Here is a 208142-nt window from a genome sequence, read left to right on the forward strand (position 1 = left end):
AGTATCGCTGAGTCAGGGAAGTTGCACAGAGGCTAAGGGACCTGCCTGAGGTCGGAACACCCTAGACCACACACCTCAGGACACCGCCAGCGGAATCAATCCAAATCCTCTTATCTAAATTGGATTCATAGCCACTGGTTCTTGGAGGAAGTGAACTGCCATTCGCAGATGGAGGGTGACACCAGCGTTTCAGGTAGAGGGGAGGGTATGCGGCGACAGGGCAGATCTGGGGCCAACCTGATGCCCCACCCTCGTCTGACTTGAATCACGAACCACATTTTGAGCAACTGTTGAAGATGCCTGAAAGCTACCCTGACTTCCAGGCAACTCCAACTAGCAGCCTCGCATCTCGCAGGCCCCCGCCTCCCGACGTCACTAGGTGCAGTGCCCCCTAGGGGCCTCTGCTCCTGAGGAGGAAGAGCCCGGTCCTTTCCGCCGCTGGCCCGTTACTGGCCGGCTTGGCTCTCTCTGGCGCCCGCCGAGACACCTTCGGGAGGCACTTGCCGCCGAGTCCCCGTGTGGTAGGAGGACCTGCCTCCCGACTTTCCCTTCTGCATCATGAGCGTGCGCCTTTCGCTCGTCCTGCGCCAGTCCTGCCTCCTGCCGCGGCCGCCCGGCCCGCCGCACCACCTCCGGGTGCCCATTCGCGCCAGCGGCGGCGGCGGTGGCGGCGGCGCCTGCTGGGAGGGTCTGCGCGGGCAGCGGCGGCAGCAGGATGGCCAGGCCCGGAGCAGCTGCGGCCCCGGCCACCCGGCGCCCCCAGCGCGGGACTCCATCGTCAAGTGAGTGTCCCACCTGGCCCGCGCGCAGGTCCCCAGCGGTGGCGACCCGAGACTCAGGGATGGGGCGGCTGGAGCTCTGGGCTTTCGGCGGTTCCCGGGGACCGCCGTGGGGGTGGTGCCAACAGCGAGTGCTTGGTGCCAACTTGTTGGGGGCGCTGGGAGGTTTGCCGAGGAAGTGCGGGGAGGCGGACCCGCGCGCCGGGTAGGGACAGGGGCGCTCTGGGGCGAGGCTGGGGGTCGGGCGGCGGCGGGCATCCTCAGCCGGCGCCGCGCGGCTGGGACCGCCCGCCCTGCACGCCCCGCTCCACGTGCGCGCCGCCCTCCGCTCTGATGCAACCGCGCCGGGCGCGGCACGAACGGGAAAGGGGCGGCGCGGCCGAGGGCGGGACTCCGGAGGAGGGGCTGCCGCCGGGGATTCGCCGCCGAGCGCGGGGAGGTGGCGGGGCTGCCTAGGCGCGCGGGTCGGGTGGCCGCCCGCGCGATTGCTCCTCGGCTGCCCTGGCGCTGAAGCCACCCGGCTCCCGCAGCGCCGCGGCCCCCGCGTGTGGGGCCCGAATCTAGACTGACTGCTTGTCCCGACGAGGCGAAGGTGGAGCCTGGCCGATAAAAAGAGCCTGAGAGGGCGCGCCGGCGTGTCTGCAGCATCGCTGCGCAGGGGACACGGAGTCCCCAGACCCGGAGGCGAACTGTGGGAGCCTCCCGCGTCCCCCACACACTGGCACCCCGACACTCGGCCCTGAGTGGTGGACCAAGGAGGAAGAGCCCAGGCAGGCGCTCGGTGGAGAAGTGGGTTCACCGAGGCCCAGAGCGAGCAATGCGCCCTGGACTCACCTGAAGGTGGCAGAAAAGCCCTTTCCAGTCTTTCCCTGAACTAAGATGCCCTTTCTCTGGGCAGACGGTCCTTCCTACTCCCCTCCCACCCCTTCCGTTTTCCTTCTAGCCCTCATTCTAAAAGTCACTGCCTCCCCCAACCCGTACCTGTCTCTGCCTCCCTCCTCTCTCCCGTGATGACTTACCCAGGCTTCTTTATGATGCGATGAGGAGGAGGAGCCATTTATGTGGATAACCTGTCATTTTCTGAATGTTGGATTGACTTTGGGGCATTAGAATTTAACCAGTCCTCAACCTAGCCTCTTGGTGCGGTAGGGTCTGAAGACAGCTTGGAAGGCACACCCATCCCCCTGTTTTATTTTCTAGATAGCACTTATTATTGCCTCAGATTTTCTTGTCCCTTTTTTATTGGCTCATTTCTTTTGTTTCACCCACCTGGCATGTAAGTTCCAGCAGGCAGGGACCCTGTCTCTTGAGTCTCTAACCACTCTCAAATCTATGCTGGGCATTGTGGTGGTGGATGAATCAAGTTTTGGGACCAGCTGAGGGTTTTGTTCGTGTGTGTTCAGTTGTTTAAAGCCATGCTTAAAGATGAGTAGAGTTGTTGGGAGGGATTCTAAACCCCTAGGCCCCCCAAACTCAGTTCCTCGGGAAAATGGAGCAAATAACAGTACTCAGCACCAGCGATCATGAAACAGTTAAGTGAGAGAGCACATAGGAAATGCCTCGCCCAGGAACTGTTGCATACTAAGCCCTCAACAAATGTTGGCAATTAGTTTTTTCAGTGTTCTAAAACCAAAGTGCATAATGGGACAGGTAGTAAATATTTTAGATTTAATGAACTAAATTTAAAAATATGATGTAGATACTTTTATAACAAAACAAATTTTTCTATCATTTTTTAAATGAAATTGAACAACTTATTAATGGACACTGAAAGTTGAATTTCATTTAATTTTCCCATTCCATAGACCTTATTTCTATTTTTTTAACCATTTAAAAATGTTCTAGTTGGTGGTCTCTCCCTCTGGAGGTAGCCTACATTTTCCCTTGAATGTGTATTCTTTGCTTTACCCCCCAAGGTTTCTTCCTTGTTCTCCCTTGAATATGCCTCTTCTTTCCAATTAAGCCTTTGTCTCAACACAAATAAATAACAATAATAGTGAGTCTTCCTTTGTTGGCTCCTGTTGTAAACCACACCGATGGAAGTGTTAAGTCATGTGTCTCTGCTTCATTTAATTATAAGTAAGAGTCAAGTGACCTCTTTCCAACTCGACTTTACCACTCATTGGCTGTGAGTGCGTGGGCAAGCTGTTGGATCTGTGTCTTCCTCTATAAAATTGAAACCACAGTGTTAGCTTTGCTGTGAAAATATTCCTGAAAAAAATCAACTTAGGGGGGGAAGAAAATTTTTAAACTTATGGTTTCAAAGGTTTTAGTCCATGGTCAACTGGCTCCAATGCAGAACGCAGAACAGAAACATCAGGATAGAGGGTGTCGCCCGAGGAAAGCTACCAGCTCACAGCTTTGGGGAAGCTGAGGTGGGGACAGACAAATGTAGTTGCCAAAGGTTTGCCTCCCAGGACCTGCTTCTGCAATTAGGCCCCTCCTCCTTCAGTTTCTATCACCTTCCAATAGTCAGATTATGAATCCATCAGTGGATTAATACATTGATGACATCAGAGCCCTTATTATCCAATCACATCCTGAAAGCCCCCACCTCTGCACATTTCTACACTGGGGACCAAGTCTTTGGGGGACAGTCCAGATCCAAACCATGGCAGTCACTGACTTCATGAAGTGGTTGTGAGTTTTAAGGTACCCTAGGGACTCTAGGACATACTTCTTCAGTATCTCTAAAACTGCTATTTGTCTTCCAGTTGGTTGATACTGTTGGCCAGGTGGCAGTCACTTGGCACCTGGCATTACCTACACCTGTAGGAACTGGTCATGGCCATGGGTATTGCTGTACCTACCGATTGAGTTATGTGCTTGGTTTCCTGAAAGTCTCAGCCCTGAAAAAGGTTCCCCCCAGATTTGGAGGAAAGGGGAAAGGAAGCTGACTAGAACAGTCAAGCTGGAGTAGACATTCAGGAGCCTCAGATGTTGGCTCTTGATTCATGAATAAGAGTCAGAACAGTTAAGGGACAAGCTCCCTGAGAGGTATAGTAAGTAAACTGTTCTCCTGGTGGTAGTGTCTCAGTTTACCGGCATGCTAAGGTAATTTTAGGAAATAATAGGGTTTCGATGATGTCCATTAACATCTGTTGTAATCATGACAGCACCAAATTCAGCACATGCAGAGCCTGTGCTGCAGTCGGGATGCTGAATATCCTTCATGTGTTAAAGGGCCCAGAGTGTGGTGCTGCTAGGAGGTGGAGGAACTTTGAGAGGTGGGGCCTTAGAGAAGGTCCTTAGGTGTTTGGGAGCATGTTCTTAAAGAGGATTGTGAGACCCTGGTATCCTTTATCTTTTCTTTCTGGCTCACGAAGTAAGTGGTTTTGCTCTGCCACATACTCCCATGATCATGCCTTGCTCTTGCCAGAGCCCCAAGGCAGTGGTGAGCTGCCCAATCTTGAACAAGAGTCTTTGTGACTGTGAACCAAAAGAAATCTTTCCTCTCTGTAAGTTACTTAGATATTCTGTTGTAGTAACAGGAAGGTGTCTAAGGTACTGAAGACAAAAATGACATGACCTTTTAAGAAATACCATATCCCCAGTGCTCTTATAACACACATGGTAATTGTATGGGGTGGGGGTGGGGGGTAGAAACAGTGACCTACAAATAACAAAAATATGTTGGAGTTTTTAAATCAAATTCAGAAAAGGCAGATCCTGAATGTGACATTTCAGAATACCTCAATTAAGTTTGTTTGTTTTCTTTTTATGTATATACATAAATGTGAATGGTTTATGGCAAAACACATTCCATGTGTAAATAAGTCTAAAAATTTTTGTTGGGCCAAAGGTGTACCTCAGTGGTAGAGCACTTGGGTAGTGTGGGGGAAGCCCTGGGTTTGAACCCCAACACTACCAAAAAAAATCTGTCAGTACTTGTAGCATAAATACTTTGTGTTAAAAAAGATTGTGCCACAGTTAACTGGCAGAATCTTTTCTTTTTCTTAGTGGTTCATAAAATAGTGGTGTGTCTTTTGTTATCTTAGATTTGGTGGAATGCAGTAAAAAAAAAAAAAAAAAAAAAAAAGATCCTCCTGTTGGGGCCCTCAGATCAGTCTTCTGTATAAAGTTGAAAATAGGCCAGGCTACTTTAATAGAGGTCTTAGTTCATTTTGTACAGTTATGGCAGAATGCCACAACCTGGGTAATTTATAAACAACAGAAATGTCTTGCAGTTCCAGAGGCTTGAAAGTCCAATATCAAGGTGTCTGTATCTGGCAAAGGCCTTCTGGCTGCATCATAACATGGTCAAAGGCAGAAGGGCAAGAGGGATAGGGTGCAAAGTCAACCTTTCATCAGGAACACACTCCCAGAAGTGTCCTCATTTCCAGTTATCTGCCAGCACTGCTGCACTGGGGATTAAGTATCCAACACATGAACTTTGGGGGATACACAGAAACCATAGATGACGATCCCTATGATGACCCCTATGATAGTTGATCCCTGTGATGGCTACTCACTGCTCCAGTTCTGGGAAAAAGACCATCGCTTTGGTGTCACCACCTCACAGCCAGCAATAGGGGAAATGGCCAAGGTTGCTGGTTCAGGGTCCTCTTGACTGAGCATTCTTATTGTCAAGAAGGCTCACAAGAGCCCACCCAGCTACAGGTGACACTGGGAAATGTGCTTCCCAGCTGGTGGCCACGTTCAGCTAACATGGAAGTACTATGAAAAGAAGTTCCCAGCCATTGTTATTGTTACTGTTGAATATTAAACTGCTGTCCACTGCTTTTACCCAGAACTCCTCCTCTGAACACCGGGAGACGTCTTTGGAGGAGTCTGCTTTACAAACCTTTGTTATATTTCTAGAATACCTCTTTTGCCTGTAAAGAATAGAAAAGTTGAAATGTAGAACATTATTAATAAATAGGCTCAGCATGCAGAAATATAAACCCAAATTGACAGTTTTCAATAACCTGACCAACTGCTTCCTCCCCAGCTCTTTGGCAGCATTACCACAGCTAGCTGAGGCAGCTTTGTGTCCTGCTAACATACTTGCTGCACAGCAGGCCAGAGGACGAGCTGCTGGAGATAGTAATGGTGGAAGATACATCTAGGGTAATTGTAACGAATAATAAAGCTAGTGGTGATGGCTTAGGATACTATTAAGTTATCTTTAATACTAGAATTCTGAGTTTTAGTTACACATGACAGTCCAGCTAGCATCACACACTCCTCCCACTTGTTCCCAGTCAGATGGAGTTAACAGGGCCATGTGTTCTGGAAAATCTCTGATCAGAAACATTTGTGCTACTTTTTGGCTTCATTGAACCTGGTGGCTTCTTGCTTGCTGTGCTCATCACTGTCGGAATAATGAGTAACCCTCAAACAAGTGGCAGGTTGTCTGGGCAAGGACGGTTTGTTTTATTAGCTTTGTTGGCTACAATGTTGAACCCTGTTTATCCACCCATATCTTCCATACTCTCCCAGCTATTTTAAAAGGAAAATCTCTTTTTACCCATGACTTATCTGTGGTAGTGTTCTTTTTGTTTTATTGAGGTGGGCAAGACTTTGGATGTTTCTGAGGAAATGACTATTGCTATCAGTATGAGTGTTTTTAGTGCTTAGGTTAGCTTTATAGCACAGAAAAAAAAAAATCCAATTATAAAAAAGGAATCAGGGAGCTGGGGTGTGTATCTACATTCCCAGTGACTAGGGAGGCTGAAGCAGGAGGATCACAAGTTTGAGACCAGTTGAAGCAAGTTATTGAAATCTCAGCAACTTAAGGGAGATCCTGTCCTAAAATAAAAAATAAGGTGGTTGGACATGTGCCCCTGGGTTCCATCCCCAGTATCCCTCCTACATCCAGAAAAAGTAAGAGAATAGAAAAGAAGAAGGAAAAGGTTAAGAGCCCCTGGGGAGCACCTGTCTTACAGATAAGGAAGCCGGGCTCCATGGAGACCAAGCGAACTGCCAGCCCTGGTAGAGCTCCAGCCCTGGCTGTGTTTCCATGTCAGTGACCCGGAATCCTGGACGCCCAGTCAGAGAGACACATTCCTGGGCCCCACCCAAAATCTTGACTCAGACTCTCTGGGGCAAGTGTAGAAACCTTTATTTTTAGCAAGTTTCCTGGATGGTCCTTTTGCCACTCCCATGCTGGTGGCTTCCCTGGCTGGGCAAAAATGAGAACCAAATCTGGCCTACATGAGCAGCCTTTTGCAGGCTGGGAGACAGTACGGCTTGTGGGCCTTAGCCACCCATCCCAGGACCGATGGGGTGTAGTGCCCATTTATATGGTGATTTACCAACTTTACCATTTGGCCTCATTTATTCAACACAATAGCAAGCTACTTTTCTGAGAATTAGGTTGCTTTATCCCAAGTGTTTAAACCAAAACAAACAAATGGTCACAGGCTGTGTACAGTTGCCTGCCCACCTAGTCTTCCATTTCTAGCCTGGGTGACAATACAGAGGCTTGTTGGTTGTGAGTTTGGAAGATTTCTGTCCTGAACAACCATTCAGCTCGTCCACCCACCAGAGGGCTGCAGTGCCCTCTGGTCACATTTCTAACTACCTTGTTGAAAACTGGGAGATAGTTTGCTCTTGGCAACTGACTGCTGATGGGATCTTGCAGGAATCTCTTCTTGTATTTTTTGAAATCTATCAGGTGCTTGTATGAACCTGTTGGAGACCAAAAACACCATTTGAAGATGGTCTAGGGGTATAGTTTAGTGGTAGAATGCTTGCCTAGCATGTGCAAGTCCCTGGATTCAAAAAAGATGGTTTTGACACTTAAGTCAGGAACTTCCAAGGGTGAACTTTGATCTGTTGTGAAGAGGGGGTGCCGCAGTCTGGCTGGGCACAAATCACGAGCCACTCAAGCAGGAACAAACTTTATTTCCGAACTCCACCAGCACACTCCACACACGCTCCCTGGGAACCTCTCTGTAATGCCACCCTCGCAGCTCCTCCAGGCAGACACCACACCAACTGGAAAGCCGGACCTTCCCCAACTAATGCAAACCCTCCAAAGCAGCAAGAGCCGCCCCATTGCCCAACAGTAAAGGTCAAATATACAATACAATCAATCCAGCATCACAGCAATTATATATAGCTTAACTCCAATCATCATCTCAATGGTTCGCTGGCATCACCTTTCAAACATTCCCTCTAGCAAATGCCAGGCATGGCCGGGGCTCTCAACAAGGGGGGGGGGTGCTACTCGTGTTGTTGGTGTGCTAATGAGAACATTTCATATGGGTGAAGGTGGCTTCTGAAATCCCTCATCCAGAGAGCAAGCCTGGTTCTTGCCATATTTACCTGGTCTACCCACCCTGGGCTGGCACCTTTTACCTCTGGGGCTGCGAAGCAAAGTGCTGGGTTTGAGAGGCGCTGCCCCTCATAGGAAGAGGCTCTTCCAGAGAGGCCTTTAGGGTGCTACCAAATGGATTCTGACATACCCCATTTCTGCAACTTACATTTCCCTCCCCTTCCTCTCCCTTCACATTGTTTTTGAAACTCTGGGACGCAGAAATCAGCCTGACACCATTTCTTATCCAACAGCCAGCCCCCTCCCTGAGCCCCTATCTCCACCACCCTCTCCCCACCTACATTTTCTTTCCTTCTCCATGGTCCCCAAACTCATTTCTCTGGTAGAGGGATGGGATTACTTAAAATAGAAACCCAAACTTTTTGGTATAGTTATCTTGGGGAATGCAAGAGAAAAATTCACCTCTAGAAAATTATCATTAACATTTAGCTTGTTTCCTCTGCATATTTTTAAAAATTGGATTGTCACATTTTTACAAGTTAGGATTTCTTGAGGTCCCTGTTGGCATTGTTGTCCTGCTTCTCCCCACCATGCAAGGTAACCTGGGTGCTCCTCCTGTTGTCTTCTTATTGTCATATACAGTAACAAACTTTGTAAGAAGATACCGTGAACTTTTAAGAAAATATGTCCTATCCATTCTTTCTCCTCATTAACAAAGAAATGACTTCTGTTTTCCTTTCTCAATTTAGGGAAGTCATTCAAAATTCAAAAGAAGTGCTGAATTTATTGCAAGAAAAAAACCCTACCTTTCAGCCGGTTCTGGTTATCATTCAGGTAAGCCTTCGTGCTACTTCAGGATACCTCTCAATTTAGAAAATGATCATCAAAAGAAGACCAGCTTGCTTCTTGTCTGGGAAGAGCAGGCTCAGTTTGTTGATGCTTGGTGGTTGCCCTGCTGAGTCCTCTGTAAGTGTGGGTGGCCCCAGAGGTCAGCAGTCAGGTGCCCACACAAATTGCATAGTGCAGGATTTAATGTAGCCCGTGGGTGTTTATAAATGCTTATCAACTGTGATTTGGAGGTGATTGGGAAAAAGGCTCCCCTTTGTCTCTGAGAAAGACAGACGCTAGACAACATGTGGGTGCTTGGTAATCTCTTCACTCAATCTTTTAATGCCTGCTGTAAGCTTGACATGTCAGGTATCATTACCATGTCAAAAGGGCATTGCATGTCATGAACATTGGCGGCAGCCCTTTAGTGCTGAGCTACCATTGCACTGTTTGCTGTTGTCACTGGCATCCTTGTGTGATGGCAGGTGCAGGGAAGGGACGAGGTGGCCAAGCCTAGAGCCTGGCACACTCAAGGAGTTGAACTGCCCTGTTGTGTTTGGCATGCCTCCAGTGTGTCTGAAGAGCAGTTTCCAGATCCGTCGGGTTGTGCTTTTCCAGATAAAGAGCTGTGCTCTGAGTACTTAGGTTCTTTGGGGTCAGATCCATAGCCCCTCACTAGGAACGGTAGTTAGCAGGAAGCTGGGTCGAAGTAACATAACTTGGAAGTCTGGATATGTTCCTAAATACCAGCTATTAGTCCGTTTTTATTTTTTATCTGTTTTCCATACTGTCTTTATGATTAGATAATTTGTAATCACAATAATCAGTCGCTGCATTGTTCTGTGCCTTCTTGAGATGTATTCTTCATGTCATTACCTTCTCTTCTCCTTTTGCCTCTCTCTCCTAAGACAGGAGATGACAACTTGATGCAGGAAGTCAACCAGAATTTGGCTGAGGAGGTGAGCATTGCTGTTTTTTTTGTTTGGTTTTGTCTTGTTTTAATTCATTATAATTCTTATCACTATAAGCTCCTAGTGACAGACAACCTCATGTTCCTTTCAGGCTGGTCTGAACATCAGTCACATCTGCCTTCCTCCGGACAGCAGTGAGGATGAGGTAATTCCAGCCTGGCCCTTTCTACTCCTCTTTCCTCTTGAGACCTCCTGGTTGTGGGGGAACAGGCTTTCTTGTGATTGAATCTGCAGGGGGAAGGGTTCGTTTTTTCCTGATGTTAGTGTCACCCACTGTGTTTCTCTAATGACTTGAGCTGTGGCTTTGTGCTTCTGACTGCTTCCTCAGCCACTGCATCAGCGGCTGGTAAAACTGTCAGACTGTGGATGTCTGGAGACCTGGCTCTGTCTTTGCTCTGTCCGGATGAGTTCTTTGACCCTGACAAGCCGATCTTCAGGTGTTTTATTCAGTTTTTTCATCACTATGACCAAAACCCCGAGGAGAACAGCTTACAGGACAAAGAGTTTATTTGGGGCTCGTGGCTTCAAAGGTCTCAGTCCAGAGATGGCTGGCTCCATAGCTCTCGGCTGACTCCATAGCTCTCGGCGAGGTGAGGCAGCATGTTGCAGGGCAAGGGCCCAGCGGAGGTCAGCTGCTCAGCTCACAGTGGAGTCAGGAAGCTCAAAGGGAAAGGGGCCACGGGGAAGGTGCCCCCCCTAGCAACCCCCCTCCTCCAGCCGCGCCCCTCTGCTTACATGACCACCAGGCCATCATTCAAACTAGGATGGACGACTAGGTTACAGCTCTCACCGTCGAATCACTTCACCACTCAATGTTTGTGCCTTCACAGGAGCTACTGGGGGACACCACATCAAATCCGTAACCCCTCGGCTAGCATTCTGGGACTCCTTCAGTGGCATCGTGAAGCAGCTGATAAAAAACACCCCGAGTTTCTTCTTGCTGCTATTCCATGTGATCTAGTCGTTTCTGCCAGCAGCCTTCCCCACTGTCACCTCCAGCGGGAGAAGCAGCACCCCATCAGCAGTGACGAGGGGGCTGGGCTACACACCACAGGCCTTCAGTGGACCTGGGCCTCTTGTGGCTGGCTTTCCTCTATAAGGATCGGGTTGGGATTTATAGGATAGAAAGCCTCAAGTAACAGAGTATTAAATAGCAGAGGAGTTTATCTCCTTGTACGTGAGTGAAGTTCAGAAGTCAGCAGAGCCAGGCTGGTAGCACCACAGAGTTGTCTGAGGCTTAGCTCCTTCCTGCTGTCCGTGCACTCTGTTATATGCCTGGTTGATGATGGCAGGGTCACCTCTACCAGTCACACTCACATTCCAGCTGCTGTCAAATAAAAATAAATCCAGACTTGGTAGAGTGTTGTTCAGAAGGATTCTTTCAAGGTATAGAAAGAGACTGTTACAATAGGGAAAGTGAGGAAGGGGGACAAAAAGTTCCAAGACACTTAGTGGATACCTGAAACCCCCAATGATCCCAGACCCTAGAGATACAGTACTTTGAGGCTTCTCCTTGGTGTCTCTGAATTCCCTGCTTCACTACCTACCCTTGTGCTTTGGGCCATCATTAAGTAAAATAAAGGTTACGTGAAGACAAGCACTGCGATGCTGTGACTGAATTGATAACCAGACAGCTACTTAGTGACTAAGAGGCAGGTAACATATACAGTGTGGACACTCTAGACAAAGAGAGGACTCACATCCTGGGAAGGAGGAAGGGGCAGGTGCTAGATTTCATCTCGCTACTCAGAACAGCACACAACTATAAACTAAGAATTGTTTATTTCTGGAAATTTCCACTTAGGGTTTCTATACCACGGTTGATCACAAGTAACTGAAAGCTTAGGAGGTAAAACTGCAGATGACGGGAAACTACTTGTATTGCAGTAAGGAGAATACGTGACTGTGAGGCCTGCCATCCTGACCAGAGTCAGGCAGAGAGGGGTTCTCTTTTATAGGGAGGAATAAACGGGGCAGAAGAGGGGTGTGAGGAATGGGATGAAAGCCTGGCTTGATGGGATCTTAGAGCAGAGAACAGTGTTCTCTGGGGCCAGTCTGTTCTCCACAGGGACACCTGCTGACTCAGCCTGAGGGTGGCCCAAGGTTCAGGGACCTGGAGCACAGTTTGGTCTGCAGGCATTTTATTCTGATCGGCAGTGGGAGCAAGTGATCAGCTAATCATTTATGAGACTGAGGGTGGATGCTGGTAGTCTATTTCTTGCCGATGTCTTATGTGATCTGTGAGTCTTCTTAAGTCCTGTAGGAAGAAGCAGTTCTTGGCAGGACACAGAAATTGGGGGCAGGTTTCCTAACCCTTGCCTCTTTTCAGGATTACACGGCCCAGGGAGAGTTCAACATTGTCAGTAGCAAGGGAAAGACAGGACAGAGACAGGCTCCCTCTCTCCCCTGTAAGAGGATTTCCTGAAGGCCACAATTCTCCCCTTGTCTTGGTTCTGTCCTAGTTGCCTGGCGGGACCACAAGGAAGGCTGAGAAAGGTAGTGTTTATACCAGGAGGCCTTAGATCACTTACTACCTCAGCCAGCAATCAGAGGTCAGTTACTAGGGAAGAAGAGAAACCGGATATGGGCAAACAGATTCTGCTGCACATCATTTCAGAGTGTGACGACTATTAAGACACCTGTGACACCGAGTTCACCAGATGCAGAAAAATTGGCTCGCCAATTAGTCAGGACCCCCACCGTCTGCTGTAGAATATGCATTTCTTTAGGTCATCTTGCCACTGTCATCCACAGCCCCTGACTTATTTTTTGACAAGGAGTCGTTTATTTTCTATTTTTCTGGAGTGAAATTCTGATAAAGCAAATTAGTGTGGAGTTATGGAGTATTACATTGAAAAGGAATATCTTAATTTACTAAGGTATTTTGACTTTTGTGGCCTCTTCCAAATCTGAGATACAGGCAACAGAGGTTCCCTCTCTACATTCTGAGCTCTGCTTAGAGGCCACGGCCATCACCCTATCAACCCTTTACCCCTTAACCTGCTTTGTTTGTCTTCACATTTTGATCCCTTCCAGAGCTTTTAATATTATTATTGGATAGGGGAAGTGTCTTGCCTCCCCATGAGAATATAAAGTTTACAGGGACAGTTTTGTTCACAGCTATTTTCTTTACTTAGAACTAAGGCAGAGTCGCTGTTCCAAACTTATATGTTGGGCAGGACACAGTGACACACTCCAGTAATTCCAGCAACTTGGGAGGTTGAAGCAGGAGGAACACAAGTTTGAGGCTGACTCCTGCAACTGAGTGAGACCTTGTCTCAAACTAAAACTAGAAGGGGGGAAGCAGAGAAAGACTGAGGATATAGTTCAGTAATGAAGTGCCCTTGGCTTCAACCCCCAGTACTGAAACAAAAAAGTTTGTTTGTTTGTTTTTTAATTGGGTAAAAAAATAGTGAGCACCCGGGTACAGCAGTACACACCTGTAACTCAGCTACTTGGGAAGCTGAGGATCCCAGGTTCGAGGCCATTCTAAGCAACTTAGCAAGATGCCACCTCAAAATTTAAAAAAGAAAAGAGTGCAGTTGTAGCTCAGTGGTGGAGTGCTTGCCTAGCAAGCCTGATCCTGGGTTCTATCCCCAGTGGAAAGAAGCAAGCCAGTTAGCTGAGTGAATGAAACAATTTTCTTTCTGAATTGGTATCTCAAATATTATTTTCTTCCCCTACTAGGTAGTAATGCTACAATAATTTTTGTTAGACAATAGAAAAAAGTGATTAATCAATACTTCCTCTAAGTGAGATCCATATGCATGAGCTAGAATCTTCTTACTCATGAGCAAATGATTTGGTTATGTAAAATGAATCAGGATCTTATCTTCTGGCATAAGAAAAGTGGTAATCAGAGAAAGAAGAAAAATGTTGCTTCTTTGGCAAGGCATCTAGTCATTCACCATCTAGTTCATGTCAGCTTCCCAAACTATTTTCATAAGTTATAAATTATTTTAGTGTTCCCTATAAAAAGGAACTATGTGTGCTGAGAATTTCTCTCTCAAAAGCCATTGGGAAAGCTTCCTGTGTGCCATTTAGATCCAGAGAGCCTGAGGGAGAGGAGTGCTTGAGAGCCATGCCTCTAGGCCTCCCTGAAAGCCTGTGTTGGGGTTAAAATACGCCTGTTGACAGGGATGGTCTTCTGGCCATCTAGACCTTAATAACTGTAAAGCTCTGCTCTCATTTGCTCTTTTCTGGCAGAGTAGTGAAAAGAACTATGAGGTCACTAAAAAATTCAGCCAAGCTTCTTCTGAGCTTTTATAAACGTGACGAAAAGAGGCAATAAACTTCTTCATTGTGATGTACACCAAAAGTCTTCGAAAAGGAGTAAAAAGAAATGATAACAGATGCATTAGGAACCCCTTTTTCAATATAAAGCTGCTTTTGTTGGGTCTTATTTCCACACAAGTATTTTTTTTTCCTCTTTAGATTATAGATGAAATCTTGAAGATTAATGAAGACAACAGAGTACATGGCCTTGCCCTTCAGATCTCTGAGGACTTATTTAGCAACAAAATCCTCAATGCCTTAAAACCAGAGAAAGATGTAGATGGGTAAGAAAATATGAAAGAAAATAATCAATATTTATTGCAACATTATTTTTTCTACTGAGATTTCTTTCCACCTAAATTCTCTTTGTTGTTGTTGTTGTTGTTTGGGGGTTTTTGTTTTTGTTTTTTTTGTGCAACTGTCAGTGATTGGAAGATGAAAAAAAATCATTTTCAATATTTCAAGGGTTGGAGAACTTATAAAATTCTGTGTAGAAAAGTTCTGTATCTGGGACAATACACTGGCCCTTTTGTAGTGCTTAGGAGCCATTTTGGAGATAATCTTATACCTTCCTATTGTCTGAACAAGTTCCTGTCTTACAGAGTCTGGCCACCCTGCTCTTCTAATACCTTTTCCTAGGTAATTCTACCAGACCAGAGGAGAAATCTAAGACCTGATTCCCCAGCAGTACCATATTCTGCCTCAGCCCCAGCCCAGTTGAGAAAAACAAAACAAATACTTTTATTAATGGTACGAGATTTTATTTGAAATTGGAGACAGGCCTAGGAGCAGGAATCCATGCTCTGTCTGATGCTGGTCTCTTGCTTCACATCATGGTGTGACGTAAGGTACATGGAGACAGTCCGGGCTACAATGGAGGATCAGCACATTTCCTGGGGATTAAAACCCCATTGTTTTACCTGGCAATATAGGAAAGAATTTTGTACTATGGCCGAAAGAAACAGTGTATTTAGGGTTACACGGTTGTAAGCAAATTTATAAAGCTAAACTCCAGATCTGGCATCTCCTTCTGGGGCTGGAGAGGCCGCTCCCTCCCTGAGACACCCAGGCTTCCTCCCTTTCATTATGCCTGGGAGTAAAACTAGGGACTGTTGAGGATGGCAGGTATAGGTCAGTGGTAGAACACCAGCTGACGATGCCCAAGGCCCTGGGTTCAATCCCCAGTACCACCAGAAAAAACATATCTATTGTCATGAAAATCTGTAATCGTATAGGAGACTCACCCCAAAGCTCTAATCAATGAGAAAATTTATAGAACCTGACAGTCTGAGGGAACAGTAGTTTCAAATATATCTTACAAGGAATATTATAAAAAGAATTATGAAAATATATTGTCTTCATTTTGTTAGTAATCTGGATTGAGCCCATCATTTTAGGCTTCTTGTTTTTTGGATGTTTGTCCAACATTTTTTCTTTCTTTCTTTTTTTTTCTTGTGGTACTGGAGATATTGAACCCAGGGGTGCCTCACCACTTATTTTGAGGTGGGGTCTTGCTAAATTGCTGAGGCTAGCCTCCAACTTGTGATACTCCTGCCTCAGCCTCCCACATCACTGGAAGTCACTGGGATTACAGGCATGCACCACTATGCCTGGCTTTCTTCCTAAATTTGAACAAGGAAAGTCACAGAAGCCATCGAAAGCATGTGATCACTTATTTTTTTTCCCCTTGATTTGCCAAGGAGATGACTACTGAGTCACGTGGGGGTCAGATCTGTGAATCCCAAGTTTACTGGTCTGAGGTTGGAAAGTAGGCAGCATAGTAGCAGGGCACCCTTTCCTGCGGTTGTGAGGGGAAGCCCTGTGCTGCCCTGTGCTGTCCTTGGTGTGTGCACAGAACCAGAATACCCACGGAGGGGCAGGGGGAGGAGTTTGGGGGGCTGCTTTAAGAAGATATTGGCCTTCGCCTCCTGCTTCCCCATTTAATATATTCTTTCATCAAACATGGCCATAGGGTTATGTGAATTACTGTCAAGTGGTTTGGGACTAGGGTTTTCACATAACACCTCCCTTCTTCTCTAATTCAGAGTGACTGATATCAACCTGGGGAAGCTGGTACGTGGGGATGCCCATGAATGTTTCGTCTCACCTGTTGCCAGAGCTGTGATTGAACTTCTTGGAAAATCAGGTATGATGCTCCTTTGAGAATGCCAATCTCTATTTATTGCTGTTATTTTTAAAATAAGGATTTTTTAAAATATTACATTATTTTTAAAATAAGGATTTGTTTCTGAAAGATTCTAATTGAAGCACAGAGTGATATTTAATGTTGACTTTATTTTTCTATTCTTTCGGGAGATACAAATGAATAACTGAAAACTTTTTCTATAGGATTGATTATATGAGAATATGAAAGAGAAAATGGCAGAAATGAATGTTAGTCTGTTATAAACATTTTCCATTTCTCTCATGAAATGGTTGAAATAACCACAAAGAAATTTCAGGTTTCAATTTCTCAAATCTGTTATCTGAATCTAGATAAGACTCAGTTTAGACTGAAATGAAGAAGCTGTTGATGTCGTGTAGAACCCAGAAATCTAGACTGGGACTGATTAATGAGCAATATGTTTTTCGGTAATCATGACTTCATTTCCATCATTGTCCTTTTGACCTGCAAGTCAAAGAGAAAAGTTCATATCACCAAAATGGAAATAAATACATTAATACTGAGATCTTATTATTTAGGGGCTTTCTAGCTGAAGACATAAAAGTTCCACTAACTAAATTTTTCACTTCTCCAATTTGAATAGAAAAGAGGTAGATGTCCCTTCCCTACCCGAACATGAAGAAAACAAAAATCTACAAATACACAGCAGAGTTGTGTTCAAAGATTGACTTTCAGACTATATCCTTTGGACAATAACCGTTGGGCTCCGAACTCTGAGCTAATTCATACATATGGTGTTTCTACATTATCTGAGTTATCAACATGGATGATTCCAAGCCACTTTACCAGATAATTCTGGAAGTATGGCTAGTAAAACATAGTAACGCGTTGTAGAAACAACGTCAGCAGTGAGATTGGAACTGAGAGGATGTAACCTGAGAATTTCGGTTAATTACCTTGTGCCACTCCTGGTTCATAGTCTCTGTGAGTTGGTGCTGAAGAGCCAAGTTTTAAAAGAATGTTTTTCCTTAAATTATGTCTATCTGGGAGCAAAGATCTGGGCTTCTCTTATAATGTTTAATTTTTATTTGGTTGTTAGGTGTCAGCTTAGATGGAAAGAAGGTCTTGGTGATAGGGGCTCATGGATCTTTGGAGGCTGCACTTCAATGCCTGTTCCAGAGAAAAGGGTCGATGACAATGATCTCCCAATGGAAGACACCCCAGCTTCAAAGCAAGGTAAATTCCACGTGGGAAACGTGCAGCCTCGAGCGTTTACACTACGAAGGAGGAAGGGCTAGAAGTGGACAAACAGCACTTAACTTCAGGAGTTAGAGAAAGAGCAACGTGGAGTCTTTAAAAGCAGATATTAGTGCGATAGAAAACATATTGAGAGATTATCAACAAAGCCAAAAGTTGGTTCTTGGAAAAGACTGCCATACCGAAGGCCAAAATAAGATAAAGAGAGGGCACCAATAATATAACCACAGAAATAGAAATTGCTTTTTAAAAAGGAGACTATGAACACTGTTACTCGTGTGAATTTGAAAATGTGTATGAAATGAAGACATTCCATGTAATTTACCAAGTGGACTTAGGTAAAATTGAATAGCATATTTCCATTGAAGACATTAAATCAGTCTTCTTGCTAAGCAAGCAAACAAAAAAGACACAGCGGGTGGTTTTACAAATCAAAGGACAGATTGTTCTAATCTCATCTTTTCTCCAGTGAGTGGAAAAAGAAGGAACATGTCCTAACTCATTTTATGAGTCTCAAAACCACATAAGGACAACATGCTAAGGAAAATTAACAGGTTGATTTTATCTGTGAATAGAGATGAAATAGTCATGAGAAAAATCTTATAAAATCAAATACCACTGAATTTGGTTTATTTTAGACTTGCCAGGGTGATTTAACATTGAAAATCAAATTTAAAACTATGTTCTTACCATAGTATGTATAGAAAACTCATTTGAAAAAAAAATCTAATATTCATTATGAGTTTTTCTTTAAAACAACAAAACCCACTCGAACTAAAGGAGTTTCTTAACCTCACTTAATAATGAAAATATTAGAAACATTTAAAATTAGGACAGACAAGAGGGCCCGTTAGCATTGTACTGGAATTTCTAGATAATATAGTAATACAAAGAAAGAGACGGAAAAGAAATTAATGAAAATTGTATCTAAATTTTTTAAAGTAATTATTTAATTGTAATGAAAGTTATTAAGAAAACAAAGCAGAGATACTATGTTCACAGCTAAGACTATGTTGTCTCCAAATTAATCTATACATTTTAATCAAAATCCTGGCATGATATTTTTTGTAGAATTTGACAAATTGATTCAAAAGTTTTCATGAAAGCATAGAAGACAAAATAAGACTATTTTGCAAAAATAGTAAGTAGGAGACCTATCCATGTATATACAAGTTGAACATCCCTAATCCAAAAGTCTAAATGTTCCAGAATCTGAAACATTTTTGTACTGATGTGATACTCAAAAAGTTTCAAGAGTTTAGATTTTGAATTTTCAGGTTAGGGATGCTCAACCAACTCATCTATGCAGATAATTTCAAATCTAAAACCTCCAAAATTTAAAGTACTTCTAATCATTTCAGGTAAGGGTTGCTCAACTTAGTATGAATTAATGTATTCATTGTAATTAGATAGACTATTAGAGGAAAAGACACTTGTAAACAGATTCATGCATCTTTGGAAACTTGAGAGCAAGAGTTCCTGGTCAATACGGAAAGGACTGACAATTAAAAAATGATGCTTTTTAAACTAGTTATACATGTGGATAAAACAGAAGTACCAGCCTGACACTCTGAACAAAAGAAAAAAAAATCACTTCTAGATTAAAGATCTAAATGTGGGAAGCAAAACTGTAAATCTTCTAGGAAAAAAAATGTAGGAGTATGCTTTTAAGATGCTGAGATAGAAAGGATAGCTTAAGAGACCCAAAATGTCTACCCTGTAAACTCGTGTGGCTAAATTCGAATAAAATTTTATTTACTACTGACTTGGGTCAGTAATCCCAGCTACTATGGAGGCTGAGGCAGGAGGATGGCAAGTTCTGGACCAGCCTGGTTGGAGATGTGGCTTAATGGTAGAGCGTTTGCCTAACCGGTGTGATGCCCTGGGTTCAATTTCTAGTGCTGAAAAACAAAAAGCTTTACTTACAAAAACAAACAGCTTCTTTGCCAATTCCTGCTCCATAATGTGTATACTTAAAAAGTGAAATTGCTTTGTTAAGAAGTACTAAACCCTCATCAGAAACAGAGAGAACCCCAAAATCACAACATTTTAAATAAAAGGTATATAAATTAGACTGCATTCAGACACACACAAAAAAAGTCACTTTTCTGAAAAGAAATCATGAAAAAAAGTGAAAAGACAGGTTTAGGCTAGAAAATATTTACAGCAAACATTTAGCTGGTAATTAGAATCTTGGACTCCTCTAAGTCAGAAAGAAAAAGACAGTCCATAGAAAAGTGGGCAAATAACAGGTCATTCATAGGTGAGGATCATGGTGATTAAAAGAAACACGAAAAGTTCCCTGGCTTCCTGTTTTAAGTTCACTGATCATATTGGCAATATTGGGAAACAGGTGACAGTCTGACATTTGTGGAGCTTAGGGATTCACGTATCGCTGTAAGGGATTTAAATTGAAATAAGCACCTTGAAAAGCTATTTAGTAGTGTTGAAGGACATCCTTCAATCCTGAAATTTCACTGTGAAAATGTGTCATAGACAAGCTCTGGGAATACGTACAAGAAGACATGTTTAAAAATGCTCAGGGGTAGGGGCTGTAGTTTGGCTGTAGTTTGCCTAGCATTCTCAGAGCCTTGGGTTCCATCCCCAGCTCCACACAGACAAAAAAAAAAAAAAAAAAAAGAAAGAAAGAAAAAAGAAAAAAAAGTAGGAAAGAAAAGAATGGTTAAAGCAGCATGTTTATCATCCAGTAACATGAATGGTGACCCAGTGCCCATGAGGGTGATCAGATAAATCAGTGCAGTTGTAGGCTGAGTATATAGATAGTCATGCTTGAAGCAGAATGATGTGCACACAGAGAAAATTAATAACCTATTTAAAAATAGCATTCAGTGAGGGGGAAGAAAAAGCCAATTACAGAAGGGCATATTGCCTACCACACCATTTATAGAGGTCTAAATCTATGCTACAGGAACATATGAAGTAAAACTATGAAGAAATGCCTGGGAACTATGAAATCAGAAAAATGTGGGCAACATGTTAATGGAAGGGAAAGGAGGGAGACCCAGGGACCTTTATGTCCTTTCTTTTTTAATACTAAAATCATTTTTTAGTCCCTTTGTTATTCTTCTTCAAAACTCCAAATCAGAGTACCAGAAAGAGGAGTGGATTGACAATCTTGAAGTGGGGATGGCTTATCACCCTGCATGGACCTTGAGGGTGGGGGTGGGGGGAGGAGCATCCATCCTGGCAGACAGGAGGTCGGGGAGACCCTGTCCTTCCCTCCCTCCTTCAAGGACTCAGTCTCTCCTCCTTTTTCTTCTCTGGATTTCCATCTTAGTCTCTGTTCCTGTCTTGTTCTCTTGGGTACCAGACGTAGCTTGACCGTCTACCCACAGGGGGACCTTCAGTAAGACCTTCCACTGTGCATGAAGCTGGTCATACTGGCTCCCTCGTGAGGTTGCTGGCCAAGGGGGCAGCCTCTGCACAGCTCTTAGACTAGACTGCCTGGCCTGCACTTAGGGCTTAGCAGGTATTAACTGTCCATCTTTGAATTAGTTGTGTTCTTGCCCTCTTCCCACTTTCTTAAATTTCATTTTAATATTTAATGTGTTGTATTTCTTATTTATACTTGCTGAAGAAAAAATGCTAAGCCTCTTTGACTTTTTCCAGGTGTTGGTTTGAGTGAACTTTAATGAAATAATAACTTGTAAAGAAGAAACTAAACATTGCTACTCATGAATGTCTGGAGTATGAAACGGGAGTGCGTGAAATAGTGAACTGGCAACACTTAAATTAGTAGTGTTTTTCAGCATACTGTGACTTAACCAAAGTGAACTCCTAGATCACAACAGGTTTTTTGTTTGTTTGTTTGTTTTTTTAAGAGTTGATTACCAGCAATTGAAAAGAAAATTATTTTAGAAATCCAGGGGCAAATAAGGAACTAATATGTGAGACCCTCTCTCAAAAAAGAGAAAAATTAAAAATAAAGAGCTGGGGATGTGGCTCAGTAGTAAAGTGCCACTGGGTTAAATCCCCAGTACCTAAATAAATAAATAAATTCAAGTCATTTGACATTTTTTAGCATTTTTTGAGTTACTTTCTAACATTATTAAAGTTGGATACCTTAAAAGAGAAAGTTGGCTCTTTAGCTTAATGGACTTTTTCAGAGTCAGGAGATGTGTGGAGCATGTGCATTTTATCTTTTGCCTGACCAGTGTCCAGGTGTGTTACATTACTCTTTTATTTTCACGTCTGAAACATTTCGTTAAGTGTTTCATTTCAGAAAAGGATAGTGCAGCTCGTGCATTTTAAGCAAAGCAAAGTTAAATAAAACAAGCACAATGTGATACGTTACAGGAGTCCCTGCTTAGCTGCGGTTTCACTCCCAGTGTTCTCAGTTATCTGGGTTCAACTGAGGTCTGACAATATTAGATGGAAAATTCCGAAACAAGCAATTCATGTTTCAAATCGTGTGCTGTTCCGAGGAGTGCAATGAAGTCGTGCACCTCCTCCCTTCACGCTGTCCTGGACGTGTCACCCCGTCGTCTGGCACATCCACCCTGTATGTGCTGTCCACCCACTTGTCCTTCAGTAGCCGTCTTGGTTATCAGACCCAGTGTGGGGGCATCGAAGTGCTTGTGTCGGCTGGCCTTCATTTTACCCAGTAGTGGCTCTGAAGCGTGGGAGCAATGGTGCTGGCGATCAGAGAAGCTGTGGAGGAAGCTGAGAACTGCCTCCTTTAAGTGAAAAGGTAAAAGTTTATCAAGGGATGTATTTGTATGAAAAAGCAGTATATATATATAGGGCTCATCTAAGGTTTCCGTCATCCACCTGGGGGTCTTGGAATGTGTCCCCCTTGGATAAGGGGAGACTGCTGTCTGTAGAACAAGATCTAAAAATACATGTTCCTCATGTTGGGATGAGAGAAGAAATCAGGAGTAAGTTGCAGCTCTGCCAGGGACAGCGGGTGTCTGTGACTGAGAGTTGGACTGTTTGCATAGCAGGTGGATCTAATTGATGCAATGCTTACTTGTTGTAAGATGGCTCAGGAATGTGGTCTTGCAGATAACCAAAGCTGTGTGCATTTTTAGTGGTGGCCACATGGTGGCAGCCTACTCAAGAAAATAAAAGTGCTATTTTGCAGTTTTTGTGAGTGGTTGGTGCTGAACGTGGAACACAGGACCTTGCATTTGTTGGGTAAGTGTTCTACTACTGAGCTACATCCCCGCCCCTATTTTGCTCTTGAGAGCCCAGAATTGTCTATTTGGAAGCTTAGTGGAAGAGGAAAATAAACCTTGCCTGCACTGAACAGCTGTGGTGGAAAGAGAAAATGCCGTCTCTGGCAGTTGGGTGTTTTCACAGCTGTCACAGATCCCTTTGCTCATTGTATCTGTATTTTTGGAAAACAAAGACATTTTTCAAAGTACTTTTTTATTATGGAGGTAAATCACCTTGACTCTGTACTTTGGGTTGAATCCCATCGTAACTTTGAGAAGGATCAAGTGGCGTGCTTTTCTCAAGAGAAACTGGAAATGGGGGACCGTTTCCTGTTCCCACATATACAAGAAGTTCTCTTTAAGACTTGATGCCCATTTCCTCACCAAGTCCCTAGTGCTGTGATGGCACTGTCGTGAATCTCAGAGGCTGCCAGCTTTCACGTTATTGCCTTATCTGTGTAGCCAAGAACAAGGAAAGAAAGCACCAGGGCTCCCCACACTCGTCCTTGAAATGTTTTGGCCTTTACCCGGCACGTGCACATCTGCATCAGGCTGCCCCACCTCCTCCACACACGACTGCCTGGTCCTTCTGCTTCCCACACTAGCAAAGGGCACCTAAGATTATTGTCCATTTAGCTTCTCCCTCCCAGCAGTGATGAAAGAGCTGGGGAAAGAAGAGGACAAAGGAACGCGGCCATTAAGTGAAAGGACATTACCTTTGAGAACTTGCCGCGCATGCTGACAGGCACGTGACCTGCACAGCGGGTATGTTCTGAGAAATGCGTTGTTAGGTAGTTTCATGGTGCCAACGTTAGGAAGTGTACTTCCGAAAATAGACAGCTATGACATCCCTATGTGACATAATCTTAAGGGACCACTGTTGTGTGTGTGGCCTATCATTGACTAAAAAGTCGTTATGCAGGACTGGGGATACAACTCAGTTGGTAGAGTGCTTGCTTCACATGCACAAGGCCCTGGGTTCAATCCCCAGCACCACGAGAAAAAAAAATGTCCTCATGCAGAGTATGACTGTATTTGTCCCTGACCCAGAATTGGGCCCCCTGTTGGACATCTGGCTGGGGCTCTTCACAGTTGCCCGTGTGAGGGATTCAGGCAGCAGGACGGGACTACAGTACCAAGAGCTCTGTCTGCCCCCTCCCAAAATACAGGTAGTCTTACAGGTGTGGGATGACTGTAAATTATCAGACAGGCGCTATACCCAGCAAGAACTGCTCTCCAAGGTAGACAGTCAAATACATGGACTTGTGTCCTCAAACATCAGAGCCCTAATTTTGGAGACAGATGGCGCTGGGTTTGGGCCTCAGCTGTTGCTCACCTGCCCTGGGCCTGTTTTCTTGTGGGTGGGACGGGGAACACAAAACTGCCTGTCTCATAGGCTGTTGTGAGATGGAATTAAATAATTAGGCTTGTCAATCCCATTGTTAAGTAGATAGTGAATAGAATAGTGTGGGCTCTTGCCCTTTATGGGAAGCCTGGTCAGCCTGCCTCCAGTGCGTGATGGGGGATGGGAGGGGAGGCCTAAGTCTCCTAGCAGTGAGTTCATCCCAGTGAGAAGGAATCCTAAGAGACCATGTCCCAGAGAGAGGAAGGACTGAGCAGAGCGCATGCCCAGCTATGGCCAGTCTTTAGGTAGTTAGCAAAGAGCCCTTTTCCTCAAAGCCGTAGACCACATCCTTCCTGTGATTCTTATGATAAAAACTAGGAGTCGCTCCACTTCAGAATCTGTCTGGGGGGGATCTCCGATTGACCAGTTAATATGTTTAGGTCTTAATATTTGGAATAACAATTACATAGAGTTGGTGAAATAAAAATGGAACTTTTCTCTATCTGCCTACTTAAATCTAAAGGTATTTTATGGCTACTGCTATGGCTTGGATGTGGCTTGAATGTGTCTCCTAAGCGTTCATTAGAAGCTTGGTTTCCAGTGTGGCAATGCTAAAAGGTGACGGGACCTTACTGGGTACAGAGACACAGGCCTATAATCCCAGCAGCTCAGGGGGTTGAGGCAGGAGGATCGAGAGTTCAAAGCCAACCTCAGCAAAAGCGAGGTGCTAAGCCACTCAGTGAGATCCTTCTCTACATACAAAATAGGGCTGGGGATGGGGTTCAGTGGTTGAGTGCCCCTGAGTTCAGTCCTTGCTACACCCCCTCCCCCCCGCAAAAAAAAAAAAAGAGGTGATAGGACCTTTAAGGGGTGGCTCCTGGTTGGGAGGTCAGTAGGCCCCTCCCTCTTCTGACTTTGTCTCACGTGTGATCCCTTGTGCTTCTGCCACTGTGACTGCATCAGCTGCAAGGCCCTCTCCAGAGCTGAGCAGAAACCAGCATCAAGCTCTTGAACCTCCAAAACCAAAAGCCAAATTAACTCTCTCCTACTTTTTTCCAGTACTGGGGATTGAACCCAGGGGCACTCACTATTGAACTACATCCTCAGACCTCTTTATTTTTTTATTTTGAGACAGGGTCTCAATAAGTTATGCAGGCTGACCTCAAACCTACGATCCTCTCCCCTCAGCCTCCTGAGTTGCTGGGGTTGTGGGCATGCACCACCGCACCTGGCTGAAACTTTTTTTTTCTTTATAAAGTTATGAATCATGGGTATTTCATTGTAGTAACAGAAAAATGGGCTCTTGCCGATTACTGATTGATGCCTAAAATTCAAGGAGCTGGAGCATATAGAGCTGAGATTTGCCTTCTGAGTTCTATAGGAACAGAATAGCCTTCTGTTTTGGTAGCTTTATAACTTGTGCTCATTGGAGTTGGTCGTTGAAAATGGAGAATAAGTTCCTGCTTTGTTCCTGTGCATCCCTTCCAGGCTTTGAGACGCCTCCTGCAGTTCCATGGGTGTCCTGGGGTGGGGAGGGGAGGAAGGTCTGGGTTTGGGTCCAGATTCACCGACTGCTGTGGAGCATCAGCTGAGCCTAAGCCATAGCACCGGAGCTCCTGTTTGGGGTAGGGCTGAGGAATCCCCCTGCTTCCTTCACTTCCTGCACACAAACGCAGGCCCTCACGCTCAGCTTCCCAGCGCCGTGACAGAGTCACCCACCGGCAGTTTCGCCTTGGAGGTAACCCTCTTCCTTGCCCTGAAGCTTTTATGTCACACCAAAACCCATCTGAAGAGAGAGGATGTTCTGCCCCCGGTGTTCCCGAGGTAGAGTGGTACCCACTCCTTGGCATCGAGAGGTCGGCAGGCACCACAAGGCTTGCTCCCTTGAGAGTCTCTGCTGAATCCGTGGTCAGAGCACAGCTGGAGGAGGAGACCACAACGGCCCGGCCCGCAGCTGGGACAAATCAGGTGAATCCCAGCTGTGAGCAGAAGAAAGAACCTAAAAACGAGAGAACTGTTCTTGTTTTTCTCAGAAGATCTCGTTTCTCCTCTTGAGCACAGAGACCCTCAAAACCAATGCTCACAACAAAAGGAAAAATATGGGTCTTGCACATTTGAAACATCAAAGTGTCTGGTTTTTTGTTTGAGCAAGGTTACATTGTCACAGAGCTCTCTCCAGTTTAAATTTAACACCCAGCATGGCTCCTAAAAGCCTTTAAAAGGTGCACTGGAAAATTCCAAATGTATTTGTGCTAGGATGGGCATGAGGGTGGGGAGCCCTTAGCTTTTGACATGGACTTGGATTAGTGAGTTACATACAGGACACTTCTTTTTATAGGAGAGGCTACACTTGGGACGGTACCATTCGGCAATGATGATGGCTAACATTAGTTGAGTGAATGGATTCTGCAGGCCAGGCACTGTCTTACTCATGTTATCTCTGTGATTTGACACACCTGCCCTGTTAGGCAAAACTGTCATTGTCCCCATATTACAGATGAAGAAACAGGCACAGAGGAGGGATTTTCCACAGATCATATAATTAAAAAGGATGCAGGTGGCGATACAGCTTATGGGTTTTAAACTACTGAGCACATCAGCTCTTATGGCAGCTACTCACATAAAGTCTCTAAATTTTAAAACCAAAGATACCTCCCAGCTCAAACACCAACATCGGAGTTTTATGCCAACTGTTTATCATCCCAGAGACATAGTCATAAGAGCATGAAGGAGACTGAATGTTGTCTCTTCCCTAGGACTTAGGACTTGTCACCAGGCCTGCAAGCTCCCTCTTCAGAAGGGATGGTGTGTGCTAAGAGGGCACCTGGTCAGGTGTGTGGATCCTCAGGTCAGCTTCAATGGGACTTTCTCAGCTGTGCTGAGCCAATACCCAGGTGTCTCAGAGTGTGTAGTTCAGTGGACAGGAGTGACATGGGCCCCTGAGCTTTCTTTCTGGATATTTGTAAGTTAGTTCCCATTGTTTTGACTTCCTTCAAGAAGCCTGGTCACTGTATTTACTTATCAACACCAGAGACACAGCTGGTGAGTACTTTTTTAATAGCCAGACTATCAGCCCTTATATTTAGCAGTGTTGAGAAAAGCATTTGTGAGAAAACGTGGTGAAACTAATGACCATGTGAGATCAAGTGGAACCATGGAAACTGATAGTTTTATTCGTCTTACATGGTTCAGAATTTAAGCTGATAAACTGAAAACTAGGAGAAATGTACTATTGTTCTTATTAAATATGTGAGCAGAAAAGTAATGAAAACACCCTCTATCTCCACTTTTCCCTGCATTTCTTCCTCCCCAGAGGCCCTTCCTATTTCTTACAGGCAAAATGCTCTAATTTCAGTCTGACGGGGTGACGTGGTGGGTGTTGGAAGGTTGATTGGATTGGCATGTGTTCTCATAGACGGTATTAGGCATGGTGCTGGGGTCCCTGGGTGGTGGAGCCAGCATGACAAACAGTGCAGTGGGATCTGATGTCGTGTCCTGTTTCTCTCTTGGAAACCTTGTCTGGAGCCTGAACTCTCCTCTGAACTGTGGGACCAGGGTCAGCCTTCAGGCAGTCAGCTGCAGCCAACTGCAGATACATCCTGTGGTCATCAGGGACCAGATGGGGAAGCAAGATGTACATTTCACAAAAGAGAGCTGTCATGGTCCCAGCTGAGGGGCTCTAGGCCTGTGTTCTGCAGAGAACAGGCTGGTAAGATCACTTTCAGGCTGGGTGCCGTGGCACATGTCTATAATCCCAGCGGTTTGAGAGGCTGAGGCAGGAGGATCACAAGCTCAAAGCCAGCCTCAGCAATTTTGTGACGCCCTAATAAACTCAGCAAGATCCTGTTTCTAAATGAAATACAAAAAAGGACTGGGGATGTGGCTCAGTCGTAAAATACCCCTGGGTTCAATCCCTGGGACCAAAAGGAAAAAAAAAATCACCTTGGGCCATTTGCATATCATCTTCTGTATACTTTCCTATACTGGGTTTCACTCCTGCTGTAACGTGAGTGCTTTTTGAGGATATAGGATTAGAATCTTTCAATGGGAAGGTCTTACACATAATCTATAATAAAAAAAGCACCTCCTATTTGTGCAGAGATTTCTGTTATTTCTGTTACAACCCTGAAAAATGGATATCTTGCTTGCCACAGAGCCTGGGCCTTTATCATCACTGATAAGAAGCAGAGTCTGAACTTGAATCCAGGTGATGTGACTCCACCTGGACCGTCCTTCCTATTGCACCTGGATTCCTCTCTTCTCAGGGGAGCAACCGAGGCCCTGAGAGCTCTCCAGGGAAGAGGGATGCGGACAGCAGATCTGTAGACGTGCGATGTGGAGTTGAGCATTGAACGCTTAAGCACTGGGAAAAGCAAAGCTGCGTTTCCCACTGCGACACGGATTGGCGTGAATGTGAACCCAGTGTGTGGGGTACAGTGTGTGGCTAGCGGCACAGATGTGCAGCCCGGGCCTGTCGCTCCCCTGCCAGGCTCAGCTTGCTCATTGTTGCTCTGGGCACTGTAACTGGAGCATTTCCTCCTTTTTATTCTCCAGGGTTCTGAGTCTGTCGTGGGAAGGAGGATCTCTGCCTGCACACTCTCTCTCTCTGCCCTACTTTTAAACTTATTTCCTAGAGTGTGAGGAAGGGAATTGTTTTTGGTGAATCAGTCAGAGCGAATCCTTGACTAGATTTGAGGTTGCATTTTCCTGTATCATCTGTCATAACTTTTGGAAGCATCAAGCTCACTCGAAGAAAGAGTAACTGTCTTTCCTAGCGATTTTGGACACCACCGAGTGTCTCCGATACTCTCTTCTCACACATTGGGCAGTTGAACGATGAAGTAAGAGCCAAACAGAGGAACATTTAGGAAAACAAAGGTCACTTATTGCCCCTGAGGGGGAAGATCCGGTGGATATATGCTGGAATCACAACTCGCAGTTGTCCATTCTGATTCATGAAATAACCCTACAAGAAGTCTTTTATTTAAAAGCCAATAATCTGTTTTACTGATCACAAACGAGTGGAAAACAGAAACACACTCAATTCCTGAAAGGAAAAAAATTCCTCCCAGGATGAGCTCATGGGTGGCACGAAGCAAGAGGAAAGGCCTTCTGCAGCAGTTGTCAGGTCTTATCTTGCCAGAGTATGACAGCATCTGAAGGAACACATCTGAGTGGCTTGACCTCTCATGGTGGAGTAGTTACACAGTTATTTGCACATTCCTGTTTTGTAGTATGCCTAGTATTTCAGGAAAACGTGGATATGGATTCATAGATAGAGCAGTCATTGCATGGTAGATGTTTGGTAAATTTCAAATTAAATATTTGATGTCCTAAGTTCAGAAAATTGTGAACAAGCAGGGAATCTGCTTGTGGAAAGCTCTGCCTGAGTGGAATCTCTATATGTGGGCAACGTGCTGTCCAGGGGAAAAGATGGGCCAGGCTCGGTGGCTCTGGGGGAGTTGTGAATGGGGTCCTAATTGCCACGAGTGTCTTCTGTTTTTATCCTACTTGACCCCTGGGCGTCCTGTGAACGTGTTGACCACTCCCCTTTCCCTTAGCCTGTGTGGAAGCCCCCTTCCCGCGGTCCCCTAGGCCTCTGGGCCATGTACTCTGTTCTCACTCTCCCCCAGGGAAGTCTCATCCTACCTTCTGGTCTTAACTTCTGTCTGTGGGTTGCTGCGTACAGACCTGCACCCCACACACCAACCTTCTCAGTCCAGACCTGTGCACCAGCTCCCTGCCAGCCTCCCCTCAGAGGTCTCTCTTCCTGCCTTTCCTGTTACTCCCTCTATCCCAATCTCAGTCTAGCCTCCCGAGAAGCCTTCCTGAAACCCCTGACTGTGTGAGGGCAGCCAGGCAGCTAGCCCAGCCTGACCACCACTGTTATTGAGGCTTTGGTGAGCCAGGGGCAGCAATTCAGTGAGATCCTGTCTCTAAATAAAATACAAAATAGAACTCGGGATGTGGCTCAGTGGTCAAGTGCCCCTGAGTTCAGTCCTCAGTACCAAAAAGAAAAGAAAGAAAGAAAGCTTTTGTGAATCTGGAAATTCTGACATTTTATAAAGGAAACTGACATTTTGTAAAAGAAGACATTAAATTACTTTTAGGACTTGGTCATGAGATACTCAAGGAGCCCCCTGTGACATAGGGTTTTTGCACACTTTCTGTCCTGGTACAAGGCCTTGTGCAGAATCTGCCCTGGAACATAATGTGATGCCCAGAGCCACTTAAGTATCCAGGTTCCTGTAAGCCTGTGTGTAGAAAGTGAAACCTGAAGTGTGGGACCACGTGGGTGTGGCGGGCATCTCCCTTGCCTAGAGTGTGACAGCTGGTTGGTCAACACAGGGGCTGATAAAGAATCCCAATATCTGCCCAGATGTTAAATACTAGTCAAGCTTACTGTCTGCATTGTGTGAGGAAAAGTAAGTAGAAGTTCAGTGTTGGCAGCAGTTGAAGGATATAGAAATCACAGTGTCCCAGGTAATAGAAACTACAATTCTTCAAAAAAACAACAAAAAAAATTTCAACTTTTTTTTTAACCTGTTCCAACTTTTGATGTAGATACACATCTCATACCTGAGATGCCCATATGTGCCCTTTATCTCCTGATAGCAGAAGATAAGGTCTGTCTTCTGGCCAACAGGGTAGTACTAGTTCTAGCTAAAATCTTTTTAAAGTTTATTATATTTGTTAAATTTTAAAAATGGGTAATTCATAAAACTTCTCAAATCACATCTTCGTTCCTCACTCCACTCCCTTCCTACTCTGATGCTTGTTCCTCCTGAAAGTCATTGGCCTGAAGAAGAATAGTTTGCACATTATCTAATCACTGTGGCGTCCCTCCACACTCCCCACCAGTGTCTGCATATCTGTGTCTCAGTATTGTTTTAACATTTGGGCCTCTGTCTGGGGAGTGGGTGGTTCACTTTAAGCTACCCTACTCCAGTCTCGGCAGAGAAAGCAATATTTTGTTATGAGGTTAAGTTTCTAGCCAGGCTTTGGCCAAGGCCTTTCCCATGTGGGAAGAGGAAAACAGGAACAGCCAGCGAGAAGATAATTCTCCTTGAATTTGAGCTCATTAAAATCTTCCCTCTTCCTTGGTGGATTATTTATTGATGGAAGCATCTAGCTAGTACTCTTCCAGAAAGAATTAGCATCTACGATGTGATCATTGCTAAGGGAGGGGATTCTTTATCTTTTCTCTGTGGGGATCAACTGTCCCCCAGTTGCTTATTAGCACAGCCCACTTTGGAGTTGTGTGTAGGTATGGAGTGAAGAGGCTGGAGTGAGATTCCTGAGATTTATAGGTAATGAAAAGAACAGGTTGTATCTAAGACACCATGTGTCCAAACCTAAGTGTTCTTAGGGGACTCTTGTGAACCTGCGGTCCTTGGCATTTTCCAACGTGAACATTTCAGCATTCTTTATATGCACCTCCTTTTTATAGAGGCCTTAACATGTTCTGGTTTTGCTACTCTGGTGCAGAACAATCTAGCAAAGTGGAGTTTCTCATCTGCTGATCTGCAGCAAGCTTTAAACATCCTCGTTTCTTTTGAGGATTACTGGGGTTGAACTTGACAGTGAAGAAATACACTTTTGAAAACAGATGTTTAAATTCTTCTCCCACCAGAACTCCCCCCCCCCCCCAAAATATAATATCACCTAAAAGTCTAGGTGCTTTTCACATCTATCTGTAGAGATGGTGTGCAACTTGAATGGAGCAGATTCCTGGGGAGATTAGCTGCAAACGTAGTGGAGTTTGGCCATGTTATGATCCGGTTGCATAGAAAAAAAAACAACGGTTATTTAGGCGAATGTTTTGAAAAGATTTTCTCCTTTCTTTTGATGGTGATTAATCTCTAGATTCAGTACAACACCATTTCAGTGTGTTCTTTTGCTTCTGGGGCTTTAATAACCTGACATGCTGAAAAGTAATCGTGATTTTCTCTATTTGTATGAGCAAACTGACTGCATATTTTCCAGCTGTTACCTTCTAAAAGTCGACTTTACCCACTATTATATATAATTATAATGCACCAACCAAACACATTGGCTCTATTGGCCTTATGAAAAGACAACACATTTAAATTGTTCTCCTGCTCCTCAAGGGAATGTGAAACTAGCCTTGATCTTGGGTTCTTTGTTCATAAATCAGGTAGGACTTGGGCATCTCTATCCCCTCCTTACCATCTCTTGTTCCAAGATTCCTGTAAGACATCATTTACAGCTGGGGATGTAGCTCAGTGACAGAGTGCTTAACTAGCATAGGTGAGGCCCCGGGCTCAATCCTTAGGACCACAAAGGAAAAAGACATCACTCGATGCCTTCTCTGGCCCAGTGTTCAGAATTCTCAGCAGAGGAGCTAGTTTGTTTCCCTAGACCTTCAGGGACCAGCTAACCCAGCTGAGAGTGCATCTGTGCTGGGTGGTTGGGTGGTTGGGTAGTGGTAGTGGTGGTGGGCACATTTTAGGGTTTTGTCTTCTGGTCCTCTAAATGCCTCATTCCAGAGACCCTAGTCAGTTGCATGGCAGTGACATCCGTGGAAAAGCCAGTGGAGGTTGCACCATCAGCACTGGAGAGTAGAAGGCAAGCAGCTTTCCCCGTCTCCCTTATAGAGTATCTCCAAGAGACACGGCACAGACCCGTGGGCATGCCAGCTCCGTGAGCCTCTGTTTCCTTGCCCACTAAATGAACATAGGAAGTAAAGCCAACCTCACATACGTGGGGAACTCAGTGAGATGGTACATAGGGCACCCAGCTGACCTGTGCAAGTTTAGCTGATATTCTTTATTCACCTTTCCCGCTATGTGTGGACCCGTTTGGAATTATCCGTTACTCTGTGGTTCCTGGACCAGCAGTTCTTGTAACATCAGGAGTAGCCTGTTAGCCTGTTCTAGAGGCAGCCTCCTGCCAGGTGTGTTCATTTTGTTATCAAAATGCAGGATGGATGTGCTAGAGGGGTTTTGTAGTAGTGCTTGCATTTTTTCCTCTTTTTCAGACAAAAAAAAAAAAGTAGTTAGATGAGAGGTGAATTTGGGCCTCAAGGAAAGTGGGATTTTCTCTGGCTCCTGAGGGTCTTTCTGGTGGATATAGTAGAAGTCCATTAGGGACAAATCTTGATGCTGCCACTGTCCAGGCGAGCTCTGTGCTGGTCGGACTTCACCATCACAGCCCCTGTTTTCCTCCTGAGGCAGAGCCAGGATGCCACTCTCGTCCACCCTTCTTTCTCTTTCCTGTGGCCATCAGTAAAGGTCCATCCTTTGGCTTGATATTGTGGTCAGATGATAATGCTCACAGCGTGGATGGCCCTGTGCCCACCATGAAGACATCCTTGCAGTTCTGTTTCCTCTCCTTTGTAGGAAGCCCTGGGCTTGTTCGGTTCGCACTAACATGCTCGAAAGGAGTTACTCGAGGGATTCCACGTCTGCAGTTTGGAACAGAACTCTGGATCTGTGACTGTTGTCTGTTACATTCAGCGATTCAGCTGACACCAGCGGTTAGTCATGTCTTTGTGCCATGATTAAAACATTTCTCTTTTTCCTTTTAGCTTCAAGAGGCTGACATTGTGGTCTTGGGCTCACCTAAGCCAGAAGAGATTCCACTGTCTTGGATCCAACCAGGAACCACTGTTCTCAACTGCTTCCACGACTTCCTGTCAGGTGAAGGTCCCAGCGTCGGTGGGGGCCCTGATGAGGACAGGAGGAGTGTGGGGGGACTTGGTCTTGCAGAGGAGCATGGTGGCACTCACCTGAATCCCAGCTACTTGGGAGGCTGAGGCAGAAGATGCAAGTTCAAGACCATCTTCAGCAAGTTAGCGAGACCCTGTCTCAAAAAGAAAGAAGGAAGGGAGGGAGGGAGGGAGGGAGGGAGAAGAAATAAAAAGGGCTGGGGATGTAGGTCAGGGCCCCTGAGTTCAATCCCTCCCCTCCAAAAGAGTGTGTTTTTGAGGTGCTATTATTTTATTAAAATTTATATTTGGAGTAATTTGGACACAGTTTTGGCTGGAGATGGGTGAATCTACTTTCATAGATTTTTAGATCTACTTTTCTACTATAGATCTATTTTTCTACTATTCTTTTAGGATTCCTTTAAATTCTATTATATGAAAGTGGCATATGTTTTATTTAATGAAACTGCCTTAATTTTAATAACATTTCTTTTTAGAACTCTTATTTTTGAAAAAGGTGTTCCTGAAAACAGTAGGTTTCAATATCACAATGGCGGGGGATGTTCAGGAGCATAAAAGACCAAAGCCTTCTGTTTCGATTTAATGATTTCATAGTAGTTAACTTTAAATTTTAACTGGTCTGTTAATTTTAAATTTTATGTGGAGTTTTCTTGTTGATTTTTTTTAATGCCCAGGGCCTAAAATGGTACCTGACACATAGTAAGCTCTCAGTCAATGTTGACCTTTGAATGAGTGAGTAAATATGGACTCCACATTATAGTCTGATTGTAGTTTTTAAGTTAGACATTTCAGAGAGGTTTCCCTGAACTTGTCCCCACTTCAACACAGGGCTGACGGGGCAGCTGTGGAGACAAGGTGAAAAGTCCCACACTGATTATACAGGTGGACAGGTTCCAAGTGCCATAACAGCACTGCATTTCTTCATAGTTAGTTTCACCTTAGTGACTTGGATTACTATGAAAATTGAACCTAGGAGTAAGTTATTAGCAAGTTTCCTTCTCCTCTTGTCATACTCTTGCCACTCTAAACAATGAGTAGGCTCTTTGAAACTTTATTAAAAGGGGAAGTGTTTTTGTTTAAACTTAAGACCAGAAGAACTTTTAATACCCTCGTGGCTGAGTGAAAGCAGCGTTTCATGATGAGATTTTCATCTCGTCCTAATGGTACAGGGTCCCTCCTCCTCTTCTTCCCCTGTGTGAAAATAGATGGGACCCGGTGATTTATGGCGAGGTAATTCTGCAAAGGCATGTTATTGAATATCTAATCCTTGGAGAGATTTTCCTGATGGCTGATGTCCCAGAAGTAGTGCTCAGAAAACAATTACACCCAACGTTGGGTCTGTTCATTCCACTGTTGCACGAGCTGAATGTGTAGATTTTAAAACAGGGAAATGTCAGTGATCTGTTTTCTAGCTAAAAGAATAATTACATCTTTTATTACTATTTTAAATGGAAGAAATGTAGTGTGATCTCAGAACGGCTTGCTTGTTAAAGAGGAGAGCCCACCCTAAGCAAGACCATTTGGTATTTCCAGTACGAGGCCTTATGACTGATGGACCTTTTGGAACAGGGAAGCTGGTTATGTTTCAGGCCTAGAGAACAAAGTCAAAACAGCAGCCCGGTGGTTCAGAGTGCTTTACAGCCTCATTTTAAGCTAACATAGTTGTTTTTAGTGTGACATCAGGGAAGGACCATGGGTTGCATCCCATGGCTCATAGTAATGGACTATAGGATCCTGAGGGGCCTTGGGCCTTCCTTTGTGTGAGAGAAGAGAGAGAGAGGAAAGAGCATGGATTTTGGAGTTAGGGCTTCCAGACTTAAAGCAAACAGCATTGGTGCCTGGGCATGGTGACACCCTATAATCCCAGCTTCTTGCAGGGCTGAGGCTGGAGGATGGCAAGTTTGAGGCCAGCCTAGGTGACTAAGCAAGGTTTGTCTTTAAAAATAATAATAAAGGCTGGGATTGTGGCTCAGAGGTAGAGTGCTTGCCTAGCATATGTGAGGCACTGGGTTCGATCCTCAGCACCACATAAAGTAAAATAAAGACATTGTGTCCGCCTATAAGTAAAAAAATAAGCATTTAAAAAATAATAATAATAAAAAATTCTAGGGTTGTAGCTCAGTAGTAAAATACTTGCCTGGCATGCTGAAGACCCTGAGTTCAATCCCCCCCCCCCACACACACACACATAGAGTTGGTTTTTTGTTGTTGTTTTTTGTTTTTAAAACTGAATTACATATATAACTGTGTGATTATAACTGTGATTTTGAGGAAATCACTTGAGTTCTCTGTTTTTCAATGTCCTTGTGGATGAAATGGAATCAAGGCAGTTGGGAGAAATAAATGAGATGAGATGATACCTCAGTTGTACAGTTCTTCTTTCATATTAGCTGCCAATAAACATCAGTCTACTTCCTCTGTTCCCCTCTGCCACCTCACTCCTGCCTGCTCTCCAATATAAAACAGCTTTCAGATTTTGGTTCAGCAGTGTATATGGTTCTCTTTGAAAAATCATGCCCAAAGAAGTCCAGTGAAATTCTGAATATGTAAGAAGTTTTAGGAATTAGCATGCTTATAATTTAGTCATGATCCTAATGCATTTGGAACAAAATAAGGATATTTTCTTATAACTTTTGAAATTTGATTCTAAAATCCGTTGTATGTGTTACCTACTTTCCTTTATTTTTTCTAGAAATCCTAGGTATTTTGGATCTGCCCCTTCAATCTATTGCCAATTTCCATGTCAAATGTTAATTAGTTCTAAATAAAATATATTTAATTTTTTCCTCTTTTAAAGGGAGTACATCATTTAGAATATGCAGCCCTGTGTCAGTTCCTTCTCAATTTGGTTTCAGTCATTCCAAAAGGCTTGCCTATATATGTTGACACTCAAATTTTAATTATGTTCCTTTTTTCATTTCTTAGAATATATAGTTTTTAAAAAGTATAACATACTGCCATTCAGTAGTGGGATTCAAGTGGTATGAGCTAGGAGGGCAACTCTTGAGACCACTGTCACAAAATTATTCTAAATGACTTGTACTAATTTTATTTATTGCATGCTACCTTTTTATTTTACAACATCAGTATATTTAACAGAAAAACTAATCAATAGTGTTTTTCTAAAAAGTTTTATCTGTATTAATTTCTACTTTTCAGTTCTTGATTTTAAAACTTTGCATACATATTTCAGAATAACTTGCCATCCTAAATAGGAAAAAAAAATTTGCATTTGATCTTTGGGTCCATAGAGCACTTTTGCAGTAAGAAGGGTGTCCTGGCCAGAGCTGAGCTCCTGTCGTATAGCAGAGGGGACAGGAAGACCAAAGATTTCCCTCGGCTTCCTGCACTTCTTCTATTCTGCCAGACTTCCTAGGGTGGTCACATCAGGGAAGGGACTGTTCTGACTTCTAGGGACAGCATAGCAGTGAGCCTTACATGTTCCTATTGCAGAAAGTTTGGTTATCATGAAAATACTGTAAATGAAAGGCTGTCTTTCAAAGTGATTTCATTGACTTTTCCTGGAGAACCATGAGTTAAAGGACAGCATTTAATGGGAAGTGAAGAGACCCATCCATGACTTGAGAAGGGACCCCTGTTGCACTCTGGTCCCCTGGTGCCTCTCAGGCCCAGACTGTGGACAGCTTCCAGGTAGAGTCCCGTCTTCACACAGGCAGGGGGCAAAAATAATGATTTCCTTTCTAAAGTCTTTTTAGCCTTTAAGTTCACTGAGAATGTATTCCTGACTCCCGAGTTACGACTCTTAATTGCTTCTAATTCATTGGATTTAGAATTTTAAATTCAGTTTTATGATCGCATCGATTCCTTCTACAAAGGCAATGTTTGTGATAGGAAATTGGCAAAATACAGATTAGTACACAGAAGAAAATAAAAATAACTTTTGATCCCATCACCGTCAGATAACCGTTTTACATTTTTTTCCACAAAAGGTCAAATTAGTATAAACTGATTTTATTTGAATGTAGAAAAGGAAAATAAAGCAATATGGTACTTCTAAGTCATCGTTATTTTTAATTACATGGTTTTTAATAAGTCAACCATTAACTTAGCAAGTAGCAGACCTTTCTCTACTGTGCATGAAAATCAGAGGCAGTGCTGTTTGGAAGCCAAGTCAGCTTCCTCTGGTGTCCTGAAGATGTCCCCTGTGTCCATCCTCTTCTGATACATGTTGACTCTGAGCTTTGAGCTTTTCCAGGGGTCCATGAGGAAGAAAGAGTTTTACACAGTCGTAGTCACTGGATTCCATTCTTGTTGGGGTTACAGTTTCCTTTATGCTGGTTTCTCATCCATCTGGTCATAGTTGCTACTTTCACAAATTTCTTGTGACTTCTGGTCCATTCGTGGCACCCTTTTTACTGCTCTGGATGCATTTCCTTTGAGTACATCTGGAGATGTACTTTGTGCTGGGAGGAGAGAGGAGTGTGGTGTGTGCCATCCGCCATCTTGGGCTGGAGACTTTACGAGGCTTGGTCTCGTTTGTTGGCTCTGTTCCTCATGCAGCTCATCCTACTTGTTGAAATCATTTGTGGGATGGTTTAGACATATCAGCAATCAATCATTCAGCTTTCAAAGTAGTGTATTCTCACATTTGCTAATACGCTCCATGTCATTCAAGTGACTGAAATTATAGGAGGAATTTTTTACTGTGTAACTGTGTAGATGAAATATCCTTCTCTCACATGATTACGTTCTTGGAACATGCATTTATAAATTGATACCAACTCCTGGAATGGAGTTTTGCCTTATTTCTCTAGCACTTAAAGACAGAAGAATGAGAAAAGCACATTTCTTTTCCATAATAGATGGACAAGATCTTAAGATCAGATCTCTAGGGGTTAAAACAAAACAAATCTCTCTCATTCTCTGACTTTTGTTTTTGCCTAGATAATGATTTATAAAACTGAAGTGCTGCTAATCTTTAAACAATACCTCAGGGACATGATTTTCCAACACCCTTAATACATCTGACAATAGAACATCACAAAACACATACTTTTAAGTGTTTTTTTTGTGTGTGTGCTTTCTTGCACGGACTGTCAGCAAAGTGGATAATTTAAGAGTAGAGTAGTCCAAAGAAAGAAGACAATAGTTTCTTAATTCATAAAATTGCTGTTAAAAACCTTTCTTTCCTCTAAGGAAGGATGTAGGCTAAAGTATTTTGCATGTGTGTTAAGTTTTCATAAATTTTGCAAGTGATAACTAAGAAGGGAAAAGTAGTATTCTTACCAGTGCCTTTCCATTTTGAAAACCCCGATCTGCAGGCTATGCTGCCTCTGCACTAAGTGTTGCAAATGTATGCTGTGAATTGTCCTGAGTTACTACTGTATTTATATCTCTAGTAATGTTCTATTTGGGGGAAAAAAAAAAGAAAAGTCACAATATGATACTTCAAGTTGTTTAAAGAGATTGTGTGCCTAGATGTTTCCCCCAGGTTCAGTGTGAGATATGATTTCCCAAGGCCTCAGGTGCTTTGTTAAATCACACCTCTGTTTATCCCAGTTAATAGCTTAGAGGGACATTTCTCTGATGTAAAATACACTGGAACCCGACCAAATCCTCAAAGCTGTGCCAGAGGTGACTCACCTGCAGTTGTGTCCTGACCTCCTGACTTCCTTGGTTGCAAAATGAGACCATTATTCAGTGCGCTGGATTTTTATAAGGAACATTGGTTGTAAATGACAATATGCTGAAAGTCTTTTTTCCCCCCCTTTAATTTTTTACAGGGAAGCTTAGATGTAGTTCTCCAGAGGTACATGTTAATGGGCTCATTGCAGAAGATGATGTGGGTCTGCTCGCTGCAGCTCTGCGGATTCAGGTTTGGTTGGCACCAATATTTGAGCATTTTGAATGTGGAGCTCTGTTTAAAAGTTGATAACATTTTTCAGATATTTTTTGTTTACCAGTTACAGTGCTGAACACTTTATATACTAGTGTTAAGCCTAGTTGACAAATGAGGAAATGGAAACTTATAAAAATTAAGTTACTCGCCTATAACACATGATGTGTTTGAGGCAGGGACCCAAATCCGGGTCTGTGTTTTAGTTATCTATTACTGTATGGTACATTATCCCCAAAATATAGCAACTTAAAATAACAAGCATTAATCATCACATTTCTGTGGGACAGATTGGGGAGCAGAGTAGTGGGTGGCCCCCACTCGGGATCTCTCAGGCAGTTGTAGCCTGGGGCTAGAGGATCTGCTTCCAGGATGGAGCAGTCATGTGGCTGTTGGCGCGTTGTGTTTAATTCTTCAATGGCAATTGGCAGGAAGCCTTCGCTCCTTGTCACATGTACCCTCCCATAGTGCTGCTCACAGTGGGGCAGCTAAATTTCCCCAGGATGCACAGTCCAAGGGAGAGAGCCAGGAGGAAGCCATGGTGTGTTTTATTGATCTAGTTTCTGAAATCACACACTGACACTTCCTCTTTTCCTGTTTGTTAGAAGCAAGTCACCAAGTCTATTCCCTAGTCAAGGGAAAGGGAACTGTGCTTCTCCTAAAGACAGGATAGGAAAAAGTCTGTTGACATCTTAATAAGACACACTACTGTCTATGTGACCTAATGCCCAGGCTCCCCAGCTCTTCACTGTGTGAGCTGAGTGTTCCTATGACACAGGCCTGCAGCAGAGGTGTCTTGCTGATGGGGGTGCTATGGAGCAATAGAGAAGCCTGAGGCGCTAGTCACTCCTGCAGAGAATAAAGCAGAAGCAAATTTTAGTTCGTGTCTTTTTTTACCTTCAAGGTAATGCACAATTAAAACTTTTACGTTTCTGTTAGGATTGTATGTTATATTTCAACTAAAGCCAAATTTCATTTCTATTCATTTTATTTTTACTTGACACCCGCACACATCCACACAAGCATATCTGTCACTATCTGACAACTCAGTTTCCTTATTGTTCTACCAGCTACATAAGGATGACATTTGAAATACCGTTGCACATTTTGGAATCTGAGCATGCAACCTGATCAATCTTACATTTTCCTCATTTGTTTTCCTAATCAAGATGAAGAATCCATTCCATATAATTATATCTGTATACTTGAGGTCTTTTGTGAATGCCTAATCTATTTTAACAATGCATAGATCTCACATTTTCCCTTTTTAAGCAAAACCCACCAGTCTCATTACGTGTGAATACAATTATTGCTAGTGTTCTCTTGGATTATGGTGCAACTTTAAGGTCCTGTTTGTTTGTGACACCCCTGGACACTATTCCCTAGTTTAAGCACGTGCCCTGTTGCTTTACCTCTTTAACGTGAGTTTTCCTTGCTCACTCTGGAAGAACATGGTCAGCAGTGGAAGGAGGTGGCTTCGCGAGCAGCAGCACCGGAGGTGGAGGCTCCACTGCTTGAAGCTGCAGCCGCTGTCCCCTGTTCCAAGGTAACGCTAGAGTCCTGTTTGCACCTACATCAGCCCTGCAGAGTGACCTCGGTCTCCTGTTCACCACTGGCTGGGGCATGACTCTTGGTGTTTTGGTTTTGATGGTAGATAATTTTCTCTTATCCTTAAATCGCTTCAGTGTTTTCTCTACCATAAATCCTCAAAAATGAAATCACAGTGAACGTATTTACCATATTCTATCAGATCTCAGAGCCCAGATTATTTCATTACACTCAATGACATGTTCTATGTTTTCTCTTCCTAGGGGTCCACAAAACAATGTTTTTTTAAATTAGACAAAATATAGTCATGCAGTCCTTCAAATATGCTTTTCAGGGCTAGAAATGCCTAGCACGGGGATAGCTTGGTCTTAAGGGCCAGAGTTGTATTTAATAAGATCTAAGCTACATATTCTCTTTGTATAAACTTAGAAATACAGACTGCAAGACTTAATCTCAGTATGTGATTTAGAATGATTAGATGTCATCATATCTGAGCCAGAGATGGGCATCTTCTGGCCTCAAGATGAGTCCTCGATGCTGCCCCACCAGAGTGAATTGGTCCTTAGCATCTGTCCAGGTGTATCTATGCCACCACATCCCCAGATGATCCTGCCCAGCACCGAGGGGATGCACAGAGTGTCAACTAGACAGAGCCTCCAGTGAGGATCTCAGTAACCAGTTGCTTTTCAGAATTGGCCTCTGTTCCCTTGGCAATCAGCTGAGCACTATGGCTGGATCATACCCACCCGGCTGGTGGAACTCTCCAGCTCTTTTCATGCCGGTGATAGACTAAACATCTCTGTTTTGCTCTGTGTTCATTAATACATAATTCCAATGAGGAATGTTATTCTTTGTAACATCATCCCTGAAATTATACAATGTGTTTCATGAACTTTCTTGTTATTGAAGTCATTGGTGAATCAATAAATTGTACTTACAGAGAGCTAAGAAAGATTAAGACAGATTCCACCTAACTGTGTACCAAAGTTTTTCAAAGTCAGTTCTACTTGGGGCAGGGGAAAAAAGTCATTTAGTCATTTAACTGAATTTGATTTCTAGAGCCACTGGGGAAAGAAAGGCAGACTGTAGTTTATAAGTCACTTTAAAAAAATCAAAATTATGTCACTGTGGCTCTAGTTAGTAATGAGAAAACCACAGGGACTTTCCACAAGTAGGCTGTTTAATTTAGGAAATGGAGAGAGGAGAGAGGCAGAAAAAAGAAGGGATAGCCAGGAAGGCAAAATGAATGGGAGTCCAGAAAGTCCAGGTGAGAGAAAGGCAAACTAGAAAAGGACTAGGGGGCTGGGGAGGGGCTCACCTGGCAGGAAGCCCAGCACCGAGCCACACCAGGCCTGAGGCATCTCCCCTCTCCTGGCTTTTCTGGTGCCCCTTGGAGCAGGTGGGATGGAGTCACATCTACTGTTCCCTCCTGTGCCAAGAGCAGACCACCTTGGAGAAGAATATAGGTTGGTTTTGGGACTGAATAGATTTTCAGCACTGGAAACAAACAAAAAATCAGAGCAGAGGGGCTGCCCTGGACGGGGTGGTCCACTGCCCACTGCAGAGAGACTCCAGGGTGAGTCACGGAATGGTGGTCCCCTCTTATGCAATCCTAAGCAGTTCCTTGACATCAGCTGTCCTGTGCCCAAGGCTCTGGGTTAGCCTTGCTGTGAGGGAATAGTTGTGCCTTTCAGTCAGACGATGGACAGTCCGAGATATGCCCGAGCACATGAACCCCAGCAGGCTCTCCCGATGGCACCCGTGCTGGTGTAGAGCACTCCTCTTTCAGTAAAATCCAAGAGTTAAGTCAGGTGCGCAGCCACTCTGCAGAGCTCCTGAAATTTCCTCAGTTTGAAATTGAGCTTTGGGCCCTGCGTCCTTGTACCGACAGTTATGTAACTGCTAAAATATTTTGAAATATGATTTTTGGACTGGAAATAGGAAAGAGAAAGGAAAAGTGTGGACAGAGATAAAATAAAAAAGCATTTCCACAGTTTTGAGTAGCCAAGAGACAGGCCTGGCTAGCCAGCAGGAAGGAGAGCTTTACGCAGTAGGCCTTCTCTTTGAGGGTCCCACATACAGCTTTTTGCTCTAATGGATTTTTTCTTGCAGAAGGTGTTTGCACACCTTGTACTATTACAGTTCTCCTTTCCCGGTGGCACAGGAGTTATCCTTGTACCTGGACACAGTTCTAGGATCTTCATGAGTCTAAAGAGTCACGTCTAAAAAGTGCACCGATTTTTTCTCCTGCACGTTAATTGCTAGCAGCTGTGCCCGGGAGAAAGGACACAGGCAGTTGCAATGATTTCCTTGTTGGCGTGGAGCATGGTTGGCTTTCACTCTCACGGCGACCACCTAAGCTGAGAAGACTTTTGTGTTTCTTTCCCCCCAGTGATATCGAGATTTCAAGAGGACAGACTCCAAAAGCTGTGGATGTCCTTGCCAAGGAGATAGGATTGCTTGCAGATGAAATTGAGATCTATGGCAAAAGCAAAGCCAAAGTACGTTTGTCCCTGCTGGAAAGGCTGAGGGATCAAGCAGATGGAAAATACGTCTTGGTTGCTGGGTAAGACTGTGCTTGAAACTGCACTCAGGAGCCATGTTTGTCAGATTCTCTTCCTTTCTTATTGTACCCCTCTAATGAACCCTATCTCAGATTTGACATTAGTTTATCCATTGCACTTGATATTCCTTCACTGACATGGGATAATTTTTTTTTCTTTTTTCAGCGAAGAGCAAATTATCCCTGCCACAAAATACAAAGGTGTAGCAAGTTGCTAATGCAGTATTTAATTTTTTCATGTCTTACATTGTGCCATGATCTGCTCCCTGGACTGTTTTATTTAGTTTTACATAACAGAAATCAAAATAAGAATTGAAACTTATTTTGAACTGGGTAGGTAGGGGTTTTGGTTTTGGTTTTTGTATTCTCAGTAATATTTAGTTCACTAATAATATCACAAGATACAGATAATCTTGTGAAACTTATATTTTCTTATCAATATTCTTGATGTTTCTTTTTTCATATTTATATCACAAAAACTTACTCTTTTTTCTTGAATTTTAAAACCTAACATTGGACTCTTTTCACTTGTTTTGAATATTTGATGAAAGACATTCATAGTGTTTGGGAAAAGGAGTGTTTGCTGTTTTTCCCCTTAAAAAGAGGAAACCCATTCACTAGCTAAAAAGATAATAGAAAACAAGAGATTTGGACAATTTATTTAGTGTGAACTGAGGGAACATCAAGAAACCCTGTGAATTCTTTCATTGTCTAGAAAGTTCATTGCATTGACTATTGCCTGTGACATACAGGCCAAGGCTTGAGGTGCAAAACCCATTTGTAAGGCAGACACATTTCTTGTAACTGGACTTGGCTCAGTTAACTTTGCTTTTATGTAATTATCAACGTGAGTCCTTTTATCTTTATATCTTTTTCTGGTTATAAAAAATGACACAGTGCCTTTATAGAAATATTGCAGAAAAACAGAAAATTTAACAAACAAACAAACCAAAAAAAAAAAAAATGTAAAACATCACAAATTCCACCCCCCAGAGGAGATGCCTGCCCGTGCTGGGTCCCTCCGTGGTGTGGATAGACCCTTCCATAACTGAAGTGGCCCCACCTGTGCTGTTCTGCCAGCTGCTTCCTGTGCACCAGTGCACTGTGTACCCTCGGGAGCAAATGTGGAGCTGTGACTGTTTTCTCGACTGCATAATAAACATTCCAGTGCTCACATCTGAGATTCTTAAATACATGGGGTGGGGGGGGAGAGTAAAAATGCCTGGGATGGCATGGATTACATTTTGCACGTTTTAGCGCCTCTTGCTCCATGAGAAGCACTGGGGTAGCTTACTGTTTAGAGTGCAGTGTGTTTCTAATTCTTCAAGGGCATTGAGGTGGACAATGACTTGAAAATATGGTAGGGATGTTCCACAGTCTTCTGCTCTACTGATGGGCATTTAAATTATTTCCAAATTTTGTCCACTGTCAGCATGCTAAGATCACAGCCTTGGCCATGCATATTTGTGCATTTGTCCAGTTGTATCCTTTTGAAAAATCCCTGGAAGTGAATTTAGTTACAGCAGTTCTCCTGTATCTGTAGGGGATTTGTCCTAGGACCCCTTCAGCCATCCAAATCTTCAAGTTCCTTCTAGGGAACAGCAGAGTCTTCGCCTATAACCTACAAACATTCTCTAATATTTTAAATCATCTCTGGCTCACTTAAATGTAATGCAGTGTTCACGCTATGGCAGTAGTTGTACATTATCTGGAGAATAATGATCCCCGAAGTCTGTGCATGTTCAATATGGACAGCCTTTTTTCCACGCAACCTGCTGCAGACCCTGGTTGACTGTGATAAATATTCTCAGGCTTTCAGACTCCCTGCACTTGGACTCCCAAGTTACTCTCCAACCCACAACCCCATCCTAAGGTCCCATAACTGAACCTGAGGGGAGACGTTGGCTCTGGGCCCATCCCTGAGAGGAGCCATTCACCTGCCAAGAAGGACAGGGCATACCTGGCCCCAGGACTCTCGAGTGTGAGCGTCCCTCTAGTCCCTGTTACTTTTGGGGAAGTAACACTTAATGCAAGTTTTTCTGTTGCCATGAATCAACACTCTCTTGAACATTGAGATCTTTAAAAGCCTCTTGTGCGTGTATTTACTTCCCGTTTTCCAAGGCTTTGGTGATCTCTTGGTAGGTGAGTTTGCTGTTTTTTTTTCATTGAGTTTGAAGATCAGAAGATTTAAGGAAAACTCAGGAGGCTGTGTTCTCAGTTTATTGAGGAAGACTCATAGAGCAATTTTTCTTGTGGAATGACTGTGATTTATTCCATTTGGGGCTTGTCCATTTTGGAAATAAAATCCAGACACGGCCCTGCCCTGAGCTAGGAGCGCAGAATTGATACATCTGAAACAAAAGCCATGATATGATGGTGTGGTTATCAGGTTCCTAACTTGGAGTCAAACTGCCAAGGCCCGGCCTCCATCCATCTGCTAGAGGATGCTAGGATGACCACTGGGACCACAGCTCATGTCAGGCCAGTCCCAGAAGCTCATTGCTCTAGGCCAGTGTGAATGGGTCTCACTGGCCAGCATGCCAGATTTTAAGTAGAAATGAAAATTAAACATGACTTCTCTGAAGTACAGATTAAACACAAAAAGATCAATAGTTCTTTTTCTTTTTTTAAATTTTATTTATTTATATGTGCTGAGAATTGAACCCAAGTGCCTCACACATGCTAGGCAAGCACTCTACCACTGAGCCCCAACCCCAGCCCCCACCCCTGCCCCAGCCCCCGCCCCCAATAGTTCTTTTTCTGAATTGTGGTGAAAGCTCCCTTTATTATCAGAGACCTTTTACGAACCAAATGAAATGCTCTTCTTTCAACTGCGTTGAGAAAAGCACTGTGAATAGGAAGAGTTCTAGAAGATGTATGTCACATAGTATTCTAGAAACAGCCCCCCAAACACAGCAAATGATATATATTTTTTAAATGTGTAAACTGCCTTTACTACCTAATTCTTGATAGCTGTATGATTGAGGTCAACTTAGAACAGAAATATTTTATTTATAACCTAAAAAAAAAAAAAGAAAATAAATTTAATGTAAAAATCAACCCCCTTTTTTATTTTTGGTCAGGTCAAACTTAGAGCAAGGGCCTGTGTTGGGGCTCAGTGGCAGAGCACTTGCCTAGCACATGTGAGGCACTGGGTTTGATCCTCAGCACTGCATATAAATAAATAGATAGATAGATAGATAGATAGATAGATAGATAGATAGATAAGTTGTATCCATCTACAATTAATAAAAAAAATTTTAAAGTTAGGGCAGAATGACATTATCAGTTATGTCATGCACTGTTGCAGCTTCTTCAGAAATGGAATGACCCCTTCATTAAGTGCAGAATTATTTCCTTTTTTCTAAAAGGTTTTAAATCTCCTTCCAGAATTTTGTCTATGCATCCATTTTTGTACAAAGACCATGCTATAAATACCATTCTGTGTCGTGCCTTTCTCTCTGAAGTCTAACATGAATCTTTTCCCATGCTTTAGAGGAATTCAAATACCTAAGAAATTTTTCAATAACCTAACTCATAATACATTTGTTATTGTATGTATGGATTTATATATAAATGTGATTTAAATATATCAACAGTGGGTTAAAATATAAAAGAATGGGATTTAAAAAAAATTCTGTTATTGGTAACACAAAAGCAGAACAGATTAATTCTCCTTAAAAAGCCATTCTTCAAACCTTCTGATTTCTCATTCAGTCAGAATCATCTGCATTTCATCAGCTGTGTATCACATGGAATTTACACCTACACATCACTTTATTTGCTTTGCCTGACAAAATGAAAAGTATTGGGAATTGTTCAGGGAAATACGCCAACAGAATCTTAGGGGCTCTTGAGTTTTACATATTTTCCCAGTTACACTAATGAAAAGGAATTTCGTTTGAGAACCTGACTCGGAGTGCAGCTGCAGGGCATTTGAATGTGCACTTGGTCTCTATTGGGCTTCCACGGATTTCCATGCAGAACAATCTAGAAGTTCTCTGAATTGCTCGGACAGAGTACTTAAAAAAAAAAAAAATCCAGACTGCTCTGAGATTAGATTGAATATCACCTTAGAGAAAGGTGATATTCAATCTAATATATCATTTATGTCACTTCATCTTTTATTTTCTGCAGCATGCCAAATACTTGACTTGAGGTTTTTTGGGTTTTAATGTTTTACCCCATCTTTCTGGTACAGGGTGAAAATAACCTCTACTGAGTTTTCTAAGATTTTGCCCTTCTACCTTAGATAACTGAATATCTGTGAGTTTCCCCTTTATTTGTATTAATTGTAAAATAGAACAAAGGTATTTAGAAGGAACCAGTACCCACAGGAACTCTGAGCTATTTACCTCTGTCAAATGTAATGGGAAACACAACCAAATGGACTATAAGTTTTATTATTAGATAATAAAAGGCTTTTAAAAGACCTTCCAAATCATAAAGATGCCTGGAATGAATGATATATACTCTTTTGCTGTTAAGCCTATAGTTTGGGATTCATGGTTAGGCCGTGACTAATGCCAGTAATACTCTTGTTCGATTCTGAATTTTAAGAATGATTCAGAGTTTTACCTCTTGCCTCCATATAAGCAGTTTCTTCGACCTTTGAGTAAATGATCAGCCTATTTCAGAATGAATCCAAATTGTCACAGGGTACTTTGGCAGATTTTTTTTTTTCTGTAGTTGACAATAAATACTCTAGCTTGGCACACTTGTGGCCCTTAGGCAAGACAGACTAGATCAAATCCCTAATCATAAGCCATCTGAGAAGTCGCAGACAAGTCCTATAAGAAATGCTGTGTTGTGGACATAGGTCGGGAGCCCACCAACATGCCTGGAGAGGTTGAGGAAGTTCATCAAAAAAAATCACACTTCCATCTTCATAAACAACGCTCTCACTGAAACAGAAAAAGACATGAGACAGTTTTTGTGTTTGTTCTTTTCAAAGTCAACTTGACAATTTGGAATCTGAGCTAAGGATACTGTGGGGAAAAAAGTAGACCAAATTTTGATATCGCATGCAGGCATGAGGCGAAATAAATTTTTTATTGTAGCTCTCCTTTTATTGCTCCCAATAAATACTTCCTACTTTCTGATTTTCCTGAATTGTATTCGTTGGCAAAAAGCTGAGCGGTCCTGTGTTTCTAATTAAGACTTGGATGGCTGGCTGAAGTTTCCAGGAGGTCATCGCTGGGCGTGGCCGCTCTTGGCCCGCTGTGCAGCTCTGTGAGCCTGTCCTGGGGAAAGAAAATGTAATCACTCATGGGACACTGCTCAAGTCAATCGCTTTTTTCTTTGCAAACAATAAATGCTCAGTAGGTCCTGAAACTGCCCTACAGAAGGTACTACATCATCTTTACAAGCTTTCCTAAGATTTTGATGTCTCTGGGCGTCTGCTCTTATAATTATGAGTGTTGTATCTCAAAGAGTAGAAAGTTGACTCCATGGATAAGCACCTTTGTGTAACTTTGAGTCTCCTTGTTGGCCCCGCTCCAAAATGTGCTCGTTAGACACATGCAGAGGTAACGGGGATGCCACTTTGATGTGACTTGGGAGTTGAAGGTTATTTCACCGTGTCTTCTTCTTGCTGGCTCACCACCAACCCCTCCTGTAGTGGTCACTCTGTCATGGAGTCCGCTGGCTCTCCTCTGTCCTCACTTGATTTCAAACCTCAGTGGCCTGTGACTCCCTCTGTCTTAAATGTGCTCTTCTTTGGCCTTCTTATGGGGGGGGGGGTTCTTCTTTCATCTTATTACTCCTTGATTTCCTTTGGTCTCTCAGATGTACTTGTCCATTCCCTTCTCTTTCTCTGCTCATTCTCCCTGGCTGACTGTGTTCATTCCTTGCCCTAATCTGCTAGTTAATCTGCAAGCTGTAGTTACCACAGCAGAACACTTACTATTCCATCAGTAGAAATAACCGGGGAAGTCAGACAGCTGGTCTGTGGAGTATGACCAGCTCTACTGCTTTCTAGTCAGGTGATCGTGGGCAAGTTATTCAAACTCTCTGTACCTGTTTTCTCATCTATCAAATGGGATACAAATAAGACCATAGATGCAAAGTTCTCTGCTTATTAACCACCCCTACCCCACTCAGTTTTATCTGGATAATATTTATCAGGACTCCACCAAGATGTCACTTCCTACAGGAAGCCTTCCCTGGTGTTCCCAATCTAGTTAGATCCTCCTTCCATGTGCACACTTAACATAGTCTGTTTGACCTATTCCCCATCTTAGTGTTTATCACGTGTATTGTAGTCACTGAGTTATCCATGCAGAGAAGGAATCTGACTTGTCCATCACTGATCGTGTTATAGGGATGGTCTGAGATAGCTGGGGACCACGGTGGATCAAAGGCATGACTTCCTCTTTGTGGCCACTTCACCAAATTTTGTAGGCCAGAAAACAGTCATCAGATCTGTTGTAGTTTAATATCCTACACATCCCGACTCATACCATGTAATGCACAAATGGTGCATTTGGTGGTAATAAGATGCTAAGGAATAGCTTTATGGGTTGTCTTTGGGAATGTAATTGGTTCGCTTCCTATCATCTAATACTGTGATGTTGTTATAAACATGTGAATATTTGTCTTTTTTGGGTGTTATCAGTAATAAACTCCGGGGGGGGGGGTGATTCCTGCTTTCTATGGGAGGGGCTTTGGACTTACTCTTTTACAATATTGAAAGAGCTATTGAATGGAAAGGGATTAGGCTTAGTTGTGAGTCTCCAAGAGATAGGAAGCAACAGAAATGCTGGTGTCCCTCCATGAGAACAAAGAACTTCCTCACTCTAAGGAGTTAGAAAGATAACTTTGCTCTTTTGGTTTCTAGTTCTCTTCCCTGTTCTCTCTTTTTTTAAAAAAAAATACTTTTATTAGTTATTGATAGACCTTTATTTATTTATTTGCCTACATGTGGTGCTGTGAATCGAACCCAGTGCCTCACACACACTAGGCAGGCACTGTACCACTGAGCCACAGCCCCAGCCCCTCTACATGTCTCTCTTGATCTTACTTTCAGCCTGGCCTGAGTGCTGAGGGTAGACCACCGTGATCCAAGCAACGGCATTACTGAGTGGAGTTGGGAGAGGTTAGCTCTGCATGGTTTGTCTTGGAAAAATGACTCAGTTCACTCTCCCCCCCATCAGGATCACGCCCACCCCTCTTGGAGAAGGGAAGAGCACAGTCACCATCGGGCTGGTGCAGGCGCTGACCGCCCACCTGCACGTCAACTCCTTTGCCTGTCTGAGGCAGCCTTCCCAAGGGCCGACTTTTGGAGTGAAAGGTACTTTATTTTGCAACTTGTATATTTGTCAGAGCAAAATTGTGTGTAGGGGGGGCTTTTTAAAAAGAATGTCATACACAGGGGGTAAAACTTTTCAGAAGAATTGGTCCATTTTGTGCCTACATATGCCCTCTGCACACTGAGTATGTAGCAGTTACCCCAGGTTGGTCCTCCTGGCACGCAGAAATGCCTAGGGAGCTGCATGGGGCAGGGTCTTCAGTGCAGCCCATGGGAGACCCGCTCCCCTCGGCCCATTGGGCAGTCCTCCCCATTCTGTCTCGACTGGGCCTTGTTTGCCAAAACCTTTGAAAATCTGCTGGTCCTGGGGGCATTTTATCATCCCAGCCCTGTGAAGATCCTTCTCTCTAAACCCTGAGAGGCCCCTTAAGTTGGCCCCCAAGACTCAGCTTGTGGGAGCTGTCGTGTGGGGCCTGAGGAGCTCTGGAGACGAACTGGCTGTGCAGAGTCATGATGAAATTCCTCTCTGGCTCTGGCTGGGCTCGTGTCTGGCACATTCCCACTCATTACTCTTTCTTCATTGATTTATTGTGAAGTCACTCCTTACTTCATTTTACAATAGCACTTATTGCCATTACTGTGTGTTCTTGGCAGTTCGTGGTTTTTAACTATATTATATTTATATTACTTTTATAAACATTAATAACTCCTAACTCATCAAGAACTGATAACTCATAGAGGGTCATCCATTATGCAGTGGAACAAACATTAGGCTTGGAGTGAGAGGGCCAAGGTTTGGATCACAGCTGTGTCTCTCACCCTTGTGTGACCTATCGCCAGTGAAGACCTCTCTGAGCTGCGTCCGTCAGAGTTTAAAAAGTCAATGGTGCCCAGCTCATCAGGTTGTTATGAAGCTCAAATGAGGTAGCCTAACAAGAATGGGGTAAATTGTAAAATGTTATGCAAGTGGGTGAGATGCTTTTTTTTTTTTAACATACAGCTTTAATGCCTAAAGGATAAACAACAGGACAGACCTTTCCTAGGATTATCTAAAATGATCTGGCTGAAGTTTATAATCTGTAGATCATTTACAGGTGGCTTTTTAAGCGAAAATTTTTACTACTTCAGTATATGTATGATTTAGGTAAAGTACAGCCTTGATATCCAATAATAAATTAATAAAACCATGTTATATCCTGAAGTATGCTTTTTGTTGGTTGTTATTTTAGTACTAGGGATTCAACCCAGTAGTAGTTGTTCTACTACTAAGCTATACCCAGACCTTTTTTATTTTTTGAGACAGGATCTTCCTAAATTGCTCAGATTAGCCTCAAGCTTGTGATCCTCCTGCCTCAGCCTCCTAAATTGCTGGGATTATGGTCTTGCACCCATAATCCTAGTTCTGAAATGTTTTTATAGTGCTGACATTTGCTATATATATAGCAAATGTGTATGTGTGTGTGTATCTTTATTATTTTACCTTTGTTTTTAAACAAAGAAATGGAAGTCTTCGATTGCACAGTTGGACACCCATGCAAACTTTGTTTTACTCCTGTTCTGCTTGCACAGAGCAGGTAATGATTTCACCTTGGCATAGATGCCTACCTATTTGGTTGGGAGCTGTGCCTGGGGCTCTGTCGGGGCTGTGCAGATGCACTTGATGACTCACTAAATGCCACCTTGTTGTTTAGGAGGAGCTGCAGGTGGCGGATACGCACAGGTCATCCCCATGGAGGAGGTAAGGCCTTGAGGTGTGCCGTGGGTCCCTGTTTCCTTCCTGACATCTCAGTGTCTGTTTCATCAAGCAGCCCACAGTCCTTCATCCATGATCTAAAGCCTGAAAGACTCTGTAAACCCAGAGCATTCGCATAGCTCCTGTGGTGGCAGAACCTCCCATTGACTGTTGGGAGCCATGTGTGGGTTTTGTGTACGCCACCTGGTGTGAATATTCATGTTTTGCTGATTATTCACGCATATTCCTATTCTGAAGGGTGCTGGTCTACTGCCTGGTTGGGGTATTTTATAAATAAGTTTTACATGCATCATACTACCTTTCTAGATTGCAAAAGATTCTAAGTCCCAATACCTGTGTAGACTTGAATGTTCTTAAGAATGTTGACCTGTCCTTCCATTGGTCATTGCTATACCACCAAAGTCAGGAGGACTTGGATGCTCACTTCTGCCCATTAAGACTCCAAAATAAAATGTTTGCAGAGGAGAACAAGGAAAAAAAAAAGCCAGTGGTATCAGTTCTTATTTTCCTGAGAACCTTTTCTTCATCCCGCGTAGCCTCCTTTGTGCCTTGGACCTAACCAGGGCTCATCTCAGCACCTCTGCTGTCTGCATCAGCCTCACAGTTCGCTCCTTCATACGCTCCCTGAACCCTGGTCTGAGCAGGTCACTGTCTTGCCCATCTCTCCTGCTCAACGTGAAGGCTCAGTAGCCTGCTAGTTCTGCTTCACCATCTGCTGGCCGTCCCCCCACCATCCCCATTTCAGTCTCCTCACAGACTCCCGTCCTATTTTCTCTTATTGTTACCTTGCAGGTAAAAGTGAGGCCCTAACCCAGGACTTAATGAATGCTCAAACATGCTCTACCACTGAGCTGCACCCTCAGTCCCCTGTTTTATCTTGATTCCAAGACTTTCCCCATACCTGGAACATTCTTCTCTTCCTTTTCCACCCTTCTTATTACCCATCTCGGGTTCTGTTCTTGAATTTCTGCTCCACCCCACAAATTCCCCTGTGTTTTCAGACATCAGTTTGGTTGTCTTCTGTGAGTTGGAGGCCTGTCTTGAGGTGCCAGGTCCCAGCACTTAGTATAGTGCCCAGAAAATAATGGGTGCTCATTAGAAAGTATTTTTTTTTTTTTTTACTTTGTTGAAGGAGTAGGAGAAGTATTTACCCATAGAGGCCTGAGTGTCTGGGAGGAAACTTTGGAAAAACCCTTAAGAATAAGGGGTGGGAGTGAGAAAGAGGAGTCCAAGGCATTGCTGAGAAAACAGCCCAAGCCTCACATCTGAATGGGAGTGAGTACTATTGACAAAGCCAGGAGGATCGATCCAGAGCCAGGAGGATCGATCCAGAGCCAGGAGGATCGATCCAGAGCCAGGAGGCTAGGCTGGGAATGGAGTCTAGGGAACATAGAACGCAGGATTTCACCAGCAAACAGGGAAGGGAGGTGGTGTCCCACTGTTTTAAGCCATTCACTACGTGGCTTGGAGCACACAGTCAGACAGCTGGTCCCTGAGAGCAGAACACCCTCGTGTCTTCTCCATCCCTATATCTGCAGCTCTGAGCACAGCGCCTGACGCTTACCGCTTGTTAATACTAGACACCTGCACTCACAGTACACACTGGAAGAAATGTCACAAATAGTCAAATGGGGGAGATGTTAGAATAAATTCCAGATGGGCCAAGAAAATGAAAGTGAAAATAGGAAGACTTAAAGGGTCAAGAGTGAGGAAAGACTTTCCAGGCAGCGGGAACTCTGGTGGGAAAGTCCTGAGACAGGAGAGGGGTTGGCCTGTTCAGAGAACAGGAGGACACCAGTGTGGCTGCAGCCCCCCAGGCAGGGTGGGTGAGGGAGATGGGACACAAGAGTGGATAGGTGCCAGCCCTTTCAGTTCTTAGCCAAGAGCCTGGATTTTATTTAAGTGTCATGGTCGGCCTCGTTGAAGGGATCTTCCCTAAATCACAACAGGAGGCAGATTAGGCTTTCCAAAACTCACTCTGGCCTCTGTGCAAAGAGTCGACAGATGAAGCCCAGTATGGATACTATGGGGGCAGCCCAGGGGGAAGATGGTAGCTGCTGGGCCCAGGACAGTGGCCTTGAGGGTAGAAAAAGGATGGTGATTTAAGCTCTGTTTGCTGATGTTTGTAGGACATCTGCATATGCCTGAAATCCCAGCAACTTGGGAGGCTAAGGCAGAAGATGTTGGGATGAGTCGAGGGGAGAATCAAAGGGTAATGTCCGGGGTGTTGCATTGAGCAAATCAATGGAATCTTCTGTTGAAATGGAGAATTGGGGAACTGAGTTGGTAGTGTCTGTGGTGAAGGAGAGCCGTCCAGAGGGAAGAGTCCTCGGGGGTCCTTTGAGACACCCGAGAGGATATCAAGTAGACAGCTGGAAGCAAAACTTAAACCCCAGTTGTAGAATGGCCAAAGGGTTCAAGAAAAATGTCAGAAGATAAATAGTAACTAACCAAGGGTGTTCCATCTCCACTAATAACCAAAAACATCTGCATTAAAACCACTGTCAGTTACTGCTTCACTTCTCAAGTTGACAGAGCAGAATTTTTCAAAGTAGCATTCATACCAAATTTTGGCAGAGATAGATTGAAGTACACTCTCCATCGCTTCTGGGAAGTGTATATTAATAAAACTTCTGCAAAAAGAGTTAGAAAAATGTATCAAGTACCTTAAAAACATTCATGTCCTTTGCCCAAATAAGTTCATTTTTAGTTTATCCCGAGGAAGAACTGGATGTGCGTATAAAGATTTAATTTTAAAACTCTAGCTGTGGGCTGGGAGCTGTGTGCCTGGGGCTCTGCGTATGCCTGTAATCCCAGCAACCTGGGAGGCTAAGGCAGGAGGATGGCAAGTTTGAGACCAGCTTCAGCCACTTAGTGAGGCCCTAAATGGCTTAGCAAGACCATGTCTCAAAATTAAATATAAAAAAGTGCTGGGTATGTAGCTCAGTGGTAAAGCACCCCTGGCTTCTATTCCCAGTACCAAATACAAACAAAAAACTCCGTCTAGTTCATAACATTAAAAAATTGCGAAAAACTTAAATGTTTAAAGATAGAATATCAAATTAACAACATGTTTTGAAAACTATGATATAAAAATTCTAGTAACATTAACATTAAATGTAAAAGCTAAGGCATAAGCTATTACGGAACTGGGATCCCAACATTGGAAATTATAAATATATTTTATGAAATATACATATATATGTAATTTTCACATTTTCTCTAGTGAATACAAAATTTAACAAGAAATATGAATTTTTAACCTTCCAAGAGGTTAAAGAAATGCATCTTAAAACAGAATACCATCTTTTTTCCATTGTTATTTTTTTAGTCTGAAGGTGTAACTTTTTTCCTAAAGTAACTCATCTACTGTGTTTTGCAGCTAAAACTTTGAAAAAGAACTTTTCTTATATTAATCAGAATCCTTTAACTCCCAGAAATATATTGCTTATTAATAATTACTATTTGCATTTATTGTTTAGAGTTATAGCACTTTTTTGGCAAAAGTGAAAATTTGAAAGCAATTTACATATCCAGACATTGGAGGGTAAACTTTTTTATGCATCTCCATGATTCCACAGCCTTAATAAACTACACCAACAAGATTATTATAGACTGCAGGAAGATTTCTTATCCAGAATGCCTGGGGCCAGAAGAATTTCAGGTTTATTTAAATTTAAAAATTTTTAAATATACATAATGAGATATCTTGGGAATGGAACCCAAATATGAACATGAAATTTATTTATGTTTTATATGTACCTTCTACATAAACCTGGACATAATTTGATGTGATATTTTCAATAATTTTGCATATGAAACAAAATTTCATGCATATTTTTCAGTCGGCAATATGATAGTGTACTCAAAAAGTTCTGCATTTTGAAGCACTCTGAATTTCAGATATTTGGATTAGGAAATGCTCACTCTCTAATAACTTTTTTTTAAACAAGTTTCCAAATATAAGTTTGCCAGTTATACAAATAATGATCATGTGTACATTGGGACTAGAAGGAAAATAGCAAAATTAATAGAGCTGTGGGAATGACATACCTTCTTTCTTAAACTTTCTGTAATGTTTTATATTCTGTTGTTACTCTTTATTTTATACCTTGTCATTCCAATGAATAGTTGATGTAGTGCAGTTTTTTTTTTAAAGAATAAAGCAATACATAAAGAGAAAGAGAAAGAAACCAAAATAAGGAAAGCTATCAATAAGTCCATCAGAATGTTTCTCATCTAACCCGAGGATAGAAGAATTTGTGATGAAAGAGGCTGTTCAAGTACTCTTTGTCCAGTGGAAGGCCTTGACCTGGACTTCCTGATTTAGGTCATCATGGATTCAGCTTGTTATAAAGATACATAGTTAGTGTATCGTTTTTTCTATTCGGTGATATTTGTTTGAAACAGATAGATGTTCCGTTTCATTTATAGTTCAATCTGCACTTAACTGGGGACATCCACGCCATTACTGCTGCCAATAACTTGCTGGCCGCTGCCATCGACACAAGGATTTTGCATGAAAACACTCAAACCGATAAGGTGGGAAGGATTCCTTATTATCTAATTTGGGAACTTGATCCTTGGGATTCCTGGTTTCTTAAGGAATCATGGAAAGATTTCTAGTCTGTAAACTCTCTAAAAATTTTTTCAGTGTTCTGTGAATATTATATATGTTCTCAATTCCAAGAGAGCAGCCGTACTTTGGTCAGATTCTCAGATGGGTTTATGACCATTGCCAAGCTGTTGGGTGAATTCTATTATGTTGTACTTTTTAAGCCAAATATCACTAGAAATGAGTTTTTAGTTCTAAGGTGACCATTGGGCCAATTCTCTTCATTCTAGCCAGGTCCAGTCTCTGGTCTATATACTAACGGGGAGATTGGACATGCACCTTTTTTAAGACTAATGCTACATGCAGTTAATTTAGCTGTGCTGTAAGAGTCAGAGACCCATCCTGGGCTTCACATACGTGCAGTCCAAGAGCTGAGTACACACCTGAAAGAGCCCGGGTACTAGGTCCAAAATCCTCAGGGTGCTTTTTGGCATGTTTTACAAGAAAGGTCCTGACTTTCTTCAAGTAAAGTGATTCCCCGGTGTATCCTTGGAACACCATCCAGATAAATATTAATTTGATAGTCATAGGCTATAGATCAAGAGCTATTTGCTATGTTTATACAAGCTATTTGCAATCTGTATTATTTCAAATTTAGTCAATTTTTATTAAAATAACAGAATTTTCTAAGTCTTTATGGTTTACGTTAGTCCCCAAATTTTAATGGGACTTTTAATCTAAATAGTTTGTTATAACTGTCATGAACTTTGTCATAGCCTATGAAATGCCCAAGTGCATGGTCCACCTTTAAACTTTGTGGAGTTGTGTTTGTTGGTTTATTTTTTAGGCTCTTTATAACCGTCTGGTCCCTTCAGTGAATGGTGTCAGAGAATTTTCAGAAATTCAACTTGCTCGGCTGAAGGTAGGTTTCCAGTTAGCGGTTGTTTAAAAAGAAAATATCCTAGAAACACATCAGAAGGATTGCCAAAGCCAGAAATGTTGAACTTGACTCAATTTTGGTTTCCAGATACACTTTTGGGTATTACACTCTAAAGAGACTGAACAATTTAGCAGACAGAGTGCAGAATTAGAAGCCTGAAACCTGGATCCTGCACCACAAACCAGGTGAACGAGTGTATTTTTAGGACTCAGTTTTTTCACATGTGAAGTGAGACGACCGCTTCACCAATCTACAAGGACCCTACGAGTCACACTAACAACTGCATTTTGATGCATTCTTCTCCTTGAAAGAGAAGTATTTTCGTAAAATGCGTCAATGTCTATGAAATGACGAGATAGCTTTGAAAATTCATCTCTCTCAGGTTTTGTTGCAGCAAAACATTCCAGTTGCACTTGAGAAAGCCGTCTTAATTCTCCTCCATGGTATTTTCTTCCTAATGCTGTTAGCTGCCTCTCTGCTGCTCCTTACATGGCTTCCCCTTGTTCTCCGTCAAAACTAAAAAATAACCCTTCATGGTATGATCCATAGCACTGGTTGGTATTAAATGGTTTTTAAAATTCTCTGCCTTGCTTGTTACTCAGCCAAGTTCACTCTGTTGAGAGTTGCAAGCAATTCCATCTTCAGCAGCTGTAACATGTACACTGTCTGTTTCCGTGATTCTTTTTTTTAAATATATATGTGTATATATACTTATTTATTAAAAGCCACTTTCTTAGGTTAATTTCTTTGCTGAAAATAGATGCATTAAAATTTTAATTTTTTTTCTTAGTGAATTAGAAATAACTTGTTTTGAATCTTCAACATAAACGTTAGCTTTTTGTTATAGGCATTTGGAAAGAACAATTAACGAACTAAAGCATCTGTTATGGGGATAGCAGTCTATGTCCCTTCAGAGCTTGGTAGGTGGTGGCCTCATAAAGCAGCCCAAGAGTTCACAGTGAATGGCCCACTTTGCTCTGTTTTCAGATCTGTCTTTGAAAAATATAATATAGATTTTCGGTGCCTTGTAGCTGGAAAAGATGTTGGACCTCAGGCATTTATTTGTATGATTTGGCCTAACCTACAATTTACTCAAAGTTTAGTTTTTTAAAAGGCTTAGCATGGAGAGAATAAAGCAAGAGGCATGGCCTTACGCTTTATATTCCTTCTTGAACTTATCATGTCTTTTCCTCTTAATCATTAGAAACTGGGGATAAATAAGACTGACCCAGGCACACTGACGGAAGAGGAAGTGAGTAAATTCGCCCGTCTCAACATCGACCCCAGTACCATCACGTGGCAGAGAGGTAGGAGCTGGGGACACAGCAGAGTTTTGAAGGCAGGTGGGGAGAATATGCTTCAGCGGAAACTCTTTGATTAATATCATTAATGCACATTTTTATTCCTTCCCATCGTCTTCCTGCCTGGGCTTCTTAATTCCACCGTTTATTTCCCTCCTCTTCCTCCTACTTAATCCACCTGCTGTCTGGGCTTAGTCCCATCCACTCCCACCCATTCAAAATTTACAAAGGGAATTAATTTTCTCTTCTGTCTCTCTCCTCCTTGGCCTCTGTCTCTGATTTAAAAAAAAAAAAATTAAAGCCACGTCTCTCCTTACGTGTCCCTTCACTTCTTTGTCACCCTCTCTAAGCAACACTAATTTGTATTTTCATCTGCTAGATGCTTCCCGCCATTTGCCAGGTCTCCCTCTGATGCTTCGAACACAGGACAGGTGGACTTCAGAGGCTGCCTCCTGGCCTCCCTGCCTCCCTCTCCATTTCAGCTGTGATGTCCTCCCTGCTCCCACTCTGCCCCTGTATCTGGATGGTCACTGTGGGGTATGCTAGTGGGGAAAAGCACTAAACACTGAGTCAGGGTCTCGGATATGTTTCTCCACCCCCTCACTCTCCCTTTCCCCCCATCCCCACTGCATGACCTTGAGTTGAACAAGTGACATGTGTGTCCTGGGCCCCAGGTTCTTGGAGATGGAAATGAAGATGATCGGCTGTATATATTCCCAGGAAGGTGACAGTCATACCTGTTGGTCCCTTGGGACTGCAGACACACTGGCAGGCATGCATTCCTGATCCTTCCTGGATTGTCCTCCTCAGACCCGTCCTCCATTTTTACTGTTTCTATCCACTTTCACAACATATTTATCAATTTCCGACAGTTACCTGCTGATACATCATCTTACTCCGGTTCCATCCCCTAGTTCCATAGGTTCACATTGACAGAGACACTAACCTCTCACTTCCCTGAGCAGAAGCCTCCAGTGGCTCCTACCACCCCGTGTTATAAAGTCCCTGGTGCACAGTTGGGCCTTCAGGACAGGACTGCCACAGAATGGCTCCATGCCCTTTGTTCCTTTCTGCTCTACAGTGAGGAGGGTCTGCCCTTGTCCTTTTGCCAACCCTTGCTCAGGCATCCTCACCCCATCTCCCTGGCCTTCCAAATCCAGCCCAGGTCTCACACCATCATGAAGCTGTGTTCCAGGGGGTCCACGAGCCAGGCCAGTAAAAACTGAGTGTTTTCCCGTAGACCACGAGGTGCAAGATACCAGAGACCCAGCCTTGGCTCTGCCCAGTGTGAACTGCCTATCTTCAAGCATACAACCCACTCACTCAGTTTTCTCATCTTTAAAATAGAATGCAACTTGAGTACCTCTTATCTGCAGTACCTGAAGCGGAGGGTTTTAGGTTTCAGAGTTTTTAAATAATATTTGCATAAATATAATGAAGTATATTGGAGATGGGACCCGTGTCTAAAGAAGACATTCATTTGTGTTCCATAGACACCACATACACATAGCCTGAAGGTCATTCTATACAATATTTTAAATAATCTAGCACATGAAACACATGTCATGGTGAGGGATTTTCCACCTGTGGTTTCATGTTGACACTCAAACACTTGCAGATTTTGGAGCATCGTGGGTTTTGGGATTAGAGGTGCTCCACATGTGGTGACACCAGCCTCCACATGGGGAGGCAACATGGAAATGTGCGTGTGCTTTGCAAACTGGAAAGCTCCGTTCAAATGGGCATCAGAAAACACTGTGGTTGTATTAGGCAGCTTTTCTGGGGTCTTTGTCTCCCAAACTAACTTAAAATATCCTTGGAAACTATTAATGATCTATTTTCCATTTTAAAAGAATAACATTACAGAGATTTTGAAAATTGCCAAATGAGTAAGAAACATCACTTCACTAGGATGATTAGCACTGATACTTGTAATTTTTGGTGCTTTTTTTTTTTTTTTTTAATTTTGTTTTGTTGTTTTGGTACCAAGGATTGAATCCAGGAGTGCTCTGTCACTGAGCCACATCCGCAGCATAACCACTCCCCCCCCCCTTTTTTTTTTTTTTTGATTTGAGACAGCATCTCCTAAGTTGCTTAGGGCCTCGCTAATTTGCTGAGGCTGGCTTTGAACTTGCAATCCTCCTACCTCAGCCTCCCGAGCTGGTATTACAGGCCTGCACCACCATGCCCAGAGGTACATCTGGTTTTTTTTGTATATACTTCTGTTATAATCTAGGTATATAGATTTCATATTCAACTAATTTCATTCGCGGCATAAACATTTTCTATTTTGTTAGCCCTTGGTTTCATGGTCACTTTAGTTTATTTCTTATTTTTTATTTTTCACAGTATTGGGCATCAAACCCAGGGCCTTTCAAAGAGATCAACAGCATTTTTAACAAGCAATGTGAATATTTACCAGCATTTTATTGAGCAGCCTTCTTGTTTGGAAAAAAAAATTATAACTAGGAAGATTAATTGTTAAAATGCCATTATATTTAAATGTGTAAAAAACTTTGGGGGGAAGTTCACTGGCGAGAGAAAAATCATACGGATGGAAATTAGTATATTTTGAACCAGGAGTGTGGATATGCCAAGAGAAATTTCTCTACACAGCTGCTTTGGGGCTCCAGCCAAGGCAGACATCAGAAATAGTGGCTCAGCTACGGTGTTGAAGAGAGAAGCCACATCACCCAGGCCAGGACGTGATTGGATTCTCTCTGAGAAGGAAGACGGGGCTGAAGTATTCTGTGGTTACAAATTGATTTTCATGGAAGTGACAACTTTAAAAAATTATTCCAAAAAAAAAAAAAACACTAAAATTATTTTCCTGTTCAAGGCACTAAATGAAGAAAACTGTATTGCAATGGAAAAGCCATGTGAGTTAGAGCAATTTGAACTGACATTCGATAAGTAGTTTCGTTCTGGTCATCATAAATTAAAATGAGAAATAGGACTCTCACATGTGAATTGAGGACATGACTAGTAGGGTTTTCTGGCTTCCATCTGCAACTAGGGTAATCCTTGTGATAGAGTAGCTACTTTGGATAACTGGAGGGGACGCTAGGTCCCTAGTAGAGATGGAGAAACACCTCAGGTGAAATGGATGTCAAACCAATTAGTGGTCACCCCTTCCTTTCAACCTGGCTACAAATGCTGATTGCTTCATCCTGTGCCTGGTACATTAAGGTCTCATGTGCCCGGGGACAGGTTGGAATCAGAAATCATAGACTTTTCCAGAAACACATAACATAGAAAAAAATGTCGATACTGAGCCACTATTGTTCCCAGAGGACCAAGAGCAGGACTTAGCACAGTTGGGCAGGTCGGAGCCCCTGCGTCTTTGAGCACCCATGCTCCCCCCAGGGGAGTGTCACAGGCTTATGTCCTCCCCTGTCTCCCTCACGTGCCCATCTCCCAATCATGGCTGAAGCCCACCAGCCTCCATCCTCTGTGAGCCCACCTCAATTTCTGGTCCCCAACACTGCCCCAGTCATGGAAGGGAGTTGATGCTCTACTTTCCCAGGAAGTCAAAACAGTGGACCTATCCCAGGTGGAGAGCACAGGACAAATCAGGGTTAGCCACTGAAGGGCTCAAGGACTGTCAGAGCAAAGAATGAAACAACAAAGCCATCCCGTGGTCCCACCCCCGTCCTTCCACACTCTCCTGGTGCTGTCCACATCTCCCCTGTAGGAAGCTCCATCCATCAGGATGACATCTTCTGCACCTTTGGGTCCCTGGACTGCCAGCACAGGACTGGGCACAGAATAGGCCCTCACTGCCTGCTCCAGGAAGGAATAAATATGTTCCTCATTCCACCTGCACCTCTCATTTAGAGGCCAGGAATTATGTATTGTCAACTTAGGGCTGCTGTCAGCTCTCTGTCTTCCCAGTGGGCTGAACCTTCATGTTTCTTTCAGGTATCAATGATGCTTTAACACCTTTCCCTGTTTATCAGAGTCCTGGTGGATTGTGACATGCCCTCGTCTACTTGCACCATGTAAAAAGCACAGGCAGACTTTGGATGCCACCAATCATAGTTGGTCCTAATAACCTTTTGCTTGTTTTCTCTTTACTAAACAAAGAACAGCTGAATTTCCATGTTGACTTTAAATAAATTCGGTAAGGAGATCGCTTCGGTCTGGTGCCAACGCTGCATAGCTGCACATCGGGAAAGATGTTTTTACTTTAGACAACTGTGCTGTGCATCTTGGGAATAAAAGTATGAGCTAGTGATAATACTGAGAAGTAGTCCTTTCATTTTTAGATGCTCTGCTTATGTCTTTAAAAATCACAAAGGAGGTTAGTATGTGCTGTAGTGTGAGTTATAGTGTGTGAGAGACAGACAGAACAGTGGCAGCCGGCTCGGGGAACATCAAAGGCAGGCCGGGCAGGAGCCTCCCTGGTGCTTTATGTGTCAAAGAAAGATCAACATTCTTCATCCTGCAGATGCTTGAAGTTCCAAGTACACCTACGTAATTTCTGTCACCATTTTTGTCCGTGCATGTTATACATTTAGTAAATCGTGTTACCGTCTTCGCTATGCACTTCGTGGCATCAAATAAATCCCCAGTGATGACACCATCTGCACTCTGAACGTCATCCTTCATGGAAACTCTGTACCCATTAAGTAACAACTCCACTCTGCCCTGGGAACTGTTCTGTGCTGGGTCTCCATGAATCTCCCTCTCTGGCTGTCCCAGATAAGTGCAGTCACACTGCATGCACCCTTCTGGGTCTAGCTTATGCCCTGCGCTTTGCCTTGCTATCTAATCAGAAAGGGAGTCCAAGCCCACCCCACCTCTTCCTCTCACCTCCTTTATCTTCTTCAGGCTCTTACCACTCGCAGACATGTCTTGTTCATTTGATCTCCCTTCCTGCCACTTGCTTAGCATCAGCCTAGGTGCCCAGTCCACACTTGTTGATAGAACAAGTAATCTGTTCTCTTTCAGTATTGGATACCAATGACCGATTTCTGCGAAAAATAACCATTGGGCAGGCCAGCACGGAGAAGGGATATTCCCGGCAGGTAGGTGGCGCTGTCTTCCCGGAAGTGGCCCTGTTTGGGTCACTTGGATTGATTCCCTCCCTCTCTGCTTTTCTGCCTCTTCCCTTCCCTTCTCGCCCACCTCCCTGTGGTGGCAGGGGCTCTCCTGCTTCTTCAGGATGCAGGACTGAGAGAGCCTGGGGGCAGGTGATTCATCTGCATCACCACAGAAGAATGAAAATCTCAGACACTTGAATTTCATAAACCAAAGAACAAACACCTAGTCATTGGGCTTAACAGCACTGAGTTTTTCAAAGGAGAATGGCTTTCTTCCACAGGGGGTGTGGAGGAGAAATGATGAGGTCTGCCCTCCTTTTAATGGGTCTCTGAGTAGGTCAGCAGCACTTTGGGAATAGAAATTCATTTCATAATTTCTTAGCCAGGTGCAGCAGGTTCTGATTTTTTTTTATAATAAACCTCATATTTTTGGATAGTTTTAGGTTTATTATCTTTACACATTAAGTCTGTATTAGTGGGGAGGAGGGAAGTCACTTTTATTGTAATAACAAGTCCTCTTACCAAATAGACTTTGGGACCTTTTGAAATAATAGAAAAGTGAATATGGGAATTGGATCAAGAAGACAAACTAAGCCCATGAATTTTCTTCCTCCTCCAAGTCCCAGAACTTGGACACAGACAGATTTCAAACAGTTAGACATCTTCAGTTCTGCAGATAAAAAGCCATTGCTGACACAGGATGCAGAAACGATAAGAGATATTTTTGACATGATTAAAAATTAAAATGAAAATCTCCAACATAAAAAAGTGACACATATAAAAACATTAAATGATGATAATAAAGGTCTGGGAGGGGATCTTTACAACACACCTGGCAAAGATCCATGTGCCAAACCAAAAAAGCATCTGGCAGCAAAAGGCAAATTCTGCTCTTACAGTCAGTTCTTCCCTGGCCACCTATGCAAATCCCCCAGGCCCCTCTCTCCTTCCCCTGCTGGACTTCCGCCTTTACACACATCTGCTTATCATGTTTTTCTCAGCTTCTCCTGCTCCAGTGGGAGTTTCATGAGGACAGGGACTTTGCCTTTGGTATTCATGGCCATATTCCTTTCGCTTGGGACAGAACTTGGTTACACAGTAGTAATAGCAGGTGTTCGATACGTTTTTCTGAGCACATAAATACAATGCAGATTCAGGAGAAAAATGCCAGCATGTAAAACTGCAAATGAGAACAGTGAAGTGCTACACACTGCGAGCTGACCAAAAGATGCATAGTCAATACTGAATGTTGGCGAGGATGCAAGGAAACAGAGACTTTGTATAGTGTTAGGGGAAGTAGAAGTTGGCAAAGACTTTTTGGAAAATCATTATTATTAAGATTTGAAATGATCCAACAGTTACCACTTAATGACCAAAATTATTTTGGAAGAGAACGAGAAGGAATATGTGCTTGTGTGCAAAGAAAAGAAAGAGAGAAAAAAAGAAACAAACTCTTAAGGATATAAATTGTAATGGTGAAAATTTGAAACATCCCCAATGTCCATCAGTGGGACATTTATTGCTATTAAATTATTATATTAATTATTATGAAAATGGAAAGTGGGAAGATGTACCCTGGCACTCATGGCCTCTGAAAACAGGATTAGGAAAGAAAGGGAGCAGCACCATGGTCTTTATCCTTTGTTCTACAACTTTCCTCTTGTTTGCTTAGGCCAGGGAGAGGTGCAGGATGAACAGTGACTGTGATGTGTGGACTGTGTGACTGATATTGACAGGCCCTTTACGTACTTCAGCACATTCAGTTTATAAATCTGATTTACCAGTTTAAAAAAAAAAAGTGGGTTTTTTTAACTGACTCGCCCAAGATTATATCTCATATTGCTTTAGGTGTACTTTTAAGCAAAAAAAAAAGAATCATATTTAAAAGATTTAGCTACATTTTTTAAAACCATAGGCTATGGAGAATATTTTATGTCAATAAAGGTAAATCTATGTCATCTTTTTATGTTTGGTACCAGCACCAACCACTGAGCCACATCTCCAGCCCTTTTTGGTTTTTGTCTCGAGACAGGGTCTCAGTTGCTTAGGACCTAAGTTGCTGAGGCTGGCCTCAAACTTGCAATCCTCCTGCCTCGGCATTCTGAGCCACCAAGATCACAGACATGCACCACTGCACATGGCTACATCATCATTTTTAATGGTTATTACAACATCTCATCTCATAAATGTACCATAATTGATTCATCCAGTTCTCTCTCAGTGGATGTGTAGGGTATTTACAGTGTTACATCATCCTAAATAAGCTATAGTGAAAATAATATGAATAGCTCCCATCCTCCACAATGTGCATGGTACAATTAGTAAAGTGAATAGTAATATTTAAATTGGCCAAATTTGTTTCTTTTATTTTTATTATTATTACTTTGGTATTGCTCAAGTTGCAAATTTTGAAATTGCAACATACAAATGAAAAACTGTATATGTATTACAAATTCCTCTTATTTACACAGTTAATGTTGTAAGAGATTCACAGTCTCATATTTTATATAGGAAAATCTCAATATTTTAGTCATTTTCTTATATGCATGATTTATAATATAATGGTATAGAGTCCTAGATTTCATACAACAAAAAAGTCACTTGCATTTGGAATTTGTTATACTGAGAAAGTAATAATTGAGTATGGCTATATTTGACTTTCAGGTGATATTTTTTTTCACTGACTAATGCAATCTTAACCAGGAAGGAGCCAGAAAGCTCCTTATTTTCTTCATTTCCTCACTTGTCAGTGGCGGAAATGGGTAATAAAGGACTTCCTAAGGCAGCCCCACCAGGGCATGGCCATTTTCTCCCTGTTAACTTGCACTTGTCTGGCTCACACTCCCCTTGGGAAGAAGAGAATTAATCTGGAACTCAATGATGTGGTTTTGTCCAAACTTTCCTAGTGTTGGAATCATGAGGGGGTGGCACACATTCCTTGGATCCCTTTTGGTTCCCCTTGGACTTTACACAACCTGGAGTCGGAGCCAAGACAGAGGAACAGGAAGTCCTAGGAACTTTTCACAGAAAAGTCGCTGCTGCCTGGCTTTGCTGCTGCTCCAATCAACTCCGTGCCACTCTTTGACAACTCTGCTGAGCTCTGACTCTGGGAAACTAGTCTCCCGTGCACCAACCCAAAGGGACCCTCTTCTTTTACCTTCTGTTCCTCATCTCTTTACTGGACAGACAAATGTAGCCTCCTAGACAGTGGAGGTAGCTAGTCGGCTGTTCATTAATTCAGTCAGCATTCATTGAGCAACTACTGGGTTTCACATATTGTCCTGCCTGAGTGAATCCTTCCGGATGACCCCTGCCTTCATGGTACTTCCAGCCTGGTGGTGGAGACACACGGTAGATGGGTAATGACTTTAAAACTTAATTTCAAGTCTGAGTACAGTAGCCAAACACATGGTGCTGTGAGCAGGTCTAACAGTCCCCATAGCCAAATCCTGGCTCAATAGTACAGTGACAGCGCGGTCATGCCAGGGAGGCTACCCTAGATGCGCCAAGCACAAGACCTTGTGCGCTCTGCACACTCAGAAAACTGCTACGTGTGTGAGCACGGCCACTGAGGATGGCCTCCAACTTGCTGAAGTCCAGTGCCCCGTGGACACAGCCATCCTGATGGCTCTGCAGCTGACCACGACCTTTGCTTTGGCCTATTTAGGCGCAGTTTGACATTGCGGTGGCCAGTGAGATCATGGCAGTGCTGGCCCTGACTGACAGCCTTAAGGACATGAAGGAGCGGCTGGGGAGAATGGTGGTGGCCAGTGACAAAAACGGGCAGCCCGTAACAGCAGACGACTTGGTGAGTATGACTCAGAGAGCTCGTTGTCCATCCAAACAACGGAGATTCTGGCCAGGCACAGTGGCCCACACCTGTAATCCCAGCGTCTCGGGGGAGGCTGAGACAGGAGGATAGCGAGTTCAAAGCCAGCCTCAGCAACAGCAAGGTGCTTAGCATCTCAGTGAGACCCTGTCTCTAAATAAAATACAAAATAGGGCTGGAGATGTGGCTCAGTGGTTGAGTGCCCCTGAGTTCAATCCCCAGTACCTCCCCCCCCCAAAAAAAAGAATGGAGATTCTTCCTCATGTGATGGGGTGCAGAAAGCTTCTGCACCCAGGTTATTGGCCTCCCAGCTCCACAGTGCTCTCATGAGCATTTATCACATGACTACATGGCGGCAACCAAAACACATCGAATTCACTTCCATTTTTGCAAATCTTGATCCCTGCTTCTGCCTAGGGTAGGATGAGGTCATTCCCCAGCGGTTGGGGGCTTATAAGAAATGTACAATATGTACCTGCCTTTTAAATCAAGGGCAAATCACCTTTCCAAGGCACAGAACTAAGTGGTTCTGCAGTGGGAAGATAAAGTTAAAACTGGCACATTCTCGGCACCAGCCTGCTCCCCAGCTTGTTAACGTTGTGTCTTGGGTTGGGGTTTCATGTTTTAAAAGCACATCTCAGCTTGCTCAACCTTACTCTTCCGACCTTTCTTCTGAGTGGAGCGACACTTTCTGTACAGCTCTCATAGCGTCATGGCTCCCCTCTGACTCCTCCTGCTTGTTCCTGTTTGCCCAATCTCCTTTCTCCTGTTCCCCCTGCTAATGTGAAACCCAGCAGTGCCGCAGCGGTTTCATTGCCTGCCCTTGTCTCCCAGGGCGTGGGGGTGGCACAGGTCTGTTCAACGTCATTCTTGTCCATTGAAGCTTCCCCGCAGGTGGAGTCACAGACGCGTGGGATTTCAAATACAGACTGACTCTTGAAAAAGAGTTGTGGAAAGAGACAGGCAAAGTAATATTTTATTCATTAATTCCAAGGTCCTAGGGTGTAATTTGAATCTTTTGCCAAAGTGCTTTGAAGACTTTTGGGCTACTTTCGAAGAAACGAATCCAAGTGACTCATCTGGTAGATCTTGTCAGGTAGAATACACGTGTTTACATCAGCAGCCCCATGGAGTACGTAGTAGACAGCTTACAGAGGGAACCCAAATTCAGGGTGCTGAAAAAAATGCCATTTAAAAAAAAATTACCAAAAGCTCACTATCTCTAACCAGTTTCTGTATAAATATATTTCTCTGTATTTTTTTAATCTTGGGTAATAACAAATATGTCAGTTGTAGTTTGAATCTTAATCCTCAAATAGTGTTTCTTTAATTTATGTTCAAGAGCGCTAAAATACCCCAGATTCAGACCAAATCCAAAGCATAGCCTTTTACAGTTCTTTTGGGTATCTCGTTTGCAAAAAGTGCATAATTTCTTTAAATTGTGCTTCATCCAATTGGAGCATTTGATCATTGGTCATAGGTAGAAATTGGAAGGTGGAGTTCAGGAAGTTTCTTCCAGATCTTTAATTCTGAGATACCCTGGAAGAGTATGTCCAGACTCTTCCTACCATTTTCACAGATGTAGAAGGGTCAACCCCATTCCTCCCTTAGTCTCTTGATCTGGATTGATTGGGCTGTCACGTCCATGCCAGGATAGCATATCAAATGTAGGCAAACTACTGCTCTTCTCCTGCCTGTTCCAAACAGAAGACGAATGTCTGTGAGTCCTTGCCGTCTTCCTGTATTCATGAGGGGGGTGGTTACATTTCTTGTGATATATATTTCCATGGTGAGGGAGAAAATGGATTGGTTTCTTATAAATCTTAAACGATGATTATAAAAATAGAAACTGATCACACAGGAGAGAAACAATGTGTTTGGCGATAGAAGCAGAGGGAGAAAGCCCTGCGCTCTGGAGTGGTGCGGATTCTCTGGATTCTGGCACCTCGGTGTCATATCAGGGGACGTGGTGAAGTGCTGCTGTGTGTTCTCTGGCGCTGTGCCCAGCAAGGAGTGGCACCTTAGTTTTTGTTTTTCTTCAGAGCTACTCCACCAGGCCTTGGCTCACGCGGTTGCCTCACCCAATAACTGCTGACCGGTGTGCTGAAAAAAGCACCATCCTGTCCAGGGTCTTTAGCAAGGAGAGAAGGGATTTTTTTTTTCTGGAAAAAGAAATAAATGGTAGCATTTCATTTAAAATAAAATTATAGACTGGTGACATTCTTGGGCACTTTCCCTGCTAATTCTCAGGCTTCACCCCTGGTTTGCTTCCTTCCTTCTAAAGGGGGCTGGGGGGACGCTTCCTAGGGGTGAAAGGAAGCAGCCTTTGTGTAAAGATGGCATTGTGTCACTCTAGAGAGCCAGGAGCCTTTCAGGGGCACCTCCTATGGGTCAGGGCTTACAGGGTGCCCCTAGCCTGGGCCCATAGCCATTTCCCTTGACCTCTCCTGTTCCCACTCTGTAATAGCCTGGAGCCTGGCTTCACTTCTTATTTCTTCAGGCAATAATAAAGCCTTTGGTAATGAAAACATAATATGCCTAAATCGCCAAAAAGCACTTGGAGGCGGCTTGAGAGGTGTTTTGCATGGGAAGCCTCTTAAATGCCATCAAGGAGGGTTTGGGAAGATCAAGGACTCCTGTGTCCTCACACTCTTCACATCTCGGGTTGGCTGCCACCCATTCTTGGCCCTGGTGGGGGAGAGGTGGACAGAAGCCGCAGTGCCATGTCCCCCACAGCCCAGGGGTGAGGGCAGCCTAGGAATGCCCACCTTGAAAGCAGGCTGGGGAGAAACAGCCAAGAGATTCAACATTGCCTGAAGGTCTTTTGTCAGTAATCTAAATGTTTTTTTTCTCTCCTGTAGGGGGTGACAGGTGCTTTGACAGTTTTGATGAAAGATGCGATAAAACCAAATTTGATGCAGACCCTGGAAGTAAGTGATTTTCTTTTCATGGTAACTGTTTATAGCATTCACCCTAATTGAATTGCCTGGATGTCACTGTGGAACGTGAGCGTGGCCAGCCACCATGGGCCAGGCAAGGAGCATCCAAAGAGCTTCTTGATCACTGGGGAAAAAAAAAGATAAAAGTGAATTTATAGATTCTTAGATATGATTCAAATCTTGGCTTAAGGATCAGAGTGGAAACTTGGGAAGCTGATCTCTGCCTTAATTTTCAGTAGGTTGCACAGGTGCATTGGCATGTTGTTTTCTGTTTTGCCTTTGGTTTCTTTCCTTAATTTAATCCTTCATAATCACTGGGTTTTGGATTTTGTGGTTGGTTTGCTTATTTTTTCTCATAGAATGATAAATGCTGAGAAGTGTTTTTTTCTAGGAAAGTGTGCTGTGCTTGCTTGGCTTTTATGAGATAGGGCTTTTGTACTCTTGTACAAAAATATTGAACTGAATTTTTTGTTCTGTCTTTACCAAACTGATTTTTTTAATAATAAGAGTGTCTATTTGAATCTAGTTTTCCAGTCACTCATCTGGTTTAGCAGTTGTCTAATTCCTTCCTCCTAGCTAATTAGACCCCAGGATTGGAACCCAAATAAGGAGGCAGCATGCAGGCCAGGTTGAGCAGAACACATGTGCAAGGGTGGGCTTGGGGTGGGGGACCTGGTGGTATGGGTAAGTATTTTCACAGACAGCTCTCTGGGGGAGAAAAATCTCTCCTCTGTATCATTTGCCAGTCGCCGTGGTGTAAAAATTTCCACCGTGGTGATTTCTGGCTCCCTGCAGATGTCACTAGGCTTGGAGTTGGGAGAAAATTTGCCTCATCAGTGGTGCAGATGGGGTATTTGTTTTCAAGCTGCAGTGGAAAAGGGAGGTGGAGGTGACCAGAGGGCAAGAATGTTGGGGTCACAGTGGAAACCCATCCATTCATTCAGCTGGTATGAAGCTGTTTGAATGGATGCCCTGCCATTTGCAGCTGTGACCTGGGGCAAGTTATTTAATATCTCAACCTGTTTTCTTCCAGTGCAAATGGGGGCAGGTGTGACAACTAAACAGACAAGGGTACTGTGAAGACTAACTATTTATTTAACACATAACATGGACCAGTTCTTACCAGGTGCTTGGGACACATCACGAAACAGTACAGAGTACCTGTCCTCAGAGCCTCCGCCGTGGTGAGCAGGCTGACAGGAGACCTGGAGTAGACACCCGGCCTGTGAGTTGGAGGCAAGGGCTGAGGAAGGAACATCAGAGCGAATGAAGGGGCAGGTGCTGTGGGGTGTGCACCTGTGTGCCTCCTTGCCCACCTGTTCAGTGACACCTGGGATGAATGCAGAGTAGGGTCTGCAGGGGCTGAGGCCTCTCCCCACCACACCTGAGTCCTCCCTCCCTCTCTCCCGATCATCTCACCAGCGTGCACACATGCCCCCGGAGTGGGCTGTTTAAAACCTAGCAAACCATCCTAGAGCCTCCTGCAACCCTGTATCCACACTCAGCTAAGGGGGCAGAGGATTGGAGCAGTCGTATTCCTTACGTCCATGTCTTATCTAACATGGGAGCTTCCACCTCCCCTCACAGCATTTGTCAAGGTCACCTCTCCTTCCTTCTGACCAAGTCTTCTATCTCTGTCCTTTCCTTAACTGACCCTCCCCAGGCTTGATCCAGCTGCCCACATCCTCCTTCTGAAGCACCCATTTCTCTGACTCCTGGACCTTCTCGCTGGCTTTTCTTCTATCTCCTTCTCTGGCTCCTCTGCCCATTCCTGAGCTTTTGAGGACCTGACTCTTGTTCTGAATCTGCTGAACCTGGAATCTCAGACCTGTAGGGACAGTTATAAAGATGGGACCAACTTAAATAGAAAATAGGACCTTTGATTCTCAGTGTTTTAGTTAGCTTCACATCACTGTGATCAGAAGACCTGACATGAACAACTAGAGGAGGAAAAGTTTATTTTGGCTCGCAGTTTCGGAGGTTCTGTCCATGGTCAAGCAACTCCTTGGCTTTGGACCTGAGGTCATGCAGATCACAGCAGAAGGGCGTGATGGATGGAAGCAGTTCTGGACATGGCAACCAGGAAGCAGGGCGGGAGGAGGCGGGAGAGAGTGCTCCACTTACCAGGGACAAAATATAAGCCCCCAAAGCACAGCTCCAGTGACCTACTTTCCCAGCTACACTCCATCTGCCTATAGTTATACCCAGTCAATACATGTCAGTAGATTAATCCACCAGTTAGGTGACAGTGCTCATAATCTAGTCATTTCACCTCTGAACCTTATATTGTCTAACGCATCAGCTTTTGGGGGATGCCTCATATCTATACCATAACATTCCACCCCTGGCCCCCAAAAGCTCATGGCCATCTCACAGTGCAAAATACACTTAGTCCCTCTCCAAGAGTCCTCATAGTCTCAAGAGTCCCAGCATTGCCCAGAAGTCCAAATCCAACATCTCATCTGAGACTCAAGGCAAACTCTTGGTGCTTTCCCCTGTAAAGATCAAAAGCAAGTTCCATGTGTCCCATGCGTCATGGCACAGAGTAAACATTTGCATTCCACAAGGGAGAAATAGGAGCATAGAAAGAAAGGATTGGGCCAAAGCTAGAACAAAATCCAGGCAGGCAAACAAGTCCTGTAGCTCCAAGTCCAGCATCTGGGGCACATAACATAATGGTCCCTCCAAATGACATGTGTACCTCTGTCTCTGACCTTGCTGGTTGCAGTCCGCATGGCCTCTCTCTTGGCCTGTTGCTGCTTGATTCTGCAACTTTCCTCTGCAGAAGTTCCTCTACACTGGCATCTCTTCATCTTGGGGGTCTCCACTGCAGCTTGTCTTCCTTCTCACATCTTTGTGCATCGCTCTCTCAGGGGCTGCCTGCAGCGATGCCAACCTGCCACACTTTGGCCTCCCGGGCTTTCCTTTTTAATCTTGGTGGAAGCCGCCATGACCCCCTAACTCCAGCATCCTACAGAACCTGCACCACGTGGTTGGGATGATCTCCAGTACTCCCTGTTGAACACACATGATTGTTAGTCCCATAGCAGTTTATCAAGGGCCACCTCTCCATAGGTTGCCAGAAGATAAGTAGTTGGTAAGCAGCCAACTATTTGAAGTGTCAATCTCATAAAATGTTTAGAAAGTATGTTATAAAGATAGTTCATAGTTTTTTCATAATGAAAAGCTAAGATAGCTCCTGTTTTACTTTTCTAAGTGTTCTATAGAAAACAAAATACTGAACTCAAAATATTTTTATACCTTTGAATTAGACATAGCTTGTTTTAGACCCTGAATTGAACTCAAGAGTACTGTATTTTACAGCTACACCCATCATTGAATGTATATGTATCCCTGAGTATGAATGTCTAACAATGCTGTTTTAATAATTTTTTCATTCAGTCCCCATACTGGGAGTTTCAGAACCAGAGCCCTAGTCTTGATTTAATCATCCATCCCCTGTGTGGCCTTGAAGAATTCCCTTAGCTTCTCTGGGCCTTTAGTTTCTCATGCAAAGAAGAGGTTAGCCTCTTCTTGCATGTGCTCACACATTATCTGGTTCTATAGTTTCTAGCTAGAACCACATTTATTTATACAAAACTATAACATGATTTTGCAAAGTGGAGAATAGAAGGGTGGTTCTCAGGGGCTGGAGGGTGAGAGGGAGTGGGAAGATCTTGGCCACACTCTACAAAGTTCTGGTCAGACAGGAGGAATAAGTTCTTAGGATGTGTTGCACAACAAGGTGACCATAGTTCATAATAATGCATTATATTTTTCAAAGTTGCCCAAAGAATAGATTTTATATGTGCTCACTGATAAATATGTAAGGTGATGGATATGTGATTAGCTTCATAGAAAGTAAATTTGCTTGCTATTCATTACTATGAGAAATAGCTGAGATGATCAATGTATAAAGACCAAAGCCCGGTTTGGCTCACAGTTTTAGAGGTTTCAGTCCCTGATGTGAGTTTGCCCTGTTGGTTTTGGGGGCTCTGGGGAGGCAGGACACCATGGTGAGAGTGCAGGGCAGAGCAGAGCTGCTCACCTCATGGTCAGAACTCAGAGAGAAAGAGGTCAGGGTCCCACAGTCCCTTCAAGGAGACTCTACCCATGACTATAAACTTCCAGTAGACCCCCAGAGTGCCAAGTTGGACACCAAGCCTTTAACCCATGGGCCTTTGGGGGACTTTCCAAAGTCTAACTGCAGTATCATTCTACTATGTGTATCAAAATATCACAGTGTGCCCCATAAAGACATAAAACTGCTGTCAATTAAAAGTAAAATTTCTGAATACAAAATGTTTTTGCAATTTTGTAGGTTAGTTATGTAACTTAGAAAATAAGAAAGATTTGACAGTATAAAAGTCCTTTCCTACTGTAAGTTGTATTAGATCTGGTTGGAGTGGTCTTCCAGGAAAAGCAATGTTTATGCTGATTCGATCATACCCTGTCACCTGTGTCCCCTGGAGACCAGGGCCCTAGTGCTTCTCAGACAGATGGCTGTGGTGAGGTTGCAGTCTGTAGAGGGAGGCCAGCTGCCCATCCAAGGATGGAGCCTGTGACCTTGTCCTTGTTAAACTTGGCCAACTCCTCTAGCTAACCATAGGCAACAATGTGCTCAGACCAGCAAGAATAGGAGGTGATGGGGACTTTGGGGTCTTTATAAAAATGCATTTTTCAGAGCACTTAAAGGTCTTATCTAGCTGGGCACAGTGGCACACAACTATAACCCCAGCCTCAGGAGGCTGAGGCACAAGGATCTCAAATTCAAGACCAACACAAGCAATTTAACGAGATCCTGTCTCAAAAATAAAAGGAGCTGGGCTGGGGATGTGGCTCAAGCGGTAGCGTGCTCGCCTGGCATGCGTGAGGCCCGGGTTCTATTCTCAGCACCACATACAAACAAAGATGTTGTGTCCGCCGAAAACTAAAAAATAAATATTAAAAAAAATTCTCTCTTTCTTTAAAATAAATAAATAAAAATAAAAGGAGCTGGGGAGGTAGCTCAGTGGTAGAATATCACTGGGTTCAATCCCCAGTACCACACATTAAAAAAAAAGAAGAAGAAGAAGAAGAAAGAGAAAAGGAAAAGAAAAAAGGTTTATTTAGGTAGAAGTGAGCAATTGTGGATTGTTAGGTGGTGATGTCGGCAGTAAGCCTACGTACTTCTCCATAAACCTGTACACCTGGGTTTTATAGCCCTGGCTTTGTTTCACATACAGTGCTGTGCACTTCTTGGGCCCTATCTCATTCTCCCTCCTGGGAACATCACGAGGAAAAATAAAGAAATAGGGAATCACTTAGTGGTTTTGAGGAACTCTCTCTTATTTCAGAGATGATTTTTCTCTCACTAACCTTCTTCCTGCTGTTGTTCCGCGTCCTCAGCTTTGAACTGTGTTCTGCCAACAGCCCGTCACGGTTCATGGGAATTTTCCATGGCTCTCAGCCCCCAGCCTCCCACATTGCTCCCTGCCTTCCCCGGTGTCAGCAGAGGGGCAGCCTGTATTTTCACAGGTGGAGTGAAGCTATCATATGCACAGACCATCAGGGCCCTGGCTGGGCTCAGAGTAAAACCTAAACACTTTAATGCACAAGGATAAATTCTTGTGCATTAAAGGCTAAAGTCCATTTTCATAAAGGCTAAAGTCCATTTTTATCAATAAAGGAAAATAAAATCATTTAAAATGAACATATTAACAGATTTTGTCTTAATAATTAAAATCTAAAATTTTTAGTGAAACCCTTTTTTATTGTCTTTTTTACTCTGACATTTTTACTATGAGTGCAATTTTTCTTTACTTCAGTTATCTTAGTAGTTACTGTGTTTCGAACATAGATGATTAAACCATGAGAAAGGCTTAACAGAACTTTTAAAAATCAGAAAACAACTTTACTATGAAAATAAAAGCAGCCTAAACTTAATCTTTCTGTAGGTGGCCTACGGTGATTCCCGCCATTCATTAATTGTTTTGATTTTTTTTTTTATGCTTACTTTAGATTTCTCTTAAGTTGACTAATTTCTTAACTGGAAAAAATTTGAAAGTCTCTTAGTTCATTAGAGTTTTATTCTATTCTTTCAAAGAATACGATGCAGAGCAGTGTGAAGTAAGGTAAACTGTTAATTTCCTGGTCACTGAGATAGCAAACAGTAGCTTATCAAAATTATAGTAGGAAGTGGCTGTATTAGAGCTTTCTGCCCCTGGTTCAGCATTAAATGTAGAGTAACTGTGTTCTAGAATACATTAGAAATTTGGTCTTTTGAGTGAATCAGGGAGTTGTAACTCATTTTTGAAAGATTTTGTGCATTGAAGATAACAATGTAAAAAAAGACAGAATGACTTGAATCATTAAAACACCTAACAGTCTGTCCCACATTGTGTGCCCCAGATTTATCTTGGTTCCCTTCTTCCATTTGCCTTCGGGGGTCTCACCTTGTTCTCCTCTGCAGGGGACACCTGTGTTTGTGCATGCCGGCCCCTTTGCTAACATCGCCCACGGCAACTCTTCAGTGTTAGCTGACAAAATTGCCCTGAAACTGGTTGGTGAAGAAGGATTCGTAGGTAAATTGTTGCTTTTCAATTTTGTTGTTGTAAAATGTTGATGTTAAAAGATAACGACTGGGAAATCTGTCCTTGAAGACAGATTACTATGTAGGCTTTTCCAACTCTTGAGATCACTACATAGTAAAATTATGTCGTGGTTGAACTGTAGGTTCTGAGGTCTCCTACGCATGCATTTGAATATACACTCTAATGCTTGTCAAGTGAGTGACCTTAGGCACATTGTAAATGACACAGAGCCTGAATTTTGTCTTCCGAAAAATGGTGCTAACTACCATTTCTGTCAAATTCATAAGGTTAGGTGGGTGACTAAATAATGTCATTTAGTTTCCATAAGCCTATAAAGTTTGATAGAAACTTAATGAAGTTATTTAGCCTTGCAACAAATGTTTGTTGAGAACCTACCAGGTACAAAGCCTGCTGCTCAGAGCTGGGATCTAGAGGTAAGCAAAGCAGACCTAGCCACTGCCCTCATAGCGTGTACCTTGAACCTACTGTAGTAACAATAGGACCAACACATTGAAATCACTCTTTTCCTGGAATCCTGGTGTGTTTTTGTGACCTAACAACGAGGAGATAGATGCCCAACCAGTAGCCTTTGGAGTTTGATCCAAGAGGTCTGCAGACTTTTTGTCCTTAAGGGGCACCTGCTATAGTTTGCCCAGGCAGTGCCAGCCCCAGTCCCCACCTTGATAGTAAGGCTGTGAGAAAACAAAACAAACTAGGATTCATGGACAGGTACTCAATCTGACATATGAGGAGTTAATTGGCAAGTGCGCACCTGGCAGCCAGTAAGTCTCCTTCACCACATATGGGACCTGGATGGAGTATAGCAGGTGCTTCATTCACACTTAACCATAGGCCTTATCTCAACTCAGAAGAGAGGTATTTTACTATTACAAAAAAAAAAAAAAAAAAGTCTGCTGGACAGAAAAACTAACTTTGCACTTTTAAGTTCCGACATCATTAAGTTCATTCAGGGTCAAGACTTGTTTTAAGAATTCTTTAGAGATAGGAAGTCAAGATCAAGTGAGATCTATGTAAGTCCATTCCTCAAGGTCTGTGTAATACAGCAATCATGCTGCTTTAGTACCAAATCCACTGCTTGAGTAGCCAGACGCGCTGTCTAAATGGATTTGCTCGATTGATCACGCATAATTGTAGAGCTAATGGACCAAGAGGCTGGGGAAGGGCAGCACTGAAAAACTGGGCACTAAGTGAAGTAGTGGTTCTGGTGCATCGACTGCAAATAAAAGAGCTTGTAGTAGCAAGCACTCTGTGCTGTGCTGACAGAGCTCTCTGCCTTGCCCCCGTGCTCACTTCATCAAACACATATTTATAGAATATGTATCATCATGGCAGAATGTCTTTAAAGGTACCTGAGGATGTATGCAAAGCATGCTGACTGTTTGTTTGACCTTGGCAAGCCATTGATTCTGGGTGTGCTTCTTATGTGCATTCTTGTCTGCTAATGAGAAGTTGGACCAGATGAGGAGTTGATAGGGGTAGGAGGCCAAGAACCCAGAGAAAGCTATGGGATTTGGTAGGTGTGGTTGTGCATGCCTATAATCCGAGTGACTCCATAGAGGAAGGAGGATTGCAAGATCAAGGCCAGCTTCAGCAATTCGGTGAGACCCTGTCTCAAAATTTAAAAACAAATAAATAAATGAAATGGACTGGGGATGTAACTCTGTGGTAAAACCCTCCTGACTTCAATCCCAACTACCAAAAAAAAAAAAAAAAAAATATATATATATATATATATATATATATATATATATATATATATATATATATATGATCAGAGCCCCCACTCCCTAGTGTGACTCTTGAAGCAACTAATTTTACTTCCCTAGGCTCAGTTTCCTCTTTAGATAAAAAGAAAACACTTAGTTACAGTATTTTAATAAGTAATAGCCAGTGAGAAAGTGATTTGTAAAACGGGAAGCTATGTAAATGTCAGCAACAATGCTCGTTATTTCCCTGATGCCTTCCTTCTTGTGTGAGAGGCTGTAAGTGGGAGTGCCAATGAACTAGTCTAAGGACTTAGAATCTGAACTCTAGAGTCAGAGTACCTGGCTCAACCACTTCCAAGTCTTATGAACTTAAACAAGTTAACCCTTCTGTGCCTTGGTTTCCTTATCTGTGCAATGGGGCTTTTAAGAAGACTTGCCTCATAGGTTTAAAAGGAGGGTTACATGAGACTATGCATACCTCGTCTCAGGACAGCACCCCATAATTCTTGGCTACTCCTCATTGATAACTGTTTTCCCCATTTTTACTTATTTGAGGAAGACAATGATTTTATTTTTAACTGTAAATTATACATGATATAAATTTACCTTAACCTTAACCATTTTAAAATGCACAGTTCAGCAGTGAAGTACATTCACATTGTTGAACAACCATCCCCGGAACTCCTTTCCTCTACCAAACCTGAATCCTGTGCCTGTTAAACATTCCTCATCCTTCCTCCTCCTAGCTCCTGGCATCCAGCATTCTACCTTCTGTCTCTATGGATTTGACTCCTCCAAGTGTTCCATGTATGTGAAATCAGGCATTTTTTTGTCCTCCTGTGACTGGCTTATTTACTTAGCAGAATGTCCTCAAGTTTCATCCAGTTTATAGTATGCGTCAGAATTTCCTTTTGTAAGGTTGAAAAAAAATCCACTTAATTATTTACCACCCTTTCTCTATTCGTTTATCGGTGAACATTTGAAAATCTTGCTTCCACCTCTTGGCTGTTATGAACAATGTTGCTATGCACATGGGTATATTAGTAGCTCTTTTTATACCACTTTTAATGTCTAAAAATCCTGGTCTATTATGTATAAATATGTTATTTATATAAACATGCTCAGACCACAAGACACTAGCCCTGCGGTGCTCTCACAAAGTACATCTATGCTACTTTCCATTGGTACGTCTGCCCAAAGCCTGCTTGTGGAATAGCAGGAACAGGGTGTGGTCAAGAGACTCAGTCTCTCCCCCTCTGCCTGCTCAGGCCTGCAGTGGAGCAGGGTGATGGTTCTTCCCTGCTGGGGTGAAGTGTATGATAGTTCTCTCTCACTCTCTGGTGCTGTTTGATCCCCCTAATTTTTTTTTTATTCTTCTCACTTTCAGTCACAAGAATAGTGACATTCTAGTAAACAATGTATCATATAAAAACCAAAGCCTCCAAATTTCATTCAAATTTAAGCTCCTTCCCTTTGCCACTTTAGTCCTCCTGACAGCAGGAAGAAGGTAGCAATTTCTGTCACCCATGTCTTCTCTCAGCCCTTGCAGGTTTGAAGCTTTGGCATTGGTGGTACCCACCCAGCCTCTTCTAGCCAAAGACCCCCACACTGTGCCCAGTATCCCCTTTAGACAATTGCACTGCTTCTTCTACTTCTGGTCTCCAAACACTGCAGACCTTTGATCTCTTCCAGGAGATGGGTGTTGGTCTTCTAAAGCTGCCCTTACTGCCTGGAGGAGAGGGAGAAGCAGCCCCTATCCTTCCTCTGACTGGTGGGAAGGGGTTTGGGGTTTGGGATTTGCATTTGGCACATTGTATGATTTTCTTTGAAGATGTTCTTTCCCAGGTTCTAAGGTTAACTGTTGGGCTGAAGGATGCAAAATCTATTTTCAGACAGGTTCTTTGCAGATCCTGCTAGATCAGCTAGCATTATCCTTTTGCATGTGAGCAATTGACATCGTTTTGGCATCTGAAATAAAATAGAGACCACTAGAGGCCCATTTTGACATGCTTCCACAGATATCAAATGCAGTAGGCATAAAGCTTATCAGAAGTCTCAGGAGGAATTTATATCCCTTTAAAAACTGTTGTTTATCAGAGATTGTCTTTCTGACCTCATGGTAGGGAAGATCTGTTAAGAAAAAGATTGATAATTTGGATGCCAATAAAATATACTCTGCATGGAGAAGGATACAAGGTAAAAAGGCAGGTTGACAGATTGGGAGGAAACATTTGCAAAGATAATAGACATGATTAGTGTTCAGAACAGTATAGGACTGGGCGGGTGGCTCAGTGGTAATCTAATAGAAAAATGAATGAAGCATTTGGAAAGGCCCTTTGGCAGAATTTCTGGGTAAGACTGAAAATGAACAAATGACCCAACAATTTCATTTCTATGTAGAAAAGAAAGCAATTGGAAATATATTGCAGTCCTTTGAAATGCTTCAGTATACATTTGCCAACCTTCCGCTGCATTAGATGCTAGCAGCTGAGAATCAGGATATATGACACGTCTCTACCAGTAAATGCCAATGTGGTACAAAAGGCAAACCATGGGCAGCACCTGGGCAGTGGGCACTGTGCACATAGGAGCTTGAGTGCTCCCTTGAACAGTGAAGAACTTTAGGAGGAGCTGGCGTCTCCTAGGCAGAATTTCCTCCATATTGCTGGTTTTGCTGAGGCACGTTTAGTCCAATTTTTAGTTCTATCCCAACACATAAAAGGATGAAATTATTTTGTCTACTCTGAATAATTATTCTAAGATAATGGAATCAATAGTCCATTTAGATTTGAGAGTAGCATTTATTTAATTAACTGCATGCATTTGTCAGACTAGAGCAAAATGCTTCACAAAAATGAATTTTTGGAAAAGAGCTGTGGTCACCATAACGGCTGTTCACGAGTCACCAGTCCTCACACGAGTCTACCTAACCTCCCTCTCCTACTAAAAATGCAGAACTTCCTGTGGTGTCAAACCCTAATTGTGTGTTATTTTTTCAAAGAACAATAAAAGCAAAGTAAAAGAAAGACAACATTGACTTTTTTGATTTTTTTTTCTTTTTTTTTTTGATACTGGAAATTGAACTCAGGGCCAGTCAACCACTGAGCCAACCCTATTTTATTTAGAAACAGGGTCTCACTGAGTTGCTTAGTGCCTCAGTTTTGCTGAGGCTGGCTTTGGACTTTCGATCCTCATGCCCCAGCCTCCTGAGCCACCGGAATTATAGGTGTGCACCACTGCACCTGGTGATAAGTTTTGGATTTTTTAACCATTATTTCATATTTAAACTGTGTGAATTTCAAACTTACACATGAACTGTGTGTGTGTGTGTGCGCGCATGTGTGTGTGTGTGTGTGTGTTTCAGTGTTGGGAATGGAACCCGGGGCTTTGCACATGCTAGGCAAGCGCTCTGCCACGGAGCTACATCCCAGCCCATTGAACCTTGGATTTTTGAAATTTGTTTTCTACTCTCTTAATTGGTTTTGATTCCTGTTTTCCTATGAGTATACACTTGTACATCCTCATCGCCAGGGGTCGTTAGTGACAGTCACAGCCAATAGGGATCTGTGGATAGACTTAGGGAGTCTACAGCCCCCTCCCATAATTAAATACTGGCTTGCACATGTGTGCCTGAGGGCTTATTGTTTTAAAGAAGAGAAAGACTCCATAGTGCTCATTAGATTCTCAAAGGGCACCGTGACTCAGGAAAGATAAAGAGCTGTCGGTGTATGGCTCTGGCCTCATGATGTCACATAATCTTATTCACTGTCCTGTGATCTGGGCTCAGGTGGCCTTCAGTGCCCCATCCACATTCAACATCAGTCACCCTCATCCAAAAGTGCTTGTCAGGAAGCCACCTCGGTGGTCGCAAGCCTTTTTGCCCTCCACAGGGAGTTACCCAGATCTGGCTGTGTGCCCGGGTGCTGCCTGGTGCATGGGCACCGACACACGTGCAGCAGAGAGGTGCCAGACCAGCGCCCACAGAGCATGCCGGAGCCCTGCCTCGAATGTTTCAGGATTAGGATTTGGAGATCTCATGAATGAGCACAGCAGTGCCAAGGAATGCTCAGTAGGGCTGGGAACCAGGCCTAGTCACTCACTATCCACACCCGTTTTCTGGGGCACCAGGCCTATGCCAAGGCCCTCACGTCTTCTCATTTACTCCCAAGTCTTGTGGGGGTCAGTTATTATCCCCATCTTACAGATGGTACAGCAGAGGCCATGACATTTTAAATAATACTTCATTTATGTAGAAGAAAATCAGACCAAACTAAACGTTCCTGTATTTTCATCTGCCCTTTTAAAAAAAATCTGAGCCGTGTGCGGTGGTGCATGCCTATAATCCCAGTGATTCAGAGGCTGAGGCAGGAGGATCACAGTTGGAAGCAAGCCTGGGCAACTTAGCAAGGCCCTGAACAACATAGTGAGACCCTGGCTCATAATAAAAAATTTAAAAACAGCTGGGGAGGTGACTAAGTGGTTAAGCACTTCTAGGTTCAATCCCTGGTACCAAAGAAAAAAATCTGAGCTCAAGCAATCTTCCAATCTGTGAGCTTGAATGCTCCAGGGCCTCGGCCTTTGACGTTATTGAAACACGCTGATCTCAGCCTGGGCTCCACTTTGTTATGATAACTTCCTTTTTTTTTATTTTTTTTTTTTTGAGTAATCATACAATTGCATCAAGGATAAGTGGTGGCCTATTAGAGAGCCTGGCTGGAGGTCTGTGCCTGCTTAGGGAACCGCTCTTCACAGGTGGTGCCTTTAACCCTGTGTTCAGGAAAGCCCACCCTATGGGAGGCCGGTCCATGTTGTCCCAAGTCTATTTCTGCCCTCGGTGCCAAATCTCATTCTTCCCTCACGCTCTGTACTGGCTTCTGTTCTGCCTACTGTACTTTGTCTTTTCTTCAAACAGCTTCTCCTTGGCCCTTAAAAAAAAAAAAAAAGAAAGAAATTTAAGGGAATTTTTCTGGTTGTACACTATTTGAGAATGTATATTAGTTAAAATACAAATACCTATGTTCCTGCCATTCAGCTTCATCAAAAATTCAATATATTGCTACGTGTACTTTAGAGCTTTGGGGCTTTGTTTTTGTTGTTGTTTTGTTTTTTGTCTTGTTTGTTTGTTTGTTTTAAGAAATAAGAGGTTAAAGATATCGTTCCCGTGAGCCTCCCTGCTTTAACATGGTCTGGCCCCACCGGACCTCAGGTTGAGGCTGGGAGGTTGGGTCAGGGGTGTGAAGCACTCATGAATAGCCTCACTCTGTACCACAGGAGTCGGTCCCCACTCTTGAGGGACTGGGTGTGTTACCACAAGGCTACCCTCAGTCTTGCCTCTGTGCGCATGTGCTTGCCTTTCCGCTTTCTGCCATGAGGCCCACGCCACAGGTAAAGAGATGCTGGTGCCAAGCTCGGGACTTCCAGAGCCTGGAGCCAAAATAAACCCCTTTAACTTGTAAGTCACCCAGGCTTAGATATTCTGTTATAGCAACAGAAAATGAATTCAGACACTTCTCTGATCCTATTTCTTTTCCCCACCCCCATAGTGGGGGAAAAAAAAGATTTGAAGGCATATTGTTTTTGATACATTGGTGTCACTCCTGTGTGTACGTTTATTCTCTTATCACATATGTGTGTACAAAGATCTACAACAAAGGTTTCCAAACATCTGTTTATGATACCCTTAGTGATTTAGTGGGTTTTTTTGTTTGTTTCTTTGTTTGTTTGTTTTGACAGCCACCCAAGTCAAAAGAAATATCTAACTCCTCCATTGAGTAAGTAGTAGTTAGATCCAAACAAATTAATGGTTATTTGTGTCCTAACAACTTAGTAGCTGTCTGAAAACTAAAAGGAAAAAACATAAATCATCTATTCTTAAATAACCACCATCCCTCATTAACGACACATGTGTTCTTGGTGGGCACTAACAACCCCCTGACCCTGGGAAACTGTCCACACCCACAACCTAATTTCCTGTTCAACATTGATTTTCACATAGTTCTTGCTTTTAACTGTAGTGACTGCTTCAAATTTAACTTTGAAAATGTACATTGTCATTGAAAAGGCACTAATGTCGACTCGGTCAACCACCTCAGAGTAGTAGGACTTGCAGTGTCCAATGAGTGTCAAGTATTGCTATATGGCCCTCTAGAAAGTAAAATGTTAGTTAGCCTCAGCAACTTAGTGAGGGCTTTTCTCAAATTTTAAAATAAAAAACAAGTACCAGGGATATAGCTCATAAGTAAAGGACCCCTGGGTTCAGTCCCCAATACCAAAAAAAGAAAAGTAAAATGTCCCACAGGTCCTCTGAGTTCACTCCAGTGCCTCATGACACCTCTGTGCATAATCTGGGAACCACAGACATTCAACGTTTTTGTATCTTATTGTTCTATCACAAGGGTCAGCAAACTTTTTCTGTAAAGGTCAAGTAAATATTTTATGCTTTGTGGGTCAAAAAGTCTCTGTCACAAATACTCAATTAGGAATCAGCCAGATAAAACATACATTCATTAGCTAGTTTTTGCTTATGAATGGGTGTGACTGTGTTCTAATACATTCTATTTATGGACCCTGACATTTAAATTTTATAGTTTTAATACATGATGAATTATTATTATTCTTTTTTATTTTTTTAATTTTTAAAATGTGAAAAAAAAATTTCAGGTGAAACAAACGCAGGAGGCAGGATGGATTGGTCCTGTAGGCTGTAGTTGCCAACCCCACTCTGTGTAAGTTGGTTTTTTTGTTGAGCATTACATTTTTGCATGGATGCCTGTCGCTGTGATGAAGCCGCCTTGCTTTGCCTTCAGTGCAGTTTCCTTTGCATGGAGATAGCATGTGCATTTGTCCTGGTTTGTTGAGGGGCTTTGATAGTCTTCCAGTGACTGCTGTTACCAGTGACACTTCAGGAACATTCTTGTCCGTGTCTCTGAGAAGATATGTGAAAGGTTTTCAGAGTGGATGGTGAGGAGTGAGCTTTGGGAAGTGAGAAGGTATGCTCAGCATCAGCTGAATGGATGAGCCAAACTGTTCCCCTAGTAGTAGCAATTCATATTGCCACCAATTGTTATGGCATTTCCAGTTTCTTCACATTTTTTCCCCAAAATTTGTATCATTAGGGTGTTTGTTTTGTTTTGGCTCCAATCCAATTGTAGTGAAATTATATTTCTTTATAGTTGTAAGATGAAACATTCATGGGCATTTCCAGGCATTCATGAATTGTCTATTTTCTATTGTACTATTTATCATTTTCTTATGAACTCATAGAAATCTTTCATACATTCCAAATATGAGTATTTTGCTGTTACATGCTTCTTCTCCCATGTGTCTTATCTTTTAAATAGGTTTATTGTACCTTTTCTTCCCTGTTCTCTTACAATTTCCACTTTGGAGGAATCACAGAAATAATCTTTTACATTCTCTTACAAAATGTTACCTCTTATCTTTAGGTCTCCGCATCATCTTAGAATCTGTGTTCAACTAGGAACGTTGTTCCCCACGTGCCAGGTCCTGCAGTGTCTGAGGCTTATATAGTCGTAGTCAGTTCTTTTTCTAGGTGTTCCAAGCATCTTCTCACTCTAGCTCTCTACCTGTTGCTGCTGAGCTTCAGCAGTGACATAGGCTTTCCCACAAAACAAAAGTCTCAGTTTAGCTACCTCATGTCCATACTAGGAACTGTTAAGAGTCTAGTTCTGACTTTTTGTCATGAAAGTTCACTTGTAAGTTTGAAAAGAACATAGGGCTGGGGGCGTGGCCCTCCTGTGTTCAATCCCTAGTGCCAAAAATAGAAAAGAATGGCTTTAATTTTATGGTCAGATTCTACATTATCCATTTACTTTTCCATTTTTGCAAGATTCTTTGAATAAAATTTCTTTACCTGGAATGCCTTCAGTTTATCTCTTGAATAGAGGCAAGGGGGACCCATTTGGATTTGCTAATGTGCATATTAAATATGAAACTCATCCAAAGGTATTAATGACATGAGAAGAAGGAATCTTCACTTGTCAGGATGATGGGAACTGAGAGATTTTGCAGCCTGGCTCAATAGAAGTAGTACATCATGGTAGCAGTTTTTTAGAATTGATTTTCAGAAGAAAAATATAAAACAAATGTCAAATAATTACCAAGCTTCCTTCCTCCCTCCCCTTTATTGTGATAAAATAACAAGAACAAATTAGAGGCCTAGCTTCTATTTATTTTTCTCCATGGGTTTTTTAGGATCTTAACTATTAGAGTTTAGGGTTCTCTCTGGTCCCACATCTCTGCCTCCCCTCTGAAATTACTCATTATGCTTACATAATTTCTAATTGCTGCTACCTTACATATATTGATGTGTAATTTTGATGACATAATTTCTAATTGCTGCTACCTTACACATATTCTTTTGTATCAAATATTTCATAAAATACAATTAAAAACTAGGTACCTATAACTTTTATAACCTGATCTTTCAAAACTTCAGGGGAACTATATTAGAATAATATTTGGGGTCATTCTGATGCTAATATAATTTCTTGGTCATTTTCTACTTTAATGCAATAAGAATCTGGATGATAGAGATCATTTGCTTCAGAGCTGCTAAGCATATTAGGTTGCAGGCTCCAGTCACTTGGGTTTGAATTACTCTTGACCGTGTGCTGTCTGTGACCTTGGTTTGGTCACTTAACAAAACCTCAGTTTCTCCAATATCTACCTGATGCACAGTGGTGCTGGATAAAGCACGGACGTTGGCACAAGCTGTATAGATGGATGCCAGCTACCATTGCACTTCAAGTTACAAAGGAGCGATACTTCCCAGATGAACCTTCACAGATACTCTTTCAAGTAAATATCAGTACGCACACAATTTTTATACCTCTTTTTCAGTGCTAGATATTGAACCCAGGGTCTCGTGCATGCTAGGCAAGTGCACCCCTAGCCTCTTTTTGTTTTGCTTTTTGTTTTGTTAACAAAGCCTTTAGAATGATCAGATCAATGACTATAGAAAATACTACTAACACTATTTGGTGTGTCCTCATACAGAGGCATCTAGGACCATCTTAAACTTACTTGGCATACTTAACACCTCAAATATATTCTTGGTGCCAAAAGGAACGCTAATCAAAATGTTTGAATCCTTTTCTGAGGAAGACTGTCACTGCCAAGGATAGTGAAATTGGAAACTTTTTGAAAACTACAGTAGCTAAGTCATTTAGTGTATGTTACTTTTAGCCAATCTTGTCAAGTCCATAGATCCTGATCATGTAACATCTGATTATTCCTCTAAATTTACTTACATTAATGAATGCCGGTCAATAATGCAGAACTTAATTGAGCAATTTTTTAAAATGTATTTGCCTTACTTTTTTTTTCTTCTTTTGTCCCCCCTAATACTGAGGATTCAACCCAGAGATGCCACATCCTCAGCACTTTTCATTTTTTATTTTGAGACAGGGTCTCATTAAGTTGCCCAGCTGGCCTCAAACTTGTGATCCTCCTGCCTCAACCTCCCTCAGCCTCCCAGGTAGCTGAGATGACAGGTGTGTGCCATCGTGCTGGGCTGTTTTTCAACTCCTAGCCAATCTCATGGAAAGGCCACCTGTGTCACAGGCTGACTCTCTGTGGGACTATCCTGCGTGCTGTAAGATGTGCAGTGTCCCTGGTCCCACCTGTCAATTGGCCATAACTCTTCTCAATCCCTGAGACCACCATTTGTGCCCCCATGGTGCTACCCACTCCATGGAGATGTGACAACCCTTCCATGCCCCAGTTCTCCCATCTGTAAAACGGCACAAAACACCGTGGCCTACCAGAAAGGCCTTATGTGGATGACAGACATGGGCCCCTGCATCTTTGCTGATAGTAAGGAGTTCACTTTCCTTCCTGGGGACTTGCTGTCTGTCAGAGCCTGCTCGGGGGTTTGTGTGCTGACTCATTTCATCGTTGTAACAACTCTAGGAAGTAGTGACCAGAAGGACCCTCTCTGTCCAGATAGAAGACCAAGCAGCAGAGTGAGGTGTTTGCTCAAAGACAGGCAGCCAGAGCCAGGGGAGCAGGGATTTGAACCCAACCCTGAGCCCCCAACCCTGTCTGCCCTGCTGTGCTAACCACCCCTCAATCTTCCCTTTCATTCCATTCTCTCCTCAGGAAGCCCTCTGCATTGCATATAATAGGCACTAAATAAGTGTTTGCGTGATGAAAAACAAATAGTACACATCAGGTAACTGAATGACTAATCTATAGTGTGTCTAAATGGCCACCAGGCTTTTATGGTGAGCATAAGCATATTTGCCACATAGTTTGTTGAAGCAGTAATTCAATTAATTTAAAGAATAGTTAAATAAAAAAGCAAAAAAAGTTTTGAAAGAAGTTTTGAAATTTAGGAATGTCTAACCTGACCTTGACCGTTTCTTTATGTACTATAAAATGCAAATTTATTTTCAGTGAGCTATTCAGCCCATCCCTGCCTGTGATTTATGTATACACTAAGCAATGTACTCAGAGTGTTCTGCTTATCATCATAAAACATGGAGTTCAAATAAGATCCTTGTCAAAACATTGTCACGCAGAGATTAGTGCTATGAAAGTTAACATAAAATAATTTTAAAATGAAGTCCAGAGGTTAAACTTGTTTTGCAATTCACAAAATGCATAGGCTTTTTAAGGAATTTTTAAAAAATCTGTTGCACAATGACTTTTAGCATTACATTGTACAACTGCTATTTTACCCCATCATAGCCAAGAACATTTAGCCTGTGTCCTGAAGAAAGAGTCAAATTACTTTCTCCCTATATAAGCTATAGTACAGAAAATTACAATTACATGAGGTGGTTTCTGAGTTTTTTGCAGTGTTTGGTATAAATATATTCGTATTCAAAGAAAACAGAATTTTAAGCAAGGAGTATTGGGAAACTAGCCAAAATAGAGTAATTTAGTGGATCTTTATGTGGATTTATTTACTCCCCCACACACATTTTTTCAATACTGGGGATGGAACCCAGGGCCTTATCTCTACCACTGGACTGCACCTCCAGACCTGTTTATTTTGAAACAGGGTCTCACTAAGTTGCCAAGTCTGTCCTTGAACTTGCAATCCTCCTGCCTTAAGCTCCTGGGTAACCAGTATCACAGGCATGCACCACCACACCTACTGTTCACATCTTTTTTGGTAAATGGGACAAGCAGATTGTTGTGGGGCTTTCTAAAACTTGCAAGCCTGTTGCTAGTTGCAGCAATAAATGTTTAAATATTTTCACCATTAATGCTTTAGTACTATTCATATTGACATTATAGCAATAATTTTTTTTTTAAAAACTACTTGTTGTTTAAATGAGCTGTATTAATTACAAAGTAATGAAAAGTAACTTTTGGAAAAGAGGTATCAAAGAATGGGATCCTGATTAGAATAAGTTATACTCTATGTACGTATAATATATCAAAATACTCTCTACTGTCTATGCCTATCTAAAAAGAACTAATAAAATAAATAAATGGGGACTGGGGTTGTAGCTCAGTGGTAGAGTACTTGCCTTGCATGTGTGAGGTACTGGGTTCAATTCTCAGTACAACATAAAAAGAAAACAAAATAAAGGTATTGTGTCCATCTACAATTAAAAAATATTTAAAAATAAATAAATAAATGGAATGATACACCTCATGCAGTAGAAAATTTTAAATAAAATTAAAAAGCAAAAATTAACAGCATCCCCATAAGCAATATAGCCTTCTGGACACACTTGATGTATTTAGGGATATGAGAGGAATACTTTTAATCAACACTGTGATTGATCATTACTTTATAAGTTCCAACCACTGGAATTGAGCAGGTACAATAAAAACGTATCAATAGTGAGGAGAATGAGAAGACTTTTTCACTGTTTATATATAGTGTGATTGTATATCTAGAAAATTCAAAAAGTCAGCTAAAAATTCATTTTACATGCTAATTTTATACAAATTTATTTTACATACTTATTACATGCACATTTCATTTGCTACTTGGATATATAGTAAATATGTAAAGTTCATATCAGCAATAAACAGATACTTTAATGGGGAAAATAATCCCATTGACTCATGTTCCTCAAACTATAAAACCCCCTAGAATTAATTTAACAAGAAATGAACATAAAGTAAGAAAAGTCTAAAGTTTTATTGAAAGACAAATACAGCAACACCTGAATAAATAATGAGGTATATATCATGTTCTTGGGGGTTGGGCGGGGGCACTCTGGGAATATTGAGTATTAAGCAATCATCAAGTACTATAAAATTGCTGGGCAGTGATTACCATCAAAGCTGTGAAGGGTGTGAGCTAGTTAATAACATTTATCTAGATTGCAAAATAATAAAATAAAAATCATAGGAATATTGACAGAAGCCTTAACTAACTTCAGAAAGGAAATCAGGGTGATGTATGTCAAACAGGGAACATGCCACAGAAACAAAAAGAGTGGACTAAAAGGAATGGAATTTTTTTTTTTAAAAGGCACCCACGAGTACCCTTAAATTGATACAGATTCCATTAAATGTAGAAAATAATTTGATAAAGATGATTTTTCAAATTAGTAGTGACTGGGTGGATTGCTGATGACCTGGTGTTTGGACATTTGACAGACTTTTTTTTTTTCTTTTGGTGCTGCTGGGGATCAAACTGGGGGCCTCAAGCATTCTACAACTGAGCCAAACCCCAGGTCTTGGCTCACAATTTTTAAACATAAACTTTAGAGTTCTATAGAACTGTGTTCTCAAAATAAAGATATGTTACACTTTAATGTAGAAATTAAAGCATAAAACTTTAAGAAAAAGGCCAAACATTTTGTGTGTGTGTGTGTGTGTGTGTGTGTGTGTGTGTGAGAGAGAGAGAGAGAGAGAGAGACATCAGGCTGTTAACAAGAATAAATAAATAAATAAATAATGTAACAGGGAAAAGATGTTCAGGATATAAAAAGTAAAAAATGAAGTTGCTTTAAAAACAATATTTGTAATATTTCCAGTTTTTTAAAAAGTAATGCTGTGTATCTTTATATGCAGTGAAAATATTTGATGTTTATCAAATGATCCCTTTTATTTCCCTGCAGGGACTGAAATCATACTTTCATTTTATGTAACCTGGTATTCTGAAAATTTTAGTGTGTATTTTTTGTAATATTTTATAAAACAAAGAATTGATTTGGAAAATCTGCTGTAATGTAACACACAGAGACAGGTAGAAATTCACTCTACCATGTGCCTAGAATGAGCAATGAGCATAGGTGTAGAGCATAGGTGGTGGATTCTGGGGTGGTTTCATGAATTTTTGAGGGGGGGAGGCAAATTTCATCATTGGATGAGGTCATATTTTGGAGTGGAATATAATAAATGTTCATCTGAAAAATTATGCTTTCCATTACCAGTGGAGACAGATTGACAGTAATCTTAGGTCCAGTAAGACTCTCCTGAGATGGCATCTAAGCAAGCCTTGCAGAGTGGTTAAGATATAATTCAGTGAAGGAGGACCAGAAAGGGGAAGATTGGTCTGTGTTCAGAGAATCACAGATAGTTGTGTCAGCCCAGAGATGGGGCAGAGAAGACAGATTGGAATCCAATATTCAGTGTCTTTAAAATTCACGGAGGAGAGATCATATGGTTTCCAGTCCACAAGGACTTCCTGAATGATTTTGCAGACAAGTTATTGTTACCAGGACTCCACTGTAAGATGGTGTTTCTTTCCAACCCCGTTCCCCATCAAATGAATCATTCCACCTTTCTGAAGCAGAGTAATGGGAAGGACAAGCCACAGTGCTGTCTAAGGGGGCTTCCTTCCCAAGAGAAGACTCCATGCCAGTTAGGGACGTGCATGGTGTACAACCAGCAGTGCTACTCGTGGGAACAGTCACGAGGCCAGAGGCCCAGGCAGATGAATCAAAAGTCCAAGTCCTGCTTCAGCAACTTAGTGAGACTCTGTCTCAAAATAAAATACAAAACAAAAGCTGGAGGAGCAGCTCAGTAGCAGTAGCACTTACCTAGCACATGCAAGGCCCTAGGCTCAATGCCCAGCCCCCAACCCCAAGAAATACAGAGCGGCAAAACACTTGGTGGAATTGTATCTACAGGCGTTCTTCCCATGTCCTGATGGACTCATCATAAGCTGAGGATATCGTAAGTTGAAGATGCATTTCAGATACCTGTCCTTCTCAACACCTACCTGAGCAACACCGCATGCTACGGAGTGTCACCTGTTTCCCCTCTGGTCACAGATCTGACTGGGATCAGATCTACCTCACTGCTGGCCCAGCATTATGAGGCAGGATCACACTGCATATCACCAGCCTGGGAAAGGATGAAAATTCAAAACCGTAGGTTTCTGCTGACTGCAGATTCCAAACTCTAAGTTGGGGACCATCTGCAAAGTCCCAGTTCACACGATGCAGTACTGTATTCTATTTATGCACGTACACATATGTACAAAAAGCGGGCAGATGTGCTCAGGATAAGGGTTAATGTCATAAGAGTTGTGACTTGGGAAGAAGGGAGGGAACTAGAAGAAGGACCCAGGCCAGACCATGGGAGACCTCAGCTCAAAGCTGCAGATCTGAAAATCAGACCTTAAGCGATTGTGGCAGGATGTTAATGTTTGTTAGTTGTGTTTGGAGAGGAGGAAATGTGGGTCTGTAATTTAAGAGGGAGACTGAGGCTATAACCAAGATTGGCAGCTGTGGTTGGCAGGTGGTCAAGTCTTGCCTGTTTGGGAGCCAAATCTGGATGTCACTAGGGATGCTTATGGGCCAGGCATTTTACACTACTTTCTAGCAGTGTGGATGGCTTTTGTGCATAGCTGTCCTCGCTCTTGCATGTCCCTTGGGACATGTGGGCAATAACTGGGCAAAGTAGGTCAGGCAGACAGAGCAAGGGTCAGAACTTTCTCTCTGCAAACGGAAGTGGGGAAATGACGCAAACCATGAGTTTTCTGAGTGGTTTCCAGTGTGGCCTGCTTCCCAAGGGCAGTGAAGGTGGCTCATTCATCCACTGAAATCTCCTTATCCCAGCAGGGTACAGTGACTCACACCTGTAACTATAATTCCAACAATTCAAGAGGCTCAGGCAGGAGGATCCAAAGTCCAAGTCCTGCTTCAGTAACTTAGTGAGAGTCTCAAAATGAAATACAAAACAAAAGTGGGGTGTAGCTCAGTGGTAGGTGCACTCACCTAGCATGTGTGAGGCCCTAAATTCAATGCCTGGCATCCCCCACCCCAAGAAAAATACCACCTTCTCCAGCATTGAAATGTTCCGTTATGTTCTAATGAGTTTTAAATGTTCTCATATGTTCAGGCATTTGTGTACACAAACATTCTGCATTTTAAACACCAGCAATCTCAGTACATACCTCCTCTGGAGTTGTTCCCCAGTGTTGTTTGGTCTTTTTGTTTGTTTTATAAAATCATGATTTTTTTGGTTGACTGTAGATGGCATTTACTTTTTAGGGGGAGGCAATAATTTTATAATATAGCTTCTTAAAGTATTTAAAACAAGTATAAAAAGAGAGGGGTTTTGTTTTGGTTTTGGTTTCTCGACTCCAAAAAACACTTCTTTGTTCAGCAGATCCGTGCACAGAAGAGATAAAGTTTAGAGCAAAAACAGTTTTTAAAGCCAGATGAACAGGAAACCCTCTGGGGTCCTACACATTTATCTTGTGATGCTCCATACTGACATATGCACCAGTTTCTTGTTGTCTTGATTTAATTTAGTGTCCAGTGCTTGCTCTCCACCTTCTGTCCGTTACCTTCAGTGGTGCAGCTCTGGGGTGTCCATCAAAGAGTTCTGGCCACATCTCAGCCTCTAAAAGTTCAGTTCTTTCATCAGCAAAACTTTGAGCAAATCTCACATCTCTTCTAAATTAGAAATGTAACCTTGACTTCATTCCCAGAGTTAATGTTGTGCAGAGAAAGAAAACACTGTGTAACGTTCAAGTAATGTGCAAACCGAAATGATAGAAATGAAAAGTGCTATATAGTGTTTCTAAGTAGGCTCTATTTTCATAATGAATCAGTCAGGATTAGGTTCACCCACAGATAACAGGAACCATGAAGAAAGATGATCCAAAGCTAATAGAAACTTGCTTTTCTTTTACATACAAGAAGTTCAGGGTAGGCAATATGAGCAGATGCACCAGCTCCTGGACATTATAGGCTCTGTGCTGTGTGGTGCACAAGCCCCAGCCATCGCAGCTGTATCCTACCAGTAGGAAAGAGGAAGGAGGCCATACCCTTTTTCGGGAGTTTTCCAGGAAATCACATATATTTCTATTTACATCTCATTAACAGCCTTGGAGTTACACCTTGCCATAAGAGAAGCTGAGATTTTGTGATTCAACATGATCTCCCTCAAACAGAAAGGTGGCTTGGTCATGCACTGTTTGGGCTAATGCCATGTCATCTGTCACCATCTCCATTTCCTGTCTGAAAACTTGTGCACAGTAGCCAGCTAGGATGTAGGGAGCAGACTGCTGCTTGCTCTGCAGACCTGTGCCTGGGGTTATCTTCTGCACCAGCCAGACTCACCGGCAGCCTTCAGCTCTTACAGTATCAGAGATCACTTGTGAGAAAGTTCAGGACACGTCTGCAGGCGAGCAAACGGTTGTGTAAGCCGTGAGTGTTTCTTATAGTGGACTGTTACATGATAAATCTGTTAACGTCACAGGGAAATGCAGCACATTATGTTAACTGAAAAGATCCGGATGTGAAATCAGCTTCAGTGCATGACCTACGTTATGTTGATGGAGGTTACCATATTTGCTGGTGAAAACCCCAAATTGCCCTTCAGGAAGCTTTCTCAGAAATTCTGTAAGCCCATTAAGCATAATGAAACTTTGTTTGGGAGGAGGTTTTTTATTTTTCATTTTTTGGTGCTGGGAATTGAACCCATGGCTTTTGCAGGACTAGATAAGCATTCTACTGCTGACCTATGACCCCCGCCCCCAAACTTTGTTTTTAATATGTATCTTTTGCCAGGATAATAGATATAATGATCGAATATTTATAGATGCTTGATATTTCCCTATGAAACACAAATCCTCATATTTGGTACCCTCATTAGATTCACTTCTGCATAAGGACATAAAACCAGGCTGGGGACCTCCCAAGAGGAGGAAGGAGAGGTGGCAAATTGAGAGTTGGTTTTTTTATTAGAAGATGCGAATTGGAACAAACTTTAGTCTCAACTCCAACGGGGCTTAGAGATGGGGTCGAGATGGGGACACGAGAATTGTGATGATCCTTTGTTACCGTTTCCTTGTGAAATCTGTCACCTGGGCAGCTCCAGGGTGTCCTTCTTCTAACAATATATTCGTTTTGGAAGTCAACCAAGGGAAGAAGCGTTGCCATCCCTCTTCTTCACGGCTGTCCTTTATGGTTTGGGTTTTAACAAATGTGGGCTCCGGGCCTTGCCAGAGTGTGCTCCTTGATTCTTGCTGGGCTGTCCCACCAGACAGGCAGCAGGGCTGCCTCCTGCCAGGGCATAGGACACATTCTGGAAGGACTCAGCGGAAGCAAGACAGCGCTATCCTTGCCTCTATTCCCAGAGTGGCGCAGCTACACCAGCGGGGGAGGAATGTGGCTACTGTGGGTGCACCTTAGAGACTTTGGTCACTAACGAGCCCTTGAGTCAGCTTCCCTGCCCTGTTCCTGATGTGAGCCCAGTGACAGTGGGGACCACATGTCCAGCACTTGGCTTTCCTTCCTTCCTTTCCCTGCTTTTCTACCTTTGGTGCCTCTTGAGCTCTGTAGCTCCACCCTGGTCGCTGCTGAGCCCAAGGCACCAGCATTGCCCTGGCACTGAGCCAGGTGAAGCCACCATTAACTTCTAGAAGATTCACTCAGCACAAAATGATTCTCCTGCAGGCTGAAGAGCGGCCCTGGGGAACTGGGGTGTCGTGTCTCCAGACAGATGTTGGCCTGAGGTCCCCTGAAAGTCGGCGTGAGGAGGCACGGCCCTCCTCGGAGTGCAGTGTCCAGGCCGGCAGTAGGCCCCGCAAGCTGAGGGGAGCCCGGGGCAGCCAGGGACCTCATTCATCTTTGTGATGATCCTGATCTGTGCTTCTCTCCTCTGCTCCTCCCTGGGTTGGCCACTTTCTAGGTATGGTGGCCATGAGGGCCAAGGTAGAGCCATCTCGGGTCCCAGGGGAGAGGAGAACACAGAATCCCATCTCCGCTCCCTGGGGAGCTGCTCTTGTTCTCATGTGGCCCACTTTCTCACGCACAGCGTTGTGACACCTGGGTAACGCTGTGGGCTCATTTCCTTTATCTTCACCAAGGATCAGGACATTTGTGCCCTCCAGGGCTGTGAGACCACTGGCCACAGGCACATTTCCTGAAAGGATGTGAGCATTGCTCATAGAAAGATATGCCCTAGGGAAGGCTGTTTGCTGCTCTAAAGAACAACTTTCCAGCCAGGGGTCTTGGCGCACACCTGTAATTCTAGCTACTCTGGAGGCTGAGGCAGGAGGATCACAAGTTCAAGGTCAGCCATGGCAAATTATCAAGATCATCTCAAAAAAATAATTTTTTTTTAAAAGGCTAGAGATGTAGCTCAGTGGTAGAGAGAACCCCTGATTCCATTCCCAGTACTGGGAGCCAGGGGTGGGGACTGGGGGAGGGGACCACTTCCCAGTGTATCCCACCAAGCAAAGAAAACAATCAAATGGAATGAAGCTCTCCAGTGTTCTCTTCACATTGTTCATTTCTTTTCGGGGTACATGTGTCTCCAACTCTGTGGAAATGAATGGGTCAGAGAATCAGAATAACACTGTGTCTCCCCTTGAGGTGGAATGTTAGAGTAAATACATTGTGCAGTTTTTCCTCATCCTTCAGGCTATAAGGTGCTTTGTGGCCCTAAATATAAACCAGCGGCAGATACACTGGGATAGATGTTCCCTGGGAGCCTTCTGTACCCTGGGTACCGACGCTGAGCAGAATGGGCAGGGCCTAAGCAATTCTTCTTTTGCCTGTAACATATGACCATGAAACCAGCTCTTCCCTACCTACATAAGAAATTGCTAGAAGTAAAACCTGTGCAGAGACACGTATGTTTGAAATGCAGATCAGAAGTACATTATATATAACAATCACATGTGTACAAGACCACATTCAAACCTTTTCAAACAATATACTTTTGGGGAAGGGTACCAGGGATCGAACCCAGTGGCTCTTAACCCCTGAGCCACAACACCAGCCCTTTTTATTTTTTACTTTGATACAGAGTCTCACTCAGTTGCTGAGGCTGACCTTAAACTTGAGATTCTGCTACCTCAGCCTCCTGAGCCACTGGGATTAACAGAGTGCACTGCCTCACCCAGTGAGATAATATAGTTTTGCTTACTATGCATGATGTGTGGTGTATCCCAGTATCTCCCATTTTTCTTCTTTTTTAAAAGTGAAATTTGCAACTCATAAATTGGTAAAGTAATGCACGAATGGGCCTCTGCCTTTGGCTCAAAAGTCTGCATCCTGCCTACTTTGTCAATGTTAGAGTAAATACGTTACAACTTCAAATTTCAATATTTTCCTTCTGCCTTCATTTCTTCTATAAACTTTCTTCTATAAGTTATAGAAATGCTGGTGTATTTACTTTGTTTTCAAATTCAGCAGTCAGAGTTTCTCTTGCTGAGTTGTATTAATGGTCCAGAAAAAGTGATTGCCTTTCTTTTTTTTTTTTTTTTTTTTAACTGTTCTTTCCTGGGAAGCTTTGACTTTATAAAGTGTATTTACCCCTTCACGCTTATACTTCCCCCCCCCACCCTTTGGGCATGTTTTCAAAAACTGCTCAATTAAAAATGCTGTATTTCGTCTTTCCATTATGTTAGGTTAAGGCATGTTAGTAGCCACGCCTGGCAGATTTCATTTCTGTTTTATGTTAACTTCCTAGTGTCCACTTCTCAGGTGCTACAAGAGACTAGCTCTACCAGTGTGGTCATCCAAAATCCCAGGCCTCGGGCCAGAACTTACAAACGCTACTGTTTGCTAAAAACCAAGGAGGTTAAAGCCCTGATCACAGCCATGACATTGAACAAATGTGTGTGCTCCTGACAAGAAGATGGGAACTATTTGGATGGAATCCATTATTCTTAAATTTAATTCAGTTGGGCTTTTATATGGGAGGTAAAAATAACACGTATAACTGAATTTTCATTTGAACGTGGGTTTTTTTTCCAAAATTAAATTTGGAAAAAAAAATCATTTTATAAAAAAGATGATCAGTGATGGTTCCAAATAAAGCAAACCAGTGTCTGTAACCAATTAACTTGCTGGAGGAAGGGAATTCTGGAGCCTGACATCAAAACACATCAAAGTGGCATTATAGGTATTTTTTAAATTTCCATTACTGTGCCACTAAAAATGTACCTATGTCCTCTTTAGACTTTGAATCTGTTTTTGTTGCCTTCCCTAAATACACACCCAGTCACTTTTTTTATGTGATCTACACCCCTGGCAGACTCCCCCAGGTTTGTGCAAACATGGCCTAGACCAAGCCAGCGAGGAGGATTAATGCTGACGTCAGCTTTCTTCTTCTTTTAGGTCTCCAAATACGTGCCCAGTTGATTCTTTATACTCTATGGAAATCTGAGCCTAATACACTTAATAAAAACCAAAGAGGATAATAGATTAAATAGACAAACTCTAAAATGCCGAAAGGATTTAGGTTTTAGTAAAATTTCGTGGTCTTGAGATGAGATAGATCCTCGAAGTTAAAATGTTCTAAATCAAGAGGTTTTTGGTTTTTGTTTCTTAAGCTATAGCAACAATGCCAAGCCTTTTTAGTGGTTAATTTAATGACTCATCCTGGTTTACTTAGCCTCATCCTTGTCACCTAAAAAAAATAATTAAACTCCTCCAAGGCTAGCTCACCTTGAGCGGGAGTTGGGAATTCATAGGCACTGTCACTTTGAACTTGGCTGTTCCTAAGTTAGCCGTAGGCAGGTGCCAGAATTACAGCCCAGATGGTTCAGAATGAAGCCTGAACCACCTCTACCTTGTTTCTTCCTGCACAAAGTTTCTTTATTTCTGACTCATTGAAAGAAAATAAAGTACAAACTGAATGAAAGCTACAGGTGTCCCCCCGCCCCACCATCTGTTTTCAAGAAATCCTTCTGAAAATGAAGTTGGCCAAATCTGCTCTTCACAGACATCTTTCTTATGTCAACCCATTTTGAGCTGAGCTGGCTGCTAAAGTTCTTCTGTGAGACCTCTAAGGGTTCATAAATTCAACTTCTTACCCAAAAGTAGTCAATATGTTGTACGTGTGTGTGTGTGTGTGTGTGTGTGTGTGTATTTAGAGTGCATGTATCATGGACAGAAAAGTCATTTCCATTGTGAACTGACTATGAAGTCCTACCGTTCTCATTTCTTTTATCTTCTGAGTACTCATGAGATAAATGACTCCATGGTGATTATAACAAGACAGAAATTCAATTTGCAACTCTGGTGACACTATTCCGTTATTTCAAGTAGCCAGAAACTCAAGGGAAATTTTTCTCAGTGCCTTAGTTCAACCAGACCTTAGATTCCAAGGAGGGTTTCCCCCAGTGGAAAAGCAAAGCTGAGAATTTCAGCGCTAAAGCGATGGTTCCCTTTTGTCCCATTATTGTGTGCGTTCTGCTGATGAAAAGTTGAGGTTGGGAAAGAAAATTCAACCTAGAGATTTGGAGTCACTCATTTCCTCACCCAAAAATGGGAGAGCTGACATGTGGGAGGGGTGGGGGGGGGGGTATCTGGGATCTGACTGCTCAGTCAGCAAGTAGCAATGTCCCCTCAGCCCCAGAAGGGCACGCCACTGCGGTGAGTGTACCCTGTCTGTGTGGCCTATTTCTGCTTGGTTTGGGGTGCCATGTCCAGGTGGACCTGGTCCCTGGAGTGTCCTCTCTCCGAGGTCATATTTGTTCATCAGAACGCTCCTCTTGCTGCCCAGGATTCATCTATATTGACACATAGTCCAAGAACTAGGAGAGGAAGTGATTAATAATCCCTGAGAATTGCTCTGGAGAGAAAATGAGTATGTGAAAGAAAGAAGGAAGGAAGAGATATAAAGGAGAAGACTGTGGCTTACATTATTTCTGCTATCACAGCAGGACCATTTGCAATTAGAAAACAAATCTGGGCATGCTCACCTCTCAGTCGGGAAAATAATACAGAGCTACTTTTTATAGATTGAAATGCTGTGGAAGTGCAAGGTGTTAAGATTTTCATTGAAAGCAAAACCCATCCAGCAATTCAGCTAGAGAAATGCTGCGGGATTGGTTGATGTATTGGTAAGGCAATGTGGAGCAGGGACATTGGCAGAGACTGCAGTTCAAGTCACAATGGCTTTGCTTTCAGGCCAGCTTAATAGTTGTGTGACCTTGGCAATAATTGCTTGAACTTTCTGCTCCTTGGCATCATAAACTATATGAGGAGGAGAAAGCTCCCTCCCAAGTGGTGGAGGGTAAAATGAGAGTGTTGGTACAGCGCCTGCTGCACAGAAAACGCTTAGTAACTGCGACATTTGGCCCTGCCCCTCCTGACTCAGTTTCTCAGAATAATCCTTTCCCCTTCGTGTATGTTTTAGCAGGAGGGCTACAGCTGCCAACATGCATGCTTTCCCATACTGAAGGTTTCTCCCTGATCATTCCCTTCTTTCTTACAAGATTAATTCAGTAGTCACCTGGTCACTAGTTTTCATCACCAGAAACTGCCAAATTGTAGTGAGTCTACTTAATGCAGCAAATCAAAGCGGTGCTGAGAAGAATTTCTACTGGGATATTTCATATTTCAGAATCTCATTTTGCATAGGGTTACAATCATTTATTAACATAATAAGTTAGTTCAGTCTTTTAGTCTAGAATCTAATGCATTTGTAATATTCTCAGAGGGAGCCTCTAGGAAGCACAAGCCTCCTTTGTCCTGCTTGAAGGACAGTGGCCTGCCTCAGCCTCAGTGCTGTGCACATATTGGATAGAACATTTTTTGTTTTTTGAAAGAAGGTGGGTGAGTGGGGATTAGCTGCCCTGTGCATTATAAGATGTTGAGAAGCATCCCTACGAGATGCCAGGGCCGACCAAAAGTGTCTCCATATATTGCTAATTGTCCCCAGGGAGGTGGGGCAGAGTTGCCTCTTGTCAAGAACAACTGAACTGCACTGATGGTTTGTGGTTCTGCAGAGTGGGCACGGTAACGTACTCTAGCACAAGAATATCCAGAAGCCAATACAAAACCATCAAATTCTAATTTACCTTCATACAGGAAAAAATGAAGAAAAATTGTAAAACACCAAAGGGAATTCAGGAGGGGGAAAGGGCAAGGCCAGAACCATATTCCTTTTTGATTAGGTAATTGATTAATCTTTCTCACTTCCATCCTGTTCAATGTGTTGGCAGTTTAACTAAATGAGAACTTGGTGTGCAGTTGCCAGTGTCCGACAGCAGAGTGGGGGTTCAGCAATTGTCAAATGAGGAATGAAAGCTGTTCCTAAATTCTGTGATGTACACATTGAACGAAAAACACTCTGGAGTGGAATCCCAGTAGCAGAGTGTGCAATGTGCTGGGGGAGCTCTGGCTGGCAGCAGAGGGACCCAGATATGACGGAGGGCTCCACACCGTTATCTCGAGCCGACCACCTGCCTGGACTCAGGAGCCAGGACAGGGCTAGACCACTGTCCCTAAAGTTCTCTTACAGTTCCAGTCTTACAAGCCACATTTTATAGGGTCTTCCTATGAAGGGATGCTGTTCATGTTTTTTGTTGTTGTTGTTTGGTGTTTTGGTTTATTTTTGGTTTCTTATGTGAGCTGTCTGTTAGCAACTTTAAAATCGGAGTTCTGTGCATACGGTAAGTTAGGGACATGGTAGAACAATTTGACACATACTTACAAACCATCTCTCATTGAAGAATTTCACAGATACCGGGCATGCCTGCCAGAGTGCCCTTGTGGTAGTATTCCTGTGCTCGTCATTGTCATTGTTTCTGTTTAATCTTTATAACAGAAATCTGGGTGCCCTGGGGTTCGTCATGGACAGCCAGCTGTCCTGTATTTCACTCTCCACCTGCACCCAGAGCTTGGTTTCCTGTGCAGGTTAATAACAGTGTTGATCTGAATGGCTCGTCCCTTCTCAGCTTGAACCCACTGACCCTCCTTTCTGAGCCGAGTATGGGTTTTGAAGTTTGAATCAAGCTACAGATCACTGTCTAATAACTTCTGTGTCAGCACAATAAGACTGTCAGCCACCGTTTCCTGTTTTCATTCATGTTGTGAGCTGAATGGCTATAACAAAGAGAACAGAGATTGCCAAGACAAATAATTGTTGTGACTTGTGCAAACACTTTATTGCAAGCCTTATTAAACATGTGGCTTTGAGATTGACTATATTGCTTGCTTTTCAGGAAAGCCAGATCTAAGCGGACTTGCTTTATGATTCAAGAGCAGTCTGTTAAATTTAATATTCAGTCATTCTCTAGCCTGTATCTCTTTTTAAATTTATTGAGAGCAGCAAATGTGATAAAAGAATAAATTGCTTATTTCAGTTTGCTAGGGAATCTCAACTTAGAGATCCCACATGTTGGCAATTTCCAGGGAGTCCCTACAAAGTAGAACCTGCTAGTAAGAGTGACTTGTCCCCTTTTCCTTCGTGTGAAGGTCCCTGGGGTACTCAGACATAGATACACAACACTGCAGCCTCAATTTCCAAGCTGCTAGTTATTGGTGATGGCTCATTAATGGGGTCCTCACTTTTGTAAATACTGTGAACACATCAGCCTGCCTTCCCCATGTTCCTTGTTTTCTTTGGCAGCCTGTTGTTATTCAAAAGCAAACAACATGAAAGTGACTGTATGCTCTGTTTCAGAACAGCTTTCAAAGTGCAAGGACTTGGCACTCACTTCACTTTTCTACACGTGATTTGCCTCCATATTTGCTTTGCATTTAGCAGTTAAGTCCCTGGACCTTTATAACTATATCCTTACATCCTGTTTCCTTTCCCTAACTGAAGGTCTTTTTTTTTTTTTTTTTTTTTTTTTTTTGGTACCAGGGATTGAACCAAGGGGTGCTTAACCACTAAGCCACATCCCCAGCCCTTTTTTTGTATTTTATTATTTAGAGACAGGGTCTCACTGAATTGCTTAGGGCCGTGCTAAGTTGCTAAGGCTGGCTTTGAACCCTCCATCCTCCTGCCTCAGCCTCCCAAGCTTCTGGGTTTACAGGCATGTGCCACCATGCCTGGCTGAAGTCTCTTTATTACCACTATTTCAGCTTTTATTTATTTGTTTGTTTCTAGTTTGTCTCTTAAAATATGGAATTAAGCCAGGTGTAGTGGCGCATGCGTGTAATCCCAGCGGCTTGAGAAGATGAGGTGGGAAGATCACAAGTTCAAAGCCAGCCTCAGCAAATTAGCAAGGCCCTAAGCAGCTCAGAGAGACCCTGTCTCCAAATAAAATACAAAAAAGGGCTGGAGATGTGGCTCAGTGGTTAAGTGCCCCTGAGTATAAAACCTTCATGTGTGGAAGATACAAAGGTAAGAACAGGGCCGTCGTAAGTAGGGTAGAGGGAGAGGACAGGAGGAGGGACAGCAGGGGCGGGAATGAGATTCATCAGATTGTGTTTTTATATATGAGCAGTTGTGTCACAGTGAAACTCACCATTCCATATAATTGAGATGCATCGATTAAAAAAGCAGCAGCAGGGGCTGGCGTTGTGGCTCAGTGGTGGAGTGCTTGCCTGGCATGGGTGAGGCACTGGGTTGGATTCTCAGCATCACCTATAAATAATGAATAAACTAAAGGTCCATCGACATCTAAGAAAATATTTATAAGAAAGACTCCGCAGCAGACAGGAGAAAGGGGACTGTTCGGGTGGGAGACGAGGGCAGAGGGTAAATGGTATGATTGGCGTGGGTTCCTCAGGGAGCTCCATGTTCCTGGAGAGTGAAATGGGAGTGCAGGTCGGGATGTGTCTGGGGTTCACATGAGGCTGGCCTTGGGATTCATGTGAAGACAACTGGATTTTTTCCCTTGAGGCATAGGGAGCCTGGGAAGAAAGGAGAACATGGACCATGCATCAGGGGTGAGGAAGAGATATTTTGAAGGGAATTTGAGCTTTCAACTATTCCAAAGGGATTCAATAATGACAATATATGTTTGTGACCAAGTGTTTCAGAGCTTGCTGTTCTACTATTCACTTGTATTTAATGTGGGAATATCCGTACCTTTGTTCAGTGCCATGTACATGTCTTGTGATTTTAATCTCTCAGACATGCGCCCTGTCCTCGAAGCTCACTGTCCAACAGGAGCTTCTGGAGGAAACAGCTCAGAAAGCACTTGGTCAGTCCCCAGCGTGTAAAATGTCCACAGCAGTCCACCTGCCACTACAGGACAAGGGTGAACAGCTTTCCGAAACACTGCATCATGGAAACACTGTGGACCACTTTGGCTCCCTGCACCCTGCTCCTCAGCACCGACAGGGCCTTGCTGGTGGGAGTCATGGCTCTCTGTCTCAGCAGATCCTTTCCCTGCTCGCTCACAGGCTGATTTTGTTTTTCTGTTTTTTTTTTTTTTATTGGTTGTTCACAACATTACAAAGCTCTTGACATATCATATTTCATACATTAGATTGAAGTGGGTTATGAACCCCCAATTTTACCCCAAATGCAGATTGCAGAATCACGTCGGTTACACATCCACAATTTTACATAATGCCCTATTAGTAATTGTTGTATTCTGCTACCTTACCTATCCCCTACTATCCCCCCTCCCCTCCCCTCCCATCTTCTCTCTCTACCCCATCTACTGTAATTCATTTCTCTCCTTGTTTATTTTCCCATTCCCCTCACAACCTCTTATATGTAATTTTGTATAGCAATGAGGGTCTCCCTTCATTTCCATGCAATTTCCCTTTTCTCTTTCTTTCCCTCCCATCTCATGTCTCTGTTTAAAGTTAATCTTTTCTTCCTGCTCTTCCTCCCTACTCTGTTCATAGTTGCTCTCATTATATCAAAGAAGACATTTGGTATTTGTTTTTTAGGGATTGGCTAGCTTCACTAAGCATAATCTGCTCTAGTGCCATCCATTTCCCTGCAAATTCCATGATTTTGTCATTTTTTAGTGCTGCGTAATACTCCATGGTGTATAAATGCCACATTTTTTTTATCCATTCATCTATTGAAGGGCATCTGGGTTGGTTCCACAGTCTACCTATTGTGAATTGTGCTGCTATGAACATCGATGTGGCAGTATCCCTGTAGCATGCTCTTTTAAGGTCTTCAGGGAATAGTCCAAGAAGGGCAATAGCAGGGTCAAATGGTGGTTCCATTCCCAGCTTTCCCAGGAATCTCCAAACTGCTTTCCAAATTGGCCGCACCAATTTGCAGTCCCACCAGCAATGTACAAGTGTACCCTTTTCTCCACATCCTCGCCAGCACTTGTTGTTGTTTGACTTCATAATGGCTGCCAATCTTACTGGAGTGAGATGGTATCTTAGGGTAGTTTTGATTTGCATTTCTCTGACTGCTAGAGATGGTGAGCATTTTTTCAGGTACTTGTTGATTGATTGAATATCCTCCTCTGAGAAGTGTCTGTTCAGGTCCTTGGCCCATTTGTTGATTGGGTTATTTGTTATCTTATTGTCTAATTTTTTGAGTTCTTTGTATACTCTGGATATTAGGGCTCTATCTGAAGTGTGAGGAGTAAAAATTTGTTCCCAGGATGTAGGCTCCCTATTTACCTCTCTTATTGTTTCTCTTGCTGAGAAAAAACTTTTTAGTTTAAGTAAGTCCCATTTGTTGATTCTTGTTATTAACTCTTGTGCTATGGGTGTCCTATTAAGGAATTTGGAGCCCGACCCCACAATATGTAGATCGGAGCCAACTTTTTCTTCTATCAGATGCAGAGTCTCTGATTTGATATCAAGCTCCTTGATCCATTTTGAGTTAACTTTTGTGCATGGTGAGAGAAAGGGATTCAGTTTCATTTTGTTGCATATGGATTTCCAGTTTTCCCAACACCATTTGTTGAAGATGCTATCCTTCCTCCATTGCATGCTTTTAGCCCCTTTATCAAATATAAGATAGTTGTAACTTTGTGGATTAGTCTCTGTGTCCTCTATTCTATACCATTGGTCCACCCGCCTGTTTTGGTACCAGTACCATGCTGTTTTTGTCACTATTGCTCTGTAATATAGTTTGAAATCTGGTATCGCTATACCACCTGATTCACACTTCCTGCTTAGAGTTGCTTTTGCTATTCTGGGTCTTTTATTTTTCCATATGAATTTCATGATTGCTTTATCTATTTCTACAAGAAATGCCATTGGGATTTTGATTGGCATCGCATTAAACCTATAGAGAACTTTTGGTAATATCGCCATTTTGATGATGTTAGTTCTGCCTATCCATGAACAGGGTATATTTTTCCATCTTCTAAGATCTTCTTCTACTTCTCTCTTTAGGGTTCTATAGTTTTAATTGTATAAATCTTTTACCTCTTTTGTTAGGTTGATTCCCAAGTATTTCACAAGCTGATTTTGGCTCTTGCTCTCACCTTTACCTATGAATCTCTTCTTTTCTCTCCCCCTCTGCTCTCTTCCCCTCCCTTACCATCCTCCATCCCCTGACTCCTTACTTCCTTGGGAAGATCCTGACTGTCCCTTGGACTCCTGTCACCTTTCCCCAAATGCCCAGGCTCTACCCCAGCACAGTGCTGCCCTGCCGTTCTCACGGGGGTGCAGACAGCCCCTCTTCCTGGGCAGGCATGAGGGAAGCAAACCTAAGACGGTGCTCTTCCACCAGAAAAAGGCCTAGACATTGCAGAATTGAACAAATGCTCAGAATTCAGTATGATTTCTAGCAAGCGGGAGAAATGTAGTTTTGGTAATAATGATGCCTCCGTTTTGTGAGCTCTTACAAGGTCCCAGAAAACAGAAACTTGGTATTTTATATGTACTGATTATCTCACCTAATCTTCCCAAGTTAAATGAGGATCTGGAGACTCAAATAAGTTAAATAACTGACCAAGACTACATGAATGATTATTACAGTGTGTGCATGTACCAATACATAACAACAGATTCCATCATTACGTACAACGATAATGCACCAACAAAAAATGTAGAAGAAAAAATAATAAAAAACATTTTTTGAAAAAATTGCATGAATGAAAGGGATTGAAGATCCTGTCTGTGACACTAACTGGACAGTCCCATGTAATCCCTTCCATAAGGCTGCCTAGACATCCAAATGTTCCTGCACTAGCAGACCCTGGCAGAGTGGCGAGGAGGGGAGCTGGGATTGAACCCAGGGCCTTGTGCATGCTAGACAAGCGCTCTACCACTGAGCTACACCCCCAGCCTGTAATGACCTTAACAAAAGTTAACTAAATGATTCAGCTTCTGGGGTCTGCCAACATGCTGATATTAATATTTGCTCTTCCGTGGAGACCCCTGAGGCAGCAACTGCTGCTGTAAGAAATCTTGTCTAGTTTTGACCATGAGTAATAAAAATCAGAATTGTCCCAAATTCTATATAAAAAGGAATGTCTTTCACTTCTTTAAATTGTTTTGCTGTCGGTTCAAAGAAAATATAATAAAGAAAAAATAGCTTGTAGCTATAGTCATTCCAAATTTGATATTTTTCAAGAAATAGCTTGTGGTTTGTCAGAAACATATCAGTGGTCATAAAATTTTTTTATATCCTCTGACACCATAAGTCACCCTCGGGAATTAATTCCAAGAGTATAATTTGAAAGAGATTAAAGCCCATGTACACAGATATTTTCAGTGTAGCATTGTTTCTATTGGAAATAAACCAAATATTCCATAACAGGGGGAACAATCTTATAAATCTTGGTACATCAGTTAGCTGATACTTATAAAGTTTGAACGTTTATAATGCAGAAAAGCAATTATAATTTTAAAGTAAAGGAGAAAACTGCAAAGTTACACCTAGTTCATAAAAACCCTCTAGGCATATAAAGTACCAAAATAAAACAACAAAGAATTAGATGTATTTAGAGTTTGAAATCATGTGTGACATTTCATTTCCTTTTATTCTTGTTAAAATCTAGGGATAAAATTTGCTCACGTTTTAAATGTTGTTTGTTTATACCTTAATGTTTTCTTATTGTCAATTCCTATCTGTTCCATAAGTTTTAGCCTTGGTTGTACTGTTGGTATTTGGTTTCAGAGTCCATAAATATTTACTTTTTGCTGCATCAGTAGTATTCCTTTCCTGGAGGAGTGTGCTTCCCAAATTGTAATAGACATGCATCTCACCTGGGGAACTTATCCAGGTGTTCTTCTGATTTAGTAGGTCTTACTGGAGCCCATGATTTCACATTTCTAAAAAGCTCCCAGGTGATGCAGCAGTCACGATACGTGATACGTGATGAGAGTCACGTATCCAGTGGCAAGGCTCTAGAGCCCTCCCCTGGGCATGAAGAAGATGTTGCTGACCCATTGTCTTGGAAGGCAGTGCGAATATTCTGTCAGCCACCCCCAGGCATGCCACAGAAACATTTCTGCCAACCGGGGGGGAGTTGCAAGGGTAGGGACACAGAGAGATGAGCATCCTCTGTGATTCTGGAATAAAGGTGCTGTCTTGCTTCAAGTCTCATGATCAACATCCTTAAGCCATACAACTTGAACTTGAATTTTGTCAGTCACCAGAAATGACCAGGTGACACTAAGTTCAGAGACTCTTAATAAGTAAGAAGGGATCTTATATCATCATCATGCTATCATCATCCTTTGATATAGTTTGGAACCTGATTGCAAAACTGAAAATCCCCAACTGTGTTAAGAAAAGCTTTATTTAAAATAAATAAATAGAGCTGGGCATGGTGGAGTACACCTGTGATCCCAGTCACTTGGGAGGCTGGGCAAGAGGATTCAAGTTTGAAGCCATCCTCAGCAACTTAGTGAGGCCCTAAGCAACTTGGCAAGACCCTGTCTCAAAACGGAGTGGGGATGTGGCTCAGTGGTAAGTGCCCTCAGGTTCAATCCTCAGTACCCACACCTCCCCTGCCAAAAAAAAAAAAAAAAAAGTTTGTTTAGAGTTATAGTAATAACAGAAAAATCTTAGCCTTGGCAATGAATCCTTCAATCCTGTGGTGCAAAACAGGGAGAGAGCCATCTTTCCAGGTGAACATTCTCCATGGCAGTAGGAAAGTGTAAGTTCAGCTCTGCGGGAGATGCACCCAGGAAGCTTGGGTTGGGGAGGACTGAGCTGTCCTTTCAGCTTGGATTCTTATCACTCCTTACTAATGACTGCAAAACCTTCTGTTGTTTTTAGAAGATAACAGCCATTTCCAACTTGCTTCCCCACAGTGACTGAAGCTGGCTTTGGGGCTGATATTGGGATGGAGAAATTCTTCAACATCAAATGTCGAGCTTCTGGCCTGGTGCCCAATGTGGTGGTGCTGGTGGCCACTGTGCGAGCTCTGAAGATGCACGGAGGCGGACCGAGCGTAAGTCTCCATGCAACTTCTTAAAATTTAGACAAAGCAGAAATTAGCATAGAATGTCTCCTCTCTGAACCCATGTTTTACAAATTACCAACGGAGGAACTTGGAGTTTGGCTACTTCAAAGAGCAGCAACACCCACAGCCCTGGGGATGGGACTCCACACTGCATTTGGAGAGAGCATCTTGTGGGCATTTTTAGTCCTGAGATTCACCCCGCCACTCAGGCCAAGGTTCCGTGACCACTTGATAGCAGGAGTTTAGAGGCTCTTGTTCCTAAAGGCAGGACACCAGGATTAGAGTGATCTCTTTGATGACTGAGGGTTTTCAGCATTTGTACAGAGAGGTTTTTGGTTCACTGAGGCTACAACTCATCATATTTCACCTAAAACCACTTTCCTTCTGTTTCTGTTTATTGCAATTTGGCCTCTGGCAGCACTGGGTTGCTTCTAAGCAAAATCTGCTTGGAAAACACAAATCATAATTTCACATTTTTGAGGAGTTTTGATATTTACCTGTCTTATTATGCATAGAATTTACAAAAGGTGTTTGTGATTTTTTTTTTGGGGGGAAGGGGGGTGGGGATGGTGTTTTTCCATTTGAAGAACTTCCAAGTGAGAAAAAATAAATTTTATTTTTGGTTAATCATTTCAAAATAAAATAATTTAAGTTTCTAAGTTTCTTCATCATTAGAATATTGATAAACTGCCGCATCATCTTTCTTTTTGTACTAAGGATTGAACTCAGGGACACGCTACCACTCAGCTACATCCCATCCCTTTTTATTTTTTATTTTCAGACAGGGTCTTATGCTCTTCCTGCCTCAGCTTCCTGAGTAGCTGGGATTACTGGCATGTGCTACCATACATAGCCCAAATCCAGTTTCTTAATTGGGGTACTGTGTACACAAAAGCCATGTAATCAATGATTATCGTGTAGAATGTTATATAAAAACAAATAACAGGTTTGCCATCAGGCAGACTATAACGTGCTTTGTTCAATGATCTTACTTCAGCCTGTAATCCTGGCAACTGGGAAGACTGAGGCAGGAGGATTGCAAGTTCAAGGCCAACCTCAGCAACCTAGCAAGGCCCTTTCTCAAAATTAAAAAATCATAAAGGTCTGGGGATGTAGCTCAGTGGTAGCATAATCTAAAAAAATGATAAAAGCATAATCTAAAAAAGGAAATTCTTTTTTTAAGAAGACAAAAGAAAAGCAAAATTTTAGAAATTCTTCATCCTGGGAAAAGCAGAGATTTTTAATTCCATTTTACAGATAAGGATGCTGAGGTTTGAAGGGTCTAGGGAATGTGGGCAGCTTTACCAGTCTGGCAGGGAGCCAGATCTGTCTACCATGCAGAGCTGAACATGTAATAAAAGCTAAAGGTAGTCTAAATCCCAAGTCCACTCCTAATACCAGATACTCGAGCTCTTTGTTTTGGCCCAAAGCTTTATCATCTCAAATGCAAGATTGATGTAAAATACATCTTATAAGATAGTAAATCCTGAAGAATTCTGATTTTGCTCAAAATACCAGTTGTTGTGGTGGTCATTCCTGGACTTTAGACTTTGAATCTGTAGACCAAATTCCACCTTCAAAAAACAATTTTTGCCTATATAAGAGGCATTTGGAATGTTCCTTTCTTGTCCTTCCACCCTGAAAACTTTAAACTCAAAGGGTTCTCATACTGCCCAGGTGCAGTGGTGCACACCTGTAATCCCAGCATCTCTGAAAGCCAAGGCAGCAAGATTGAAAGTCCAAAGTCAGCCTCAGCAATTCAGGGAGACCTTGTCTTAAAATAAAATATTTTTTGTAAAGGGGCCTCAGGATGCAGCTCAGTGGTAAAGCATCAATCACCAGTACCAAAAAAAAAAAAAAAAAAAAAATGAGGAGGGGAATTTTCACACTAGAAAGGGCTTAGAGATTGTGGAGTTTGTTTCGTTCTTTATAAAGAGGGAGGAAGTCTCAAGCATGTGGACATCCAGTGGCTTGGTAACATCCCCCACCTGCCTAAGAGACTGGACCAGTCAGACCTAAAGTCAAGACCTTTTGTCCTCCAGTCTAATGTTATTCCAGATTATAGTCTCTGTTATACAAATTCTCTACGTGGCCTGTAATTCTATTTCATTTTGTCTCAATGCATGTGCTCTGTTCTACAGTGTTTGTGTTTTCCCATGTTAATCCTTTATGTCTCCTCCACTCCCACTTAATGTCCTTATTCTATGGTGGTGATGATTATAGAAGGCTCAGGGTTTGCAGATAGACACAGACACAGGGTGTGCTGTCTGATACTGCAAAATTGTCCTTTACTGTAAAAATACCTGCGATGATCAATTCATAAAGAGAAAAGATGTATCTGACTAATAATCACGGAGGTCTCAGACCATGATCAGTTGGCCCTGTTGCTTTTGTGCCACTGGCAGGGCAGGGCATTGCGACAAGATCACATGGTAGAACATGGTTGGGAAGTGAAAGAAGCAAACAGAGAGGGTGGGGGGGGTCAATAATTCCCTAAGGGGTCGCCCCCAGTGACCTAAAGCCCCCCAACTAGTTCTCTCTTCCTAAGGTTTTACTACCTCCCGATAGCACCTGGGGACCAAACCTTTGACACATGGCCTTTGGGGGACACTGAAGATCCAAACCACAGCAAGGACAGAGGGTAATACAATGGGAGACTCGGGAAGCTGGACACCCCCCTCTGGGCTTCAGCAGCACCTTCTGCCTCATGTTGTTTTATAAATGTCCTTGGTGTGTCTGCTCCTCCGGTTCTAGATCCCTTGAGATTAGGGACTGTGTCCTATTCATTGGTGCCCTGGTGCCCGCCATAGTCTGTAGCCAGGGAATGTTTTCAATAACTGAATAATAAGTGAACTTTCATCTTCTTACTCTGTCTTCTGTCTTATCCATCTCTGTGTCTCTCCTTCTTACTTGAAATAACTCTGTGCTAATATTTTTGGTCCATTCTAATTTCTGCTTCCTTCTGATAGAATTACACAAATAGCCACGGCTGCCTTTTCTGTTTATTCAGCTTGGTTTTTTTCCCATAATCTGTGCAGTGGAAAATCCTGTGACCCCTGAACTCGTCCATTTTAGTCCCAATCATTTTAAATTCATCTCCTGTCTTCCAAAGTGCTCGCCATTCTTGGTGCAACACAAGGACTAGATTCTGTCATACTGTTGGGTCTACATCTGATTAGTGAGTGTTCTCAGAAACTTACAACCAACAGAAAGAATGTGTATGTGTGTGGAAGGACATTTATCCTAAGGAACTGGTCCCGTGGTTGTGGAGCCTGGCCACTCCACAATCTGCACAGCAGACCAGGAGACTGATGGTGAGATGGAGATGGAAGGATCCTCCCTTGCTTAGGAGAGACCAATCTTTTTGTTGTACTTGGATCTTCAGCTGATTGATTGACACCTGCTCCCATCATGGAGAACTTAGTGCCCTGCTTCAGAGTCCACGGATTTGTATGTTAATCTTGTCCAAAAATCCTCAAAGAAATACCCAGATATAACTTTTTGACCAAATACCTGAGTACCCCATGGCCCCACCACGTTGACACATAAAATTAACCATCTCACCCCTTATTACTGTCCTGGTCTATGGTGCCGTGACCAACTCTGATTTCTTTTTTTTTTTTTCTGTGTTAATAAGCAACTGGCACAGCCCCAGGTGCTTAAACAGTTCTTCTCCATGTTTGTTAGGTTCCTCTGGCTCTGCCTTCAGTTGTTCTGGTCCTTGATATGCCACATGAATACCTGTAGGCCAAGGCCCTCTCCTATTGCTTCATGGCTGCCTAGCCTATTAGTCCCCCTTTTGATTTCCAAATGCATTTTAGGATTAACTCATTAGGTCCAACAAAGAATTTGGGGGAGATTTTTGTTGAGATGGCATTAAATCCATCAAGGATGTGGGAGAGATTTTGTAGCTTTATATCCAAGGATATTGAACATCTCTTCATGGATTTAAACCTTTTAAATGTTAATGGAGCAGGGGACATAGAGCAGTGGTAGAGCTCTTGCCTAGCTTGCACAAGGCCCTGGGTTCAATCCCCAGTGCTGCAGCTACGGAAAGGAGGCGGGCTATATGTTATATAAAGGTTACCCCATAAATAACAGTTAACTATAAACAAAAGTTACAGATTGTTCAATAAAGGCCTGCCACTTTTTTTATAGATTTGTTCCTATATGTTTTATATTTTTAAGAAACTTAACAGATTATTTCTATTTTTATAAATTACTTTTATATCCCACAGCCTGTCTAAATTCTCTTAATAGTTGTACTATGTTCGCTATAGATACTTTGGGGGAGTTCTGTGTCAGCAGACTTTTCTGAAAATAGCAACAGGTTTCTTTCTTCCTTTGCAGTCTTTATGCTTCATTTCTTGTCACGTACCCCAACTTCCTAATCACAGTACTGTGTTGGATGGAGCGGTGATGGCAGGCATCCTGTTCTTATTCCTGATCTTAAAGGAGGCACTTTTAATAGCTCATCACTAAGTATGGCATTTGTACAGATTTTTAGTAAAATTGAGGAGATTACCTTCTATTCTTAGTTTGCCAAGTTGTTATATAAATAGATGTTGAATTTTTTTTCAGCTATGCAAAGATTTAGTTTTTCTCCTTAATGTTGTTACTTAAATTACTTTCAAATACAAATGAAGCCAGGCCTAGTGGTGCACGCCTGTAATCCCAGCTACTCAGGAGCTGAGGTGGGAGGATTGCAAATTGAGGCCAGCCTTGGCAATTTAGCAAGACCTTGTCTCAAAATAAACTAAAAAGGGTAGGGGATGTATCCCACCAGAGCACCCCTAGGTACCATCCGCAGTACCTCCAAAAAAGAAAAAACTAAATGAGCGTTACATTCCTGGAATAAATCCAATTTGGTTATATATTATCTTTTTTAAGAATAACTGAATTTGCTAATTGGTTTGCTAACATTTTGAGTATAATTTTTATATCTATTTGAGATGTTAGCACATAGAATAAAAAATTGAGGAGAGTTCTTTCTTTTATTCTATACCCTGCAAGGATTTGTGTAACATTAGAGTATTTGCTTTATTCAAAGTTGTAAACCTGTCTGGGCTTGTTCCTCGTTGGTGAGAGTGGTGGGGTAGAATTTTTTTTAACTCCAAACATAATTTTTTAATGAATATAGAACTATTTAGGTTTTCTATTCTTAAATGTGTATTAATAACCAATTTAATCTATGTCTTTAATATGACCAATAATAAATTGGTCAAACACCATCCTCCCTGACAACACCGTGGGGCATTGTAAGATACTCGTCCAAAAAATGAAAAAACAATAGCACTTACTTTAAAATGATTTAGAATGATGCTGCACCCTATATAAATCACCCTATATAAACCATTTTGTGTTAGCATTATGGTCAACAGTACAAAAGTTCTCAGCATTGGTTCAAATAGGATCATTCCCGGGGTCCTGATTGCTTCGGTCTGTGGGAGCCCAGACTGCAATGGTTTTAAAAGCTTCCCAAAACAAGACCACAGTTTGCCAAAGCTGACAATGTCTGGTTTAACATAGGGCCACCATCCCAAAAGTGACTGATTTGTGAACTTTATTGATTAGAGAAAGGATTTCTATGGGATTACTCTTAGTTTTTGCCTCTTTTTATTTCAGGTAACTGCTGGTGTCCCTCTAAAGAAAGAATATACAGAGGAGGTAAGAAGGACTCTTTGGATATTTATTTGGAAGGGCATTCGAGTCCAGTTCATCACTGGCTTATAGTTGACCATTTGTGAATGTGTCTGCCACCAGTGGCCTCTTAAAATGTGTGTTCTGCCGGACACGGTGGCATACACCTATGATCCCAGCAACTGCAAAGGCTGAGGGAGGAGGTTCTCTGATTCAAGGCCAGCCTCAGCAATTTAGTGACACCTTGTCTCAAAATTTAAAAAAAAAAAAAAAAAACTTAAAAAAGGACTTGGGATATAGCTCGTGGTGTGGCATCCCTGGATTCAATTCCTAGTAAAAACAATTTTTATTAAATATGTTTTTCTAAGAATCCAGAAGGAAATGGGTGGGATAAAGGGATAAAATCTATTTAGTTTGCACGCCTGTATTCCCAGCAACTCAGAAGGATCACAAGTTAAGGCCAGCCTCAGCAATTTAGGGAGGTCATAAGTAACTTAGCAAGACCTTGACTATAAATAAAAATTTAAAAGGGCTGGGAATGTAGCTCAGTGGTAAGCACCCCTGGGTTTAATCCCCACTACTTAAAAAAATAATAATAATAATTAGAAGGGCTAATACTTAAATGTCAAGGAAACGTGGCTGTAGAGTTATTTACTATACTCCCAGGAGAGCTGTTTGAGCCACCAGACCTCGAGGTCTCCAGGACAGAAATAAATATGAAGCTTATATCCATGTCTTCTTTTAGCATAGAAGACAACGGACTTCTGGAAGATAATGCAGTTAGCTTTATGACTTAGCAGAAGCCACTTGACTCCTCCATAAATTGACTGATTTTCTGGTAATGGTACCTTTCAGTTCCCTCAAATGGCACCAGGGATTTCAGCCAGGAATAGATGGACAGGGCTCCTCACCATCCCAGGGTCCTGTGCCTTTTGTCCACCAGCCTGCAGAGCATGAGCATGCTGCATAGGCCCTGGCAGCCAGTCATCAACAGAAAAAGGTGTGAGTCCAGAGACCCAAATATGTCATTGGATGGACCCAAAATGATTTCGTAAATTATTTTGCAAATGAAACTCTTCCTTCTGCACCCATTTTCCTTGGAGGCAAAACATGACCCAGGGTCTTCTTTAAAAGCTTCTAGGACAATAAAGTGAGGAGATTTGTAAGCAAAGGCTGCCAGTGTTCCGCGGCCAGTTTGGTCAGGAGGTTTGATGGCAAGTGACACCGGGCTCACTTTACCCCTCACAGAACATCCAGCTAGTGGCCGACGGCTGCTGTAACCTCCAGAAGCAAATTCAGATCGCTCAGCTCTTTGGGGTGCCTGTCGTGGTGGCACTGAATGTCTTCAAGTAAGTCAAGTCTCTTGCTTTAAGGGGTGCTATCACGGGGACCCCTGTGCACTAAACTTTGATTTGAGGGTATTTGGTCTTTCACAGTTTTATCTAAAAGTTCACAGAAATGCTCAGCGCTCTCTGTGTTTGTTTAGTTTGATTTCAGTTTAGCCAGTGTGTCCTCAAAATATTATTAAGGAAATGAAATATATATATAGTGATTCCATTTCCTTGACTTTTTGTTTGTTCACTTTAATTCCACCAACCATTTCTGGCTAAAGACTGGGTGATCACAGAGAGACGTTATGGAATTTTCTCTATAAAAACCCTTAACAACTTGAAATATTTGTGTCGTGTTAGGGGTGTTTTTTTTTCCCCCATGCTTTTCTTGAAGTCTGATTTATTTAAACATGATGTGACCACTTTTGATGTTTAAAATATACTCGGTGTTAGGGAGCGAAGTCGAGTATAAACGGTTAGTCTTTCTTTTAAAACATCGCTAAGTGAATACAGATGCAAAACCACAAAGATTTTCATCACCAGGACCGACACCCGCGCCGAGATTGACTTGGTGTGTGAGCTGGCCAAGCGGGCTGGCGCCTTTGATGCGGTCCCCTGCTATCACTGGTCGGTTGGTGGAAAAGGGTCGGTGGACCTGGCTCGGGCGGTGAGAGAAGCTGCGAATAAAGGAAGCCATTTCCAGTTCCTGTATGACGTTCAGGTAAGACGTAATCGTGAGGGCTCCAGCAGAGGGAACAGTGCTTCTCATTTCGTGCCTCAGCCAGGGCTGGGAACTTTGCTTACCTGGGTCGTCCCAGGTTCTCAGGGCAGCCCTGCAGAAAAAAACAGAGAGCTAGGGATGTCACTCGGTGGTACACCATTTGCCCAGCATGCATGAGGCCCTGTGTTCAATCCCCAGCACTAAATTTAAAAAGGAGGGTGGCAGCTGAAGATCAAAGACATTAAGCCATCTGACCAGGTCCCTGTGCCCAGGGCAGACCCCAGTCCCCACAACCTGTGCTCCTGAAGCCCATTCTCTGCCCCTAAACAGCAGGCCCGGGGAAGAGGTGCATTGGAGAGCAGGGTTCCACAGCCAGTGCCCTGGGGACTGACTGACTGCCTGGGAATGAGAGTTTTGAGCAATTTCACATGGCTTGTGAAATCATGAGAGGCATATTCTGTGTCAGTTTCTAGTGTGGTACATTCCCTCCTGGTTTTCTTTAACTAAATTGTGTGTGTGTGTGTGTGTGTGTGTGTGTGTGTGTGTGTGTGTGTTTCTCCCATTGAAATAAAATACACATAACGAAGTTTACCATCTTAACGACTTTTAAGCACACAGTTCAGCAATATTAAGTGCATTCACACTGTCGTGCAACCAATCTCCAGGATTGGTTTTTATCTTGCAAAACTGAAACTCTGAGTGCACCTATCAACTCCCCATGGCCCCTGGATGTCACCATTCCACCTTCTGTCTCTGTGGGTTTGATTTCTTTACCTACCTCTAATATAAGGGAATCACACAGTTTTAGTCTTTTTGTGTCTAGCTTATTTCACTTAGCATAATATTCATGCATATTGTAGCATGTGTTGAAGTTGCCTTTCTCTTTAGGGCTGAATTATATTCTGTTGTATGTGCACAACACATTTTGCTAATGCAGTCATCTATTGATGGGCACTTAGGTTATTTCCTCTTCATGGCTATTGTAAACTATGCTGCTCTAAACATCTATGTTCAAAGCATTTCAGCAGCAGGGCATGGTGTTGCACACCTGTAATCCTAGCTTTTTAAGAGGCTGAGGCAAGAGAATCACAAGTTCGAGGCCAATCTGGACAATTTAGTAAGACCTTGTTTCAAAACAAAAAATAAAAGACCTGAAGATATAGCTCAGTGGTAGAGCCCTGGATTCAATCGCCAGCACTGAAGAAAAAATAGTAGCCTGTGAGCATACATCAAAAGATCTCCAAGATCTTCTTTTCATTTCTTTTGGCTATACACTCAGATTGCTGGATTTTCTAGTATTTTTTAAAATATTTTTAGTTGTAAATGGACACAAAACCTTTATTTATTTATATTTATGTGGTGCTGAGGATCAAACCCAGTGCTTCACACGTGCTAGGCAAGTGCTCTACCACTGAGCCACAACCCCAGCCCCTCTAGTAGGTTTTTAATACATCAAGACTACCGGCATTAAGTCAGGAAATCTGAATTTCCCCGTCCTCGCTCTCTTCCTCAGTTTATCCTGGGAACCACTTCACGTCTCCATTCTGCATTTCGTGAGTCTTGTCCTGGCCAGTGGATTTGTCCTCAGAGGACGTCCATGACTGCCAGAGAGCTCAGCCCTCAAGCCAACAGCTGCTTCGCCCCTTCCTGCTTCCCCCTCACATTCCATTTGTGTCTCAGATGTCATCGAGGGTTACATCACTCCCCTCTCCTGCTCACATAAATCAACATTATAAGTGAAGCAGAAGGGGAAAAGAAAAAAAGCAATTGAAGAGGGCGTTGCAACATTTTCTCTAAGCTCCCAGCTACATCAGCAAGAGCTCGAGGTTAACCTCTTGCTGAGGCTGCCCTGAAGCAAGCTCTCTGTGGGACACTCTGTGGACACATTGCATATGTCCACTTCTTTTGTTCTGACATCCCTTTAGGCCAGAACTGATGAAATCTTTCCATTCTGTGGATAAAAAGCTGAAGCATAAGCAGATGAGGAATCTGCCCCTTGACCCACAGCCAGAAAGAAGCAAGGCTGGGAGAAGAGCCGGAATGACAGAGTGTTACCTGGCCCTGTTGTTCAGAGCCCAGGGCCGCGTCAGGTGTGAGCGTGAGGGAAGGGTGGGGAGACAGAGCTACCAGGGCAGTGACACGGAGACGCAGCTTAACAGTAAGGACACAGTGCTGGGCCCAGTGTGCACACCTTTGACTTCAGCTACTCGGGAGGCAGAGGCAGGAGGATGGAAGTTCTAGGTCCTGTCTCCAAAAAAGAGCTGAAGATGCAACTCACTGGTAGAGTGCCCCTGGGTTTTCATCCACGGTACTACAAAGTTTAAAAAAAAAAAAATTATCAAAGGATGACAGAATCCTGCCAACTTAGGGACATCTTTGGTACTCAGAACAAGCTTATGGAATGAAGGGCTTTGGGAATGAATTGGGATGGTTAGTACAGAAAAGGTTTGTCGCGTGGAAAAGCTATTTGGTGACTGAAGGGCTAGAGTGTTCTTGGTTTCAGAAGTGGTCAAGATCAACAAGGAGAGGAGATCTGGGGTCAGCATAAAGAAAAATACCCTAACCGGAAGCTAGGAGTTCTCTGACACTGGAGATGCTGAGCATAAAATAGAGGGGCCAAAGCCACCTCAGTGGTGGGTGGTGGTGGTGACCCTGTGTTTCTGTGCTTTGGTGCTGAGGTGATCCTTGGTTTCTGTACCGGCGTGTCGACCACACCTAGCAGACTCCCAGAACATTCTACACAGATCACTGTCAGAACACCCACTTCCATGTTCCTCCGTGAGCGTCTCAGACCCATCACCACGTAATTGGAACAGCCCCACCCCAAGTGGCAAAAGCAGTTTATTATTTTTTTAACTGTGAAGATTTTATTTTATTTTTTATATATACTCTTTTTTATTGAATTACAATTCTTAATACACATATATACCACAATTTTTCATATCTCTGTTTGTATATAAGGTATGTCGACACCAAATTCACATCTTCATACATGTATGTACTTTAAACTCTCTGGATAATGATGACCGTCTCCTTCCACCATCCATGCTATTCCCCTTCTCCCTCCCTTTCCCTCCCACCCCGATTCCCTATCTAGAGGTAATTTTCCTCCCATGCTCTCCCTCCCTACCCCACTTTGTGTCACCCCCCTTATATCAGAGAAATATATCATTTAAAAGCAGTTTTAAAATGAGTAATTTCACACAGTGTGGTTCTCTTTGAGGCAAACAATCCAGCAAAAAGAAGATCAGTAACAGAGGAAAGGTTTCTGAGCTGGGCTCAGACATGCACTAACCCTAAGAGGAGCCCTTTTCCTTTCCACTGATGTTTTAATTTTTTTCTACATTCCATTTATTATCATTATATTTTGAAAAACTGTAGTTGTGTATATTTATAGTGAACAAAGTGATTGCTTTGATCCCAAAATACAAAGTGAAATCAAGCTCAGTAACCAGTCCACACCCCAAATGTTTAACCTTTTTTGTGGTGAGGACATCTGAAGTTTACTCTGAGGGCTATTGAAAAGCACAGTGCTCAGTATTGGCTACACTCACCACACTGTGCAGCACAGATCAAAAAGCAAACTCCAGCTTCTTCCTGCTCCCTGAGACCCTGCACCATCTTCACCTCTGAATTCCCACTCCTCTTGGGATCATACTGTAAAATATCTGTTCTGCTGGGGACAGGGGCAAAGGTTTAATAACAAGGTCTAAAGTCCCACGTCCGATAGGTGGCCTGAAGGCCAGGGCTCTTGGTCCCTCTGCCTGCCCCCTCTCCTTGCCTTACAACGGAGGCCTTGGATTCAATAGCAAGGAAGTCAGCGGCTCAGCCTTGGCACCAGGGTAGCATATGCAAAGAGCAATTGGAGCTCCTGCCCCCTTTGCTGTATCCCTGACAGCTGAGCGCCTCATCTGGAAGAAGATTCCAGATAATGTGAGGCCATTTGTCACTGTGTCTGTAACCATATAGAAGTCCGAATTCAATGGTGCAGTCAGTGAGGGAGCTCAGAAGTTTTTCCCTTGATTTCTTGCATTATTCAGTCCTGGTTAAACAATGGATTAAATTATGGTTTCCTGGACCCTCCCCCCCCCACCACAATCAAACCTTTGATGCTAAGCAGCTAGATAGGTAGAGGGTAGCTCTCCAGAACAAAGAAGTTATAAATGTTTGGGGGTAAGTCTCCCTCCTACCTCTGCTTTTGTGTACAAACTGGATTCCTGTGTGCCTTTTGCCACCTCGCTGGAGTTTATTTCCCCAGTAATGTAGAATCGTCCCTCAGCATTCATGGGAATTAGCTCCAGGACTCTCAAAGGATATCAAAATCTGCAGATGCTCAAGTCCCTAAAGAAAATGGCATAGGATTTGCATATAACCTACACACATCCTCCTATGTACTTTAAATACTCTCTGGATTACTTAAATATCTAATACAATGTAAACACCATGTTAAGAATAGTTATACTGGCCAGCCAGGAGCCTATAATCCCAGCAGACTCAAGAGGCTGAGGCAGGAGGATCACAAGTTTGAGGCCAGCCTTAGCAACTCAGCAAAACCCTGTCTCAAAATAAAAAAATAAAAAGGACTGGGGATATAGTAGTGGTAGAGTGCCCCAGGTTCAATCCCCAGTATCAAAAAAATAAATAAAAGGTTGTCATACTGTATAGCCCAGGGAATGATGACAAAGGGAAAGTTCGCACATGTTCAGAAATGCATATAATTTTTTCCCACATATTTTCAATCATTGGACTGCCAATGCAAAACCTGTAGATCAGGAAGGACACCTGTATTCTGTACAGGATTGTTGGCATCTTATCTCCTGCTCCATTCCCAGCTCAGTCTTGTGTTACAAGAGGAAGAAACCTGAGATCATTTTAGGAAATGTGAAGTAGCCCTGGAACTTGGGCCTGATTGCTTTTATTTATTTATTTATTTATTCTTATTTGTAGATGGACACAATACCTTTATTTATTTATATTTATTTTTATGTGGTGTTGAAGATCGAACCCAGTGCCTCTCACATGCTAGCACTCTTCCACTGAGCTATCATCCCAGTCCGGGGCCTGATTGCTTTTGTGTACAAAGTAGAAATTGTCCCCAAACCCTAAGAGGAAAGAGGAACAGCTAGAGAGAAGTGGAAGCAACCAGCGCCCAGGGATACTGAGGGCCAGATGCAGCATGCCAGGCTTTCTGACAACAAACCCACAATTAAAGCAAAAAACAATCTGCCCTATGACTTGGGAGCCCTTGCTGAGCTTTATAGAAACTTGAGTTAAGCAGCTGCTGTTACCTGGAGAACTATTCTGCATCATTTTTACCTGAGTAGCTTCTAATTCAAGAATAGGCAACTTCTGATTATATAGTTCATGAGGCAGCAGCTAATTAATTCAGAATAAAACTTCAAAAATACAAAATGAGATGCAGTGGCCTAGTTGCCCAAAAGAAGACTATCATGTGAAAATTAATGTATTTAAATTTGGAACACAGTAGATCGTTTCCTTGCAACCCTTTAAGAGATCACAGACCCTTTTAAGAAACTGATAAAAGTCCTCCCCAAACCAACTTCTCTTTGGCTTCTCCAGTTTTACTACTGACCGTTGCATCTTTCCTGTTGACTAATATAGGGTCTCCGTATCTGCAAGTATAGAGGGACATTTCACAGCAGAGAGAAAAACTAGTTATGCATTTATATCTCATCAGCTCAGAATTCCCTCTTCCAGACATTTTTTCTGGCATATCTTACCAAATCCATCTGGGATGTGGGCTCAGCTCTGCATTGTAGATGGGAAGGTAGAGCTGGGGGTGTAGCTCAGTGATAGAGCACTTGCCTCGCATGCCTGAGGTCCTGGGCTCCTTTCCCAGGACTGAAAAAAAGGCTGGGAAGGTGATGGACTTGCCCCATAACAGATGGAGACTCGATGCATATTATAATGAGAAGGCTGAAGCCTGGGGGTCTTCCAATTTTGCCCAGGCCTTCCTTCTACTATGGATATAAATTTAGACAAACTGACTCATCTCTGAGCTTCAGCTTCTCCCACTATGTAGCAGCATCTGTCGTTGACACCACCTTCACAGGAGGACTGAAAGCTCAAAGCCAGCCTCAGCAATTTAGTGAGACCCTGTCTCAAATTTTTTTTTAATTTAAAAAATTAAATTAAAATTAAATAAATAAATAGATAGATAGATGATATCTCAGGTTTAATGCTACAGCATAAGAGCTGACGATCCACGTTAACTCTCTTTCCCATCATGTTCACCTCACAAAGAGAACAAACCTCCTGAATTGACCTCCCAAGAATTTTCTTGCAGCTGGGCACAATGACACACACCTGTAATCCCAGGGACTCAGGAAGCTGAGGCAGGAGAATAGCAAGTTCAAGGCCAGTCTCAGCAATTTAGCAAGACCCTGTCCCAAAATAAAAAAATTAGAAAGACTGGTAGTTAAATCCCAGTTCAAAAAAAAAAAAAAAAAAAAGAGTAACTTAGAGTAACTTTATCAAACTCTAGGTATGTTTGTTTTCTTTTTTTTTAGTGGGTTAAAACTAGGCATTAGAAGCCTAGTATGTCCCTTAGAGTTCACAGAAGAAAGCAGACTTTCTTTCCCTCAACACCCTAGTACTGGGGAGTAAACCCAGGAATGCTCTACCACTGAGTTACATCCCCAGCTCTATTTCTTTTCTTTTGAGCCAGTATCTCACTAAGTTTCTGAGGCTGGCCTTGAAATTGGGATCCTACTGCCTTAGCCTCCGAAGTCGCTGGGACGTGCCACTGTGCCCAGCAAAAACCAGAGTTTCTAATGTATCATGATAAAAGGGCAATTAAACCAAGATATACATTGTTTTTGCTTCTGGTTGAGAATTGGGAGTCATTCATGATGTCATGAAAAGAGTCATTTTTGCAAAGTAGGAGGTTTGACACTGAAAACTTGACTTGAAATTCAGAGTCTGAATGTTGTTCGTGAACTGTTTGCTGAGGTTGAAAATCATCTCCATATCCTTCCTCTAACCTTGTAAACGTTTTGAGGTGTAACGTTGACTGCAAGAAAGAATCATGTTTGTTTTGTTAAAAGGTCTTTCCTGTCACTTGTATGGAGCCATCCTCTTGATCGCAGTGGGGACTAGAAGGGACACCCTGAAGGCAGCAGCTGGCCTCCGAGATCTGAACCTGACACTCTCCCATCCCCTCCATTAAGGGTGGTTTCTCCCCTGCTGGTCTTTTTAAAGGAAGGGCATGTTCTGTTTTGATTTGGTTTGGTTGGTTATTGAGAAATGATTTCATATTTCTTTAAAGATTCGAATTTGAACAGACATTGAGGTTTTGAATTTCCTTTTAATTAGACTTAAGGCATTTGCAACCAGAGCCTCAATTTTTAAATAAATAAATGTATGTATGTTTATATCCATGTATATACAGTGGGATTTTTTTATTGTGGTAAAAATGTTCATAACATAAAATTTCCCACTTCAACTTTTTTTTTTTCCGATACTAGAAATGGAGCCCAGGGCCTCACACATGGTAGGCAAGAATTTGACCACTAAGCCACCTCCCCAGCCTCATCTTAACCACTTTTAAGCGTACAGTTCTGTGGCACTAAGTACATTCACATTGTTGAGTCAATAGAATTTTAAAACTTAATGTAGTTTTTTTTTTTTTAAATCTCTGTGTGTGTCTCTTATATTTCATAGTAATTTTTTAAAGCCCTCTAGGGGAAAGGACACATACCCCTTCTTTGTGTCGTTCCTGTCCCTACACAATGGTCTCCTGCTCTGTCCTTCCCACTGGCCACTCACTCGTGGTTGCCCTGGGCCTGCCAGCTCTCTCTAGCTCTCTTCTTTGTGCACAGGAGTATTGGGGTGTTCCATGGAGAGCTGCCCCTCACACTGTCCAGTCAGTGAGCATCTTATTCATAAATCTCCCTTGCCTCCACCCTGTAATGTCTTGCTTCTTAGTTAGGACTGAGCTGCCTTTAAAGACCTTCGGTCATCCAGCCTCAACTGCTGCAGCCCCTCATAAGCCTCCTTCCAGGACTCTCTACTCCGAATCCCACATCACCTCCTGCTAGCCCAGACTTTCTGCAGACACTCCTCAGATGTGTTTCACTGCTACGTTCTTCCCCAACACTGGCCTCTGGGTTCTCTCATCCCACGCAGCCTGCCAAGTCCCTTATCCTTCTGGGTTAGAGGGAGAGTCCCAGGAGAACTGAGTCTCCCAGAGAACCAGCCAACTTGCAGAGCATCCTGCTCACCTGTGTGGTTCCCACAGAGCCTGCCCCAGCTTTGTTTCCCATATGGTCAAAACAGCACCTGATGAGATTCTTTTACACATCACAAGGATCCTTAAAAATTCATTTAAATGCACCATGAAAAATGGAATGTCAGGGTGATGAAAGTTTCTAGAAATGCATTATTTCCTCTAAAATTTTGTCAGAATCTAAAATGAGCTATCAGAGTCGTACCACAAGATAGACAGCTGTCTTTACTCCTCCCACCCCATCCATCTGCAGACTTTCTTAAATTTAGATGAGACCATTGTAGTCTCATTGTGAGACTGTTCATTATCTCAAACTGAAAGCAAGTTCGTGAACAACATTACTTAAGTATTATTGCAGGTATAAACAGTAAAGGTAGCACATATGTTAAACCACTTGGACCTTGGGAAACTCATTTTGAGTTGGTTCGATGCACTCCTAGATAACACACCAATGTTCCTAAGTCAGGTTTGTAAGAGAGGAAGGAGCAGCTACATCACAATGGTACTTGAATCTCGTTAGGCCATGCGGGTTCCTCCAATGTCAGCCCTCTTCCTTCATCTGAGTGGGATCTTTAAAAAAGCATGTGCCTATCAATTCCTTTATTTGACATGTAATATTCTGTTGAATAATCAAAGATCTCTCATGTCAATTCATCATCTTCATCATTTCTCAAGAATAAGTGCAAATTTTCTAACTAGGAGCTCATTTCTTAGACCCAGTTATCACCATAACACACAGCAGTTGCCTTAAAAGAATGAATTCCTCCCAGGGTCCCCAACCTGCCTCAGGCCAATGATCCCATGGAGACCCAAGCTCAGGGAAAAGGCTCCGGGAAGTCAGCACACATGCTTTTGGTAGCTGAGATGTGTTGGTTTCCAGCCAAGGGTATGCTTTGTGTCAGGGATACAGGGGCCTGTTGTTCTCAGTAACAAGGACCGAGCTGCTCCCTGGACACCAGATGGTATGTTTGTAATGCAACCCCGTGCACCTGTGGGGTATGGTCAGTGTAAATTAACATCTACAGTTTAGAATTGTACTCTTATTTGAATTACAGGAAAGGCCGGGCTATATGCTGAACTGTTCTTGTATGTTATTCAAAACTTATGCTTCATTTAAAATATAAACTAAAAACTGAAATAATTACTGTGTACCTGGAGATTTCTGTTCAACCTAAAAAATTGTTAATTGATCCTCCCTTTAAACACTTTATGGGCATAGAAATAAGTTGTCACAGTATCACAGCATGAGAACTTTTAATATACTTGAATTCAACTCTGTGGACTTGGGAAAACAGAAGAACAATGTATTTTTTTACTCAGCATAGATAGTCCTGATGCCTGCCAACCACTTCATTTGGTGCAAGCTGAAGAAACAGCAGTGTTCTTGCACCTGGGCAGCAGTGTGGGCTCATTAAGGGATGGTCAGGTAAGGATAACAGAGGACACACCTTTTTCCTGGCTCTTCTAATGATGTCCAGTGCTGCAGACTTTAGCACTAACCTCCAGGTGAGCTGAGACATCACATTATATAGCCTTTATGCCTCCATTTCTAATTCCCCCCTCCACTTTTTTTTTTCCCAGTACTGATGATTGAACCCAGGGCACATACTAGGCATGTGGTCTACTACCACTGAGCTACATCTCCATCCCTTAGCAGCTTCATTTTAGAACTCTGGTTCTATTACACATTTGTTTTTATTTTTGTTTGTTTTGCTTTGGGTCCATAATTTTATCACCAAAAAAAAAATTTTAAAACGTAAGTTAACTGTTCTCTGGATTTTATAGATCAGTTTTATTCTAGTGATTCATAAATAAGGTCTTTAAATAATTTGATATAAAGACTTCAGTGGGGCCGGGTATGGTGGTGCACACCATAATCCAAACCGCTCAGGAGGCTGAGACAGGAGGATCTCAAGTTCAAAGCCAGCCTCAGCAACTTAGCAAGGCCCTAAGCAACTCAGCAGGACCCTGTCTCAAAATAAAATCTAAAAAAAGGACTGGGGATGTTGCTCAATGGTTAAGCATCCCGGGTTCAATCTCTGGTACCAAAAAGGAAAAACAAAATAAATATCATGGGCATTTCACAAACCTTTTCAAGCAGAATATACTTTCTTTTTTTAAAAAATATTTTTATTTGTTCTAATTAGTTAACCATGACAGTAGAATGCATTTTGACACATCAAACATAAAGGGGTATAACTTCTCATTCTTGTGGTTGTACATGATGTAGAATCACACCGGTCATGTAATAATATTTGCACATAAGGTAATAATGTCCAATTTATTCTTTATTCTCCCTAGCCCCATGAACCCTCCCGTCCCTTCATTCCCCTCAGTCTAATCCAAAGTACCTCTATTCTTCCCTAGCAGCTCCCACTTATTGTGAATTAGCATCTGCAAATCAGAGAAAACATTCAGCCTTTGGTTTGGGGGGACTGGCTTATTTCACTTAACATGTTATTCTCCAGCTCCATCATTTACTGGCAAAGCCATAATTTCAGAAAGCAGAATATACTTTTTTTCAGTAACTCAGCTTCTGTGAGCCTGCATCACCATATACCATGAGTATAATAAAACAAAGACCATCCTATTCTCCAGCTTAACCTTCAGGTGTCGCTCAGCTAATGTTTATGGAGTGCCTAGTGTGTGCAAGAGACTCATGGTGTGCCTACTGTGTGCAAGAGACTATTTTCCAGAGCTGCACTAAGACCACATGTGGCTATTTAAACTGAATAAAATTAAGAATTCAGTTTCTTAGTTGCATTGCCCTGGTGTTGTTTCAAATGCTTTAATAGCCACAAGAGGTGAGTGGCTACTGGGCCATAGGACATTTCCATTGTGGCAGAACATCCCATCGGACAGCTCTGTTCTAAGTATTTCGGTTTCAGGAAACAAACGTTTTGGAGATTTGGGAAGGAATTGATGTACAGTGTTTAGAGTGATATTCTTGATGACTATGAAGTTTAACATAGTTTTAGTTCAGAGGAACTCTAGACACAGGTCTCTGTTGTTGACCATAGTTTTCAGTTGTGTAGTATGTAATAGGACGGCTACTGTTTTCGGAATAGGCTTTTGTTTGCTCCACTTGCACCTGGGCCCGTGCCTTTCTCTTCCCTTTTTTGCTTGTGGAGACCTTTCCCGTCCTTCCCTCGAGGTCTTTTCGGTTCCTTTGATGCCTTGCCAGCCTTTGCTGCTTTCCGTGGTTCCCCTGCAGTCTGGGGCCTCCGGCAGCAGGAGTGGTGTTTATGCAGGACCTCAGTCCTGCCCTCCGATCTGTCACACTGGTTCATCACATGCCGGCTCCCTCCCAAGTTCTTCATACACAAAGTCCCCGAAGCTCCGACAGCGTGACAGTGCTTGCCTGAGAGGGTTAGGGTTATTTGTTCGTTCAGCGCACGCTCGTGGGAGGCCTACTGTGTGCAGGCCACTGTTCCAGACACCAGGCATATCAGGATGAAAGATGTGAGTAAATAGGTTAGTCAACGTTCACAGAGCCCGGGGGAGCCAGGCCAGCAATGATGAATGCATAAGAACGCATAATCTATTTTACCACATAATTTGTTCTATACAAGGTATCACTTGCCACAGAGCTGTTCAAGGGAATTTAGATCATTGGACTGAGTTCGGCTTTTTTTTTCCCCCAAAAAAATTATGCTTCTCTCCAAAATCAAGCAGAGAGTCAATAGGAAGTCCTCTCCTACTGATTCAATATAAATAGATGACATCCAGTGGAAGTACCTTATCAGGGCAGTTTTTCATTTTTACACTAAACCCCAAAGATAAGTTAACTGATACTTTTATTTATTTACTTATACATATGAGTGAAAAAGAAACACCATCATTGGAATCCCTGGGGAGCCTTGGACGTAGGCTTCCTCCTTTGTGAGCTGAAGCACTTTATTTATTCAACACAGGGTCTCATGACCCAAGCTCAGGGTACAGATGGCACATTCTCTCAGGGTCTCAGGGGATGGTACTGGACATGTTAAAGCCCCCAGGAACCACCTTCCTCTTCTCCAGGGATGGTGAAGCTGAGGTTCGGGTAGCAGAAGTGCCACTGCCAGGGCTAGACACCAGTGCCTGCTGGCCACAGAGCTCGGCAGGGCAGCAAGAGCGAGCAAGAGACACAGGGTTTGCTTCCACACTGGCCTCTTCCTGTCGTCCCAGGACCATCTTGTTTGGATCCTCTGTTGTCTGTGGGTGGTTGCAATTCTCCTAAAGAGACTAAAACCACAACTCCATAAATTCCGCCTGGAACCTCCTCAAAACGCTTTCTAGTAAACAGGAGAAAGGAAGTAACTTTGGTGTTGACCAAAGATGCATATTTCCTTGAAAGGGTTGGAAGCTGGGGCTCAAAGGGATATTCGTAAACCCATGCTCTCAGCAGCATCATTCACAGATGGTGAATGGACAAGCCAAGTGCATGCACCAGAGCACAGTCACCCTCAAGGAGTGCAGTTCTGACATGGTGCCCCGGGTGCTCCTGCAGGGCACTGTGCTCAGAGGCAAGCCAGATACAGGGGGACCCGTGTGATTCCACTTGTAGGAGGGACCTAGAGCTGCCAGATTGCCAGAGTGGCTGTTCAATGGGTGGAGTTTCAGTTTTGCTAGATGAAGAGAGTTCTGGGGTGGCTTGTATCAAGATGTGAATGTACTCAGCACCCCTGAACTGCGCACTCAGAGTGGTTAAGGTAGTAAATTATACGTTGTGTGTGTTATTAAAATTAAAATATTTTAAAATAGAAACATTTCTTAGGATGTTTTCATGTTTAAAAATAAGAGTAAAACAAGTACCCACTCACTAAATCCTTCACGAGGCATCCAGTTGTGAATTTTTCCTTAATTATGAATAGAAAAATCACACTCCTTATTATCAAATCATAATCATAGCACAGTAAAAAGTGAATTCTTTTCATGAAGTGTGTTATGAATAGCAGTATCTATTTCGGTGAACTTCACAGGAAACCTTTCTTTCTCTCCACCCCACTGCCTCACTGAATAATAATATTACTGAAAGCCTGTACAGCACATTTGCCGTGTGCTTTCTCTCCCTTGCTTCAGTGTATGCAGTAAAGTGATGTACAATATTTCATCCTTATATTTTTAATTTTTTTCTACCACTGGGGTTTGTACACAGGGCCTGGCACTTGCTAGGCAAGAGCACCAGCACTGACTGAGCTGTTCCTAGCCCTTTTTATTTTATTTTGATACAGTTTTTCAGTAAATTGCTGGTCTTGAACATGCGGTCCTCCTTCCTCGGCCTCCCGAGGAGCTGGAATTATCAGTATGTGCCACCACCATGCCTGGCTCACATTCGTATCTTAAGGATGAAGAAATGAATTCAGAGAGGTTCTGTGAGTTAGCCAAATTTAGGCAGGGCCCAAGTGGAACCCATGCTAATTAAACAGGAAATTTGGGAATCATCATTTATTTGTCCAAATATATATTGAGGCCTTCCGAGGTGCTCCAGGGCTGTGCTATATCCCTTCTTTAGGTAAACAAGAGATGATGTCTGACAGCATTGAGCTAGTATGAACATTGACCCTTCTACATTAGAAGTTGCTCTGGAGGTCGGGCATGGTAGCACTCGCAACTGTAAGCTCCACTGGAAGTTGAGGCAGGTGGTCACAAGTTCAAAGCCAGCATGGGCAACTTGGTGAGCCCCTGATTCAAGATAAGAAATAAAAAGTGCAAAATGGCTGGGGATGTAGCTCAGTGGTAAAGTATCCCTCGGTTCAGTCCCCAGTACCAAAAAAAAAAAGGAAGAAAGACATTGCCCTTGAGGTTGACCTTTAGCCCAGCCTCAACTTTACGCTCACACAGTGGTTCTTTGTACCATATTCCTGGCACTAGTTCAGCTTATGCTGAATTCTCCCAGAGTGGACAGGCCACGGCCCAGTGAGGCAGCTTCCTAAGTTTTATCTTGTTGGATAACTCTGTGCCCTGTTTCAAAGTTATTCATACAAATGTACCATTGGCCCTTGCCAAGGAAAGTCCCCAAGGCATGCCACAGGCTTCTGCTGCGTGGGTGACACCAATCATCCCCCAGTGCTCAGCTCAAGAATCATTCACCAAACAGGGAAGCCACTAACTGCACCATGCTGCTGTATTTTCTATCCACAGTAAAATTATGAACAATTTTGTCAAATACTTTTCTTTAAGAATCACCTTGTCTGCAGCATATTCCCTTCTTAATGAACCAATCTTGTTCTGTAAGACCAATTTTGGTGTCTCACCAGCAATCTGCACCTAGGTCTTCCATCTCTCACTGTGGACACCATCTCCCCGAGGACACTCTATTTACCAGCATCTGGTCTTTTTGCATATTCTTATGCTGCAGGATTTCTCATAATTTGTTCATGTGATAATAGATTCATCTCTGATTTTCCAATCAAATGTTCGATCACATCAACATCTATATTAAAATAGTCTTTTCCTGCTCTTCCTCTCTCTCTCTCTCTCTCTCTCTCTCTCTCTCTCTCTCTCTCTCACACACACACACACACACACACACAGAGAGAGAGAGAGAGAGAGAGAGAGAGAGAGAAAGAAACTCTTCTTCTATGAACCAGTATTTTGTTTTGTTATGGGGTTTTCTTCGCACTGGGGACTGAACCAAAGCTGCTCTATCCCTGAGCCATATTCTAAACCCTTTTAATTTTTTGAGAAAGTGTCTTGCAAAGTTGCTGAGGCTGGCCTTCAACTTGTGCCTCCCACATTGTTGGAATTACAGGTGTGTGCCTCTATGCCTGGCCAGAACCTCTTTAAAATGTGCACTAACTATTGAGTTAAGGGACTCCTATTCTGATATATAAGACCATTAAAAAGCAGAGTATAAACTACATTTTCAAAACTCTCCAGTGGAAGAAAATGGTCAACTAGATAAGCGCACAAAATTGGCTGAACATCTGAGGCTTCTTTTTTGCCAGTTGACTTCTGCCCTGAACATTCAGTGGTTTAAGAGTAATTGAAGGAGAAATAAATAAATAAGAGTGATTGAAGTGAAAAGAGAGTCTGTGCTGAATGCCACTGTTGCTGAGGAGGGACTCTCGGGAATTTTAAGCAAATATCTAAAATCTCACCACACTTTCTCTTTCTTCTTCAACCAGATTAAAGTTAACAACTTTGGCCAGGCGCTATGGCACGTTCCTGTGATCCCAGCAGCTCAGGAAACTGAAGCAAGAGGATCACACGTTCAAGGCCAGCCTTAGCCACTTAGAGAGATCCTATCTCAAAACCAAAGATTGCAAGTGCTGGGATGCACCTCAGTAGTGGAGCACCCCTGGGTTCCCTCCCCAGTGCCAATAAAAGGAAAGAGAAGTCCTCAACTTTGTTGTCTCTGTGTCTCTCCAGCTTCCAATCGTGCAAAAGATAAGAACCATTGCCCAGGCCGTGTATGGAGCCAAGGATATCGAACTCTCTCCTGAGGCACAATCCAAAATAGATCGTTACACTCAACAGGTAAGAGTTGTACTTGTAGGGGAAAAAAGAAATACACCTGGGGTTCTTGAAATACTCCCTTGGCTTAAAGACTGGAGGTGTCAGCCTCGCCAGTTGAACGAATTGAAGTACCGTCGTGGGGTAGAGCACTGACTACCTCATCTGAGGGCATATGTCCTCTGACGTGTGCATCATGGACTTGAGACTCTAAATGTGTCTGTCGTGGGTGGTGTCACCTTTGTATGCGATACACGGCCTGTAGTCCACCTACTCTGCAGAAACATCCAACCAGTGCTCTGTTGAGTAGCTGTGGAGTATGACGTAGATGGTTCCAGTGCTTCTTCTTCACATGAGCATGTTGCGCGGTGAAGCAAATAGGAGAGCAGTGTGTGAAAATGGGAACATTCGGGATTCCCTTCCATGTGAGTAGTTCGTTGGCCTGTTGCTGGGATTGCTCACCAATTTCAAAGCTCCATCATCATCTACCTCTGGAAAATGACAAAAGTAAATTTGCAAGTGACTGTAAAGGTGGCCGTAATCCAGAGCACGAGCCACTGTCTCATCCTCTGTGGATAGGCAAGAGCAGTCCACTGCACTGCAGGATGTTCCGCCATCATGACCAAAAGGACCATGTGCCTCAAATGGCCCCATCCAGGTTGGCAATGACAAGATGGAAGTTAGAGTGCTTTACGAGCTTACTGGCCAAAGAGCTTCATTAAGAGTGACATCGAGCTGGGAGCGTAGCACTTGCCTCTAATCCCAGCAGCATGGGAGGCTGAAACAGGAGGATGGCAAGTTCAAAGCCAGCCTCAGCAAAACCAAGGCACTAAGCTGCTCAGTGAGAACCTATCTCTAAATAAAGTATAAAAAGGAGCTGGGGATGTGGCTCAGTAGTTAAGCACATCTGGGTTCAATATCTGGTTCCAAAAACAAAAAATGACATAAATCTTTTTTTTTTTTAAATTCCTGAACTATTTGTAAACCATATTTGTTATTTTGTTAAATACTGCCCGTGCTGACCATGGTATTCTCCCAGGTTTGGTAGGATGTCAGCAACTCTCGTTTCTTTTGGAAGTTTCCATGTGTGCTCTTAACTTCTAAAAAATGATTCCCAAACACTGCTCTGCACATGGTGTTGTTCTGTGATGAAATTTCCATTTGTATGCAATGAACTTAGTAAAATAAGGTCATTGTCATGAACTGTGAGCGTTTTATGCCCATGAGTTTTTAATAATGTTACTTAGGACTATCATTTATTCTAATATTGAGTCTAATCTTTTTTTTTTTAAGTTTAAAATATCTTTTTTTTTAAGGAACTAATATGGTAATGGTATGACATTTTTTTAAAAAATATTTCCACTGGCAAATCTTTAAATGGGCGAATCTTTATCAGTTCATAGACATTATTTCAATGTTTGATCTTCAAGGCCCAAAATTATGGGCACCATTTCTGAAGAGCAGTTGTGATATTTCCTCAGCAAAATTCTTTGTAGTATATGAATAGGGCTTTCAAAGAGAGAATGCCCCACCCGCTGCAACTGATAATACTCTGAAATGTTCCAAATTGTTTGGGGACAAATCATAAGAACTCCTATGTGGGTTACCTCTGAGGATTGCATTCCTTTTATCTCTGTCTACCAAGGGAATATTCCTTAAAAGTTACGTGTCAAGTATGTGGTTGCAATTAATTAGCAAAGTCTCAAAGGAACACTGTGTGCCATTTAATCACAAGCAGGCTTCGGAGACACTGTCCTTTTTGTGAGACACCACACGTGACTTCCTGTCCTTTCACCTTTGGAACTTGGGTCAGGCATGGGCTTTGGTCCTTAAAAATAAGAGCCTTAAAAAAGTGACCTCATCTTAGTTCCTATAATGTAATCGCAGATCAAATGGCCATGATTCATAAACCAGCACAAAGGGTCCTTTGCTTCCTGGCAGACTGAGACTGAGTGAAGGATGTACCTTTCTGGGTCCTGGATATTAATAGCCTTAGAAAGTGCTTTCTGCAGCTGCTGCTGCTCCTGCTGTGCCTAAAAATAGCTTGGCTTTCCCCCACACAGGAGCCCCATGCTACCTTCTCTTCAAGAAAATTTCCAAAATAAACAGTAGACCCCCCCAACCTGCCAAATACTGGCCACCCGGGATGAGCTCTCACCTTCAGCCTCTTGCTCCATGAACACGTAGGAACAGCAGCTCCTGGTGCGCTGGGGTCGGAGCCACTATTGCTACAGAGATTGTATAGAAGGCAAATTCAGCAAGTACCAGGAGACCAACATTTGTACAAATGAACATGTTTCCTCTCCTTTCTTACAGGGTTTTGGGAATTTGCCCATCTGCATGGCCAAGACCCACCTCTCTCTGTCTCACCAACCTGAAAAGAAAGGCGTGCCGAGGGATTTCATTCTACCTATCAGCGACGTCCGGGCCAGCATAGGTGCTGGGTTTATTTACCCTTTGGTGGGAACGGTGAGTCATAGGCTCCACAAACCCCAATGGATCAGTATTACCTCGATGCCTAAAGTCCCGTGCTCAGCCAGCTCTCTAGAAATCATGTGTTAGGGAGTGATGGAGAGTATTTGCGACTTCTCTACCAAAACAAAAAAAGAAAGAAGGATGGGAGTGTAGCTCAGTGGTAGAGCACTTGCCCAGTTCAACCCATAGCAGCACAAAAACAAACAAAAACTTTTCTCTGCTATTGTAGTTTGGGCTTTTGTTTTTTTAGAGCAGGTGTTCATGGTCCATAGAATCATAATACTGGAACCAGGCCAGTGGCACACACTTGTAATCCCAGCAACTTGGGAGGCTAAGACAGGAGGATCACAAGTTCAAGGTCAGCTTCAGCAACTTAACATAATCCTATCTCAGATTTTTTTTTAAGGTTAAAAAGTTGGGAATGTAGCCCAGTGGTAAAAGGGCTGAACGTTCAGTCCCCAATACCATGCAAAAAGAATCATAAAACTGATTCTCCTGGGACAGGGAAGAGCAGACATGGGAGAATTCTGTCTGCTTTGTGACCAGTGGAATGGCAGTGCTTCTCAATCTTTTGCATCATGACACTCAAAATAATAAAGCAGAAGTGGAGAGGCTGCTCATGCTGGACTTGGACAAAGTCAACTCAGACACTCCAAGAGCTGGGAGACCAGAGCCTCACCTCGGCCTCCCTCCTGGGCACATCACCTGAGCAGCTCTGGCTAAGAATATTAACGGGTCACCTGAGTTCTCATTTTTGACATAGTAATCTCCATTGCTCTAGTGTGATCAGTATGTTACTTCAGGCTGTCGGTGGGGAGAAGACAGGAGATGAGCAGAGAAATAACAGCTTATCACAGCACTTAAAATCCACCATGGTGGGCTTCCCTCTAGCCACACAAGGCGGGCCCTCCCTTGGTTCCATCAGTGGCCTACATTTGACGTCATCTCACATGCAGTGCTTCTAGATGAGGCGGGAAACAAAAAAAAAACCATTCTAACTCATTATTGTTACCGTCGTCGTTGTTACAGACTGACCTGAGCCCAGACAGAAATCATCCTAACAGGCTTTTTGCAATCAACCATAGGGCTCTGTTTTGCAGGAAATCAGTGGATGGTCAAAAAGTACAGAATTCTTCCCACACAAGAGGCACAGGGATTCTGAGATGGGTGGGTATGAGCAGCAGAGGTTTGACCAGCATAGAGACATCTAGAGCGTGCTGTTCTGGTGTCTGGATGCTCTCAAATCCTGGGGAAGCCAAGGCTCTACCCAGAGGAGGGGAAGAGAGAGGAGATGGACAATGTCCATAAAGGACTCAACCTCAGAGCTGGAGAAGCCATGGGTTTCAACTCAAAGGCACAGAAGTACACAGTGTCTCTGCCTAAGATGGTGCAAGGCCCTGGCGTTGATGGGGCAGGAGGTGACAGGGAGGCTAAGAAGTGGGGTGGGCTGGCAGCATGGGACCCAGTTGTTAAGGATGTCAAACACCCACCTCAGGGGACTTGACCTTCATTCTGTGCACACTGGGGAGCCCTCAGAGGGTGGGGTTTTCTTAATTAGAAGAAGAACGTAGTCTAGTTTGTAATTTTGGAAGATTGCACTGGCAGCGATGGGGAGAAAGTTTAGAGAAAGATCAAGACCCAGGGAGGCAAGTTAAGTCAGCTGGGGACCAAGGCAGTGAGGGTCGGCACTGCAGTGCAGAGGTAGATGTGCAGAGTGGAGGCAAGGCTGAGGCATGTTTTAAAGGCAGCTGTCTGTAGTGGGGACAGGGGAAAGCGACCTTTCCATTTTGGTGGCTCTGTATGGCAGTACCATTGGGCATGTACAGGATCCAGGAAGAAGGCAGTCTGACAGGGCCAGGGATGAGTCCAGCTTGGGCAGAGAGTTTGAAGGGTTAAGAGGAGATGTAAAATAAGTGGCTCCATTAGAAATACAGACACCGCACTCTGAAGAAAGGAACAGGAAGGTGACCTTGTGGGGTTTTGTGTATGTTTATAGTGCAAGGAACCAAACTCTGAGCCTTGTGCAAGTGAGGCAAGCACTTTACCACTGAGCTGCACCCCAGCCCGACCTTGTAAGTTTTAGAAACACAGAGGACAGTGTCCTTAGGTAAGGGAAGGAGCAAGGCTAGTGGGAGCGCAAGAAGGACAGGTTAAAGGAAGGAGCCCCAGAACACACCGACCCTGGTGCAGCTGGCAGAGTAGCAGGAAGTTTGCAGGGAGTGGGAAGGATGCAAAGACATCCCCAGAAAGTTCAGGGGCAACAGAGCCAGGCACCTAAGTTTGCAGATGGAGGGAAGGATAGCAACAGGGTCACTGAAGGGAGAAAGCTTTTAATCAAGTCAGGACTGGATGACATTTGAGGTGTACAGTCAGGTCAGCAATTGCCAGGATTGGGGTATTGGGGAGAGGGGATTAATTACAAAGGTTTATGAATGAGCATTTGGGGATGATGAAAATTCCCCGATTTTAATTGTGGTGGTGGTAGTTCTATGACTGTGCATTTGACCAAACTCGACAGACCGACACACCTAAAAAGGGTGAATTTTATTGTAAATAAGTAGATCTTTATTAACAAAAATGGGCCTGGTGCAGGGACTTGCACATGCAGTCCCATCTACCCAGGAGAATGAAGCAGGGGAATCTCTGAAGGGGTTCAAGGCCAGCTTGGGCAACACAGTGAGGCCCCATCTCAAAAAAAAAAAATGGATATTGAGAAAAGCCTGCTTTTTTGTTTGTTTTGTTGTTTGGGTTTAGTGAATTAATTTTTTTTTCTAATTAGTTATACATGACAGTAGAATGCATTTTGACACATTGTATACAAATGTAGCACAACTTCTCATTCCTCTGGCTGTACATGGTGCAGAGTCACTCCAATAGTGTAATCAGTCATGTATATAGAGTAATAACGTCTGTCTCATTCTACCGTCCCTCCCATCCCCACAGCCTCACCCCTCCCTTCCCCTCACTCCTCTCTATACAAACCCAACTTCCTTCATTCTTCCTTATCCCCCCACCTCACTATGGATTATCATTCACTTATGAGAGAAAACATCCAACTTTTGATTTTAGGGATTGGCTTATTTCAGTTAGCATGATGTTCTCTAGTTTCATCCATTCACCTGCAAATGCCATGATTCATTGAGAAGATCCTGCTTTTTATGCCCTCGAGTGGCCATGGTGATGGCTTGCCACTCCTGGGCTTCAGTTGGTACAGGCCTTTGCTCAGGAGTAGGAGGACAATCTAGCAGAACAGGCCCAGAGGGTCTGGACCAGTAGGAAAGACAAGAGTGCCCAAAGAGAGAAGGACATGGGGACATCCTCCAAGCGAAAGTTAGCCTGATTCACAATCTATTCTGACTCACCGTGTGAGACTCAGAATCCCACAGTCGCTCACCTAGTAAGTTCATTCATTCAGCCAGTGTGCAGAAGGCCCTGCGCCCAGGGCTTCAGGGAGCCCCAACATAAAGATGCTGTCTCTGCTTCATGCAGCTCACAGCTGGTAGAGGGAACAGAAGTGAAATCCCAAGGCACATGGTCTGCCTAAAAGATCGTGAATTTGACTGATACCTTATTTGCTTCCTGAGCACTTAATAATCATTAAATAAAAATCAAAATGTAATATAAAATCTTGGGAGCCAGTAAACAAACACATGAATCTCTTTGTGCCCCTGTTGACACCGGCATATCCATTGCCAGGTAAAGAACTCAGCTGTTCTAGGAAATGAGAATTCTATCAACCATGGCTCTTGCCTGCACACCAGGACGGCTGCCTGCTCCTGATGTCACTCTCTGACTTATGACTAGTTAGAAAATGAATGTGTGGAATGTCCCTGGAGGAGCCCTCTGTGCCATTATCACACGTCACAGTGCCCCGGTGTTCCTCTTGTGGCCACACACAGGGACGCAGTGAGCATCAGTGCACTGTGGTGAAATCCTCTTGAAACAATCAGTGTAAAGAGAAGGAAGGAAGCGGGGCCTGACCCAGTGGTTCCTGGAAGTCAGGAAACCGGCACTGGGGGGCGGTGGCTGAGAAGGCTACTTTCTATGACAGAGCAGGAAGCTGTGTGGGGACGGGGAGATGCACGAGTGGAGACCAGGATCTCCTAATAAGGAGCGGTATTTACTTTTCTTCAGCCCCACTCTGGGCCCTGCTGCTGGCTGCCAAAATGCCTCTGCTCTTCATCACCCATGTGAGAGACAGGATAGTAATTTCCTGCTGAGATGACCAAGGGGAAGAGGAATGGGGACATGGAGGGGACTGGCTTCTTCAGGTGGGAAAATTCGAGCAGAGTGAATCACTATTACACTGAGTCATTTCAACATGTGCTGAGTAGAGCACCCTTGAGATGCATATCCCTCTACCCACTCCAGAAGGAAAGTCCCAACTGGGACCCGAAAAACCAGAAAGGCTCTCCATTCTTCTCTGGTGTTAACTCATTCATTCCTTTCCTCAGCAAGTCGTTGTCAAGTACCTCAGGCAGGCAAGGCCATAAAGCCCTGTAGGTCTATAAGGGAAGAATCCCAACATAAGCAAGTCCTTCCTTGAAGGAGAAACATCTTCAGAGTGGCTGGTGTGGGGAGATCACATGCAGCAGGGCTGGAGGGCCCAACTTTCTACCCTCCGGGTTCAACTTGCTAAATATTTACTTTCACTTTCCATCTTACAGGTTTTTCTACCTTGAACTATTGCTTGACATTCTGTAAAATAACCAAACAGTTAATGCTTTAGTTGGCCTTGGTCAACACAATCTAATACCGACGGTAACTACATGAACCAGTAGTTACCATCAGCAGCTTCATGAATCTATTTCCCTTCCCAGGGCTTCTGCATGGAAACTGGAAGTTTCCTGGACTCCTCAGCTCAGGGGTATCTGAGGCCTTGGCTACCATTCTCACATCCTTCTTGTGTTTTCCATATTTCTTTAAGGTCGCTGAGTTTTCCTTCATTCCTAGTAAGCTTCTCATGTCCTCTTGCCTCTTTTGTATAATATTTTTCTGATATATTTTTTCCCAACTTATTACTGAAAACTACAAAATAGCACCAGATTCTTGACCAGCATAATACCGCTTAGAATATCCTTTTATAACCAATAGTTGATCAGAGATGGATCTTAGGAGGAGGGAGGAAAGAACACATCATTTTTTAAGGTTCTCTAGTCTTCTATTCTACAAATTACCCTATTATGGTATATTTCCAAAATCCTCTCAAAGCTGATGGTTTATAGAGCTCCATAAACCTAATAGTTTATAAAACTTCTCAAAAAACAATCTCATGCCAAAAATATGTAGTAGGTGGTCTTGGTTTTCTGGCTACATTGTTTTGATATGGTCTTTAAGTTTTCATACCTTACAAAGCCTGTTTCATCATCAGACATAAATTTCATGACATAAAACCACTCACAGGGAAGCAAAGTAGATGGAGTGATGTTATGGGAAAGTAAATTACATTCCATGCAGGAAAAGACCAGGGAGATGACATCAAAACCTTAGCGTGGGACAGTGATACGATGAGCAGCTTTTTTCCCTCTTTGCTTTTCTGTATAGTCCACATTACCACATTGGGCAGCTATCAATTTTATAACGTGGGAGTACAGTCAGTGGGGAGATGATAAACTCCAAGTTCTCAGGGAAGTATACTCCTGGTATAGCCAAACAGTTGCAAGGGACTCAGAACACATGCACGTGCAGATCAGGCCCTTCTGTCACCTGTCCATCCTGTCACCTGCTCATCCCTGCTGTCGTACTGTGTTTCCATGACTGAAGAGTTGGGACCCAAGAAAAGACATAGAGCTAGAATGTGCCTATGATAACTGTACTCCTGCTCATGGTTCTTCTTGCTCTGTCTCATGTTTGTTCAACCCAAATTCTGCAAAGGAAGTTCAGGATTTTTTGCTCCATATGAATGGGTCCCAGCATGCTGCTTATGTACTGTTTTAGGGTGGAGAGAGGATGAGGGAACCACTTCTTCTCACAAGGCATTCTTTAAACAATGACTCATTTCAAGACAGTTGGCAAAAAGAGGTATCTGGCCAAGTTTGAATTCTTAGCCATTTATCCGTTTGAACTTAGTTTTCAGTGTGACTGTTTTACTTCATGTTATGGCAAAGAGTGAAGCCCTGGAAGAACTTAGGGCATAAACTTTTTTTATTGACCAAGATGGGACATAAAGTTATGCTATAATGGGTGCTTAGGATAGCAATCTGGGTCTCAGGGTTAACAGTCTCACAATTAGCATTTTTATGGCAGTTGGTGCCACACAGGACAGAGGTCAGGGTGTGCAACTGCAGAGAGACAGACTGCTTCTCTCTCACAGACAGGTGAGCAAAGAAATGCAGGAGGTGGGAGGCGGGAGGCCTGAACAGTGGTAGAGCTCTGGGGTCTAGGGGCCTGCACTGCTCTGCTTATCTCTGTGCAATTCCTTCCTTCCTCTGCCCCCCCCCGCCCCCCGCAGTGCCTTCCCTTTGGCCCCCTGCCCTTTCTGAGGCACAGGGTGACAAGAAGGCACTGCATGCTGACACACACATTTTTTTCCCCTCCTGTTGGGATTGGTCCAAGCCAGACCCAACAAAATGTGGAAGTCTGTCCAGGGACAAGGGACTAAAGATCAGCAGCAAAACAAGCAGTTTATGCAACTGGCGTGACCTTTGTCTTCACCCTGGTGACCTCACCAGGCCACATCTCTACCCAGGTGCACCCCTGACGTCATCACCTGGCTGGACTCCGGAAAGCAGGAAACTGCTGGAGCCTGTTTGGGGAATTAGTGATGTCTTCCCCGGCCAGTGCTGGAAGTGCTGGGTGGAGAGTTACTGGACTGCATGCCGAAGGCATTGGGGGCCTTGGGGGGGGGGGGCACCCCGCAGAGTCACTGCCACTTGTCTCCCCTCCCCCCCACCCTGTTCAGCCAAGCTTATTTTGTTTTGCCCCCACTCCCTCTGCTGTGGAAGTATGTACTGAATGTTGAGTTGCCCGCTGGGTCTGATTCAGGTCAGTGATGAAGCTCTTTGCAACTCCGTGGGGTACATTCCCCCCTCTCCTTTAGAATCCATGGCTGTACACTTGCTCCACTGGGTTAGACATGAAGGCGAATTCATTCAGACCTTTATAGGTTTATAAATCATATGCGTGACTCCTCACATTTTGCAGAGATTTATGGCCGGTTACATAGTGAGAAAATTAAACAGTTACTCTCGAGCGAAGCTTTAAGTGAGATGTATAATCTGTAACACGCAAAGGGCCCACCACGGGAGACCCTGCAGAACTCATTAGCCTGGAATGCCACTCAGGAGCTCGGCACCCACACATTGTCAACAAAATCACCTAGTCCCCGTCTCCCCCTCAATTTCCACTTCTCCTGCCTTCCCACTCCCAGCCCCATAAGTAAAGAAAGAAACTTATAGCTTATTTTGCACAGGTCTCTGCAAAGGACCATCCTGTCTCCAGGGCTGCTTGGCCCTGATTTGGCCTGACATCTGCAGTCTCTCTGATGAGTTTAAAATGAAGCACATTCAGCCCTGCTTCACTGCGCGTGTCCCAGTGTCCTCTAACCTCATCATTGAATGCCTGCCTGTTTCCTCTTCCCTGCTGGGCCTGAGTCCCCCTTCCCCACAGTCCTTCCTTATCTCTGCATCAGAACTTCCTGCTTTCTCCCAAACATGGCTCAGGCACCCACTGTGTCCCTGCATTAGATCTCCTGGCTGCTTTGCAACCACGCCTTCCGCCAGGGAAAGTCACTTGCGTCTGACCAAGAGAGGAGTCTTCCTGTCTTCATTATGCATGTTCAGGGGAGAGGAAGGTGACCAGCATGGTTCTCAGTTTCCAGAAATGATTTATCACATTGACAAGAGTAAAAAGCTTTGTGACTCATGGAAATGATATTTTCCTCTCTGGCACAGAAGGTCATCTAGGTCTAATCCATTTGTTTAGAGGATCTGTTCTCCCGGATTTGATATGCAAATTTATTTTTAGCATAAGTATAAAATTACTCTCAATGAAATCAGCCTCAGCCAGGAAAATATATTGAGTATTAGTGTTGCCAGATATTCCTACTATTGCACTGAATTTTTAGTCCATTCTCATTAATTCCATGTGTAGGTTCTTTTTTTTTCTTTCTGCATATGTAGAAACAGGGTGCTTGCAGTGCCTTTGGGTCTAGTGCTACAATCAGCATATTGATCTGTTGTTTTTTTCTAGGGCTTGATATAATACTCATTTCTCTTCCACTTTCATCTATAGCCTACTTGTTTTCTTTCCCCCATTTTTGGTTTGGAGTCTTAGTATAATAATGACAACTAAAATAAATCTTGGTTCAGAACCTGAGAGGCACGCATAAATAATATGATGCTCACAGAGCTTCTTTCTATTCTGTGCCTCCTCATTACTTTCATTATACTTTGCTAAGAGGCACGTAATCAGAAGCAGCACAGAATTAATATAAACCAAAATACCAGTTTTGCAAATTAAGGAACCAGATCATCCTTGGAGTCAGTCAGGGTTAAGTGGGAGGGATGAAAAAGGAAAGCTGAACTTTAAAAACCACATCCTTTAAAACTGGAAGTGTGACTTATAAAGACATATAATTGATAATTTCTGGAACTGTTAGCAGTTTATGTATATGTGTGTGTGTGTGTGTGTGTGTGTGTGTGTGTAGATATATATATAAATTTACCACAAATATTTTCATTTAATATGATATGCATGAGTGGACAATTTAATTACATATGTGTGTGTGTATATATGTAAATTATATGGGTACATATTTACCTATATTATATATCTATTTTATATGTATATAATATATTCATGTATATATTATATATGCATAAATATGTAATATTGTATATTTATATGTCACATGTGATATATATAATATATAATATGTGTATATAACATATATGTGAATATTATGTTTACCCATTCATATCATCTTAAATGGAATATTTGTGGTTACATGATTTGGGGATTATTGGTTATCATGTATCCTTTTCTTTGGAGTATCAATGAAAATCCAAAATATTTAATTAGTTCTGGCTATATTCACTGATATAAAATCAGAGAACCAATGTAAAATAGGTGTAGGGTAATAATTTATGTTTTAAATGATCAGTGACAGAATTTTATCAAGTTCCTGGGAGATCCAGAATAAAAATTCACTATCTCCCAACCACGCCCCCATAAGAATTTGCTAGGTGCCCACCCTAAGTATGCTTCCTAGGCATTTTTAATAAAGGTACCACAATCTGCTAAGGAAGAAACTGGCAGCTGACAATATAAGGAGCTGAATCCATCATGGATATGGGTCTCCCTTTGAGGTCCCCTCAACATGAGGAATCAGTTTTGGAGCGCATCGGACTGTGTGTACCATGTTTGTTGGCTTCCTCAATTCATCATCCACTTCCCAAACTTCTCTGTGTTTCTCCTTGATACAGAGTTCCCAGGACTGGAGATGGGCGAGGTGCCCCTCCATGACCCCCAGAATGTGCTTCCCACCTCCAGACACTCCCTTCTCTTTCAAGGACACCTCTGCATCTTTCCCCACAGCTCCCCAGCTGAGGCTTAGTGCACTTTCGTCCTTTGAGCATCCTTAGTCTTGCCAAGTCACCTTGCCCAGGATCTCCTGTTTGTCCAGACCCCTCCAGAATAGGAAACCTGTCTCCAGTTCTCTCTACCTTCCCACAGTGGGAAGCCCAGTGCAGAACATTCGTTAGCACTGGCATCCTGCCAACTCCAGCCAGCGATGGAATCTTGGAAGTTCACTGCCAGTGTAAACTCCCTGGTATTACAGTTCCAGACTCAAAACCAGTCTAGAAATGCATTTTAGGAGATTTTTAGGAGAAACTCAAGGACTCACAAATCTTTCTTTTTTTTTCTAGCCTTTGGAATTGGTACTTTTTTTTTTTTTTTTTTTTTTTTTTTTTTTTTTTTTTTTTGCCTAACCAGTTACTGGCCAATAAGACTATAAAACCAGGTCTAGATACATTAATTTATTGATGTCCTTAAATAAGGACCCACCGATCAACTATCCCCCTATAAAGGAAACAACAAACCATCAATCTGTACCATCACACTCCACACAAAACACTTCTGTGACCAGCTATAAGAAAATTCATAATCAAGCCAGGTACATGGTGCACATCTGTAATCCCAATGGCTTGGGGGGCTAAGGCAGGAGGATTGCAAGTTCAAGGCTAGCCTCAGCAACTTAGCAAGGCCTTAAACAACTATGTCTCAAAATTAAAAATTACAGTGGCTGGAGATGTAGCTCGGTGGTAGAGCACCCCTGGGTTCAATCCCTAGTACCAAAAAGAAAAGAAAAAGAAGGAGAAGAAAAAAGAAAAGAAAATTCATAATCAAGCATTCTCCAGTGGACATCAACTGAGTATCCTATAAGTCGATTAATTCTGACATCTTCTACCTATTCCATAGGTTGAGAGCTCAGTCCCACAGGACTGCCCCTGCTCCAGACACTAATGGCAAGTCTGGGCTACCCATACTCTGCCAGACTGACTGAAAGATGGGGTTCCTGCTACCCACCTTGGTTTCAACTCATTTGCTAGGACAACCCCCAGAACACAGGGAAGCACATTACTTGTTTATCCTAAAGGTTATTGTGAAAGATAACAGATGAACCGCCCAATGAAGAGGTGCGCAGGGTGAGGTCTGTACCGTTCCTGAGTGTGGGAGGCAGCTCTACCCTGTGGAGTTGGGTGTACCACCCTCCCAGCTTGCAGGTGGCTCACCAACCCAAGAGTTGTCAACTCTTGTTCTATAGTTTTCCTAGACTTTAATCTCCAGCCTCAATCCACTCCATTCTTAGAGGCTGGTGGGTGAAACTGAGGGCTCCAGCCTGTCACCTTTTGGGGGTGCAATGGGGGACTGAACCCAGGCCTTGTGCATGCTTTGCAAATGCTCTGCCCCTGAGCTACACCCAGCTCCCAACTGTCTCATCTTCTCAGTGTTACTGAACCAAACAGTCTGCCCACCACCCAGAAGGATGGTCCCAAACATGAAAGAGTTTTGCAAATAAAAGAGTAATTCACCCGTAGTCACGCATAAGGAGACAAAAGGCCCTGCACTCAAGTCCACCTACCCAGGGACAGGGTTAAGGAAGTTTCAGGGATAAAAATAGGTTGGTCTGATGTGTAGGGAAGGTGAAGTCATCAGTGGTCTGCACATGCTAGCTTCATGGCTCTTCATAGGACCCATGCTCGGAAAAGGATTCGTTCGCATGACCTGAGGTGGAGTTGGGGGCCCTCTAGTTCATACGGTTGCCCACCAGATTCTTTGCAGATCCAGTGAGGGTGATGTGGTTCAACAAGTTTGAACTAAAGGAGGCTTCTTCAAAAGTCTTTTAAAAGAAGCTTAAACCAATCATTGGCAAGGGGACCATACACGAGAGGTGTTATCCATGGTGAATTAGTAGGTTTTCCTTGACCCGTTTTCAAAAGAAAGGGTGTGTTCTTTGATTTTTAAAATTTAGCTAGGGAAGGAGGATGACTCAAGTTTCTTAAAAGAGGAAAAAAAGTTATTTTCATAAGGAGACTTGGTTATGTGAACGTCGCTGCTGGCTAAGGGTCCCAACCTGGTCATCTCATTAGCATAAACTCAAGTATTATCCAAAGAGCTCATTATGAATGATGGAAGATGTGCCTATCACTCTGAAATCCCAAGGGTGTTAGGGGCCCTGTGAAAGGAAGTAAGAACAAAGACAAAATACATAGTAGACCCTCTGCACCCATGGGTTCAACCAATCATGGTCAAAAATACTCAGAAAAATAAAAGTGTCTGCACTGAACATGTACAGACTATTTTTTTTTCTTGTTGTTTCATGAAGAATACACTATAACAACTTTTTTTTTTTCATTTTTGGTTCTGTGGATCAAACCTAGGTCCTCACACATACTAGGCAAGTGCTCTACCACTGACCTACATCCCCAGCACCAGTATAACAACTGCTTATACAGCAGGTACATTATATTAGGTATTAAAAGTAATGTAGAGATGATCAGAGTATAAGGGGGGGTTGTACATGTTATATGCAAATGTTATACTACCTTTTATAAGGGACTTGAGCATCCATGGGTTTTGGTATGCTTGGGTAGGGGTTGGGGTGAAGGTCCTGGAACTAGTTCCCTGCAAATACCAGGGCTGCTTGCTTGTCATATTATACCACTCCCACCAAATCGGATGCTCAGCAGTCCAGCCCTTGGTGTGGAAACTGATGTCCACATTTTATACTAACATGTTACGGTCCTTACTTCAAGATTCATCATCATCGTCATCGTAGTCATCACCATTCTTACCAAAGCCCAGACATCCTTCCAAATGCTTCATAAAGATGAGCTCATTACTCATGCCAGCCCTGTGAGCACAGTAGGTGAAAAGTGACAAAGGAAAATTCTCATATTCTGTACATATTAAAGCTTATGAACTGGGGCTGGGGTTGTGGCTCAGTGGTAGAGCACTCGCCTAGCAAGTGCGAGGCCCTGGGTCAATCCTCAGCACCACATAAAAATAAATAAATTAAGGTATTCTGTCCAAGTACAACTAAAAACTAAATATTAAAAAAAAAAAAAAAAAAAAAGCTTAGGAGCCAGGCACAGTGGTGCACACTTGTAATCCAGCAACTCAGGAAGCTAAGACAGGAGGATCAGAAGTTCAAGGCCAGCTTCAGCAACTTAGCAAGATCCTGTCTCCAAAAGTAAAAAGAACTTGTGTTGTAGCTCAGTGGTAAAGCATCCCAAGGCTCAATTCCCAGCACAAAAAAAGAAAAAAAACAATTTCCCCCAAGAATAATACTTTCTTTTCAGTGGCAAATCAGTCAGTGTGTGTTCATGGTGCTGTGTGTGTGCTGCACAGTGAGAAATATAACCAAGCATGAAACCTGGTGCTGCCCTCAGGAGGCAGCAGGATGTGGGGTAGGAAAGACCAAAACACCTGAAAAATTAAAGCAAATACAGTTGGGGCTGTTTGTTTGCCAGAAGAAAGGCATCACTGAGAGATGAGTTAGGTGTTCAAAGGTGACAGAGACCACAGAGTAAGGCAGGCTGGGAAGGTTGGTTGTAGAGGTTAGGAGATTAGACAGAGTACTGGGGATTCTGTGGGCAGAGGACCACCCTGGCAGTGGCCTCCTGGAAGGGGAAGGGACTGAGTCTGAGAGACCTTGAGAGGCAGGTGCTATGACCTGGGTATGGTGATGAGTCCCAACAGAGCAACAGTACAGGTGGAGAGGAAGGTGTCTGCAGCCAGGAGACTCAGTGAAGTGGAAGCACTGGAGCTGACAAGTGGCAGAATGTGAGGAAAGAGCCCAAGGGACTCCTGAGGATCTGGAAGATGGCACAGAACACAGTCAGCCAACTGGCCTTGGGATGGGCACCATGTTGGTTGAGGTGCGTGTTTGACATCCAAGTCCAAGGGGTCCATCAGACAGTTAGAAACTTGTTTCTAGAGTCTAGGAGAGAGGCTCTGGCTGAACTTTGGGAGTTTTTTACATTGAAAGACCTAATCCCTGCCCTGTAGGCTTAGATCTGGGGAAAGCCAACAAACTGATACATCCACACAAAGTGTTCCAGGTGCCAGGATGCAAAGGGACACAGGAAAGGGAGCCACTTCTCCTGTGCTGAGAACCTTCCCTAAAGTGCCTCCAGATGTTCTAAAAGGGAGCAGCACTTACAGAGGTGAGCAGGGATCATGTACTCTCAGCAGAGCCGTGAGTAGGACCATGACCACAAGCTGCCTGAGAGGCAGTAGCTGGAAATCGAGCTTGACCCTGAAGACAGTGAGTGAGCTGTCAGAAGCCCTAACCCACCCGAATGATGGGATCAGACCACAGCACAGCTGCAGGGGCAGTGTTGATGGCAATCTGTATGAGCTATTCCCAACCTGGGGTGGGGTGCTGAGATACTGTGTCAGTATCTATCTGGACATTAAGGGCTACTCTTTGTAACAAGTCAAAAGCCTTTAAACTTGTTTCAAACTATATCCTGCAAGTAAATAGAGTTGTACAGCAAATAAATTAGGAAATCTCATCTGGTTTAAAATTTCATATATTATTTGTCTCACTTCTACAGATACTTCTGATGCAATATAATCCTCCACTTTTGACTTGTTTGCGACTGTATCAGAGTCATTATAAGGCCATCAGGACAGTAACCTAGGTTTCAGTCATCGTTTTTTTTCTCTTGTCTTATGGTATGGTTGATGCTACTTCCAAATGGCAAAGAGTTTGTCATCAAAGCTATAAAGTCACAGTTAGAGGTGAAAAGTTCTCTTTAATACCCTTGCATCTAAGAGAAGTGTAAATCCTTACTGCAATGCTCATATTAAAAAAAGACAGGCTTTTTGTTTGTTTGTTTTAGTTAGATGTGGTGTTGCACACCTATAGTAACTCTGGAGACTCAGATAGGAGAATCAAAAGTTCAAGGCCAGGCCAGGTGTGGTGGTGCATGCTTATAATCCTAGCTCAGGGGGCTGAGTCAGGAGGATCGCTGGTTTGAAACTAGACTCAGCAGCTTAGCAAAGCTGTAAGCAACCTAGTGAGACCCTGCCTCAAAATAAAAAGGGTGGGGATGTGACTCAGTGGTTAAAACCCCCCTGGATTCAATCCCTGGTATCCCCCCCCCAAAAAAAAAAAAAAAAGAAAGAAAGAAATTTTAAGACTAGTCTCAGTTATTTAGTGAGACCTTGTCTCAAAATTAAAAATAAAAAATAAAAAAACTAAGAAGGGCTGGGGGTATACCTCAGTGGTAGAATACCCCTGGATTCAATCCCCAGTACCACAAAAAGAAAGAGAGGTGGAGTAGAGGTGGAGAGAAAGGTTGCAGGCTAGTATGTTTTTCCTCCTACAAGAGCTCATTACCAAAAACTCAGCCCTCCAAGTAGAGGGCAGTCAGTGGAGCTCGTAGGTTGGTGAGGTAGTCTGTGTTCCCTCCTACGTTAACATATAGAGAATTTAGCAAATTATTCACTTATAATCCTTTATGCCACTTAAAAATAACTCAATTAAAATGACTTTCATGTGGATGAAAAAGCTACAGAGGTAGCTGTCAGCTCTTCATCATTTAGGATCATCACACCTAATGTTTTTTTTTTCCCACAGTTGTTTTGATAGCTGGAGGTGGTTGTTGTAATATTGCTAAGTTTGTCATGAAGAGTGGAATGTACTCCTTTTTGGTGGAGGAAAATCTTTCTCAGGGACAGAGGAACGAGACACCATACCTCCCAACAAAGGGAACCAACGGGAGAGCCCTTGGCTTCTTTGAAGTACTTGAGTTTTCATATGAGACGTGCGGGGGGCCTTTCATTTTTCTGAAGTATTTCAGAACAAAACAAAAGTAATTTTTTTTTCCTACAAGCACATCACTCAAAAAGGAACAGAAGGTTTCATGAAGAATAAATAATTAAGCTGACGAATTAGAACTACAGACAGAATCCTCCTTTATTTGGACAGTGAACAGTTAATGGTACATGGAAACCATGTTGAGGAATCTCTGCGGCGCTAAAAAAAAAAAACACACGCCCATAAATCCTTCCCAGCACTTCTTGTGATCACAGATCCAAGCTGAGGACAGTGATGGAGTGCTCCAGTTCATCTCAAGTGCACGAGCCTCCGCGGCCTGCTCTGCCGCCCCAGCCTCCCGCTGCCTGTCAGCAGCAGGCAGGCCTCGCACCCTGCACCATTGATCTAGAAAAGAACCGCAGCAGGCAGTGAGTCCGCACAACGCCTCCGTGTAATTTTCTTTCTTATTATTTCCTGTGCCTTTTTTTTTTCTTTCCTGTATCTTTTTTATTGAGCCCATGAACAGACATTTTTCTGGCCCAAAAATAATTAGCGCTTTTCCCTTAAATGTAATGTGTATTCTTAAAAAAACAGATTGCAAGGAGAGTTGAGGATAGTAATGGCTACTTAGTTTCAGACCAGAATGATTGGGGTGTGTGTGTGTGTGTGTGTGTGTGTGTGTGCGTGTGCACGCGCGCGCACGCACATAGCTCATATATGACTATATGTCTGAATGTTTGATGAACTGGAGAAACAACTCGTGTTTAATGGGGGAATGAGATTTGGTGGAATATAATTTCAACACTGTTAAAATGCATAGAAAGACTTGGGGTGCAGCTCTGTGGTAGAGTGCTTGCCTAGCATGTGTGAGGCCCTGGGTTTGATCCCCAGCACAACAAACAAAACAAAGCAAAAATAGTCATCAGGGGACTGGGGATATAGCTCAGTTGGTAGAGTGCCTTTCTTGCATGCACAAGGCCCTGGGTTCAATCCCCAGCCCTACCAAAAAAAAAAAAAAAAAAAAAACTCATCAGAGCTAATATTATGGAGTTGGTTCCGTTTTTGGGCCCCCTTGGGAAAGAATTAAGTGGCAGACCAGGCACTGAGTGCTTTCTATTAACTCATCTCATGCTCCCAGCCACCTCAGGTCTGTCATATCTCCCCCAGAAATATTATACCATCTTTGTGGTCTTAATCTCTCATCCTGTGTGTTACTGGAAGTAACCCTTGATTCTGCTACCTAGCCCATTAGAAAGAGTAGGCTCAAATTATCTATTCAGAACAATACCACTAGGTGGAAAGATGGCACCCCAAACCTTATTGCTTTATACACATTCATTCCATGTAGCCTTTAAATCTTTAGTAACTTAGGATGGATTTTGAAATTGTTTCTGTTGGTTGTCAGAAATCAGTTTTGCTCCAAAGGGAAAATGTTTAACTATGTTTTGTTGTGATTTTCCTCTAGCTTTTCTAGTCAGCCAGTAGCTTGTCCCGGGACTCTTCTAAGCCAGAGCTTTATAGTGTGGATCTTGGAGTTACTTGTCCTCCATTGGTCAATGAGCTCGTGGCAGGTCCAGAACTGTTTTCTAAGAGCACTCTGGCTGCCCTGTTTGGGTGAGTTAAATGTGCCTTTGTCTGAGAGGTTTGTTTCACTTTCTTGATTTCACAAAAGTATCATCAGCCCTCACAGCCGAGTGATGGGGCCAGGCATAGGGACACGCTCCCCAGGATGTAGAGTTCATGCACTCCTCCCATGGCAGAGGTCACTCCCCATGACCTTGCCCTGTCACCTCCCTGCCTGCTTATCAAGGTCCCCTTGGGAAAGAATTATCAGAAGAATCTGCTGCTGTCTATTCCTCTAGAGGTGGTCTGATTTCTGTTCCCACACCAGATTGTCCCCCAGAGCTCTGTACTTAACATGGCCATCAGTGACATGTCCCTGCCATCTTTCAAGGGGCACTAGTGCTGTAAGGAAGAACCTGTGCTTGCCTAGCATGTGTGATACTGTGGGGCACCACCTCTTACCCAGTGCCCCCTCCGGGAAGCTCTCAGAGGGAAGCACCTGGTTGAGCGGGCTCCTGTGCACTCCTTTGGTTTGTGGGACTTCTGGTGACCTCCAGCTGTGTGCTCAGCTACTTCTTCACTTGGTGACCAGGCCTGTGAGGGCAGAGGCCAGTGCTGCTCTTCTCTGTGTCCCAAATGCCAGGCCCAGCACTTGGCATGCAGCAGGCTCTGATCATTGAACACATTTCTTCCCACCCTGACAATAAAGTTTGGGGTTTGACTTTGTTTCCTTGCTGCTTCCCCCGGGGAAGGAAAGTGCCTCTTCCCTGTGAATGTTCCGCACCTCCCTGCTGAGCCTCTGCCACTGTTTGCTCCAATTGCCAGGAGCCCCTGCAGCTAATAAAAAGCTCAGCCCTAATGATGGTAGCATGCCAGGACCCCATGCCTACTCTCTGATTGAGTTGTAAATTTTATTCACTATATACTTCGCATGATCTTGATTCTGCCCATCTATTTATTTATTTATTTATGTATTTATTTATTTTTTGGTACTGGAGATTGAACTCAGGGGCACTTAACCACTGAGCCACATCCCCAGCCCTTTTTTGTATTCTATTTAGAGTCAGGGCCTCACTAAGTTACTGAAACTGGCTTTGAACTTGCAATCCTGCTGTCTCTGCCTCCCCAAGCCGCCAGGATTATAAGCATGTACCACCATGCCTGGCATCTGCCCATAGAATTTTTAGGTTTTATTATAAGCTAATTCTCAGAGTTTTTGCCAAAAACCTCCCCCCTTCTGGGAGAGACATCCAGAAGAGTGTGAAATAGAAGTGATAGTGCCACCTAGGAATGCCTCTAGACCCCCCCTCCAAAAAATGTGTATGTGCGCACACACACACAAACACACACACACACAGTGAGATGGTACTTCTACCTTTTCTTTCTAATTAAAACACTCCAGGGAATAGTCTGGCCTTCGAGGAGAGCAGTACATAGAATTTCATTTCATTGCTAGTATATTCATTTCATTGCTATAGTATATTTATGGAGAGTCGGGGTTTGACCTCATCTCTTGCTTCATCTCCATACAGTCAGAGCTTAGCTGGTTTCCCACAGTGATGTTTTAATGAAATAGAAATAGCTTCTCACTGCCGCTGCGGAGAGATTAGAAAGATCAGGACCTAGCACAGGAGGCCCCTAGGTAGGTCAGATCAGAGCTGGGGCTGAGAAAAGAGCCGGAAGTGGTGGGATACTGATGCTCTTGTCCTGGGAGAAGCTGCTTTTCTGATCTTAACAAAAAGCTTGTTGGTTGCTTGGTAGAGAAGTGCATTTCATTTTCCTTGATTTTAAGGCTGACCTACTGGTTAACAGCCAGCCAGATTCATTAATTCCATTAAAAATCTGCAAACTTTTCATTATGGTAGATAATAATTAGCCTAAAGAAGCCCACTTAATCCCCAAGATATAGCCATATCATGAAAAGGATGATTTTCGGGAGTATGTGTCATTCGTCCTCATGAGAAGGGAAAGCCAGGGCTCAGGCATACCCTTGACCCCCTGCCTGCAGCACAGCCCTGATCCCCTCTTTGGAGGACTCCTGGCCCTGCCAGAATGCCTCTGTATGGCCTGGCTGAGTAAGTTTCATGGACATGTGCATGTTAATCATGGACACTTGGAGTTGTGGACCCTGGGTTGCTTTTTACCGTTTTAACTTATTTAAATGTACCTTACCAGTGTTTTGCATGTCACAAGGCTTCTAAAGGAACTTTATTCTTAATCAAAGTGAGACAGCACCTCAATGAAGGGTAGGATGGGGCAGTGGTCAGCGTGTTGAAAAGGGAATCAGCTCAATGGGACACCTGTGCTTGAGGTCCTGCCTCACAGAGCAGTCCCCTCACCCAATGGTGATGACGTCCTCCGGGCCCTTTCAGCTCCAAGAAGCTATCATTTCTAAGCTGGATGTGATTGGCATTTTTATAAAATCAGAATGTGAAATTTGAAAGTGTACTTTTTTGATGAGAAATGACAACTACCAAAGGATTAAAGTGCTGTTAACGTCATCAGGTCCTTCCCCAGGCTCCGATCTTACCATTTTGTTGAGTAAGTCGTACTCCTGAACACGCTTAGATGTTAGGTGCTGTTGCTAATCAAGCTGCAGGGAGGGAAGCACTTCCCAGAGCCAGTTCTAAAGCTCCCTGGATGCTGTGCGGCTCCGGTTTGGCACTGAGGAGGACAGCTCCTCCTCGGCATGTTACGTAATCCACCGGGGAGTCATCCATTTTATTTCCAAGTAAATCGATGCTTTCAATGGGTTTTGGCTTTGCTTGGGTCCAGACTGAATTCCTTTTTGCATTGCAGGGAGGGAACAACAAACACTGGAAGAAGGACATAGGTTTGAGGGAGGGGCAAAACAGGCCAAGGTCACCAAGGGAACATCTCTGAGTTGAGCAGCATTGAATGTGTGGGACACAATGCAAAAAAATCCCAACTCAGTTAATTTTTACAGAGTAAAGGATTCAGTACGTCACCTAGGCAGTCACACAGACACCAGGACATGTAGGGCCCACCTGAAATTTAAAAAAGAGAGCACCAGAGAATGAGATTTTAATTGCTGTCCCCAAGAGAACCAGCCAATGGAGTTCTCTTACTGGAAGAGAGTGGGCCCCTGTCTTGAGACTCACAATCTTCAGGTGAATGATTCGTGAAGCCATTCAGCTTAGTAGCTGGGTCACTGTGCAACCAAGCAAATGTCAAATTTATAATTGGCTTGTTTATTTATTTGGACTAAGCTATGAAAATAACAACAGAAGCCTGGACCTTAGACTTGAGAGCTCACAGGCTACCTTGGTACAGAAGCTGGTACAGAAGGAGGCTGATACGCTCCAGGAGTCCACAGGAGGGAAATCCGGCGTGGAATGGGGTGATCTGATCTAGATCGTGAAGGACAAGAACAGAGATGAGGGACAGAAAGGCAGTAGGTACAAAGCATCAAGGCTTGGGACCGTAGTGCTAACATCCTTTAATACAGCAGTCGTGTATACAAGCAGTGAGATTTGGGATGAGTTATGACCCTGGGCAGGAAGGCCAGACCCAGGTCATGCAAGGACTTCAGGGTCAAGCTTAGGAGTCAGGAGTTTATTCCGCAGCGCCTGAGAATTTGAAGCACAGCAATGTCATATGTACTTTTGCATTTTAGAAAGATCACTCAGACAGCAATCGAGCAGAAAGGAGAGGAGAAAGGCGAAATTGGAAGCATGAAGACCTCATTAGCAGGCAGTAGTGGTTATGAAGGCAGGAACTACTCGAGGCCTAAGCTGACACAGAGGCAGGAGATGGGGACAAGAGGGAATATGGCAGCAGAATGAACTGGACCCAACCAACAGGAGAGGGAAAGAGAGAATTTAAGATGGTCCTCAAATTTCAAGCTTTTTCTGCTGTGAATAGGGTTTCGTTTATTTAGATAAATCATAAGGAAGATAATTCTTTTGGGGGTCCCCAAGACCACCCCCAGATTCAGTGATTAGCTGGGAGGACTCACAAACTCAGCATGTAGTTACACTCAGCTGTGACATATAGCAGCAGAGGAGAACAAAGCTGCATTAACCAAGCAAGCAGCCCCCAGAGTCCCCTCCCCATAGAGCCACGTGAGGTGTGCTTAACTCCTCCAGCACTGAATTGAGACCTCACCTGGAATGCTGTCCCCAGGGAAGCCCACTAGGAACTGTCCCCAAGGTTTATCATAGGCACCTTCTGCCTGCACATATCAAAGTTGAGACTCCCAGAAGGAAAGCAGGTTTCAGCATAAACCATAGTGTTGGTCTGTTTAGGGCACAGCAATCCCTCTTATCATTTAGGAAATGGGGGGAGCCCCCACAAGTTCCCAGAGAGCAACCTTGCAAGCTCTAAGGACAGCATTCTTGAGCCTGTTACATCACCTCTATTCTGCAGAGTAATGGATTCCATTATGAAGATATTGAGTCTAATGCACTTGCCATGTTTAAATGAAGATGTCCACTAAACAGTGGGACATTTTAAGGTTCAGTGACAAGATCTGTGCTCTAAATTAATGATTCTGGAATCATGAGCTTGTCAAATGGTCCTTAAAACCAAGGTCACACAGAGCAAACCCAGCTCTGATTTCTCAGACTGTAAAGCTGGAGTTCATCTAGGTTAACCCTCTCAGTGGCCTAGTGAGAAAACTGAGCCCCGCCCCCCCCCCCCCCCCCCGTGATGTGGCTTAGCTGCAAATTTTTGTTTAAATCTGTTGTTCTTTCCATCACACCAACTGCCTTTCAAAATGACCAAGTCATACATTGCCCATAAATAAATAAAATGACATGTGAGTTATCAGATGGGCCCTTGTAAGTTTGGTTAATGTCTTTTACTGCCCCAAAGGCCTCCTCCCCCAGACCCTCAAAAGTAGAGTTGATCACCTCCAAAGTTCTACCTGGTAGGAATTTCTAAGCAGCCTCTAAGTCAACCACTCATATTTAGTCAACCTTGGTAATCCAAGGGCAATAAATGATTAAGACCTTTTCTCCTCTTTGCTCTTGTGTCTATTCAGGATTTTTATGTTCCCACGCATTCTGTTATCCACTAGACATAAAAAGATAAATATGGCAAAGTCTTTGCCCTCAAGTTACTTGTATTCTGGAGAAGAGATAGATAGATGAACACAAATTGTATATTAGGAGTATATTGAGGCCAGTGATCCCTTGGATATAGGAAGTGAAAATAAGGCAGATGCAAAGCCAGTTAATTATTTGCCTAAAGCTTTGGGAAAGGAAAAAGTAGAACTTGAAAAATAGAAAATGAAGTTGCTGCCTATTAATTCGGTTTGGATTTCATTCATCAGTAGCCTTTAACTTAGATGGAAGAAAACTAGAAACCCTATATGTCAGTTGTTCTTTCAGATGTTCATTTCATTCAGCATGTGTAATTTGGCTTTGGTGTTCGGAGTTAACTTTGGTACCTAAAGAAGTAAGCTTCTAAGCCAAGCACCCTGGCATGTCCTTGAAGATATGCTACTTGGGAGACTGAGGCAAGAGAATCACAAGTTCAAGGCCAGCCTGGACGATGTGTCAGACCCTGTCCCAAAAATAAAAAAAGAAGTGACCTTCTCTGATATCTCTTCCAGCCTTTTTATGGCTGGATTATTGGATTCATTGACATGTATGTACTGCCTCTTTTTCTGTGGTTATCCATCCATCTACCCTTCAGAAGAGGAGGCCACAGTTTGCATTATTCTAAATTGTCCCAGGGGACATCATGAATTATGTGCCAAGTCAAACTTAATAGTAGAATGTAAATTTCAAGACAAGCTGCAGGTCATTGGTATAGTCTCGAAACATGTATGTATTTTTAAAACAAAAAAAATCCTCTCTTGATTCTTTATTCCTATCTCAGCTTCATTTACTGTCTCATTTGTCATCTAAACAGTCTTTGTTCTTTCAGCTTTCAAACATGATTAATTGACACTGTGCAGCCTAGCATCAGGAGATGCTGAATATTTTGTAAGATGAGTAATCTAGTTAAACTCCCATCTCTCTTTTCTTTCAGTGTTACCAGCAGTTATGGCTTATGCAGATGCAAAGGCTTATTTCCCTGTTCAGATTCTTGCACTTTTAGCATAGCGTGTTTCCTTTCCATGTAGATAGCCAAAAATAATATTGACAAATTCATGACGGCTTCCATCTGATACTATTGCAAACTTATGCAAATATATTTAGATGGTTAAGCAAATAGAATAATTAAAGCTCCAAACGTCAAGAATGGAGCAGGGGGGAGTAGTGCCAGCTGTTGTATTATATTTTCTAGCCTCGAGTTGGAAGTTAATGAAGTGTTTGAAAATACACCTTTAAAGCTGAAGATCTGATTATGTTTGGGTTTTTTTGTTTGTTTGGGATTTTTTTTTTCTTTCAGATTTAAATAAAGCACAATCTATTATAATTGTAGGGACTTATAAGCATTCTGGGAGTACTTGTTTTCTCAGCATACACTATTTGGAATTTTAAAAGATGGGCAGTGTTTCTTTGTCATGAATCTTTCCGCTGGGACCAGCCACTCCTGGATGAACTCACACAGATTGAGAGTTTCTCATAATACAGAATCAAATTGTTTGTCTTAAAAAAATATGCTACTTTAAAGTCCCAAAAAATCAAAGAATGAAAACAGACTAATACTTGGCAAAAGCAGTCAATTTGAGGAATTGTCTTTCTTTTTTTTTTAAGGAGTTGTCTTTTTTAAAGACTGATTTTTCTTACAAAACTTGCTTCCAAAGAAATTCACTTTGTATGTCATAAACCCCCAAATTTTTCTTTATGACACCTTTAAATTCTTGATAAATATCTTTGAACTGTTAAATCATGTTTAACTTGTTGGAAATAAGGGTTTTCTACCAATTTAGCAAAGATTGATTTAACATTTACTCTCATTCCCCAAAACTTCAAATATTAAATGGAATCATAGCTTCTAACTTTTCAAGGTTGTGAGTGTATATTCTTCTTGAAAATTGTGTTAGTTTTTTGTGGCTTTGTTTTATTTTGTTTTTTGTTAGTGTTGGAGATTGAATCCAGGTGCACTCTATCAGCTGAGCTACGTCTCTAGCCATTTTTTTATTTTTTAGCTTGAGACAGGGTCTCTCACTATGTTACCCGGACTGGCCTTGAACTTGCCATCCTCCCGCTTCTGCCTCCAGGTCTCTGTGATTATTGGCATGACCACTACATCAGGCTGTGTGTCTTCAGAGAAATGTCTTTTCAGGTCCTCAGCCCATTTTTAAAATTGAATTATTTGTTTTATGTATTTTTTTTTGTTAAGTTGTTGTAGTACCCAACTTGTTTTAGTATTTATAAATGACCTCCTGCACATCTCTACAGTTTTGTGCCAGTGATGTCATTTGACTTAGGAGCATCTGAAGCGCCACTCCAGTCTAACCACTGGGGGCATGTTACCAAGGGTCTTGTCAGGTGGCCAAAGGAGCCTGGTTTTGCTGACCACCTTTCCTGTCAAGAGAGAAGGCTTGGGGGACCCTGGCTGCCATGGCTCTGCACCCCCATCCTCCCCACCGTATCCCAAGCTGCCTCTCACTGCTCTCCTGCTTCTCTTGCGACCTCGACCAGCTCTTCCCTTTCTCCACAATGAAAGCCCTGGACCAGTGAGGCCTTAGCTCACTGTGTTTATCAGAACTCCCTTCTGGAGCTGTAATCCCAGCAACTCCAGAGGCTGCGGCAGGATGATCACAAGTTCAAGACCAGCCTCAGCAACTTAGTGAAGCTCTAAGCAACTTGGTGAGACCCTGTTTCAAAATTTTAAAATGCCTCTGGGTTCAATCCCCAGTACCAAAAAAGAAAAAAACTCTCTTAGGATAGCAAACAAGAGAAAGTCAACTTAGACAAAAAGAGGGAATGAATTGACCCAACTAACACAAAAGTTCTGGCCTTAGCTGCCACCAGATTCAGGCCTCTGGCTTCAATCTCCATTCCTCAGCCCAGTGTCCCTCAGAATGATGCTGTCTGTCAGTAGTAGCCCTCACTCCTGTGGGCCCTGTGGGCCCTGTTTGCCCCACCAGCACCAGGTGCAAGGCCTCCACGGTCACCGAAGTCCAGGAGCACGGAGCTGGCCAGGCAGGACCCCAGCAGCTGCTTCTCGGGCTGTCCCTGGTCTGTAGTGTGAATGAACCACAGGTCTCCCGCAGGCAGAAACCACTCTTGTTGTTTTAGAGGAATGTTGAGATTTATCAGACACAAAGCCATTGAAAGCACAGCTGTATTTCTAGAGGCTCCTTCTCCTTGTGTATTTTTGTGTTGAATAGATCTGCTCCAGGGGCATTTCCCACTTCAAAAGAGGTTCCCATATTCACAAATTGGGTAGCATTGAGTGTGTGAAAATAATGTTCTAACTAGGGGGAACACACACACACACACACACACACACACACACACACGGAAAATATCTTTATTCTGATGCTTACTCTTCAAAAGAGTCAGTTGTTGGAGTAACGTCTTTCTGTGATGCCTGAGGACCCCCAGCCGGGGCCTCCTGACTTTAGCTCTCTCATCTTAGGCCCACAAAGTTCCTAAGTCACTCATTCATAGGTAGCTCATTCATGTTGTGTATGTAGGGCTTGGTATTCATTCCACCTTAGCAAGTAGAACAACCAATGGGATTATTGCAAAATCAAATTAGATTGACCAGTTAGAAGCATCACAAATCACTTAATCATTTTTGTCACCATTTTTGTGACGTTCATAAGTAATTGATACCAGCTGCCCCATAATACCAGAGATAAGAGTGTATATTAAACTGAAATGTGGATGGCTAATGACATCTGTAAACACAGACCCCGTGGAGTGGAACCTCTCCAGCCAGTGACCTGCCTGACCACCAGAAGTAGAAGCTACTTTGTGATCTTGTGCGGCAGGGATGCCTCTTGCCTGACCCCCCATTAAAAGGAACTTGAGGAGAGATCTTATCAGTGATGGAGACAGAGACACCTCCGGATTCTGGAGGGTCGTTTTTCACTTTTTGTTCTTGGCTGTGGTTAGTAATACTGCCAGATCTTCTAAATCCTGAGGCATTTCCTCCGGGCCCTGAGTAGCTGCGGAGGGTCAGGTTCTTCTTGAACTGTGGGTTCAGTTACCGCATCCATATGTTCCCGGCCCACTCTCTGACCTCCATTCTCTTTCAGTGCTTATTTGGGGGGCTTTTCATGTTTCCAGCCACTAATCCCAGGAGACTCTCTAAATATTCTGAGTATACAGCCTAATTATTTTTTAAAAGCTAACTTAGTAGAAATTTCTTAAGCTTGATATTAATTGCATAAATATTTTAACTTAAGAATCCTTTACTCACAACCTTAAACCGTTAAATTAGATAGCATATTAAAGGTAATAAACTTAAGAACTTGCTTCAGCAGGCAAGGGTATTGCCATCCTGCCCACACTTGGCCCTGTCAACCCTATTCCACTCACTGGGGGGATTATCCATCTTCTGAAGAAGAGTATCAATATTGTCCACAGCGGTGTATCTTTTGAACTCGGCTGTTTCTTCTGAAGCATTGATCATGGTATCCGGCTTTGATTCCATGCCAGTTTGCCTGATTTCATTAAATTTTTGGAAAGGACAGAAACAATGGCATCATTTTATTGCAATCCTCACATCAATCATAATTTGGGGCAGTCTTGGTGAAAGATGAGGAATTCAGACTGGGAAGGGAGAACCCGGGCAGCAGGATGGAATGCACTGAGGGCTAATTTCGTAGTGTAGCCACCTGGACCTCATGATTTTTTCGCTGTGGCTTGATTCTAAAGTGAGTTCAGTCACATGGCCCAAACCTCATGCAGAGACCAGACAGTTTTGTTGTTGTTGTTTGTTTCGGTTTGGTTTGGGCTTTTGTTTGTTTCTTTGTTTTTTGATACCAGGGATTGAACCCAGAGGTACATAACTACTGAGACTCATCCCAGCCCTTTTATTATATTTTATTTAGACACAGGGTCTCTTAGGACCTAACTAAGTTGCTGAGGCTGGCTCTTTGAACTCACTATCCCCCTGCCTCAGCCTCCCGAGCAGCTGGGATTATAGGCACGTGCCACGGCACCCCACAGTTTTTAATTAGACACTTACAACCCTCTTTCTCTGTTTTTGGTTGGATGGGGAGCCTCTAACCCCCCAGGTCCGTACAGCTGGGAATATCAGGACAAGTCAAGGACCAGCAAGCAAGATGCTCCCTTGCTGGCTCAATAGGCTGCAGGGCTATCTGTGACAAAACCCAAATGCAAAATCCAATCTGTGGCTTCTCACACCAGGTTTTCCCTGCACCACTCCTCACCCTTGAACCTGGTCCCCCACCATATTGTTTTTCTCTTGCAATTCTCTCCCCTGAGTTTGCAACCTGCATCTTTTCATCTTTGGACAGTACCCTTTCTGATTAGCAGCTAAGCCACTCTCCTTCTCCCATAGGGCCTCACGTTGCTCGAGTGTGTCTTGGCTCTGTGTGCTAGCCTGTCCAGGATCATTTCCCTGATGAGGTGTCTCTTTGATCCAAGTGGGACAGAAGGTTCCCCATGCTCTTTGGTGTGATAAGACATTAGGTGTTTTTACACTCACAGAGAATTAGATTCCAAGTGAGACTTCCTTATATAATCTTCTTAGTTATACATGACAGTAGAATCCCTTTTGATAAAATTATGCAAGTATGGGGTGTATCTTATTGTAATTAGGACCCCATTCTTGTGGGTAGGCATAATGGTGGGGTTCACTTAGGTAATTTCTTATGTGTACACAGGAAAATTATGTTAGATGTATTCTATTGCCTTTCCTTTTCTTCTCCCCCTCCCTTCCATTCGTTCTCCTCTGTCATGTCTAATCTTCCTCTCCTCCCGCTTTATTGTGCTTTAGCTTCCACATAGCTGCTAAAACATTAAACCTTTGGTTTGGGGAGATTGGCTTATTTCACTTAGCTTGATATTCTCCAGATCCATCCATTTACTAGCAGATGTCATAAAGTCATTCTTCTTTATGACTGATTAATATTCCATTATGTAACCCAATGTGTTGATGAGCATCTAGATTGGTTCCACAATAGTTTAGCTATTGTGATTTGTGCTTCTATAAACATTGACGTGACTGCCTCACTGTAGCATGCTAATTTTAAATCCTTTAAATATATGCCAAGGAGTAGGATAACTGGGTCAAATGGTGGTTCTATTCCTAGTTTTTCAAGAAATCTCCATACTGCTTTCCAGAGGGGTTGCACCAATTTTCAGTCCCATCAATAACGTGTGAGCGTTCCATTTTCCCCATATCCTTGCCAACATTTGTTGTTACTTGTAGTCTTGATAATTGCCATTCTGACTAGATTAAGATAGAATCTCAGTATAGTTTTAATTTACATTTTCCTAATAGCTAGAGGTGTTGAACATTTTTTCATATATTTGTTGACATCAGGTTCAGTGGTGCACACCTATAATTCCAGCAGCTTGGGAGGCAAGACAGGAAGGATCACAAGTTCTAAGCCAGCCTCAGCAACTTAGTGAGGCCCTAAACAACTCAGTGAGACTATCTCTAAATAAAATACAAAAAGGAGCTGGAGTTGAGTGCCCCTGAGCTCAATCCCTGGTACCACCAAAAAAAAAAAAAAAAAAAAAAAAAAAAAAGTTTCATATATTTGTTGACCATTCATATTTTTTTCTTTTGAGAGGTTATATTCAGTTTCTTTGCCCATTTATTGATTGGATTATTTCATTTTTTGGTGTTGGGCTTTTTTAATTCTTTGTATGTCCTGGAAATTAACGCCCTGAGATATAGGTGGCATGGACTTAATTTCTTATGCTGTAGGAATTTTGTGTTCAGGAATCAGTTCCTGTGCCCATATGCTGAAGGATTGGACCTACCTTTTCTTCTAGTTGGTACAGGGTCGCTTGTCTAATTCCTAGGTGTTTGATCCATTCAGAGTTGATTTTTGTGCAGGGTGAGAGAGGGGCTAACTGTCAATTTGTTACATAGTTTTCCCAGAACCATTTGTTAGAGAGGCTGTCTTTTCTCCAGTTGTGTTTTGGGCACCTTTGTCTGTTATGAGGTAAGTGAACTTATGCAGGCTTGTCATTGTGTCTTCTGTTCTGTTCCATGGTCTTCTTGTCTATTTTAGTGCCAATACCATGCCCTTTTTGTTACTATAGCTCTGTAGTATAATTTAAGGTCTGGTATTGTGATGCCTCCTGCTTCATGTTTCTCACTAAGGGTTGCTTTAGCTATTCTGGGCCTCTTGTTTTTCCAAATGAATTTCATGTCTGTTTTTTCTGTTCATATGATTAACGTCATTGTAATTTTGATGGAAATTGCTTTGAATTTGTACAGCACTTTTGGTACTAAGGCCATTTTGACAATATTGATTCTGCCTATCCTAGAACATGGGAGATCTTTCCATTGCTAGGGTCTTCCTCAATTTCTATTTTTTTAGTGTTCTGTAGTTTTCATTGTAGAGATCCTTCACCTCTTTGTTAGACTGATTCCTAAGTTGTTTTTTTTGTTTGTTTGTTTTTTGGTTTTTGAGGCTATCGTGAATGGATGGTTTTCCTAATTTCTCTTTCAGCTGATTCATTGTTGTATTGGAGTATAGAAGTGTAATTGATTTATATAATTTTATATCCTGCCATCCAAGTGAAACTTCTATCTCAGATAATATAAATTAGGTTTTATGGATTATTCTGCACATCAGAATCAAGGAAATAGATTCTAAGTAAAAATACCATAAAGTACTATCACTTATATTTAAATAGCTTTTAATCTGAGAAAGTCTGTCCCACTGTACTCCCTAAAATACTGAGACTGGACCGTGTTGTTCTCTTTGACCTTTCATTTTTGGAAAGTATGTATTCTGTTGAAGCAGTTAGTTGTTTGTTTATTTATTTATTTATTTTGGTACTAGGGATTGAGCCTAGGGACACTTTACCACTAAGTTGCATCCCCAGCCCTTTTTATTTTTTATTTTAAGACAGGGTCTCACTAAATTGCTCAGGGCCTCACTGAGTTACTGAGGCTGGCCTCAAACTTGTGATCCTCCTGCATCATCCTCCTGAGCTGCTGAGATTACAGGTGTGTGCCACCACATCTGGTAAAGCACTAATTAGATTTAAACACTATCACCAGCCTCTCCTGTTCAGTCTGTATCTTCAAACTGGTCTTGGTTGTCTTTAGGGAAAGTTATGGAATACCCGCATTGTTCTCAAGTTCCTCAACTATCTTGGTGTTTACTAAACTCTTTTGTCTATAACTCTCTGTCTTGTAGAACAGAGGTCAGTAAATATCTTCTGTAAAGGTCTGGATAGTAGCTTAGTGGAACAGACTCAGTGGATTAGACATGATCTATCCTAACCTCTCAGGTCTGTAAAAGTGCAAAGCCAGCCATAGACCATATATACACAAACGGCAGGCTGTGTTTTGTTTTTTGTTTTTGCTGTGTTCTAATAAAACTTTATTTATTAAAATAAGCAGGTAGCCAGATATAGGATGCAGGCCTTAGCTTGCCAGTCCCTGAGTTAGAAGAAAAGGGAGATTCGTGTAATTTTATCTTTTAATAATAAACATAAAACCTCCTCAGGAATCCCTATCCTCTCCCTCATTGGGAACTATTTTTACTTTACCAGTGTCCCAAAGTACTGGTGGCAATGAGGTAAGAAAGGCTAAGAATACTGTTTCCCAAAGCAGTTAGCCAAGCCTTCCCTCTCCCCACGGAAATCCCCATTGACTGCAGGAGGGAAGCAGCTGGCTAGGAAGCCTGCAGCCTGCCCCAGTTTATTTAGGGAATTCTAAGCTCTGCTCCAGGTCACTTTCCCTCTACCCAAAATATAACAGCAAATGAATTAATTGTTGCTTGCAGTCTTGCCACATCTAGTAAACATGCTAGAACATTAAATTTTCATGTAAGCACCAGATTTGTTATAGGTTTGCAGAAAATGACATCGTAGTGGGGGATGGGGATAGCAGGAGGAAGAAGTGAAAGTGACATGTTAGCAAAACTGGGTGCCACCCTACCACTGCACCAGGCTGGGAGAGATGCATAGAAATGTTTGCTCTTGTAAAGTGTGTCTACGTTGACAATTTATATTTCTCATTCATATATATATATATATATATATAAATTCAGGCTTTGTTGGCTTGATTTCTGTGGGAAAATAGCTAATGGGCTGATGGTATCGCTCTATTCAACATTCTAGAGAATTATTCAGATGCTTGTCAGATCCCCGAACCACATATTTATTTGGGAATGCGCCAGGTTGGGAAGCTCTCATTCATCAAGGTCACTGAGAGGGCAGCAGAAAGAGGCATGCTAAACTTCCAGTGGTTCTCGCTGCTTTTGTCTGTAGCAAAGTCATGAAGGAGCCAACCCACCAAAGAAACAGAGCAACAGGGAAATCTGATTAGCTTTGTTTGAGAAAAGCAGGTGACTGAAGAGTATCTTAAGAATCCTCATTAGTAGTACTAAGAGAAAAGGAGGAAGAGGAGGAGGAGGATTCAGTTTATAAACCTAAACAGAATATATGTGTGGCCTCGTTTCCTATTCATTTCTATAAATAATTTTCTTTGTAAAAGTTGTATAGGAATGGGTGTGGTGGTCCCAGCAGATTCAGGAGACCAAGGCAGGAGGATGGCAAGTTCAAGCCCAGCCTCAGCCACTTAGCAAGACTCAAAACTTTAAAAAATAAATAAATAAATAAGGCTGGGAAGTAGCTCAGTGGTAAGCACTCCTAGGTTCAATCCCCAGGACCACAAAAAAAGAAAAGTTGTATAGGACCTGGGATGTAGCTCAGTGGTAGAGCATTTGCCCAGCATGCACAGAGCTCTGGGTCCAATCCACAGGACTGCAGTACAAACAATAAAAAGTTGTATATACCAATTGACATCATAAATACACAATTTCTTATGTCCCCTTTTAAAGATTGTGTTTTTATACAAAAAGGTTTTTCTGCATTGATTTTATATGTCAGTAAATGAATGAGGTTTTGGCCCTGGACTTAAGAAAATGATTTCGTTTTAAGCTCATTGTATTTATTCCATGTATTTATTTTGAATTGGACTTTGTATAATTTTATTGTTGGGCTACTGATCTTAAAATCAAATCCTGTAATTATACAATGCTCCCCCCAAAATTGCCTTTTAGTTAAGTAGTAAGTGGAATAATAATAACCTTAAAACCCCCCATCAGCCTATAAAATTTACTCATACTTATGAGATAGTATTATCTCACCCAATGAGAAATGACAGTCTTTAAAATACATTGCATTCTAAGAAAGGTGGAGTAACAGGAACTAGATTTCCTTTGAAACAACTTAAAAATGGGCTGAAGTGTATTAAAAATTCACTCCAGACACCGACATCAGGCAGAAAAGAAGAGTGACCCCTGAGACATAGAAAACAGACAGGATGAGCTCTGCTGTCATCCTAGCCTCTTGCCTTGAAAGAGGTTTAGACTGCTGTGTAGGGAGAGGGAACCCAGAACCCTTTTTCTTAGTACTACTAATGAGGATTCTTAAGCCCTGAGTTGAAGATATGGAGCCAGAGGTCCATCCAGGGAAACCGAGGCAGCTAGAGATTCAGAGAAGAGAGAACCATGCAGATCTCCAGAGGGTCTTCCTTGAATATTCAAGTGAGTGCTGATCACACAGGTAGGAAGAAACTACCTGAAGCCAGGGAAGGGATCCCCCAAAAGAAGTAGAGGGAACAGTATGTGAATACCACCCAGAGCCAAGAGGAGGTGCCTGGGTCTAGCACCAAAAGTGAAGAGCCTCATTTTCCAGGGGCACTCATTAGAGTACTAAAGAGAATCTGGCCTCAGTGATGGGGAAAAAATTAATCCTAGACTAAACACAGCTCTCATTCCACCCAAGACAGCTTAATAACAAAATCTTAAAAAGGTCGAATTGTTTCCATATAACTAAACTGGGTCCCAGAACAAAATATAAGAATACTTAAAGAGATACAAAAATAATCCATACCCAACAAGATAAAATGCCTAACATCCAGTCCAAAATTATCAGACATGAAGTAGGAAAATACCACCCATAATGAGGAAAATGAATCAAAACTCACCCATTAATTATACAGATGACAAAATTAATAGACAGAGACATTGAAAGTAGTTGTTATAGTATTTTATATGTCCAAAAACTAGAAGAGAGATTTAAAGTGTTAAGTAGAGATAAAGACTATTTTTTAAAAATCAGACTTCTAGCAATGAAAACTACAATAACTGAAATGGAAAAGTAATTAATGGAGATTTGACATTGCCAAGGAAAAGATTAGTTAACTGGAAGACATAACAAGTAACTGCCAAAATGAAACAGAAAAAGGCTTAAATGAATGAAAACAACATCAGTGAACTTTGGGACAAAAATACCTAGAGAGGAAGATAGGCATTAAAAAATACTTGGAAGCTATAAACCTATAGATTTGAGGTCAACAAATCCGAAGTACAAAAACATGAAGGAAATTATATCAATGCACATCTTAATCCAAATTGTTTAAAGCCGGTGGTAAGAGCTAGTTGTGGGACTCACTGGTAGAGCACGTGGTGGGTATGCCCAAGGCCCTAGAACCAATCCCCACTAACACAAAGTAAGTAAATAAATAAATTAAAGCAAGCCAATGATTCGGAGAAAATCTTACAAATAGAGAATAAAAGACACATTTATGTTCAGAGAAACAAATTGGCAGCTGGTTTGTTGTTGGAAATAACACTGGCTAGAAAACAGTCAACATTTTTAAAGTAGTGAAAGAAAATTCTCATCCTAGAAGTCTTTGCACACTTAAAATATCTTTTAAAAGCAAAAGTAAAGTAAAAACATTCTTAAATAAGTAAAAACTGAAAAGGGGGCATCACTCGCCAATTTGAACCTCAAAAAACAAGTTCATGAAAATCCTTTAGTTAGAAAGAAAAGGATATCAGTGGGAAAACTGGATCTCCCTCATTCACAGGAATGAAGAGCACTAGAAATAGTATTATCTGGGTGCATTTAAAGACTTGTTCTTATTATTTAAGTCTCTTTAAAGATAAATTAAGTCAGTGCAGTGGTGCCCACCTGTGATCCCAGCCACTCAAAAGGCTGAGGCAGAAGGATCTCAAGTTCTAAGGCCAGCCTCAGCAACTTAGCAAGGCCCTCAAGAACTTATTGGGACCCTGTCTCAAATAAAAAATAAAACGGGTTGGGGAGTGTGGTTCAGTGGTTAAGTGCTCCTGGGTTTAATCCTCAGTACAAAGAAAACAATTACTGCAGGAACCAAGAATAATAGAAATGTAGATATGACAACAATAGCACAAAGTTGAAGAGAAAAATGGAAATCCACTTTTGTAAGACCCTTATACTATATGTGAGGTAGTAGGCTATCACTCAAAGGTGAACTGGAAAGTTAAATGTGTACTATAAATACTAATGAAAATAATATGACAAGGAGTTCTAGTTAATAAGCCAACAAAGGAGATCAAATGAAATCAGCAAGAATACTCAGTCCAGTTGGGCATGGTGGTGCACACCTGTAAACCCAAATACTTGGGAGGTTGAGGAAGGAGGATTGAAGGTTCAAGGCCAGACTAGCCAACTTAGCAACTTAGCAAGACCCTATCTCAAAATAAAAAATGAAAAAGATGGGAGATATAGCTTTATGGTGGAGCTTTTTGTTATAGTGTTCCATATGTCCAAACCCCAGTACTGCAAAAAAGAAAAAAAGAAAAACTCTCCAAAGAAGGCTGAAAAGGAGAGAAAGGAACAAAGAACAAGTAGGACAATGAGAAAAATAATAGCAAAATAGTAGATTTAAACCTAACTATATCAGTAATCACATTAAATATAAATGGTCTTCATACCTCCATTAAAATGCAGAGATTGTTAGATTGGTTAAAATATACAAGACTCAAACATGCTGCCTCAAAGAAACCCACATAAAGACATAAATACAGTAGTCCCCCATAAAAGCAAGGGTATGTTCCATGTCGCCCCCAGTGGATGCCTGAAAGTTCAGATAGTACTGAATCCTATATATACTATGTTTTTTCCTATACATTTATGGTTTTGTTTATTTATTTACCTATTTATTTGTAGTGCTAGGGGTTGAACCTAAGTCTTCACACATATTAAGCAAGCACTCTACCATGGAGCTACATCCCCAGCCCTTTTCCTATACCTTTATAACTATGCTAATGTTTCCAAATAAGGCATAGTAAGAGATTAATGACAATAACCAATAATAAAATAGAACAGTTTTAGCAATACACTGTAATACAATGATATGCATGGGGCCCCTTTCTCTGTCACAGGACTGTACTATATTTTTAGACCACCGTTTACTGTGGGTAACTGAAACCATGGAAGAAGAGACTGCAGATGAGAGGGGACTGCTATAGGTTGAAGTTAAAGGGGTGGAAATGCTAATACTATCCGAAAGACAGCTGGAGGAATACATTAGTGTTAAACTAGAACTAGAATAAAGCGTAGAAGTAAGAATAAAGCGGGTTGCCATTTCATCAACCAACATCATAATCCTGTGTCAGTAGGTAAAATAACAGAGATTCAATAAACATGAAGCAAAGGGGGAAAGTAGGCAAATCCACAAATATAATCAGAGATTTTAAAACCCCTCTCAGAACAAACAGACTGAAATCAATGAGGATCTTGAACAATACTCCAATGACCTAATTGGCATGAACAGAGCGCTCCACCCAACAACAGCAGAGTACACATTCTTTGCAAATGTACATAGAACATTTGCCAAGATAGACCATATTCTGGACCACAAAATAAGTCTCAATAAATTTTAAAGGATTCAAATCACTCAAAATATGTTCTGTAACCACAATGGAATTGAATCAGAAATCAACACTGAAAGAACCTGGAAAAACTCCAAATATTTGGAAACTAAAGAAGCTTCAGAGTGAGAGAAAATATTTGCCAATCGTCTGATAAGGACGAGCATTTATAATATAAAATAGACTATTAAAACTCAGAAAATAGCTCTGAAGAAATGAGCAAAAGATTTAAACACTCTTAATTCAAGAAAGTATGGGATGATAAAAGCCCATAAAATTATGTTTACTATCAGTAGTCATTAAGGAACTGCAAATAAAAACCTCAGTAAGCACCATGATGTCCCTACTAGAATGTCTGAAATTAAAAAGACTCATCGTACCAAGTGTTGGTGAGGATGGGGAACAATGGAACTCTGGTTCTCTGCTGGTAAGAACGTGTAATAGGACAACCCCTTTGGAAAACAGCTGTGGTTCTTTGTATCTACCATATGGCCAAGCCATGCCATCCCTCATATGTACTCAAGATAATGAGGTGTGTGTCCACATAACAGATCTGAGCATGGATGTTCATAGCAGCTTTCTTTTTTAATACCTTTATTTATTTCTGTGTGGTGCCGAGGATTGAACCCAGTGCCTCACACATGTGTGAGGCCAGCGCTCTACCACTGAGCCCCAGCCCACAGAGCAGCATTTTTATAATGGCACACAATAAGCTTTACACTTGGACATCTGCCGTTTGTCATGTGCCAAGTTTGCCTCAATAAAGCTGCTCAATAATGTTGTTTGTTTCAAAAATAAACTGGCAACAAAGTGGAAACACGGAAGGAAAAAATTTCAGAAGTTAGAGGATCCATCCAAAAGGCCTAACGTCCAAATAATTACAATTCCAGCAAACATCAGAAAGACTCCAAAGGAGGAGAAATTATGGGGGGGAAAAAAAATCTCCTACCCCACTCCATTTTTTTCCCCAGAACAGAAAGACTCTACCCAGAGGGGACAGAGAATGGGTTTGTAGACTCGCTCCAGTGCACCTCATCATAAAGTGAAAAGGAACCCCGGAACCCGAAGGGGAGAGTAGAGCTTTCAGAGGGATGCTCAAAACATGGGTGTGCAGATTATCCAAATCTCAGTGTCACCGACCCTGTCCGCAGCAGCACGGGAGGCTGGATTACAGCTCTTCAGAATTCGGAGAAAGCCATACCCCAAGCCAAACCATCAGTCAAGGTGCAAAGAACAGAGCCAAGTTTGGAGTTCTAGAACTGACCCCCATGCCCTTCGCTAAGCTGCCTGCCGGAGGTGCTCCCAGAAAGAGTGAGATGCCTATATTTATTTTCTCTCCTCTGCTGTGCAACAAATCACCACAGACTTCGCCGCTCAGGCAACGCTGGTCACCACCTCCGGACCTCTGATTTCCATGAGTCAGGAAGCGATGGTGTCCCTGGGGGCTGTGGTCTCCTGAGACCTGAGGTCCTCTTTGAAGCTCACAGAGCTAGTCACAGAATGCAGTTCTCTGGGGTTGTGGGACGGAGGACCCAGCTTCTTGCTGGTTGTCATCTCATCCCAGATCCTAGAGGCCACATGTGGATGTTTTTGCCATGTGACCCGCTTAGGCCCTTCCACAACACACGGGCTTGTTTCTTAAAAGCCAGCAAAATGGAAAGTTTCTCTCTTGAATCTGCTAAGACAGGGCGATGTCCCAGCACTTTTACCAGGTAATGGAACATAACTCCAGGCCCCTAGTGCCACATTTTCTTGGTTAGAAGTATGCCACACGTCTTGACTTCACTCAAGGAGACGGGTTGATTGGGAGTCACCATTCTGTCAGCGGGATGGCAGGTGGATGATAGTGGGAAGAAAGCTAAGCAGACAAAGTCACAATGTCTACCTCCCATGGTCCCTACTCTGAGCTACTGCGAAATCCCTTCCCTTTCCGCAAGTGTCTTGACCTCCAGTCACTCCATATATACTTAAAAAGGGACAACGACCCTCACCTTCGTGAGCTTCTCTTCTAGTGGAGGAGCCTGTAAACGAGGAATGTGAGGGAGTGTATGGTGCCCGGGTGGGGAGGAGACAGGTACTGAACAGTTACTAAACATCATAGCATGCAAGATGGTCTCACTGTGGATGTCACATGGTCCTCATAAATCCTGTGATCTAGCTGGAAGTCACCATAGCTCTGTAGTTAGAGATGGAAAGGGGGTGAGTCTGGGTGGTAGGGGTACAGAGAGCTAACTCCTGGCCTCTCTCAGAAAGCCAAGGGGTACCGTCCAAAACTACAAGATCAAGACAAGGCAGTGGGCGAAAAAGGAAACCGAGAGTTGTTCTCCTTGGTAGTCACTAAGCTCTTGGGGTGGGGTGGCAGTGGTGGGGTACTGTCTTTTTTTTTATAATAAGGCTTCGGGAGCGGCGTGACCTTTTAAGCCACGTACATGATTTAATTTGGCAAAAATCAAGTTCTTTAAAAAAAATTCATTACCTTGCTCCACACACATCTCTTTTTTTAAATATTTTTTTAATTGTCGATGGACATTTTTTTTTTTTATTTTTTGTATGTGGTAGTGAGACTTGAACCTAGTGCCTCACACGTGCTAGGGAAGCACTCTACCACTGAGCCACAACCCCAGCCCCACACCTTCTTTTAACTGATGCTAAGAATTGAGCCTAGGTCCTCATGACTGCTGAGCCTGGACTCTACCACTGAGCTACATCCCCAGGCCCTCTCCCAATTGTTAGTGCATTGTATTTGTGGTTGCAAGAGGTCATTCAGGAGTGATTAAAAGATGCTCCACCTGTGGTTTTCTCTTCCTTCCACCTCCAGCATTTGTTGGGAGAGGGTGCCCCAGCAGTGTTGCTGGTGCATGAAGCCAGTTTAAATGAGAAAGTGTCCTGTTTGTAGATGTGTTTGCAAGTAGCATAGTTAGACTTCTTTTGGTGCAGGACTTAGGAAACGTTAGAGGAGGATGAAAACATGTCTTATTGACATTCTCGTCAGTGTGTAGAGGGAAGGCCACATTCACACCTGCTCTGTTATTAGGGAAGGCTGCACCTCATTCTGGGGGCGTGCACAGCCAACTCCAAAATCAAGGTGTCAGCAGGGTGGTCTTCTCTTGAGGCCCCCTTTGTCCTCCCCTGGCCTTCTCTCTGTGAAACTTCCTCTTGGTGTCTCTTCCTCTTCTTAGGATGCTAGTCCTGTGGGATCGGAGACCTCACCTGAGACCTCATTGACTTAGTCACCCCTTGGGAGGCCCATCTCCATATACAGTCACATTTAGGAGACTAACCTGCAACCTGTGACTTTCAAGGGGACACAATTTAGTTTAGATATGCACTAACTCACTACTAGGCCCACTCTGATGTCCTGGGCATTTTTCTGGGATCCAGTCTGGTCAACTGGTTGAAGGATGCAGAGCGCTGTAGGCCCGTAGTGTGTCCAGCAGGTCCATGAGGCCACAGGCTGGTCCTGAGTCCTGAACTCAGCAGGTCTTAGCAGCCAGGTGTCAGGTTGGTGGACAGGAGCTGAGGCCACACCTGCTGCTTCCTTCCTCTCCTGCCCCTCAGCATCCCCTCTGCCATTGCCCCACGAGCAGCAGAAGGGGGGCTTTAGTGATGGATACAGTTTCACTCCATCCCCTTCTGTTTCCCTGCGCAGCAGCCTTTTATCTCTGAGGAAAGTTTTGCAGGGCTCCGGAGGGGTGAGGGACAGCGATAAAAAACAAAAGAGAAATACTAAGCGAGTCTGGGGGTGTGGAACTAGCAGGAGCACTAGTAGTGTGCAGAGGCCCTGGGTTCAGTCCCCAGCACCACAGACAAAGTGAAAAAACAAAGCTAAACTACTTGGCACAGGAGGGCAGCAGTGCCCTCAGAGCAAAGCCTGTCACCCACCCTTACTGCTCCTCTTCCATCTCGTCTCCTTAAAAGGGACACTGAATAATGACTTTACTACCAGTAGGACCTACGGATAAAACCCAGGCCCAGACCATCAGTTAATTTTCAAGGGAGGGCCTTCTCAGAAGCCAGGATTTATTTACTTAATATTAGGCTTCCAAACAATAAAATCTTCAATAGCCAGAGTTGGTGGGACTCTCATGGCGAGCACCTGCAGGCCAAATAGCTAATGAGTAAAGATGCCGCAGAGATGAGGGACCTGCTCGTGGTAGACCTGTTTTCATTCCCTAAACCCTGCCGTTCAGTGTAGAATCATACCTGGTCACACATCTAAAGGCTTCTCTCTTAAGCAGAATTTGTCCTTGATCAGTGCTGCCCCCATTTTCTTGAATACTCTGGGTCTTGATTCTTTAGTTTAGTTCCAGAGTTGATCACCTTAAGTAAGAACTACGAAGAAAGTAGCTTTTATTTTACTTTGTTTTTTTTGTTTTGGTGCTAAGGATCAAACGAGGGCCTCATGCATGCAAGGTAAGAGGTCTACCACTGAGCTCCATCCTCACTCCTTCCCTGAAATTTGTAACTGAATTATGCAGATGGTTCTTTAGTTACTTCAGGGAATAATGTTGATGGTACAGTTTTCAGACAGGTGTAAATAATCCATATCTGATCTTACAAGGGTAACAAGCCTGTTCTTTATAAGGAAACACTCTGGCTAGTTAATGTATTTTTATCATTTTGAAAGCCTTTGTTTTTTTATGGCCCTAAGGCATTATTGATTCACTGCTGCTGTGACTCTGTTTTTAATTTTAATTTGGAAAGATAGCATCCAAAATGTAAGCTCTACAACTCATTCTTCGACAGATGTTAAAGTGGAGAAGGGTCAAGGCTAAAATGGTAAAGTACAGATGTATTTTCACGCATTCTCTGGTAGCTTGGAGGGATGCAGAGAACCCTGGAGAACTCATACCATTTCCTTGTGCATTTCTGACCTGGGCACATCCACCTTCCCAGCCTCTGCAGTTGAAACGGGCCTCCTGTGACTAGAGAGGTGACACCATACCCATGAAGTGTGGGGACAAGCGGGGCTTAGTGGGGTAGGACTCCGGCTCTAGAGTCACATTGTCTCCACCAACAAACTGGGTGATTTGGGGCAAATTACTTAACTTTTCTATGTTTCATTTTCCTAATCTCCAAAAAAAGGGGAACATAGTAATATCGGTCATGTTGACCTCGTCAGGTGGTAGGGATGGACGATCTATCCTTCCATGCTGAAAATAATTTTCAAAGCAATTTTTAAAAAAACTAATAGAAAAGTTCATTAAGGATAGGCTTCCTACCCCTAAAAGAAATTTCTAGTTCCCTTTCAAAAGAAGAGAGAAATCACTGTGTTTGTCCAGTCTTTCATTCAAGGGCCATTGAAATAAATTGGAACGATGTGAGCCCAGCAGTACCCTTGATGGCACCGTCTGAGAGCAGGACCTCCACTTCGGAAAGTTATAAGCTGGGAATTGATTCACTTTATTCCTTTGATATAAAAAGCTAAAGAATTAAAAACCCGTGGCCTACTTGATGTGGTTTGGTTGACCTGTCTCTAAATATAATATAATGCAGGGACCATGTTTTAGTCAGCTGTTTCACTGCTGTGTCTAAAGGACCCCACCAGAACAAAGATAGAGGAGGAAAAGTTTATTTGGGGGCTCAGGGTTTCAGAGGTCTCAGTCCACAGACAGCCGGCTCCATCCCTGGGGGCTCAAGGTGAGGCAGAAGAGTGTGGCGGAGAGAAGCAGCTCACATGATGATCAGAAAGCAGAGAGAGAAGACTATATACCCCAAAGCCACGCCTGCCGATTCTCACCTCCTCCACCCACACCCTCCCACTAATTCTAATTCACTGATGGGGTTAAGGCTAGCACAACCGGATCTTTTCTCCTCTAAACTCCGTTGCATTGTCTCACACATGAGCTATTGGGGGACACCACATCCAAACCTTAACAGACCAGGTCCTGGCCAACTTGGTGTTCTCTCAGTGAGCTCATAGCCAAGGTTTCTGAGCTGAATTAAACAGTCTGCATCTTTTCAGGGAGTCCCGGGCACCCAAGAGAGTCCACACTGTAGGGTTGAATCAAGCCACCATGAAAGATGAGTGAGCTTTAAGCCCACACACAGGACCCTGACTACTAAATATAGGTCACCTTTAAAATGCAGCCACAAGCTGTGTGGGTAGATATTACCTAACTGCTCAGGGGGAAGGAAATTCCAGAACATTCCATCTCTACTAAGTCAAGCAATAGACATCCCTATTTTAGCACCTCTATCTATTTTCACTAAATTGACTTTTAATATCCCTCTTTCTCCCCTCAGTCACTTGACATTTCACTGGGCCATTTTTCCTCGAGGATCATCTTAGAATTATTCATGTAATTATCTAAATGACCATGTGATATAAACAGTTCTGTCCCTCAACATCCAAAGAAGGAAAAAGGGAGAAACAGAGAGTCTAATCTCCAAGAAACTCTCTTATCATTCGTTTATGTCCTATTCTCTAATCATCCTCTGGTTTTACTCCCCATTTTAAAAAAATTATTTATTAGCTGGGTGTGGTGGCACATGCCTTTAATCCCAGTGGCCAGTTCAAAGCCAGCCTCAGCAACTTATCAAGGCCCTAAGCAACTTAGCAAGACCTTATCTCTAAACATAATATAAAAGGGCTGGGGATGTGGCTCAGTGGTTAAGCACCCTAGGTTCAATCCCCCCTCCAAAAAAAAAAACCATAACAATATAATGAAAAATATCTATTAGGGCCTAATATTGCCAGACACTCTATGAAACAGTTCAGAAAATAACTGTGCTTTAAAAAGATGTTAAATTTTTAGATATTTCATCAAAGAGGAAAAATCTTGTTTACAACAAAGAGTTCATGTCAAGTTTCCCTTGTGTTTGCAAGTCAAGCAAGGTGTAGGTCCCTGTGGGGCCTCCCTGGTTTTATCTGCTCAGGGAATCTTCTAGCCTGGTCTCCATGTAATTTACTTGAACAATTGTTAACCAGTGTCTTGTTTGTTTTGTTTCTGGTTAAGTATTTTAAACATATTAGCCATCTTCTGGAAAGAAAAGAAAATCGTAGAAGGATTTCCTTCCACTGTAAGAACAAAACAGAGCCGGGGGATGGTGGCGCACACCTGTTATCTCAGTGGCTCAAGAGGCTGAGGTGGGAGGATCTCGAGTTCAAAGCCCAGCCCCAGTAAAAGCAAGGCGCTAAGCAACTCAGTGAGATCCTGTCTCTTAATAAAATACAAAATAGGACTGGGGCTGGAGCTCAGTGGTTGAATGCCCTTGAGTTCAATCTCTGGTACCAAAAAAAAAAAAAAATACAGATACGTACATTAAAAAAAAAATGCTACTGCTCTTCTGAATCAAAATAAAACTAAATGGCTTATTCAGAAGGAAAAAGTAGTAGATTTAAGGAGAAATCAGAAAATAGATTATCTCACAAGCACAACAAAACTAATTGCAATGATATTTTGGTTAAGTAGAAATTAAAATTCTATTGCTTTTTGAAACAACTTTTTTTTTCTTTGTACTTAGGGATTGAATCCCAGGGTGCTTTGCCACTAAGCTATATCCCCAGCTCTTTTTATTTATTTATCTATTTATCTTAATTTTGAGATAGGATCTCACTAAGTTTCTCAGGGCCTTGCTAAGTTGTGGAGGCTGGCCTCACTGACCTCAAACTTCTGATCCTGCCAGCCTCCTGAGTCACTGGGATTACAGGTATGTGCTATCCTGCCCACCTGAAATAATTCTTTTTTTTTTTTTTTTTTTAGAGAGAAAGAAGAGAGAGAATTTTTTAATATTTATTTTTCAGTTTTGGGTGGACACAACATCTTTATTTTATTTTTATGTGGTGCTGAGGATTGAACCCAGCGCCCCGCACATGCCAGGCAAGCGCGTGACCGCTTGAGCCACATCCCCAGCCCGAAATAATTCTTAATAATAATTCTTAATAATAATTTTTCTGTTCATGCCAAGAATATTTTTGTACTTCTTAAATGACTACTTTTTAAATGTATGTCCATTTTCTCTTTTTTTATTAAATATTGGTTTTTTAGTTGTAGTTGGACACAATACCTTTATTTAATTAATTTATTTTTATGTGGTGCTGAGGATCGAACCCAGGGCCTCGCATGTGCTAGGCAAGCGCTCTACCACTGAGCCACAATCCCAGCCGCCCATTTTCTCTTTACTGGTGTTTAATGTATATTCATAAAGGCTATTGGTAGAACTTACTGTTTCCCCAAAATAATGTTAACCCTAAGTTAAAGATTTGGAAGATTTATTATAGTCAAAGTTAGGGTCATGAAGGGCAAAAAGCCTATGTTTCTTGGCCTTTGTAAAAGAATCCACTAATGCTCCATGACAAGTAAGTACAATTTAGTAGCTCCTTAGTTATTTTAAGCAGGAGGCCTCCTTAGAGGGCACAGAGATAAAGTAAACACGGAGCCCAGTGACCCCGGGCATGTGGCCAGGGGTCAACTCCCAAGGGCTCTCTGGGCTCTTTTTTTCCTGTAGTGCTGAACTGAGTCTCCTCTAAGAGCTGTGATTCTTTGGTAAGTTTTTCATGGGGAGAGAATATCAAGTGAAGGTGTAATTTCTGCTCACATCACCCTGAGTCGTGTTTGCTCAGCAGGAAAGTTTTTACTGTAGGAATAGACTAGAGGCAACTGTGTACCCACAGGCCAGGGAGCCTCTGGGCTCTAGAGTGCTGTGCGGTTTCTCGTCTGCTCTTGCTTATTCCAAATAAGTAGTCCAGATTCTTGGAAGGGCTTATTGCATCATTGGGAAGGCACATGGGAATCTTTTGATTAAACTCATTTCTCTCCCATTTGAAAGAATAAATCAAAATGAAGGAAAGACATGTCACACTTACTGACACAAAGTATTTTAGCTGACTTGACTCCCAACTTGGTCACAGAATCAGACCAGAAGACCCACATTCTGGTTCATGGCGACCAGTAGATCCTCCTCTAGGAACACACGGATCATACATACCCTGCCTTCGTCAGTCTTGGCCTCTCATCGACTCAAAGTTCCTGCTGGAGAGTTGACTGTTCTCTTCAGTAGAAAGAGTGGGTACACAAGCAGGGGGGACAGTGGGTTATCCACAGTAGACTCTCCGGTTGCCTTTGTTGCCCCACATATACTTCGTTCAGAGTTCAAATTGGGTTTTGTCACCTCAAGTGGATTTAACCTTGACCCTCCTGTTACTGAATTCTGTTTTAAAGTGGACAGTGTTGCAGCCTCTAGAGCAGCACCTGCCACAGTGTTGACGTGAGTTTCTTACTAGTAAAGGATGCTTTGGGCCCAGAGAATTAAGGGATGGGGAAAATACAGCTGAATACCATCATTCCTTTATTTCTCTCAAATTATTAAATGCTGTTTCCTTCTCCATAGGCCCATACATATTATAGAAGTATCTTAAGATACCTTTTATAGCTGGGCACGATGGGGCACACCTGTAATCCCAGACACTTGGGGCACTGAGGCAGGAGGAGTGCAAGTTCAAGGCCAACCTCAGCAACTTAGCAAGCCCCTAAGCCACTTTTTAAGCTCCCATCTCTAAATAAAAATATAAATATATTAAAGGGCTGGGGTTGTAGCTCAGTGGTTAAGCACCCCTGGATTCAATCCCCAGTACCACCCACCCCCCAAAAAATGTTTCCTTGTAGTTGGCGATTTGGAGCCCAGGATGCCACCAACGTGTTCCGGGAGTTTTCCTCCAGGCAGGCCTCAGAAGCCCTCTTAGCCATACAGCCCTGAAGTGCAGGCCTGTTCCATTAGCAAGACAGCAGCCACCGCCAGCCACCACAGTGTGCTGTGCCTGCCCCTTGCCCTGCCCCACTCCCCACTCCCACTCCCAGGCCTAACAGGGCAGAGAGGAACAGTTAATGAGGCTTGTAGGTGCCCAGATTTGCTCTCCACCAGCTGCCAGGTGGGAAGGGGGTAGCACTGCAGGGGGTGGATCTAAAAGGTTCTTTGGCCCTTGCCTTTCCCTGGGGCTGAAGGAGAAGGGCAGTGAGGTGACCAGTGGCATGGGCGCCCTGGGAGTCCTCAAGCTGCAGTGTGCCTCCAAGTCCCCTGGGCACCTGCTGTCATTGCAGCTCTTCTCCAGCAGGTCTGGGGGCTCTGAATTCCTAACAGACGTCTGGGCTGCTGCTGGCCACAGACGGCCTTTTGAGTGAGAGGAGATCCTATACATGGGGGCAGGAGAGGTGGTGAAGCGCGAAATTCAGTCCCCTGCAAAGGAAGCAGAGCATGGAGGAGCTTGAGCACCAACCGCCTCCTGGCTACACCTCCTGAGGGACACTCTGGGCCGGGGCAGCTGGACCCTGCGGGGTGCAGCACTTAACCTTGGGAGAGCTGGGCTAGGCAGAGGCCCAGGCACTGCCCGGGTACCCATCAGATGCCCCTGTGCCCATGAGCATCACTGCTAGGGCACAGCAGGAAAGACTGAAATGGAGGAGCGGGTTATCGGGAGCCTCACATCCAGATCCTGGAGCAGGGTTAGTGTGTGAGAATCCCTGGGAACCAGTATGTTTCCTGGCACACCTGTGGTTTCTGAAGCTGGGGACAAAGAGCACCTTTTAAAGTGCTCATTCAGACTTGGCCCAGCAAGGAGGAACTGGGCTTCATTCTGCACTGCCACTAACTACCCTTTTTAGGTTTGGTTTGGTTTGTTTCATTTTCCTTTTTTGGTGCTGGGAATCGAACCCAGAGATTCTATACCCCTGAACTATGTCCCCAACTCTTGTAATTTTTAATTTTGAGACAGGGACTTGCTAAGTTGCTAAGGCTGGCCTTGAACTTGCAAACCTCCTGCCTCAGCTTCCCAAGTCTCCTAGGCATGCTCCACTGCTCCCAGCACTGACTGTACTGTATCTGCCTTTCTACCTAAACATCCCTGGATTCATCTGTAAAGTGAGGTGAAAGTCAGTACCTATGTCCAAGGGTGCAGGGAGCTGGATGAAGTCATCCATGCGAAACCCTGTGTGTCACAGAGGTGGTGGTGGGGACATGAGTTGGAGTGACATCGCAGACAGAGTCAAAGTCCCTGTATGGCATTTATTACCCATGGGCCCTTGGGCATCTCTCTGAACCTCAGGTTCTTCCTTTGTAACATAGAAATAATGAAAATACTTCCCATGTAGATTGTTGAGAATATAAAGCAGACAAAACACTGAGCCCAAGGGCCTGGCTCAAAGTACACCTGAGACTGGCCGAGGTGGGCAGGTGACTGGGGCCTCCAGAACAGATTCACACTGCACTGGAGGTTTTACCAAAACATGTACCTCCAGGTGAGGAGAAGCCACCACTCACTCCACCCACACTCGCAACCCGTGCACCCAGAGCTGGGGTTCAGCACAAAGATTTGACTGGGAAGAAAAGGTTTGGTGTGCTGTGGACTATGGGGAGGGCACACGGGCTAAATTTCAGGAATCAACACTCAGCCTTTCTAGAGATTGAAATAACAGGGGCCAGGGTTGTAGCTCAGTGGAAGAGCGCTTGCCTGGCATGTGTGAGGCACTGGGCTCAATTCTCAGCACCACATATAAATAAATAAAATTAAGGTCCATCAACAACTAAGAAATACCAAAATTAAATAAATAAATAAAAGAAGAGGAAAAGAAATAACAGCTAGCCAACCTAAAGAAAGGTGTGTATACATAGCCTAATATTACACGAGGCTGGACCCAGCACTGTGGCTAATTGGTGTCACTAGGCCAACAGTATCCAGTGTGATCACTCTGTGGCATTTATTTTCCCTCCAGATGAGCACGATGCCAGGGCTTCCCACTCGGCCCTGCTTTTATGACATAGACCTGGACACAGAAACAGAGCAAGTGAAAGGTTTGTTTTAACTGCAGGAGACCTCCCAGGACCACTCCAGGTAAGCTGTTGTTGTATTTTTACTTTTTCTTCCTTTTCTGTTGTTTCAGTTCAAATGCTTTTTTGTTTTGTTTTTCTGATACTGGTTATAAAAGTGATTAGTTGCACACCCATCATCCCAGCAGCTCAGGAGGCTGAGGCAGGAGGCTCACAAGTTCAAAGCCAGCCTCAGCAACAGCAAGGTGCTAAGAAACTCGGTGAGATCCTGTCTCTAAAATACAAAATAGGGCTGGGGATGTGGCTTAGAGGTCCTGTATTTACTCCCCTGTACAAAAAAAAAAAAAAAAAAAAAGTGATTAAAGTTGATTAAAGTCCTTCCTTGATTCCTACAAGTTCCTACCTTATGGCTAGCCGTCCATGAGTTGGGTCCACGCCCAGGTGTGGACTTGGAATTAATGGTCAGTCCACAGGCCCTTTGAAAGAGTAACTTCTTACCTCTCTACCGCACATTCTTTGGTACAGAGTAGATGCTCATGAGTCAGAGGAACCTCGGTGTGTTCATTTCCTAGAGCTACCATAATGGAGTACCCCAGAAGGAGGGCTTAAAACAAGAGAAATTTGCTCTCCTGCCGTGCTGGAGGTGTGAAGGTCAGGGTGCCTCGGGGCATCCCTGCCTCACTCCAGTCTCTCCCTGGGGTTCTCCTGTGAGTCTGTCTTCACGTGGCCTTCTCTTCCTATAAGGATACCAGTCATATTGGACTCAGGCCCACCATAATGACCTCATCTATTTTTTTTAAGGATTCATTTTTTTATTTGTTCTAACTAGTTAAACATGACAGTAGAATGCATTTTGACACATCATACGTAAATGGCATATAACTTCTCATTCTTCTGGTTGTACATGATATAGAATCACACAGGTCATATAGTCATATGCACATAGGGTAACAATGTCTGGTTCATTCTACTATCCTTCCTACCCCCCTACCCCCTCCCCTCCCTTCACTCCCCTCTGTCTAATCCAAAGTACCTTTATTCTTCCGTAGATGCCCCGCCCCCCGCTTATTATGAAATAGTATCTGCGTATCAAAGAAAATATTTAGCCTTTGGTTTTGGGGGATTGGCTTATTTCACTTAGCATGATATTCTCCAGCTCCATCCAATTAAGGCTTCTTTAAGGCTGAGTAATAGTCCATTGTGTATATATACACCATATTGTCTTTATCCATTCGTCTGTTGAAGAGCATCTAGGTTGGTTCCATAGTTTAGCTATTGGGAATTGAGATGCTATGAACATTGATGTGGCTACATCACTGTAGTATGCTGATTTTAAGTCCATTGGGTATAAATCACGGAGTGGGATAACTAGGTCAGATGGTGGTTCCATTCCGAGTTTTCTGAGGAATCTCCATACTGCTTTCTAAAGTAGTTGCACCAATTTTCAGTCCCCCCCAGCAGGGTAGGAATGTATCTTTCCCCCCCACATCCTCACCAATGACCTCATCTTCACGAAGTTACTCTGCGTAAGCCCCCATTTTCAAATAAGGTCACTGTCACAGATGCTCAGGATTAGGGCTCGAATGTGTCCTTTGGGAGACACATTCAACCCTTGGCTGTGGCACAGCGGTGTCTTAGGGTCTCCTGTTTCTGGAGGGACACGTACAGATGGGCAGATCTTCTAACTCAGGGGGCCCCCTGAGTCACAGAGAGGACAGAGCTGGCAGAAACCAGGGCACTTGCTGGCTCCTGATCCACAGGGTTTTGGCTTGGGGAGGGTGGGGGCTTCACTTGCAGCTTCTTAGACCAGAGCTGTCCACCCCTCAGCCAGCAACTCGGCCACACCTGCTGGCTTCCTGTCATGGAAACCAGCCACACTCCCAGTCCTCCTCCCCAGAAAGTTTTCGGTCAGAAGTCCTCAGGGCTTGGAGCTCCGTCTCCATCTCACAGAGCAGCATGCCCAGCATATTCTCAGGACACAGTCCTTCCTCCAACACATCCACCCCTGTTCCTTAGCCCAGGACCCCTTCCTCTTGCCAGAACATTCTGGGCCTTCGGATGAGCTTGCCTGACCTAAAGGTCCCTCTCCAGCCGACTCTCAGTGAGGCCCAAGCTGGGCCTGCAAGACTCCCGTGACTTCACTGCAGGAGTTCACACGGGGATTTTCTCTTTTCTGTAAGTCTTCCTCAGTAAAACCTAAGGGCTGGCTGCGGGGACAAAGGCAAGGAGCTGCCTACATCAACTGTTGTCAAGACATGGTGTGGACTTGTTTGTCTTGTGCCGTGAGGTCCATTCGGGGGTGTTTATGTGTTTGCCGCTGAGAAGCAGGAGTCAGGTCCACATTTATCCATAACCACATTTTATCTTCATCGTTCCTGAAAAAAGAAAACTCAGAAAAGAAATGTGGTGGCCAGTTTAACAAAGGAGCCCATCCACGCTGGTACCCGGGTGGTTTGGGTCTTTGTTCTGACTCTGTGTGTTGTGAGCATCTCAGATTTCCCAGCCTGGCCTTCAGAAAATAACATCATTTCTCTTAAGCCGAAAATTGACCCTTGTCCTAACAAATCTCTCTTCTCATGTCACAGCCCTGTACGGTACATTTCTGTCATTTGTCACTTGTCTCCAGAACAAGTGTGTACAGTTCTCTCATCTCTCTTGAATAGTATTTTTCCAGCCTTTCGGTCGGTTTTCACTTGCTCTCCAAGTAAGTCACATGAACCCAAGGGAGATGCCCGGGGACGTGCCCCCAGCCTTGGTGATGCTCATGCCCGGGCCCTTCATTTCTTGACATGCCGGATTCCCCAACAAGGGTTCCTCTGGGGTCACCTGAGGATCCAGCAAGAGTTGTGATCGGACACTGGGCTGCAGTGGTCACCTCCCACTGTGCTCAGCACCTGCCACAGTGGGTCACAACACCCTCTGGGACAGGTGTCCTGAGAAGCCACTGGCTTCAGGAAAGCCAGTCCTTCCCTGGTGGTCACTAAGAAGCAGAGGCTGAGGGCCATGGGACTGCCTAGTTGCCTTCCCACTGCCCACACTGCCTCTCTTGTGACCCACAGGTTTGCAGTATTCTTATTTCAGAGCTGTGTAAACGCTGGCCCAGAGAGGGGAACAGCCCGCTCACATCACACAGCTAATGACCCCAGAAGCCAGGATTCAGCCCAGACCCACCTACTCTCACTCTCAAGCACCCTTTATTCCCCCAGACCATTTAACTTCAATCACAGGCTACATGGACTTCCATCCGTTCTGAAATTTAAAACCAGCTAGTTGAATAGGATGAGTTTTTAAAGATATTTATGATCACTTAAAGATAATTATGCAGGTATTGAAAGGTAGAACTTTATCAAAATTCTTTTCAAGCATATGGAGCTACCTCTTAATTCTCTAGTTTGCATTTTTTGTCCTTGTTTATCCAAGGCTGCTTCTTCGTGAGCTGCTAAATACTTTTCTGCTAGGCAGCAGTTCAAATCCCTCACCTGACCCTGCCCAAACAATCGAAAAGGGCTAAGACCCCTCTAGCAGCGCTCCCTCAGCAGCCGTTCAGCATCATGATCCAGCAAACATTCTTGCTCTTGCCTGCGCCTCTCACGGTGAGCAGAGACCACTGCACCAACAGTCAGAGGTCTGCAGCCACTAACAATAGAAAAAATAGCTGGCGCGGTGACGCATGCCTATGATCCCAGTGACTTGGGAGGCTGGGGCAGGAGGATCACAAGTTCAAAGCCAGCCTCAGCAACTTAGTGAGGCCCTTAGCAACTCAGCCAGATCCTGTCTCTGAATAAAATACCAAAAAAAAAAAAAAAAAAGAGCTAGGGATGTAGTTCAATGGTTAAGCACCCCTGAGTTCAATCTACGGTGCCAAAAATAAACAAACAAACAAACGAATATAAGACCCCTTAAATGGCCGTCGGCTCAGACTGGATTGGGCATCAGAAAAAGAAGCATCTGGTGGGCCAGCTTTGATGTCATAGGGACCAGACCCCAGATGGCCCTGGACCCTGAACTGCTGAGCAGCACATTCCTTATTCTCCAAGGACCGTGGCGCAGATGTGTCCCCGTGGGGAGAGGACAGCAGGCAGTGGGTGCCTGCTTTCCTTCCTCCCCTTCCCACCCTGGCCTTTCCTGCCTGCCTCACCCCTCTAGGAAATTGCTGAAGCTGAATATGAACGTGAGATCCAAGAAGTCGCGGGGATTTGAGCTTGGGCTCCTCTGACCCGAGACTTCCCTGAGGTGCTTTCCGCAGGCTGGATGAGGGCCTGGTTCCTTCTTTCAAATGCCACTGAACAGTGAGAATTAAAATAAGTTTTTGTCCCAGTGAAATCGATCCTGCTGTTCCGTCTTTTGTTTGGAGGTGGCTGGGTTTGGGTTTATTTTGTTTTGTTCTGTTCTTCTGGTTTCTCATCCTGAACCTTCATCATATTTCTGAGCCTTGGCTGGGTTTGTCCAAGTGAAGACACTGTGAAAATCCCTGAGGAACTCGGGTCCTCCCTCCTTCCCTTCATTCTGATGTGCAAAGCTAAGCTTAGTACAGAATCAGATTTCCTCTATTCCTGCTATCGCTGTTGAGTTATCTACCAGAGAACTGCTTTTCTAGAATCATGCACATAGAAAGAAGCATGATACCAGCTCATTTCTGCCCTAGACTGCTTTTCGGGCAGAAACTATCAAAGGGACTTAATATTTATAAATTAATCTTTTGTTGTGGTGGTGGTTTTGGTACTGAGGGTTGAACCTGGGTGTGCTCTACCATTGAGCTACATCTCAAGCCCTTTTCATTTTGAGACAGGGTCTTGCTGAGTTGCTGAGGCCGACCTCAAAGTTGCAGTCCTCCTGCCTCAGCCTCCAGAGTCACTGGGGATCACAGGTGTGTGTACTGCAGTTGGCTCATGAATGAACCTTGAGTTGGGTAGATCTGTACCAGCCCTTCTGTGGACAGGGCCTGTCCAGCCCCAGCTCACACACCACAGGGTTGCAGGATGCCCCAGGAGAGCACCTGCACTTTGTGATTTGGGTCTTGAAACCTTATATTTTCACACAAGTTGCTCAGCACCCTTGTGCTTTAAGAAAGAGGCCCAGGCCTCACCCTGGGCCTTCCTAGGAGTAGAACACCCCCTCTCCCTCTCCCATTTCCAGGCAGGGTCCAGGTAGGATGGATGTCCTGCTACCTAAACCATCCTCACTGGCAGCTGAAAGATGGTGATAATGAAATCTCCCCTATCTGACTAAAATGAGATGTTTTGAAGCTTAGGCAACAATTGTGACATTCTTAGATCCCCTTCAAAGGCATCTGGGGGGCACTTTTTTATTTCTTATCATTCCTTAACCAAAATAGAATGTTTTATATTCTGCCTTCCAATCTACTTTCCCCTGAATAAACACCTGATTGCTTTTTACATTCTCACCTTAGCGATTACATGTCTGATTTCTTTTTTCCATCTATAATCAGTCTTTCTATACTTTCGCCAACCCTTCAAGTTTCCTTAAAATGTGAGAACACAAACTCTAAGCCCCTCTAACCACAGTACTGCAGAGGACAAAGGCAGTGTGGCTCCGCAACAGGTCCTCCCCAGCCACCTCTGCAGCCTTAGGCCAGCCTGGCCTTGCCAAGCCGAGGGTCCTCCCCAGCCAGCAAAACCCACCCCGATCTGCCCCAGCACCCCTCACTCCTCGGGCTCACTAGAGCCACCAAGGTGACGCCGGCTGTGTCTCTGGGGCAGGGGCTGCACAGGTGCACCTCCTCTCTAACATCTCAAATATTTTCTATTTGTTCGTGTTTATTATACTTGTAACACTTCTGTGTTCTGTTTACTCCCCTGACTTGGAATCCAATGTTAGGGAATATTGAAGTTCCTGTCCCCTCTCTGTCTCTGTCTTGTGTTTTTAAACCCATCAAGCATCCCCTGTACCTCAAACCGGCTCAGTCATCCGTGAGAGGCCAGGTCACTGCATTTCAGCAGAGTGAGCTCTGGTGGCCCACAGAGACCCTTCCCGGTGTCATCCACATGAAACGCCACGTGCTTGCATCTCCATTTTTCCTGCAATGGGGAAGGATTTTTTTTTCTAGAACTTAGGTGTTTTGTTTCATTTGTTTTTCTTTTGTTTGGGTATCAGGGATTGAACCCAGGGGTGCTTTGCCACTGAGCCACATCCCCAGTCCTTTTTATGTTTTATTCTGAGACAGGGTCTCAGTAAGTTGCTTAGGACCTCGCTAAGTTGCCCAGGCTGGCCTCGAACTTGCCACCCTCCTGCCTCAGCTTCCCAAGTCACTGGGATTACAGGAGTGCACCACCCTGCTGTTTGGTATCTTTAAAATGTAGTCTGATCACTTTCTCTTTCTAAAAGTTTGCAGGATTTAAGATGGGCAAAGGATCTTAGTATTCTCTGAGAAAAACCAACAAAGCTTTAACAACAGGAAGTCCCAGGTCCACCCACTTCCTCTTGTCCCCAGAGCATTTTCAGACCCTGCCTTCTGTGCCCACTATGTAAGAGAGGAACTGAAATCCAATGCAGCCACATTCCTAATCTAAAATCCTAAACGTTCACAGGATCCTGCCGACCATTATCTGGAAGTCATGGAAATTCTGGAATCTGTTGGGAAGTTCAGGTGCTGGATCCAGGAGCCATGCTGAGGCCAAATCCCAGTCTCACTTCTCCCAGGGAAAACCTTCCCTGCAGTGTCCTGGCCCTTTTTTGTGAATGAAGTCACTTGAATTTTCTGGTGGCCCCAAACTTCAGAAGTGCAGCATAGTAACAGTTGAACCCCAAAAGTTGTTCTACTACTAAAACATTTTTTTTCCTTCTTTTTCAGGTTCCTCAAACAAGACTCATTGCCTTTTTGCTGCAGTTGGAGAAAAAAGTAAATTTGAAATATGCCTGTTATGCAATGTTGGGGAAATGATGAAATAGGCCAAAGACTTCTCCTCCGTTCATGACGAATTCTGTTTGCAGCAGAGGACCTCCAGCAAGTCTGAAAGAAACGAATTTACTTTCTGCTTCTGCAGAGTTTACATTATTTTCCGCTGCTTATACTTAGAGTGTTTATTTTATGAGGACTAAGGGATGGCAAGAGTGTGAACTGAAAGGTACATTTTCCACTACAGAGTTTCTTATTTTGTCCCCTTTTTTTCCAGTGCTGGGGATAGAGCCCAAGGTCTCATGCATGCTAGGCAAGTGCTCTGCCACTGAGCTACACCCCGTTTTGTCTTTGAGCTGAAAATAAACATATCTAGAAAAATAACCACTTTTTGGTGCCAGATAAAACTGCTCTCTGGAGGTCACTGTCCATGTGAAGTTGGTGGGTTGTTACCTGAGGCCATTTTCCTGGAAATTGTGAATGCATTCAGAGCTTTATAAATGTAACAGCGAAGAAATGAAACATGCCTAGAAACATCTGGTCAACTGTGAGATCTTCCGACGGCTGGAGAATTGTGGGGTCTCTTGGAACAAAGTGCACTGTACATCCAGAGCTGCTTCTTGGTGCTAGTGAAGTTGACATCACTTACTTAAAACAACTGGATATGTGCTAGTTCCTTCCACCAGTGAATGAATCTCCAGTGCTGTTTGAGGTTTCTAGGGCCCATAGGGCTAGGAAACATAGCTCTTAAAGGTCAGGTGTTTGGCAAATGTTTTTCCTTTGGCCCAGCCCTTCATTCTTGGTAGAGAATGCTTTATGGCCTGTTCCCCTCTCTTGAGAGTTCCTGACCCTTCTTTGTTTCCCTTTCTTCCTACAATAATATAAAATCATGCAAAAGTTAAAACAAAACCAAGGATTCAGGAACTAACAAGGAGTGATTGTCCTCTAAGCAGTATAAGTAAAATGGTCACCATAAATACCCTAAATGACCCTGAGGCACGTCCTGTAGAGTCCTTCCTGTGGCTCTTGCACTGCCCTCTCCAGTGACCCCACTTGGCCCATAATGTACTTTATGAACAATTTAGTTTGTTCCAAAACATTGTTTGATAACTGAAAAGGCTCCCCATTCAAAGGCTGCCTGGCCCAAGAATAACAAATGTCCCCTCCCTGTCCCTGCCCTTTATTGAGGATACCCCCTCCCCCAAATATACAGCCCACCAGCATTTCCTGGAGGTAAATCCATTTGATGGTTAGGAGCCCTTAAGGTGAATTCACCGTCCACATAATGTACCAGGAAGCAGCCTGTCTCATTGTGAAGTGATTTTTTTTTTTAAATAAAAGCTGCTTGAGGGTTTTCTTTTCTTTTCTTTTTTAAATATTTTTAGTTGTAGGTGTACCTTTATTTTACTTATTTATTTTTTTATGTGGTGCTGGGGATTGAACCCAGTACCTCACACAGGCTAGGAAAGTGCTCTACCACTGAGCTACAACCCTAGCCCCAAGAAGTGATTTGTTTTTAAATGTTGCTTTCACTCTTCATGTTTTTATTGCTTTCCTCTGTCATTTAAAGTGTCATTTTCTATTTCTGAAAGCATTCTAGAGGAAAACATATTTTAGAAACCTGCTTTGCAAAGATTTTAGGCCAAGGGCGTCCTTCCTTACTGGGTTCACCAGGCGGCTCCTCAGCTCCAAAAAGCAACGGCCCCGTCCCTCTGTGCGGAAGTCTTCCTCGGTGCGTTCCTAGGCAGGACCCAGGCTCTAGGTGTTGTGGGGACTCAAACTCTTTCCCCAGGTGGGGGCTCATTTTTAACCCTCTTGGTGTCCCCTGCGGCTCTTGCTCACCTGTTTTCTCTCCTTGTCTGCCCTACTGTGTGGAGAGCACCCTACTGTGTGGAGAGCACACTCCTGCTGAGACATGCGCAGCCCCCAGGTGGAAGGAAGATCCTGGCAGGTGAACTAACAGGCTCCTCTACCTACCGTGACAAGAGGTGTTCACAGGCAGGAAGAAGGAGAGTCCATCCTCCATGTCCACGAAGGGCCACGGAGAGTCCATCCTCCATATTTGTGGTTCCACCTCCATGGATTCAAACAACCAGTGATCAAAAATATTCAGAAAAAGAAAACCACATCTGAACAAGTACATACTTCCTTATCATTATTCCTAAACAATGCCGTAAGATGGCCATTTCCATAACATTTATATTATGTTAGGTATTACAAATAACTAAAAATGATTTTAAGTACAAAGAGGATTTTGTAGGTTCTATGCAAACACTATCTGAGCATCTTCAGATTTTACTATCTGTAGGGGGTTCCAGAATGAATGTCCCAGGATACTGAGGAACAACTGTACTATTTAGGGGAGGATTGGGAGAAGCCAATTATCAACCATCTTTTCTGAGACCACAATATGGGAAGGAAAATAATAATAGTAAACTTTGGCCTGGTGAGTGAGTGTAAGCTGGAAATCTTCCCAAGAAGGGCAGATCCTGATTTCTGTCTGCCTCTATATCAGAATGTACAAAAATGGTAAGGGGCCCCAGCTACACACCAGGCACACAACGATTGTCCCCCCCACCCCCACCTGATGGCTGGTAGTGCAAAGGAGAAGTCCCGGGCCAGAAGGATCACCCATGAAAGCTCAAACAACATTGTACAGATCCACTGGTACTGAAGTGGAGGTGAACCTGGAATTGGCAGCAGGGTGATCAGTCAAGCCATTCATTAATACTTTTTTTTTTAATGGTGCTGGGAATTGAACCCAGGGCCTCACACATGCTAAACATACACTCTACCACCAATCCATACCCTGCCCCCAATTAATACTCATTATTCAATTGCCAAGGTTATTTTGTTTTCTTTGACTAGAATGTGCTAATTTCATTAAAGTAATATAAAGGATGCGTCCCAACAAGTGTTTAAAGAGGTCTCCCCATCTGATACTGACCATAGCTTAATTTTTATCAGAGTGAACACTTGCCTTCAAACAAAATAGTAGACCAAGCTTACCTTATTTATTCCAGAAAAATCCTCATACACATATTTGTACATTGCTTTTGTATACAGTTGTATACAGAGGGAGTAAAAATAAGTGCATGTATTACAAATCTATAATCCATATGCTCCGAAGAAGTTCAGCATCGAGACAGAACAACTGGTCAATAACAGGTATTGATACAGTGCCTTTATCCCCAATGTAGGCATAGACAGATTCAAGCGTCTTACACCTATACATCAAACAAGGAGGATGACTAGAATTCAGGGGTGTGTGAACTTGAAGGAATAGTGAAGAAAATCACCACCTATCCTAATTTCACTAAGCTCCAACTGCAAGGTAGTATTTCCTTCTGTTGTGCGTGTTGGCAGTGAACCAAGGTGTTATTTTTATTATGTCACCAGTAGAAATCAGTTCCTACAGATATGCATGGGAGCATTTATGCTCTTCACTATCTCAAAATTATGGCAGTTATTAGATCTGCCACTTTCTTTGCTTCATATGTAAACAGGCATATATACAACTGTAAAACTCTGCCTTTTCAACATGTTGATAATCACATTTCACCATCACCAGTCTTCTTCCAATCATAGTGTTTTAGGTCAGGCATTTTAAAACATTATTCCAATAAAGGGTACACCGGATCCACTAATCTGCTCAAGGGGGTCCATGACACACAAAAAAAAGGTTATGATCCCTGGGACTAGATATGAAACTTCACTGTGGCCCAGTGCAGTGGCACTCACCTATAATCCCAGCAACTCAGGAGGCTGAGGCAGGAGGACCACAAGTTCAAGGCCATGCTGGGCAACTTAGCAAGATCCTGTCTCAAAATAAGGACTGGGAATGTAGCTCGGTGGTAGACTGCCCCTGGGGTTAAGCCCCAGTAGTAAGAAAAAAAAAAAAAAAACTAGCAGCCTAAACCCTGGTTCTGAGAATTTGGCTACCTGTGTCCATGTTCCAGGAGGTTGCTGAGATCCTGTTGAGGATGCCTGAGCTTTATCTAATAGAGATTCTTGTCCTGGAGTAGCACAGGTGGCCTTGTCACCAGTTCCTCAGCCTGACTCAGACGGGAGAGGAGTAGCTCTGGACACTTCAACGTCCAGCCTGCAGCTGGCTGCCCCCACTGCCCTGTGCTGGGGTGGGGCTTCCCATGCCATGGCTTTAGATTCTGCCTGGCAACCACATATTTGGGTCACAACAGCGCCATGTCCACAAAATCACAGAACTTACTGTATGGTTTTCATGATAAAGGATCTTATACTATGAAATAACATTTTTAATTCACTAATTTGTTCATTCATCCTACAAACATGTCTTGGGTAACTACTGTGTGTGAAGCAGAATGTTTAACACTTGTGATGGGCATCTGAGTAAGGGCAGCCTTGTTCAGAACCTTGCCCTCAATTTGTGCCGTGTCAGTGTCAGAATTGAATTGAATTGTAGTTCATCGAGGTGGTGCCGGAAAATTTGGATCAGTATATACACCAATGTAGAATTTACTAAGCAAAAGATTTTAGTTCATGTCATGAGAAAGCAAGATTTCTGCCACAGCCCATGAATTTCCTAAAAGCAAGTCAGTGTCTACAGCCCTGGTCAGATGCCATTGGTCACTGTAGATGGGACAGAGTTAAGTAGCCCATGTCCATTCCACTACTCGGCAATTGCTATGGGATACTTTTTATAGGTGCTTCATGTTCAGAACAGAGAACATGCATGTAAAATGACTATATATTTAGGGGTTTGCCCAGGGAAACATTCTTAATGATGACTGTTGAGCCCTCTTTAAGTCTCAATAAGATGACTGATTTCTATGCCAGAAGGTGGATGTCATGAACAAAAAATAATGAAGAAAACACTTCACAAACTGGCTGAGGTTGATGGCACACACCTGTAATCCTGGCAACTGGGAAGGCTGAGGCAGGAGGATCATATGTTCAAAATCAGCCCCAGCAACTTAGCAAGGCCCTAAGTAACTTAGTGAGACTCTGTCTCAAAAAAATAAGAAAAGGGCTGAGGATGTGGCTCAGTGGTTAAGTATCCCTAGGTTAAAAAAAAAAAAAAAAAAAAAAACTTCACAAACAAGAATAGTATCATATAGTTGAGTCTTCAAGATGAAACAGAAAAGGAATAAAAAATTTAACCATGCCACCTATCTATAATCTCAGCTTTGTCAAAGTGGGTCACCATCCCAGGTATTTCAATCCTATTCTTTTGTTGTGTTTTAATTGCAGATTGAACCACATACCCAGCCTTTTTTTTTTCCAATTTTTTTTTAGTTGTAGATGGAAACAATATTTTTATTTTTATGTGGTGCTAAGGATTGAACCCAGTGCCCCATATATGCAAGGCAAGCTCTCTAACACTGATCCACAGCTCCAACCCCAGCCTTTTTACTTTTTATTTTGAGTCAGGGCCTCTCTAAGTTGCCCAGGCCAGGCTCGAACTTGCAGTCCTCCTGCCTCAGTCTCCAGAGTCTCTAGGATTACAGGTGTGTGCCACCACACCAGGCCTCAATCCTTAATCTTTTGTGCCACTGAAGCTCTGAGTAGGCAACTCCCTGGGTCTAAAGTGAGGCCATCAATATTGCTTCCCTGCGTCCATGACTGCGGCCCCTGTTCTGCTGCCATGGTCACTTTTCACGGAGCAACACCAGGTCATATAAATTAAGCTAAGCCCATATGAACTAGTTGAACATAGACAACCTCTCTAGGCAGGTACTAAGTGATCCCCAAGTATTTAGGCCAGTTTTTGTATACAAAAATGTTTCAGAATCATGACTTTTAATTAAAAAAAAAAAAAAGCTGGTCCCGGGAGCACCTTTATTAGATATTTTCTTTAAAATGCAGCCCTTTTCCAGGCATGGTGATGCACACTAAATCTGCTAATCCAGGAAGGATTGAGTCTCCACCCCCGCCCCGACTCAAGGCATGACAGCAAGCCTGGGGCTGTGGCACACACCTGTAATCCCAGCTGCTGGGGAGTCTGGGGCAGGAGGATCACAAGTCAAAGCCAACTTCAGCAATTTATCGAGGCCCTAAGCTATTTACCAAGACCCTGTCTCAAAATTTTAAAAACCATAAAATATGTTGGAAATGTGGCTCAGTGGTTAAACACCCCTGGGTTTAATCACTGATACCTGCCCCCCCCAAAACAAAACAGTGGGTTTAGTGGATTAAGAAAGATAGGAGGATTCTCCAAAAATGTCCTAGAAGCCATTAAACACCCTGAGTTCCTACTAGTCTCCTGAAATTCTCTAAATATCTGAATTTTCAGATATGCCATCAACCATATTCATCCCATGATTAAAATGAGAGTAAAGGCTCTGGACACTGCCCATGCCCCCTCTGTTCTGGCACAGCAGAGCTCAGAGGAGAGCGGTGTAATTGCTTAGATTGAAGCTTGAGGTTAGAGTGTTTATGTAACAAATCAGCTCAACTTAAATATTTCTCATTGCACACTTGAGGCTGCAAAGCTTTGCCCAGAACATCTCGGGGAATGTCATCTGTTTACCTAATCCTGTGTGGGCATCTATGTTTATACCAACGGATCTGAGAGTTCAAAGCCAGTCAACGTTTTCAATCATATATCATGTTGCTTACGCATTTTACAATAAGGACGGTGAAGAGACGATTTTTCAAAACCACCAGACTGATTACATTTGTGCATGTACTTAGGAGCAGGCCCGGTTAATGAATGTTCGCTTGGCAAAGTCTGACAATTAAGGAATTTTTCTTGCTCAGATAATTGCATGAGCCCTGATAATTTTCCTCTAAGTCAGCCTCCCGGAGACTCCCCCCTTGATAGAGACAATGTGTACCAGACAAAGAGCAGAGGCAGACACCCCAGGAGCACCAGGAAGGCTCTCCTGGGCTCCTTGCAAGCCAGCTACATGAGAAGTGGTGCTTTCTAACTCCAGTATGGAGCTGGAATCCAGAGACTTCAGGGGCCACTGGAAAAGACCCACTGAACAGCCCCCCTCTCCTGTGAGGCATTTTAGATGGTGGCCTCATTACATAGAGTGAAAAATTGAATTCCCAGAATATCAGGCACCCCCAAACTCATATGTGAGTACAAAAATGTATTCCAAAGCCAAAAGTAGTTTTAAATTATTCATGCCACCTAGCTGGTCATTAGAACAGATAATTGATCTAACTGTAAATACGTATAAACAGAAGTGACAGGAACAGAAATATCCACAACAAACTACAGATGGACAGAAGAGTCCACTTAAGTGCTGAATAATTAGGGAGGCCGGGAGCCAGGAGAGGTGGGAGGCCCCAGCGCCGGGTAATGAGTGCGCTGGGAGGTGCGCGGATCTGCAGAGGAGGCAGGATGGGCCAGCAAGGGGGCGTGGCCACGGCCCAGGAGCCAACCTCTGGCAGGGAGAGATCAATCTGCGGTGGGGTCTGGTTTTTAACAACTCTGAATTCATCAAGGCAAAAGTGACAGATGGGGCCATGGCCAACATGAGGGGAAAAAAAAGGGGGGGGGGGGTCACACTATTTGAGACATCTGAGCTCCTCCTACAGCCCAGAGACAGAGCACAGAGAAAGCACACAGCATCCAGAATTCCACCCATCCCTGGCCTGCTTCTGCGCAGAGGGAGAGAGTGAGTGGTAAGCATTTTCTTAGGATGAATAATTTCTGATGCTCCGTAGAGCGTCAGGATAACTGAAGTCAACGCCAATTAGTTGCATGATTCAAAATGGCTAGTAGAGGGGATTTTGAATGCTCCCAACACAAAGAGATGATAATGTCCAGGTGATAGATACAGCAATTACCCAACACCATCACAGACTGTGTACCTGTATTGAAATGTCATACAGCACCCTACTATAAATATGTGCTATGACTGTGTGGCAATTAAAAATAAAAATATATTTTTTAAAAAGTTCTTAGAAGGGGCTGGGGATGTGGCTCAAGCGGTAGCACGCTCGCCTAGCATGTGTGCGGCCTGGAGTTCGATCCTCAGCACCACATACAAACTAAGATGTTGTGTCCGCCAAATACTAAAAAATAAATATTAAAATTCTCTCTCTCTCTCTCACTCTTTAAAAAAAAAAAAAAAGAAAAAAAAAAGTTCTTAGAAGCAACTCTTTCCCATAGTGGGTGATGATTTGGGAGCATGAAGATACTAACTTGGGGTTTCTCTTTTTTAAAAAAATGAAAACAATTAGAAGATTCAAAGCAGCTGTTTAGAACACAGAAGGTTTTAAGGATAAAAGAATATGTTGTCCCTCTAAGCCTCCCCAACCATGGTGTGTTCCCATTCACACCCAGGAAGACAATCCACAAAAGAAACTCCATTCAAACCCTGGAGAAGCCAAAACCCGATAAAAAGTCCAAATGAGCTGGCAGTATCAATCAATCCTAAAGGAGAATGGAAAATGTAAATTCCAGGCTCTTGGCAGATTTTGAAGTGGGAACAGAGACCTGGGAAGATGTCTTGCATCTGTACAGACACCTGATGGTAGACACCTGAACCCAGGTCAGCAGCCAGAGACCAGATAGCGACCAGCCTCAGTAAGGAACTGTCCCAATGAAGGTGCCCAGTGGCAGGGGAACATGAATGGCAGGAAATAAGCCAGTAAAGAGGGTGTCTTTTTGGTCAATCTTCTTATAATTGTTAACATTTACTGAAAGATGACTTTCCGCCAAACATTTTGCACATATTATTTTATTTAATTTTGGGAAGTGGATTCTTGTCATTTCCTCCTAAAGAATCTTAGGCTTGAAGAGCTGAGGGGACATACCCAAAGTCCCACATATGACACTTCTTCGAAGGTCCTTAGGATCCTTGGGCCAAGGCCAAGCCAGCATTTTGGAGAGAGTTAAAAAAGCTCAAAGAGAGGGAAGCCACTTGTGGGGTAAATGATTTGGAGGCATAATTAACAAAACATGGATTGTGCAGCTGTGTGGCCACCCAGACCCCACACGCCTGAGTGACCTGGGAAAACTGCCCACTCTTGCCCAACTGTCCCCAGCAAGAGAGGAACTATAACATAGAGCCTGTGCCCTCTTGCTCAGAACAAGCAGCCTCTCAGCCCAGGGCCCTCACTCAGGTGTGAGCAGAGTGGGCAAGTGTCCCAGGAGGCCAGCCGTCCTCTGTGCCCATATGCAGTGAGTGACTGCTTGTGCAAATCTACCAGTGCCACGCACATTCCAAATACATGCCACAAGCCCTGATGCCAGTCCATGGGCTGAAGTGTGGGATCAAAATGGAGCAGTAAATCAACTTGAAAATTGGTAATGTTGCTACCATGATATTTTTGGGATAATCTTGCTTAAAATCCTGTGGTCTGATGGCATTTTCTCTGAATCACTGTTTTTAAGAGATGAAGAAAATTTTTATGGAGTATTGAATTTAAATTAAGACACTTGCATTACTTGTTCCTTATCCTGGGCACAGTGGGGAGCAGGGTTCCAGGCAGACGGAGCCCGGAGCCCGGGAGCCAGGGGAGAGGACTGCTACAGGGAGGCCAGGCACACCTGCCGCGGGGCTCAGGAGGGGGGTTCCTTCCGGCTTCCTTCCCACTGCTCCAGGAGCTCCTATGAGGCCAACCCTGCACCTGGCCCTGAAAACGCAGATACGGCAGGGCCAGGTGACTGCTCTCTCCAGGGTCCCAATTTAGTAGGTAAAGAGCAACTGCAGGACCCAAGTCAGAAATCAGGGAAATGGGAGGGAGATTCCAGGAGCCGAGGCAGTGAAGCCCTCCTCCCCAGAGGAAGGCAAACCACACAAATGCTCCAACTCCGGATGAGAGGGTGCAGGGGTGGTGGTGAAGGAGGTTGTGGCCGCATGGGTTAGGGATGGACTCACCAAGGATATTGTACGGGAAATTGTCACCTCCCTTCTTGATGGAGTACAGCATGGAGTGACAGATCAGAGCTGGAGTTGAATATCATCTCTATCTGTAACCAGCTGTGTGATGCTGGGCAAGTTACTTAACCTCTCCCAGCCTTATTGGCCTCTTTTATAGAATGGGAATAATAGCACCTGCCTCTCAGGGTTACCTGTTACCAGGGAGTAACTTGGTTCCACTCACAACCTGCTCACCAGGGGCTGGGGACATAGCACCTACTGAGTGTTAGTATTATCATTGTCCTTAGCACTAACAGAAATATTACTTCCTAGCCTTGCTTAGCAACATATGGTAGCCGCTAAACACTTTTCTTATCAATTCATTAACAACATGGACACTCCAGTTACCCAGGATGGCAAGTGGAAATAGGATAGAGAGAACTCATGAGCCAGGTGCCAACAAGAGAGGGAAGCCTTGTCTCAAGGTTGGTAGAAAATGGAAGCAAAGGACAGATGTGGTCCCCTGGCAATTGCAGGAGCACATCCAGCATCCAACAGTGACACAGTGTGAACAATTCTTAAAGGCTTCTTTAGAGACTTGCCCTACCTGTGGGACACTGAACCAGGTGGAGGCTGTGAGCCTGAGGGTTGACAGGCTCAGTCCACCTGAGGGAGGGAGAAACGAGAGGAAGGTGGGCTGAGAAAGTAGGGCCCAGGAAGCCCTGGACAGTTCCTGCCTGCTCTGGGGCCCCCACCGGAGGTTGCCAGGAGCCGAGTACAGGTGTATCCTGGGCCTCCGTGGGCAGGAAACCTCACGTGTGCAGCTGCTTCCTGGGGAAAGAGCCACGGCCACCCCCAAGATTCTGCCTTTTGGAATCACAGTCCATGGCCCAGGTCAATGCTAGGGCCAGTCCTTGTCTCCCTGGAAAACGGTTGACCCTCCTGGAGGCAGCTGACTCTAGAACAATTTCTGACTCCTCCACCTCCCCCAAGACACCCTCAGAAAATGAGAGCCGATGAGACGCCTTCACTGGGAGCATCACAGTGTCACCGATGAACGGAGCCAGCCCCTCTGCAGAGGGTGTCTCCATTGTAACAGGACCTGGTTCCAGAGACTGAGGCAGAGGGAAGGCACTGGGCTGCCAGGAGGCCTTCTCAAGGTGACAGCTGCTACCCTCCTGCCCAGCCCAGCTTGTCCCCCAGAGACAGCCCTGCGCGGAGGCAGCCCTGGTTAGCACTGGTGCAAGCAGAAAAATGGCTTAAACTGAAGTAACAGAACTCTTGATGAGATACTCCAGAGGAAAGGAAAGACTGCGGAGCCATCAGCCTTCCTGATCATGCTAGGAATATGCTCATCTAAAATACAAGATTACGTGTTGTCTTTATTTTCACACTAAAATTTTGAAAAAAAAAATAGACGTTTTGTTAGTATTTCAATTTTTGAAATGATTATTATGTTCACTGTTTATTATTTTTTTACCTGTGTGGTGCTGGGGATGGAACCCGGGGCCTCACACATGTTAGGCAAGGGTTCTGCCACTGAGCCACACCCCCACACCCCCTAGTCCCCCAGTCCATTTTTTAATGTGATGACAACTTAGCACGTGTGACCAACATCATGGTGGACAGCCAAAAATGCCCTCCTCAGGAGTGGATCCAAATGGAGTGGCAGAGCCAGCTGGCCTGGCCATCTACCCAGCGCTGCTTCCTGCCTGTGCAACCCGGGCGGGTGGTTCATCCTCACAATGCTGGGGTTTACATGTCATCCGATGATGAGTTACTTTATAAGGTCATCTTGAAGATAAGCCATTAAAAAGGCAATGTGCTTGCCACGGTGCCTGGCACAGAGTAAAGTTCTCGTGGCTAGGCTGTATTCTTGTCAATATTCTCATAACGGAATTGTTTTTAAATGGGTGATTGAGATCTAAAAATCATTTTTATGTGATTAAGAAGCAATAACAGGGCTGGGGTTTTGGCTTAATGGTAGAGCACTTGCCTTTCACATGTGAGACACTGGGTTCGATTCTCAACACCGAATTAAAAAATAAATAAAATAAAGGTATTGTGTCCATCTATAACTAAAAATATTTAGAAGAAGAGGAAGAACAACAACAACAAGAAACCTAAAAGAAGGACTTGTAGAGACTGACTCAGAGTCCTATGAGGAGCCTTGTCCTTGGAATTGGGAAAAGGCATGAAGTCCTTCTAAGCATCCCCCAGAGAAGGATAAGCCTGCTGGCTGGTGGCTCCTTTGGGAAGCAGGACAAGCGCTGGTCCCCAGCAACTGCCAATCAGAGCTGTGAGCAAACGACCTGTTGTCTTTTTATTACAATTCTGTTTGCTCTTATCACCACGTCTTGTCATTTATGCTCCTGAGATGCATGACCACGCAAGGCACATTAACCTTCCATCTCCCTCGGCACCCAACTGTTAACTACCACCCCTCCCCAGACCCCAGAGACGAACAAGGAGGCATTTAAAATGGCCATTGGGTGGATCAGGATTGACATTTGGCTTTGAAGTTGTCAGACCTGATTGGAAACCATCCAGGGAGAGAAGAGCATGCTGGGGCAGAGAAACCCTTTCTTGTTTTTCTTGCAAAAGGCAGAGTGGCTTTTGTTTCATGGAAGCTCGGGCAGTGGCAGCAGTTTTTGAAGTGAGAAGATTTTGCTTTCCACTTGGGCTGTGACTGCGACCTGACCTGACAGCTTCCCATGTATAAGTTGCGGCTACTGGTTTGAGGCTACTGTTCTCCGTGTATCAGATCAAATCCAGTCATTCCTGGAGGAGGAGGTGACAGCCCTGGTCTCTCTTCCCTTGATCACTACATTGTGTCAGTGCAAACTGTAAGAGGGACCCTGGTGACCAAAGAGTCTTGAAGAGATGGGGTAGGGGACGGAAGCTGGAAGTGACAAGATAGATGGAAAAGCCAAGCATCCTAGAGGGCACAGGGCTCCTCTCCAGCTGGGCCCAGGACAGGGCAGGAAGACACCAGGGATGGAGAGGGGAAGCAGAAAATACCCTGTGGTCTAGAGAAGGAATAAAGAGTTCCTAAGTAAAAGTGATTTAAAATGAGGCAATGATCCACCAATAGTTGAAGGAGAAGCGTGAGATTCTTAAGTCATATCCCCATGCTAGATTACCCTAGAACCTACTTTCTAATTTTAAATATCTTAATTCTGATTTAAAAGCCTATTAACCATTGTTTATTGGGGGTAGAATTTCAGCCTGGGAAAATGGAAACAGTTCCAGGGATGATGGCCGTGATGGCTACACAACGTAAACATACTTAATGCCACAAAACTGTGCACTTATAGGGAATTAAAACAAGCAATTTGGTTTGGTGTATATTTTACCACACTAAAGAGAAAAAAGTTAAGCACATAATTATCAGACACCTGCAGCAGGACACTGTGGTGCACCCCTGTCATCGCAGCGACTCCGGAGGCTGAGGCAGAAGGATTGTGAGCTCAAGGCCAGTCTTTCTCAAAATAAAAAATAAATTTAAAAAAAAAGGGTCTGGGGATGTAGCTCAGGGGTAAGCAGCCCTGGGTTCAATCCTTGGTACCAAAAATAAAAACAAAAATTATAAAAAAATTTTTAAAAGACCTACAAATTTTTGACTCATCTAATATAAATTCATCTCCCCAACCTCATCCACATTATTTCTAGGGTTTAAGTAAACCCTGATTTTAATGGTCAGATTCTACTCCAGTTAATTAGACCACCTGGAGTAAGTCATCTCATCTTCCTAGTTTTCAGTTGCCTCGTTTATAGAATGAGAAACTCGACAAGAACTGTCTGCTGTGGTCGTGGTATTCTAGAGGTACTAACAACTGCTCTTTACTGAGAGCCTGCTACATGCCCAGCTCCCTGCTGTGCCTTGAGTCACAAGGCCCTTGTGAGGGCGAGATGATGATCCTCGTGGAAGAGGCAGGAGTCAGGCCCAGAGAGGTTCAGGAACGTGCTCATGTGCAGCGAGTGAGTAAATTGGACTTTGGGCTTTGGTCTGTGGGACCCCTGAACCAGTGCTCTCAGCTGCGGCTCCATCCTGCAGGATGGAGAACCTCAGAACCAAACCTCCAAGGAGTTTTCAACCTGGAAAAGCAATTAACCTGAAATAAAAGACTGAAATCTAAAATGAGCAGCCATTTCCTACGGGTGACAGATGATGCTGTCTTCTCCTAGGGATGGAGGTTGAGGAACGTGGGCAGGAAGAAGAAGAGGCAAGCAGGTGACCCTGCTGGTTCTTCCCAAGTTAGATCTTCACAGTCGGGTTCATGATTTCTCTCTAAACAAAGTAAAACTCCCCCAGGTGATGCACAGCCTTATTTCAGTATAACTAAAATGTGTTTGAGAAGACAGGCATGACTCTCAGATCTTCTTCCTCCAGGTCCCCACCCCCTACACAGCCAAGACTCCACTCTCCTGAGCATCCAGACTCTGAAGAGATATCCGCTCTCAAGTCTGCATCGAAGACTTTCAAATGTTCCTTTTCCTGTCTCCCTAATCCTTGGCAATAATGCAGGCTCTGCGCAGGCATCAGAGTGGGCATATCCATGTGTTCCCCAGGGACCCTCATCCAGAGGAGGAGGCAAGACCAGCAAGAGTACAGCTGAGCTCTAACTGCCCATGGGATACAGCAAAACCATGGATGTGTACCTTTTGGGGAAAAAAAAATCATTGCAAAATCAACCTAGGAACCAGGCATGGTGGCACATGTCTGTAATCCCAATGACTTGGGAAGCCGAGGCAGGAGGATCACAAGTTCAAGGCCTGCCTCAGCAACTTATCAAGTCCCTCAGCAACTTATTAAGTCCCTAAGCAACTTAGCAAGACCCTGTCTCAAATTTAAAAAAAAAAGGGGGGGGGTTGTTGAGGATGTGACTCAGTGGTTAAGTACCCCTGGGTTCAATCCCCAGTATAAGAAAAGAAAAGAGACTTAGGAATTGGATTTTTAAAAAATATCGGAACATCCATATGAAGTTATTATATAGATCTTAGGGATGAATCAGATCTTTAATGGAGCAAATCATTGTTCAAACCAATGGACAAAACTCTGGAACTGGAGGCCAACTTAAGCTATCATTTTGCAGAAATAGAGACAGAGGAGAAATGGTATTAAGAATCTTCAACAGAAGTTTCAAGTACTACATCAAACATCCTGGGAAAAGAAGAGCTTAGGATGTGGTACAGAAGAGGCTCAAATGCAAATCCAGGTATGCCCAAGGGTGCCTTTCTCCTCAACGACAGGTTGACTAATGCCGCTCACCAGCAGTCACCCAGCTGGAGCCAAAGATGGGACCAGAGCTCCACCCACCAACATATGTCACCCATTACATGAAAATATGCATTATATATACAGCTGAGGTACTAAGGTACTAAGGTACTGAGGTACTAAGGTACTGAGCAACATGCATGAACAAGTATTCCCCTCGCTTCATCATAAAGATCCAAATGTTCCTTGTTTCCCAAGGATGTCCTGAATTTACAAGCCCTGTATGTAGATATCTGTATCATTGGATTCTATCAACTGATAACTAAGAGTGGTCACCGGAGGGGAGTGAAGCAAGGTAAGTAGCCCACATCAGTTTGTTATTCTAGCTCAATAAATGACTCTATACCTTAATGATTTAAAGCCATTTATTATTGCCTATGGTTCCTAGGGGTCAGAAATTTGGAAACACCCAGAGGGAGCAGTTTTGTCTTTGCTCTGCAGTGACCAGGGTTTCAGTGGAAAGCTGAAGGGTGGGAGGGACTCATCAGAAGGCCTGTTCACCCACATGTCTGACCATGGGCACAGGCTTTCAGCTGAGGGCTTGAAGGCTGGAATGCCCATATACAGCTTCTCCATGTGCCCTGAATTTCCTCGAAGATGGTGGCTGGGATCCAGGAGGAGCATCCCAAGACAGAGACCCAGATAGAAGTTCCGTCCTTGTTCGGACCTTGCCTGACAGGCACACGGCATTGCTTCCACCAAACTCGCTGATCAGGAGGATTCCAAGCCTTAGCAGCTTCAAAGGGAGGGGACCCAGTGCCACGGCTCCATGGAACAAACATCCATGCTGTAAGGAGGGTAATGGAGAAAGACACTTCTATAGGCACAGCCACCTTTGGAAAAGACAGCCTTCCCTCCCAGAATCCTGCTGTAAAGAGGATTTCTAGAAGGGTGTGCCCCATGGTTCAATGACTTCATAAACGAGAGTCTTAGACGGATTCTAACGGAGGGGATTATTCAGTGTCTGGTGACATGTGGGGACGTGGAATTAGAAAGGTATGTTAGGACCAGGTTTAGAGAGCCTGGAATGACATTAAAATTGTAGACATTATTCACAAGGCACTAGGGAGCCATAGAAGTATTTTCAACAAAGATTGCCCTGTGGCCCTGGAGAGGGTAGATTAGAGAGAGCCACGAGGCAGGGAGACCAATTGGGAGCTAATTAAAGAGGTCCAGGTAAGAAATGTCTGGAGTCTGGAGGCTGGCATTTGTCTGCATCTCTGGGCTGCCAGCCTATACCATCTGCCCATTTTTGTTCCTGGCTAATTATAAAAACAGCCAGGACCCAAAGAGTTGCAGCATTTAATATTAGATTGTAGGTTTTAAAGTACCCATTTGATATCTACTTTTGTTTTTATAATCATAAATATACCTTATAAAGCAATTTGCCTTAAAATTAACGTTTACTTAACACAGGGCTGTGACATTTTATAAAGCATGGATTTTGCTTATAAACTTCATAATGTTCTTCCTACATAAGCTTCTTCTTGTATTTGTTTTTAATGAATCATTTGAATATATTACCACGGTCCCTCTGTCCTTCTTTTCCAACTTTATTTAACCCTCACTATAAGCCAAAGTCACTGGGCAAATTAGGTCCTGGTTCTCTGGGAAAACTTGACTGATGTTCACACTTTGCTTCAGAAGTTTTGAGAATTTTCGTGGAAGAGGGAGGGCATATCACAGATGTCTCTAAGAATGTGATAAAAATTTGCAGATGAGCTTGTTGTCTCGTGGAATGGGGAAATGGCTTTGGGGTAGTGGCCCGAAGCCAAGAGGGTCACAATGAAGCAGCTGTAAGTGGGACCTGAATGAGGTCACAGTCATGGCAGGATTCCTGGCCTTTGAAATGAGGGCACTGCCTGAGCTGGGGCAGTCACTCGTGCCTTCGAACTTTGGTTTCTCAGGATGAGCGTGGTACTTAGACTCGTCCCTGAAGGCCACATCCTGCAGGGGTGGCCATCTGCTTGGGAACCTCAAGTAACTGTGTGCACCGTCAAATCAAGTGGAACCTGTCCTTTCAACCTG

General features: G+C 43.2%; 1 protein-coding gene across 3 annotated transcripts; it reads left to right on the forward strand.

The window, feature by feature from the left end:
- The first annotated feature begins 431 nt into the window (after nt 1–431).
- On the forward strand, nt 432–192277 carry MTHFD1L (methylenetetrahydrofolate dehydrogenase (NADP+ dependent) 1 like). 3 transcript variants are annotated; one of them, XM_081295963.1, is made up of 28 exons: nt 432–782; nt 8751–8835; nt 9738–9788; nt 9892–9945; nt 14235–14359; nt 16121–16221; nt 17300–17436; nt 33530–33641; nt 39415–39506; nt 40976–41073; nt 43468–43641; nt 50793–50929; nt 52579–52625; nt 57075–57182; nt 58043–58117; nt 59340–59442; nt 64390–64466; nt 68149–68289; nt 71172–71240; nt 77701–77812; nt 110838–110977; nt 116615–116656; nt 117878–117978; nt 118504–118681; nt 134283–134390; nt 136683–136835; nt 184126–184244; nt 190992–192275. In XM_081295963.1, the coding sequence occupies exons 1-27, from the start codon at nt 559–561 to the stop codon at nt 184213–184215; spliced, it is 2934 nt and encodes a 977-aa protein (XP_081152089.1). In that variant the 5' UTR covers nt 432–558; the 3' UTR covers nt 184216–184244; nt 190992–192275. The 3 variants fall into 3 exon arrangements, with proteins under 3 accessions (XP_081152089.1, XP_081152090.1, XP_081152091.1); XM_081295964.1 differs by lacking the exons at nt 57075–57182; nt 58043–58117 and having other exon boundaries at nt 190992–192277; XM_081295965.1 differs by lacking the exons at nt 134283–134390; nt 136683–136835; nt 184126–184244; nt 190992–192275 and adding an exon at nt 134039–134269.
- The last annotated feature ends 15865 nt before the right edge of the window (nt 192278–208142 follow it).

This window comes from Spermophilus citellus (genome assembly GCF_964194105.1).
Source record: "Spermophilus citellus genome assembly, chromosome: 5".
NCBI lineage: Eukaryota > Metazoa > Chordata > Mammalia > Rodentia > Sciuridae > Spermophilus > Spermophilus citellus.

Bases quoted from the DNA above. Each gene is read 5' to 3' on its own strand.
- MTHFD1L (XM_081295963.1), top strand. From the start codon at position 559: ATGAGCGTGCGCCTTTCGCTCGTCCTGCGCCAGTCCTGCCTCCTGCCG. The intron at 41,074-43,467 runs GTAACGCTAGAG...CTTTCCCCCCAG, and splicing joins CCGCTGTCCCCTGTTCCAAG to TGATATCGAGATTTCAAGAG. The intron at 58,118-59,339 runs GTAGGTTTCCAG...CTTAATCATTAG, and splicing joins TTCAACTTGCTCGGCTGAAG to AAACTGGGGATAAATAAGAC.